Here is a 240,533-nt window from a genome sequence, read left to right on the forward strand (position 1 = left end):
TACAAAATCAATTTATTTTGCTCTAGCAATTTTAGCTGCTGGCACCATATGACACTTCACGGTCCGCCTCATCTTGTCACTTGTCGTTTATAATCGTCTTCTGGTCCCCACTCTACCTGGAAGCATAGAGACTAAAGTTGGGAGAAAGCAGCAGAGTCCTGCGTGGGATTTATTTGAATACGACGGCTAAGAAGATAAAAGATATGACAGAACTAAAACTAATACTAAAACTAAACTAAAACTAAGCATTTACAAAAAAATGAAAACTAATAAAAACTAGCAAACCTGTTCTAAAAACTAATTAAAACTAACTGAATTAGAGAAAAAAAAAAGTCAAAACTAAATAAAACTAAACTATAATGAAAAATCCAAAACTATTATAACATTGGTGCAGAGGACTGTGGCTGTCAGTCCAAAATGAAGCTAAGGGGGTGGGATTTTTCACATGTCAGTCATCTGATAATGTTTGTGTTGATAGTATTGAGTGTTTTTCCTATTTGGTGTGGGTAAATCATCTGCATTATCTTCAGTCTGGAGTCCTAGAACCAGCTCTATCTCACTCAAAGCCACTTGGAAATCCAGTGAAAATCATCTAATTACAGAAAAACACAAAATAACAACAATTCTGATTGGCTGCAGTGCGCAAGAATGAGCATCCTCTGGTGATATATTAATCCTCCAATGAGATCACAGCCTCATGTCACCTGTTCTCCTCAAGTTTTCAGAGCCACCTGCACATCAGCAACCAGGAAAAGAACACGTTCAAACAGGAATGAACTAAATACAGTTAAAAACAGCGGTAATAAATGTTAACATGAACTGCAGGACACAGGACTAATATAATATCTTAATAATTCAAACTTATTTATTTATTTATTTTTGTTAAAGACAGTAGGTAATCTAAAGCGGAGTAATGGACTGATTTACTTTTATTTATGACAATTATTTTTTTCACAGTGTCTGTACAATGTTCTTCATGACTGTAACTGAGTAATTAAAAAAAAAGTTTAGTGTGTAATCAAGTGACATCAAACCGTGAAGTTACAGAATATCACAGTTTGTTTTGTCCATTCTGGCCTTTACATATGTATATGCAGTTAACTATTGGTCAATTCTGCAATTACATCCTCTTAAATTCCCCTAAATCTTGCAAAGTGGACTTCTAAAAGTGAAAGCTAAAATGTGAACACTTTCAAAACCCCTCATACTTTAAAACCACTTTCAGCTCTAAATGTAAATTACCTCCATTTCCATTTTACAGACTTACATTTTGGAACAACAGGCCATTTATTCCAATAAAAAAAAATTAAAAACATACTGCTTTCTTTTGCATTTACTCACAAACAACTTATAATTTAAAAATCCTCTTGCAATTTGTTGATATTACTACAAAATAACATAAGAAAGTCCTTCCAAATACAGCAGTTCCTTATGATCAAATGTCTACTTTCTCATTACATAAGAAATAAAAGAAATACTGAAATGGAAATCTGTGGAGACCTGATCATCACAATTAACAAGCTAAAACACCATATTTTAAACATTTTGAGTCCTGCATCAGTGTGAAGAGCTTTAACCCAATTTTTGGTTGCAGTGTATTTTCTAGAATTGCATAGAAGTAAAACACATAGAGTTATCTACAGCAATACAATAAAATACAGTTCAGTATATATATAGGATTCTGTTGGGTTTCTGTAAATTGGCTTAGAGTCTGGTTCTGACCAACTCTATATATAAAGTGTCATGAGATAGCTTTTTTGTTGTGATCTGGTGCTATATATATAAAATTTGATTGATTGATTTGATTGGTTTTCCCCTGTAAGTCGCTTTGGAAAAAAGCGTCTGCCAAATGCATAAACATAAACATATGATTTCATATCGCTTTACCTCAATGTGCAACTGTATTTTGACCCATAAAGACCCAACATTAGTTATATGTCAGTTCCCAAATGAAATTTTCTCTATATGTAAATGATTTATCACCATTCATTCATAATATTATTCATTCGCTCATTCATTTTCTGAACTCTCTTTATCCTCACCAGGGTCACGGGGCTCGCCGGAGCCTATGAAAAGAGGTGAACGACACACACATCCAAAAAATGACAGGTGTGCAGGATCCCGAAAAAACGATGGAAAAATAAAAGAAGGTCCGCATAACCTGTGAGCTCCCAAAACATTTATTACCACGTGACGTTTCGGGCCGAAACCCTTCATCAGACTGAGGACAGATGGGTTTACACAGGTGTTTTATATGCAGTGTCTAATCACAACACGTGACCTGCAATATACGTCATGTAAGAGAAACAGAAAAAAATTCTTTTTAAACTTTTCAAACGTAAAGTCAATCATGAATGATCAATAGTCAAACGTTTCAAATGTCCACAAGTACAATTACACTGTTGTTTTATATGCAGTGTCTGATCACAATAACACATGACCTGCAATATGCGTCATCTTAGAAAAGTAGAAAAGAACTTTTTTAAAACTTGTCATACATATAATCAGTCATAAATAGTCAAATGTTTCAAATGTCCAAATAATTTTAGTGATCAAACTGCTTTACACTCTTACATATATAAACAGACATTAATCAAATTTCTTTGCATTTCTACAAGTCCATGTGATTATACTGCCCTTCTGACGCTGGAGCCTATCCCAGCTACTTATGGGCGAAGGCGGAGTTCACCATGGACGAGTCTCCAGTTCATCGCAGGGCTGATATTCATTCATTCATTCATTCATTCATTCTCCTCTGTATTTTTTATTTAATCAGTATAAATCAGGTGTTTTTACACATTTTACTGATCATGAAGATGTTCATAAACAGCCTGTCCGATCATGGGAGTGGATCTCTCCTTCACTGTGGTTCTCCCCGAGGTTTTTGTTGTTTCCACTGGGTTTTTTTTTTTTTTTTTTTGGGGGGGGGGTGTTTCGTGCAGAGAAGGAGGGTCTAAGGACTGGAGATGGCAGAGACATTGAACCAGTTGCTTCATCGACTGATTATTGACTGATTACTTGACTGTTTGTTTATTTTCAGTGTGTGTGTGTTTTTTTTAATTTATTTATTTTTTATTTTTATCAATTCAACAATTTCTGTAAAGCCCTGTGAGGCTCTGTGAATAAAATTGAACTGAATAAAAGCTCAGATTAAATTTGAAGATTATTCTATCAAAAGCAGAGAAAATTGCAGAAAAAAGTGACTTCTTCAGTCAAATATATCATCACAACTGAACATAAACCAAGTGTTTCCATCCGCTGTCATTGATCCAACTCCATGGGTTTTATTGGTGAACCAATGTTGTAGAAGATGACGGTGTTTCCACGGTCATGATGGAGCCTCTGAACGTCCAAATGGGTCATATCTGATGACCATGGAAAGATGAAAAAACTGTATTTTACACCAATTATTTACATGTATTGATAGAATTAGTGGATCAACAGGTATTAAACAGGTTAGATCAGTAGATGCTTTTGGTCAGTGAAGGATGTTTGGGTCTTTATTGGTTAACTAGAAAATGTTTATCTTTGTGTATTTTATTATCTTAATAAAGTGAAAAAATTAATGACAAGAAAATGTTTCTACTTTGATCTAGATAGAAAAAAAAAGATAAACATAGAGAGGGTGGAAAGGGTGGAACCTTTATGCAATTTCATCACGTAACTGTGCAAACCAAAGGGAGAAGCCCAAAAGAAAAATCATACTCCTCCTTTTTGACCTAAATCATTCTGCGGACGCACAGTTTCCTTGATTTAACCTCTAAAATATGGACATTAAATCTTTGTGGAATGGCTGGTTATCTCCTCTGATTCCTCCCGTTCCCTCTTCCTGTAACAGAAGGAGAAGTTCACCCATCAGCGGTGGAAAACCTTGGGACACTGAGTCCAAGCCCACAGGCCTCTCGGAGTGTCAGCTCATAATATAGCTGCTTAATGAGGGAAGAAATAGCAGTGGTTACCCATTTGGTCTGAGTCCGCTTTCAAAGTGTGTGTGTGTGTGTGTGTGTATGTGCGTTTGCGTGTCTGCACATGTCTGAATGCTGTGGCTATGTTTGTAGGGCCATGCACGAATAAATGCTTTTGAATAGTTGTGCGCATGTGTGTGTGTGTGTGTAGGGGTAAATGAATGTGATTGTGTTTATTTGCTGGCTGTGTGTAGGATACAGGAAGCCTTGGGGGCCCCGGCTCTCGCTGTTTGTTATGGGGCGAGGAGGAGGTTTGTGTGTGTGTGTGTGTGTGTGTGTGTGTGTGTGTGTGTGAGGGAGATGGAGGCAGTGGAAGTTATAGCCGTCTGTGTTGTCTATAACTGCTGGGCACGGAGTCTCGGTGGAGCCAGAACACGGTGTAAGAGCGCACATACACACATCAACACACACACACACACGCTCACAGTCACAAATGGTAACGTTTTATTTGAAACATATAGCACTGATTTATAGCGGCCTAATGATCCACTCAGGCCTTGAGCTGATTCATCCCTTATGTCAACTCTCACAACGTTTTCATGTTACATCTTCCTCTTAAGTGACATGAAATTGTTTAACAGGCTGCAGAGTCAAAATAAAACTGCTCTTTTTCTTCATAAATTTTTAAGGGCAGGTTTTAGGATGCTTATAAAACAGGGGAAAACACCGGTACCACCTCAGGTCATTTTAACAAGAACAGGAAAAAAACATTTATATGAAAAAGTACTGATATATATTAAATAAGCGTGCCATGATCCAAATATTTGATAGTATTTTTGAACAGAGCTGAGTCACAAATGTAGTACAATTTCTTCATATTATTATTCCCATCCAAATGTAGAGCAAATTTTACATGTATTATCTACAACTGTTGTGCAGATATTAAAACTGGTTCTTCAACATTTGTATTTGATACTATAACATAAAACCTGAAGCTGATTTTAACTTTTGTCTGAACGTGTGTGAATCATAGAACTCTGTCATAAAACATTTTTAGTGCTGTGTTACTGTTTCCATCTATGTATTCGTTTCTCGAATTAATTTAGTTGGTACACACTTTTCTACATCTCCCAAGCATGAAAACGTTCTCAATATGTCTTATTTTTATTATTATATTTTCAGTAGTTTTAGTAGATTTGTATTGTTTGTTATATTGTTTTTGTTTTGAGTTGCTCTATTCACTTAATCTGGCACATTTACACAGTTTTATGTCTCTGTTGATTAATGGGTGCCATCCCTGTCAAATAAACCAATAAATGAAATGAAATGAACTATATACAGTAAGGTTATACTCCACACACTGAATATATGAATAATAAAAATAGCTGAATGTGGATGCACTCAGTAAAGGTCATGCACTCTCAGTGTTGCATGTTTGTGCTATTGTTTTAGTGCAAAGTTAAAGCGCATTTTATGTCATTGCATTTTTTTGCCTGTATTTCTTCGTACTTTTAAATGCAGTCATGACCAAAAGTTTTGTGAAAACACAGACGGATTCTTTGCTTAAATGTGATTTATCATCTGTAGTATAGAGTTAGCTTTTGTATATTTCAGTAGTTTTAGTAGTACTTTAGTAGTATATGTATATGTATATTCTATTCTATTTTTTTTTTTAATTTAACCTTTATTTAACCAGGAAAAAAAATCCCACTGAGATTAAGAACCTCTTTTCCAAGGGAGTCCTGGCCAAGAGGCTGCATGAAATACAACGTACAGTTACAACATGCAATGATTTACAAACATTTCTATTCTATTCTATTCTATTCTATTCTATTCTATTCTATTCTATTCTATTCTATTCTATTTTTTGTCAATAAAAGTCATTGAAACCTATATAACACTTGCAATTGTTCTTCAATGTACCTGAGAAACATGTGGAAATTAACTGACTTAAGAAAACTTGATAAAAAAAAAATAACCTTATATTATTCCCAAAATCCTTTGGCCATAACTGTGTGTAGTTGTTGTTCAGAGAAAGAACTGTGAAGAACCATGTAATAGTGTAAAAGACCAACATGAAATATAAAAACAGCCTCCTCCTGAGCACCTCTAGCCAATTGAATGACACAGTTGAAAGATACAGGGCTTTTATGTTGTTGTTGTTTTTAAATTTCTACATTTCTAAAATCAGTAAATCGAAGAACAGTTAGAAGTATTGCATAGGTTTCAAAGACATATATTACAAATAAATCACATTTAAAGCAAAGTATTCTATTTTGCTTTTTTCCCTACAGAGGTGACAGTATTAAGATGCTGTATGTTTTACCAGTCAGGGGGTTCTGCTGGGGGGGGGGGGGGGTCTTGTGTCTACATAAATAAATAATATAAACACTAAAACTTTTTGATGGATTTTTTTTTTTTTTTCTTTCTCTTTTCATAGACCTGAAACAAAGAAGTGCATTTCTGATAATAATTCCACTTTGAGCCAGTGACTCAATACAAGGTGTTTGAAATCAAATATAGGATTATTTGTTTCAGTTCAATATATTTATAAGTGGTTAAAAAAAGACAATAATAACTATGTGCTGTGTGAGACGCAATTTGCTATAAAATACCATCTTGGTTGTTTTATTTTACATGCGTCTGTTTAGTGTAAGTAGGGCCTGAGGGAGCTCCCCGGTGACCACTCATGTTGTTTATTTTGTCAGCTGTAGGTTTTTTACTCATAAATTGTATTATGAATGCCATTTTTCCTTGCTCGTTTTGTAACACAATAAAAAAAACTAAAAAAAAACTCTCTTCATCCCCTCTGTTTTTTTTGCCTCCTGAGGTTTTGCTGCAGTTTCCTTAAGTAATTTGACAGTTTCACCACATCCAGTTTGGTTTCTGGCCTGTGTCTTGGCCAGAAGGAGCAAAAGAGCTTTTTCTGGAGCTTTCTTCTCCTTCTCCTCTTCCTTCTCCTTCTCCTCCTCCTTCTTCTCCTCCTCCTCCTTCTTCTTCTCCTCCTTCTTCTCCTTTTCCTTCTTCTTCTCCTCCTCCTCCTTCTTCTCCTCCTCTTCCTCCTCCTCCTCCATCTTCTTCTTCTCCTTCTTCTATCCCCTGCTACAGCTCCAATATGTGGTTTCATCTCTGAGGGCCTCCAAAGCCTATGGCAGCATTCCCATTGGGAAAGAGAGGAAGAGGAGGCAAGAAAAAGACTAAAAGAAGTGTGAGGACGGAGAGAGAAACTGTAAGACAGAGGGATGAGAAAAGAAAAAAAAGGAGCAAAATGACCACACTGAGGCACATTTGTGGTCAGAGTTAAACGGTGCAGAGAAAAGTGAAGGCTTCTATTCTTCCTTTCAGGTTGTCCTCACTTCCTCCCTCCTTCCATCCCTCATTTCTTGAGGCCGGGACATAAACACTAAACAGGCAAAGAGTCTGACCCAAAGAAGAAGAAACGTTTCATTTAGCAATTTGTCCTTGTGTTCCCTGACCTCCACTAACCTAACCTAACCCTATGGTTTGCAATCCAACACTGGACCAGACACAGAAGACACTCCCTGCAACTCACAGCGAGACGCAAATCATACAACATCATTTTAGAATTAAATGTTAAAAGTAATATTCACATAAAAATGATGATAAATGGTAAATTATGTGACAATATAAGAGATACTTGTCCACTTACATTATATCTACATTTTTGTCTTATTTTTCACACTAATCTTCACACTTTTTCCACATTTTCACTCACACATGCCTAAGGTAATCAGTTACATTTAGGTGCAAAATATACTTCATATTTCAGCCAAAAGTGACTCCCACTGACGTACAATCTACAGCACAGGTGTCAAACATGTGGCCCGGGGGCCAAATCTGGCCTGCCAAAGGGTCCACTCCAGCCCATAGGATGAATTTGTGAAATGCAAAAAATTACACTCAAGATATTAATAGTAAATTGTTTTACTTTAGGGGCCATAAAAAGCCTTACTTTAGTCTCAAGTGGGTCAGATCAGTAAAATACTACCATTAAAACCTACAAATAATGACAATTGAAAATTTTTCCTCTGTTTTAGTGTAAAAAAGTGAAATTACATGAAAATGTGTAAATTTACAAACTAACCTTTCACAATAAATATGAAAAAGTAGAAATGTGTTAAGAGAAGTAAGTGCAATTTCACTGATATTCTGCCAGTTACTAAAATCTTTTGTAAATTTTCAGATCCATTGTGATCTGTAAGTTGTAATGCACATTTACAAATGATAAGCAGAAGAAAAATATAGTTAAAATTGCACTTATTTTTCTTAATAAATTTCAGTTTTTTCATGGTTGTTCATGTTATTGACATTTTTAAAAGAACAGTTTATAGATGTAAATGTTTCCATAGTGTAATTTTATTTTTTTCACAATAAAACACATTGAAATGTTTGGAGTTGGCATTATTTATATATTATTATGTTATTAATTCACGTTCTGGCCCACTTCAGATCAAACTGGGAGGATGTGGCCCCTGAACTAAAATGAGTTTGACACCCCTGATCTACAGTGTCACTAACTGTGTGAGAAACAAGATGCAAATAACTTGACACTCTGCAAAATACATGCATAGTAACACACATTTTCTTGTTCTGTATTTTCCCCCACAGTTATGTGTACTGCTAAATAGAGTAAAAAGTATCTTACAGTTGGCTACAGGTTGCAAAAAAATGCAAATGTGGTATTCTGTAGTGCAACATAATCATTCTTTTTTGTAAAGTCAGTGAAACAACAGTAACTCTGATCCATGTCCTTTATATTGGGTGTCAAACTTTTATCCTTTGCATCGAATCTTACAAATCTTTCAATCTTTAGAACATCATAGTGCATCCATTCTTCCAATCGTCCACAAATATTTCAAGTCAAGTAGCTGAGCAAACTTTTGGTTTGTTGCGATACTATGGATACCTCGACTAAACATAAATAAATCACTGAAACTAAATGCATAGGAGGACTGTGACTTACATATACAGCAGTAGAAATGGAAAAAGTATCCGTAATTGCATCTATGTTTTAAATCAAATATATGAACAGACTTTGTTAAAATCATAATAACCTATCTCAACTATTTTAAAATACCACAGAAAGACTCAATACTGCATTATTAACAATTTAGATGATAATGCAGACTTAATTTTACTTAACATTGATTGTATTTTTTTTAATAATCATAGTTGTTTTAAATATTCTACTTCTACATTTGTGAAATATTTGTCATATTCTGACTATAAGTGATCATTTTAAACCACAAGTAACCATCTGGTATTATCAACTCTAACTAAGGAGGAAAAATAAGCCTTTAAAATTACTGATAATTGAGTGATTAACATTGACATTGATCTGAGATTTATCAGAGCTGAACATTTTTTTCATGACAATATTTCAGATCAACAGGAATGAAAAGTCCTAAAAACTGTAGGTATGATGAATCCCAACAGACCTGGATAAAAAAACAAAAAAAACAAAAAAAAACCTTTATAACTGAAGATCCAAAATAAACTGTAATGTTCAGTGTGATGCAGGCACAAAATAATACCTAAGTGCAAAGTGACACTGGGTTTATGACACAGTTTAAATATCAGACAGAGGTGACTTATAGTACAGTATAATGGGACGTGGCTGGAAACATTTCCTGTATCTGATCTGGGATCTGTCAGCTGTTATGAACATGTGTAAATGATAAGTTGTGGCATAATACTGTTAAAACTGAACTTCAGGTTTTTCAGGTAATTCACATTTTTTGTGAAAGAATAGTTTGTAAATGTAAACATTTTCATGATGTAATTTTACTTTTTTCACTCTAAAAAATAGAGAAAAGTTCAGAGTTGTCATTAATAATTAGATTTCTATAGTGCTTTTCAAGGCACCCAAAGCCCTTTACATTATTAATCCATTATTCATTCACTTTCACCTTCCCCCTCTGGTGGTGGTAACCTACTTTTGTAGCCACAGCTGCCTTGGGGCAGACTGCCAATTCGTGCCAAACCACTACCAAACATTCATACATCCAGTGTGAGTGCCCAAGGAAAAAATGGCACATGACTAGAACAGGATTCAAACTGCCAACCTTTCAGTTACTGGATGACCTGCTCTACCTACTGAGCCATGGCCACTCCTTATTGGTCTCTATGTTTTTACCAGGATGTTGACCGGTGGGGAACCATGGGTCACATTAATACCGATATCTCGGGACTGAAGTTAGTAAATGTGTCATTCGTGTTTTTAATTTCATTTAAATTCATTTTAGCTTCATTTCCCGTCATGCAGTGGGGTACTGTGCTTCCTGTCAACCATCATGGGCATAGCAATGTGATTGTAAATCTATTATATTCCCAAATTACTGATACCTCCCAAAATACTGGTTTTATCAACTTGCTGAGATATTTAATGTGGCAATGGGTCTATTCCTCAACTGTAGGTACCAAATCGGCCAGTTAAAAATGTCTCACTTTCTCAGAACTGTGCAGACACACACACACACACACACACACACACACATACAAAGAGACGCTCTGAGACCTTTCAGTATTATGAGATAAATTTTACTGGTCTGGCCCACTTGAGATCAAACTGAGCTGAATGTGGCCCCGGCACAAAAATGAGTTTCTTTTCTTTTTTGCAGTTTTCTGTATCTAAGAAAACTACAAAAATTGAGCTAAACCACAAGCTTTCTGGGATTATTGCTCTATTTCCATCCATAGTTATCTTAACCCATAAAAACTCATACAGCAACCAGCACTCAAAACCATCTATTGATCTAAACTGTTTAATACCTGTTGATCCAATAATCCTATCAATAAATAATTGGTGTAAAATGCAGTTTGTCATCTTTTCATGGTCATCAGATATGACCCATTTGGACATTCAGAGGCTCCTAGGTCAACGTGGAAACACCGTCATCTTCTACAACATTGATTCACCAGTAAAAAAAATCCATGGAGTTGGATCAATGACAGTGGATGGAGACACTTGGTATGAGTTTTCATGAGCGTCTAAATTAAATATAGTAAATTAAAAACTGGAAAACACATGATTAACAGTAAAAAAAAAAAAGGAAAATACAGAGGATAATATTATAATAAATAGTGATAAATCACTTAAGAAAGGTTAAGTGGAGGGAAAAAAAATCATTTGGGAACTGCCACTAAAGTACCACTGGGTCTTTAAGGGTTAATTCTACCAGGTTTTCATCTGAAACTGATACATTGGATCTGCATATCTAACCACTGACAATGACCGGACATATTTATATCAAAGTTTGTTCATCACATTCTTCTCATATGCTGAACATGTTAAGTGGATGTGGAGTGTGAATGTTGTAATTGCCAGTGAAAAAAAAAAAAAGTATAGTTGTGTTTAAGAGTTTGAGCTGTAAAAGGGAGGAGGGGAAAGACAGAGAGGCCCAGTTGTGGAGGGAGGGGGCAAGTAATTTACACCAGGAAGTAATTATGTAAATTCTAAGCCGGGTCTTGGAGTTTACAGTCCACCCATAAACCCACTGTGATGTCTGGCTGGCAATAAACATTATTTATTTCTTTGTTTATTAATGCATCCACTGCTTCTCCTCCTCCACATTCCTCTGTTATTTTTTAACAGAAAGAAACTCATAGAAAACAAAAGCCCAGGCTCGGCTTTTATGTTGAAATACTGCGTCAGTTTTTAAAAGCAAAAAAAAAAAAAGAGAGAGGAGGAGGAGGAGGAAGAGAGCATGTTAATGTAATTATTTTTTATGAAACAAACATGAGCGCTTGATGTGGGTTTGTTACATGTGGTTTGATATGTTTTGTGTTTGTGGAATGACTTGCGCTGTGTGTTACAGAGCAAAGCCTGAGTTTTAGGCAGATTTAGACCAAAGGACAAAGAAAGTGAAAAGTAAAGGATGGACAGACTCTGTGTCATGTTTTTAGCCGGTTTTTGTTTTTCAATCGATCAAATTTTATTACCCTGCCCCCCGAGGGAGAGGCAAGGGGTATTGTTCTTGGTTCGGTGTGTTTGTTTGTTTGTTAACACTCTAGCAACAAAACTATCAGTTGAATTCATACCAAATTGGGTCTACATATTGCCAGTGACCCAGAATAGATGTGGTTAAATTTTGGGAAAAGTAGGTCAAAGTTCCAATTTTTTATGAATTTTTAAAATCTTTTTTTTTTTTTTTTTTTAATTTACTTATAATGGGTGAAATTTCAAATGTCTATGAAAGCATCAATTTTGTTTCAATTTACTTCAAACTTGACACATATATAGAGGCAACTGATATGCTGACATCAGCACACACATAGACATGATGACATCAGCTGGATTGATGCCAAAATAAGCTACAATACATGTGAGGGGTGGGGTTTGTTGTGCCTGGCACCTATTGTTTCTATAGCGTCACATCATAACAAAAGTTATCTCATGACACTTTACAATTAGAGCTGGTCTAAACTGAGCAAACACTTGGTGATAGTGGAAGGAAAAACAGAAACCTGGAGTAGATCCTGACTCTGGAGGATGGTCGTCTACCTTACCTTACCAGTTGGGGTTAAAGAGAGATGGTTAAAAGAAGAGAGAGAGATTGCAGGAGGGGGGGGAGAAGGGGGAAAATAAGGGGAGACACATGATGGACAGCAAACTGAACTAGAACTGTTAAAAATTAGAACCGCTGTTTCTAGTATAACTACCAACTAGCGCGTTGACTCGTGGGGTTCTAGGTGTGGTAGTTTTTATACTGTTGTGCATTCATGCATGCTGTACCGCATTTGTCCAGCAGTCACCGCCAAAGTGTTCTGGCCATAGCAACGTGATTGTAAGGCTATTATATTACAAAATTACTAATATCGATCAAAATACTGGTCCTATTAAGTTGCAATTTTCACTAGTCTCTTCCTTGACCAAAAACACATAATAATGTCAAACTGCAGCAGTTAGCTCTTTCTGGATTTTGTGTGAATCCCCAGACACACACACACACACAAGCACACAGAGGCCACTTGGCTTTTATAATATAGATAACTAGAACAAATATCCATAACTGTCATCACTACTACTACAAATACAAGTAGTAATAGTGGATATACTGTTACTGCAGCTGTTAGTAGCAATAATAGAAACCTCTACCATCTGTGTAACTTACAGGTGTCAAACACATGACCCGTGGGCCAAAACCGGCCCACCAAAGGGTCCAATCTGGCCCTTTGGGATGAATTTGTGAAATGCAAAAATTACACCGAAGATATAAACAATCAAAGGTGTCAAAATCATTTTAGTTTAGGTTCCACACACAGAACAATATGATCTAAAGTGGGTCAGACCAGTAAAATACTATCAAAATAACCTATAAATAATAGAAAATGAAATTAAATGAAAAACTAAAAAGTTTTCTCTTGTTTAGAGTAAAAAAGTAAAATCCCATGAAAATCTTTACATCTTCCTTTCTATTATCTTCTTTCCTATAACAAAAAATGCGAAGAACGTGAAAAAATATGAGAAAACCTGAAATGTCTGAAGAGAAATAAGTGTATTTTTTCGCCCGATATTCTGCCTGTTACCTAATGTTTTATGTATTTGTAGATCCACTGTGATCTGTAAGTTGTAAATGTACATGTAAATGAAAAACTGAGGCATAATATTGTTCAAACGGCACTTATTTTTCTTAAGAAATTTCAGGTTGGTCATGCTATTCAGGTTTTGATGGATACTTTGTAAATGTAAATATTTTCATGATGTAATTTTACTTTTTTCATGTTATTATTTTACTGTTCTGGCCCATTTGAGATCATATTGGACAGAATGTGACCCTGAATTAAAATGATTTTGACACCCCTGATGGAACTGTATAGTAAACATTATCTCAACTATATCGATAAATGAATAATAACATGAATGATGTTTTTATTTGGAGTAACGTTCAGCCGTCTCCGTCTTTGTTCAAATGTGAGAAACCTGTTTAATGCCATTCTGATAATTAAACATTTGGTCACATCCTGTCACTGGTGTTTTCTTTTGTTACTCTTGTGTCATGTTTATGGAGTCATAAAGGTACAAGGCACTTTATGCAGGAAGTTTGTTAAAAAAAAAAAAAATTCTGCTGCGTGCTAAAAGCTGACTTTCTTCAACGTGTCTTCTTTTCATAACATCTTATTTGCCTCGTCATAACACCTGCAGCAAATGACTGTTGGGTCTCCGTATATACCCCCCAACCCCCCGCTGAAAAACACTGAGCGGAGTTGAAAGTCCGGAGATTCTGCAGCTTGTTTTCACCTGTCAGGGAGGCAGGATTCCTCAATGACATGTTGTATCCCATCCTAACTGTAACATCCACCCCACGGGGTAAATAAAGTCCTCATTTGTGTGTGTGTATGTGTGTGTTTATGATCAGAAAGAGAAAGATTATGCGTCCTTCTCAAACCAGAGAGAGCCTCCAGTGACGTCCATGTACAGCTCATATGTTTGGGAGACGAAAAGGAAAAGAAAGCAAGAAAAAATGTCCACATGTATGAGTTTAAGTGTGGGTATTTATGGGCTTTTGTGAGTGTGTGCATGTGTGTGTGTTAGCACATGTGTGTATGTGTGTGTGTATGCACAGCAGATAGCCTCTGTGTTTATTTAGTTTGAGGTGACAGCAGGAAGGAAGGCAGTTTAAAGAGCTGCCGGCTCCAGGCACATGGTGATTACGCAACCCCAGCCAACTCCTCTATTACACACTCACACACACACTTACATACACACATGGATAATGCACTCACCTGGGTGAGGAAACAGACGCACTCACAAGTATGCAAGCACATTCAAGGGCTCTTAAACCAACTGAATGGGATTTCGACTCTGCACGATACTTACACAACAAAACAAAGCAGCTTATTGTTTACGCTGCCTGACAACGCTGGTCACTCTGAAGGCTTTTGTCACAAAAACAAAATGAAGTAAATAAAAGAAGATTTGTGCTTCCTGGGGATGTGTTGCCTCAGGTACCTCCACATAGAACTGCATTATCTGAATAGATTTTTCACACGCTCACAACAGTCATCTTCACATTGTTTTCTCATTGTTAAAGCTGTGCAGTAATAACATGTTTCAGGCTCAACGTATACGACACAAATCAAAACTGTACAGCAGTCATTGCTTGGGGATGAGCTAAGACTTTACTTACTCCTTAAAGGTGTAGAATGTTAAAGTTTAATAGCGTCATTCATCAAAAATTCTATGATTACCTTTCAGCATGTTGTAATTTATGTGATCTGAGAGGAAACAGGAAGTCTGCGTTGACTCTTTGCCTGTATTTTCAGGCTGTAGAAAGTCTCAAAGCTCAGATTTGGGCTAATCACGGACAGACAGAGGGTTAAAAACGCGACTGTCGGCTGTTATTACAGTTTCTGATCAGATTCTGTCAGACATGACCTAGATGTAACTGGAACAGTGGTTTTACGTTTTCAAATCAGGGTCAAAATACAGTAATGTCCCATCAGAGAGTGAACTTTAATTGATTGCCATTCCAACATTTATTTCAATATAAAGTAGCTCCTTTGTTTTGGATAATCTCTTATAGTCCAACTAAAGCAAAAATTAATTTAAAAGTAAAAATGTGGGTCATTTAGCCACACTAATCTGTCAAATTGTCTCTAAAATGTCCCGTCAGAGACATTTCAAATAACATGTTTTGACCTGTAACAGGAATAACAAAAAAGCCTCTGCTCTTCTGTATTTAAATTTGGACTGTATATTTATTTGGACCAAGAAGAGAAAGAAGGATAAGGATGGTATGTATTGTCAAATTCTGACATTTATTTATGTGATTTCATCTACTGTATGTTAAATCTTCTTCTTCTTTTTTTTTTTTGTTGCCAGTTTTATATGAAATTTCCAAAATCATACTCGGCATTTTGTGATTCAAGTGATCTAAGTGGAAACAAGACATCTGTACCTCCTCTGGACTCTGTTTAAAGGCTGTTGAACATTTTTGTCGGTTTTTGTGTTTGTTTTTTTCATTTGTTCCATGATGGCACAAAATAGCATCAGGTTATGTATTTTTATATTTAGATAAGATAAGATAAGATAAGATAATCCTTTATTAGTCCCACATTACAGCAGCATAGATATAGTAATTTTAAAAGTACGGATTAAAGAAATATAAAAAGAATGTAAAATATATACAAACATATACATGAGGTAGCATTCAATTCAAACAGTATTTATAATTACATACAAAAAATACATGTAAAAGAGCAAAGTATGGAGTGTTACAACAAATCTTACACATTGCTGAGGGCCATATACATTTTAATAATTCCATATTGTAAGAAAATTGCAAGAAAAGTTATTAAAGAGACGTAGAAGAGATGTGTGAAGGTTTATCTTTGCTTCATATGTCTTTGACTGGACACACCACGTCCTTTAAGCAATACTTGAAAGCCTTTATGCTTTGGGGATGTGATAAATAAACAACACAAAAATACAAAATATATTCACGCACCAGCTGATGAATAGTTTTGCCAGTTCCAACACTTCAGTAAAAAGCCTGAACTGATTTGCCTCAGCTCATTCTTTTCAATAACCAAAGGATTCAACATGTCTCCATATGATGTTGCGTGCTCCATTATATATGCTCCAGTTACATATGGGAAGTGCTCGGCTAAAGTTACTCAGAGTTCCTCCCATATTTGTATTTATATGACGCTAACGTTACATAAGATACTCACTGTCCCTATAGCCTGGTTGACGCATCTTTATAATTTCTGCGTCCTTTGACATATAATACAGGGTGCTCAAAATTCAGACAATCAGCAGCCGTTATTGTTGTGATGCACCATGTGATTAGTTGATACCGGTATATGTTGTGTAAAAGCCCATATAAAGTGAACCTCTTTCCATAAAAAACAAACATGATAAAATAAGAATAATACATTTTATTTACCCCATAAAGACCCAAGCATCCATTGTCGACCCAAACCACCTACTCATCTAAACGGTTTACTAACTGTTGATCTCTAATCCTATTAATACATGTAAATAATTGGTGTAAAATGTGGTTTGTCATCTTTTCATGCTCATCATATATGACCCATTTGGACGTTCAAAGACTCCGTAGTGAACGTGGAAACACTGTCATCTTCTACAACATTGATTCACCAGTAAAACCCATGGAATTTGATTAATGACAGTGGATGGATGCACTTGTTTTTTGTTCAGTTATTGATATCTTTGCTGAAAAAGTCACTTTTTCTTCAGCTTTCTCTGTTTCGGACATAATAACCCTCAACTTTACTGTGTGCTTTTATGAGCATCTACATGATCAGTGAATTAAATACAGAACAATACTTGATTTTCACTGAAAAGTCACAAAATGCAGAGGATAATATTACAATAAATGGTAATAAATCACTTAAGAAAGGTTAAATTGGAAGAAAAATCATTTGGGAACTAACACAAAAGTCACACTGGGTCTTTATGGGTTAAAGGCCTCTTAACCCTTTAACCCCTGAGACATTATTTCAGATAAACACGCAGCGGTGAATTTATGTCTGTTTCAGTGTCATAAAACTGTGTGTTTTAGGGTCAAAACAGGGTGGAATAACAGAAAAAGACAAATGGAGGAATTGAAGATTTACAGGTTTTTATTAAATAAGGCACTCAAAATGTACCTACATCTGGGCCCAGTAGCTTTCCTTTTGGGTTTTTTTTTGTTTTGTTTTGTTTTTTTTTAAATCAGCTGCTTTTTGGCTCCTGGTTGAACTCCAAAAAGCAGTTACATGGTGAAAACTTTGTAAAAACTCACAAAAAAAAAAAAAAAAAAAGGGAAAATCACGACAACACTGTAAACAAAAAATGACATGGAAAACGATGTAAAAAAAAAAAAAAAAAAGGCCAAAGCGTCTATTTTTTATAGCAAGTCGGTCTCCCTCACTGCTCTGGGTTTTTTTTCCATTTTACAACTAAACCAGCTTTTACAGTATATGATGGAGTACTTTCAGCGTTAACCTCCTGAGACCCAGGAAAGTAAAAAATTTTGGCTTTTTTTTTTTTTTTTTTTACATGCAATAATTGTCTTGATTGGAAACAGCATAATGTCACGGTTTTTTCAGATGTTTTTTTTTTTTTTTTTTTTAAGTAAAGCTGTGAAACTCTTGTCCCCTACAGAGGAAAAAAAATCCATAGCTGTGTCCCATGAGGTTACTGCCTTCATCAGCAGCTCTACAAAACACTTAACAGTATTATATTCATGTGCCTCTACTCTGTCTTTAAATATCTGATAGTATGCTCTGATGTCAGTATGAATAACCTAAGAACCACGGTTGGCATTTCAGAGGCATTTGCTGCCATGCATGAAACACACACATCCTCACATGCACACACACTCACACAACACAGCTGAACATGTGCACATGCTCACTAACATGTCTACCAGGTGCAGCGTCTGCTATTGTATTTTGCACTGTGCTGAAACATCCAACCTGTGATTTACAGACCCAAAGGCAACACAGAGACACGGGGAGACAAAGAGATGGAATGGAAACCAAAGGACTTAAGTAGAATTTATTAGCATCCATGTGTGATTTTCTTTTTAATTTATCTGTGTGTGTGTATACATGTGTGTGCATATGGTAGTAATGGTCAGCCAAGCAGAAAAGACCCCCCACATCACCCATTAACGTACTCTCACCTTTGACCCCCCCCATCGCACAAACCCCACTGAATGGCTCCCTAATGGAGGCCAGACTTCATGTACATGTTTGTGTGTGTGTGTGTGTATATGTTCACGTGTGCTCATTCTCGGTGGCATGTGTCTGTCCATATGAGCATGAGAGCGACACACACCGAAACACAGGGAAAAGAAGGGGAGTACAAAGTTTGAGTATAGAGTTTGTGAGTACAGAGTTTGTGAGTACAAAGAAAAACCAAATCCAGAAAGTGGAGGAAGTTTACACAGCCGACTTTCAGAGCTCCAGGAGTTGCTCTATTTATAAAGACAGCAAACCCGCTACATGTGTGTGTGTGTGTGTGTGTGTATGTACACAAGAGCATGTTTTCATACGTGTGAGCTGTTTGTGCTTGTGCGAGTACAGTTCAGTATGTGACTGACTGCGTGTCTTTGTGTGTGTCTGTGTGTGTGTGTGTGTGTGTGTGTGTGTGTGTGTGTTAAAATTAATAAATACGCACAATTGAAGGCTTCCTGTTATTTGGTGGTGAGGCCAGAGGAAGTTATTTTGTGGTACACTGATAATTTTGGTCAGAACACCGAGCTATAAATACTGTCAGCGCTACACACTCCATCCCTCCTTCCTCTCCTCGCTCCATCCCTTCATCCCTCCCCGAAATGAAAAACTGATGTGCTGCAGGAAAACAAGAGCAAAATAAGTATGCAGGGAGTTGTTTTTAGACTTTTTTTTTTTTTTTTTTTTTTTACAACATGCCTCTCTCCACTCCGCTGTGGTGGCAGGTTCATTGTAAGGAGTGGGCTTTGTGTGGCTGCATGCATGCCCGGGAAAAAAGGTCACAGATGCAAATGTATCGAGAGAAAGTTTTATAGAAATGTTGATATTTTCAAGCTTAATGACAAAGTAATTCACAACGCAACACAACTGATTCCTATGCTTTTAAATGTGTTTAAGGCCACAGACAGGAGAGAAAAAAATAAGACAGACACATTGCTGGTTTGTATTCTCTTACAAAAAAGAAGCCTATTCAAGTGTGCTATTAATATACTCCTTTTAAACTAAAAATAAGAGCATATGCTTTCAGTTTTCTCCCTATGTAATTATCAGACATACTTGGCAGAATATGTAACATTTGCACAGGGACCCCGGTTCTGAGCTAATGGTAACAAGTGTTCAGTGTGATATACAGAGATGTAGAAGCCAAGTCAATGCTCCCTTTCCACTGATGCATAAATTCAACTAGCTACTGTTTTTAGTATTACTTTGTCACAGGTTCTAAGCACGCTAAAGAGGTACTAAATCATCCAGATCACAGAATGGTGTTCATCAACATATTGTGATAAATAACATTTTTAAAATAGCCAAGATAAGATACTATGAAATTTCTGAGAACTGTTTCAAGTACACTCTAACTTGATAAATGTTCTATCAACAATCAGTAACAAGTTGAATTTGATGAGGAGGTATGATACCTGAAGTAGAAATGCAAAATTAGTACCAAAACTGAGCCAAGATAGGTGGCTAGTATTGAAGGGTAGTAGAAGCAGAAGGATTCTTGTAGAAAAGTCCTTTGCTTAGAAATGTCTTTCACTAAAGTGAAAAAAAAAAAAAAAAAGTTTTCCTTGCACTAGACAGACTCCACCACAAACCTCACCTGTAAAATTCATACAATGGAAATAAAGAATAAAGAAGGGGTCTATACATGAAAATGAGTTTACTTATGTTACATATTGTACCTTTAACAAAACTACACTCAAACATACTTGAGTCATATCTGAACACTAGATCAGGGTATAGATGCAGTACTAAATAAAACACTAGTAGTAGTACATGTGTGGGACATTTTATAAAGAAGTATTGAAATGCTTTAGGAAAATACTTGAACTTTATTTGTGTAATAAAAGAGAACCTGGATTGTTCTATGTTCTTTTTTGTAAAGGATATTTCATGACAGCTGTGTAGTATAAGAAAAGGACACTTTTAGGGCTTTTCCTTGAGGGAAAAGCAACTGAAAATAATTGGAAACATAGAGTGACCTTTTGGGAAAATGTTAAAATGCACATAGAAGTGAGCATTTGTTAACACTGTCCTCATATTTGGAGATTTTATAGTAATAAGGACTTTGGCTCAGCAGCATTATTTCAAGACTGGAACACACAGATTCACATCCAAAATGGGGAAATGTTCACAAATATGCACACATGTAAAACAAGACAGAAGTTTACATGCACACAGTGACACAAACTACTACACATTCACATTAATATGGCTCTCAAAGACGCATGTGGTCACTGCATGAGGCATACCAGGAACTTCTTTCAAGGGCATGTTAATATTCCAGATGCTTTTGGATATAAACAAGCCTCCAAATCGGAGAGCGGAAATTTGATTTGAATGCAGCTCTGCGTGGTGATACAGAGATGTTTATCTCTCCCTGCCTATCTCTGTGGCCGGATGGCTGAGTGGCCACTTAGTGTTTACCTATGATAAGGACTTTGTGTTTGACTACCAGTTAAACTGCAGTCAACAGAGAGGCCACAGTGGGGAACGCAGTTTGACAAAAACCTAATTGTTGCTCTTGGTGATTCAGTGGAGTGGAGCTGGTAGATCTATACTTTCAGCCTAGGTCAAACAGGGCTGGACAATCACATACTGTATGTGATTAGTTTTATCATTTGCAGCAGGACGGCTGTGGAGTTTATGGTGCAGGACTGGACAAGTAAACCGTTTATTTCACTCCTCTATGACTGTTTTGTTTGGGATCATAAATATAACTGTGGTTTCCATTGGATGCATATCTTTAATGCACTGAAATTACTATTAAAAAAACAAACAAAACAAAAACAGAGGTGATCATCAGGCCAACAAAGAGTCTTTTCTTTTAAGTAATGCGTACACACATACACAAACACACAAATAGTCTGTGTATTGTTTAGCAAAGGTTTGTGAAACTATGGGTAAGAAAGGTGATACACAAGGGGAGTGTAGTCAATAACAGAGGAGTGAAAAAACAGGTCAAATGTAGGACAATGGTAATGTCCAAAACTTTAAACATGTAGGAGTGAGAGCAAAACAAAAATACAGAACAAAAACCAGTCACATTTTGCAGATTTTCCTGTTATACTTGACATTTACACAGAATGAACTTTTCAGCCATGGAGTACTGTGTATGTAGATTATTCTAAAAGAACCAACGATTGACTAGTTACTCTGTTATTTGTCCAAACTGTCTTTCACATTACTGAAGGATAAAAACATGGGTATGCAAGAAAGAAGGAAGGAGCACAGTCGACCTCCATAGTCACACACTAGTGGACCCATGAGGCTGTAACCACACTGCAAAACAAAGCATGAAAAGGATGTTGGCAGAGAAAATATGTTTACCACTATAGTGAAAGAAATGTTATGTCACCAAAATCACATATGTCCAGCTTCTGTGCCGTGGTCATTTTAGGACAGCGCTCAGCTTATTAAACTCAGCTCTGTCAAATTTTACTTTCTTCTGTATTTAGACATGTTAGCCTACATGCTAAAAGGATAGCATTTTAATGTGTGAGCATCTTTGGTAAAAATAACTGTACTTATTACAAAAAAAAGTAACTTGGTACTTCTGTCCCCAAACACATAGAAAGCAGAAGCCCAACCCTGTTCCAGTTGTGTCTCTTGGGATATTATTTCACAAAAAAGTTGCATTTGAGTAAATGACAAGAGATTAGACAAGTTATTTTAGTTTGTCCATTTAAAAGATGACATTACAAGTCAAAAAAGTTGAATTGTGTGGTGAAACTGTTGAACTCACATTGTGCAAATACGTAATTAGAAAGGCTTCACACCAGAATGTCACTGTAAATGTGTTACTCTATGATCTGTTCAGAGTCACTGTAGATATCTCTGCAATTTCAACATGACCAGATTTCGTAATGATTGTCATGTCATTCAGTATTTTTTTTATGTTGTTTTTGAAAATTAAGGTAAAAAAGTGCAATTTTGGTGTTGTGACAGCTATTTAACACAAAACCAGATGTTTCTGTTTGTGTCTTTGCTAAAAACTGTAACTTTCTAAAATTATTTTTCAAATTAATAAAAATCATATGTGTAAATGATGACACAATCCAAATGGGATTAAAACATTTTTTGTCTCTCATCATTGACCACCATTTATATTTTTTCTGAAGTAAAGTCCCATGGGATGTACTGAAGGGGGCGGGGCCTCATCACTTTGTTGACAAAAAGCTGAATATTGGTTATTTGTTGCTAGGTGAATATTAATTTCTTAACTAGGTGCAGATTTCATTAATTTGTATATCACAAACACTAAGGGTTTCTGTCTGCCTTGATGTTTGTCAACATCATTTTGGCAGTAAAGTCCATTCTACAAACTCTTAAACACTCCCCGTATAATCTCTGGTACTTAAAAAGACCATTTCCTCCTCTTCCTCAGACATCAACAAATGGTACTTTTTAACTAACAAGTGTTCAAGTGCAACATCAGTATCGTTCCTCTCAATCAACCCTTTTGTCCCGGGACTTTATCCCCCGGCAACATCGGAACTCTCTGTTTACCCATCCCATAATAAGGCTCATTCAGCGGAGGACATTTTGATTAGCTCTGCTAAACGTCTGGTTCTCATTTCCCATGGAGGATGGGACCGACAGAAAGGAGGAGGAGAAAATGACAGTCATTTATGGTTATCCAAGACTGAGGAGGTAGTAGAAGTGCTAAACACTGTCACAACAGGCATCCAAATGTATATTATTATTATTATTATTATTATTATTGTCGTTTTTGTTGTTGTTGTTATTATTATTAGTAGTAATGGGTTTTGAGTTGTTGCATCAATCAATCTTAACTGAATGGATAGAAAATTCATCCAGTGTAACATCTGCAGAACATATACATATAGACATCCTTACTAAAGAATCGCTATTTAAAATAATCAAAACTGAATGTATTGTTTGATTTCAGCAGTACTGTGCAGTAACACAACTATTTTTTTTTCCTTTTTGGGCTGGAAATGGTGCTGAAAAAGCACCAGTTTTGGTTTATTCTCTAATAGTATTTGCCTGTTCTCTTTGCTACTGTCAAACAGCTTCATTTCAAAAGGAAGTGTAAGTTAATGGTTTGTTCCTTGGTGAAACCAGTGCACAACAGCAGAGCTACACCGCCACAATGTTGGACTGAAAGCTGTCGTAAAATTCACAGTATTTCTTTTCCCTTTGGTCCAAAGCTAAGCCATATTTAGTGAACGTGACCTCTGACCTGTCACACACTCTTTTGTATGTGGGGTTCTTTTGGATCATATTTACCAAAATGCCATCACTAATAAAGTGGCTACCTCATAAGGTGCATGTTAGTGCAAACCTCTGATAAGTTTTCTGGGTTTGTGTTCCCACTTCAACATCCTTGACATAACTACATGATACACTTTTCTGGTGAATGCAAACATACAATTCAACACTTCCTGACAACCTGAAAAACTTTCTGTTTCAAAGTTTGTTTTATGCACTGAAACAGAATGAACATGTGAAGGTAGCAGGAGTTGACCTACTCCTCTTTTTATTGTTTTCTATTCTGTACACAACTATTTTTGTTACATTTATTCATAATTAATTTATTTCCTTTTGTTTTATTGTCAATCAGTTTTATGGTTCAAAAGACCAGCACAAAGCTAATACAAGAATAAGCATTTTTGCACACAAGACTTACATACTGAATATATATTCAGTGAAAATGATTTGCCATTGATATAGTATTTTAGTCATAAATTCATTACCTAATGTTGTGCAGTAAAGGGTGTGATGCACACACAAAGAGCATGTTTATGTTACTGTGCAGAGTTCATGTAACAGATAAGGCCTGGTAGAGTCAACAGTACTGTAGATAGCCTGCTGATAGACTGTTCCCTTGCTTCCGCTGGCCTTTGTTTACCTAATGATCGAGTGGATCTGTGCATGTGTGTATGTGCATGAACACTTGTGATTATGTGGGTGTTTTCTAACTCCCATTGTGCCATAACTCCGTGTGCTTTACTACATAAGTGAACTACATCTGTGTTCTTTTTTCATTTTAGTGGTCAATCTAGCAATTCAGGACTGAGGTTAAAGATAAATACTAAGTTATGATATCATAAGTCAAGCAAAAGCAAAACAAAACCAATGTTCACACACTGACACTCTCATAGGGAAGAACAGGAAAACATTTGCTCAAACCACATCCCACAAACCCTAAAACAGAGATAAAAGTCAGGGCTGGAAATGCAGACAATGCACTGGGGCACATCTGTATTTTCCTGAGGAGCAAGTGGGTCATAGGCTGTACATAAAGATGGACATGGTGATGCAGTTTCCCTCCACTGTGTAAGAACAAGGCCAAAATCCAGCGGTAACAGGAGCAACTGGGTGACTTTTGTTGTGCAATTTTTACATATGCACATTGGAAATACAGTAATGATAATTTAAAACAAGCTGATCAGACTAAATCAAAAATCAAGTCTAAAATCACCTCTGGGAAAATTGAGCTGGATGTGTACTTTCAGTTGATTGTTTTGGCTGCAGATCCCTAAAATATTATGACCTGTACTGAGGCCACTGACTAAGGGCACAGGTTTTGGCTTCAAATTTTAAGTGTTCTCACGACATCCATCTTTATATACAGTTTATGGCATTCGAGAGTTCATATGACCTAACTCTGGAAATACACTAGTGTTCAAAGTTGAAATTACAAAATTACATTTTACATGGTGCCATTGACTATCCCCCCCCCCCCCCCCCCCCCCCCCCCCAATTTTTTCCTTCTTCTTTCTTTCTTTTTTTTTTTGTAGTAATCTATAGTCAAGTTGAGTTTACCTGGTCTATCCGCTTTGTTAAAAACAGGTACCTATAGTTTAGTTCTCCTGTCCGTGCATCTTCAATGGCAGCTCATTGTATGCTATATGCTAATGCTAATGCTGGATGCTGTATGTCTGTACGAGGATGAATAAAAGCCAAAGACTGAATTTCACTACAGGGATAATGAAGTGACTTAACCTGCAATCCCGTCTAAGCAAATCATAAAAACTGCCAATGAACTATTTTTTTTACTGCTCAATCAAATACTCAATATGTATGTTCAGTTGTTTTGGAAACTGATGTGTTTATTGGACCTTTTATTTTTTTAAAAATTAAAAATGATTATTTTTTTATACTCTATTTGATACATTGAGCATTTATGCATTTATTTTTTTAGTAATCAGTGTTTTTCCTTACATTTGGAACAGTCAGAACAAATAACCATTTCACTTAGTTTGCTTCTTTTTCTTCTGTTTTGAATTTTTGAAGTGTTTTAGTGAAAATCAATGACTATGAAAAACATATTTACACTCATCTAGCTAGAGGCATATATATCTTAAGATGACAGTTCAATCTCAAGTTTGTTTATTAAATAATCAGGAATTTCAGATGTTGATCGTCACAAAAAGCAATTTATTGACATCTGAGGGATTTATAGATAAATTACCACATACACACATTTTTAATATGATCTCACCTTAAAATAAGGAACAAAATATCACAAATAAGACACTGAAATTGAATTGACATGTAAATGTTGTTCTTACTGTATCTTTTTCAAAATTAGCACAGAATTTCACCACTGTCACCAAGTGTTTGCTATTCTGTTGGGTTTCTGTAAATTGGCTTGAGAGTCTGGTTTCAACCAGCTCTATGTGTAAAGTGTCATGATTGATTGATTGATTGATTGACTTTCATGGCAAAAACTGGTGAGTCACAGCATAAAGGCGGCCATATTGAATATGTCTTTCATAGGTCTGCTGCTACCTGAGCTTATCATCCAGACCTATGTGAGAATGTGGAGTACAATGATGTTGATCATGTTGATGATATGACAGTGTCATAAACTCATGCAGTAAATGTCATACATGTAGTAGCGTAGAGTTGAACAGATCTAAGGAAACAAAGTGTCATACAAGGTGTCTGTCGATATCCTCAGACCTGAACAGACTTTAACGCTGAGGCAAATCTGTGCTTTCAGGCTGGAGAGGAGAGAGTGTGGAGCCACACAATCAGACAGACAGTTGTACTTTCCTCTGCAGCCTCCAGATGAACACAGAGCGGAGGAGTCATGCATCACTGGAGGAAATTGGGAATGTGAAACATGCCAGATTAGAGGAGAAATCTGAGGGCCTGCAGACAAGCTCAATGGCTTCAACCATGGGAAAAAACACACCCGCTGACACATACTCATACACACAAACATGGAGCATAACCTATTCAAATGTTGAGCCACCTGCTTCATTCCTTAGCCAATAAGTCAGCTCATTAAAGAGCCAGCTTTTAACCAGCCACTCAGTTGACAAGTCAGGCAGAAAAGCAAACATGCCTCTAGTTAGTTAATGAGTAGGACAACTGACCAGTCGATCCATCCGGTCTAGCTTTTCCCAGAATCAGCAGTGAAACTGTTTGTTCCAAAGACAGGGTGCTAGCATAGGTCTTCAAAGCCTTAAAAAGTATGGAATTTTGAAATGCTGTTTTCCAGACCTTGAAAGACCTTTCCAGGTCTTGAAAGTCTTAATAAAGTATGGAAAACAGCTTCTCTCATCATTGAATATTAGAGTCAGTTCAAAGGCACAAAATCTCATGAGATAATAAATACATGAGGAAATCATATAAAAACCTGATATGATTTCAATAACTGGTCGATACTGGGATGACTGTAGTGGAACTTGTTTGTGTGATATCCATGCACTTTTGGAATTTTCATATGTTTTGAAAACTGTCAGTAAAACATAATTTACTGCAAATTATACATCCATTCATTTATTAATCTGTACTTTTCCACTTCACACAACAGGTACAATCTGAACCAAAAAAGTATTCATATTAGACATATAGCGAAGACATCAAGCAAATATTGTATGTTTGCAGAGAACTGATGAGTGTAAAGCACATGGATGATAATCAACAGAAACTGTTGTTTACACATGGATGGACTGTTCACACTCTTTATTCTGCTCTTCTTAGCTTTATTTTACTCTTCTTCCTCTGTGGTTGAACCATTAGGGTAATTTTAGCACCCCCCTCAGGCAGGACTGTTCCAACCTTTAGATCAGGGGTATCAAAGTCATTTGAGTTAAGGAGCCACATACAGCCCAATTTGATCTCAAGTGGGCCAGACCAGTAAAATAATAAGCATATTAACCAATAAATAATAACTGTTTTAGAGTGACAAACAAGTAAAATGACATCGGAAAATGTGAATAACCTCAACTACCATGTACAACCTGAAATTTCCAAAGAAAAATAAGTGCAATCTCAACAATATTGTCTCGGCTTATTACTAACACAACTTATTGATCATTGTGGATCTACAAATGCACAAAACATTTAGTAACAGGTCTAATAATGTTAAAATTGCATTTTTTTTTCTTTAGAAATTACAGGTTGTTCGTATGTGTTCAAGTTATTCACATTCTATTGTGAACTTTTTTAATACTTTCATGGTGTAATTTTGCTTTTTGTCACATTAAACTGAGGAGGAAATTTAGAATTGTCATTACTTATAACTAAGTAATAAACTAAATTGAATGTGACGCCCTTGATGTTTAATGTTGTCAATGTCAAATTCATTTTACGCTGGATTGGGGGGGGGGGCAGTTTTGGCCCGTGGGCCTTATGTGTGACACCCCTGCTTTAGATGGATTTTCTTCTTTGGAGTTAAACCTTAAAAAAATAAGGTTCTGAAATATATGTAATATCTCTCATATCTGATGATCTGTCCTGATTTGAACTGTTTGACTCTGGCCACACTCAACCTGCAAGATTCCAAAAAAAATCTCTGTGATTCGTGGCATATTTCTTTAGATGTGAGAAGGGTCACATGTTACTCTCTTTAAAGTCTTCTAGTGTATGGTGGACACACTCAGAAAAAGGCAACAGTGGAAAAAGTGATGAAATATAATCAGTTACTAATCCTACATAATCTAGAGGAAATCATGTCATTATTAGTATTACTATTATGACATGGTGACTTATTAAAGGAAAAAGTCTGTGGCCACAGGACTCTGGGAGACAGCAGTGTAGTTTGGTAGTAAACCTGTATGTATGTATGAGCGCTAAGAGCTGGTCAGCCTGTCAGGTGGCCAGGCAGCCACCCACACATCCAGCCAGCCAGGACAGGACAAGAGCAGAGGAAGCAGTCATTATGGAGGAAGCCAGGGCGTCTTAAAGCCATTATATGCCCCTCAGAGAGAGGCAGTCGGAGGCAACACGGCTGACTGGAGCGCTTCAAAGCAGGAAGGATCCCAGCCGCCACCTCCACCTCCACCCGCATGCACGTTCAAGGGGAAGTGAGGAGTTTACAGGGTGAGACGGGGGTTATGGGGCAGGGCGGAGGACAGCAGATAAAGGACTATGTGAATGGAAGGGGATGATTTTATATGGCTTGTTGTTAGTAGAATTGTGGTTGTAAAGTGGTGATGTGGATGGCTCTGGTTTTCTCAAAAGGATCAGGTCACCCAAAGTACAAAAAGAAAAAAAAAAACATATTTTATGACCTAGTTCCACTGGTCTCTGGCTGCACTACAGTTTTATGCAATAGTATGTCACAAGTTTTGTGTTAGTTGTACATTTCTGCCTCCAACACAATATGATCAATGATAAATAATACTATGGTCTATACAACAGCTCTCAGTACCCCCCCGCCCCCTTCACCCCATGTGCATATGCAACCACAATGTAAATATAGAAATAATATTGAAATTTAATTCTAATTCTGTATTTGTCTAAATTTTTATGTACATATCAAATGTCTTATTTTTACCTCCACCAGGAGATATTGTGATCACTTTGTTTTGTGTGTTTGCGTGCTTGCATGTGTGTTTGTTTGTTTGTTAGCAAGATAACTCAAAAAGTTGTGGACAGATTTTCTTGAAATTTCCAGGAAATGTTGATACTGGCACAAGGAAGAAATGATTAAATTTTGGTGGTGATCGGGGAGGCGGGGCAGATCTGTCTTGGCAGAGGTCTGCACTCTGCTCTCCGAGTGCTTTTCTTGTTGTCTTTATATTTCATTTTTCAGTCGTTTGTGGTTTTTATATCTGTCTTTTTCTCTTACTTGCTTGTGGTATGTTGCTGCTGGTAAAGGTGACATTTCCCCACAGCTGGATAAATAAAGTAATATCTTATCTTGTCTTATCTTAAAAAATACAGTATATATATATATATATATATATATATATATGTATATATATATATATATATATATATATATGTATATATATATATATATATATACACACACACACACATATATATATATATAAATGAAAGTGTCTTGGACATTTAACAATTAAAGACCGTATTTAATAACACTAATGTGTCTATTAATCTACATACTAATTTATTAATATATGAAGTTATATTTTCTATTTTATTTATGGGAATTAACATTACTTGAGGCCTCAATAAGCATTAACTAACACATAATGCCTCATAGAGTTTTAATCTGTAGCCAGTTACAGTTAAACAATGTTTATCAAGTAGGACATACACAACCATTTATAGATTAGGCTGTAAATAAAAGATTTAATAAAAATAAGTCCTAATTTGGAAGATGTACAATCCGTACCCTTAAATGAATAATTATGAATTTGACTTTCATGAAATACAAGTGATTTAACATCTTTGACTCTAACTGATGCAGTGAGTAGCTTCTCATTTCTTTAATAACCAGTTTCATAGAGAATATTAGGACTGGACTGTGTTTCACTGGAAAAAGGTCATGTGGTCTGATGAGTCCACATTGACCCTGTTCTGGAGTCATGGGAACACCAGGGTGAGAAGAGAGGCAGATGAAGTGATTACCCATCATGCCTTGTGCCTACAGTAAAAGCCTGTGAGGGTAGTGTTATGATCTGGGGTTGGTTCAGTCGGTCAGGTCTAGGTTCATGTTATGTGTCCATAAAATGAGCTTTAACTGATTACCTTTGATTTTTTTTCCTTCCCTGATCGTACAGGCATGTTACAAGAAGACAATAACAGGATTCATTAGGTTCAGGGAGTCCAGACCCGAACCCCCAGAAGACTTTATGGTCTGACTCGGCATCAACAACAAGATCTAGTACAAAATTAATGCAGCCCTAGATGGAAATAAATATGACATTTATTACGACATTGCATGAGTGCTGTGCAGCAAAAATGTTGCAACAGCAAATGTGTCTGGTAATCAAAACTGAAAGCACTCCAAAAAATATTGTGTGACTTTTTTTTCTTTGTTTTTGTCTGAGCTGTGTATATCAGCCCTGTACTAATCAGTGCATTGACATCAATTCTGAATATACATTAAAAAGTAAGGATGTTTAAAAATGACTTCTTACCTATTACTGCACTATTAACTGTTTGTTAATTCTCATCATTTAATTAATCAGTGTTTACTGCATCTTTGTAAACTCTCAAAGAATATACAATTTGCTACCTTTCTTAACATGAAATCATTATTTGACAGTTCAGTTCATTAAGTGTTGCTGCATTAACTAATTCTATTGTGTGACATCTGTTATGGTTTTTTCATTTTAAGGCAGAAGATAAAAAAAAAAAAACTAAAACTAACAGGTCATGGGTTAGAAATGGAGGGGATGATGATGATGATGATGATGACGATGGTGAGTTACAGCAGAGATTAAGGATAAAAAAATGGGAGGTGGATGATGGAGAGGAGAGTTTAATTCCTGAACACTGCTGTACTGGTGTGATAAATATTTAGTTAATACTTATCACACACCCACGGGGGAACGAAGACAATAAAAATCCGCTACTAGAACTACTTTCTAGACTTTTAAACAAATTTTAGACTTTTGAAACAGAATTTTGTTCATGCACCAAAATATCATTCTAGTGTAGTTTATTTTGCATCTATCTATCTATCTATCTATCTATCTATCTATCTATCTATCTATCTATCTATCTATCTATCTATCTATCTATCTATCTATCTATCTATCTATCTATCTATCTATCTATCTTTTCACCACCAGTAGATTTATCATGATTTTTTTAGACAAGGTATTTCCTATCAGAGCATGGATGAAAATTTCTCGATAGTTTTCGGGGTAAATTGGGATTATGCAACCACTGAAGAACCAAAGGGTGCTGTCCTCCTTCCTTCCTTGCTTCCTTCCTTTCTTCTGTCCTTCCTTGTTTTCTTCCGTCCTTCCTTCCTTTCTTCCATCCTTCCTTCCTTTCTTTCTTCCCTCCTTCCTTCCTTTCTTCCTTCTTTCCTTCCTCATAATCCCAGCCTGGACCCAGCTGTCACCTCTTCCTCCGTTGAGCTCCTCTCTACCCTGTACACTTTCTTATACCTCCTGTTTCCTCCCATCTCTCCTTCTCACCCCCTTCCTCCATCTCCTGTTTTTTTTTTTATATTCCCTCCTGTTTCCTACCTCACCCCCTCGTTTCCTTCTTTACCACTCACCCTCACTTCTTCCTCCTCCTCCTCCTCCCCTCCTCATCTCTCCAGCACCTGTGCCCCTGCGGAGGGGGAGTTCCGGAGAGGAGGAAACCCCCGGGGCAGCCAGGCACCTCACAGATGGTTCGCAAATTACACCTTCATTACCTTTCCTCTCCTCTTCTTTCGTCTTCCTCTTTTTCTTTTGACTAGTGCTTCCCACTTCGGTGACACCTCACATCTGTCAGCGGCTGACCAAAAAGAAGTGCATATTTAGGAAAAGTTTGAAGAAATGAATCCACTTTGTGCTTTTTTCTTTTTTTTTTCTTTCCACTGAAACTTGAGAAGACTAGGTGATATACATTTAAACCATACTGCTGCTTTATAATCAAGTGAAGAGCACTTTTTTTGTTTCCCTGAAAGGCAACTTCCTTTATGGCAGTTAGTCACTAAATGGTTTTACAAGTGACACATAATACAGGTACAAAGACATGAACACATAGAGCCCAGGAGGCATTATGTAACGTGCATGTTTGCAATCAATCATTGTAAAGGCTTGTTTATACACTGCAAAAAATTACAAGCTTAACATGTAATTTTATCTTGCATTCAATCTTGCGAGCCATGTTTGTCATATTATGTTTCAGCACAGGGATTCAATTTTAATAAATTCAATCAATTTAACTTAGTAATGTTTCTTCAAGAGGATATAAAAACATGAAATTCAATTTTGAAACACAAGGACTGCCTAAAGATAGATTTACTGTTCAGTTTAATATCCCTGAAACGGTCACATTATCCTGGAAAAACTGAGCTAATTGAAACCAGATAAATCCGTTTATGTCTCTGTATCTTAACTATAGAATAAAATGAAATGAGTTCCATGTTGTCTGTTTTCTTTATACATAAAAGACAATAATTTAATGTTTAGGTTTTTTTTACTTATGTTTTTTCAGGACGTGGAAATTGTAAAAAGTGTTACAAATAAATTAAAGTCATCAGCAGCTTCAGTGGGTAAAGGAAAAACTGTTGCTAGATTTCCCTCATGGATAAATCACACTCTTTATAAATCACAGTGATATTAGGTCATAATTTATGAAAAAATAATATCACTTTACAAATTGCAGGACGATGAACATGAACAATGATCTGCTCTGGGCTTTCTTTTGGCTCCATCTGGACGTTCAAGCTCCATTTGCAGTGAGATCTTCACACATCGTCTCCGCTGGACTGGAAACGTGAACGTGTCAAAAGGAGCGGGGAGGTAAAATAATAAAACAGTCTGATAGAAAGCTGCTCCTGGGAACAATAAACCAGAGCAGTAATCATGATTCATTGAGCTCTGATATATGACACATATGACACACACATTGCATATAAGCAGTGCCAAGCCTGAAAAGTCCGCCTTTTATGACTTCATACAGCCAGAGAACTGGTCTCAAATGCAAGTTACCGTCTTCTTACATTGAACGAGAATGGAAAAGAACATTGAGTATCATGGAGAATGCAGTGAAGGAGGAATGTCACTGCTTTTCTTGAGAGTCCATTATGGTTGAATAATTGTTATTCTGTTTTATTGTTCATTGTGTATCATGTATGTGTTTTATATTGTTTTGACTTTGCTACCTTGGCCAGGTCTTCCTTGCAAAAGAGATTCCTAATCTCAACAGGACTTCCTGTTTAAATAAAGGTACATAAATAAATAATTGCCAATCCCATACAAACCCAGTGTACCTTAGCACATAGAGTATGGGAGTCGACCAGGCTAAACTCAATTCTCTTTTTCATCTTCAGAAATAAACTGTCAAATTGCAAAACAAAACATAGTTATGATATGTATGAAAATGCTTCACACAAATCATAAAAAAGATTGTAACTGTATGTTTCAGTGCCAAAAATACATTTCATACATATATATGTACATGTATTCTTCAGTGGACAGGATAAGGTTTGTGTGGATGATGTTTACAAATGAAAAAAAAAAAATCCAGGACTTGCCAATCAATTCTTTTAGGATTTTAGATTTTTGTACTTTGGTTAAAGTCGGGGTTTGGTTATAAAAATAATCACTAGAAACATTTGTTAGTCATTTTGAGACTTTTTCTAGATTAAACAAACACTGGTATTATTCTTATAGTTAGCCAAACCTAACCATAAATATAATTAAATATTTATGCAGTTTGATATAATATGAAAGTATTTTTGGAGAGTCAGGGTTGAAAAGAATTGTGAGCAATTAAAATACTGTAACACTGATCAACACTTACCTAGAAATGTAGATTTAAAACCTGTTTTTAGGCCATAAATGTGGACATTAGACATATTCATGGTTTGCGGAAATGTACAGTGAAGATATTATATTTTGACAGATGAGTTGCATAAATGAGAACATACGTAGATGTGAAATTACTTTATTGACTCTTTTCACCACTTAGCACATACCATTGGAAGAGGGTTGATATATTTAGCTCTAAATAGCATTTTGATGCACATACTGATTATAAAAACACTGAGACACACCTAAATGCTTTTAAAAGTTGATGTTAAAGGACTTAAAATTCCCTCTTAACCCCACAGCTCATTTCAATTTTACTAGTCAGATCTCTTTCCCAGTCCCCTAATTAAACATATGAGATTTTGGTTGCAGAAAGTCTGTAAGTTACCTGCTGTTTGTTGTTTTGTAATGACCACTGACTGACTCACTCACCTTGTATCTTATTTCCGTGCCTCCTCCATCCCAGCATGAAGGCACAAGGCCCAGTGCACCCATTAGTCAAGCCGAAGAAGGCATGGAATAATAATGAAAGCGCCTCACATGCACGGGCGAGTTAACCTCCACCACCACAGCTGCCGCTACGCTTCCAGGAGGTATTTCCATCATGCAAAATGTATGTCCCTCTCACTTTCACAGGTCTCTCCATCCTCTGTCAAGCAAAAGGACGAAATTTTCAAAGCTTTGAGTTGGACACACTGAAATGGCAGAAAGAAATGAGGGACTTTTCAATATTGCAAAAGCTTGAACAGCCACTCGTCATCATTTCTGTCATCACATTGTTCTGACATGTAGTTTAATCCTTTATCGGGCAAGTGACTATTTTTGGTAATTTACGCAGACATTAACCCTTTCATGCATAGTGGTCCCTACAGTGGACAGCTACTCTCCAGCTGTTCTCTTGTATATTCATGGATTTTGTTGTTTTAGTTCCATATCAGCCAACAGAGTGGACACTTATTCACCATCCCAAACACTGCAATTCATATCATTACTATAACTTTGTGTTCTAGATAAACCTAATCTGCAGCAACATGTCTGAGTGTAAATCAATTGCTAAGTATTAGGCTATCTGACCGTAATTAACAGTTTTCGGTTTTTTTTTTTGCATATTATTTCCATGAATTGAGTAACAACTAGTATTAGAGTATGCTAAAATGTGAGAAACTGGCATTAGCGGCATTAAAAATGTTTTTATTTCATATTTTTCCACACAGTATATCACTTTCTGATTATGGGTTTTAAATACATGTATCTTTGCTTCAAAAATTGAACGCATGGTGTCCAGCTGTGGACAGTGGACATTTTTGTAGCTCCACGAAAAACAGGGTCGTAAAAAAAAAAAATGCAATTGCATTGTTTTTTTCATGCCTAAAAAGGGGGAAAAAAATCACTCAAGAAAAAAATATTGACTAAGGTTCCCATAACTGATGCATGAAAGGGTTAAATTTAGGGCCAATCCCATGTCTCAGTTAGGTCAAGAAGCATGTTGGTTTTTGATTCAGAGACATTTTATAGAAATTTTGAAACTGTAAATAGTGAATATGAGTGATTTTTGTCAGTTGTTTTATTGCATGTGTTTACTTTTTAACAAGTGCTGCTCTGATGTTTTATGGGAAGAGAAGGAAGACTGTTGTCACGCCAACTGATGAGGAGGTAGATGACGATGTCCAATAACTCACTAAGGGGCTGTTTACACGGCGTAGGATTCAGTCGACTCCGGGAAGATTTCATCGCGGATTAGCCTTCTGTTAACATGGAAACGGTGCCTAGAGTGCCTGAATCCGGAAACTTTTGATACCAGGGTCCAGGGTGGAATGTTATCGATACGCTCCGCATTTCAGCTCCGTGTTAACGCGAATCGGAGCGTTCCGGGGTGAAATATGACGTCACCGCATGCGCGCGCAGCCAAGAACCGCCAGTTAACCCACTCCAGGCCAGTTGGTGGCGGTAATGCGCCTCCAAGCTGGTTTGCCAACCTCTATGACACAATAAAGCTGCAGAAAAAGAAGGAACAACAACAATGGCCGGTTTCAGAACAACATACGTGCTGCTGACTGTGCTCAGCTCGTCTGTCCAGACAAAGAAGTCCTGCGTCTTTGTACGACCACTCGCCATTGTTGTTTGTAAATAGCGTTGTCCGCCTCGTCTTCTTCTTCTCCTCATTTAAAGGCTGTCTAAACCGGAAATCGTTTGTGCGCAGGCGCGTGTTTTACCGCCACTGTTTCACTACAGCTCTACATCGCCAGCTACTGGTCTGGCATGGCCACTACAGCGTATTCAGCCGTTCTCGCGAACTCATGTTAATGCAGATTGTTATCATAGCGGCTTCGTCTTAACTATGGAATTATATTTGTGCCAGTTTCTTGAGCGAGCAATGATAGATTCTGAGCACACAATTAGAGATTTTGAGCACATAAAAATATATTTTGCGAGCACATCAATTATATTTCAAAAAGAAATTATGCTTGAGCAAACAAAAATCGATATTGTGCTCCATAAATGTGTTTGCATGTTAGTTTTACTCATAACATTCTCTCACAAATTCTTTCCATGGCGCACAAACAGACCGCTGCGCTCGCTCACTTTCCCCTTCCCTCTCTCGCTCAACCTCCCTCTCCCTGTGCACTCAGGTTGTCGTGTCCGCACGCTCAACTTGACACACACGTTACAATTGTGCCACAAAACCAACCAATCGGAGAGCTTGTACACTCTGATTGGCTGTTTGCTCTCCAATTAGCTCGCTAGTTACATTTACCCGAAAAAAAAGCGCTCGATGAGACAGACACGGACCGGAAGAGGAGGAAATGATTCTACACAAACTTCGGTCAGTATTTATTATTATTATGATTATTGTCTCAGGTAAATGTAACTAGTGAGCTAATTGGAGAGCGAACAGCCAATCAGAGTGTACAAGCTCTCCGATTGGTTGGTTTTTGGCACAATTGTAACGTGTGTGTCAAGTTGAGCGTGCGGACACGACAACCTGAGCGCGCAGGGAGAGGGAGGTTGAGCGAGAGAGGGAAGGGGAAAGTGAGTGAGCGCAGCGGTCTGTTTGTGGCCATGGAAAGAATTTGTGAGAGAACATTATGAGTAAAACTAACATGCAAACGCATTTATGGAGCACAATATCGATTTTTATTTGCTCAAGCATAATTTCTTTTTGAAATATAATTGATGTGCTCGCAAAATATATTTTTATGTGCTCAAAATCTCTAATTGTGTGCTCAGAATCTATCATTGCTCGCTCAAGAAACTGGCACAAATATAATTCCATACTTAACGGGGAATGATTTTATAACGCAAAGGAGAAATCTTTGCGGAGTGTTGCCGTGTAAACGTACCCCAAGGAAGAAATTTTGAATTTCAGAGTATTTCAATGAGTATTTCAATAAATGGTTAACACATGAACACATTGTGGACCGTGTCGTAGTTTTCATTATCACTGTTTTCCATCACTGTATGATGGTGTGGCTGTATTGTGTTGTGGCTCTAGCACAAACAAACTAATCAGAGTAATATTGTACCTAAAGGCAGAATCCAATCCAGCCTCAGGCCCTGAAGTCTTTTCCTTTCTCATACTGTGCTTCACTCTCAGTCCGTCCTCTAGAATGAACACACAGTTGTGAGTCTATTCTATCATCTTGATTATAAAGCCATAATTTACAAGTAATAGGCAGCTGGATTCAATGGCACATTTAAAATATTTCCGCACAGCAAAACTTGGAAGCTTTGACACTGGCAGCTCCAAATGGCAGCTAAAGGTAATTATTTTAGACTTTTTCATTTTCAGTGCTGTGCAGCCATGTCATGTGGGGTCATAAAACTGTACCCAACATGCATGTGTTGTTCATGGTTCTTCTATAAAATGACTGAGAGTGTGAAATAATAACTAGGGATGCACCGATACCGATACGAGTATCGGCATCGGCTCTGATACTCAGTGTGTGTACTCGTACTCGTAAAAGTAATCCGATACAAATGCACCGATACCACATACGGCTGTGTGACATTCACAGTTCAGTGCAGCGGGTACACGGTGGTGGAATAATGTGTGTGGAGTGTGAAGAGTGTGGAGATTTTTCAAAATAAATGACGATGATAAAAGTAACGCTGACTGCAAGTAACGTTAAAGACAGATACAGACGCAGAGTTCTGTCCGTCCTCTGCGTACATTCCATCCGTTTACCAGGTGCTCGCGGATGCCTACACAGAATGAGAATACCAACGGGTGTACGGAGCGGTGTGGACCGCCACCAACAGAAGTGAAAACAAAACTTATCACTCATTTCTCTTTTCTCTACCTATTGAAGCTAAGCTGTTAAACCTTACCAGAGAAAACGCTGCAATATTAGTATCACATTAGTGTTACCTCTGTCGTCTCCATGTTTGTTATTACTGACTTTCTTCTTCTTCTCAAAAACTTTACTCTTCTTCGTGGTATTTGTCCAGTATGGTTAATTCAGAGCGGCGCCCCCTGGTGGATTAATTGAGAAACGCTCATTCCAACACATTAAATGTCAGTAGCAGCACTTTTTTCCCAGTCAGACTAATGACAACGACAATAAAGCACATTTACAAAAGGAACTAAGAACTGGAATGGGATTATTAAGTACTCGTATCAGTAATCGGTATCGGCAAGTACTCAAATGTAAGTACTTGTACTCGTACTCGTACTCGGTCTGGAAAAAAGTGGTATCGGTGCATCCCTAATAGTAACATTTGGACACAGAGTCTGCAGCAACCAAAACTTACACCTAAACTTAAAAATCCTATAATTTTGTAATCTAATCACATTTTCCACGTTAGAATCATCTTTAAATAGATTACTTATACGACTGATTTCTATGATTTCCTTCCACCACATCATCATTATCATTATCATTTAAGACCAAAATATTCCAAAGAAAATTAGTAAATGAAATTATTAAGCATTCCTTGGATGAGGGTAATGCTGTGGGAGCAGCATTTCTTTCTGACTTTGTCAACCATGGCATTATCCTACATTTTCCACAGTCACCTTTACAAAACAAGCAAAACTGGTTTGCCTTATATTTTCAAACTGCAGTGCAGTGTGTAGAAGTTGACCAAGAAAAGGATGAGGGTATTATTAAGTACTAAGGGTATTCCTCAAGGTTTAATCCTGGGTCCACTGACTCGCCATAAAAGACTTTCCTTGGATCAGATCTGATCCCTGGATGATCAGCATTTTTCCATGAGAAATCAGTCAATAAATGCATTTCACTGAAATTCAGTTGAAGCCGCTAAGAAGAAAGGTTAGTGTAAATAAAAGGTATCACTGCAAACTGTGGAAGAATTTAATTTTCAAGGAGTAGAGTAAGAATAATTCACATTTTTCCATTTTTGAAATAATTCCTCTTCACATGTACTGCCTCCTTATTCTATCCTATATGATTTTTTTCATACATGTGTTTGTTATGTAGTTTTGCCTTTTATTTTGAAACACACAGTCATAAGCAAATTGGCTTAGAGATAAACTTTATGTTTTATTGAACTACTTTATATTCACATTCGAGACTCTGTGCTGATATGGCTGCATTATTTCATTTAACAGAATCAAGGTTATAATAGTTTTGGATTTTTCATTATAGTTTAGTTTTATTTAGTTTTGTCTTTTTTTCTCTAATTCAGTTAGTTTTAATTAGTTTTTAGAGCAGGTTTGCTAGTTTTTATTAGTTTTCATTTTTTCCTAAATGCTAGTTTTAGTATTAATTTTAGTTTTGTCGTATCTTTAATTTTTGTCTCTGTCGTATTCAAATAAATACCAGACAGGACTCTGCTGCTTTCTCCCAACTTTAGTCTCCATGTTTCCAGGTAGAGTGGGGACCAGAAGACGACTGTAAACCACAAGTGACGAGAAGTGACGTACGGTGCTGCTAGCTAAAATTGCTAGAGCAAAATAAATCAATTTTGAATCAATCCGATGTTGACAAAGACGTAAACGAAGGGAATTTTTTTCCATAATTTTTATACGTTTATGTTAGTTTTGTAAGCACACAATACAGTTTCAGCTAGTTATCATTTTTTCTTTTAATTATAGTTTTTATTTATTTCAGTTAATGAAAATGTTTTTACAATTCTAGTTTTCGTCATTTCGTTAGTTTTCGTTAACGACAATAATCTTGAACAGAATAGATGTTGAGCTTAATACATTAAGAGAAAAATACTGTTCTTTGTCTGAACTTAAGAGTGAGTCTTTGGATTTGAGCGTCTTCAGAAATGTGTTTATAAAAACTGACCAAACACTGAGTCAGTTGGCTCAACAGTTGAAAAAGCTCCTTCATCACTTGCGTTTTAACAAAGAGTAAAAGGACTTCTAAAAGGACATTGAAGAGACAGTGTAGCACCAGAGAAACACTGGATCAAATATTGAGAGAGAGAGAGAGACCGAGCCGTGGAGATAAAGGAGGGAGAGCCCACAGCAGGCCAGAAGTCCTCCACTGCTACTGCAGTAGAGTGACAATGAGAGAGGAGAGAGTATGAGTCATACACAAACCCCTCCCTCTCTCTTTCTCTCTATCTGCCTTTCTGCCTCGATTGCCCCTCCAACCCCTCACCCCCCACCCACTCACCACCACTGGCCGCTGCCTACAGTGCCTGGTTACGTCGATCCTGACTCATTCATTCAGCGCTGAGTCCCATGCCTACTTTTGTTATACAGATGAAATCATGCTACTTAAGAGACCATCACCGCTCTCATTGTAGTGGCCTGACATAATTTACCACTCCGGCTGCTAGAGCCTCATTCATAAAAATGCTCCAGTCTTCTGAGTATGTGCAGAGGAAGGCACACAGACACATCTCCGATCCCTTATTTGGTTGCCTTGTTCATCTAAACGGCTTCTGAACAAGTGTATGTGTCAACGCAAGGGTTTTAGGGTTTAATCCCCGTTTATATATATAAGGCCCCCCATTACTGTACCACCACTTTGAATCACATTTATGTTTCATTTCTTTCCTCCCTACATTTTCCCTCCTCTAACCTCCTCTTCATCCCCTCTCAGTGGAGCAGCATCTACCTCCATGTGGTTAGCTCATCTCCTTTTTCCTCCTCTCTTTCTCTCTCTGGTTAGTTCATCTCATCTCTAGGCAGTCAGCTTTGCAGGCAGCTAATTATAGGCCAAGCTGTGGAGCGCAGGGCCGGATGTGACAGCATGCCGTGTGTTTGTGTGTGTCCATGCACTGTCTGTATGTGTGTTCCTGCGTGTTAACTACAGACATACGTGTATGTTCATATATATTTCTATGGTGCTCCTTGTGTTTGTCTCAGTACAGATCTTTCTGCTGGTAGACAGTGTGTACAGTACATACTTATATGCTCTTGTACATCTGTCTTTGTGAGTTAGAGTTGGAGTCCTGCGACGTGTGATATTTATGCAAATTGAAGTTGTTTTCTTCTGGTCCTCATTTCTAAATGTTTGGGAGTGTATCATTGTTCATCATTATTGTTATAGGGGTGTGTGTGCATGTATGTGTATGTATGTATGTGTATATAGGTGTGTGAGTGTGTATGTGTGTGCGGACGAGCCACCAGCAGGATATCCAATCCCAGCCCCTCCCACACTGTACTGCAGCTCTGACTCATACAAGGTGGAGGCAGAGACAACCAGGGTCTGATGACTGGCAATATGCACGCACACACACATACACACAGGAACTCATCAGTGAACAAAGTGTATGTGCACCACTGACTTACATATGCATACATACATACATACATAAATACATGGAAACACAAGCTCCCACCGTACATACTACGAAGTCAGCATGGCCTACATTATATGTTATTTTTAGGTCTGTAACTCTACACGTATATGTTGCCTTCCTCTTAAGGCTTCAGCTGAAAAAAATTTAAGGCAAACGTATCCAGACTTAAGTGTTTGTAAAAATCCACAGGTGTAAGTTTCAAAGAACTGGTCTTCACGTTTGGCTCTGACTTTAAAATCTTATTGAGATGGATTTCTTCTGTGGCCACATTACAATATTCCTCTCTGATTGGCTGGTGTGTGTCTGCTACAAAAACATTTACTGTTCTAAATCAGTTAGTAAGGCATTCTAAAAGGCTGCAGGTAACCATAGCAACAGTACTGTGTTGTTTCACTATGTTGCCGCTCAACTTTTACTGGTTAAACAGACCTATTCTTAAACTTACTTCAGCAATTTCCATTTCTTTTAATTCAATATTTTATAAAGACCACATTTGTAGGTTTTATAAGCAAAACGGTGATTTTTAAAGTTGCGTAATTAAACATTTGTCATGTTAAAGTGTTACATGTCTAAGTTAATTGTTAAAAATGAGCTACTAAAGGATCAGTTACTCAGCCAGTTATTTCATCAAAATGACAATGTCTGTTTTGTTGCTGGCTAGAGCAGACCTGTTTATTTTTTCACGCTATTAGTTTTCATTGTATTCAGCCGATAACACACTACAAGGTGCACTGATATAGGAAAATAATGGACTCAGCAGAGACAGCACAATGCAACACTCTGGCATCTGACGAAGCAGACGGCATTCTGCTATTTAAACCGTAGTACTTTCCTCCACCTTTTCATATCTTAACTACAGCACCTTACAAAGACATAGTGTGAGTTTGTATAATAGAAAGTCACTAAAAACCAACTGGATACAGATAAAAATATGTGAAAGGCAGGCAACTTTTTACAAATCATATATGCTATAGAAACATATATGCAGATGCCGTCCTTCCTCATGAAAACACAGGCTTGCAAGGCAGAGAATGTCCACATGGATTTTTCAATGAATGAAACAAGGTTGCATTCATTCATATATTAAGTACACTGCCTTGTATGTCCACACATGAGCACGTACAGACTAAATAGACAATAGCAGCAGCTTCACACGTAAAGGATGAGATCAGTAGTCAATGGGTATCTGTTCAGATGCCATGGGAACTCTGTCTCCCTCCTCCCTCCCTTTCTCCTTTATCACTCATTCTTTCCTCTTCTCCTGTCTGCTTCATGACTTCCTGTGCCATCCCCTCCCCCACTGCAATAAAAAAAAAAAAAGGAAGAGAGGCCTGTTCATTCATGCATCCAGCCAGTCAGAGAGGAGAGGAGAGGAGAGGAGAGGAGAGGAGAGGAGAGGAGAGGAGAGGAGAGGAGAGGAGAGGAGAGGAGAGGAGAGGAGAGGAGAGGAGAGGAGAGGAGAGGAGAGGAGAGGAGAGGAGAGGAGAGGAGGGATGAATAGGTCACCTGTATTACATCAGCGATAGGAGATGGAGAGATGGAAGGAAAAAAGAAAAGAAAGCTAGGACAAAAAAAGACCAGACCCCTTCTTTCCTTCTCCCTCTGTCTTATCTTCCTCCATGTGTCTCCTCCTCCTCCTCCTCCTCCTCCTCCTCCTCCTCCTCCTCTTCCTTCTGCCCTTCTTTCACTCTCTCTCCATCTCCTGCCCTCCCCATCCTGACAGTATGAGTCACAGACAGACCAGTTCCCTTGATGCACTGCGGAAACGTAATGTGACGTAGCCTCCATCTCACACTCCCTCCCTCTCTCCCATTCATCCGTCCGTCGCTCCTTCCCATTCATCCATCCTCCTGTCAAAGCACAGCAAAGGAGAAGTCTCCATTCACAAAAAGCTTGGCGAGCCGAGAGAGATGGCAGGTGGATTCACAGCACCAGAATGAACACAAAGCCTGCTGCAGGCAAACCTGTGTCTGTCGCACATACTGTGGACCAGAACAACATAAAAACGCATAGTTCAGCATGATGTTGTTCATTGTGTTATCAGATAGGTTGTATATTCACAAAATACAATAGAATATAATTCACATTTATATAGATAATAACAGACAAAGCACTTACAGGATATAATACTATATACTTGTAATACACAATGATTTAAACAAAGTAATAGAGTACAAGCTAAATATTGTATCATCAGTCTTATAGTTTAACAGAAAGTGCATTTTAAGAAGTACTAAAATCTCACTCCTCTCTAAATATATTGCAGCTGTTGAAGGAAGTCCGATTAAGAAAAAGGCTTTTTGTCCTAAATATAGACTAAATCTGAGCTCTATAGGCTTCTGAGCAATTAATATGTATGTTAAGCATAGTGTTTAGTTAAAGCAGCCTAAACTAAAACCAAATCATGACCAAGGCCAGACAAATATAATCTGAAGACATTGTACTTAACATTATCCTTGGCATTTCTTATTATGAGTGAAACTGAACAACTTGTCCTGTCTCATCAATCTGTTAATCAGAACTCATTCTGGATTAGCTTTATCTGTCATCATTCATTCATTCATTCATTCATTTTCAGAACCACTTGGTCCTCCAGAGGGTTGCAGCAGTGCCAGAGTCTATTCCAGCTACTAACTCTGGACATGTCACCAGTTCTTTGCAGGGCTGAATATGTGCCAACTACATTAGCTTGTGCATCTAACTAGTTGGCAAATAGCTAGCAAGCACCATCCTGAAATATACAGGATGTATGTGGCTAATATTCAGTAAATGTCACTGGGTGCAAGGTGAAGGGTTTTCTGCTGATGTTAGCTACCTATTTTTGCATGCATCACTTACACTACCATTCTTACTGATCCCTAAGTGTTGACAGAAGTCTGCTGTATTTGTAGACTATATACAATTAGAGAACTCTGGTTTATGATCTGCCATTTTGAAGTCTGCAACAACCTATTTGCATCACTATATTGGGTTTTTGTAGCTGGACATATTTGAATAAAAGGTGTAGCACTGCAGAAGTATGAGGGGTCAAGGCTGTCTGCAAGGCACCACTGATGAGCTAATGCTAGACACAAGCTTACTAACCCTGTAAACAGTATTCTTAATCAAACGTTGCCTATCAAAGTCATTTCACAGTCTTGTAAATGGAACATATTAACTACAACAACAGTAAAGCTGTCTGTTTTATTTAATAGAAAAAAACAAAACTGACTCAGCAGATGAGTGGGCGGTCATACAGACCTGTCAATCGAAGCCTTTCATTAAAAAGACATTAAATCTTCAGTTTGACCGATGATCTGATTAACAAAAGCAGAACTTAAAGATAGTCCAGACCAATTATTCAAGGGTCTAAATAAAGAAATGAGACCAGAAGGAGCTGTGAAAAGAAAAAATAATTAATGTTGGATTTTCAGAGAAGTTCAGTGCAAACCTATGGGATCCAACCCCAGTGGTCACCAGTGGTATTACAATTTTAAGAATTCATTTCATTTATTCACATATCTATTTAAAGAACCAAGTATAAAAAGCATTACATTTTGCATTTACATTATGTGAAATGAGACACCCTGGTAAGCTGAAGAGCTTTTTGAGAGGAGCCCAGACTCAAACAATAAATAACACATGTAACAATAATGCAACACATTTTACAGTAGACAAAGCCAAAATACCCATTCTTTTCAAGCACCCACACTCTCACACAGTACAGGTTTAAGATACTTCTGCACTGGCTTCATTTTGGAGCTGTTGCCTCTAGGATGCATTTCAGAATTTACCCACTGTTGTGCATTTTCCTTTGTTACATTACATGTAAACTCTTGGCAGTTAAACTTGCCAAATTATATTAGTCCTACATAAAATTTGACCTGTGCCTCCTCTAGGCAGCCACAAACATTTCAACCTCGAAATGAGTAAAGTTTTTTTTTTTTTTTTGATAAATCAGACAATGCACAGGCAATTTAATGAGGTGTTCATAGCTGTGGCCTTGACTAGTATTGAAATAAAGAGTGTGCTTGTCTGGAAGTGAAACAAAACTAAGTCCAAATATGAACAAGTATAAGACAGAACCAAGACCTTTAAAAAGGGACTCATTTTGACTACTACAACTCATTGAAATTAGTCACTAACACAACACAATATTGAGGAAAACACTGAATTCCACCATGATGGATTAGGCACAAGAGGTTTAAATACTGAAATGAATAGATCGCACCATAACGTAATACCACATGATACAATGCAAAAGCATGAGCCACATTATTATCACGACTTTTTTGTTAATAATCTATGGGCATTTTTTTGTAATGGGACAATTAAGAAATACAAAAGATGCCTTCACATTCACTCTAGGATGAAGTCATACATCTGGGCATCTGTTATAGAAGCACCTTATTAACCACGGGCGTTCAAAGACACTATTGTGCAGACAACACAATGGATTTATATGACATTCAGACAGAAACGTCCTGCAGGATTTAACTCGTCAGCAGTCTGAGACAGTAAGCAGTAAAGTGAGAAACAAGGGTCATTTTTCATATTATAGACTAAATTATACTACCCAGCAAGAAAAAGTAGAGGGACAGATGTGATGACATTACATTATTGTGAATAGATGATTACCAAAAATACCAGGAAGTGACAGCAACAATTTATTTTTTTTATTTTTAAAGGCAGCAAAATCTGGATGTGACACAATTACAATTAAATGTGCATATTTCCTGTGGACGTTCTTGGAGGTTGCGGAGGGTGTCAGAAATGAAAAAATTAGAAGAATGTGTGGCTTGTGTGATTTTTTTTTTTTACAGGCTTTTATCAGTAAACCACAGAGCTCGTATGATTCAGGAAGATGCAAAAAAAAAAAATAATCCCTCAGAAATCGAACAAAAGAAAAGAGGTTGTTTGCAGGCTTACATTGTGGTGAAGAAGACATTTGTGTCTGCATCGAAAACCTAAAATTGAATTCTTGGATTTGTGATTCATATCTGCTAATTTGCAAAACGTGACAAAATTAACCACTATATGAATGTATCTAATTCCTGTGATTAAGTCAATATGATATGTTATAATTAGTGGCATCTAACCCTGCAAACAGAAAAATGCAGTAAGTACTCCAGAGACTCAGGTCTGATTTTATGAATTATCGGGTGACATTCAGGTTTGCCCTGCTGCTTTTTTTCTTTTTCTTTTTTTCTTTTTTCTTTTTTTTTTTTTATGGTAAGGCGGGAGGAGAGAAAATCTCAACGTACAGTATGATTCACCACAACAAAGTGTTAGGGAGGGGGGTGATGATGTCATTGGTGATGGAGGGGGGAGTCATCTGTGAGTCAGAGAGGAAAAAGAAGAGGAGGAGGAGGAGGAGGAAGATGAAGAAGATAGGTGGGTAAAAAAGAAGAAGCACATGGGGAGGTGGGGTACCTGCTGTGTGTGACCCATGGTAACAGGCAACGCTGGACTGCAGATGACTCACCACTGCTTTACCAACCTCACACACACACACACACACACACACACACACACACACACACACACACACACACACACACACACACACTGAAAACACACACCGGGCACTTGTGCAATCATACACACATATGCAAAATAAAAAGAACATACATTTGCAGTGTTTTTCTAGCATTGAAAGTATGTAAATGCTGCATAAACACACTGCCAGGGCTTCAGGATACAAGGACTCACATGCACACACACACACACACACACACACACACACACACACACACACACCACATGAAGGGCAGGGAGAGGAGGGAAGGGTCAGGATGACTCACACATCAATGATAACACCCCTCCCCCTGTCCTTACCAATCACACACACTCACACACACATAGAAGGACATATCATTTGGATGCAGCCCACATCCTCCCCACATCCTGGGGAACCTCCCATCTGAAACTCCGATTGACAGCAGGAGGCTCTGGCTCTGCTACAGTTTGTGGAAGGTGATGGGAACTCTCCGACAGGACGTGGATTCTGCAAAGAAATGACATCTAACCAGTGTTTCTGTCTGTTTAATATTAGTTCATATTAGCTGGATGAACTGATAGACAGAAACATATTCTCACCTGTATTCATCATAGATCATAGTTGGTTTTTGTCCTACTGAATAAGATGTTGGCAAGTTTTTTATTGAGGTTTCACAGAACACTGCCCTCTATCGGATGTGTGTGGGAAAGCAATTCAGCCAGATTGGATGATATGGTTTTAATCTGACACTTACCTTAATGAGAGAATGTAACGAAAGACCAACAACTATTAATGTTGTGACTACCAAATACTCTACATTTATCACAGTTTATTGTAATGCTATTCTCCTTTCCTTTCCTTTCCTTTCCTTTCCTTTCCTTTCCTTTCCTTTCCTTTCCTTTCCTTTCCTTTCCTTTCCTTTCCTTTCCTTTCCTTTCCTTTCCTTTCCTTTCCTTTCCTTTCCTTTCCTTTCCTTTCCTTTCCTTTCCTTTCCTTTCCTTTCCTTTCCTTTCCTTTCCTTTCCTCTTCTCTCCTTTTTTCTTTGTATTTCATTTATTCTCTATTACTGTATTTTATTTATTGTCTTTTTATCCTTTGCAGTACAGTGTCGTTAGATTTTGTGAAAGGCACTTAGAAATAAAATGTGTTGTTGTTCTAAATATGTTAGATCAGTAGATGCTTTTGTGGCTGTGGGCTGTGCAGGTCTTTGAGAGTTAAATCCAGTTCTGTGGTACTTGTACTTTACTGAAGTATTATGTAAAGATGAATATATTGCACTTTTTTTTACTACATTTATGGGGCAACTTTAGATACTAGATATAATTTCATGAATATTAATGTAAAAAAAAACAAAAAAAAAACAGCAGATACATACCAATGTAGCCACTGAGCAAAAATTAGGTTTCACCTCTTACCAATATAAAATGCGTAACAGTAGTTAAGTGTACAGAGATTACAGAAAAAAGATGAAACTGTTGTGCTTTATGAGAACCACTCTTTCAGTCCAAAATGAAGGTAAAAATTGTTTTGTTGCTTCAGTTATTGCTGGTATAAGTTGTCTGACAGTACCTCCAATGGTTCTCTAGCACAGTTTGATAAAGGTGTATACAGGCTATGTTGAAAAAAAAAAAAAAAAGATAACTTTCCATATCAGTTGAGATATACTTTTTATTCACCTTTGCCATTTCAAGAGAGCTCTTTAATCAGATAAACTGTCAAACATCACCATTTCATTTTTGGGCAGATTGTGTGGTAAGTTTTCTGTTATAGAACCAGCCTGAGGTTCAGCGGTCCTCGCGGAAATACCCTTGAGAAAATTACAATCTTCAAACCTTGGAACCTGCATTTTTGCCTCTCACAGTCAACAAGCTTTCAGTCTTCTTTTTTTCAACTTTAAATCACTTTTCATACACAAACTCTTAATAGCAACCAGAAAAGTGAGGCACGTCTTTTTGGAACGATGGCTCACTCCAGACTCTGTGTAAATCAGAACGTCTCCTCTCTTATCTTTTGATAGCTTAAACATGCATGCAGTGGAGAGCGCTTGGCCAGAACACATAATTCCCATCAATTACTCCGAGAAATACTTCCGTCTCTTTAAACCGAGGGCAGCTGACAAGTCACAGACAAGCTCTTGGCACAATGGAGTTATTTTATGAATGACATCTGGATAACAAGAACACCTGCACTGGCTGACCCTGCTCCAGCCGTGGAGGAATGACGTTACAAGGAGGGCGGACTGAGGCTGAATGTGTGTAAGATGAGGATAATGATGGAATTTTGTTATTTGTGTGCTTTGCCTGGTGTATGACCTTTGCCTTCTGCTGCTCTTGCACTTTTCCAGTCTATTTTTGCTCAATGCAATAAAGGAAATGAACACAAATGAGCTTAAAATGTACTAGTAATTGTTTTGTAAAACTAAGACAGTTGAAAGTTTACATTTTAAGCACAGGAGCTACTGAACATCTGTAATTTGTGACCCACAGCTGTTTCTGTTTTCCAAAGTGCACGCTGCAAGAGGAGAAACGACTTCAGGAAATCTGATTTGAAAGTACCAGCGGTTCATCGACTCAAGAGGGTTAACCAGTGTTTTTCAACCTTGGGGTCGTGACCCCACATAGGGTCGCCTGGAATTCAAATGGGGTCGCCTGAAATTTCTAGTAATTTATAAAAAAAAAAAAAAAAAAAAAAAAAAAAAAACCAAACAACTTACTAATAAAAAATATATGATGAGTTGAGAGCAAGGTTATTATCGTTAACAAAAACTAACGAAATGACGAAAACTAGAGTTGTAAAAACATTTTCGTTAAATGAAATAAATGAAAACTATAATTAAAAGAAAAAAAAACGATAACTAACTGAAACTGTATTGTATGTTTACAAAACTAACTAAAACATAAAAATTCTGGATAAAGTTCTCTTCGTTTTCGTCTTTGTCAACGTCGGATTGATATAAAATCGATTTATTTCCCTCAAGCAATTTTTGCAGCTGGCACCATATGATATTTAATGGTCCGTCACTTCTCGTCACTTGTTGTTTAGGTGTCTTCTGGTCCCCACTCTACCTGGAAACATGGAGACTAAAGTTGGGAGAAAGCAGCAGAGTCCTGTCTGGGATTTATTTGAATTCGACAGTGAAGAAGAGAAAAGATATAAAGAAACTAAACTAAAACTAAGCATTTAAAAAATAACAAAAACTAATAAAAACTAGCAAACCTGCTCTAACAACTAATTAAAACTAACTGAATTAGGGGAAAAAAAGTCAAAACTAAATAAAACTAAACTATAATGAAAAATCCAAAACTATTATAACCTTGGTTGAGAGAGACAATCCCAATCCATAAAGGACATGACAAACTGTGAAGCTGAAACTGAAGCACTGTGGTACTGTTTATCTTTCAAATGTTCATTGTGGTCGGTTTCAGATGCTGCAGCTCTTTCATAATTCATAATTTGAGTTCTTGTTTGTTCAGTATTAATTGTCAGCCTTGTAAATCCAAGCTGGACTGACTGTACATATCCTGACCAAGGAAAATCAAATTCTCACTTTGTGCAGTAATCTACACCTGGTTTTTCTGCCTCCGTCCATAAAAATATACATTATATAGACTAAATGTTTAATAAATTAACGTTTATTTGCAAGGTTGTATAGCAAACTATTACATGATCAATAACAAATTAATTTTAGCAAAAAAATGTCTCTGTTTTAAATGTCTGGAGTCACCAGAAATTACTGACGTTAAAATGGGGTTGCGAGCCAAAAAAGGTTGGGAACCACTGGGGTAAAGAAAAGGCAAAATCTGTTTTCCATAAGACTTTTAGGCATATTTTCTTAAAAACTATCTCAGATATTTAGAGTTTCAGTAGATCTATAACCTGTCTAAATCTCTAATCACTTCAAAATTTGCATCAACATAACAAACCTCCAGTATCTCTCAGAGGGATATTTAGATACAAGCATAAACGATGTATTTTACTTGACATCTGTGCTGTGCTCTTGGGAAAACTTTTACCACATGCTATAAAATGCTCATTTTAGTGAATTCAGAATGACATTTCAGCCCTTTGACCTGATGATGAATCCCCATATGAAGGTTACCACCGGAGCCCAATGTGGTGCCGAGGCCTGCTGAAGGATGTGACACTATGTGACAGCAAAAGTTTCCAGTGAAACCAGTTTCAGTCGGTGTGACACGTCTTCCAGGTGGGGCGCCTTGTACACATGTCCTGTTCAACTGCAAGGAAAAACCACCGCCGACATGTATAATTAGCCACTACCAGTAAATCATCTCACTGCTTTAACACACAACACTTGTCTCTCACGTGTGTTAAATTCAGTGCTGCTAAAATTATGCCGGTAACTGAACATCATGGTCAGGGAAGCTTCCTCTCGCTCTGTGGTTGGAAACTGTGAGCATAATTTTAATCCTAAACATGGCTTTTTTTGGGGGTTTTGTTTAGTTTAAATCCAGTATAATATCCAGGATCAAATGATGAGTCTAACTCAATCTGTCGTCATTTGACAGAGCAAAGGTTCTTAGTTTATTCAGTCATTCTCTAACGTCTACTACATTTATAATTCTTAAACCATAATGTGCCATGAGCTTATGGAGAAGCACAGTTGTGAATGTGTCCCTGTGTTTTCTATGAGGCTAGAACAAACCAAATGGTCACCTGTGATGCCCCAAAGAAGCCCAGCAAAGGGAGCTGAACAGAAGATTTAAATAATGGAATAAATTCAGGAATAAAAGTGTCAATTAAAATCATCAAATTGCAAATAAACCCTGTATGTAGTGCATGGTTTCTGTAATTACATAAGACAGTTAGTTTAATACAACTTTTGTACAAGCTTCAGTAATGTTTCATTTTGAAAAATATCTACATATTAAGTATTTGCACAGTAGAACTTGATTGTATTTAGTCATTAAAAAAAAAAAAGATTACTTTGTGTGACCATATTCTACAACTACTAGTCATTAATTGTTTTCCATCCATATTTGGTTATTGATAGTGAAAAAGAACTTGTTTTAAATAGCTAATGAACAAACTGTCAAACTAGAAATTAAAAAAAAACAAAAAAACACACTTTAGAATCTGGTTTGGACACCATTAACAGCTGTACATTTGTGTTTTGTTTCTCTGTAAGAATATGTCATATTGAATATAATTAGATTAGGTTATATTATATTATATTAATTATATTATATTATATTATATTATATTATATTATATTATATTATATTATATTATATTATATTATATTATATTATATTATATCATATTATATTATATTAAATTAGATTAGATTAGATTGTATTAGTTTACATTAGATTACATTAGATTAATTAGATTAGATTACATTAGATTAGATTTGATTAGTTTAGATTAGATTACATTAGATTAGATTAATTAGGTTAGATTATATTAATTAGATTAGATTAGATTACATTAGATTAGATTTGATTAGTTTAGATTAGATTAATTAGATTAGATTACATTAGATTAGAGTTGATTAGTTTAGATTAGATTAATTATATTATATTATATTATATTAGATCAGATTAGATTAGATTAGATTAGATTAGATTAGATTAGATTAGATTAGTGTTCACTGCTGTCTCCTCCCTCTTGCTACACCTCGTCAGCCATAATTATTTCCACCTGTTGCTCCCATCTGTCCATCTGTACCTAATCATCTGGCCAGTATTTCATCGGCTCTAGTTCACTCACTCATTCCCAGATTGTCTTCTCAGCATGCACGACTCTGCAGCATTTGTTCTCTGTCTGATTCCCCAGTTTCGACACGGCCTGTTCCTGACTACGTGTCCTTGGTCCTTGGACTATGACATCTGCCTGTCTGTTCCCTGGTTCTTATCCAGCTGTGATAGCTTGGTGTTTCCTGTTCTTTGCTCCTGTCTTCCTCCAAACACTGTTCATCTGAGCTCTTACACCACCTGACCCTGTGGGCTTAGCACCAGTGTTCTGACCTGACACGTGGGAGACCAGGGTTTGAATCTGGCACGCAGTGAAGGTTGTAGAAGCCCCGCCCCTTTATTCAAATGGACAGAAACTGTGCAATATTTAAAAATGAATATGGTTTATTGTGTGACTGCTAATGGATTAGCAAAATAATAAAATATATTCATGTTTTATACTCTTCAAATGATCGCAGTTTAAGTTTTCTACTTTTTTTTGGACTTTTTCTGAGTTTGTAATTGGAGTCTATGGGACCATCTATACAAGTTTCCTTTACCTTTATTTATTTATTTATTTATAAATGAAGGTAAAATAATCTTCAACTGAATTCTCTAAAATAAAAAATGTAACAATTAAAAGCAAAATGTAATAATAAATAGTTAATAGCAGATGTATTTTTTATATTAAATGTCTTGACATATATAGATATAGATATATATACACAACATATGAATAAAGTACAGATAAACATACAATTAAAACACTGATAACAGTAGTTGAGTTTAACACAAACAGAACATCACAGTAATATAATTATAAAGTTTTAAGATGAAAGTTTCACATAAAAGATATAAACAACAAGATGAAAATATAGAGGTTTTAAAAAATTTAAACCAAAAATGTATTACTTTGGAGGTTCGTTATTGAGAATCTTTACAAGTAAAACTAAACTAGTTATTGCAGGTTTTATCCATATACTGAAGGCTTTCACAATGAGACCTGTGGTGCTGGTTACTGGTCTGTGCTGACATCTTCTGGTTGATAGTAGTATTACATGTGTATGAACAGATTAAACCTTAAATGCATGAGTGACTGGACCCTCCACTCTTCCATAAGTGGGTCAAAAATGACCCGTGTTAAAATCAGTGTGTTTTAATGGCACTTTTGTCATTTTTTCATGTTAAAAATAATCACTTGTATTATATTTTGATTTTCAAAAGAATGATTTCATGTTGATGATATTTTTTATTTATCATTTTTGAACATTTTTAACAGTTTTAAAATATTTTTATATATAATATACTGAGTGAGTGAGTGAGTGAGTATTCGTATGAAACGGTGCAGTTCCTCTCTCTCTTCTTGCCTTCTGTTTCTTCAGTCTATACAGTTGTACTAAACTCCCTGTGTCTGGTTGGGATCATTCCACACAGGTACAGTGCATTTCCCACATCCTCCGCTGACTTTACCATCTTTGTTACTCGGGCAGATCTCTTTCTCTTTGGTTGGCCCTGTCTGATTCTTTCCTGCAGCTGACATGTGGCTTTTGTCACACTGCACATTCCATTTGGGGGCAAACTTCAGTCACTTTCACATGTATAGTGTGACAAGCTCCTTTGAGAATTTTTTGAGGAAGAGCCATGGTGCAGTTGTGGTACCACTCATGAATCCATGGTGTTGAGCTGTGAAAAAGGGTTAGGTATTCAGGGTGTCAAGTATCAAGTATGGTGGCCCATGGTACTATTCTGGCAAGAAAAAAAAAAAAAAAAAAAAGAAAAAGAAAAGAAAAGAAAAGAAAAGAAAAGAAAAGAAAAGAAAAGAAAAGAAAAGAAAAGAAAAGAAAAGAAAAGAAAAGAAAAGAAAAGAAAAGAAAAGAAAAGGCATGCCAGTGGAAGGTTCACCTGTGAAAACACATCACCTACATCCAGCCTGCCTCTGCTCCTGGCATGCTTGACCTTTGACCTGTGCCTATGGTCACCAGTCTCATTCACTGAAGAACAAAACAGAAAGATGTTCACAACTCAACAAAGCCAACAAACCCAGTCACAAATGTTTCAACAAACTTGTCGCTGCTTCATGTTCATAAACCACAACAGTTTCATTATTTAATAAGACTAACTTTAAGCACTTGGTAGCAGTTTTGAAATAAAAACTGATTAAGTAAAAATATATCATTATGTATTGATTCCTCAAATTACAAATATGTTGTCAGTAGCTGCACTAAAGATTGTTTGGAATTGAACAAAGTCAGAACTGTCACAGTTTAGTCTGAACTGTGGATCAACAAATGGCAACTTTGCAAAAAATAATAATATCACATAGTTTCATTTGTTCATTTCCCATTGTTTTTTGTCAATTTTGGAGGTTTTTGTTAATTTTAAAATAATTTTGTTGATTTTTAAAATTCTGTTGTTCATTTTAAAATACTTTTGTTGATTTTTTAAAATGTTGTTGTTCATTTTAAAATAATTTTGTTGATTTTTAAAATTCTGTTGTTTATTCTGTTCATTTTATTATATTGTTTTAAATTATATTCATTTTTTGTTCATTTTGCTTGTTATTTGAGTCACTTTTTGTAAATTTGAGATTATTTTGTTCATTGTTTTGTCTGTTTTATTTATTATTGTGTCATTTTTTTGGAAATAAATTCACTTCATTTCTCTACAATGTAACCAGTCCCTCCAGGATTTTGCGAGATTTTTTTTGATTGTTGCGGCCTAAAATGCCTGATTTTGTGGCAGCTTTTCCAAAAAATTGCAGTGAAAGTTGCGATGATTTGAGGCTTCCTTTATTAAAGTCACAGGACCATGGGCATTTGCAAATTATCTAGAACAGTCTTTTTTGAGTTTTTAGCCTTAAAAATCACAATCATCATTATAAATATTATAATTTTAGTTTTTGTAAATATTATCATTTTAGGTATTTTTCTATTATTTGACAGTAGAAATGCAACATATAGACCCTTTAAACACTGCAAACTGTAGCAGTGATGTAAGAGAACTGGTCACACAGGTTCATTCATTGTGTTTTATTAAGTATTTGACAGTTTTTTAAACTGATGAGCATCCATCGCACTAAAACAAGTGAGAAAAAGGTTCAGATATGAAAATAGTCTTATATGAGGTCCATAGTTTCTTGATATGAACATCCAGATACTGGATTAGGCTCTGAAATGTCCACAAAGTATAAAAATCTGAGGTTAGCATTTTTGTCTTGTTGAACAAATACTCTGAGCTCACATATTTATTTTATTTTGTTTTAATTTTCCAAATCCAACATTTGGAAAATAAACATTAAACCATGACAGAGACATCAAATGTTTATGTTTTGTCTTTTACATGATTTTCACTTTTTCATCTTATAGTTTTTGCTTTATTTTCATCTTCTCGCCTCTTTTCTGTCATTTTCGTCTTGTTGCATGTATTTCTATATTTTATCTTAGCCTCTTAACAGTGAAACACACCAGAGACACAAAACCTAAAATACCAGACACATGTTTGTATAAGGACATAACAAATGAATAAATGCCACCAAACAGAACAACTTGTGAGTAATTACAGACTCATGAAGAGATGCTAGATCAGCCTCCATGCATTTTTTGGTGGGTTCATGTATTAAATTTGTTCCATCTCAGCTGTAGAAATGATCCATTAATCCACCTCTTAAAACACAAAGATGTCGGACTCTGCCAGTTCAATAACATTAACTACTTTGGTTCATAAATACCAGCATTCAGAACCTGTTTTTGATATAATGAGTGTTTGAAATGTTCTTATTAGTCCCAAACTGATTAGAAAGTCAGGCAAATATGAAATAAAATAATAGATTATTCACCTCAAATGCCTTAAAACTAAAGCCTTAAAGGTAGAGAAGGTACAAATATTTGAGTTTCAATGTAGGAAGTAAAAACAAACACTTTGAAAGACAAATACTCCAGTAAAGTAAAGATCAGTGGAAACTCTCCTGAAGTACTGCTTATACTACTTTGACTACTTCTTTTATTTGTTGACACTCTGAGTCAATGGTCTTTTCAATCATTCTCCTGCAGGTTTTTTAATATTTCCTCTGCTCTCAGAGTCTGATTGTTTCTGGATTTGCAGGATGTGAATTTGATGTTTCCTTCTGGTTGTAGTGGGATGGAGCTGAGGCTGTTTTCATTCTGTATTTTCCCTCAGGTTGCGTTCACGGACTCCAGGATCACGGCCAAAGTGAAAAGAAAGCAGCTCTGTGGAAGAAAAACTGCTGACGATCACAACGGGAGACATTTCCTGCTTTAATCTGATTATGTTCCAGGTTACAGTGTGTTTTCTTTGGGTTTTCATCTTTAAAACACACATTCATTATCATCTGTCTTTAACAGGCTACAACTCTTATCTCCTACTGTCAGCTTTGAGGCGTTCACGGACCGCAGGAAACACTGGGTGAAGAACCTGAGACTGTGGCTGCAGACTCTCGGATGAGGCGACTGAATTCGGTTCCTCATATTATTTTGAATTCAGCAGTCTGTCAGCATTTGGAAAGACAGTTGCTGAACCTGGCTGTCTTGTTTCTATTTACAAAATATATATTGTTAAATTTCAGTTATACATATGGTAAAATAGACAAATTTAACACCAAAGTAAACGTGTACAGTAGAAATAAAAACACAGAGAAAAAGATAAATGACTTTTTTCCGTTCATTCTTTGGTTCTCATGTATAAATCATTAATAAAATACCGGAGTGATTCAAAAACAGTACGTGAATGTAAAATATATGAGTTTTCCGTGTGTTCATGAAGGCAGCAGTCGTCTCCCTAACACGTGACCGGCAGCTGTACGGTGTTCTGTGAAGGACATTTATATAAGTTACCGTCCGTGAAGTGCAGGATGTTTTTATCACATGTCTGACCCGGTGTGGTTTTATTTTCTTATCATGTGAGTAAGTATACACCTTTATTACATTTAAATTTTTCAGAAGAATATGTTTAAAGGTATTTTATTCAATTACAATCTGTTTTATCTGTAGCTTCTGGTGTTTAAACCTGTTTACATCCATTTTTGGAGTTAAAGATAGAAGTAACATGTTAAATTAACCCGTTAAATCGTTAAACTTTGCGGTTTATGACTGGACTCGGGTTAATTTCACCACTTTATCTGTTTTGGTCTTTATAAGCCTTAGTGTTTTGGCAGAATAACATTAAATGCAGGGTTTACAGTTGAGTTTCAGCTACTAGTCTGAAACTGACATGAGTTTTATTAAAACACTTGGTCTCGGTAAATGTATGTTTTATTTAACCTTTCCCCTCTGTTCATTTATATAGTTCATTTCTATAGTTTACGTCAGACCAACGCCGTTCAGTACTTATATCTGCCAGTTTATTATCATTAACATATGAAATATTATAAATCCTGTTTGACAGGAACACTTCTACTAGATGTTTCCTTTAACAGTAGAAAGAAACGTGTAGTGTTGTGTGTGAGTAAAATTCAAATACGATGTACGACACTATAATACACTAGAGCTGCAACAAATTATTACTTGACTATTAATTGATTTATTTGTCATTTATTTGTTTGATTAATTGTTTGAAAACGCTGAAATTGTTTCCAAAAACCAAGATGACAGAGACGGGAAATAAGTAAGTAAGTAAATAAAATTGAAAAGAGTGGAATTTACTTTATTTTGAAGAATTACTCAAACTGATTGTTTTTTGTTGTAGAACTTATTGAGTTGTTTGTTGCAGCTCTATAATAAACAAGTGCTGTGTCAATATTAAAGTTCTTCAGGTGACTCTTACTGTAGGATCGTCATTAGTGACAGTTTTACATCCAAAGGTTCAGGATTTAGATGAATGTTCAGGATCAGTGTTTCAGTGGAATACCACTGACAGCCACTAGATGCTCATCCCTAAAGCCCTGGTTCCCATAGTCCTACACAGAACCAAACTCTAACCTGTTTCATTGGTTTTATTCTGATCCTCTAGTGAAAGATCTGCTCCGTCTTTAAGTTTTTCCTCTTTTAATTAGACCACAGGTCCAATTGAAGCTTATCTTGTCAGATTTTTATATAATTTTCATGATGTAGGATGATCAGAAATATGCGAAGGACCAACAGCAGTTGGTGTGTTGACATGTTTTCTCTGAAAATGTCAATGTGATGCTGACTTTTATATGTTTGATTATAAATCAACCATAGAGTTAAGTTTACAGCTCAGAGAACACACTTTAGTTTTCAGTGTCAGTGATTTGGTGATTATTCCTGGAGCTGTTTGTGTTTAGTTTTATCAAGGGGATCATGTTGATGATGATGATGATGATGATGCCCACCATAAAGGCCACCTACTGGACTGGAGGTGTCGTGCAGTTTCTTTGACCAGCCTACAATTTATCATTTTGACTGATCTGAATACACTTTCCAGAACTTTGAGGTAGAAATGCAAAACACACAGATTACCAGGAATTGCAATGTAATGCAACCTCAGTCTGAACAGCCAGGTCGCATTTATCTGACCTTTATGTCATTGAAATTCAACAAACATCACAATTCTGTGTCCCCGGAGGAGGAGCGGCATTAAAAATATATTTACTTCCGTAAACCCATTATGTCCCTGTGTGGTCAGGTATTATGTCAGGACCTCTTTTGTGCATGTGGGTCACTTCCTGTTCGCATTCAGTTGATGCTCAAAGCTGATAGAAGTCACATTTAATGTGTAATATGAACGAGTACACAAAAAAATTGGATTTCACAAAAAATCTGAATTGTGCAATAAGACCTGCTGTCTGAATGTAACCTTTCATATCTCATGCTAAATCAGATTAATCTGATGTTTTTCAATGTGACAGTCATGTCACATTTCATCCAACATCCACATTTTATGTCATTGAAATATGACAGACGTCACAATTCTGTTGTGGAGGAGGTGAAACCTGGAAAGATCCATATTTACTTCCATAAACACAGTGTGATGCATATGTCCTCACTTCAGCACTGTAGACTGTTCACACATGAGTCTGATGGTATCACATTTACATTAGAATGTGAACAACCAGGCAAAAAAAATTGATTTAGGCAAAGATTCAGAACTGAGCATCAAGACCTGCAGTGTAAACGTAGCGTAACTTCCTGGAAATAAAAGTTCCTGGAAATGTTGGTGGAAAGGGAAAAGTGCTGCTGGAGTTGTTGACCTGTTGCTCGTTTTTCTCTCTCCCTCCATCTTGGAAGTAGGTGAAGTTATACCAGAACCTTCTGCGTAGTGTTTGATGAAGGTGGAAGGCCTTTCCATCCTCAGTGAATCAGGTGTTTCTTCTTATTTTCTGGATTATCTGACTAGTAATGACCCTGTCCCTCCTCCTTCAGACCATCATGCATCAGGACATGACCACCCCCCTGTTGTCCCCTCCTGCCCCCTCCTCAGACCTCCTCCTCCCCGAAGGCCTCCAGGGCCCAGTGGTAGGTATCCTGGGAACCGGAGACCTGTGTCGCTCGCTGTGCGTTCGTCTGGTGGCGTCCGGGTTCAGGGTCGTGGTGGGCAGCCGTGACCCGAGCCGAGTCCGCCGTGGTGCGTTTCCTGATGGGGTGGAGGTGAAGTCACAGACAGAGGCCGTGGATGGAGCAGAACGCCTGGTGTTTGCTGCTGTTTTCCCAGAACACTACGGGTCTCTGGTGGGTCTGAGGGACCGTCTGGTGGGGAAGGTCCTGGTGGATGTGAGTAACGCATCCGGGCTGAACAGGAAGGGGCCGTCCAATGCTGAGCAACTCGCTAAGATGTTCCCTCAGACTCCGGTGGTGAAGGGCTTCAACGTCCTGTCGGCGTGGGCGCTGCAGAACGGGCCGCACGACGGGAACCGTCAGGTCAGAAAAAAAACAATGTATAACCCACTGTCTGAACGTCAGAGTGTAATACCACTAAGCACCACTAGAGGCTCCTGTTCCAAACATCCATCCATCCATCTTCTGCTTTATTCAGGTCTGGATTGTGGGGGCATCAGAAGAATGATGGCTTGGGCAAATGAGAACTTACACAAACATCTAAATGAATGTGTTTCTCCAGTCAGATACGACACATACTTTTAGTAAATAAAGAATGTTCCTGTATCATGTTTTGTCTTCAGTCCATGAAGTTAGAAAACATTTGATTAAAATCTCACATCGTACATAGAGTAGGCAAACATCATTGAACATTGAATTTTTTAGCCACATCACCCTGCTCTCATGTGACGTTCAGGGTCACCTCGTAAATTCAGGCTGAGACGTTGGATGAACCTGATCGATGCCCTGGTTTCCTTCAGGTTCTGATCTGCAGCGACTGCTCCGACTCTAAATCCCTAGTGGTCCAGCTGACCCGTCGCCTCGGCTTCACCCCGGTGGATGTGGGGGGTCTGGGCTCTTCCGGGTCCGTTGAGGAGGCCCCCCTCCTCCTCTTCCCATCCTGGGGGGGTCCCATCCTGACCTCCTTCCTTCTCTTCCTCTTCTTCTATGGTTACAGCTGTACAAGGCGCATTCTGCTGCCGTATCTGGATCATGGACAGAATAACTTGTACCAGCTCCCTCTGGTCACTGTCAACGAGACGCTACCTGCTGTTGCCATGGTTACGCTGGCTCTGGTCTACCTGCCAGGTACGAAAAATAGAAAATACTGACCATCAGCACAGAGATCTGCACCTGATCAGTAGTGTAATGGTTAATAATCGGATATGAAGACAATGAGAACATTAAATATCTCTTTTTATTAATGAAGCCTTGAACTTGAAATTTTAACCATTAAAAGTCACTGATTTTGTGAGTTTTCAGGTGATTTATCCATGAGAATCCAGGACATGACATAGGAGGTAAAGGTCTGGTTCTACTCTGAAACCAAATTGAATCCATTTAGGTTGAGGATGATGGGGTGTTCATGGTCAGTGTTTTGCTCTAAATGTTCAGGTATAAACGCTCAGTTACACAATAGCAGTTTCACTTCTCTAATAAACCTGGAGACAAACTGAAAATAGAACAATCAGACTGGAATATGTTGATGTTTCACAGTTCTGCATGTGATGTAACCCCAAAAACAAACTAGAAAAGGGAAAAAGTGAAATTTTCATCAGAGATCAGTTTATTGACTAAAACCTCTTGTTGCTGCTGTGTACATTGTATTTTTACAAATGGACGTTTGACAAAGGTTTGGTATCATCTGTATTTAATGTCATCAGTCGGAATCTAATCCCTTTCATTTCCATCTTCTGACAGAATATAGGACTGTTACACTAATACCACTGTGCTGGCCACGGCTCTGTTTTATCATTTTTTTTTAATCCAGAAAAGATAGAAATTCCAAAACCCAGAGTTCTGTCTCCACCCCATGTTGTCTGAAGGAGCTTTCTGATTGGCTGCTTCATTTTCTCCTTCATACAGATGACATGACTGTACATCTGAACCACAGACACATCCACGATCCACACATGCATTAGAGTTAAATGGAGGAGATCACATTCACTGTTAGAGCCTGTTTTGGTTCATTCCATTGTTTTCATTCAGTGCAATTCATTCTCTTTTTATTAGTGTATTTTCTATGGGTTAATGATGAAGACTAGACATATGATCTATTTTTAGAGGGTCTATATGTTGTATTTCTGCTGTCAAATATTAAAAATTACAAATTATCATTAGTGTTTATAATAAATATCTGTGAAGTTCTACCAAAGAAGTTAATGTTTTTCCAGTGATGGGCTGGGGGATTTATGTGACCACTAGAGGTAGTAGTGAGTCACTCAAGGCCAAGTTGAGGATGAGAACCATAAAGAAACAACTGTCAGACTCAAAGAAAAGAAGTGATAAAAATAGTTATTTTTTTCTCCACTGGACACAGCTGTAAATGAAAAGAATGGAGTTTGATTCAGAGGCTTATGAAGGCATAAATTTATTATGGGATGTTATTATCTGTGCTGAGTTGCTGTTTGTTGATCCATGGCTCAGACTAAACTGTGACAATTCTGACCTTGTTTGTTTGATTCCAAACAGATCTAGTGCAGCTTTTAACAACACAAACTGAACAGAAAACAAAGATGATCTGTGGTTTTACTGTAGTTGTTTCCTGTCTAAAAACAGAGCTACACGAACAGAGCTATCATGTAAACTATCAGCTGATGCTGTGAATATTATAAATGTATAAGTTTTAGTTTTTGAACAAAAGTTGATACCATGATACAGATGTGTGGAAACAATGAGTTTTATACTTTATTCAGTGACTGATACAGTCTGTGGATACATAGGGTTGAATTATTGGTGGTTTGGTTCTAAGTGTGTTCTGGTACCAGACTGACCCCTGCTGGTCAGAGTCTGGAATATTAATTTGGCATGAAGCTACTTATAGTAAGAAAACCCCTGTGACAGGTAAAGCTGGTAATGAGTCAAACCATGTTAAAGACAGAAAAAATGAGAAGTAAACCTCAACACCAGCTTTTACATCAGACTGTAAACTGTACTTACCTTTGATAAATGTAGCTTGAACTCCAGGTTTTATTTTTTTGGACTGTAATTTTCATTTTTCTCTCCATTTATTTCTGTTCTTGGAGTCAATCTAAATGTCTGTTGCAAAGGTTTTCATATTTTAATCGGAAGCTGTAAAAAACAGAAAACATTTCATTGGATCCATATTCAAAGAAGAACAGGGCGGAATCAGGTCACAGGTTTAGATCCAGCAGCCGGTACCTGAACACCTCATTTGGCCGTGAATGCTGCATTTTCGGTTGAGACAAATGGTAAAATATTTACACTGATAATGTTTCCTGAGTTGTAAAATGTGTTCTGGTACCAGACTGACCCCGCTGGTCAGAGTTGGGAATATCAGTGTTACACAGACACACCTTTAAAAGAAATGCATATATACTCCACTGTAGTTATGGTAGCTTTATTAAATGGTTGTGTTACAGAGTTAACAATTAAATAAGAGTTGGTTTGATCAGTTTGTCTTGTTTGTAGAAAGTCCTTAAACGCATCACGAATAGTGGTTGAACTGAGATTCGTCAGGGGTCAGTTTTCCTCCATTTTACCTTGTCTCCTTTGAAACACAAATGGTTCTGAACATGTTCTCTGTCATCCAGGTGTGGTGGCGTCCGTTCTCCAGCTCAGCAGAGGAACCAAATACCAGCCTTTCCCTGATTGGCTGGACCGCTGGATGTGCAGCAGGAAGCAGCTGGGTCTGCTCAGCTTCCTCTGTTCTGTCCTCCATGCCGTCTACAGCCTGTGTCTGAGTCTACGCAGGGCGGCGGGTTATACCCTTACCAATGCAGCCTTTCACCAGGTTAGACCCAAGACCATGCCCACACGACCGGGTGGTTTAACCACACAAATAATCATATTTTAGACTGTTTGTATGGTCCAATCAGGACTCAGATACACAAACATTCAGTCAAAGTGAGGAAAATGAAAAAAGAAAATCAAGAAAATAAGAACTAAATCCTTAAATCTGAGTCTACAAGTGGGATTATGTGATGCTGCATCATGGTCATAGAAAAAGAAGTCTGATTACATTTTTTAAAAAAAGAAACAAACCTGTGTGGTTCTATCTAACAACAGTTTCATCTTTTACAAATAACTAAAACCACAAATAAATATCTGGTGTCTATAACTTTCACTCATGGCCAATAATCAGCCTTAAATTTTAAAAGAAATATGAATAATTTGACGTTTATCGTGATATTTATCAATACTGACTGATATGAGCACATTTATCAATGACTTAGTTACTCATTTATTACTTAATGTCAGCATCAGAAACACTGTAATTACAGCATTAAACCATCAGCTATTAGTGAAAAAGTACCTCTAGTTCTGTGGTTATTTTTAGAAATACACTAGTTTAGTTTTTAGTGACAATAATATCTTCTCATGAAAACTAAAACCTGCAAATCAACACAAATATTAAACATAAATAGATAATATAGATAATACCAGTTTTGTTTTCCTTTAGTGTGTGTTTTATTTAGAGTTTTACATGTTCTATCTTTGACATAAAACTCATTCATTCCAACAATGTGTTTTCTAAAACAGGTTTTTTTCTTCAATACAGTCAGTGCTTTTCAGTCTGGTTTTATTTTATGTACATTCTTTCTTCCCACCTTTTTTTTCAGCATCTGTAAATCAGTTTTTCTCCTAAAACCCAAAAAACTAAAGAAAAGCTCAAATCAAACTGGTCGGTTGCTTTAAGTGCATCTACATTGTAAACCCATAAATGTTTTAAACTCGGTGTTTGTCAGATGTCAGGGGTTTTCATCGTCTTTTTACCTGCTGTTTGTAGGTGAAGGCTGGCGTTGAGAACTCATGGGTGGAGGAGCAGGTCTGGAGGTCTGACCTGTACCTGTCCAGTGGGACTCTGGGACTTGGAGTCCTGGCTCTGCTGGCTCTGACGTCTCTGCCCTCGGTGGGAAACGCTCTGAACTGGAGGGAGTTTACGTTTGTTCAGGTCAGATTCGGGATGGTACTGAGTGATTCATGGGGTTTAGTGATGCACAGACTTTACAGCTTTCAGAGTCTGGGCAAATATTTTTTGGAGGACAAGGTTGCAAATGTAGGACACTTTAATTTAACACAATAAACAGGCTGTTACAGGCCAAAATCTGGATTATATCCAGGGTTAAAGTGAGGTGGGCCAGATTTTACCCCCATGGTATCAATAGTGTTGAGTGATATGCACGAGAACTACTTCATTTTTCAACATTTAGTTTAGTGAGAAAGCTAACTGCCGTCTCCTTCATCTTCATTGTGTCTTCGTTGTCTTCATTGCATCTCCATTGTCTTTGTGTCCCCGTGGTCTTCGCTGCATCGCCATCATCTTGATTGCGTCTACATTGTCTTCATTGCATCTTCGTTGTCCTCTTTTTGTCTCCGTCATTCTTTTTGTGTTTTCATCATCTTCATTGTGTCTCCGTTATCTTCATTGCATCTTCATCATCTTCTTTGTGTCTCTGTCGACTTCTTTGTGTTTTCGTTGTTCTCTATGTTTTTCCGTCGTCCTCTTTGCGTCTCCGTTGTCTTCATTGTATCTTCGTCGTCCTCTTTGTTTTCAGTTGTCCTCTTCATTTGTCCATCATCTTCTTCATGTTGCCGTCTAGGGGTGTGTATCGGCAAGAATCTAGCGATACGATACAAATCACAATACTAGGATCACAATACAATATATCATGATACTGTTAAAAAGGCAATTTTTTGTTTGTTTCTTTTTTTTTAAATGATTATTTCCTTGAAGAATTGAGTTATACCAGAAATCGGCACAAATACTAAACACATTTTTATTTGATCACAACAGGATCTAATGTTATATCACAAAATGTTCCTGTTTTAAAACTTAAATGATGTTTTACAGACATTACAGTTTAAGATCGTGTTCAAATGTTCATATTCTATTAGTTCAGAACTAACATCAGAACATTATTTTTGTGCAATCCCAACAAAGGAACTAACATTATTTAATAAAAGAGTGTTAAATAATAATAAATAAAATAGAAACAAAAAAGAAAAACAAAAATAAACCCCCACAATATCTGCATTTGAATAAATACCTAAAAATATCGATAAAGTACTTTTTAATATCGATACAGTATTGTGAAATGAAATATGGCAATATATTGCAGAACCGATATTTTCGTACACCCCTATTGCCATCGTCCTCTTTGTGTCTCTGTCCTCTTCTTTGTTTGTCCTCTTTATATCTCCACTGTCTTCTTCATGTTGCCGTTGTCCTCTTTGTGTCTCCTTCTTCATCTTCATGTCTCCATTGTTTTCTTTGTGTTTCCAGTCAGGACTCGGTTACGTGGCGTTGACCCTGTCCATCGTCCACGTCCTGTTCTTCGGCTGGGACTCCGCCTTCAAACCGTCATCCTACCAGTTCTACCTCCCTCCAGTGTTCGTCCTGTCCCTCATCCTGCCCTGTTGTGTCCTCGTGTCCCGCCTCCTCCTGGCCCTGCCCTGTCTGGCGTTCAGACTGCGTAAGATCCGTCGAGGCTGGGAAAGCGGACGGAGGACGTGTCCATCGGGAGACGATGGAGGAGACGTTTAATGTGAGACAGGATGAAGGACATGAATGCAGTCTCCAGCAGGTCCAGAACAAGGACCTGAAGAACCTGAGGAACCTGGTTTCTGTCTAAAACAGGCCAGGACAGATGTGTCTGTACTCAGAGGAGTCGAGTACAGGTGGGTTAGTTTTTACCTCATACAAACACTGTTAAAGCAGATGTTTGGACAATGATTCATCACCATCAGGACAAGACCTGACACTGAAACAAACCTTGAACCACAGCTTTAACGTGAGGAAAAATCTTCAAAACATCCTCTTTTTCTACATAAATCAAGATCAGATGTTCATGCACGTCCTAAAACTTCATGAAGTTTTAGAAAGACGAGGTAAAAACATCAAAGTCAATCTGTCACATGGAACAATGAATGTAAAACTAAAGATCAGAGTCACTTTATTCACAGAATCAGGATGTTTTTCTATCAGATGGTTTATTCCAAACCACCTGAAACTGGTCAGTCATCATCAGGTTGGATTCACATTCCAGTCTTTGTATAAATGGAAATGATCAACAAATGCATCGGATGTAGAAAGGACTCAACGTGTGGTGAATCTTCATCTTTTTATAGACATTAACTGGCACACGTTTGGAAAAAATACAGAATTTTCCAGTTTTTATCATTTTGTCAAATTGTGACTTATGTAATTTATAGAAATAAATATAATAAAGTAATTCTGAGGAAAAAGAGACATGTTTAGGTGTCATAACAAGTTGGAATTTTTATCTGTTTTTTCAAATAAAACAACTTTTTTTTGCACAAAAACATTGGACAAACAATGGGGATGAAATGTATAAAACTGTGACAAATGTTAAAACAGGAGTGATATTATTCTGAAACATTTTCTTGTTTCTGTTACTTCCTGGAAATGTTTCAATAGAATTGTGGGAAATCACAGACTGACATGAGGAAGACGATGAGTGCAGGGAAATAGGGGGGAAAAAATGTGATTGAGGCAGTTTAACATCATCTGTAACAGAGTCAAACAATATCTTTTTTCTCTTCTTTGTATTCATGTATGAAGTGATTGACGTACAACAAGATAAAACTGAACGGGGAATTTTGAATGTCTGTTTTTTCTTTTTACACGATGGTGAAGATCTGAATATATAATTTAATACATTTTTGTTTTATAAATGTATGTAATATTTGGAGAAAATAAAGCCAGGAAATTAGTGTAGAACAGGAAAAACCTGATCAAACACCCTTATTTCAAAGTTTATATCTGTTCATAACAGACTGAGGAAGGGAATAAAACTAATCTTTTCTATGTTTTAAAATTGTGTTTTCTACGTCACCAACATCTGATTTTAACTGAAGGGAAAATATCACTTATTTTTCATGTAAAGATGACAATGATCCATTGGGGAATGTCAGAATTTTATTTATATATATATATATATATATATATATATATATATATATATATATATATATATATATATATAACATCTACGTGTCAAAAATTATTGTATTTTATTCAGTTGTTTGTGATTGTTGTGAATGTTGAAGTGTTCTTTCTGATTGCACAAGAACAAGTGTAAGAACATGTAATGATGGACTGATGGATTCTACATATTGACTCTTCCCACAGTCTCAGATGTTTGGGCAGATGCTGCACAAAGACATGATTCTGAGGCTGAATGAATCTGTCATCAGTTTAATTTGAAGATGTACAAGAGTTTTGAGTGTTTTACTGTAATGTGCTTTTCTTTTATAGTTTTTTTTGTCTTTTCAGAAATGCTAAATGCATTTACATTATGGAATAAACATTACGATGTGCATGCGCTGGATGTAGCGTTTTCCGTTTTGCTGTGCAGTGTGTGATGACTGCTCTGTAGTGTCTACATGCCGCCTGGTTGTGTGTGTGATCTGAAAGCAGTGTTTGCTTCTGAGTGCAGGTTAAAACAGTTTTGAGGCAATAGCTTGCTTTTGCAAGAAGAGTGACAGATTTGTGAATGTAGTTTGAATTCTGGGTTTTGTGTTTACAGCTTTGAGAAAAGGGGTGCAGCTTTGGAAAAATGTGTCTTAGCGATTGTGAAAAACTGTAGGACATTTCAGGTTGTTCAAACTTGTTTTGGGTTATTCATATTTTTTTAGTCAAAGGATAGTTTGTCAATATAAACATTTTCATGTAGTTTGACTTTTTACACTAAAACAAAGATGAAACTTTGGATTAGTCATTATTTGTAGGTTTTTATGATAATATTTTACTGGTTCAACCCACTTGAGGTCAAATTGGTCTGTGTGGCCCCTGAACTAAAACAATTTGACATCCTTGATAATATCTTCAGCATACTTTTTTTGCATTTCAGATTCATCCTGTGGGCTGGATTGGACACTCCTGTGTTACTGGGTTATACCCAAGCAGTCTCTTATTCATTGGTAATGGAACACAGATGAAGGAGCTCAGTGCTATAGGGCTGTTATAGGAGTGTTGTTCCTTAAGGGCCCAAAGGGGCATTTGTTCCTTTACAGGGGGTCCAACCGACATGTTGAACTGAGATGTTAGCTGCCCAGTAATAATGCATGTAATTTTTGCATGACCAGCCCTTCATCTTCCTTCTGCCTCTCCTTTTTGATTCAAGGTATCTTCTTGTTCTAGACATGGAGAACAAGAGGACATGAGGAGCATACATAAGGAGGTGGTCTTATCAAGGTCTTTGAAGAAAGATTTTCAAATAAAAATTGGAATGGTCTGAAGAAGAAATATTGGCAACACTACCATCAAAGAAGAATCCACTGACAGGTGGAGGATTGACCGCCTTTCTACATCCTTCTTGGCCTGAATTAGGGCAGGTTTAAAATAATGTTTGAAAAGGTCTCTGTAATTTTAGACTCCCAGATACGCAAGCACAATGTAGTCTATACTTACCCTGGGTGGAAGGTTTACAGTGGTAATAGGCTATCATTGACCAGACAGACTAAACTTTTCATTATATTTATTTTGTAGTCAGAAATCAATCTGAAATCTGAACTGTATTTTTAATCTGTTTTTTCTCTTTACATGATGGTGAATATCTGAATAGATAAGTTAATCAATATTGATGAAAATGCATCAAAATAATACCACCTCCACTAGAGTTAGGATCAAAATAAAAACAGTAACTTTAATATTTCATTGTTAGGTCATGAAAAAAAACCACGAATCTATTTCTTGTTCTTCACAGGGCAGGGATTCCTACCAACATCTGTAAGTACCAACATTTTTTCCCTCGTTGAAAAACAGTGGGGTGCCAGTGACTTGGACAGGACTTTGGGATCATTTATTTGAGCAGAAACGTCCAATTGTACATCTGATTCCAGTGACAGACTTATTATTTAACCACTCATCTTTGCACTGTCCATGAGCAAGGCAGTAAACACCAGTCTGTAATAGAAGCTCTGCATCCAACGATACAGACTGACACCCCTCACATGTACAGAACAGAGGGAAAACACATTTCTAAGTACAGTGCACAGAATAATCTACAACAGTTAATTCATGGGGGAAACTGCTTTGAGAAAACCGGCCAATATAACGTCAAAGGAGATCTCAGAGAAGACCCCGGCTGATCATGTTCCCTTTTCAGACACATTTTACCTGATAAACTCAGCAAACTGAAAATATATATTATTTCACAAGGAATTAAAAAGCAATAATCAGAAAGGTTAAAATACATTAATTCACATTGCATAAATCAACACATAACCCCCAAATTTCCCACCAACCCTTGGGCAGAGAAACACTTTTTTTCTATACAAATGACTTCATCATATCGAAGACTGATGGAAAAAATCATAACATGTGCAAGACTGCCCCCTGGTGGCCAACAAGAAAACAGTGCATGCTGCTGCTACGAAGAAACCGTAAATAAGGCATTAATTTGTACGTCACTCACTTCATAATTGTAAATAGCACTTAACATTTAACCACTAACAACTTAAAGGTTTTACAGAAGTGTCAGCATTCACTATTTTACACCAAGAGGGGACGACAGGCTCTGAATTGTCCAAATCATGTCAAGAAGACATACTAATGGGTATGTCTCATTGAAAAAGAGAGAGAGGAAAAGGTGATGATGATGCTGATCTCTGATCTCAGTAGATGAAGAGGACCCGGGTGCGGGGCAGGGTGGAGAGGGTGTCGGCCATCTTGCGGATTCTGGCGTAGTTGATGAATCCTCGAAGGAAGAGCAAGAAGCCTGAAAAAGGAAAAAGGTACAGTAAGATTTAGCAAGAAGAGGAAAAACTCTGCCAAACATTTGGTTTAAATAACAATTTAACACAACGGTCCTATCACTATCAGCGGCCCCTTTCCATACTGTCACCTGTCAAACTAAGGTCCTTTACACCATATCAGTGGTAGGTATTTAAAAAGGAAATAATAAGAGCCAATAATATCAGAGAAACATCAGTGGTAGATAGAAGGGACCACAGTTACAACTACATTCAAAATAGAATTTGATTGAGAAAAACTACTCGTTTGCACAGAAGCCAGACACAAACTAAGGTTAGCTGGTCTGGAACACAGCTGTTAGAAAATGAAGCATAGTTGTAGCATTTTATGCCGAAAAAATGCCATTTACCACATAAAAGAAACATGAAAAATGATAGGCCCAATACAGAGACATGTTTTTCTTTGTCTGCTGACAACTCTGTGCAAAGCTTAGTGTTGTACATTGGTACATAGTTTTTCAGCAAATATTAGTTTGAATGAGAATCTTTGTAATTAATAAATTTAGTCATTTTTTCCAGGTGTCATTCAAGGTTAATACAAGGCTTTGACATCAGACTTCAGTTTACAGCTGTAACAGACACACGCCTCTTCTGGACTTTCAGATGCTTCTGTTTATTGAAAACATAGTCTTTCTTTCCTGACAGACAGCTCAACGTGGTTAATAAACTAATATGACTCACTCAGCTCTGTTGCACATGTTTGATGTTTACTATTTTACCATGTCTGGAATCTAGCATTTAGAATTAGTGTACCCATCATCCCCTGCACTTCCACAGCTCTGCCGTATATCCATATATGGTCACCTCTGGCTGCAAAAGCATCCAGATGCTGGCAGCATCCAAAATGCAAACTCAAGGCTTCACATCTGATTGATCATTTAGTCGCTATTATGTAATTTCTCAGATATCCTCAATTTAATACAGAATTTTTAGACTGTTTATGCACCCATGGCATTTGAGAAAAATGTCAGTATGTAGTGAATAATGGTTAGTTTAGTTAGTTTAGTTTTATTTCGAGCACCATCTGTGAATATATCGATGAGTAAGCTCTTTAACAGTGTCTCATCAATATCCAACATCTCACTTCTTCTATTTTTTTACTCCCTCCTCTAAAATCCATCTCCTAGCTGCAGCTCTTTGTGACATTTTCACTTATTACTGTGTCTAGTTACATTTGATAATGCAGAGCCAGACAGTGGAGGGTCAGTTGGAAACATTGGAATGATATTAGCGAGGGAAAACAGTGATACCTTGAAAATTCAGAACATGAGCAGAGATTTCATGTTTAACACTATGTTTTGGTCTTTGCAGTTTAACTCAGAAAAGGCCAAATGGGTCATAACCATGACAAACCCACTTGTTTGACGTATTTAGTTTGAAGATTTTGCTACTTACCCAACACCAGGAACACCCACCACAGCCAGTACTGTCCGTCAAAATAACCAGGGAAGTATGTGGAGAACTGAAAAACCCAACAGGATGACACAAATGACAGGTTAGAATAAATACGGTCTGTGATAGCTCCACACGCATTATTTCTTGCTTTATAAAAGTGAAGAAGAATGAAGCGGAGCTGTCCAGATTTCAGAGGAAGTGGTGCGGTGCCCAAATACGACCACTACAGAGACACCATTAAAATACCACAGAGCTGTTTGGGGCTTTGTTGTTGTTTGTGCCTACAGAAAACCACGGTTTTATGGGTCTCTGTGTGTGCTGTGTCATGTGTGTAACATTTTGGTTTGTGCGGATCGCCCCCGTGTCGTACCCGGACTATTAGGATCCATTTGATGAGGGAGAGGCCGAAGCCTGAGATGGCCCCGTAGCGGCCGGCTGCTGAGGTGGTCAGGCAGAAGGACAGGAAGAAACCAATCCAGTTGAACAGGAATGCCACTGAGAAGGACATATGGTAGAATGTGTGTTACACATACAATCAGGAAGCAGAACAACTATAGGGAATTCAGGAGTTAGTATGGGTTAGCCTGTATCTTCTCAGTTTAGTTTTATATTTAGATTCAATCCGATTAGATAGAAGTGTATTAATTCCTTAGGCAGAGCCCAGTAGCAGCACAACACTGCATGCATACACATAAGAAATATTACAAAACAAAAAGGAAAGAAAATAGTAATAATAGCTATAAAAAAAATTAGAGAAAAACAGGCATTTGCACATTGCACACACAAAGTACGAGTAGAAATAAATAATAAAGTAGTAATAACAATAATATAAAAGTAATTGTTGTATTATAATATGTACAGTATGTATATATATATATATATATATATATATATATATATATATATATATATATATATATATATATATATATATATATATATATACATAGTTGAACCCTTAATTGAAAGACCCAAAAAATAATAAAGGAAAAGTTAAAAGAGAATTGACAAAAAGTGAAGAGAATTAATTAGCATAACTTACTGAAGAAAGTGAGCATGAAGATGCCGTCATTTCCTATCCTCAGCTGATCGGCATCTTCAAAGTCATCTCTGGTCACAAATTCATCATCCTGTGAGGAAAAGGGCAAAAGAAAAGCAAAAAACACATAAACCAATGTGTTCAGCTTATTAAGAACAGAAATTATTTGGCACAGCAGAGCACAGCAGTAGCAAAGTTTTCTGGGACTCGGACAATTTGTAGTTTTTTGTTGTTTTTTTTTCTAACACAAATGGGGCTGTTTGACTTTTTATAACAAGTTTATAACAGTTAAAGGAAGGATTTTGAAGACGTGGCAGTTGCAAACACTGAAAAGGATTACATTATTATTATTATTATTATTATTATTATTATTATTATTATTATTATCATTAATAGACCCAGGTTGGCTCCTGCTACTGGGAACCCAACTGTACTGACACTGTGAATACAAACACAAACAATCAACAGAACAACAACACCACCACAACACAAGAACCCCTTTTCATTACTTTTTAAGTTGGCACTTTAGACCCAAAAGTCTGATGACTGTCAATGCAAGTAGTTCTTTATGTAAGTACCACCTAATCTAGCAGTCTAAATACACAAACATACCAGAGGGGACTACTGTAGGGATATCTGTGTTTTTACACACTAAACCAGGACCATCACACACTCTGTTCCCACTCCGCCCAGTTACCTCCAGTGAACTGCGAATTACATCGTCAAAAGTCTCCAGGCGTTCCCTGTGCTGAGTCTGCTGCTGAGCACAAGGTAAAGCAGTGTGTGGCAGAGAAACACAACACCAGCAATCAAACAGGGCGGGCCCATATACAGTTTAGTGCAATGCACCACAGTGACCACTACATGGCACAACTGAGCAATCATTTTAAAGCAGAAAATGTCATGTTCAAGACAAACAGCAGTTTTTAGTACATGTTAGCTAATCTGAGTGAAAACAATAGATAGGCATAGATATACATGAACTTGTCAAAGGTGCTTCTGACCAGGCTGTATATGGGATGTTAACAAACCAGTGTCCTTTAGAGATAATTTAAGTCTAAGTATACACTGTGAACCATACAGGATATGCAGTGTATACCAATATTAGCGTTTTACTTTAAAGGTACTCTGAGTAACATGTCAGATACTGATAAACCTGTTTTGTGATGTAAATTTCTATACTGAGATTAGCACTGCAGTATTTCACACATATGTGACCTAATCAGTGCTCAATGCTGAAAGAAAACCTGACATTGTATATTGATTTTTTTTTTTTTTTAAATCTAACCTGCCAAATTTCATTTACAGAGTAATTATGGCACCATAATTCTAAAACTGTTCTAACAAAACTTAAGTGAAAAAACTAAACGCATTTGTTCTCTGTATTTTGTGTTTGCAGTTGGAGAAATAATCACAGCAGATAAAACTATGAGTTACGTCACATTTTCCAACATGAATATTTGTCCCAGTCTTGCAGCACTGATGTTGGAGGTTCATCATGTGATATTCAGTGACATCTATTTGTGATGTTGCTGATTGGAACTAACTGAATACCTCCTCCCTACTCTATGTTTGCTCTGCCAGTTTCAGGCTTTTCAGTTAATGGGAATAATAACTCTACAGCCATAGTTGGTGACAGTAATGCATCTTAAAGCTGGATGTCACCTGATATAAATGGAAAAGTTGAGGAAGGAAGTCTGTTTGGAGCCACAGTAAAAGCTGTGTGTAGGTGGTCTCCAACCTCGGCTACTATTCACGGGTCTTAGATATAAAGGAACACACCAACAGAATTCATATTTTTGTGATTATACACTAATGAAGGCATAATTATGAATACTGAATTCAATTTCTGCAATTAAACTCTTATAAAATCTTCTACACTGGACCTTTGATTTACATCGTCTATAAACAAAATCTAGTATATCAAGCTCACAGTCATACAGTAAAACATTCACAAAAAACCCATTCATGAATGAGGTCAAAGTACACATACAACTCCAGACTGGGTCCATTTATTGGAATTTTGTAGTCATATCTCAAGGCAGTGTGACTAAATTTTATAATTAGAAGCAACAGTGTGACTTTGGAAAATTTTTCCTCCATTGTATTAAATGTCATCATGATCTGCTCAGTGAAAAACCAAACTGGAGTGAGTGTATTCTTTGATGTGCTCTAGAGGATGATTAGAGCAGTAACATGAGGTTCTTGTCGCCATTACGATATGGGTGGGGGACAATTCAGTGTAGTTCTGTTCTTGATGGCGCCATTGTTGAGGAAAAATAAATTTGCTGACTCAGCCTCAAAAATCACAAAACACTTAAAGCTTGAAGCATTTGTAGGGAAGTGGAGGTAGCCTATATAAAAGTGAGCTGCTTGTTTATTGGTTTTGTGGTCATTGTCATGTTGTAATGACAGTTTACTGACCACATATATGTCGACATCTATAAATATATTATTTGGTGTCTGTGTGTGCCCATTTAACATACAGGTGGAGTATGCAATTTTTCTCAACAGCCAAACAAACACAAGCCTCTCAAAAATGACACATGGATAGTTTTCCATGTCTTACTGTTGTTGTTGAAAAATATCCATGCATTGTGCTGCACGCTGTACATTTTATGCTGATGCTCCCAAAATTTTCAGGAAGAAATCTGAATACTAATAATAGAAAAAGTGTTGAGCACTGTAGAGATATGAATGTTATCAACTACAGCTTAAGAAAAGATAATCGTCTGCTCTGTCACACCTTTTAATATACTTCTGCAATAAAAAGCAGAGAAACAATCAGCTACAGTATGTGTTGTTCAGAGATGTGCAGATAGAAAACAGAGGGCAAGTCCTTCCTGCTTTGCAGAAAGACAGAGCAGTGTTTGACTTGTGTGCAAAGTGAGTCTAACCACAAGCAAAGTGGAAAAAACACTGAGACACTCACTCTTCCGGTTACCAAGGGAACAGTAGTCTCAGCCTTGGTTCTTTCTGCTTCATCATAGGAAGGTAGCGTCGTTGCCACGTTGTATGACGGGGGCTTGGGGAAAGCCCCATCTTCCTTGTATTCAAAGAATGCTACAAAACAAACAGTACATAGGATTTAATCAAATTAAAATAACTCTTCACTGAAAAACATGAATGCATCTCTTGTTGGTCATCATTTATAAACTGAGGCTTTTATTTAACACATGTTCTGTTAGCTTAAAACACATGTGAAAACAGAGGCAGATTCATATGGAGACACAGACACTTGAAGATGGAATTTCGTAAACACAAACTTTTTATAAGATGAGAGTTAATATGGAGTGTACCCAAAGTCAAATGGACAAAATTCTAATGTAACTGTATTTCTTCATAAAATTTTTCATCTTAACATTAAAAAAAAATGTGTCTACTCGTATAATGAGAAGAACTACATGAAATCAGCTCCTGATTCTTTGTTCAATGCCACCAAAACAGAGTAAACAGAGGTAATGGTAAAAGTGCTTCTTAACATAAAATTGTATTATTCTTTAATAGACAGTGATCAGCCAATGATCATGAGGTATGGAAATTACATTGTTTCAGATTTTCTTCTATTCCACCAATTCAAATGAGAACACAATGGAAACATGTGGATGAGTCGTGGTCTTACCAGCATTGACCGCTGCGATACTGCTGTACGGAGGTGGAGCATCAGCTACAGCCTGTGGACTCTCCTCTGGGTCCTCCTCATTGGGCAGCTGTGGAAAAAAAGGGAGACCACTTCCAGTTTTATTTTATTTTGTACATAAAGATGATATTACACTTGTCTTGTCTATGTTAGGGAATGTACGAACCACAGAATATGTAAGTGTGTATGTAAGAAGTGGGGCTAACATGATGTCGCACATTGCTTTTTGCACTGCTGTTTAGAAGGAGTTGGCATTTTGGAGCCACAGGTGACCATATTTAGACAAAAGGGTGAAGCTGTGGAATTGTAATGGGTAAGGTAATGCTAATCGCTATCCTGCTGGTGACTGACCTTCAAACATTTTTGTATCTAATTCAGTTGATAATCTTTTTAATGTAACTTCATATACAAATTTACAGCCTTCTTAAATACTGCATGCATTTGATTTGCTATAAGTTTCCTAGATGAGGTGATACAATTTGAGCCTATAAATTGCTTTCAGCGTTTCTTCTACCATTATTATTATTAGATGCAGCACCTAAGTTATTTTGGGATCCCCTAAGCCAAGTTAGTATAAATTCAGAGATCATCATATCTAAGTAAGTTACATTCCCCAGTTCTAATGTTCACAGTTGGCCCATACTGGATCTATTTAGGATGCTTTGTTTTTACATTTCTGGATCTCATTTATTATCTGCCCTCCAAAAAAGTACAGATTGCTTGTGTATGTTTACGCCATTCATGTGTTTAAGTTGTCAAGTCACAAAACATAAATCTGAGTCGATACACTTTTGACAAAAGTCAAAACACATGATAAACTATCAACAACAAAGCTAAAATGATTGTAAGGGGTTTCCATAAAAATAAGACTACATATAATTCCAAATTTACTTAAAATATATATATATATATATATAAAAACTCAAGCGGTGGACTCAAAAATCTGCCTGTATTTCCGCTGGAACAAGAAAAAAAGCCATTGTTCTTTCCACAAAGGTCTACAATAATAAATGGAAAACTGCAGACAACAAAAAAGCTGAGTCAGACCAAATGAATTCAAGAAACTTCACTTTCAACAAGTGTAACATCGTCTGCACGTGTAGCAAATACATTTTTAATATCATACTGATCTCAATGGTGACATGTAGGAAATATACTAAAACAATAATAATATCTACCTTACACTAAAATACACCTTAAAAGCAAACATAGCTCTCGGGCTTGGGTCCACAGTCACGCCCACTGTCCGTGGCAGTTTTCTGGTAAATCTGAGAAGAACTATTATAATGGTGTCACTTAGATGTTGACGTTACATCTCAAAAAATTAACATAAAACCACGAGGCAGCTGATCAGGTTTCACTGTGTTACATCTACACAATGACAGAACAAACAGCATTGTCCCAGCTCTGTCTGAATATTCATTATTAGTGCTAACAGCCACAGGATCAGCCTTCTTTGGCTTTAGAAACACTCAATAACTGAACACTCAATAACTAAACACTCAATAACTAAACACTCAATAACTAGCTCTTTTAGCCGATAACCCCCATAAACGTGCGAGCCAATACGATGCTGCTCTCAAACTGTCTCATTAACATACAATGAGGTTCGTCAACAGCGTTAAGTGATACATCAGTGTGGATATTTAACTGTCTGAAACATTTTTTTTAAAGAAATGACCAAATATAACGCTAAACACGAACATTAATAATCGATTAACGAAGTTGAAGCGTATGTACATTAGCTCGCGATAATGAGGAAGCTAGTAAAAGACTATGACCATTAAGCTAGGTTAGCTAACTAGACGTTCAACCTAGTTAAACTACGTAAGACCTGTAGAATAGTACTGGCAGTATTTGTGACATGTGGCTGTGAGCTTTTGGCGCTACCTACTTTTAACTATTTGGCCTTTCAATGTAACCAGAACACAGCGGACAGGAAACGCTAAACCTCCAACGTGTTAGCTTACTACTAATTAATACTGTTCGGTTACCTGCTGATACCTGGCACTCTGTTCGGCCATTCCGACGTATACGGCTGCTTATCAATAGCACAGACGGTATCCGCTGTCAAGACACCAAACGAGAACGAAATTATATAACTGTACAACTGTAAACTCAATCCTCGCCACAATAGAAAACTGCTTCTCCCTCGATCGCTCAGCGTCAAGTAGATAAATTACTGCGTACAAAACGTACAACTTCCTGCTAGCGTTTTAAAAATAAAAGTGTGTAGATAAAACAAAACGCACTGACACGCGTATGGGAGATGGATGATCAAAAATAAATCGAATACAGTCTCTTCATGTTTTATTTCATTCGTTTAGCTGGTCTCACGAGCAATTATTTGTAGCATTTGAGACCAGTAATACTCTTATTTTGATATTTTCATTAGTTGTTTCCTGTTTATTCATGTTTGAATTATCACACTTTACGTAAATCTCTCTCAGAAAACCATTGACGTCAATGGTCACAACAAACACTCTACCGCCCCCATCTGGCAAACTATGAACCTTAACCTTAATATTAGTACAACTGAAAAAGCTGAGACACTGACCAAACAGTTATCGACTAAAAGATATATCGATGGCCAGAATACAAAACATCCTATCTGAAAAAAATCACTTTTTGCAGGAAAAAAAAAAAAAAAAAACTTCTAGTTTTATTACAGTATGGTCTTTGTTAAAGATATCCTAGTATATTCTACTATTCTCAGACTCTCTTTGTATATTATGTGTTCACATATCATCCTTGTTCTCACCATTTAATGTAAAAACTCAAAATCTAAAAATTTGCAGAGAGGAGGTTTTGTTTTTTGGCCATCAATATACAGACATAAAAATGTTACGACCAGCTCAGAGTTACAACATATTGAGGACACAACACCAGATTGACTGCAAAAAGGGTCATTTATTCAAGGAAAAAATAAGAGAATGAGAACAAAAAAAAAAAAAAAAAGCAAAAGCTGGTACCAGTGAGCTGTGGAAGAAGAGAGTGAGCAGCAGAAGGAGTCCTTTATATGGACCCAGCCCACATCTTCCAGCAGGTGTGCACAATTAATCAGATTACTGCCCATCAACACAGCTCCGGAAAACAGGACAGGTTAAGCAGGCGAACACAGTGACATGTAACAAAGAGATGGCCACTTTATTGGGTACACCTGTTCAACTGTTCCCTTACAGCAAATATGTAACAGACCAGTCACATGGCAGCAACTCAATGCATCCATGCAGGCATATAGACACAGTGGAAATGATCTGCTGACGGTCAAACTGAAGATCTCAATGTGAGAAGGAATGTGATTTTTCTGTGGCGGTCTTGTTGTTGGTACCATGAAGCAGAAGACACTTTGTCCCCTTAGGTCCAGTCTACCTGGGTATTGTTACTGATTATGTCCATACCTTTATGAGCATAGTCTGTCCATCTTCTTATGGCTACTTCCAGTTAGGTAACTTGGCATATCACAACACTCACATTCTCTCAAACTGGTTTCTTTAACATAGCAATGAGTTTGTTGTATAAAAAATAGCCTCCACAGTCCCCAGATCTTAATCCAGTAGAGCAGGGGTGGCCAACCCTGGTCCTGGAGAGCTACTATCCTGCATGTTTTAGATGTTTCCCAGGCTTCTCCAGAGCTTGATGATAGGCTTATCATTTGAATCAGATGTGTTGGAAGAGGGATACATCTAAAACATGCAGGATAGTGGCTCTCCAGGACCAGGGTTGGCCACCCCTGCAGTAGAGCATCCTTGGGATAGAGACCGTGTATGTGCAGCAGACAAATCTACAGCAACTGTGACATAACCAAATCAATATGAACCAAAACCACTACGGAATATTTCCAGCACTTTGTTAAATCTGTGTTACGGCAAGGCGGACGGGAAGGCAGAAGTGGGTCCAACCCCATAATAGCAAGATGTACCTAATAAAGTGGCCAGTGAGTGTTGTTTGGCTGCTTTAATGTATGACACCATAACATATTTAAGAGTAATTAAGTAAATAAATGGGTGTTGGATGAAAATGGATGATTAATAGGGAGGGTGACAATTTCTGTTAAATTACCTTTTCAAGCAATTTAACCCATAAAGACCCAAACAGCCACTGGTGACCAAAAGCATCTACTGATCTAAAATGTTTAATAACTTCTGATCCACTAATCCTATCAATACATGTAAGTAATTGCTGTAAAATGCACTTTGTCATTTTTTCATGGTTATCAGATATGATCCATTTGGATGTTCAGAGGCTCCATAGTGAATGTGGAAACACCGTCATCTTCTACAACATTGATTCACTAGTAAAACCCATGAAGTTTGATCAATGACAGTGGATGGACACATTGGGTTTATGTTCAGTTAATGATGTATTTTGATGACAAGGCCACTTTTTGTTCAGTTTTCTCTGTTTCTGATATAATAACGCTCAACTTTAATCTGACTTTTTATAAATATCAACATGATCAGTAAATGAAATATTGGAAAATACCTGATGTTCACTGAGTAAACACAAAATACAGAGGATAATGTCATAATAAATGGTGATCAATCACTTAAGAAAAGTTAAATATAAGAAAAAAGTACTGCCACAAATGTAGCACTGGATATTTATGGGTTAACTGAATTGCCAGTATTTGTTTAACAGTCAAGCTCAGTTTATTTCATTAACTGCATGGAAAGAAAATTATTTAAGACATCTGCAGATTTGATCATTAGCAACAAAATCCCTCATATGTTCTTCAAGATAATTAATGTGCACCAGATAAAACAAAGATAACACAAACATCAGGGTCTTGTAAGGTTTTATTGTATCTTTATCTAAAGTAAAAAGACATCAACAATACCTGTGACACTTTGTATGTAGGCTCAATGTTGGAGAATCTCAAATCATTTCTGGTACTTGAGGAGCACAGGGTAAGTCGTGCCTATGTGCTTTTGGTTATAGTGGTGGCACACAATCTCCACATCGTAGAAACTGAACTGGACTTTGACACGCTCGTTGGGTGAGTTGAGGAAACAGAGAGTGTAGAGGGCGAACTCAAACTCAGGACTGACACCGATGAAGATGCTGCCCTTGGGCTTTATACCGTTCTTCCAGCTGAACTGTAGCGCCAGGATGTGTTTGTTCTCATCAGGCTGTGAGGGAGAGAAAAATGGCAAAAGGCAAGTGATGACAAAGTGGAAGAGAGAGAGAAAGACGGTGAGGGATGGAGGACAGTTTGACATGAGAGAAAAAAAAAAATGAGAAAGACATGAAACTGAACTAGACTAGCCAGACCCTCTACTCCAGTGTTTTTCAACCTTGGGGTCGGGACTCCACGTGGAGTCACCTGGAATTCAAATGGGGTCACCTGAAATTTCTAGTAAGTAATAAAAAAAAAAAAAAAACTGACTGACAAAAAATATATGGTGAGTTGAGAGAGACAATCCCAATCAATAATAGACATGACAAACTGTGACGCTGAAACTGCAGCACTGTGGTACTGTTTATCTTTCAAATGTTCATTGTGGTCGGTTTCAGATGCTGCAGCTCTTTCATAATTCATAATTTGAGTGCTTGTTTGTTCAGTATTAATTGTCAGCCTTGCAAATCCAAGCTGGACTGACTGTACATATCCTGACCAAGGAAAATAAAATTCTCACTTTGTGCAGTAATCTACACCTGGCTTTTCTGCCTCCATCCATAATAATGTACATTATATAGACTAAATATCGTCTAAAATTAACATTTATTTGCAACATAGTATAGCAAACTATTACATGATCAAAAACAAATTCATTTTAGCAAAAAAAAAAAAAAAAAAATCTCTGTTTTGAATGTCTGGGGTCGCCAGAAATTTATGATGTTAAAATGGGGTCATGAGTCAAAAAAGGTTGGGAATCACTGCTCTACTCATTATTCTTGGGGTATCTGAAACATTCAAGAGATTAAGCAAAGCACAACAATGTTTTATCTCATATGGTCTCATGATAGCAAAAAACAGATTCTCACATTATATTATGGAAGAGTACAAATGTGCCAACATCTAAGATGTGGTTAGAGGGAATAACTAACACTTTCCATTTGGAAAGAATAAGATATATTTTAAGAGACAGACTCCAACAATTTGATAAAGCATGGTAACCCCTTACGCTGTACCTTGTGAATTCAGGCCCGGCCCGACAGGCTGCCTCCTAGTGTGCAAAGTACAGTTTTTGGATTGCTGACCGGGTCTTCATGGGGAGGTGATGGGGTGGGGGTACGAGGTTTTATTAGTCAACCTGTTATGTCCTTTTATTTGTTATTGTGCTAGCTTAACTAATTAGTTGTTCTGTTTCTACTGTTATATTCAGTTCTATGCATTCTGTACTCCGCTGAATGGATGTATGTATAAAATCCCAATAAAAAGATATGGAAAAAAAAAAAATCTGAACTAGACTGAAGTGATTGCAGGTGATTACCAGTTTTAATAGAAAGGAGGAAAATGTGAAACTACATTGAGCAAAGAGGGAGACGACAGATCAGACTGGATGGAGGAGTCGTCTTGTCTGAGTTCTTCTTTTTACAAAATACACCGTAGAAACAGAAATGAACCCTTACATACATGAATTACTATAAAACTGACTTGAATGTGTCAGACTGGATTAATGTGTGAGATACATTTTACAGTCGACCATTTGTATCTTAAACACAACTTTAATCATAAATACAGTGTGTCCACAAAGTCTCTTTACTACTCTTTAATACTTTATCACAAAAGCAATTAATGAGATATATTAATCAGATTTGTTCTATGTACTCAGTGCTTATCAAAGTTTTTAATCACATTGTGGCATTTTGTGCAATCGAATCATTGGCCCACTTTTCTGCAATGAGAGATCACTTGCTGTAAATGTTTACCTTGACCTTTTGACTGAATATGTGGCACCACAACTTCAACTTAGATAAACCTTATTGATCCACAAGGGAAATTACTTGGTCACAATTAGCTCAGTTGCATACAAAAACACTCTTGAAACAAAACAAAACAAAACAAAACAAAAACAAAAAAGGAAAATAAGTGTGAAGAGATAAAAGCAATAAGTAATATAAATAGAATACATTAATAATGCAGGAAAAAAAATTGGATGACCTTCAACCAATGCTATGCTAAAGCTAACATGGCTATATATACATGGCTCTCTCTATATATAGAGGTATATTACATGGGGCAAAAAAAAAAAACCTTCAATATGTACTTTTCATTTTGCAATAATTTCTACAGATTTGTCTATTCATTTGCTTTTGTAATACATTTGTTAAATTGTAAAGAGATTTTATGCACACCCTGTATGGTTTTTTTTGTTTGCATGGAGTCCAAAAGCCTTTCTCCATAAAGTTAAATACATAATTGATTTAGGAAAACTAAAGTAGTGGATATATATTAATAATTAATCAGACAATCCATGTTGTAATTTTGGTTTTGTAATATTATATCTAGACCAAAAATGGCCATTTATGATTAATTATTGCACATATTATGGTTTTTAGTTTTAGTGACACTGTGTATAAAAGGGTTAAATGACTGAGGATGTGACTGAACTCAGTTATGTATTATGCATATTTAGATTTGTGGTATTTTTATTTGTTTTATATTGTTGTTCTTTATCATGTGCTGCATAATTATTCTTGTGATAGGTCTTGAGGGATTTCTCATTGTTGTTGTTCACTATTACATAGTTATCTATTTTCATTTATTTGTGTTAAATATTCAATATCATTGGCTTATTATGAATTATTAGTCAGTTATTGATGATTATTTACTATTGCTGCATTATTTCTGAATTTTGAGGTAGTTTTTCATTAGTATTTATTCATTCTTCTCTAAGTTATCATTAGTGATTCATTAATATTTACTTATTTTTGTGTTTGTTATCCAGTACTAAGTTGTTATTTGTTGGTATTTCTTAAGCTAATTTTTCATTATCAATTACTTATTCTCAGCTTAGTTATTAATTATTAGTTACTCATTATTTGTTATTACTCATGATTATTAATCTTATTTCAACTATTTATTTTTGGGTAGTTATTCATTATTGTTTACTATTTATTAGTAGTTATTATTTTCTCCACAAATGCATTACTACTTACTCATTACTATTGTAGCTGTTGTTATATTACTGTTATTATTAGTAGTACTAGATATTATTGTCACAAATTTTTGTGTCATTTAATCATGATTTATTACCTCCGCCAAGGAGGTTATGTTTTTGCCAGGGTTTGTTTGTTTGTCTGTTTGTTTGTTTGTCTGTCCGTTAGTGTGCAACATAACTCAAAAAGTTATGGACAGATTTGGATGAAATTTTCAGGGTTTGTTGGAAATGGGATAAGGAAGAAATGATTAAATTTTAGTGGTGATCGGGGGTGGGGGGGCCCACGGGGGGGGGGGGGGGGGGGGGCACTGATCAGCCTTGGCGGAGGTGTGCGCTCTCCGAGTGCTTCTAGTTGATTATTGCGCCTTTTATCACTAATCCTTTTTTCTGTAAAATCCAATAGTTATTCTTTATCATTAAGTTATTCATTTTTAGTTGTTCCTGTGTACTTATTACTATTTAATTTTTCACTTTTTAGTTATTCTTGTGTTTCTTTACATATATAATACATACATATATAAGTCTATTTTCATATGTATTTCTACATTCATCCATCTCCATTACTTTCAGAATGTGTACATACGTTGGGCTGAGCTCTTGAAGCAGAGCAGGAGGTATGTGAGTGAATTTGGTCATAGCAGGATGTGAGGTTTTACATCGGAGTGTAAAAAAGACAATGACAAGAGACAAGAGCAAGACACAGCAGAGAGGAATGAAAGAAAACAGAGAAATTAGTTTGGAGAATTATCATTTCTGCATGTGGGATACAGAAATCTGATGCTGGCTGAGGACAGGAGACTGGACGGACAATGGATGAGTTAGAACACATGTGACCTATTTGATGCATTATCTCAGTTTGGTTTGGTTTGGTGTATTTTTTCTGTCTCACACACACTGAGGCCATACCTTAGGTGAATTAGCATTGACGCTGTAGCCTTTGTAGTCAATGTGTCCCAGCTTCTCCTGGAGGTAAAGCTGGATCCAGTTGTGAAAGCCAATGACGGTCCGCCCTCCTCTCGTCTCTCCAACAAACACATGTTCGAACCCTGAGGAGTCTGGTCTGATGGGACACATGAATAACATCAGACCACAATGGTCGCTGTCTTAGACTGAGCTTTAGTCATTCTAGAGCAGGGGTGTCAAAGTCATTTAAGTACAGAGGCTTTGTTAATGTTTATTGACTTAAACCTTTCATGCATAGTGGTCACTACAGTGGACAGCTGTTCAAAGGTGTTCTCTTGTATATTCATGTGTTTTATTGTTTTAATTCCATATCAGCCAACACAGTGGATGCTTATGCATCATCCCATACACTGCAATTCATGCCATTACTGTAACTTTTCTGTTCTAGATAAACCTGATCTGCAGTTACATGTTTGAACGTAAAAAAATAATTCCTAATTGTTTTTTTTTTTTTTTTTTAATTTATTTATTTTTTTTGCATATCATCTCTATGAAGTGAGTAATAACTAGTGTTAGAGTATATTAAAATGTAAGAAAACATCAGATTAGCAGCTTTAAAAATGTTTTTACTTCATAGTCCACACACAGTATATCTGTAAATGCATGTTTCTTTGCTTGTAAAATTAAACGCATGATGTCCAGCTGAGTGGACGTTTTTGTAACTCCATGAAAAATAGATTCATAAAAATATTCAATCACATTGTTTTTTTTTGTTTGTTTGTTTTTTTCATGCCTAAAGAGGAATAAAAACACTCAGGAAAAAAAAAATCTTGATTATGGTTCTCATAATTCATGCATGAAAGGGTTAATTTCAACAACAGCTATTTGTATCAATACATGTTACAAACTAATAAAGCACTTGGAGAGCGCAGACCTCCACCAAGGCAGATCAGTCCCCCCCCCCACTTCACCAGCAACATTTAATCATTTGTTCCTTGTGCCAGTATCAACATTTCCTGAAAATTTCAAACAGACAGACAAATAGACAAACAAACCCCAGTGAAAACACAACCTCTGCCGTTCCTTGGCGAAGGTAATAATTATTCATTGGATTTCAACTGGAATACAGAAGCTTTAGAAATTTTCATAACATTTTTCACAAGACTGAGTGACAAAGCACGGAAAAACCCTATAGCAGGGGTGTCAAACTCATTTAAGTACAGGGGCCACATTCAGCTCAATATGATCTAAAAGGGGCCAGACTAGTAAAATAATAGCATAATAACCTGTAAATAATGAAAACTCCAAACTTTTCTCGATGTTTTAGAGTGAAAAAAGTAAAATCATATAATGAAACTGTGAATAATCTGAACAATCATGTACAACTTAAAACTTCTTAAGAAAAATAAGTGCAATTTCAACAATTATTGTGAAAAGATAGTTTGTACTGTAAACACTTTCATACAATTTTACTTTTTCACAGTACAATAAAAAGAACATTTCAGAGTTGTCATTATTTGCACATTATTATGACAGTATTTTGCTGATCTGATGCACATGAGATTGAATTGGTCTGTATGTCGCCCCTGAACTAAAATGATTTAGGACCCTCGATTGTTAATATCTTAATTTTTAGACTTCACAAATTCATCCCACAGGCTGGATTGGACCCTTGCGGTGGGCTGGTTTTGGCCCATGGGCTGTAAGTTTGACACCCCTGTTCTAGAGGCTTGTTCTCACTTATTATTACAAACAGAAATACGTTATCCTGGAACATTTAAGTGTTGTTTCATCAGCTAAACTCTATTTTTTACGCATCCATCAGTTATTCTGTGCTCCACTCCTGACTGCGTGGCCTGTAGATGTTAAACTGCTCAGAGTTAAACCTTTCCCACCGTGGTGTCACATTCCTCTGGTTAATAAATTGTACTTAGCTGCTGTGTAAGATTCCACCAACCTGCTGGATCCTCTGCGAGTGTAAAGTTCAAACCAGATCCTGTACAGCTGCTCCTTGAACTGGGTTTTATCCTCAGGAGAGAGGTTCTTCTCTACCAGATATTTATGGGCTATCTGGAAACAAAAAGAAATGTAAACACACATATTTTAATCTTACTGAGTTAAAGAACGCTTTTCAGTCGAACTCTCTCTCCCCACTCCCAGGTACATGAGGAATGAAGTAATAAAACACACACACAAGTGAAGACATCACCTCCTAAAACAAGAATATTTCTGTATATACACATTATGTACACTGACTCCTAAAGGCCTCAATAAAAAGCACTGTTGTGATTTACTAAACTTCCCCATATTTACATTAGTTTAGCCATTGTTTTTTATTGTTGTTGTTGTATTATTTCTTACTTTTCATACATTCATCTTCATCTATGATACCACATTATTTGTCCTCACAAAAGTAAAACACAACAGAAAAAAGACCCTCTTTAAAGTATTGTGCATGTCTGCTATTTAGTCCTGTATGAACTACAAACTACTGTATTTTGGAGTACATGTCTTATATTTTCTTTATATTCTTTTTGATATTTTTGATTACCTTGTATGTAACTTATAACAGTGCAATATTTATGCAATACTTAGCAAAATATAAATGTACCATCTTTATATAGACTTGAGTTCATAGATATAAATACTGTCACATACTGTTAATATTGTAAATATTTTGTTGATTCATATTTTTTGTCTATTTTAAATTGTTTTATTTTACTTAGCTCTATTCTCATCTTACTTTTGTAAAAAAAAAAAAAAAAAAAAAAAAAAAAAACAGAAAATAATAGTAATAATATTCTACTGTCTTATCTTATTTTTAGTTTTTGAAATTTTATTTTTGTTCTGTTCTTGTTTTTCGGAGGTATTGGTGTTTTCTTAATATTGTTGCACTGGCTGGAGTAGCACCTTTAATTTAGTTGTACATACAATGGCAATAAAGGCTATTCTATTCTATTCTATTCTATTCTATTCTATTCTATTCTATTCATGTAATTTATAATGTAATGTACTGTAACTAAGATAAGGTATATTTGTCTACATACGTATGTTAAACCTGTTAATGGGTCCATCCAGTTTTCTTCATACTTTCAGAAAAAAATGTTATTAATCCTTGTAAACGCACAAAATTTCAGCCTCATACCGTTATTAGTTAAAAAGTTTCATCTAATCATTTCAGGAGTTGTTGTAATGCACAATACATCTTTAACTACTGTAAAGGAAGATCCACAGTTGCATATTTATTAAATTAAAACGAGCTGAAACAAACAAACCAAAAAAATCAGATCTTTCAGATTTTAATAGTTATTTCTCATGTAGTAATACTATTGTGCTGAAAAATCAAAAAAATTTTAATCATACTTTGTATATTGCTACAACTAATATTACATCTATAATTACATTACAAAAGGACTACAGCAGTAGAAATAAAAAACAAATATGAAAGATCTGATGTATTTTAGTATAGAAATATGTGACTGTGGACCCTCTTTTGCATAAGTTTGACATTTTGTAACTTAAATCAGCTCCTTAAAATGTCATGCATGAATAGTTCCAAAGTAATATGTCATTGAACTTAGCTTCATTTTTATAGTGAAATCAGCATCTTGTCCCATTTTCAATGCCACAATATGAGGCTGTAAAGCTGAAGTTTTGTGTGGGATTTACTTAACGAACAACAGCATTTTCTGAACATATAAAACAAATCATAGAAGGTCAGTCAGGAACATTTGATCAAATTTGGTGATTTCAGGTGGATTTACCCTGATGTCCAATCCATTAACAGATAGTTTTGCATGGATTGAGGGTGTTCTAGGTCAAGTCCTGAAATGTAGCACAGGAAATAAAATAATATACAGAGATAATATGGAGCGAAGATGAGAATGACATGAGGCTGTGAGAGCAAAAGTCTAGTGCTCCATCAGTGGGACTCTGCATTTTAGGTTGTCCGATATAGTTATTGGATCCAGTATGCAATGTTTTTTGTTTGTTTGTTTGTTGTCAATTTATTTTTTTCTTATTTCTTCTTCTTCTTCTTACTTACATTACTTATATCGTTGTTACGACTACTATTACTGTTATCGCCTTATTATAACTTTTATCCTGTGATTATATACTGTATGTGTGTGTGTGTGTGTGTGTATATATATATAGTGCATATTGTAATATTATAACATAATAGTTATTATTATTTATTATTGTTACTACTTTATTATTATTACTCTGTTATTTGTTGTATTTACAAGTACTTTCCAATGTGCAACTGCCTGTTATTTATTTATTTATTTATTTATTTTTATATAGTTTTTGATAGTTATTGTATTACTATTTTCTTATATTTCTTATACTGTACATTCGGTGTTGTGCTGCTATCAGAACCTCAATTTCCCAAGGGCTCAGCCCTAGGGATCAGTAAAGTTCTATCTAATCTAATCTGATAGTAAAGTCCTTGAATGGGAGCTGCTTGTTGTGTGGACTTGCTGCATTTCAATAAAACCACAAACAGCATGAACAGGAGAGCAGAACTGGTTTTGGATCTGCATTCTTGCTCTGCAGTCCTTGGATGTTTCTTCATACCATTGATATTTATAGATAAGACTAAAGTTTGTGAGACAGAGACAGAGAAGTAGGTGGAAGGTATAAAGCAGATGGACATGTAGAGGAGGCCTTTTGGAGAACTGGCCAGACCTGCAGGTACCTTCATAGTAGGGGTCTGAATGATGGAGTCCAGGAACTTGTGATTTTCTGCTTCCTCTTCAGGGGTTACAATCTCTGGTTCTCCAGTGTCACTCTCATAGTTATCCAGGAGGGAGATAAAGGCTGTGGAAACCAATGGATTCTCCACTTACTGTTTAGAAGAGAACGTACTAAAGGCGGTTCTGCAAAACGTCACCAAAAAAACTCTAATCTGCTTAGTCACATTTGGCATTAAAACACATGCACTAGTAATCAGACAACTAAATACATGCAAATAGGGCAGGAATCCTCTTATTTTCAATGGGACACTGGCTTCAGGGTGAACTCAGCGTACCCAGCCTTGCATAACTGAACTTCTAGTACAGCTCAGTGTTAGTGTCCTGCCTTTGTTTGTCTTCATACATCTCCAGACAGAACTGCCTCTGCAATTTTTTTGTTGACGAAGACTTGATACTGAACAAGAAGAAGAAGACGGCTGTCGGAGCTGAGCATGTTTTTCACTAAACCAAAGACAATCAGTGCAGTGAACTCTGCATGCTCCGTGATTACACAACGCACAACTGTTCGTCATAAGGAGATTATGATTAGATGAAAAGGCTTTGCTCCGAGGGGAGGCGGTGAGGAGGATAGTCTCAAACTGACAACAGTGCAGTGAGAAGAGGAAAAGATCTTGTCAATTCAGTTTTATTATTGCGTTGGAATGTTGCGTTCAGACAATCTGGTTGTGTTATGAGCAGCCTAAGGCCTCAGAAAGAATGAAAAACACCCAACTCTGATTTATTCAGTCATGAGGAAAGAAAAGTCATCGCAAATCATGCAAGGCAGTGATTTAACAGCACAAACAGAATTCTTAAATACTGGGCTTAAAATTAACCCATAAAGACCTAAACAGCCACTGGAGACCAAAAGTATCTACTGATCTAAACTGCTGAATACCTGTTGATCCACTAATCCTATCAATACATGTAAATAACTGGTTTAAAATGCAGTTTGTCCTTTTTTATGGTCAGATATGAACCATATGGACGTTCAGAGGCTCTGTAGTGAATGTGGAAACACCGTCATCTTCTATAACATTCACCAGTAAAATCCATGAAGTTGGATCAATGACAGTGGATGGACACACTTGGTTTTATGCTTGGTTAATGAAATATTTGGCTTAAAAAGTTACTTTTTCTTCAGCTTTCTCTGTTTCTGACATTATAACAATCAACTTTAATCTGACCTTTAATGAACATCTACATGATCAGTAAATTAAAAATAGGAAAATACCAGCTTTTCACTGAACCCCCCCCCCCCCAAAATAAATAGTATAATATTGTAATAAATGGTGATATATCACTTAAGAAAGGTTAAATAGAGTGAAAAATTTATTTGGGAACTGACACAAAAGTAGCGCCGGGTCTTTATGGGTTAAACAATCTTACCTAAAAAAGTCTCCTTTTTGAAGATGTTCTCATCAACAAATGTAAACAGAGGATATCCTGCCCCGTCATTGTTGTCATTGATGCTCATACTGTCTCCAGCTTTGCCCTGCAGCGGAAACAAGACAAAAATTACTCAGATATTCCAATTCATACAGGGTAAGTGCTTTCAAATGCTCTTTATAATCACCACAGTAAGTAGTTCAGAAAGTGGTCATCCTAAATGTTTTCCACTTTATCAGAATCATTGAATACTTGAATCTGCACACTATCCAAATCTGTTGGAATCAGTGTTAAATCATGTCTTGTCTGCTTAGAGTAAGCCCACTTTTCCCACAATTCCCAACTCTGTCTCAAAGATAATCTTTGTTTTTCTGTTGATCCAAAGTTTTCTATCCTTATAAAAGTGGGCACATTTTTCTTTAAACCAGCTCTATTTGTCCTGACAGAACAATGACCAACTTGATGTTCTTCTTACGTAAAATAAAATATTAAATGGTTATTTCAGTGTCTATGAAATGGCCCAACAGTCTTCTCAGCAACTGCTTTATTTATGCAATGGAGGTATTTCAGTACCATGACATGATATAACTCTTGTATTAAGAATCAGAAAAGAAGAAGAAACAGTTATATATATATATATATTTTTTTTTTTTAATTATGCTAAAACTCTTACCAAATTCATGGGACTACATCCTAAAACTCTTTTTCAAACATTGTTTTAAACCTCAAGCAACCAAGGAATTTTAATGAATAAAATCATAAGACATTTTTTGATGTTTTTTTTGTACTGTCCATACCTATACCTCACGTTATATTTATGAGAGATATTCTTGAATGTTGTAATGTATTTAGTTATGGTTTTATGTCATTTTTCATGGAATCAGAAGCATCAAATAAACACTAGTGTATTTATTTAGACAATTCCTGTCTGTCACAAAAAAAAGCCTTTTGTTTCAACAAAACTTGATTAAAAAAATACATAATGAAAGTAAAGGTGTTCAAGAAAAATATGTGTAACATTGTACTGGGGGTCATTTTAATGTTGAAATATAGTTATATAACTATATTTCAACAATTATATATATATATATATATATATATATATATATATATATATATATATATATATATATATATATACACACACATATATATATATACATATATATATATATATATATATATATATATATATATATATATATATATATAACAAATGTAAGTATGTATGTGTGCATGTTGCAAATTATTCATAGGATTATTGGAATACAGAAGCTTTGGAAATTTTCACAACATCTTTTACAAGACTGACTGACAGAACATGGAATAACCCTATAGCAGGGTTATCAAACTTACTTATGTCCAGGGACCACAATCATCCCAATATGATCTGAAAGGGGGCGAACCAGTAAAAACAGTAGTATAACCTATAAATAATGACAACTCCAAACTTTTCTCTATGTTTTAGAGTGAAAAAAGTAAAATCATATTATGAAAATGTGAATAACCTGAACATCCATGTACAACCTGAAACTCCCTCAGAAAAATAAGTGCAATTTCAACAATAATTGTGGGAGGATAGTTTGTGTTTGTAATGTTACTTTTTACAGTAAAATAAAGGGAAAGAATTGGAGTTGTTTTGTTTGAGTCAGTATTTATAGATTATTATGATGGTATTTTACTGATCTGATGCAGATTGAATTGGTCTGAACTGAAAAAATTTACCACCCATGACTGTTCATGTCTTCCTCATTTTTGCATTTTACAAATTCATCCAATGAGCCGGATTGGACCCTTTTGGTGGGCCGGTTTTGGCCCACGGACCGTATGTTTGACACCCCTGTTACAGAGGCTTGTTCTCACTTATTACTGCAAACACAAATACATTACCCCTGAACATTCAAGTGTTGTTTCATCAGCTAAACTCTATTTTTCTAGGCACTGGTCACTTATTCTGTGTAAAATGAAGAGAACAATTTTGAGTTGTTAAATAATTATGTTAACATTTTACTGATCCGATGCACATGAGGTTGAATTGGTCTGTATGTGGAACCTGAACTAAAATAACTACAATATCCTTGATTGTTAATATCTTCAGTGTAAATTTTGCATTTCACCAGTTCATCCTACAGGCTGGATTGGAAAATTCGGCAGGCCAGTTTTGGCCCATGGGCCAAACATTTGACACCCCTTAGAGCAGGGGTGTCAAACTCATTTTAGGTCAGGGGCCACATTAAGCTAAATTTGATCTGCAGTGGGCTGAACCAGTAAAATAAAAACACAATAATATATAGATAATGTCAACTCCAAACTTTTCTCTATGTTTTAGAGGAAAAAAGTGAATTTACATTATGAAAAGGTTTACATCTACAAACTATGCTTTCAAAAGATGTGAGTAACATGAACAAACTGAAAAAAATAAGTGTAATTTTAACAATATTATGCTTCAGTTTATCATTTATACATGTACATTATAACTTACAGATCACAGTGGATCTACAAATACACAAAACATTTAATAACAGGCAGAATATTGGTAAAGTTGAACTTCAGACGTTTCAAAATGTTCATTTTTGTTCAGGTTATTCACATTTTTTGTGAAACTGAATTTTGTTTTAGCGTAAATACATGAAAATATTTACATTTACAAAGAGAAAAATTTGGAGTTGTCATTATTTATATGTCATTATGATAGTATTATACTGGTCCTGCCCATTTGAGATTGAATTGGTCTGAATGTGGAACCTGAACTAAAAGGATTGTTAATTTCTTAGTGTAATTTTTGCATTTCACAAATTCATCCCAAGGGCCGGAGTGGACCCTTTGGCGGGCCAGATTTGGCCCCCAGGCCGCATGTTTGACACCTGTGCCTTAGAGGCATAATATATGTATATTCAGCTGTTTTGTTTTTATGTTTTGTTGTATGTCTTTTATGTTTTGTTGTTATGGTGCACCTGCAGAGAGATCCTGTAGTCTTTTCCAGGTTGAAGTCTGTTGACATCGTTGTCCCACAGCTCCTGCACCATGGCCGACAGCTCTCTGTCACTCTCAATCATGATATGACCGCTTGATGGGGTTCTTAGTCTCACTGTGGTGGATCAACTGTGGATGGTTTGGCCTTAGTACTTCCCTGACACAAGAAGAATGGTTAATAAAACCTCCGCTGGGGTTAGTTTATAAGTCCTAAACTCAGACTTTATGGTAAAATATTATAAAATGTTGCCCATAAAGTTGGAATAAACTCTTTTCATGAAATGACTGTGACAATGTGATTTATTCTTTATTGATAGTGTAGCTGGGACTCAGTATGTAATCATTGCATCTTGTCAAAGGTGATTACTGATGTGTATAAATAAATAAAGTTAAAAAAGAATGTGTCTGAAAACAAAATTATTCCAAATTTATAGAATCCTACAGGACAAACACTACTAAGCAGGGACAAGAAGAGTCAGAGTTCTTAAAACTAAGAATATTACACATGTCTGTATATACACACCTGTGCAAAACAGTTATGTACATTGCTGTCATGTTATTTTTATGTAATTACTCTTAGTTTTATTCAATAGAGGTGAAATATGTGGCATTAAAATCCAAAAACATCTAAAATGTGTATGTGTGAGCAAGTTTTGTTTTTTAAGAGGGCAATTGCTCTTAGTATTAGTTTTGTTTTTTCATTCATAAGATATAAGAAAGGCACAGAAGAATAAAATCTGGTTTTACATGTCAGCAAAATGACCAAATTATGAACGAAAAGGTGCAGACAGAAGAACAATCTTATATTTTCTGCCTCTCTTTGACAAAATGCTTTTGTTAATAATTCACATCATTCAAGTCTTTATTTCATTCAACATCATCTCCAGACCACCACATTATTTCTTGTAGCATAATTTCTTAAAATATTAGTTTTAATGGATTTTTTAAAAGACTCTATTTGATGTTGATTCTTTCGTATCTCTTAGATTTATCAGGTTTTCACTTGTCCTTATTTAAAATACAATTTCACACAAGACAAAGGTGGCTGTTTGCTTTGTTAACAAATCATAAAAGTAACTTTTGCACTAACAATTGCTCTTGGATACGTGAGGAAATAAAGAAAAAAATGTTAAAACGAGGAAGGAAATATTAAAAGTCTTTATCATCTCTGTCAAATCATTTTAAAAAGTCTAAAAAGCCAACATGTTCTGACCACAAACCCTAGTCTGATGTCCTGAAGAAGGGGCTGAGTTGGCTCATTTTTTTTTTTTTTTTTTAAACTTTTGACATAAGTTAGCCAAATAAATATGGATATTTTATACTTTGCTCCTTGTGCTAAACACAGTTCTATATCAGACCTACCTGTAGACACTGATGGAAGACTTAACGTGACTGAAGAGGCCTGAAAATGACTGTTCTGAAGCTTCATTAGAAAAAATTACAAAACCTGTATGGTAGTGATCAAGATATCAGTGGAATTGTCTTATGTTTTAAAATTGCCCTAAAAAAAATCAAGTAAACTCAGACATGTACATCAAACACGTGTCTGTATTTCATTGTCACTTTGCATCCGTTAAAAAAAACAAAGGAATGATATCACAAAACTTGATCAAAACAGTTTTCGTTTAGTTTTTTTTTTTTGTTTTTTTTTTTTTAAGAATAAGATGCAATGAAGTGAAAGAAACGCCAGTTACATAAAAATGCTAAGAAAATCTTAAAAAGTCAAATTTCTAGAGGTGGGCCCTTGTCAGTTCAACTATTGTGAAGTGACACATAATGGGCAGAGCTTAGTCCACACTGATGCAGCAACACACCAACACTGCATTCCACAAAAAAAAAAAAAAAACACACACACACACACAAAACATGGCTGACAACAGATCACACAACAACCAATCGGTCTCATTCATTCATCCATCCATCACAGACCTGGTGGAAATGCACAGACCTTTTTCAATGTGTCCTGATTCTGTGGTTCAGTGAGGCAGAAGTCAAACTGATCAGTGCTTTAGAGGCTTGGTGGACTTTAGTGGAGGTTCAGGTGCTGATGCTGGTGCTGGTGCTGCTGCTGGTGGTGGTGGTTCTTGCGTTTTGGAGAGCAGGTGTCTTTAGGAGCATAGTAACAGTCCGTCCATTCGGTCAGTCAGCTGTATGGAGAAAGACAGAGGCTGGGGGGACAAACGCAGAGCATGAGGCAGGGGATGGGACAGGACAGGAGAGAGGGGCCATTTTAAAGGGTTATCCCCTGTCAGCAACTCTAGCCAAAGGGATTACACCATGTTGTCGTCTCTTTTCAAATCTCAGGCTAAAACGTGGGCTCTTTGTTTCTTTAGTGTTTTATTGTTTCTCTGTCTGTCACAGCATAACCTCTGGGTTACAGGGTAAATATGGGTCATGTTTCAGGTAACAAGATGTTGTAAAGGCTTAAAACACACAAGAAATGCTTTATTTTTTTCTCTCTGTGAACCAGGAAATATTCAGTCTAGGTTTGCAGATATTTGTCAACTATTCTAACATCCTAAAATTATTTTTAAAAAAGATTTTTGATATAGAGCAGTCTACATCAGTTTTATTGGTTTTCTCTGTTACTTATAAACTTTATTTCTATATATTTATGGTCAGATTTTATGTAACCCTCAAACAGCCTCTAGCAACCAAAAATAATCTACTGATCTAAAATGTTTAATAACTTCTGAACCACTTAACCTAACAATTTGTTGAAATAATTCAGGTAAAATACTGTATCTAACACTGCAAAAAAAAGGAAAGTTGGATGAACTCAAAATTTCAACGCAACAAACTTTGATAAAATTTGAAGGTGGGCAATTGATTAAATATTTGAAGTTTTGCTTTTGAATTTGCTTAAGTCTGAATTCTGATTTTCTTCAACTCAACTGTAAGTTTTTACATTGTAACAACTTTTAATCCTTACTTCTGTTAACTCTACTGTAAATTGTACAAACTTCTAACTTTACATTGTAATAACTTTAACCCTTTCATGCATGAATTATGAGAGCCTTAATTAGGATTTTTTTTTTTTTTTACTGAGTGTTTTTATTCCTCTAGGCATTAAAAAAATAACACAATCGACATGTTTTTATGAACTGCTTTTTCATGGAGTTGCAAAATTGTCCTTTAGGCTGGACACCATGCATTTAATTTTTGAAGAGAAGAAACGTATTTACTGAAATACTGTGTGAAAACTATGAAATAAAAACAAAAAAAATTTTAATGCAGCTAATCTGATGTTTTCTCACATTTTAGCATACTCTAATACTGGTCATTACTCACTCCATGGAGATAATATGCAAAAAAAAAAACAAAAAAAAAAAAAAAAAAAGAAAGCTGTTTGTTTCACCCATAAAAACCCAGTGCTACTGTTGTCATCATTATGTTTAAAAAAAAAACCCTGTTCATTACAGTCTAACAACAACAAGCAACTGATTTACACTCAAACATGTTAGTGTAGATCAAATTTATGAAGAACAGCAAAGTTACAGTAATTATATGAACTACAATGTATGGGATGATGCATGAGCGTCCACCGTGTTGGCAGATATGGAACTAAACTAACAAAATCCATGAATAGAACAGCTGTAAAATAGCTGTCCACTGTAGTGACCACTGTGCATGAAAGGGTTAATCCTTTCTTCTGCTCAGAGTGAACTACAAGCAAACTAAGTGGCTGCTTTGAGCCCCACAGCCTACAGGGGCCCCCTTGGTTAGGGTACCCACAATAATTTATAGCACTGTAGCAGTGACTCCAGGAAGTTGCTTGTAATGTCTACAATGATACAAATAATGCTTTAATTTTTAACAAGTCGCACCCCCCTGAATCTGTTCATCAAATCCAGTAAAAAGTCAGACATGTAGAGCAGGGGTGTCCAATCCTGGTCCTCGAGAGCCACTATCCTGCATGTTTTAGATGTATCCCTCTTCCAACACACCTGATTCAAATGATACGTCTATCATCAAGCTCTGCAGAAGCCTGATAATGACCGTCAAGTGTGGTGGAAGAGGGAAACATCTAAAACATGCAGGATACTGGCCCTTGAGGATCTGAGTTTGACACCCCTGATCTAAAACATGCAAGATAGTAGCTCTTGAGGACCAGGATTGGACACCCCTGATGTAGAGACACTGTTCTGCCGATGAAATACAGTCATGGTGTCACTTCAGAATAACAAACACAAATGTAAAATACCAGATAAACTATTGCCACACCCACACACTCACCTAAACTCCCATAAACACAATAACCCCATGAACACCCACACATAACACAGAACATAGAACAGAACACAGAATGTGAAACACCCACAGAACAATGTGGCAACATCTCTGCAGTCCGCCACATTAAGTGTCATTCCATTTGAATTGGTGATGGTCTGGCAACCTCAGACTGTGTATTAGGGCTATTGAATGCCTCACAATAAAATTCCCGTATCATTTTAACTTGATTTATTTAAAGGTTGGTAAAAACTCACCTGTGTGGACTCCAGCTCAAGGCAGCACAGCCACAATGAGACTTCAAGTAAAAAGTGCTAACTAGGAAAGTTGGCTTTCCTGCATTTTATAACAAGAAATAAGAGTTAACAGAATTGCTGTCCCTTGTACTGAACCCCAACTTAAAGACAGAAGTATTAACAACTCACCAAATTGTTTTGGAGCACAAAACTGGCATGCTTTGTTGTGCTAACTCACATTATTGCCTTAAATGTCAATAATTTTTATTTTCAAGTTTTACTAACTTAAATTACTGTTTCATGTCAAAAAATACATGTTGGATTTTTTGCAGTGCAGCTTTAAAATCATTCAGATATAACCCATTTGGACATTCAGAGACTCTAATGAAAAATGGAAACACCATCATCTTAACATTAATTCACCAGTAAAACCCATGGAGTTGAATAAATGACAGTGGATGGAGACACTTGTTTTTACATTCAGTTATTGGTATCTTTGCAGAAAGAGTCACTTTTTCTTCAGTTTTCTCTGTTTCTGATACAATAACCTTTAACTTTAATCTGAGCATTTATGAACATCTGCATGATCAGTAAATTAAACATAGAAAAAGACCTGATCTTCACTGAAAAAATGCAAAATACAGAGGATAATATCATAACAAATAATAATAAATAGAGAGAAAAATTAATTTGGGAGGTACCACTAAAGTAGCTCTGGGTCTTTCTGGGTTAATGTCTAAATGTGACCTTTTTCCCTACTATAGCAGAACAAAAGGTCTGCAACCTCTAACTTTAAATCTGATTGTTCCACACTTGGATGAGTTAAAGGTGGAATTCTGTTTTTGGTAATGCTATAAAAAGTCAAATATAGTACATCTAGTTAGGAGACAATATTGAAAACTTTTAAACACTAATGCCTGTGGAAAATCTCCACTGAAAGTATGTATTATCAGCAAAATGGACCTCAAGTATGACATGTACAGGTAAAATAATGTATGTAATTTTTTTCTATTATATCTGATGTTTTTGATTCATTTTACAGCTGCATTCGTGTGTGTTTTACTTTACTATAGATGTTACAACATATTTAAAATACTCTATATACAGCTAAATCTACAGACATCATTTTCTGTAAGATCATGTTAGAATCGCTGTCCTGTAAGAACTGTATACCTCTAAAAGGCACATTTTTCATGACGTCTGAAAAACAGTTCTGTTTTCAGCTTCTTGAGAACAAGGATAACTCTCAAATCTCAACCCAAACAGGAAACACTTTATCACAAATATTTAGTATCAACGCACTTGGATTCCATGGGACAGAAGAAGATAAAAAACAGAAGTGTCTAAAGTGATTAAAGCTGCCAGTGGACTAAAGAAGTAAAAAGTATATTTACCTCAAAGATGTAGCGGAGCAGAAGTGCCTTTCTCAAATTTAAAGTCCTAAAATGTGTCGCAGAGCTTTTTTTTAATCACACCGGCCAATAGGACATCAGCTATTGTGACAGTGGCATCTTCGTTAGCAATTTCTTCAAACATCTCTGACAAAACTGCTGGTTGGATTAATTTCAAATTTTATTTGTAGCTTCCTTGGGATATTGTTCACAGATTTACCTCTACTTACAATGAACCATATTTTGACGGCTCATAACATGAAAATGGTTACAGATATCAATAGTTACTATTGAGCACTGATAGGAGGTCATATATGGACTTTCATTTGGGTCCATAACCTTTGACCTTGAAGGGTCAAACTCAAGATCACCAATGTCTACATTTCAACGATCATCTTCTCCCAAACTACCGGTCAGATTCATTTCCAATTTCATATGTAGCTTTTTTTGGACAATGCCTACAAAGATTGTTCAGTTTGAAAAATTTACATTTTTGAATTTTTGACAAATTCTTTGAATGTTAAAAATTTGCCTTTACTTATAATGGGCCATATTTTAATGGCTTATAACATGTAAATGTTTAGAGATATAAATATAGTTACTATTGAGCACTGATAGAAGTCATATACTAGTTGAGTTCTCCTCCAGTGAAAGTACCACCCACTTCTATTGGAAGATTGATCTCCTGCATCGAGACCACAGGACTCTAACATAGTGGCAGAACCTGACAACCTCACAAATTCAAGTTGTTGTTGATTCTTGATAGTACATCCCGGTGAGATACAGGGCCAATGGTCCTATTTTTATTATTATTAATTTTCTTGTCAGAGTAAAATAGTGTAAAGACATAAAACAAAAACAATGTCAAGGACCTACCAAAACAAAAATAGTGTAAAAACTGAAAAAGACAATCTAATAGATTAAGCTAGACGAAAACATAAAAGGTGTAGTGACAGCAGTAGTGGTGTCGCTATTCAATATTACTTGTTAGAAGCAGTAATTTTTCTGTCTGTGGTTGACCATCCAACAAGTTCAATTATTTAACTGTTTTGCCTGTGAGAGTCGGTACAAACGCAGAGAGTTCAAGGCGAGTTTTGGTAAATTTTGGTGAAAGAAATAGGTATAAATAAGTAAGTATATGATAGTGGAAAATCAAAATAGTAAAGTAGCTGTAAATCATAAAATCCATGTGTACTGAGGTAGTCATTGAGTGAAAGTGATTCCCAAATGTTCAGACATAAAAAGAAATGAAAGAAATATTGTATTAATATTGTAACACCTGTCCTGCAACACCTCCACTGGCTTCCTGTTAAATTTTGCATCATATATAAAATTCTACTTCTCACCTTCAAGGCCATAAACCACCTTGCCTCTCGGTACCTCAGTAACCTCCTCCACATAAACATTCCCACCCGCAGTCTCAGGTCATCTTCATCTCTCCAACTCACCCTCCCACCTGCCCACTTGACTACCATGGGGTCCAGAGCTTTCAGCCGCTCAGCCCCCTGCCTCTGGAATGCCCTCCCAGAACACATAAAAAACTGTGATTCTATTACCACCTTCAAATCCCAGCTTAAGACTTATTTATTCAGACATGCCTACTAAATTCCATAATTTCACTTTTATCTACTGCCATTTTATGAACCTATGTGTTTTATATATGTATATGTGTAATTTTAATTGTGTTTTATTTACTTTTAACAACTTTGTACAGTGACCTCGAGTGTCCTGAAAGGCGCCTATAAATAAAATGTATTATTATTATTATTGTATCAAATCCTCACTTATGACGCAAATATTTCCACACTTGTGAAATGAATTAAACAGACAAAGGTTCAGTGGTAACTTTTATTCTGTGAAACAGTATGCTGGATGCATTCAGACAGGATTCTGAAGGCCTTTTTTATAAACAACTGGATTTTGTACGTTATCATTATGAATTGGGTGTTTGTTGAAGGGAAACTGATTCCATGTGCGTTTCTTACCTTAACAAGAATGCATAATATATTCAGACTGTCCAGACTGGCATCGAGTACAAAAACTAAACAAAATCAGTGGAGCCCAGATCATTTAGGGCAGGAGAGGTTCTTCAGTGGTTCTAACAGTGGTGCTTGTATGGTACAGGCTCCTTTTTGAGCAAATGAAAAATATTCCTGCCTTGACATTATCACTATTGTACTCCATTTCTATCACTTTCCCTAGATTAGAATATTTGGCAACTTTACAGTTACAGTGTCTACGACAAACATGGAGAATTTGGAAAAACGGCCTGGTTTAATTTAATTCGTAAACGGCTGTGAACACAAAGTAAGAACATCTCTCCTCCAACATTTTGTAAAGCTGAACCCCACACAACTCATTAAGAAAAGAACATTCACTCCATCGGAGGATTGGCCACGGATGAACAGACCCTCGCAGGCACACCATGAAAATATTTCAAGAAGTTATTTTAGATTTGTAAACTTAACAGGCATTAAGGGTTTCCCATTTTAATACTTAACCAAAGATCATTGATCTCTATCTAAAAACAATCACAATTTTCTGTAGCTGGGACAAAGAACCCTCTAAGTTTGCCTGTTTTGTACTGAATCCCTTACTAACAGTACATGCGTATCAAAGCTGACACATACATTAACAAACTCACTGAAATACTCGCCTTGAGGTTAATTTAAGGAGGCTTAGCTGTGCTTAGAGTTAGAGACTTAACAGCAAATAACAATGAAAGCCAAATGTAGTGTCTCTGTCATCAGATCTGAGACGGAACAGAAATGCTTAGTCTGAGCCGACTAAACTGAAAATCATTAGTTCTTCCAAAACAGCCATTTGATATAATAAATCCATGAGTAGTTAAATGAATCGCAAAAACTAATTCTGCAAAGCTTGATTGAATCCAACAGTTTTTTTTTCTGTCAATACAGACATCTCTTCATATCCTTTTTCTACCTATCCATATATCCCACAATGTGCCCTTGTTGATCTTAAAAAGGAAATGTCATTATTTCATGGCTGTCGAACCATAGACTCTATTAGTACACAGTATGCGCTTGAATGTTGAATCTTTGTAAAGCATATATTAAACTATTTTCACCTATACACAGTGAGTGTCACAGGTGAAGTGATGGTTGTGTGAGATAAAGTGCATTCAGAAAGAGCATACAGCGGGGACAGGTACTGCACTGATCAGTCCTCTTCATCACTCCAGAAGGCATCTTCCTCATCTGGATCCACACCGTGAAAGAGTCTGAAATAGAAGATAGAATCCATTTAGGACAATTAGGACAATTTGATGTTTGCCAACAGCGACGATGTTTATTTGTGGGCGGGACATAACTGGCAGCAGAAAGTGATGGTTCCACTATTCAGTTACAAGTGGATGGTGCTGTTTATTTAACCTTATCCCACCCCAGTGTTAGCTCAGTTTGGAAAAACTGGGCTCACGTTGGACATCTCTCAGGCTTTTTATGAATGTAATTTGGACATCAGGATCAATCAGGTCAAGTCAGAATAAGGCCCAATACCAATTCACCCCTTGGCTCTCCCCCTTACCCCTACCCCTCCATTTTACACTTTCACATGAAAGGGTAGGGGTGTCCTGATTCTTAATGAGTTGGAGGGGAAGGGCTAAGGGGGAGAGCTGTTTGGCCCTCAAAACTGCGATTTTTCAGGACCATACAACAAATAGAGGGGAATGAGAAATTTAACATAATTCTGTTCGAATCATCGGCAAGATGGCGGTAAACACAGCAAAAAAGTGCAGCAGTGTGATGACAGAAACACAAATGTATGTATTTTCTTCATCAACTTAATCATCTGATCGACTGTTTAATGCCGTTTCAATGTGTTATAGATCGCATTTCTGTGGTTTGTGGTTGATAGTTGCAAAAAGATGCCCAAAGCCTATGGAACAGAGATGGTTACAGCCGCTGAGGGCATGGGGAATTCTTTCGGAAACAAAGTTGTCACATCTGTTTATAGCGGCATTGATGACTGCTGAGGATGTAACAGGTCTTGAAGGGTTGGATCATTTCATAGGGGAATGTTTCAACCCCTACCCCTTGCAACTCCATTTCAAGGGGTAGTGCCAAGTGCAAGGGCCAAGGGGTAGGGGTTAAGGGGAGGGCCAAGGGGTGAATTGGGAATAGGCACATGTCTGACGCCGACCACAGCAGAAGACACTATAAAAGTTCAGTGCAGGTGGTGTCCTAGAATGGCTAAGTTAAGCTACTGGTGTCCAACAGAGATCCTGGTATCTGCTGACAACAAAGTCCCATATGTTATAATCCTTTAAAGTAAGTTGTATTGCTGCTCATTGAAATGAGTTATGTTGCATATTATTGACAGTGACATATAATAACGTGATGTCAGGTTCAGAAACTGAAGTTGACAAAACTTTGTGGGTGTTCACAAGGAAAGAAACTGAACTACATTCACAGAGGCTACAAAAGGACCGGTTACAGACGCAGCCTTTATTCCACATCGTTACATGTTTTTTTTGTACATATAGCATTAGTTAAATGCATTTGTAAAGGAGGGGCTAAACTTGGGTTTAATGAACGGTAGCTCCAGTCTGTGTCAAATGGATAAAATAATACTCCATTTGTGAGTTTCCTGATTCGTGATTATATCTGATGAATCAAACAGAAATGCCAGGGCCTGGACCCAGATGTTTCAGTTTGTTGTGTACTGACAGTTAGTTCAGTTTGTGCTCCTCCCTGACTGACAAAAACTATTGGATATTCAGTGGGAGTATTCTATAGAACAGCATACCAAGACATTTCTATTCCTTATTTTCTCATTAGCTGACATCACTATGACGTCCTGTGATGACCCCTCCACACCACTAGGTGTGTGTTGGTCTTTCTGCTTCTTCCTTTACAGGATCTGACCAAGGTGGGATTGTCCTGGTAATCAGCAGATGTGCTGCACCTGGTTCTGGTGTCTTGCCCATCTTTATAAGCCCCTCCCTGTCAACCATTGCTCTCTCACACTCACGCCAGACCTACCTGCACTCCATCCGAGTGGCTGCGGCTGCACCATAGATTTCAACATGGACTCTTAGATTATTATTATATCCTAACCTGCACTTAAAAATAAAATAAGCACTTTTGCACCAACCCCACTCGCTACTTTTCTTTTGGTTGCGGTCTTTGAGCCAGACCGTAACAGTCTACTGAAATGGTCTCTATGTCGATGTGACTAGTCACTAGCTCGCACGCACGTGCGCACACACACACACACAAGCCAGACCGCAAACAGACCTACATTTTCACTCATCTCCAAATTCAACAATCACGATCTCAAAACCAGAATTTTTTTTACCCTTTTCCACCTTTCTGCTGTCACTGTGACTGAGGGTGCATACTCAACACAGTGGCCGTCCCCAAAAGCATACAAATGCATACACACACATTCACATTTTACTCACCTATCAGGTGCATGCAGGGACAGCGGCCAGATGTAGATGGCAAAAACTATTGCTCTGACTTCACGGGTTTAAATAGTTGAATTTCGTGAGCTTGGGGGGAAGTTATGTCATGCCCAGGGTAGGGGCTATGGGTATAAATGGGGGTGTTTGGGCCTAGTACAAGGAGGGAGTTTTGTGGTGGTTGCATTGAAGTGAGTTTTTGAGAGTTGTGATAACATTGTAGTGATTTGTTTTGTTCTACTGAATGTAGTTAAAGCTGAACTCTTGTAAATACTGTATATACAGTATTTATAAAGAGTATTTTTTTCCCACCATTTTTGTTGTGGGTTTTTTTAAACAATTTTTTTTTTTTTGGACACTTATTTGCACTGGGATGTCAATAAAAACCATCACTACAGCTTACGACTACACCATCATTTTTTCCACATATTTTTTTAGTCAGTTTTAAAGAACCCCATAACAGTCGATAACAGTGGAAAGACGTGATACTCACTGATTGTAACAGGGCGAATGTGGGTTGTTAAAGTGACTGTATGGGTTGACTTTGCTGAGGACGCCCAGGCACAGCCAACAGAAATATTGTTTACAGGAAGTGCAGGTCATCTTGTTGCAGCCATCAACTTTCTAGACAAACAGAGAGAATACGTCATCAACTGCAGACCTGATATATTGTACTGTAACCAGGACAGGAGGCTTTAGATACCTGTATGTTTGTGCCACAACGTGGACAACATTTACAGTTCTCATTCAGCCAGTCTCTGCTAAAGGACTCCTCGACGGCTTTCTGAATCACCCTCTTTCCAAACCGCTGCTCCATGAACTTTTTGCCCTCGGTAGTGGCTGACAGGTAATCATCTCTGAGGTTACGTAGTTCATCTGCGACACGAGGCAAAAAACAGGGACAAAATCATTTAAGATTAGTATCTAGAGCTTAATAACCAACTTAATACCTAGAAATTAATCAAAAACTATCTTGATAATCAATAACAGGCTTGAAAACTATTTTAAGATGAAAAAAGTCTAAATTCTCTGATGCATGAATGATCCTTCCTCCTCCATTACAGTAAACTGAGTATCATCAGCTTCACAAAAATGAAAAGTCACAGTCACACAGAAATAAATAAAAAATACACAACTATTATAACTTTGATATCTGACCAAAAGATAGCACTAAAAAACAGCTATTTTCATCCATCAAACACAAAAACAGATAATGAAATAGAGATCCTTAACATTTTACTTTTAAAAACACCACTTTTAACTCTCCTTGACTTAAAACCATGATTGATATTGAATGGATGCTTATTTTGTAAATAAATGGTTTCACATTTCAGTAGTTAATATGTACATATGTATGCTATCGTGCCAAAGGAAAAAGCCTGTAGCAGAAGATAAGCACCCTGCTTTTATATATATATATATATATATATATATATATGTATACACACACACAAATATTTCATCAAACATTTATTTTTCCATAGAGTCTTTTGTTTTTTCCACACTTATCCTGAAGTTCCATACTTTAACATACTGCATAGCAAATAAATCACAAACACAAACAGCTGTATTTCCTGGGATGTTACCTGCATTAATTTTACAGTGGGAGACGCCATGATAGCCCAGCTTGCACAGTGTACAGAAAGCATACTGACATGCTGAACAAATGCCCATGGTTGTGTCTGGTTCTACCATGACCGCAGTGCCGCAGGACTGGCGAGGACAGTAGACCACATCAGCCATGAGGTCCAGACTGGACTGGAGAAGTAGACGGTCATAACGGGCAAATAGCTCCTCATCTACCAGCTGCTTCACCTGAGAGACGACAGTAGTGAATGAAAGAATCAGTGATTTAGATTAGATTTGGAGTAGTGTAAAGTCAGTGAAGTTCTATTATAAAAAATACTTGTTTAATAGATAAAATGATTAATTCAATTTACATTTTACAGCTATAAAGAAAACACACAACCTTCACTTACCTGCAATGGTGTGGCTACAGAGGAACATTTGGGCTCAGGGCAATTAAGGCACTGAACGTTACCATCCCGTATTTGGATTTGGAAGTATTCAGACATGCAGGCCTTGCAGTATACATGCTGGCACTCTTTAAAGCAAAGGCAGCTGGAGCCCAGCTTCTCTACAAAGCAAATCCCACAACAGAAGACCTTCCCATTGAAGACCCTTTGGCGCTGCTCTTCATCAAAGTCCAGGAGCTGAGGTAGAATGTCGGCACGGGGATCTAGCAGCACGACAGTCCTTGGGTCCAGGTGTGATGAAGACGACTGTGGTTCAGGATTTCCCTTCTTAACTTCTCTTTTTTTCTCCTCATCTTTTTCAAAATGAGCTGGAAAAAAAGTGGCATATTAGTCGATGTTACACCTGTTATTTCTCTATTATGTATTATTTCATAAGTTTTTGTGTCTGCTAAGAAGAATCTACTTTTCCATGGTTGCTTGACTTCACACAACACATACTATACCTGTGGCTGCTGGGTCAGCTTTCCTGCGCTCACCATTTGCTCTACTCCCTGCTCTGGTGACTTCTAGAGGAGACTTGATACCAAGAAAGTCTAAAGCTTCCTCCTTGAGGAACTGGATCCATGTGAAAAGAACCACACAGCCCTGATTCTCATCCCACAGCTCATCCAGACGTCTACACAGAGTGCTCATCTGAGGAGGGAAGGGGTGGGGGGCATTGTGAGTCAGGTTGATTCACTGGAATGGATTCTTGAGGAGACTAAACTGAACAGAGATATGAGTAATTTTATCAGTAACATTTGTAGTCTGCCTGATGTGTAAGAAAGACTGTCTACAATGGAAAAAGGTCTACTTAGTAATGATAATAAGGAAAAAATAATATGATTTGCTGATGTCAGGGAGAAATCTCAGAGACATGGCTATGTGCTGTGTGCCTGCATTACCTGCCACTATTAGATGTTTTAAAAGAATTCTTCTAATGTGGTGGTAGAAATAAAAATAGAACTAAAAGGGGCTGGAGTCTCACCTGTGCCCTTGTCATCCATTTAGAGCTGAGAGTGAAGAGTGGTGAGGATGTGGATGGATAGTCTCCAGGAAGCTCAAAGTTGAGCACCAAAGGAGGTAGGAAGCTGACATTATGTTCAGTTTGCTTCTCTCCTGCCACACCAGAATGACATCTAATTACACTTCTACATTTCTAATAAACATATAATTTAAGAATGCAAAAAGAAAAGCATAACCATTTGAAGTGTGACAGAACATTTCCATCTACAGTACATGGCTGAAATGATGTATTAAAAGTGCCTTCAACATTTTCCTGACAAATTAACTATTTTACAGATACACAGGCCTTACAGCTTAGAGTTTTGTACCTTTGCAAACTACTTTGAAATCAGTAGGGAGCTCCAGACAGAGTTGAATCTCTCCCCCCTGAGCAGATTCCGCCCGATGAAACTCCTCCTCGTCATAGATACTTGCTAAAGCAAGTAGCTCATCCTCCTGGGCTTCCCTGTCCTCAGACATTTACATACCTGCTACGACAGCACAGTTTAGCATTAGCCTTAAACCAAAACCATAGTAACATGACAGTCATCAGTAACAAGAAGCTAGTCTTTAACACGTGTACATTCTCTGTAAAATCATTTATCTGGAATGACTGCTAGATATAAATGTAGTACATCACTAGACACTGGCGTTAATTCAGACTGTTAGTTAACTTTTCAGTCTGATGTGTACAAACAGTGGTCGTGAAAGTTTGCTAGGGCAAAACGTCAGCTTGTCTTTGCTAACAGACTACGGCTAACTAAACCAAAGTTGGCAATTTAGCAAACTAAAACTGACTTGATCCAAATTATAACTGAGTCTTATTTGACTTTTATTTCATCGTAACCCAAATTATAATGCTTGTTGTTGTAGACACGGGCCAGTCGGCAAACTTGAAGCCGGAACAGAGTTAGCAAACTGGGATACTAGCATTAGGAAATGAAGCTAACCAGATAGCAATACGAGCTAATGTAAACATTAGGTACACAAGCTGCAACTTTTCCTTCGTGGCCTCTAGAACCACACAAGTCCTCCCAACAACAGAACCTACACACATTAACTCTGCGGTAGCATTGAAATAAAGTCGTTAATAACGTGGTTCTTACCCTGTGCTACCGACGAACTACCTACTGACTTCTGCCCTCTGACAGATTCATGACTGAGGAGGAGAGGACATGCGCCACCTACAGGTGAGTCTGTGAACTGCAGGGCTGAGTTTCATCACTGGGGTTCATTCAAACAATGCCTCCAGAGTCTTGTCACTGACACATTAAACGCAGTGGAATGAAAAGAAGCAGCCTGGTTTTACTCAGGGACTGCAACTAAGTACATATTTGAGGTACCTGTATTTAATTTGAGTCTCTTTATTTCATGCACCTTTATATGTCTACTCTGCTACATCTCAGAGGCAAATATTGCACTGTATAGTACAAACTCATGTTATGTTCAGGGGCCACATTCAGCCCAATATGATCTCAAATGGGCTGGACCAGTGAAATAATAACAGTGAAAAAAGTAAAATTCTGTTATAAAAAATATTTGCATCTACAAACTAAAAAAAGGGGGAAAAGAAAAAACAAGTATAATTTTACCAATATTCTGCCTGTTATAAAATGTTTTGTGTATTTATAGATCCCCTGTGATCTACAAGTTGTAATGCACATGTGTAAATGAAAAACTGAGGCATAATGTTAAAATTGCTTATTTTTCTTAAGAAATTTCCAGTTGTTCATGTTATTAACATTTTGTAAAGGATACTCTCTTAATGTAATTTTACTTTTTTTCTAAAACATACAGAAAAGTTTGGAGTTGTCATTATTTATGGGCTATTATGTTATTATTTCACTGATCTGACCCACTTGGGATCGCACTGAGCTAAAATGATTTTCTCATCATTATCTGTTAATGTCTTCTGTGAAATTTTTGCATTTCACAAGTTCATCCCACTGGACCAGATTGGACCCTTTGGTGGGCTGGCTTTGGCCACTGACCATATGTTTGATACCTGTGGTATAGTACTATCACTTTCCCTTCAGCAAAAGCTTGCTTCAAATGTAACCCCTTGCTTCCCAGATTTATTTACAATTGTATATAAAAAAACAAATGATATGTGTTGCTGCTGTTAAAAAAGATGCTAAATTATGTTATTGTTAATTAGAATATTATAATAGCTATGATGAAAATTAGTGACATTAGACGTAACACTGGTCTACAAATAAAATGCCTAAGCATAGTAGTATTGAAACTTTCTCAAGTTTGAGTCACTAATAAAGAAAAAATAAGTCAAAAATGTGTGTTGGCTATAGGTTCATAGATACAGTTTTCAGGTCAAAATGTGAAATTCTGAGAATTAATGAGAAAATGGGTTGTACTCAACACAAATGTTTGTCCAGTTACCAGATCTACTTCAAAACACTGCCTATACAACACATTCACTTATCAGGTTCTTTGTAGTGGAAGATTTATAAATCTTTTGTATAAATGTACAGTATACCAGTATATATGAGAAATAACAGTTTATCATATACATTGAAACATGAACTAACCTGTACTTTTGCCATTTGTTTTCCTACTCATCTCATTACAGTATGTACGATGTGACACATCGACCAGGTAACATATTTAGTGGAACAGTGGAATATTGAAGTGAATTTGCGATAACAGTCTACGAGATAATAGTTTGAAAATATGGCCATGTTTTCCTGTTTAAATGCACTCAATACACTGAATACAGGAAAAGAAGTCATTTATTTGAAATTTTCATCACAGAAAATTTTTTTTATAATCTTCAGGTCGCCTTTAGCTTTGTTGTTTTTCCAGGTTGAATTGTGCATACATATTTATGTCTACATGTCTTTTCTTCAAATTCAAGATTCACTTTATTGTCCAACAATTGAAAGAAATCTACCTTGGGCTTTCATCTATGCTGCATCCACAGAAAACCAAATAAAACCCACTGTACATACCCAAGGACATTGAAAGACAAATATCAACAAATGTGGAAGACAAGATTTAAGTAAAAAACACCCATGTCTACATTAATCCACTCAATCTACAAACCATTTGTTCTATGCTAAAATGACCTACCACCATTTAAAATTTCAACAAAGTAAAACACCAAAATGCCAAGCGCTCTCCTGCCTTGATATTCTCATTACTTTAATGATACCAGCAACTGCTTTTATTTTCTTATTGAAAAGTGTCCCTTAGATGTCTCCCTCTGACACTAATCTCAGATATAACTGTACTGTCAGACCGACTCAACGGTCAGAATGCAGAATATTTTAAATGATAGATTAAGTTATAATTAATTTATCACGGACAAGTAGTTTAATGCAGTTCCACCTGTTAATATTTGAATCATATTGCTGTAATGTCACAAATCAAACCCATCTCTGTCCGATATACACATACATTAACACAACCTTAGTAACAACTTCCACAACATCCGCACCTATGTGACTATGCTCTCCCTCTTCTGCTGTGGTGATCCCACATGTCACTGCTCACAGCGCTGTTCCCCCCACCTATTATGTCAGGATCTCTTTTGCATATGTGGGTCACTTCAGGGTCGCATTCAGTTCATTCTCAAACTGATAGAAGTCGCATTTAATGTGTAATATGAACAAGCACACAAATGGGATTTCACAAAAAAATCTGAATTGTGCATTAAGACCTGCTGTCTGAACGTAGCCTTAGTGATACATTTCTCAGTGATTCGTTGAAGTTGTTACACTGCGGTTGTCATTACAGAACATGACAGTTACACGTTTAACATTTTGTGTATATTTTGACTACACTGGAGCTAAACACTGCTAGAAATTAAGATAAGCTTTCCCTAGTCAGCATTTGACTTGAAGTCCCTGATTTCAGTTGTATTTTTAAGATAAATATGACAAAATGCTGTGTTGGATTACTGCTTTTATGTAACTATTTAGAATAAAGTGAAAACAGTAAATTATAACACTGGTCTAAAAACTGTTAAAATGAATTCAGCCTGTTTTATACAATTCTCATCATATTGCATTTTCATCATTAACACATGCAATTCATGTAGTTTGCAATTATCACTGCAATGTGACAATACAAAGAAATCGATTATACATTGCATTTAGGCTGTTTATTATAACAAATATGTCTGTTTTTACATCTTGAAGTGAATATCTATTACTCTGTTTTGAGTTAATGCCAAATGTCTTTTACATGTTTTCCTACATACTTTGTAGTTTTTCGTGAAGGAGAAATTCTGCTTAGTCCTGTGTAGTTGCTATACAGGGTATGAACACTTGGTGGTGACAACACATTGCTTCCGAAATCAGCTGAGCTCAGTGGGTATTTGTCAGTCTACGCATAAGTTATAATTCCTGAAATATTTAAATGTTGACACAAATTCCTCTTTTTTTAAATTCAAAAATAATGACGTTTTAAACAACGAACAGGTCTTATCATCAGTTTAAATGAAGTGTGTTCTTGTAATCCCCTGGCTGTCTTGTGCTTTTATAGAAGAGACACCTCTTTTTTTACCTGCTTTCCAACCCCGTAATTCCCTCTCACGGTGTTTTTCCTCTCTTCTTTTTTCATGGCCTGAGTCAAAATTGCCACTTGGATGCTTGACCATTCCAGACACGCTGGATTGTTGGCCAGCCGCGTATACCTGTAGAACTGTGACAAGCCAATCTGAAGAGAGAAAGAAATGACACATTCCTGCAGATTTAATCTCCCCTGAAACATAAACAAAGTAAATTGATATAAGACAGAAAACCCGGTCAGTGCAGTAATGAGTCATTGAAAAGAATTAGCAGCAAAAATTTGTTAGCATGCTATCTGTCAAGCTATAACTCACAGGTGAAAGTATTAATAGCTTCATGACTAAATGGATTTGTATAAAAAAAAAAAAAAATCAGTACCTGATATAAATAAAAGCTGAAGAACTGAAAACAGCTGGAGACGTGTCGCCTTCTCCTCAGAGGATCAGAGTGATGAAGCTTACTGCAGCTGTGCATCGTGGGAGAAAAGTACTCAACAGCGTCAAAACACACATCAATAGAACAATGCAACTGAACAATGTCTATTATATACAATATAATAATAAAATATAATACAATATTTTGTGAGTGAGTGAGTGTGTGTGTGTGTGTGTCTGTGTCTGTGTTATCACTGTATGCAGTTGTGATAAACGCTTGTGATTTGTCCTTTGGTCTTGCTGCAGAATGTAGAATGTGTGAATTCATGTAGAATGTAGAATGAATGATGTAGAATGTAGAATGAATGTGTAGAATGTAGGATGAATGAGTGTCGAATGTAGAATGAATGGGTGTAGAATGGAGGATGAGTCAAAGGTTCAGATGAAATTCTATTGAACATGAATGCGGGTCATTTTTGACCCACTCATGGAAGCTTGGGGTAGTAATACAAAAACTACAATTTCATAAAATCAATAAAAAGTCAAGTAAAATATTTAAAAGGCATGATGTCAAAAACATGAATACCTGGAATTTGAAAAAAATTTTTTTTTATAAAGATATTGCAAGAAACCAAACTCACTGGGTCATTTTTCACCAGTTATGAATTTAAGGGTCAAAACAATGTAATTATAGTAGTTGCAAATAATAATAATAATTCTGTTTGTAAAGAACAGAAAAGTAAGCACCTCCCCGTCGGGGAATCGAACCCCGGTCTCCCGCGTGACAGGCGGGGATACTCACCACTATACTAACGAGGACGACAAGAATGACTTCCTGCAGTACCCTTTTTGTCCACAATATGGATGTCTACGCTATAATGGCACTGTTGCAGCATTGTTATGAAGATAAATTTGAAGCTACATAAATATGGAGCCAATCCAGGGCCATAAGTTTTGCATATGAAAAAAATAAAAATTTGAAACTGAAAATTTTAAGGTTTGATCTTGAATTTTGAAAAATGCAACAATGTACTGAAATTTAAAAAAAAGTATATCAAACGGTTTTTCAGGTTAAATATAATTTTGATTCACTTCGGTAATTCTTTTGAATAAATTATTTATTTTCATTTTCACTTTCCTATATATTTTAATATTTGAGGTTTTATTTTTCAGTTGCATGTTTTATCTTTTCTTTGAAATCTCATTTTTTCCACTTTCAGATCTTTTTTCAGTTTCAGATCTCTTTTTTTTCGCTTGTACAACTTTTGGCCCTGATGCGGTGTGTAGGGCATGAAAAATAAAGAAAGTTAAAGTTAAGAGAGTCTGGTTTTCGACCAATTCGACATGTAAAGTGTCATGAGATAACTTTTGTTGTGATTTGGCGCTATATGAATAAAATTTGATTGATTAATTGATTGAGGTGTGGGAGACTGGGGTTCAATTGCCTGATGGGGAGGTGTTTACTTTTCTGTTCTATACTGACTGAAGTATGACCGCTCTCTCTATTAGCTTTCATACACACACTCACTCACTCACTCACTCACTCACTCACTCACTCACAAAATAGATGTTGACATTGTTCTATTGGGGTTATATACTATATATTATCTACTATATATACGTTGCTTTTCAAAATATTTTAAAAAATTTTTTTTAAATAGTTAAAAATGTGAAAAAATGAAAAAAAATTTCAAAGATGAAATCATTCTTTTGTGGATCAAAAGAAAATACAAATGATAATTTTTAACTTGACAAAATATCACAAGTGCCATAAAATACATGGATTTCAAAAAGGGTCATTTTAGACCCAGTTATGGAAGAGTGGAGGGTCCAGTCACTCGTGCATTGAAGGGTTAGAATAAATTTTACATCAAAGTAGTTGGCTTTGTCAGATTTGTTGGTCCTGATCAACGTTTGTAACTGTCATAAATGACAGTAAAAGTAATGTTTCCGCCCGGTCTCGAACCGGGGACCTTTCGCGTGTTAGGCGAACGTGATAACCACTACACTACGGAAACTGGCCTTCTCTAGTCAAAACATTTTACACAAAAACATAACCGATATACATGGTATAACGTGATATACAAATATTATGTTATAACATAATAAATGCAGTAATATAAAACAATATTGAAAATCACAGATATGTAGAAAAGACTTTTAAAGACTTAAGGACTGATTTCCTTAACAAACCATTCAAGGATAGTCTGTATCGCTGCAGAGAACACTTTATCCTGCGTTGTTTTAGTTCCAGCATCGGTTTAGTGAAAGCTGTTGCCACCCGGTTTCAAACCGGGGACCTTTTGCATGGGAGGCAAATGTGATAACCACTACACTATGGAAACCCACAGCAGACACTGGAATCAGGTCCTCTGTGCGAAACTGGGCAGAAACATTCTTTTTACCCTACTGTCATTTATGACCATTACAAACGTCAATTATGACCAACAAATCTGACAAAGCCAACTACTTTTATGTAAAATTTATCCTAAACCTTCGATGCACGAGTGACTGGACCCTCCACGCCTCCATAACTGGGTCTAAAATGACCCTTGCTGAAATCAGTGTATTTTATGGCCCTTCTGACATTTTGTCATGCTAAAAATAATCCTTTGTATTTCAGTTTGATCCACAAAAGAATGATTTCATGTGTTCATATGTTTTTGAAATATTTTTTTTCCATTTTTAACTATTTAAATTTTTTTTTTTTTTTAAATACTTTGAAAATCTGAAAAAGTATATTTGGGAACTATACATCGTATATAACCATGATAGAAAAATGTCAACATCTATTTTGTGAGTGAGTGAGTGAGTGAGTGAGTGTCCAGTTCCTCTCTCTCTTCTTGCTGTGTGTTATCACTGTATGCAGTAAACGTTTGTGATTTGTCCTTTGGTCTTGCTGTAGAATGTAGAATGAATGAATTCATGTAGAATGGTAATTTTACCTTTTACCATTTCAGTATAGAATGTAGAATGAATGGGTGTAGAATGGAGGATGAATCAAAGGTTGAGATGAAATTCCATTGAACATGAATGTGGGTCATTTTTGACCCACTTATGGAAGCTTGGGGTAGTAATACAAAAACTACAATTTCATAAAATCAATCAAAGGTCAGTAAAAAATTTAAAAGGCATGATGTCAAAAACATGTTTCTGGAGGAAGACTTGGAATATGAAATAATAACTTTTTTTTTTCTTTTTTACAAAGATATTGCAAGAAAACAACCTCACCGGGTCATTTTTCATGAATTATGAATTTACGGGTTAAAATTATGCAATTACAATTAGTAGTAGTTGCTAATAATTAGAGCTGCAACCAATTAATTAATGAAGTGCTTGAAGCGAATGCAAAAATTCCCGATTCGATTAATCGATTGGAATTGATTGAAGGGAAATATTCCATTGCAATTTTCCTGAATTGAAGCTTCTTTGTGCGTCACAATAAGCGTCTGTGTGAAACACAACAGTGGAACCAATGTTTAACAGCAGAGAAATGAAGGAAACAAAGCTTTGATTCAGGAGAATTGTGGTTGAATGATTTTTTTGGATCACTTTGAGTCGATTAATCGGTTGCAGCTCTACTAATAATAAAAATTCTGTTTGTAAAAAAACGAAAACATAACCACCTCCCCGTCGGGGAATTGAACCCCGGTCTCCCGCGTGACAGGCGGGGATACTCACCACTATACTAACGAGGACGATGAGGACAAGTGGGCGGACGGACAGATGGATGGACGGACAGACAGAAGGAAGGACGGAAGGAAGGAAGGTCACAAAATAAGTTAACATTGCTTTATTGTGGCTATGAATGAATGAATGAATGAATTTATTTTTGGTTTGGTTTGTACATCAATCATAGCACTTAGTATAATAACTGTAATAAACGGTATGCAGTTGTGATAAACATTTGTGACTTGTCCTTTGGTCTTGCTATAGAATATAACATGAAGGAATTCTGCTTTTGCAGAAATTCCTTTCTGCATTTTTCTGCTTTTTGCAGAATGCTGTTGCTTTTCAAAATATTTAAAAAAAATTTTTTAAATAGTTAAAAATGTGAAAAAATGAAAAAAAAAATTTCAATGATGAAATCATTCTTTTGTGGATCAAAAGAAAATACAAATGATAATTTTTAACTTGACAAAATGTCACAAGTGCCATAAAATACATGGATTTCAACAAGGGTCATTTTAGACCCAGTTATGGAAGAGTGGAGGGTCCGGTCACTCGTGCATTTAAGGGTTAGAATAAATTTTACATAAAAGTAGTTGGCTTTGTTGGTCCTGATCAACGTTTGTAACTGTCATAAATGACAGTGAAGATAGTGTTTCCGCCCGGTCTCGAACCAGGGACCTTTCGCGTGTTAGGCGAACGTGATAACCACTACACTACGGAAACTGGCCTTCTCTAGTCAAAAAATTTTACACAAAAACATAACCGATATACATGGTATAATGTGATATACAAATATTATGTTATATTATTACATAATAAATGCAATAATATAAAACAATATTGAAAATCACAGATATGTAGAAAAACTTTTAAAGACTTAAGACTCCATTCCAGCATCGGTTTAGTAAAAGTTGTTTCCACCCGGTTTCGAACCGGGGACCTTTCGCGTGTGAGGCGAACGTGATAACCACTACACTACGGAAACCCACAGCAGACACTGGAATCAGGTCCTTGGTCTGAAACTGGGCGGACACATTCTTTTCACTCTACTGTCATTTATGACAATTACAAATGTCAATTATGACCAATAGATCTGACAAAGCCAACTACTTTTATGTAAAATTTATCCTTAACCTTCGATGCACAAGTGACTGGACCCTCCACGCCTCCATAACTGGGTCTAAAATGACCCTTGTTGAAATCAATGTATTTTATGGCCCTTCTGACATTTTGTCATGCTAAAAATAATCCTTTGTATTTAATTTTGAGCCACAAAATTATTAATTTATGTTTTTGAAATTTTTTTTTCCATTTTTAACTATTTAAAAATGCATTTATTCATTCATTCATTCATTCATTATCTGAAACCGCTTTATCCTCACTAGGGTCACAGGGGTCGCTTGGAGCCTATCCCAGCTACATAGGGGCGAAGGCGGGGTACACCCTGGATAAGTCGGATAAGAAAAGCTTTGGTTCTGGAGAATTGTGGTTGAATGATTTTTTTGGATCACTTTGAGTCGATTAATCGGTTGCAGCTCTACTAATAATAAAAATTCTGTTTGTAAAAAAACGAAAACATAATCACCTCCCCGTCGGGGAATTGAACCCCGGTCTCCGGCGTGATAGGCGGGGATACTCAGGACGATGAGGACAGATGGACAGACGGACGGACGGACAGACAGACGGACGGAAGGAAGGAAGGAAGGAAAGAAGGAAGGAAGCTAGCTAAGTAGGTAGGTAGGTCGGTCGGTCGGTTGGTCACAAAATAGGTTGACATTGTTTTATTGTGGCTATGAATGAATGAATTTATTTTTGGTTTGGTTTGTACATCAATCATAGCATTTTGTATAATAACTGTAATAAACAGTATGCAGTTGTGATAAACATTTGTGATTTGTCCTGTGGTCTTGCTGTAGAATATAACATGAAGGAATTCATGTAGAATGGTAATTTTGCCATTTTAATGTAGAGTGAATGAGTGTAGAATGTAGGGTGAATCAAAGGTTCAGATGAAATTCCATTGAACATGAATGTGGGTCATTTTTGACTCACTTATGGAAGCCTGGGGTAGTAATACAAAAACTACAATTTCATAAAGACAATAAAAAGTCAAGTAAAATATTTAAAAGGCATGATGTCAAAAACATGAATACCTGGAATTTGAAAAAAATTTTTTTTTCATAAAGATATTGCAAGAAACCAAACTCACTGGGTCATTTTTCACCAGTTATGAATTTAAGGGTCAAAACAATGTAATTATAGTAGTTGCAAATAATAATAATAATTCTGTTTGTAAAGAACAGAAAAGTAAGCACCTCCCCGTCGGGGAATCGAACCCCGGTCTCCCGCGTGACAGGCGGGGATACTCACCACTATACTAACGAGGACAGTGATGATTGATGGACGGACAGACAGACGGATGGATGGATGGATGGATGGATGGATGGATGGATGGATGGATGGATGGATGGATGGATGGAAGGAAGGAAGGAAGGAAGGAAGGGAGGGAGGGAGGGAGGGAGGGAGGGAGGGAGGAGGAAGGAAGGAAGGAAGGAAGGAAGGAAGGAAGGAAGGAAGGAAGGAAGGAAGGAAGGAAGGAAGGAAGGAAGGAAGGAAGGTCGGTTGGTCACAAAATAGATGTTGACATTGTTTTATTGTGGTTATGAATGAATGAATGAATGAATGAATGAATTTATTTTTGGTTTGGTTTGGTTTGTACATCAATCATTGCACTTAATATAATAACTGTAATAAACATAAAAACCAAAAAAGGAATAGGCTAGAAGCAAGAGCTTATTTTTTTGCCTATCCTTTTTACCTGATACACTGCTTAGCCTACATTAAATTAAATGTATACAGCATCAAGCATTGAGCCTTCACACCAAAAACAGAAAAAAAAATCCACAGCAAAAACATATCTACCATCTCAATTCAATATTCTTAAATAATTTTAAACTTACGGCTTTTTTTTTTTTTTTTAACTTTGCCAAACGAGTGAATAACTTAAATGCATCATCAGGTCCATTCCATAATTTCACACCCACAGCCCCTGTCCATCTAGACTTCACATTTGTCCTCACTTTAGTCCATTCACAAATACAAAGATCTCTCAAATTATAATTACTCTCTCTTAATTCCAAGAAATCACGAATGGTATTTGGGACAATACTATTTGTATCCCTCACCTTCTATATCCCTATTTAGAAATAATTTTTTTATACATCCTTTTAAATATATTTATGTTTGTACTTTACTTTATGTCTTGCTCCAGACTGTTCCACAAAGTCACTCCACAGCTTGTTATGCACATATTTTCATTGTTGTTCTTAAGTTACACTACCAGTCAAAAGTTTGGACTCACGTGGTTTTTCTATATTTTCATGACTATTTAAATTGTAGATTCTCACTGAAGGCATCAAAACTATGAATTAGCACATATGGAATTATGTACTTAAAAAAAGTGTGACATAACTCAAATCATCTTGTATATTTTAGATTTTTCATAATAGCCACATTTTGCTTTTATTACTGTTTTGCACATTCTTGGCATTCTGTCTATGAGCTTCATGAGGTAGTCACCTGAAATGTTTTCCAAAAGTCTTGAAGGAGTTCCCAGTGATGCTGAGCACTTGTTGGCCATCTATGGTCCATCTCATGCCATTTAAATGAGAAGGTGAGTCCAAACTTTTGACTGGCAGTGTATGTTTTTTTCAAATTTAGGTCTCACCTTAGCTTGCACCCACCTTCTCATTCAGTGAACATTCCCCAGATATTTTTTGGCAGTAGATTATTTCTTGCTTTGTACATTACCTGCGTTCTCTGTATCCTGCTTTATTTATTGTCCTTTTTGCTCTTTTCTGTAGTGTGCATATGGGCTGTAGAGTGCTTTTATAGATGCTTCCCCAGACCTCCACACAGTAGGATAGATATGGTAAAAACAGTGAAGAATACAGAATGTGCAATGATTTAGGATCCAGAACATGACTTATTTTTCCAAGAATTGCAGTGCATTTTGCCAGCTTTGCTCTTACGCGGCTTACCCTATATGAGGTTTCCAGCAGATTTTGTGGTCCAAGATTACACCCACAAATTTTATTTCATTTACTCTATTTGTGTATTATCAATTATCAGTTACACATGGGATTCTGTTTTATGTCTCCCAAACAGTATCATTTTTGTTTTGCTTAGGTTTGCTTGGTGCTATATAAATAAAATTTGATTGACCGATTGATTATCCTGTACTTCCTTAACAAACCATTCAAGGATAGTCTGTATCACTGCAGAGGATACTTTATCCTGCGTTGTTTTAGTGCCAGCATCGGTTTAGTAAAAGTTGTTTCCACCCGGTTTCGAACCGGGGACCTTTCGCGTGTGAGGCGAACGTGATAACCACTACACTATGGAAACCCACAGCAGATACTGGAATCAGGTCCTCAGTTCAAAACTGGTCGGAAACATTCTTTTTTAATCTACTGTCACTTATGACAATTACAAACGTCAATTATGACCAACAAATCTGACAAAGCCAACTACTTTTATGTAAAATTTATCCTAACCCTTTGATGCACGAGTGACTGGACCCTCCACTCTTCCATAACTGGGTCTAAAATGACCCTTGTTGAAATCAATGTATTTTATGGCACTTCTGACATTTTGTCAAGTTAAAAATAATCATTTGTTTTTTATTTTGATCCACAAAATTATGATTTTTTTAATATTTGGAAACTATATATAGCATATAACCGCAATAGAATAATGTCAACATCTATTTTGTGAGTAGGGCTGGGTATCATGGCCAATTTCCATAATCGATTCGATTTTGATTCATGAGGTTCTGAATCGATTAATCACAATTTGATTCGACTCGATTCAATATCGATTCGATTCAGTAGTAATTGATTGAGTCAGAGTAATTTAGAGATACCAAAGTACAATTTTGAGTTGTAACCTGATTATTTGAGTACCGCAGTCATGCAACACATCAATACTGGTATCAATATTGATATTAGAAAGGAAATAAATATGATATTTCAGCCATAAATCCGCGAACTAGACCAAGTCTTCCCCAGCGGTTCACAAGACGGAGCCGCGGTTCCGCATACTCCCAGTCCTGCTCTGAAAAAATCGATCTCATCCACTATTAATCGATTACATAAAATTAAAACGAGATCGATCTGAGATCGATTAAATCGATTTTTTTACCCAGCCCTATTTGTGAGTGAGTGAGTGAGTGAGTGAGTGTCCAGTTCCTCTCTCTCTTCTTGTTGTGTCTTCTGTGTTATCACTGTATGCAGTAAACGTTTGTGATTTGTCCTTTGGTCTTGCTGTAGAATGTAGGATGAATGAATTCATGTAGAATGGTAATTTTACCTTTTACCATTTTAATGTTGCATGTAGAATGAATGTGTAGAATGTAAGATGAATCAAAGGATCAGATGAAATTCCATTGAACATGAATGCGGGTCATTTTTGACCCATTTATGGAAGCTTGGGGTAGTAATACACAAACTACAATTTCATAAAATCAAAGGTCAGTAAAAAATTTAAAAGGCATGATGTGAAGAAGAAGAGAAATACTTGGAATATGGAATAACTTTTTTTTTTAACAAAGATATTGCAAGAAAACAACCTCACTGGGTCATTTTTCACTAGTTATGAATTTAAGGGTTAAAATAATGTAATTATAATTAGTAGTAGTTGCTAATAATAAAAATTCTGCTTGTAAAGAACAGAAAAGTAATCACCTCCCAGTCAGGGAATTGAACCCGTGTCTCCTGCTTGACAGGTCTGCAGTACCTTTTTTATCCACAACATGAATGTCTATGCTATAATGGCGCTATTGCAGCATTCTTATGTAAATAAATATGAAGCTATGTAGAATTTTTTTTAAATTTACCACTATATCATTAACTACAAATAGAAAAGTTGTGCATAAACAAAAGCTAGATGGTCCGACTACTTATTTTTTTCAAATCCTAGACATAACAGATGAGCTTAACCTCCATATCTTTTACCATTCAATTTTAATGGCAGTTTTTATCACTAAGGATGCAACATATTTTTGTCTACTAGTAAAATTTGGAGGCTCTGGAGAAACAGCAGCAGGTTTCCCTAGTGTACTGGCTATCACGTTTGCCTCACACACTGGTTTGAAACCGGGCAGAATCCTCTTTTTTTTTAATTATTATTCTAATTTTCATATATACTGTATAAGTAATAAAACCTAATAATGTTAACAGTACACCTTGACTTTGTACACAATAAAGCAAGAGGGTACACTGTAATAAATTATTTTGTGGTCATGTAGATTTTAATGTATTAGGGAAAATATATTCACTATAATTGTGTCTTTGATTTTGTGGCAATTATTTAATTAAATTTCAAATAAAAATGTTTGAAATAAAATTTACTCATTGTAGTTAAATAAAACATAAGTATTCTGTTTATTTAATTCCAAACACAGAGAATATTGAGTGAATTCAAATCAATGTAATCAGGCAATTTTTTATTGAAATGCACTTCCTGCCAAAGTGCTTTTTTTTAATGTAGTGGGCTGTCATCACAAGACATTTGAAAAGAGTCCAGAATGCCCATCTTCTTCCCTATTGCTCATCTTGCACAATTCCTGGTTGGCTAAAGTAAGGAAAGTATTTTGTTTTCACTGGGCTATTACACTCTAAAAAATAACTCAGGGCCTTAGTAAATATCACAATAATATAAAGGTATACTACCTTAATAAAATCTGTGAAAATCACTTATGTTCTTCTTTGAGTTGGATGTACCAAAATAATTCCAAAAAATTCAACAGTTAATTTTGTCTTATATTTACATCTATTATTTAAGTTCATTTCACACAAAGACAAGAGTATTTGAGTAGTGAATTATATTTTTAAGATATTCACTTATACCCATCAGTTTGAAGAACTTTAATTATTACTCATTCTAACTCAATAGTCTTCATCTCTAAAAACAACCTAATAGAAGTGAGTAAGTTTAATTACACAGAACGTCATGATGTGCGCCATGTGCATATTGTGGCATGTCTGCTGCATTGCGTTGTGGGTACTGGGCATGTTGCTTGATTATGTGTTGTTTTTCTGTGCATGGGTTCAGCAGGGTTGGGGTTTTGGTGTGAATTTGGGGTTAATGTGTGTATGGTAATGTTTATTGGCCTTTTTGTGTTTGTTTTGTATTTTTGTTGAGTTGCACCATGAGTGAAAGTCATAGGCTGAACAATGCCTCAACAGTTGATATACAATTGTCATTTCACTAAACTCAAACAGTGAATCTAAATGAATTGACAGCTTTCAAATTTACTCAATAAACATCAGTGAAAACATGTTCCTTTGAGTAAATTAAGTAAAGCATAATTAAATTTCTTATTCCCAAGAAAAAAGAATATTTAGATCTAATTCATTGCATTGAATGAATTCAAATTAATGCACTGATCAATGTAGATGGTTTTTGCTCAACTATATATCATTGAAATGTAGAATTAAATAAATTTTTATACGTACTATTTGCACATTAAGAAGTTTATCTTTTTCATAACAAGTCAATATTTTTGTTTAGGTTTTAATTAATTCCATTTTGTTTAGCATTTGAATATACTCATATTACCAAACAGAGTGAAATTTAATTAATAATATTGCTTGTAATGTGTTGCTTTATTTTTATTGAGTAAATATGGGGTATCTTTTTTTTTTTTTTTACAGTGTATTTAGGTTAAAGCAACCCTGAACCAAAAACTATCTCATCCCCTAGTTTCAGGACAATTTAGCTAGTTATACATAGAGGCTAAAAATGAATTAAAGAAAAAAATCCATACGGTTCGTACAAAAAAACCCTAATATTTGTATATTTAATATATGTTCCCCACATTATTATAAACAGCTTAAGTAAATTCAATCACAGCTCAATTCTTTGTCAAAACCATTCCACAATTTAACACATACAGTCTACATTAACTTAGAAACAATTAAATTACTTTTTATTTTACTAAGTTAAGTCATTTTTACTTCACTAGCATTCATAAAAAAACAATGAAATGACACCACACACTAATGCTAAGCTAATTCTTGTTGCGAATGAGGACCGGAGGAAAACGGATTAAGTTTAGCTAACTATATGATGGAAACATGACAGAACCTGTACAATTATAACCCACCAGGAAAATGCAGTTTAATACAAAATGTATGTGCAAGAGCTTAATGTGTAACTTCCAGAGGACGCCTCTTCACAACTGTCAGGTAATTCCAAAATTAGCAACAAAACCTTTGCAAACAAGCTAATCATTAGCAACTTATCATAAGCTAGCTCTGTTTTCACTGTCTGATTAAAGGCAGCAGATGGATATAAAACACAAACTTAAGCTGCATAAGTAAAACAAAGTAGTGTATAGATTTGGAAAGAGGTGAGGAAAGTAAGGAGAGCGAGAATAAAATGAAGACATTGGCCTACTTGAGTTGTGGGTCCAAAACTATACTGCGGTCAAGTCATCGATTCTCCTCTGCATGGTCAAGACCCTGGGTGCTACTGGAGGAAACATGCGTGTTCCAGACTCCACTCCTGACTCCTGTTTAGTCGGGTACTTTCCGTTTTGAAGAATAATTCAATTAGAAACTTGTTTTATCATCTTGCGGTGCACTCTGAAGCGTTTACCACATACTGACGAAGCAGCAGGCTAGCTTGAGTGACTGACGTGAGGAAGGCGGGACTTGCCTCATCCTACACTAATAGCGGTCAAATACAAGAGCATAGCCTTTTACCACAGCCTGTCATAGCCTTTCACAACAAAGGACCACACTGAATCAGACCTCTGAGATTAAACAAAAGTTACAACAGGGAAAACAACGAATATGGTTTTCATTTAAATTAGCAGAAATAAAAGTAACAGAATGCAATAACACAATAATGACAGTAACACAATGCATTGACTGTGGACTTCAGAAAACACAGTGGACCAACACCAGCAGATGCCATGGCAGAGCAAATCATCACTGACTGCGGAAAGTCCAAAGTCCTCTTTTCAGATGAAAGCAAATGTTGCATGTCATTTGGAAATCAAGGTCCCGGAGTCTGGAGGAAGAGTGGAGAGGCACAGAATCCACATTGCTTGAAGTCCAGTGTGAAGTTTCCAGTCAGTGATGATTTGGTCTGCAATGGCATCTGCTGATGTTGGTCCACTGTGTTTTCTGAAGTCCACAGTCAACGCAGCCATCTACCAGGACATTTCGGAGCACTTCATGCTTCCTTCTGCTGAGAAGATTTATTTAGATCCTGATTTCATTTTCCAGCAGGACTTGGCATTGCCCATACTGCCAAAGGTACCAAAAGCTGGTCCAATGACCATGGTGTTACTGTGACTGATTGGCCAGAAAACTCGCTTGACTTGAATCCCACAGAGATTCTATGGGGTATTGTCAACAGGAAGATGAGAGACACCAGACCCAACAATGCAGATGAGCTGAAGGACACTATCAAACCAACCTGGGCTTCCATTCCACCTGAGCAGTGCCACAGGCTGATCACCTCCATGCCACGCCACACGGATGCAGTAATTCATGTAAAAGGAGGAACAACCAAGTATTGAGTACATAGAAATGAGCATACTTTTCAGAAGCCTGACATTTCTGTTTAAAATATAATTTTTTTATTGATTTTATGCAATATTCTAATTTTCTGAGACACTGAATTTGGGGTTTTCATTATCTGTAAGCCATAATAATCAAAATTTCAAGAAATAAGGCTTGAAATATTTCACTCTATGTCTAATGACTCTATGTAATATATGGGTTTCACTTTCTGAAATGAGTGACAAAAAATATTAAACTTTTTCATGATATTCTATTTTTTTGAGATGTACCTATATTTGGAAGTAGTACTTCACAGACTACTATCACATAACTATGAACAATTTTTACTGTGTACTTTTGGAGTAATCATACTCCAAAATCTGTTCCAGTCTACAAAAGTGTGCTTTTTCATCAGCAATTGGGTTTAAGACAAAATTCCATATATATATATATATATATATATATATATATATATATATATATATATATATATATATAATTCATCATTGAATTTAGTCTTAAACTCTATTTCAGACACAAGAAAAACACATTTTTGTAGCCTGGGAGGGATTTTGGACCATGATTACTCCAAAAGTAAACAGTAGAAGCAGTTCATAGTTCTTGTGATAGTAGTCTGTGAAGTACTACTTCCAAATATACCAGATTCATGAAGTACTTATGGAGGAAAAAGATTTTATTTCATGTTAAAAAACAGCCTTAAAACCATTTTAGCCAGCTTACTTCAGTTGCCTGATAGGGACAGTGCTCCTTTCGGTTGATTTATCATAATTATCAGATAAATAGTGAACATGAAATACACTAGCAGCTGGCTTGACTATGCAGAGGAGAATCACGGCTGGCTTGAAAAAAAAAAAAAAATGCACATCTCAGAGTATGATGGTAAGACAACATGACATGCTTTATTAGATGTCCCTTTACATAATCAATCATAATCTAATAATCATTATAACACATAAATTTAGTGAATTAGTAATTTCAAGGAGAAAATCTGCAAGCATGTCAGTGGCTACTTTATATCACGAGACAAAACAATGCAGTAAATGAAATGAATACAGTTAAAAGCTAAATTATAAGGATTACATAAATCATCTCCATATGTAAAAAAAAAAAAAAAGAAAATAAGAATAAAGTTACAGCAGAGAATAAATATACTACAACAACAAAAATCTGAAATAACATTGACACTGACATTTACAGTAGCTTTCACTGCAGTAGTTAATTTCATATGGAGTACAAACATCATCAATGGTTTAATGATGTGTCTCGATTCTGTCTCACACACTCCTTCACTTCTGCAGCGATCTTACCTTTTGATAAACACCTCGGCCCAAAGTTATATTTATACTCCTGACCTCCTTGTTGATATAAGATAATCAGCACTTGCTCTCTCTCTCTCTCTCTCTCTCTCTGCTGATCCTTTCCTTTGTCATTTGGCTGAAGTAAAACTGTTCATTTAATTTACTGAAGATAAACATTCTTTTATCAACACAAGCTCTATCTTAAAGTTTCAAAGTTTGACATTACTAGTTTGACGTTATTCTGACATACACATTTATACAGAAAGCCGGAAAAAAAAAACTGTGTGTGTAATTGGTTTATTTCAGAATATGATTAATTATAGCCCTTAATTCTTTTTCCAGCTGCATGGTACTGCAAATCTGGGAATGAATGTTTTCATAGATATTGGTTATAATGACACAGCATGAGAAAACGTCCACACCACTCTCCACTTTCATCATCCAAACACTAAAGGGGGGATGGGGTGGGGGGATTGTTTTTGAAGACAGGCAGTCACCTCTCTAGTTAAGTTCACAGACTGTTCAAGTGACACGTGATGGACCTACACCTCACTAAGACACTTTATGCTGGTTTTTCCTTTAATTTGTCACCTGTGTGTATGTCATATTGACTGGCTTACAGCATCTACCTGTCAGGTTCAATTTGGTTTGTCATCCATGTCCCTGTGTAGCAGTGAGTTAGGGGTGCTGAGCAGACAATGGCCTGGATTCACAGACCCATTTAATAGGATAGGTAGGCATTAGCGGTAAGACGCTCCCAGCATCCAGGTTTGCCAAATCCATTGTGCCAAATCCACTGTGTGGCACACCGGACGGTACACAGTGGTTGGTGGGGATATCTGGACCTTTTTCAGCACTTTTTGGGGAGACAAATAAGGTGAAATTTGGCACATGAATATCTGTTAACGGACAATTTATCACCTGAGATGAAACATTCCAGCATCCTGATGTTTTATAAGGATTTCTTGCCTGTTACTTGACTTTTTGAGACATTTTCGGACACTGCTTTTTATTATTAGTGTACTCTATTGTTGCTACTGGTTTGTTTTTTGGTATCAACATTGATTTTCACTTTTTCTGCCTTCATATCTGAATCTTCAGAGCTCCTCATCTCTTCTCCTTTTTCCCACAGACAAAGCACAGCATCGTCTCTCATTGCCTCTGCGTTCTCCTTCCCCTATTCCCCCGGTAAGACTCGGACTTCCTCGCTGCAACCATGGTGGTGGGGAAGATGAAGTTCCCCTTTCAAAAAAGGGTGAAGTTGGCCCAGGGACTGTGGCTCCTGTCCTGGTGTGCCACAGTGGCCGGGGCCATCACTTTCACCCTGGGATGCATCCTCAAGATAGAACTTCGCAGGAGGGCGGAGGTATTCAAACTTTACCTAATATATCTTTAAAACTAAGTACATGTATGTGTGTTTTCTACTCAGCCTGGAAATTTCAATGATCAGCTACAAGTTGTTTGACTGCAATAATGAGTGACACTAAATGAGTACAGGGAAAAACTTTGTAATCTTCTGTTGAACAGTAATGTAATGATATACAAGTATAACAGCTGCACATTTCTGCCTGTGTTTTTTCTGAAAACATGTCTTTTAAGATGTTTTAAGTCTCACACATTTAAAGAATTGTCCTTGTCCAGTAAGAGCTTAACGGACTTGTGACCCAGTTAGGCTTCTGACTCATCATTTAATAACCAGGCTTTGTCTTTATTAGTAACTACATTAATCTTCACATTGGAAGCCTGTCATCTTAACGTTGCACTTCTAATTTAAGGTGTTAACACTGTAATTAATTTCATAAGATCTCATGTCTATATAGATATTTCACTGAAGCAACAAAAATTGGAGCATGAGTTAAGTCTAATACAGTTAGGTTAACAGCATTGCATTTGCAAAAAGTAGTATGTGAATATCTACATGGTTAAACTACATGGAGTGTTCATCCTCCAAATCACCCTTGCATCATATCAACCTTATTGAATAATTACACAGTATTGTAAATATGCTCTAAGAAAAACATATATGTTATAAGTCAATTATTTGGCTCAGAAAATGTCTTACCAGGATTTGGACTCATGTCTCTATCATTAGTTGTGTTACTTGGGGTGAAGTGTATGTGATTTCAGTGTTAATGCCACTTCTATCGTCAGACTTAGGATGAGTAGCCGTCAAATATGGTGAATTTAGAAATGAAATGAAAATATATTCTCAGTTCTGGATCATCTTCCCGTTCAGCAAGAAATTGATCATGTTAATTGATATTGTCATGCATGTATTTCCAGAGTGAAAGTTGCCTGTGTCTCAGAGAAATTGGCAAATATGTCAAAAGAAAACAATAAAAAAAGACAAGAATCCTTTAAAAATCCACTTACAGTCTTCTAGGAGGACAGAGATATAGTACAAACGTAGCATGTGAAATGTGCTTTAGTTTTTTAGTTACAGGCACATAGTTGACAGACAGAGTGATCTGAATGTGATAGCTTTGTGTGGCAGTAAACATCCATGCATACATAATGGCTGCAAAAATTTTTAGGTAACAAAAATGCAAACTTGCATATGCTCAGACAAAACAAAATATGTTAACATGACAAAGACATTTATAAAAATACAAGTATTATGTAGACACAAAAGTTCACAAAATACAATAAAAGTGAGTAAATGCATCTGCACCCTTTCTGTTGATAAAACACAGTTCTTTTTGATAAAAAAAAATGTATCCAGGCACATTTCTTTCTTTGTACATTTCTCACCAGCTTATACAGAAATCTTCCAGCCTGTTGAATATAGACCAGGGCGGCACTGGCTCAGGAGGTAGAGTAGGTCACCCACAAACTCAGCGGTTGACCCCGGCCTCCTCCAGTTCATATATCTAAGTGTCCTTGGGCAACATAACAAACCCTGAGTGTGCCCAGTTTACACACTGATGCCTTGTACTGGCAGCATCAAAACCACTGGTATGTGAGTGGGTGAAGTCCAGTCCATTTATCATATGAATAGACTCATTATTGGAGCAAAACAGTATGAAGAAATAGGGATTAAAACACACTGTTATCAAGCAGAATCTTACATTCAACTTGTTTTGTGTTTGTTTCCTGGTGTTACATGATTCAAGGCCAAAACAGTGAAAGTGGCTGATAGATAAGAGGGCCGTGTATTCAGCCTAACACAGACCCAACTCTACCTTTTTCTGTTTTTGTTGTAATCATGAACTTGTTATTTGAAATGTGACTTGAAAAAATGCAGTTTCAGCCACAGTCCCTCAGCAGCTCTAACCAATTTGTCTTGAGCAACGCAGCTGAAACCCTTACAGTGATTTCTAAATACAACACGGATGCCAAAATCGGTTGGGATGCACTCAAGATATTTTTTCTACTTAAATAAATGTTACATTCCTGTTGAAATTACATGGGGTGTGACCAAGTTCCATTAAAAGACACAGAGCTTTTGCTAAATCCTGCTGAGGATGTCAAATTCAAGTTATTTATTACCCAAAATGTGCATAAATTAATACACAAGACATGTAATATTTTCCAACTAATTTAACTCAACACCTATTAAAGCAAGGAAATAACAGAGAATTCCAAGCCACTCTCGCATAGGTCAAGTTAGACCTATAAAAACAACTGTACTTCAATGCATTTCAACATCAAGCCCTAATTAGGAAGTCAAACACAGGAAATGGGCCAACCAGCATGTTTATATTAGTCTTCCACCAATATGAATCTTCCTTTAGGAGTTGTGGCAAATTAGGAATAAGGGGAGTCAGAGTGGACAAATGTAATAAATCATCCAGTAGATGGCATCATCCAGCCCAGTTAATCCAGTGCTGAGCAAGAAGCAGCCAATCGATCTCAACTTTGTCCACACAAATATTTTCCAACAGAAGTAGAGAAAACAGAACACACACATTAAAGAAAAGCAGTTTAATTAAAGTCCTCATGTAGACCTGGGGGCTTGGTAACCTTTAGTAACTGAAGGGTTAAAACTAAGGAAAATCTGCTTTGTGTGATAACCAAAGAGGACAATATCACTTACAATAAATAAATTAGCCAATTGTTTGCATGCTGAGTCTAAATGCATGTGTAAATATTAAATGATTTCCCTACTCATTACACATGATATTGCAATTTATCAGTCTGCACTATGACTGATATAATGATTGCTTGCATAATATGGTTTTGTCTGGAAAATCTCTATTACTGGTGGACTTTCTTTCATTAATTATGAATATATAAATCTGATGTGATGCATTTCGGGACAGTAAGCATATCTTTCATTTTACTTACAGGTAATGGATAACACAGACATACATATCGTGCCCAACACCCTTATGATCGTCGGTTTGGCCTCTTTGGGCATCAACTACTTTGCTGGAAAGATCTGTCAGGATGCTCTGGATGCCGGCAAATTCCCCCGCTGGAAAACTTTCTTGAAGCCCTACTTTGCCGTCTCTTGTTTCTTCACTGTCCTCATGCTCCTGGCTGTCATCATGAGCTATGCGATGAAGGGTAGTCTGGAGTCGTCTCTGAAGGTTGGCTTGAGGAACGGCATCCGCTTCTACAAGGACACGGACACCCCAGGACGCTGCTTTCAGAAGCAGAACATCGATCGCCTGCAAATGGAGTTCCAGTGTTGTGGAAACAATGACTTCAGGGACTGGTTCGAGGTGCAGTGGATCAGCAACCGCTACCTTGACTTCAGCTCAAAGGAAGTGAAAGAGTAAGTTGTGGAAATTTGACAAATAAAGCCTTATGGGTGGCTGCATTTACTTACATTTTAAACCACCTGTGTCTTTTTTCCGTAGCCGCATTAAGAGCAACGTGGATGGCCGTTACTTGGTAGATGGAGTCCCATTCAGCTGCTGCAACCCAAGCTCTCCTCGGCCATGCATTCAGTACCAGCTCACCAACAACTCAGCCCACTATAATTATGAATTCCAGACTGAGGAGCTCAACATCTACCTCCGAGGCTGCAGGGAGGCCCTGGTCACCTACTACATGGGCCTCATGAACACCATTGGTGCTGGAGTGCTTTCAGTCTTCCTCTTGCAGGTATAAGACATATTAGAGTTCTCCTTATTATACTTTAAGGTAAAAGTGATGGAAAAAGGTGAGTTTTATTTTGCAGGTGGACAGTTTGATAGACTCCTGGGTAATATTCTCACTGTTTTTCATTGTTTTATTGTTGCGCTGAAACACTTTCTACTGTTTTACTAAAATGCTTTGTGTAATTCCCTCATCTAGTGTTCACATTTTATTGTTTATCATTGTTTTTTCACTATTTTTTCTTGTCAATTTATTGAGAAAGTAGCCTCAACCTCAGCATATTTCAAGATTAAGATGTTTGATGCATTACAGGTTTTTATAAGATGCAGGAAGAAATAGACAAAACAGATCCCATCAAAACCTGTCCTCTGCTTGGTTTGCCTTTCCTACATTCTACCACTATCCTCATTGTAATGTTTTTTTCTTCTCAGGGCTCTGTGCTGGTGAGCTTGCGGTTCTTGCAGACCTCCATGGAAGCAGTGGCAGGAAAAGAAAATACAGAGATTGAAACAGAAGGGTACCTCCTGGAGAAATCAGTGCACGACACCATTATGGAGTATGTCGACCCAGTGCTTAAGTTCCTCCTAATTAAAAACCAGGTTCAGGAGGGCGACGCCAAGGCCACTACAGGCGCCACTCCAGCTCCCTAAACCCTAAACCATACACATGCAAATAGGTTTTACACCGAGGGGGGTACCAATGAACAGTTGATTAAATCTGAAATGAGAACATGAATCGATATGAATTCCACCGATGTAAGGATAGTTATATGACCAGTTTTAACATTTGGTCAGATGTGAAGTGAATTTGTAATAGGTTATGGTGTACTTTCCCATTTAAAGGCTGGCAAATATACCCTTTCTAATAACACATGTAATGTCAGAAATCATCTGTAGAAGTTATTGATTTGTTTTTGAGATATTTTGAAATACTCCTTAAAATGAAGTACATGCTCTAAAAAACTGAGCATATTCTTTTGTATTTCAGTTTTGCTTTTCATGTTATTTTCATGAAACATAAACCCTTCATTGTTACATTTGTTTACAGTTCCAAAAATACACAAGTATCTGTTATCAGTGCTTTTGAGGTGACATGCAATGAACTCTGGTAATTGTATTCTCACAATTCTTGACTGTCAAAAGCAATAAAAACACAATTTGATGAGGCGGTGTACAAAAAAATAATTTTGGTCTTAAAAAAAAAGGATGTAACGCTGATTTTAGAGAGACATGAGACACAATGCTCTGCTGTGCAACTGGACTATGACAAAATTAATCAGATAATTTATTAAAGTTTGAGGTTACTAAATGCCTTACAGAGTGGACTCACTTATTCTTTTATTTCTAGTGTAATTATATGGTTCATGACAGTGCACATCGGGTTCTCAAAGATGCAACACTTTCTCCTTGCATCTCTTCTCTCTGTCAGTGAATGGAATAGGATTATGAAGATTGATTAATAAGTGTCAGTAATGCAGTGAAAGCCATTAAGTGTGTCCTCTGTTCATGTCACCTTTATTCAAGCTCTTAATCTCATTTGTTAATGCTTAAACCTGCTGGCCTTGCAGTCACACACCTGCGTCAGGTTCACCTAAGATGCAACTATGCCATGGCTTTGACCATTTATACAAATCTAAAAAATACACAATATCAGAAACAGTGCTGGAAAAAATATAGTAATGTCTGACTTATTATGTTTATTTTACTCTGGAAGAACTTGGAAGTGGTCTGATTAATGGCCCAAATGTTTCAATAATGTACACCTCTCATGAAACACCTTTGGATGCTGAAATCATAGAGCTGCAGGTACTAAAATACAGAAATAATTTAATTCAATATGAAGACAGCATCCTTTTTAACACAAGTAAGTCTAATGAATTCACTGACAGAAGAAGTACTGAGATCCATTAGTTAAGTAAAAGTACTAATGCTAAACCGAATATACTCCATTACAAGTACATGTTACTGCACTCTATTGCATTTTACTAGTACATGTGGGTAAAACCTTGATTAAAAGTAAAAGCTCAGAGTAAATCAAAGTTATTATATGAGAACAGAGGAAACTGACGAAAAAAAATTTTCAGCAAAATATATCATGAACTGTACATAAAACGTAGTTTCAACAACCACTGTCATTTATTAAACTACATGGATTTTTACAAGTGAATCAGTGTTGCAGAAGGTGATGTTGATTCCATGTTCACTACAAACCCTCTGAACATTCAAATTGGTCATATCTGATGTCCTAAAAAGCTGAGACACTGATTTATGTAAATGTATTGATAGGATTATTGGTACAAAAGTTATTGAATATTTTAGATCATTAGATGCTTTTGGTTATTGGCTATTGTTTATGTCTTTGAGGTTTAATGTCTGTAACTGATCAACTCATCCATCAGGTAAACCAGGGGTATCAAACATACAACCCACGGGCCAAAACCAGGCACCCAAAGGGTTCATTCCAGCTCACGGGATGAATTTGCGAAGTGCAAAAATTATACAAAAGACACAGACAGCCAAGAGTGTCACTGAATCTTGACAAGTTTTTTTGATTATAAAGTTAAAGGATACATTTTTCAGTTCCACATGCTTGTTACTAAATGTTTTGTGCCTTTGTAGATCCACTGTGATCTGTAAATTGTAATGCACATGTATAAATGATAAGCTGAACCATAATATTGTTAAAATTTCATTTATTTTTCTTAAGAAATTTCAGGTTGTGTAAGGACCTTCCTTTTATTTGCATGTTTTGTGAAAGGACAGTTTGTAAAATGAAACATTTCTCATAGTTTTATTTGATTTTCTTTGCACTAAGACAAAGAGTTACATTTGGAGTTTTTAGGAGTATTTATAAGTTATTATGCTGTTATTCTATTGGTCCAGTTCTGTGGTTTGAGATGAAGTTAGGCTGTGTGTGGCCCCTGGACAGAAACAGACAATCCACAGAAATGCAAAAATACTGCTGCTGTGACGTAGAGGATCACGTGACTGGACAGGACACACGCTGGTTGATTCACTCGGGATCATCACCCTTATGAACCACTTCACGGAAGTAGGTATTCTCTGCTTTTGTGTTTATTACGATCACACTAGGGTCAGAAGTAATTACACCACATTACAGCATGAACCTACAGCTTAGCACGTGTCTGTTTGTGTGTCTGGAGGAAGTGTAGAGCTCCTTTTAGCTACAAGCTAAACCCACGTAAATGTGCATGAGCTGACTTTTCCTTAGACACTGTAGATATTCTGTCTCGGTTGTTTGCAGTAAAGTCTTGAGTGTTTATTTCTGCTACCGTTGCTTCAAACCATGTCCCTACAGACTGTCACGCCCAGTAAACTGTGCAACTGTTGACGCTGCCCGGAAAGCTAGCTAGTGTTAGACAACTGACTTACTGACAACAGCCGCGAATCTAATGACGAATCGGCGGTTAGCTAAAATATTAGCTCCGGTATTCCAACTTTAGCGGGATACAATCAGTAGCATACGCAGCAGGGAAAACAGAAAACATTACCACAGCTGGTAGGTAGGTGGACATTTTGTTCTTTTTGTTGTTTTGTTATATAATGTAAGCTACTTCACTTTAGTTATTAGCTGTTAGTGTTGAAATAATAAACAGTAAAGGCAGCTAGCTAAACTACGCTGTTTACTAATCAAACTATTATTAATGATTAGCATAATTGTGTAAAAGTATCACGGGTAATCCAGCGACGGCGACTAACACGTCCTTACTTTTGCTGATCTCTGTAGCAAAGTAATTCAGAGTATTTTGCGCAGTTACGCGGACTATTTGAGGCATTGTTATGTTGTGTTTGGGTATGCAGCTACAGGACACTCCAATTAAACTTGGTCGGACAGTTAGCTAGCTAGCTAGCTCTTGCCCCACGGGCCTCGAATGTTTTTAGGCGTCTGTACATGTCACCCATATGTTTTATTTTATCCCCCGAAGCCAAACTTACTAAACATCAGTCAAACTGGCTTGAAAGTCAGTAAGATCTTAGGGATAAACGGTAATTCTAGCTGAAAAGGGTGAGGCCAAGTAATATATGGAGTTTTCTAGTTTACCACCACACGATGGCGCTAGTGCACAGTGGTGGTCTGTTCACTGTATCATGTCTAAAAGAAGCAAGATGAAGTGGCGTGATTCAGTGACAAAGACCCACGCATTAATACTAACATGACCTGTCATCTCTAGAGCAGATACGGAAGTAACTCTTAATAGAAAGTAATAATAGTTTGCTAGGTTTATACCCTCATAAATATGAATCTAAAGGGTCTACATAGGTTCTGTACCCTGATCATCCTGGTAAGACAGAGAGCATCACTTGTATATTTTGGCATTTGTACATCTCATACTTACAGCTGCACATCTGAAAATTACTCTAATTTTACTGTTTCTATTTTTTAGTCTAGTGGTGATTCAGAAGTTTTCAGTTCCAGCACTTATATTCTGGCTTTGATACAGTTTCCTAAATTATCCTGTTTTATAGTAATAATATTTTAAATCAAACCCTACAAATTTTAGATAAAAAAAAAACAAAAACACAAAAATGACACCACTGTAAATTGTTGAAATATATCTCTTACTGAGTTTGTCTAATTTTATAAAGTTCTCCTTTTTAAAAGTTGTTTTTAAATGCTTAAATGGGCTGGCAGCACAAGTGATGTCTCAGATTTTTAAAAAGACAGACAACCGTAGGACAGTGACAAGGGCCATAACCCAGCAGAACTCTATCATTCCAATGTGCAAAACAACATTTGGCCAGTCATCCCTCTCACTGCAAGGAGCAAATTTCTGGAACTCTGCCGGCAGAAATCAAATCTCAAACAGAATTGAAGGTGTTTAGTGTCAAAGTTGAGCACTGGCTTAAGCAACAGCAGAGATGTGAACATTAATGATCACAGCTTATTATCATTATCATTAGCTGCTATGAGAGATGCTGCCAAACAAAATTTCTTTGTACTCTATGTATAATGATAATACAGCTTCTTACTCTTAAATACACACCATTTTACCATGTTAAAGTCTAATTTATTTAGTGTTTTAATCTTTACATTGTGTTCAGTTGTCAGTTGATATGAGTCACTGTATTTATTAATGTATAGCATTTGTTCATTGTATACTTTGTATTTTATTGTTTAAGTAGCCTATGTTATTTTATAGTATTCAAAAGCCTGACCAGGGACAAAGACTGCAAATTAGCTGAAGCTGGATGTCTTATATGCATCACTTTTTGCCTTTGGTGGCAATACTGTATGTACCGTCCCTGTTAAACAAACATTAAATAAATAAATAAGTAATAAGATTGGATTGGATTTCTGTAGCGCTTTTCAAGTCACACAAAGCACTTCACAAGTTTGATCCATTATTCATTCACTCACATTCACACACTAGTAGTGATAAGCTACATCTGTAGCCACAGATACCATTTTCCATTTTAATAAACAGAATTACTGCCCAATGTAGTGCACAAAATAAGTGTTATTTTCAGCTCATCAGCACTTCTGTACATTCAAAGCAGTTTCACAACTTAAAAATATAAACCTGTTCTCTGGACATACACAGATTCATTGCTTTGATTGATCGATGTGCACTGACATGTTTTATAAAGTATTTATATCAGTAGAAATTGGTGTCAATAGTGGCTGATGGCTTATGGAAATAATGACTTTGAGGAAAAATAATCTGTCAAAAGACTTGCTCTGGTATAGATTTTTTTTAAATGTTTGATGTTCAGTTCCAGATGTTTTGAGTAGTTAGTTTGAGCATGATGGTCAGTGATTCAGATTTAGATTTATGTCGCTGTGTCTAATAAAGTGTAAGTTAATTTCAAACACACGTGTTTTCATGCCAAAATCTCTGGGAGAGCTCTAGTATTTACCACAATGTGTCTTTTGTGTTCCACCACAAAAGACCCATTTGCATTGGCATTTTTCCAGTCAAACCAGTTTCACGACTTAAAAATAAATCATACTACCACAGCTTGAAATTATACTGATGTAATAACATGAAAGTGTATTCAGCTCTTTCATCCTGGTACATTCATACAAGATGTGATTTATTCCTTGCATATCAAGATTTTTTAATACTCAATAGGGTCTAAACAATTAGGTTTGTTCCATAAAAGTATCAAAAGTTTGTATCATCCTCTGTCCATTTCTATTATTTAAGTGAGTGTTAATGGTATATTTTGGAGCCATGGCGTTCATCTTGACTAGTGTGTCAGTCTTATTGTGAAATGTGATCAGATAGAATTTAACTACATGCATACTGTGAGTGATTTTCAGTTTTAATTTCTGTGTTTTACATTAGGGATGGAAGGAGATGAGTGCAGTTTTCCTCCTGATTCTTCAGATGATCACTCACAAAGAGGAAGTGTCGCCTCTTCTGCAACGCTTTCCCGTGGTACGGTGCAGCAAAAGTTCATTCAGTTTAAAAAAAGTTTTTTTTGTTTTTTTTTTAAGTGTGATTTGGAGTTGACTTTGTTGATTTCAATAGATTTTTCTGCATACATGTTTTAGCGATAAAATGCATTTCAAAAGCAATTTTCTGTAGAAAATCTATCTTTATTTACGAAGCCTATGTGCAGTATAAATATATAACAATAAAATATAGCATTGGCATTGTGAATTTATAATGAATAATGTTCAGATGCACAGATCTTAATTTTATGATTGTAGTTTTGAAAATTATTTTAAAAATAACTTGATTAAAAGTGGGTTGCTCAGTAATGCATTTCCTCTTATTGATTTAATTTTTTTGGTAATTTTTTATTCACACAGCTCAAGATGTGCTGATTTACCTGTTTGGTGACAGTGCAGTCCATCTAACTGTAGAGGGACTTGGCAGTGTCACTGTACATGAGTTGGGCCGCAGTGTTCGTGAGGCTCTCAATATTCCTGACTCTGCACAAGATGTTTTTGCCTTCTGGCTGTGTTCTCCACTGCTTGGTAAGAAGTTTTTCTTCAATATTGGCTCCTAAAGTGTTTCACTTCTGTATGGACAGTTATTTTCGATGTTATGTTTGATGCATTAAGGAATTCTTTTATTATCGTTACAAAAATCTTCTGACATTGGTTTTGTCTATATTTTTAAAGTAAAGGCACTAAGTTAAAGCAGATCTTTTCTTGTTTTAACTTTAACTTTGTGGCTTTACTTTAAAAATAAGCGTTTACTTTTGTAAATGATTGAAGACTGATTCATTGTGCTGTAACCAACTCTAATAGCAAAGAGGGGTGGAAAACAGACACATGTCATTGTCTCACTTCTTGCTTAATTTTATTCTGCAGAGTTGCAGTTGAAACCGAGACATCAACCTTACAAACTGTGTCGGCAGTGGCAGGACCTGCTGTATCGTTTCACTGAAGCCTCAGAGGATGACATATCTCAAGGTGGGTTTCATCTGTTATTTAATCCATTGTAGCTGCTGAATTGTCTGTTTTCTGCAATAACATGAATTATTTTTGATACATTTTATATTTTGGTTTTTCATGCAATTATAAGACTTGGGTTCAACATTGAAGAAACATTCAGAACAGAAAAGATACCATATTCACAAAATTAGAAATTTGTCCTGACTTCATTTATAAGCAGATTTGTGTTCAGTTTTATTTGAGCACTTTTGTAAACATTCTAATAATACATTGTTGTTCCAAAATTATGCACAATTTTCATTCAGTTAACAAAAACAAAATAGAACACAGCATCCAAGCCTTCTATAAATCTTCAGAAAACCTAAGGTAATTTGTATATGTTCATCTATGCTCATATATCCACTTCTCACCAGTTGAATGGAGATAATCTAGGTTAGTGTGGTGCACTGTATGTACATGTATTCTCCAATTTCCTGCCTCAAGGCTTTTCCCCAGTAACTTGTTGTGCCCAAACATACGATGTGTCCTTGTACTGTCATTTTATGCAGCTGTTATGTCTATGTAGGTGTGTTACATGTAAACTGTTGGTGCATAGTAACTTAATTGCAGTTAACAGTGTAAATATATGACCAGTTCTTTGGGTTGAATTTAAGAAAAATAGGTAGTTGGCATTAATACAGTTACCGGGGGTCTGAAACCTATTAAAAGCACAGACTGCACCAAAAGAAATCAGAAACTGGAAAGATCTGTCCTTTAGAGTTCTGCCATGTGCTAAAAAATAATCAGACTGGTAAAATCAGACTTATGCTTGACTCTAATGCACTCATTGTCCTCTTTTCTCCTCAGATGAGCCTTTTCTCCAATACCGTCGGAATGTTTTTTATCCTAAATCTAAAGAGCTCCAGGTACCGCTGAACTTGTTTTTTTTTTTTAAATCCTGTAATAAATGTTAGATCAGTATAACCTCTTAGCTCCCCTTTTTCTTTCTTTAATTGAGTTTGTGACATGTTTGTTGTCTAATCTATCCTCAACCATCTGTCACTCTTGATTAGATTAGATTGCAGTGCTTCCCTTGGCACTAATCGTTGTCGTCTTGTCGCTCTGAGCAGGTAGATGACGAAGGAGTGCTAAGACTTCTGTATGAGGAAGCCAAAAATAACATCCTGACAGGCCGATACCCTTGTGACCCCGAGCACTGGACGAGTCTCGGTGCCTTGTCTCTTGCTCTTGAGGAGGGAAGTGGTCTGGACAGCCAGAAACTCAGTACTACAATTAAGTAAGTTGTAAAGGTTGTTAAATAAAACCAACCTAGGTCTAAAAAAAAAAATTAAATGGCTTTGTTGTAATGACTTAGAAGTTTAAAAGTGAATCGGCTATTGAAGGATTTGTTATGTTTTTCTTTTTTCTTTCTGTTCTAATCTGTCCTGTGGCTCCAGCTGTTGCTAAAAGTCTGATTTTGTGAAGTTCATGACTTTTAGAAAATGGTGGATAATATCGCCGTATTTGATGCTTTTGTCAGATGCACAGCAATTTTGAGCAGAGGAACATAATCACATACAAATTCATGTGCTGCTACCCACAGATTCTAAAGGGCAGCTGGTAGATTGAGCATTGAGTACTTCGGCACAATGAGGAACAATGGGCAGCATTTTTTAAAAAGACCAAAAGCGCTGTACAAAAAGGTCGATACTGTTTGAAGAGAACAAGGAATTTTTTTTTTTTTTTTTTTATGTTGATAACACTCATTTTGTGCTCTTGCTGTTTTTTCTTTTTCTGTATAGCTCTTTTGTAATAAAACACTGAAGTATCAGAGTGGCTGGTCATTTCCCTGCTCTTACAGCCATAATGTTGCTTGCAGAAGAAATAGCAATGAACAGCTTTGAGAAATTATTAGACCACTGTGTCAATGTAGTCATTCCCTCGACCTGTAAATGCAACTTGTCAAAGCCATCAAGGTTTTCATGTGTGCAAATGTGAGGCAAAAATCTGGGCAAAGGAATGTTTGCATTAAAAATTTAATAAAGAAACAGACTCAAATCACAATATTGCTTGCAATAATTGCAGCAGGAATATTTTTTTCACCAATCTCCACAACTTCTACATTCCTTAAACTAATATCAGCTTTAATTGACTTGTCAGGATTTTATTTATTTATTGCTTGAACTGTAATGTCTTCAGTGATTCTAAGAATAGAGGAAATGGAATAAGGAACAATGTGTCTCCACAATTAGTGTCAGAATAACTAACTTCAGTCCAGTCTTGATTTAAAAAAAGCATGCTATAAAGTGACAGAGCACATAATATAGATTGAGACTAAGTACCACAAAGACAAAGCAGCAGAGACTAAATAAAATCACATCTGACACAACACATATAAAATTAATGGAATAAAAATATGTAGGCCTCTGTGCAAAGGTCATATACAATGAAGGTATGTTTGGACATGTGCAGTAGATTGTATTATCTTCTCAAGTTTTTGCACACATTTAATGAACTTTAAACATATTGCTCTTTTCACAGAGAAAAGAAACTGTCTTCTTTTCTGCCTGCACATGTTGCCATGGGGAGTGGCGGTCTGCTTTCCACTCTAAGAGGGAAGTCGAGTCGTCAGGCAGGTCTGGAGCAGAACCTTCTGGACGAATACAAGAAGATCAGCACATCTGCCGGAAACACCCCCGAGTCCACTCAGCTCCTCCACCAGTACCTCAGTACATGCCACACTCTGCCTTATTATGGGTACGAAGTTCTATACTTGGGTACTTCACAAGCATAATACCTCAAAAAAGGTATTTGTTATAATATAACTATTTCAAAAAGTGTTATAATCATTTATTTTATTTTTATATTGAACTTAAACAGATGCGGCTTCTTTTTTGGAGAGATTGACAAACCTGTGCAAGGGATCCTTCAAAGAGGACGACGCAAAGCTGTCAGTGTTGGGATTTGTCTGGAGGGAGTTTATGTAATAGACGTCAAAGAGAAGGCAAGCACATGACACTAGATCGGTGGTTCCTAACCTTTTTTCCTTGTGTCCAAAAACAAGCCAGCCCCCCACTCCCCCCCCCCCCCCCCAAAAAAAAAAAAAGTTTTTAATGGAGTCCTACAGACTTTCGATTATCTTATTGGGTGTATAGGTATTTTTTCTTTAACATGCACAAATACATTTTTCACAACTTGTAATGTCAATGCTGACAAATCTTCATGCCTACCCAGGGGTCTTTGGCTCCCCCTTGTGGGGGGGGTGGGGCATGCATCCCATGTTAAGAGCCACTGGTCGATATAATGTCAAACAACCACATTTGCTTAAATTTCTGAGGCATGCATTAAGACTGAAAAGAATTGTTTGATTTCTTGCAGCATGTGCTTCTCGGCTTGCGCTTCAATGAGCTGTCATGGGACCACAGTTACCCAGAGGAGCAGGGGGATTCTCACATTCTGTGGCTGGAGTTCGATGGAGAAGAAGATGGCACTCCTGTCAACAAGCTGCTGAAGATCTACTCAAAACAAGTTTGTAACTGTGTTGCAAAAAATCAGTTTGCTGCTATGCAATATTAACAATTTCATTGTAAGCAGCAAGTCTAGATGTTTTTTTTTTCTTTTTATAGTTTATATAAAAAAAAGAACATTTATCGCAGCTGTAGACGTTCTCAGTATAAGAAATGTTGATCACTTTATCTGAGTCACACCTGTGCCTCTGGTTCATAATATCATCATCCCTCCTGAAGTTTGAACATCATATAAAGCCCAGCTCCGTACCAGAGTTTGTGACAGATGTCGACTTTTTATTTATCACTTCAAATGTTTTGAACCAGGCCAGAGGATGAGCAGCCATCTCTAGAGGACTCAGAGCACCTGGTGTTTATGAAATCCTCGACATCATGTGCAGCTGTTGTGCATTTTTACAGAAGCATGACATTTCACATTGGTGGCATTTGTTGAAACCTGGTGGATGGCTCTATGATGGTTGGAGTGAAAGAACCAACCCTCACCATCATATGGTTAAGAGAAGTTACATAATCAGACATACTCTTACATGTAATCACATCAGCTCTTAATCCAAGGCTGAAAATATGACACTCACAGGTCAGTGCAACATTAATGGTACGTCTAAAAGTAAAGTTCACTGCTTTTATGCCGTATGGATGTTGATTTTTGTCATTTTTTTTGTCACAAGAGGCAATGAGAAATTATGTCTTTGTAGACCTCTGCTCCGATTCTGTTTTCTAAAAATAAATGGGTCTTGCGAGCGGCATTTTTTTTTCATGGTATTTAGAGCAGAGAGCACAGCTTGAAGTTGTGAAAGCAAAGAAATAAGTATGGCACACAACTGAGATCACACAGTAATGCAGAGCTGCGTCTACAGCTGGAACGTCTGGGATTTTGGGTTTGTAGCTACATACAGTACAGGCCAAAAGTTTGGACACACCTTCTCATTCTTCGCATTTTCTTTATTTTCATGACTATTTTCATTGTAGATCCTCACTGAAGGCATCAAAACTATGAATGAACACATATGGAATTATGTACTTAACAAAAAAGTGTGAAATAACTGAAAACATCTCTTATATTCTAGTCTCTTCAAAGTAGCCACCCTTAGCTCTGATGACTGCTTTGCACACTCTTGGCATTCTCTTGATGAGCTTCCAGAGGTAGTCACCTGAAATGGTTTCCTAACAGTCTTGAAGAAGTTCCCAGAGATGCTTAGCACTTGATGGTCCTTTTGCCTTCACTCTGCGGTCCAGCTCACCCCAAACCATCTCAGTTGGGTTCAAGTCCGTTGACTGTGGAGGCCAGGTCATCTGGCGCAGCACTCCATCACTCTCCTTCTTGGTCAGATATCCCTTACACAGCCTGGAGGTGTGTTTGGGGTCATTGTCCTGTTGAAAAATAAATGATGGTCCAACTAAACGCAGACCGGATGGAATGGCATGTCACTTCAGGATGCTGTGGTAGCCATGCTGCTTCAGGTTGCCTTTAATCTTGAATAAATCCCCAACAGTGTCACCAGCAAAGCACCCCCACACCATCACACCTCCTCCTCCATGCTTCACGGTGGGAACCAGGCATGTAGCATCCATCCGTTCACCTTTTCTGCGTCGCACAAAGACATGGCGGTTGGATCCAAAGATCTGAAATTTGGACTCATCAGACCAAAGCACAGATTTCCACTGGTCTAATGTCCATTCCTTGTGTTTCTTGGCCCAAATAAATCTCTTGTGTTTGTTGCCTCTCCTTAGCAGTGGTTTCCTAGCAGCTGTTTGACCATGAAGGCCTGATTGGTGCAGTCTCCTCTTAACAGTTGTTGTAGAGATGTGTCTGCTGCTAGAGCTCTGTGTGGCATTCATCTGGTCTTTAATCTGAGCTGCTGTTAATTTGCGATTTCTGAGGCTGGTGACTCGCATGAACTTATCTTCAGCATCAGAGGTGACTCTTGGTCTTCCTTTCCTGGGGCGGTCCTCATGTGAGCCAGTTTCGTTGGAGCGCTTGATGGTTTTTGCAACTGCACTTGGGGACACATTCAAAGGTTTTGCAATTTTCCAGACTGACTGACCTTCATTTCTTAAAGTAATGATGGCCACTCCTTTCTCTTTACTTAGCTGATTGGTTCTCGCCATAATATGTATTCTAACAGTTGTCCAATAGGGCTGTCAGCTGTGCATCAACCTGACTTCTGCACAACACAACTGATTGTCCCAACCCCATCAATAAGGCAAGAAATTCCACGAAGTAACCCTGATGAGGCACACCTGTGAAGTGGAAACCATTTCAGGTGACTACCTCTGGAAGCTCATCAAGAGAATGCCAAGAGTGTGCAAAGCAGTCATCAGAGCTAAGGGTGGCTACTTTGAAGAAACTAGAATATAAGAGATGTTGTCAGTTATTTCACACTTTTTTGGTAAGTACATAATTCCACATGTGTTCATTCATAGTTTTGATGCCTTCAGTGAGGCTCTACAATGAAAATAGTCATGAAAATAAAGAAAATGCGAAGAATGAGAAGGTGTCTCCAAACTTTTGGCCTGTACTGTACCTAGCTACAGTTCTGTGACAATTATATCATGAAGGATGTATGATGGTAGACTGATGTTTTTATTTGTTTATTTGCTTATTTATTTCTTAAGAACGTTAGTGAGCTAGATATAAAGTCAAACCTGACATTACTTTACATATAAAAGAAAGATCTCAGTTTCTTCCACACATTGAATGTTTATTAAACACTGGTTTTGGATTGATACTCTGTGTGTTCTGATCCCCAAAGCTTGGGAATCACTGTCAGTATTGGTACAAAAGGTTGCAATGGCGCATCCCCAACAATTTTTTTTCTTCCCAGTTATAAAAGACTCACAAGACAAAAACATGACTTAAAAATGATTTTCACTATATGCAGTAAATGTGCAATACTAGTAAATGACGAAACCAAAAAGCAGCATTTGGAGCATCAATGTACGTGTTAAAAATAAATAATATGAACCATCTCCGTTCAGCAGAGAAACATCTTCACAAATTAATATATTAAAACGAACAGATTGCATTGAGAACCTTTGTTACGAGGAAGCACTGAACTCCTTGGAGAGCACAATGTAAATCTAATAAATTCAATATAATGTTCAGCTCTGCTTGAAAAGGATAGAAATTGAAATAGGAAAGGAGTAGGAATCCTGTTCAGATCAGTTGATTGTATTTTACTATCATAAATGGGAAAACATGGCTTGTAGTTCAAGCAGAAATTGAAAAATAATAGAATAAATTCAAAATACAGAAACGTTGCCCAAAATGCCTCCTTCCATACAACATATAAAATGCAATGCAACAAAACACTCTCTAGAATACTTAAGTTACTACAATAAAATGATGTTAAAATTCCATATGCAAAGTTATCAGGTTTATTACTCATGGAACAAAGGAGCTCCTGGTTGTTCAGCACTGTGAACCTTCATTTTTCTGAATGTCAAGCTTTAGAGAATAATTTCAGAATGAAAGTGAATGTGTTTTTTGTGGGCTAACATGGACATAACCTTACACAGGACCTGAAGGTCAAACTTAAGATAAAGGGGTCTGTGAGTCCCTTGTCACCTTCTGAAATGCCTCCACAATATGGCTCAGGTGTTTTTAGTCTTTGGTGATCAGTTTACTATACTTAATAATAATAATAGAAAAAAACATGATAGCCTGTTAAACATGTTGTACTAACTTTATGTCACAGGCAGAGCTAATGAGCGGCTTCATTGAATTCTGTGTGGAACTGAAGTTTGCGTCTGAGGGAGCAGCTGCAGCCGATGCAGACGGTGAGGCAGGTCTGTCCCAGAAGGCCACTGGGCAAGACGGCAGCAAGAATGGGCGTGGAGGACGACGTGGGTTACTGCGCAGGCAGAGCAGCGTTATGTGCAGTCGGGTCCATTCACTTAACACGATTAGCTACGTGGACAATGGTGAGTCTGATCCTCAGCAGATGCTCAGATGGAGCAGTCTAAGCACACTTAAAGCCACATGTTTCTAAGATGGGCAACTTCTGTGCAGAGAAAATCCTGGAGAAGGAGCTGTTTGACTAATATTCTTCTGTCTTTTTCTTTTAGGGAAAGAAATCAAACGTTTGAAGCCAAAACGAGCCGCTTCCTTCTTCAGTCGACAAGCGACTTTGCCCTCCTACTCTGCCGTGCAAGTGACAGACAGTCTAGAGCAAGGTTAAACTCATGGATCAGCTCTCACACGCCTCTCAAAGACCAAACCTGAACATTTACACTGAGATTCAATGAAAAGACTTGATAAGAGCTTGACATTTATTTGTTAATATATGAACGTGCAAAGGACCAAGTGAGGGATTGAAGTGTGAGTGATAATATTTATCTGTTGAAATTGTGTATATATATATATATATGAGATTACTGAAATGTGAAAAAAAGATGAGCTTTTAAGTTACACATCCAAGGTTAGACTGAAGTAACTTTTCGTTAGTCCACAAGTGAACATGTGGGAGAAAAACAGCAATTTCTGAACACCATAATAGCAACAAAAGCCTGAATAAGTCTGAGAAAAAGCCTTAATGAAATCCTCAGTCCTTTATTGAAAATGGTGACTATATCTAATAACACATGCTGAAGCCATCACTTGAAATCCATTTAAACATCCTACAGCACTCTGGAGTAGTGTTTAATGCCATCATTCAGAAATCTGAGTAAAACCACTGCATTACCTCTTTTTTATTTTACAATACCATTCAGGACTTGAACATTTACAAACAAAGCCCCGTGTGACAAACGGCTTGTTACTCCTCCTCTTGGTGTGGCTTTAAGAGTAATCAAAAAGTCATCACAGTCAGTGTCGGAGACGCTTTCAGGGGATGACCTGTTTCCACTATTCTACTACTACTTTAAACTCCCTGTGCCTTGTTTCTGTGAAATTTAAGAGGGTGAAGCCACTCAAGAAAAGTACTGGCAGAAACATCAGCGTTGGGTTTAACTATAGGAAAGAGTCCGTATGGGAGCACATCTGCTGTGTTGTGGAGGCTTCTTGTAAGTACCTTTTATTTAAAAGTGAGTAATGATTACTGATATTGGCAGCTGGTTGTTTTGGAAGAGGATGTACAGGTGGCATTTGTTTGTTTTTACATTTAAACTAATTTAACTGCCAAAACAGATGGCATGAATTTAGTCCAAAAAAGTAGCTGACATTTTATGAGAGCCAAAATGACAAAATATCTATAAGAGTCAATGACTACCCAAACATTTAGGTTTATAAATACATGTAAACATAAATGAAATAGTATTAGATGTATTCCACTACGTGGGCCATTCTGCACTGGTTTTCATGTCGCTGAGTGGGCTGTATTTGTCATCAAACCACTTAAAAGTTTTTTGACATGTGAATGCCATTTATGTCAATGTTTTCACAGCAGAGATCTTGACTTTTGCTTCAAGTGTGATATGCAAAGTAAAGCTGATGCAATACCATACTTGTGCAACTTCAGACATGAGAAAGCAAAAATGGCCTGCCAGCTACTCAAAACTGATAAATTCAAAGTACAGTGTGGTAGGGCTGCACAATTTGGTGAAAAGGTCATATTGTGATTATTGTGGATAATATTGTAGTTATGCCTGTAGATTGCTGATAATTTGACGTGCTTTTTCTAACACACTAACTTAAATTAGTATTTTAATTTGCACATGTGTTTTACACAGTACAACTCAGTGCTCAGTGTTAGTTAATCCAAAATATCACACACTGGACCTTTTAAATTGCAGCCTTGGTAATTATAGAATTGCACAGGCTGACTTGCAGATTCCCAATCACTTTAGTGATCCAATCAGAGAAATTCAGTTGTAACACAAGTTAGTTAATGAAATTTAATTGATCTTGCAGCTTTAGTTTGTGCACCATTTTGGGAGCCTAAAAGAAATCATTATTGTTGCAAAAACATGGTTGTTACTCAAAAGATGAGAGGGAACACAGTTTATATGTGTAAACAACACAGACCAACTGACCAAGGACTTTAAATATGCTGCTGAATTCACACCAAAGCAAGCCTGTTTCCAGCACTGCTGTGCAGTATGCTGCCTAGATCCTCCAGAGACAAACTAAAGTCTCCACCTCGAGTCCTCTAGTGTCTCTGAACTTCACCACGATGCTAAAATGTGCTGTACATGTAACAAGCACACTCACCTCAATGATGGCCATCAAAGAGGGTATAAAACTCTGTAATGACGCCTTCCACTTGAACATATGTCCTCAAGGTGACCCAGGTTCCTCTTCCTGATTCTTCTGAGCATGCAAACCACAGAATGTTCTTTTATATGCTTTGACTTAACTGTCTGTCAACTGACTATGTAACCTAACTCCAGCAGTCCAGTATATTGTTGCTAACACACACTATGCATGTCATGTTGTAGAATAGGCATTCCAACAAACTACACATCATGAAATACTGCACTATGAATACTAATACACTGTTTATAAATTCGTTACATCTGCTGTTTTTTGTATAGTTTGTTAGCTCCTTTGAGAAAATATTTGTACTTTTCATTTTCATATCCTTGTCAGTGTTTGTATGAAGAAGTAGGTCATTTTTAAGCATTATCTTCTCAAACAGTCACTTTACAAAAGCATAAAGTGCCTTTTTGTTTGTACCAGTTTGGCTGACTTTTCGGTGCTTGCAAACTTGGAATGGACAATTTTGGTATTGCTGTGGTCTAGGAAGTGTAATTGTGTTTTTATAATGTATTGCCCACAAACAATGCATTTCAACTTTCCTATCTGATGTGAGTATATCAACGTACTGGCTTAGACTGCTGCTGAACAGTCTAATCTGGTGACTCTGCAGTGGTCAATCAGTTCTGCCTTCATCAAAACATGTATGATATGCTTTTTTTTTTTTTTTTCTTTTTTAAATAAATACATGTTAAGTGACTTATGTTCTGTTTCTTCGGGATGTCTCTTTAAAGGAGTATTACAGAAAACCCTTACATGCCTTGGAGGTGCATGTTTCTGTCAAAACCTTTTTAGATGTAGTTTATATCCCATGTCTGATGTCCTGTTGAGTTGGGGCCTGGACTTTGCAGGTATTTCCTCTTTGAATACTAAGAATTTAGGATATTGTGATAGCATGCATCAGCTAAATTCCTAATTTGAGGGTTATTTTCAAGAAGGTAAAACAGCCTTCAAATTAATTGTGTTAATCTGGCATCATCCAAGTGCTCAATCATAGTTTGTATCCTGTCAAAGTTGTATTTGAGGACTTTTAAGGCCTGAATTTTAGATTATTGGATTGTAAATTTTACATTGTTGGATTGTAGACTCTTTATAGACCAGGAACTCGGTCAGTTCTAAAAATTCTTGCCCTGGACCAAGAAAACAGAAAATAATGTAAATAATTAATAAATTAATAAATAATAATAATAAAACAGAACAATAAACCTTAAGAAAACAAGGTGCCATTGATTTCAACGTTTCTCAGTTTGATGGTTTTATATGATGAGTTGGTTTAAGACTATTTTTCGAAGAAATTAACATTTATGGATGTAAATATGTGTTTGCATACGTATTCCAAGATTTGACGCTAAGTGAATTCCATCCAGGATCAAAGAGAATTGAATCAAAGAGAAGTACCTGGTACCTTTTAACAACCAGTTCTAGTCCTGCGAGGCGGTTAGTGTGTGTTGAAGTGTATTGAAAGGAACGTTACTTGGTTCGGTTCAGATTTATTAATTCCTCAAATTATTGACGACTTTCGACAATCGACTTTTTAAAGCACTTCCGGTCTGACCTAAAACGATTCTCATTTCAATGTGCGGTTACCTCTTGGCTGCGCGGACTCTTTGATGACACATCGCCTGTCTGACGCCTGATAGGCTACGAACCCGGAAGTGCTGAATCCCTGTTAAGCTAGTTGTTTCTGTTTAGAGAGAATCTTCTATTTTCTTATTAATTATCCTTCTTATTTTGGAGCAACAGCGGATAATTACCCCATAAGCATAGCAGGCAACTGCTGGTAGTCGTAGCGGACGTATCCAAGCGGTGGTTGTCAGTTGTTTGATGCCATCTGGACTTCCGTCTCATCTTTGCTGATCGTGTATTTACTTGTACATTTCTCAGCTGGTCGGAGCTCATGATGGACGGTGAGGCAGAGGGTTCGGTGTCGGCGGACTCCGGCAGGAAGCGCAGAGTGCACGGCATGCTGAAGCTCTACTATGGGCTGAATGAGGAGGGAAAGGCCCCGGAGCAGCCGGAGTCCCTGGATCCGTGCGACATTAACGGGCCGCATTTCGACCCCGAGCTCTACCTCAACAAGGTGAAGCACCTGTTTATACTGTCAGACGACTCCCATCAAAACTGTTTTAAGGCTGCTGTCCGGTTGGATCTTTATATTAAAAACATTGCTCAGCAGTATACATAGCACCCAGTTACAGATTCCATGGATTGGATAGCTCGTTATGAACTCATGTGTTACTGCAGTTTTATACCCAGAAACATCTGGTAATGTTTTGACCCTTAAGGCAAATAAATAAGACACTGTAAGATGATGTTCTATCTCTATGCAGCTAAAAAAGGAAATCTGGTATCTTGGGCACTGTGTTACGTTTGAAAACATTTGCATTAGACCTCAAAGATTTACAAAAAATCTGGCAAATAATGCTAATTGTGGTATGACTCCCAATTTTAAGGGGAATGGAAGTTTTTACAGTTCATTTTGTAAATACATTGAGACAAAAAAAAAATCAAGAACTACAAATCCAGGAGAACAGGATTTGTAGTTCAGAGCATCTCGTAACAAACTGCTTTATTTATAGTGATATGATGTGACACATTTTACTGTTATCAAATAACTGCACATCTCCATATAGTGGTTGTGATAATATTTTGAGTAACTGTTTACCCCTACTGCTCTTTAATCCACCAGTCCGTGTGGTTATTTTCTGGATCTAATCCAGAAGTAATGGTACAGTTTAAGGACGATCATCCATATTTTCATAATTTTTGACTGTGCTTGGTTTTCTGCCTCGACACAGCTTAGAAGAGAGTGCTCCCTGGCAGAGCTGATGGATCAGGAAACCTGCATGGTTAAGCAGATCCGCTCTCTGGACAGCGACATGCAGACGCTGGTGTATGAAAACTACAACAAATTCATATCTGCTACAGGTGAGGAGCTATCACTTGAAATTTACTGTTGAAATGTCAGTCGTAGTTATTAGATTGGTACATCCTTTCCTTCTGTTTGCAGACACTATAAGGAAGATGAAGAATGATTTCAAGAAGATGGAAGATGAAATGGATTGCTTGTCTACCAACATGGCTGCAATTACTGAGTTCAGTGCTCGAATCAGTGGCACACTTCAAGATCAGCATGTACAGATTACAAAACTTTCAGGTAAGACATACATATGTGGTTTACTCAAACCATTACAGATACTTTATGATTCCATGCTTATTTCTGCATATTCATCCTGTCATGCTTTACTCTAGGAGTCCACACTCTGCTAAGGAAGCTGCAGTTTCTGTTCGAGCTGCCGGCAAGGCTGAATAAGTGTTTAGAGCTGCAGGCGTACGCTCAGGCGGTTAGTTCCCACCGCCGTGCCCGCTGTGTGCTGCAGCAGTACAGTCACCTGCCATCTTTTAAGGGGATTCAGGACGACTGTCATGCCATCATGGACAAGCTGGCACAGGAGCTTCGACAGAAGTTCAGGTGAAAATCTCTGACACTACATTCTGAAAATTCATTTAATCTACATGTTTTGGCATTAGTAGGTGTTGGCAGTGTCTGATTTTTACATTTTTCCAGATAATCTGTTTCTCTGTCTCATTGCGCCATTAGGGATGGGGGGTCAAGTGCCAAAGACCTATCAGAGTGTGTGGAGCTGCTGCTACAGCTGGATGAGCCCGCAGAGGAGCTCTGTGATAAATTCCTCAGCCATGCCCGGTCTCGACTGGAGTCAGATCTCCAGGGCCTGGAAGCAGAGATAAGGCCGACTGCCTCGGCTGTGAAAGATGCTTTGGCTGCTTCCACACAAAAACAGTTATCTGGTGCAGCAGCAGGGTCACCCACTGACAGCTCTCCTAAAACCAGTGCCCTGCCCTCTCCGTCCTCTAAAACAGACATCCTGGAGTTCATTGATCGAGGCTGCAACGAGTTTGTCAGCAGCTTATGCTTAGTAATTACATCTTATCAAGAACTTTTTATTAACCATGCTCAGACAGGAGAGCTAGCGTCCAAAAACATCCCTCAGATGGCAAATGGAAAGCTGCACACCTTTGTGGATGATCTGGCTACACGGTATTTCTCGCTTGTGGAGCGAAGGATCCAGGAGGAGAAGGGGGTGGGAGATAACTCGCTCCTGGTTCGTGCACTCGACCGTTTCCACCGCAGACTCCAAGCTGTAGCCAAACTGCTGCCAGGCTCTGCTGTTCCCAACCAGGGGACTGAGATTGTGATCCGTGCTGCAATGGAGAGAGTGAAGCAGTACCTCACTGCTCTCCAGAGCTTCTACATGGATAGCCTGACAGATGTGAGGCAGGCTCTGGCCACACCTCGGCTCTCAGTGGCTAGTGCTTCAGTGGCAGGGGGTGGGGCACATTTAGGAGGTGCGGCCTCTGGCAGAGATGCTCCTAATAGCCTGCCAGAGCTGCTCTCCTCCTTGTCAGCCTCTATACTCAATCAGATTAAGTCAGTGCTGGCATCAGTGCACCTCTTCACAGCTAAAGACATCACATTCTCCAATAAGCCGTACTTCAAGGTGAGTAGTAACACTGGATGATATCATTTTCACATAAGTTAGCCACACCCCTTAGTATAATGTTGACTATCTTTGTTGGGATGCACTGATTGTAAAATTCTTGGCCAATACCAATATCTGAAATAAGATTTTGGACAGTAGCTGTTGCAAAATAGATGTTACTTTTGGTTTCTTTATTTTGTTTGTGGTATTATTTTTCCTCCTTAACAAAGAAATCTTTCTTATAAATATGGTTCTTTCAGTAACTTTGAATGACCACAGATTCAAACATACAACTGTGGCGTGGAGGACGCCACACTGACTCTTTTAAACATGATTTTTAAATATGTGGAGGGAAAGGGTCATCTGCAAGGCTTTTATTTATAGATTTCTCCTCTGCTTTTAACACAATCCAGCCCCACATTTTAACCAAAAGGCTTTTAGAACCGTTTAAAATCAGTAAAAATCTGATGGGCTGGATTTTAGACTTTTTAACAGATGGGTCACAGATAGTGAGGATAAATGGGGTTCTGTCCAACCCAGTGTTCTCCTCCACTGGTTCTCCTCAAGGCTGCATCCTGTCACCACTACTATTCATTCTCTACACAAATATGTGTCAGAGTAAATATGAAAAAAGGGCCATTAAGTATGCCAATGACTCAGTTGTTGTCAGCCTACTCAAAGAGGGGGAGACCAGTCACGGCCCTGTCATTGATGACTTTGTCCAGTGGTGTGAGGAGTCCTACCTTCACCTGAACATATCCAAAACAAAAGATATGGTCATTGATTTTAGAAAACAAAGGACAGGCACGGAGTCACTTTAATTAAAGGTCAGACAATAGAGCAAGTACAATCATACAAATACCTTGGGACTATAATCGATAAAACATGAGTTTTAATGAAAACTGCATATCTGTGTGTAAAAGGGGCTATCAGTGCCTTCACTGCCTTAGAAAACTGGCAGACTTCCATATTGACCGAACCATTTTAACCTCGTTTTATCGTTCCTTTATTGAGTCTGTTTTATCTTTTTGCCTGGTGGTATGGTTCAGTCAAACCTCACTTGCAGAGAGAAACTCACTGAATCAAATAGTCAGATGATCCAGTCTCCTGATTGGTGAGTCCCAGTCTTGTCCCGCCTCCCTGTACACTAAACGGGTACAGAGGACAGCTTCATCAATTCTTAATAATGACTCCCATCATTTACAAGGTGAATTTCAGCTCCTTTCCTCTGGACGGAGGTTTTTAGTCCCAAGGTGCTGGACATAGCATTATAAAAACAGCTTTGTTCCTGTCACTGTCACTGAGCTCAATAAGAAATAGTGACATTGCACTTTATTAACTTATTTTAGTTATTTCTCCTATTTCTTTGCTCTATTTATTATTATTGTGACTTCAAATTTTTTAATTTTATGTTCTTATCCTGGTTTTTATCCCAGACTGTTTTTATCTTCTCTGGGTTTTTACTGGGTTTTATTGCATCTTATTTTTATTTATTTGATCTTATTTATTTATTTTATTCTTTTACTTATCCATGCTGCTATACTGATGAATGGTGGAACACTGAGCACTTTTTGTCCTGTCTGGACGCTCGATCAAGTACCTGCCTAACAGGTTCAATGTATGTCTTGCTGTAATGCCAAAAGCAGTCACTTCATCTGCAAAACAAATCTACCCACAGGTACAAATAAACTAACCTTGAACCTTGAACTCTATGGAAAAACCTTTAATATAACACAACAGATAAATATCTGAAGCATCTGAAAAAATTCAACTTGAAAAAGGAAATATATTTACAGTTTAGGGGAGAAGGAGAGGTGGGAGAGTAGGTGTTTTTAACTGTTTTAATACACATTCAATAGGGAGTAACATGACTAGAGGCGATTTTTAAAGAAATCAATTATTTTAATGTGTGTTTTTTATGGAAAATTAGTGGTAAGGGAAATAAGTCATGCACAGCAAACTCAAAGCAAGCTAACAGACAACACATAAAATAATACCACAATATCCCTTTGCACATATGTTATACAAGTCAGCTTTTTTAAGACAATAGAAGAATATATTGTTCCTTGACAATAATTTATTCTCTATTTTTTTTGTCTATTTTTAAAAAGCTTAACTAAAGGAACCTGTGGGTTAGTCCTCTGGGAGTTTGTTCTATGCTTTTACTGCACCAAGTGTAAAGAGGTTTTTCTCTTTTCAGAAAAATGCTTCAGTGGAAATAAGTCAAAGGAGTTTCCACTAAATCAGCCCAGTTACTCCTAAAGCAGTAGCCCACATCCTTTCAGCTCTGTGTACTAAACTGAAGTAGATAAGTGCAGTTTTCTTCAGTTGTCTTCATGCCACATCACTTTCACTGCTGGTTTGAGTGTAGTAGCTTCTCTGACATTTTTCTTTTTTATATACAGTATGCATCCTCCTGAGACCTAGAAAGTAAATTTTTCTGCTTTTTTGGCATTAAGTAATTGTATATGGTGAAATCAGCATTATGTAGTAATGGTTTCAAGTATATTTTTAAATTACTTTTTATGTAATATGTAACAGAAAAAAATGCATTTGAAGGGAAATACAACAAACAGGATCTGTAGTGTGTTTACACAGTGTTACCCTGTTTCTGCAACTTCAGCTGACGCAGGCTGATTAAATAATGGCCAAGTTGGTGATGAGATGTTCTGTTTAATTGCTGCTTCTAGACAATTAACCAGGTGGTTCTGTCTGTGTCCTCTTCTTGCAGGGTGAATTCTGCAGTCAGGGGGTTCGTGAAAGTCTGGTCGTGAGCTTCATAAAGTTCGTGTGCCAGTCGTCACGTCAGTTTTGTGAAAGTGCAGGAGACAAAGGCGGCTCAACTCCTCCTGCTCTTCTGCTGCTGCTGTCGCGGCTCTGCTTGGACTACGAAACCTCTACTATCTCCTACATACTGACTCTCACCGACGAACAGTTTCTTGTGCAGGTAAAGGTGCAACTTTTATTAAAGAAAATAAAATTACATATACAGTAGGGTGCATCAAACCCCCCTTTTGTCAAGTTTTTTCCTGTCCCTAGTCTAAAAAGTTTCCATTTGAGTAGAAAACACTACCTGTGAAATGTTAATTATTTTGACCATGTTTAGGTGGGCCACTGTGCGTTGGAAAATTTGAACTGCAAGGTTGCCGAATTCGGCAGGATCAGAAAGTGAATATACCATTTAATACACTTAAGTCAAGTAAAACTTCTTAAGTTGCTGAAACATGCTTTATAAACCTTACTATCAATAGTTTAAGCCCTAATTAAAATATCAATAAAAAAAAAAATACAATAAATTTGATCCTAGATTACCCATCTGGTACCCTCCCTTTTCTTCAGTTCAACAGGTACCAGATTTCTTTTTCCAGATAAGGGTGGGTGGCTATGGCTCAGGTGGTAGGGCAGGTCACCCAATGACCAAAGCATCGGCGGTTCAAATCCTGGCTCCGACTGTCCACATGTTGAAGTGTGAACCCTGAACCCTAAACCCTAAACCCTTGCTCCCAGTAGGGCCAGGCTGCGCCTTGCATAAGTTCAGTCCATTTACCATAACACATTTTCTTTTTTTTTTTTTTTATTGATATTTTGACAGACAGTACAGACAGTAACATATGCCATCATCACAAAATAGAAGACATAAACATCATCCACTGTCTGGTTTTCAAATATGCACTTAAGACAAACACTAACAAACACCAGCAAACAAACTAAAAAAACAAAAAAAACAAAAAAAAAAAAACACCACTTGTGCCTTACATTTAAGTTCTACATTTGTCCTCTCATTCTACCTCTCAGTCATTATACTGGATTAGGTCAGACCAGACCCTGCGCCTTACGTTTATATAGACATCCTCTCTATTGACGTCAGAAAAGAGCCCCAGACTTTATTGAAAATGTCTTCTCTCCCCATTACTCTGTATGTGACTCGCTCAAAGGTAGCCATTCTTGTCATCAATTCAATCCATTCTTTAAAACAGCAGGGACTAGATGACCTCCAGTGTCTCAGAATTATTCTACATCCTGTCGTAGTGGCTAAACATATCCACAGTCTCTGTCTTACAGTCAGTGTTCTTGTCTGGCAGCAGACCCAAAATACACAGAGCTGGAGTCTTGGACAGTTGCATTCGGAACAAATCATTTAAGAGGGTAACAACCCTTTCCCACAGTTGTACATTTTTTTCACAAGAATATAACATGTGTACAAGAGTTCCCACTTCCTTCTGGCACCTCCAGCATTTATCACTGTCCCTAAGTTTTAGTTTGGCCATTTTACTAGGTGTCCAGTGGTTTCTATTTAACAATTTGTACTGAATTAGTTGAGATTGTGCTTCACGAGAACAGTTATGCCAGGATGCAACCAACTTCATCCATCTATCTGCTGAAATCTGTTCGTCCACGTCTTTCTCCCAGCACATTCTCAGCCCCTCCAAATGGGGGGATCATGCCTCCCTGAAAAGTTCATAAAATTTAGAAGCTCCATGTTTTTTATGTCTAGTTACAAGGACTAACTCTTGAATCCTGGTCACAGGGTCAGGGTTCCTCCCCCGGGTAGTTTTAATACAGTGCCCAAACCATAACACATTTTCAATGTAAGTATGCCAAATATGCTAAAGGCAAACCACCCAAGAGTAGTGAAGAGAAGAAGGTGAAGCCCCCTGGGGGCCCTTTGAAGAGAAAAGGTGGCCCTGCAGACGAATGGGAGGAAGTTATTGTCCCTTCACTGAATGCTATTCCAGCCACTCAGCTTCCTTTGGTCAGAACAGTCCTTCAAAGGTACAGATCACTGCCAATAGAAAAGCCATTAGAAGACAGCAAAATCATAGCAAAAGAAATATCTCTAGAAGTTGAAGCACTATGTTCCAACAAAGGCCCACCATGACTGTGTTCTAGCTGTGTGTGATGTGATCAGCCTCTGGAACGACAGTCTTAACCCTGGCTGATCAAAAACCTTGCCATTTTTTGTTTATTTACTTCTTATGATTTTATAGCAAACAGGAATGAAAAAACAAACCAGTCAAAACTTTGGATTTTTGAACCTGCCGAATTTGGCAGCCTTGCAAGTCAAATTTTCAAACACCCGGTGGCCCACCTAGACAAAAACAAATTTTGCTAATATTTTGCAGGAATTACTTTTTCACTAAATGGAAAAAAAAGTTAGACTAGGGACAAGTAAAAAGCAAACACTTTGCAAAAAAATGGGGTTTGATGCACCCTAGTATACAGAGAAATGTTCTTAAACCCCTGGGGGGAAAATCAGCATCTATCAGTTCAAGAAATAAATGGAAATACAAAAAGCATAAAAATTAAACAAGTAATCAGTTAAGTATTTACAAAATACTAAGCATGTTCTGGACTTTCCTCTTGTGGGACTAATAAAGGCTTATCTTATCTTATCTTATCTTATCTTATCTTATCTTATCTTATCTTATCTTATCTTATCTTATCTTATGTCTTCTAATAGTAACAGCATTAGAAATTAGACAAGAGAATTTGACTTGAAATAGATGATCAAGGTTCTCATCTTCATGAAAGACCTGGTAAAGTCATGGAATTTTAAAATCTAACTCTCAAGGCCTGAAAAGTCGTAAAAGTAAAATTGTAGTAAATTTCCAAAATGTCATAGACTTTAGTTTCTGGGGATGAGAACTCCACATTTATGCAAACTGGGACATTTTGAGAAGATCGGTGCAGATCTGAGGAATATGTTTCAGGGAGTGTAAATTAGCAAAAGACAAATGAAATGTCAAATGTAATCATATTAGTAGAAAATAAAATGAACTAAAATCATTCCCAAGCAAATTTCCACTATCCAGCTAATTGGCCACAGAATATCTTTAATTAAACATGAAATTCAGACCAATTCAGAAAGGTGTTTGTACAAGTCAAACATTTCAGTGACAGTATTCAACATACTTTGAAAATTGAAATTTTAATCAATATTTATATGAACACAAGAACAATTTCCAAAAATTTGATATGACTCTGTTTTATAGAACATTAAAGTAAGGTTAATGATATAACTTTGATTATAAAATCTTCAGTTTTATTCAAATTAGTGGATGCAAAAATGAGTACACCCCTCAACAAAAACTACTATATCTATTAGTTTGTATGACGTCCATGATCATTAAAGACAGCACCAAGTCTTCCAGACATGTACGTACTTATGTTGAGCACCGTAGATCATATCACATCACTTTCAGAGTAGTACATTTAATTGATTCTGGTCCAGTTCACATTTTTTTACTGATATTTTAAAGATTTTTTTTTTTTCACTCTTTGTGTATCTATGTCAAATTTTTCACCCTGAATGAGTTTATGTCAGTGAATTTTGTCTGGATTTTGTCTGTCCTGTCAAAGTCAGACAAGGAGGCTGAGGAGAAGTTTTAAAATATAGTCGGCATCAGAGTTTTCCTATAGTTTGTTGAGACTGAGGTTCTTTGTTGGCTTTTTGTTGCTCTTACTTGACTAAAAATAATGTATTTGTGCATAGTTTTGCATCTGTATTATTAGAGTTTTTAGAAAACAACTCATGGCTCAGTAGTTTTGAGTATTTAAAGTGAATATGAAAATAGTAACAACTGAGGAATGAAAATGGTTTCTGTTTAGTTTTTGTACAATAATTATTTGAAGCACAGTTGTGTTAATGTACTTAAAGGTTGTGAATAGTCACAGAAATTGTGTTGCTTTGTTTTGGACCATTTTCTGTGGGAGCCCTAGATGCTTAAAAATTGTCTTAGTGTTTAGTTTGTCCAATTCTTGGAATTAACTTATGTTTTTCACCGTGTTTTGAACAATACTTTCTGTTTCATGTGGTTTCTAAACTTCTGCGTTTTTTAAACTTCTAAAAGTATCTTGAAAATAGATACTTCTAAAAATATCTTTTTTCAGAGTTGAAATGACTGCATGGTTTTATGTCTCAGTCTGTTTTCTTCAAATACAAGACAATACTTAAAACCTGTGCACAATTTAAAAACAAAAAAAAAAAATCAAACACAAAAAGTCAGAAGTACCTCCTATTGGCAGCAGTCAGTATTTAAATTTGAGGTCCATTCTCATGACAAAAAAGAAGCCTAAACTTTAAGAAATGTTTGACGTTTTCAATGAAACCTGGTATAAAACAGCAGAAAATGAATGCAATAGATGTCATTTTGTTTGAACCTGAGCTAAAGACATATGAAGTACAAAAGGAGGTCACACGAAATACTTGACACTTAAGTTTGTGGAGGCTGTTTTTTTTTTTTTTTATGAAACATTTGTTTTTGATGCTGTACATCTTTCCTGTATATCCTGGTTGTATCTTTATAAAAACTGAGAATTGCATGTACGGTCATTATAATTTTCCAAAACAGCAAACCTAATGGTGGCCTATGACTTTGCACAGTACTGTGTATTGTAGTTTCAAAATAAAATGAAGCTGTTGTCTTTCTGTATTCTCTCAGCACCACAGTCCTGTTACACCTGTCACAACTTTATGCGCAGAAGCCAGAGAAGCAGCACAGAAACTCCTGAACCATTATGTCAAGGTTGGTTTCCGCTGACAGCATAACTCAGGGAAAACGTCTCCTCCTGCACTTCATCCCACAAGCTACTTGTTGTCTGTCTTACAGGTTCAGGGCCTGATTATTTCTCAGATGCTAAGAAAGAGTGTGGAAACGAGAGACTGGGTGAACACTATTGAGCCACGAAACGTCCGTGCTGTGATGAAGAGAGTGGTGGAGGACACGACATCGATCGATGTGCAGGTGGCGGCAGAGTGCAATTGTAATCCTTTCATCGTTTTTTCATAAACAGACTGTTTGACAAATCTACATCTGCTTTAATATAGGTGGGGCTTTTGTATGAAGAAGGTGTGAGGAAAGCACACAGCAGCGACTCCAGCAAGAGGACGTTCTCTGTCTATAGTAGCTCGAGACAGCAAGCCCGCTACGCTGCCAGCTACACGCCAAGGTACATGAGCTCCTGGTCTAGCCGTCCAAGGCCACGTTCACACTGCCAGCCTTAGTGTTCAGTTCAGATTTAATGTTTTAACCCAGAAAGACCCAGTGCTACTTTTGTGTCACTTCCCAAATTAATTTTTCATTATTTTTAATCTTTCTTATGTGTTTTTCTCTCACCAATAATTTGATTCACTGATCATGAAGATGTTCATAAAAGCTCAGATTAAAGTTGAGAATTATTATATCAGAAACAGAGAAAACTGAAGAAAATGTGACTTTTTCAGTAAAATCTATCTTTAACTGAATATAAACAAGTGTGCCTATCCGCTGTCATTGATCAGACTCCATAGGTTTTACTGGTGAATCAATGTTGTAGAAGATGATGGTGTTTCCACATTCACTACGGAGCCTCTGAATGTCCAAATGGGTCATATCTGATGACCATGAAAAGATGACAAACTGTATTTTACACCAATTATTTACATGTTTTATTAGGATTAGTGGATCACCAGGTATTAAACTTTTTTATCAGTATTTCTTTAAGATGTAGCCAATATCAAATTCCAGTGCATGTGGTTTTGGTTCTGAACTGAACAACATCCCCAAAGCCAGTGAAAGTACAAGTGTTCAGTTAATTTCCCTCAGTAAAAGGACTAATACATAGTACAAGTACTCCACTAGAAGTAAATTGGTGTTTTCAAATCCTTAGTTTTGAGCTAAGCTATGTATGTATTGTAATGAAATGTGGGTTTCAGCCAGGGTGGTGAGCTTAAAGTCACCAAGTCAGAGCTGTCCAAGAATCACCCAGAGAAGAGTGGTTATAGTAATACAATAATCTTTATTACAATGTTGATTGTGCCGTAAAATGGTCCCTGTCAGTGCTTCACTAATATATGTTTATTTGATGATTTGGATTAATTTTGCTGCTGCATTGATGTTGCGTTTTTAACTGCTTTATTTCCATTTAAGTGAACGTAAAAGTTATTAGGAATTCTGATCTGACTGTTATGTTTAGACTGACATCACACTGAAAAAGATTAGATCTGTGTCTAGTTGAGGACCACATCAGATCAGGTTTTATAGAATTTGTTCATACTATCATGAAAAAAACAGACCTGAGTCACATGTGAGTGAAAACATCAGATTCAGGCAACTTGGTCAATGGTCATGTTTGGTTTAATGACAAATTTCCAGAGGAGAAAGTTCTCAGATCATTTGTTTAACCCAAACATACTGATCATTTTGTACACTTTCACACCATGGTCCTGGGCAATCTTGAATCCACTCTACACCGAATTATGACCACAGATCTAAAGCCGATGTTGAGTAAAATGAAGTAAAAGCAAACTCTGAAGGGGTGGTCATCATGATTTTGTTGTCCAGTCCAGGAACTAACATTGTTGAATGAAAGAGTGTTAAATAATAATAAAGAAATGTAAACAAAAACAAAAAAAGAACCTACACAATATATGCATCTGAATAAATACCTAAAAATATCGCTACAGTACTTTTTGATATCGATACAGTATTGTGAAATGGAACCAATATTTTCTTACACCCCTGGTGGTGGTAAGCTACTTTTGTGGGGCAGGCTGACAGGAGCGTGGTACCAATTCATGCCAAACGGCCCCTCCCACCATCACCAAACATTTATACACATTCATACACCAGTGTGAGTGACACTGGAGGTAAGGTGGGTGACGTGTCTTGCCCAAGGATACAACGGCACATGACTAGGACAGAGCGGGGTTGGAGCTGCCAGCCCTTCGGTTATCAGACGACCTGCTCTACCTCCTGAGCTGTGCCCGCCCCGTAATAATAAAGTGCTTTCTCTCTGTCTGCAGTGCTCCCATGGACACTAATCTGCTGAGCAACATACACAAGCTGTTTTCTGAAAGGATCGACATTTTCAGCTCAGTAGAGTTCAACAAGGTGAGGGCTGATGTTCAGTAACAGTCTTTCACTTGCACTACAGTTGTTATAGTTTTCATATTTTCACAGATGCAGTTTAAAGTTTTTCAGATTGATTTTTGAATTCCGTGAGGTTTACATGTGTGTGAGTAGTATTATCTTTAGATTTTTTTTTGGTGGAATTAATTAGATGCAGTGCTAATCAGATTTTTTCAGGTATTGTGATGAAATATTTGTTTTATAGAAGCTGAAAATGGTAGGATGAATGAATGGATTATATAATTAAACAAAAATTCTCATACTGTGCAAACCCATTTTATTCTTGAACACTGTTAATATACGTATTAACATTCCTACAACATCTGGAGCAAAATGAAAAGCCAAACTTTAAAGTGTTCATATGTAGTATTGATATTCCAAACTCTCAACAGCAGAGGGAAGTCAGGTACCAGATGTCACTTAGGAGTAACAAAACCACCAACAAATCAACACTACGTATCCATAGACTGTATCACTCACTGAAAAAAGTATAAAGCTCATTGTTTACACACATCTGTATTATGATATCATCAGATTTTCAAACAAAAACACATATTAGTTGGTCAAGGTAACCCTGAGTTTTATAATCTTCTTTTTCTTCTCAGCAAATTTTCTACCAATTTAATCTTTATAACCCATGGCTGTCACCCCCCTCCGCTGTCCCAGGTTTCTGTGATGACAGGAATCATCAAAATCAGCCTCAAGACCTTCCTGGAGTGTGTCCGACTGCGCACATTCGGTCGCTATGGGCTTCAGCAGATACAGGTTGATTGCCATTACCTGCAGATGTACCTGTGGCGGTTTGTCTCTGATGAAAACCTTGTACATTTCCTGCTGGATGAGATAGTGGGGAGCTCCGCCCACCGCTGCCTGGATCCTGCCCCGATGGAGCAGAGTGTGATCGAAGTAATCTGTGAACGAGGTTAAGGGTCGGATGGTCATAGTTCACTCAGAGTGCAGCATGTAATGGTTTCACTGACACTGGGAGGGTGTGAATATATTATAAATCTGATAAACTATTATTGTTTAATGATAAATTCGCTGACACTGATTCTTGGAAGCGGTATATGCAAGCTCTAAATTATTTTCCCCACATGCTCTTAAAGGGCATAGTACTGAACTAAACATTACTAAAATCTTATAAGATACTCCTCAGTCATTCAATATAGTGCTGTAACTGGCAGCGATACATTCAGCGCTGAGCCAACACTAAACCAAACAAAAGAAAACTGCTGCTTCATTGTGTAGACGAGTTTACCATTTAATGATAGACTCACACCGAACATTGTGTCTATGGCACTATGGGGTTATATGACGATCAAGAAAATGTGATAACACTTTATATTAAGGTGCACATATCCACTCTTGACTAGATGCTCATTAGGAAACACATTAGTAGAATAGATTAATAGAATATTGACTCAATAAAACACTGATGGATGCCTTATTAGAATAACATTAGGATTAACTTAAAACCCTACCTTAATATAAAATGTTTTCTGTATGTTATAATAAGAAATGTTTTCCTTTCACTGTTCATCTGTCAAAGGTAAAGGAAAAAATTTAGAACGCATAAATCTATGAATAACAAAATAAATGAATTAACGGTTGACGATATATTAAGGATCATTTGGAGTAGGAATAAGCCAATAGTTAATGAACTGGCTGGTAGCACCCTTTAAGAAAACATATTTATCGATGATGACTTGATTTTAGTCTGAAATGAAGTATCTTGGACTTTGTAAGGAACAGGTTTCCTGTTAAGCTAAGCATCTAAATTGAAGTGATAAATAAATCTGAATCTGAGCATTAAAATACAGTGCCTGTCAAGAGTATTGACACAACTATTGTTTATTATTTTTGCAAGTAACATGCATGTTCCTTCGCAGGAAACTAGTTAATCAAAAGATCTGTTTTGAATAAACACGTGTACAGGTATTGGTACAAAAACTTCATTCTCAGTGACAAATTATCCTGTATCAGTTGTAACAGTTGTGCACATGCTGGTAACTGGACAGTTATTTTCCCTGAACATTCTGAAATACTTTGCCGTGCGATTCGTAAAACTTACCAAAGGTGTTCTTGGCTTGTGTCTGAAAAGTTCAGTAGGATTTAGGTCATGTGACTGGTTGACCCCATGGCAGATGACCCTCCAGTCGACTGTTTACTTTCTAAATAACACAGCATGGATGACATTGGATATATGTTTCAGATCATTGTCTTGTTGCAGGTGGTGTTGTTTTGAAAGTAGCCATGCCTTACAGACTCACCTTATCAATGCTGAACAATCAAACTATTTTCCATTGTTTAACATGTATAATGAGTCAGCGTGTTATCCAAACTTGTTGAAACATGACAGCTTACATGTACAGTAGTTCATCCAAAATCCACTGATACTGATTAAGGAGACAGTTATATGAATGTTAGCTTCTTGTACTAATATCTGTATGTTTCTATACAGTTAAAGTACCTAACTTGTTACATGTAAACAATAGGAACATCCATGTTATTCACAAAAACAATAAAAGATTAGGAGCCTCTAAACTTTTGACAGGTAATGTAAATGTAAAGAAAGTATTACTGGGTTTGTTTTTTGGGCTATTATTTTCTGTCAAGGTCACTAATTCCAGCTAATATTCAATATCACTAAAAAATTATCCATGATACATACTAATCTGGAAAGCCACCCATTAGTGCATGGAAAGGATCTTAATATGAAGTTCAGAACTGAAGAGAAAAGTGATGACTGTTCATATTCCATATGTAAATAAATAAAGCATTTTAAGGCAGTTTTGGTGCATAACTTACAATCAGAATGTGATTTTTTATTGTGTAATCTGTGTTTACTATTAAAGTGACCTCAGCTCTTGCCTTTAAATCAGTCGTTCTATTTTCCAGTTAATGTCTTGCCCTAATGGTGTAATGAGATGATAAAAGTGTCTGAAATAAAACTGTATAAATGGTTGATTTAAAATACTGTCCTGCCTCGTGTAAAAATAAATCTAAAAACACGATTTCTAGTAAATACTGGGTTATTTCGTTGCATTCACGGACCGGTTTCAAAGTATTTCACAACATCACTGAGGTATCCTACTACACTGTCGCCACCTGGAAGACGCACCTGATTGGTTGACGCGTCTTCGCCCCACCCTCTTCTGATGACTACAGAGGAATCTGATTGGCTGCCAAAGAGTTCCGCACAGAGAAACACGTTCGGGGGGCGTGTCCACCTGCAAACGACCGGACGGGTAAAGCAGAGTGGGTTGGATGCTAACAGTCCTGTCCGTTCATCTGTGCACTGTACCGGTAAGACCCTACAATTTATACAACTGTAACTCTTTATATAAACCTTTTATTCTGCAAAAACGTGTTCTGTTGAATCTGCTCTTTTCTGTAAACCGGGACAACATTATCTTTATAACACAACCTGCACTTTGTCCCTGCTGTCTATCAGCAAGAAAAACTAACACACTCATTATGTATTTATGTATTTAAAGTAGCTTCAGCTAGCTGTGATGATCTATTAGCACAGTTTCCATATGTACATAAAGGCAGCATTTAACTAAACTACAAGTAGGAAATGTTCCTTCATACATCGACCTGATCTCAGTTTATTTATGATTAAGTGTAACATTGAACTGGGGTCACAGGTTACATTAAATCTACACAGCAGCTGTTTAAAGACTAAAACTTGGTGTTTACATTATGTTTCCGTGCATTTGACTGTTGATCATACTGATGTACAAGCAAAATACTTCCAGAATACAGCTAGTGAAACCACATTTATTTGCTCATGAAGAAAATGTAAGTCAAAAGTGTAAGCTGGCTATAATTTTCAAGATATAGTATTGGCTAAAAATGTGAAATTCTATTAATAATAATAATTAATAATTATCCTAATAAAGGAATGTGGTCTCTGAGGTGTCAGTTCTACTTCAAAAAACTGTCTGTGCATTAGAATACATTCATTTTCCAGATTCTGTCAAGTGTAAGATTTATTTTTATAAATGTACAGAAACCTATGTGTATACTGTAACTGTATATAACAAAACTTTGCTACATCTTGAAGACATCTGCCAATCAGCTCTTTACCATTTGTTTTCCCAGTTCATCTTATCCAAGTTTGTAAGATTTAGAGCATTTTATATCTGAAGCAGATGTTTTCCAGCAAATTGTAGATTAGAGTAATAAAGCATGGTTTGGTCACATGCTCCTATTTACACAACCTGTGAGAAAACCAATTACTTTATGTTGTTAATGCTGTAATTAATTGTCTTCTTTTACTGTAACATGCAGCTTCATATTCTTACAAGAGGCTGACCATGAGGCCTAACAGTCATGCAGCCAAACTCAAGTCATCACACAGCACGGAGAGGGAATTCGGAGGAACCTTGGGTGAGTTTTTTTATTATTATTATTATTATTATTATAATTATTATTATTATTATTATTATTATTATTATTATTATTATTATTTTTATTGTCATCCCTCTGGTATCCAGGTGCACCTTTTAGGCACAGTTTGCACTTAATTTTAAAAAACTTGATATTATTTTTCACAATTTAAATAAGGTTAGAATTCAAAAGTTGATCATTTTTGCATGATCTTTAAAATTCTTTGCCACCAACTAAAATCTGCACGTTGTAAACAAAAGAAAATTACAAGACTAGCATCTGTCTCCCAAGTGTCCCTAAAACACACTATTTCTTCCATTTGATATGTGTGATTAGGGCTGACCTTGATTTACAAAAATAAAATCAAATTAGAGCAGAAAAATAAATCAATATATAATATTTAATAGTTTGATTTATAGGTGAGCATTTCACGCACACTTGGTGACATATGCTAGTATTTTTGAACATTTGACCTAACGCCAAAAATAATAATGCAAATTAACCAATGTTGCTGTTAATCATTGACATATGCCCGGCTGCAAAAATCAAATAATATGTGATCCACTTTTTATGTAGTATTTTGAAAAAAATGTTTGTTTGTTTTTTTGTTTGTTTTTTGCATCCAAAAAAAAAATGGTTTGCTTACATTACAAACATGGCATTTAAAGGGTTAAAAAATGGGACAATTATTGAGTATTTGGCATTTTTATTTACGGCTCAAGTTGATGAAATAGAAAAAAGTGTAAAAGAATTAAAAACAAATTGCATGAATTTTTTTTAAATTTTTTTATTCCACAAGTGTGCGAAAAAGGCACACTTGGTGCTTAGTAAGGGCCTTGTTGGACAGGATACTGGAGGGTTTTTATTTATTTATTTATTTAACTTTTATTCAGCCGGGGAAAAAGCTTATTAAGGTTAAAAACCTCTTTCTCAAGTGTGTCCTGGCCAAGACAGCAGCAGCAAAGGTTACATAAAATAGAAATCACAATCATACATCCGCACTTAAAATACACAAAACACAATAAAAGTCAGTTCAAAATCCATACATTACACACAAGTACTAACTTAAGAACATACATATAAAACACCATCAATAATGTAAAAGGTACTAAAAGTACAACAATGTTCCTTAAAAGCATCTCAAAGCAGAACCTGATTCAATCAATTAGAAAAACATCTACATCCAGATTTATCCTTTTCCCATGGATTTAGAGTGACTGTGAATGTATTTAAATAGACCAGATCCTTCAGTTTAATCTCCGTCTATAGGTTACTCCAGGCAGTGGGAGCAGAACATTTAAAAGCTTTCTTTCCCAGTTCTGTTCAGATTTTTGGAACTCGTAGCGATAACAGATCCTGGGACCAGCGACTGTAATTATTTAAGTCATTCCAACAGATGTAGATCAGCAAATATGATGGAAGCAGACGTAAAATACATTTCTAGAAAGAACACCAGTGTTTTAGTCCATCCAGTTCGAGCATATAAAGACAACGATGAGTCCCAGGTTTGAGGCCTGTAATAAACCTCAGAGTACTGCAATAAACAGTATCAAGGGCATGTAAACACTGAGATGATGCATTCATATGAATAATGTCCCCATAATCAAGCACAGACATAAAAGTGGCAGCAACAAGTAATGAGTAATGGCAGGACAGTTTTATCATTCTTTAGCAGCACCCCCCTGTTACTACTTTGGTTTAATGATCAACACTGTAACATATACAGAGTAGATCAACTAATGGAGCTGTCATATTTAATTTAAAGTGCATGTCAATAAATGTATATACCAGCCATACAAAACATAAAACTGCATTCCCTAATGTGCCCATGTATTCTCCAGACTCTCTACGACAGCTACAAGAAGCAGAATTATTCATTTCTTGTGGCTTACATGTGCAGCTGCTCTTGTTTTTCCCCTTGAAACATGCTATCAAATGAGTTTGTTTCTGGAGAAAGCAGTTAGAAGATTTAATGTTTCAGTTTGTGTGTTTGCTTGTTGTGAAGCTTTGTCTCCTGCTGTGTTACTTGAACTGAGCATCAGTACTAATTTTCTTTCCATCTGTGGTTAAAGTCGAATCATGTTTGATCATAGAATTGGTATTCTTCCCATTGCTGGTGTGTGCTCCTCTTCTCCATTAGTGGTATTGCAGTTTGTTTTTTGTTTTTTTACCATTGTTAGTCAGTAATTATTACCTCCGCCAAGGAGGTTATGTTTTTGTCAGCGTTGGTTTGTTTGTCTGTCTGGTTGTGTGCAAGATAACTCAAAAAGTTATGGATGGATTTGGATAAAAATTTCAGGAAATGTTGATACTGGCACAAGGAAGAAATTATTAAATTTTGGTGGTGATCGGGGGTGGGGGGGCCCACGGGGGGGCCCACTGATCAGCCTTGGCGGAGGTCTGCGCTCTCCGAGTGCTTCTAGTTATTATAATGTAAATTAACTCTTAACTGTCACCCATGATAAGACCACTATGAATGTACTTTGTTTCTATTTTTCCACACATATTTTGGTTAAATAACGTAAATACTGTTGAATGAGTTTATTATAATTTGGTATAGGCCTATTTGTTCATTGTCTTGGTTTGAAGTTTAAAGACAGGAGTGAGTACTTGAAACTATGTTAAAGGAGTGATATTTTGCTTTAAAAAAAAAAAAATGGAATTATGCATTTTAAAACATTTTCCTGTGGTCAACATAAACTGTCAATGCTCTGCCTGGGTCTGAGTTCTTCATTAATTCAACTCCACAGGTCCAACTTCAACCCTATTTCTGAGTAATGACACCAGAAAGGTTGTTTTGAGCGCTGGCCCGTTAAATGCAAATGAGCCACTTCACGCCCCACCCCCTCCAGGTTGTTGGCTGTGCTGCGCTGTCCCATTCAGCCACTTGTGTTTGTTAATACAAACAACAACTAACATTTTAGGTAATCGCCACGAAGTGTGGACATATTTTCAATTTGGACTACAACTGCTGCTGCTGACAAACAGTTATGCCGTACTCGGAGAAATGTTGCTCGAAAGTCTTGACCTTTTATGTGCAAATATCGTGATGTAACTAGTTATAGATGTAACAAATAAAGCAGGAATTGAAACGGGTTGTAGAAATCCACTCGATTTTTGCCAGAATGAATATAAAGATAGCTTTGCAGCACCTGAAGGGTTCAAATTCAAACTTTTTGAACTAATAGGGTCCAAATACACAAATAAATGAACCAAAGACTAACTAGAAGCACTCGGAGAGCGCAGACCTCTGCCAAGGCTGATCAGTGGTCCCCCCCCGTGGGCCCCCCCACACCAAGGAGGTTATGTTTTTGCCAGGGTTTGTTTGTTTGTTTGTTTGTCTGTCTGTCTGTCTGTCTGTTTGTCTGTCCGTTAGTGTGCAACATAACTCAAAAAGTTATGGACAGATTTTGATGAAATTTTCAGGGTTTGTTGGAAATGGGCCCCCCCGTGGGCCCCCCCACCCCCGATCACCACCAAAATTTAATCATTTCTTCCTTATCCCATTTCCAACAAACCCTGAAAATTTCATCCAAATCTGTCCATAACTTTTTGAGTTATGTTGCACACTAACGGACAGACAAACAAACAGACAAACAAACCCTGGCGAAAACATAACCTCCTTGGCGGAGGTAATAAAAGTGGGTTTAGCAAAATATGACCCCTTTAAGTTATTGATGAGAAACGGGGGTGGGATTAAATCAGTTTTCTTCTTCCCACTCCTTTTTCAGCATAAATGAATATAGTTGAAATATTGTACCTGCATGTATTCTGTTGATTGTATTATCAGATACTGTTGTGTGCAGGCCATTTGTGTTGTGAATGCTTACTCGCTCGGAATGAATGAATAAATGAATGAATTAAATGAAATGGAAGCTGTAGTCGAGTGCACTGAGTTTCATTTCTCCTTCACTTACATTTAGTTGTTTATCCACTAATTATCCACTGTTCACATAGGTTTGCAGTTGATATATGTGGTAGCATTATGTTTAGGTGCATGCTTTTGTCTTTTTATATTTTCAACACTTCCAGGTTTCATGACAGCATCTTCTGTATCACTTGAATCTGTTTTCATGTCTCAGGTGCTGTTTGCATCCCCGTCTTTCTTCCGTTGACGGTGCTGTTCCTCATCTCTGTGAGTCGATCCCCTGAAGCCTCTGTGCTCCAGTGGCCCCCCGCCCTCCCCTCCTCGGACCAGCTCTGGGACCCGCTGGCCCCTGTGGTTCTGCTGGGCTGGATGGGTCTGCACATCCTCCTCTATTTTCTGCCCGTAGGAAAGGTAAGACACACTCATCATCTAGAATAAAGGTCCTTAAATTAAAATCACTTCTGCCATGGAAAAGGTTCCTTCTGTAGGTTCATAGCCTCAGTATCCTTATTTAGTACTGCATATTTACTTCTAAATGATATGTTACATACATAGTGCATACAAGTATAGATATTCAGAGAAAGACATTGATTAATGCTGGCTGTTGAATGGCCAGGTGGTGTTATGACAGTATATTGTGTTACATGGAGAATCATTTATTGTTTTTCCACATTACTTACATTCCCCACTATCCACTATCTCTTTTTCCACTGAGGCAGAAATCATGATGAATAGCATAGAGGGTGTCTTTTTTTTTTTTTTTTACCTTGTATTCAATAATATTTTATATGTTGTTACACACTTAAATGAAAAAATTGCAAAAAAAAAAAAAAAGTACTAATTAAAAGGAGGAAAATTATGAAAGAGGAATAATTAGTATTAAAATATAACATACAAATTTCCTTGTTGTCACTGTGAATACACAATTTATTCACTGAATTCACAGAAAATGTAATTAAAGTTTTGATTATATTGCACATTTTTGTGAAATTACAAAACGCTTTACAAGAGAAAACGAGAAAAAATAAAATTTGTTGAGTTGTATGGCATGGCGTAAACAGTTGAAGATCCAATAGTTAATCACTTGGATGTCAGTTATTCAAATTAATCACCAATTATGCTGATAATCAATTAATCGGTTAAAGTAATTTTATTAGAAAAACTTGTCAAAATCCTCTGAATCCAGCTCAGATGTGTTTTTAGGATCTTAAACATCAGAGTTTTAGTCACAATCTGCAAAATGTGATTTTCACCTGTTTTAGCTGCATGTCATTTTATTATTTGGTTTTGTTTCATGTTGTGGAATATTTCAATAATTTTCAGTTTATTTTTGTTCATTTTTCAGATTTGCACCCAGTTAGCTTGATTGAATGAGTTAAAAGCACTGTATCACAATTAACAAAGAAATAGCAATATTACTTTTATTTGAATTCTTTCTAATTCTTTTTTTTTTCAGCAGGAGGGGAAAATGTAGAATAGTGTGAAGGAGACAAAATGTACTTGATATAATCTTTTAGGCTTCTTAAATGTGATTATATTCAGGTTTCTTTCTCATTTGTGACAGTAAATGGAACATCTCTGAGTTGTGAACCAAACAAAACATATGACAACTATGTCTTTACATTTTTATAATTAAAAAAACACTTTATATTTCACATGTTCCTGTGTACATTGTTGATATATATGGAAAATATTCTCCTTTATAATGTCCCTCAGATATCATGGCTCTTCATCAGTTTTTTTTTTTTTTTTTGGCATTAGTGTCACAGACTCACTCTTGATTCAGTTACATTCATTAATCCATATATTTATACTTAAAGCTCACGTTTGCTTGTGTTCAGTTTGAAGTTACAGCGATTGTAATTGTCTACAGGTGTCTGATGGGTTAACGCTGAGAGATGGATCACGCCTCAAGTATCCTATAAATGGTAATGATGGGTTTGGGAGGGTCTAGTTCATTGCATTTTGAGCTTTCTGGTGTGTAGTTTATTATCTGGATGAACCTATAACTGTTACTTAATTAAATAAAATTGTCAACACTCTGAAGAATCAAGAGATGTATTCTTTAGGTATGTAAACTCCTCTACTCTAGGATACAAAATGAATAAAACTGCAAAAAATCAGACCACATACATCCAAATCACACATTTCACTGATATAAATGGCATTACATTACTTGGGGAGGAGTAGATGAATTAATTCTAGGGTGTTTTCCCATTGTGTGGATGCAAAATCTACAGCAAAACCACATTATATAGCTGATGTGTTTAAAAACTGCTGTTCAGTGGTAAAAGATATTTGTCAATTTTATCACCTCTGATGAGTTCATCTGTTTTCACAAAACGAGAGGAAACCTGTTAGATTTACAGTAGTGGCCAAAATTATTAGAACACTTGGCATATTTCAGAAGTTTCATCTGTTTTTTTTTTTTTTTTCTCAATTGGCTGTTAAAATACCCATAAAACGAATAAAATATCTACAAAGTCATCATTATGCTTTGTAAACCATAGAATAGAACCATCCGAAAGGAGATATAGGTCATTTTCTTACAAAAACAAAGAAGCCCTATTTGGCTCTCAATGTCATACAATCATGTTCCTTAACAGAAGAGGCCAAATTGTGGTTAAACTGATGGTGATGTAGAGTTTAACCCTTTATAGGACATGCATAGAAATACTCTGAATTTTAATGAAATTTTAATGAAATTTTTCTAAATTTTTCATTGTTATGTAGAAAATCAAGGTCAGTGAAGTTGCCATATTTGGTTCCTTACCCATTACTGACGAAAAAAAAATGTAAAAAAAATCCAAGAAATAAATATAAAAAAATCCAAGAAAAACACATGTAAGGAACATGTATTTTAGAACATTAGAACAACATGCAATTATTAGACCACCCTTGTTTTCTTCAATTTCTTGTTCATTTTAATGCCTGGTACAACTAAAGGTACATTTGTTTGGACAAAAAAAAAAAAAAAAAAAAAAAAAAAAAAAAAAAAAAAAAAATATATATATATATATATATATATATATATATATATATATATATGTATAATAGCTCATAAGAGTTTAATTTAAGAGCTGATATCTATCCATTTTCCATGTTTTCTTGATAATAACCAAAATCACTTCAGTTCTTACATCAATAACTATGGAATTGTACTGCTAAAAACAGTGCTTTTAGGCATTCCATTTTTTCTTTTCTGTCTGTTTTAGTCACATGATACACAGGAGTTAGTACTTGATTGCATAACCATTGATTTTGATGATTTTTGATGGTCTAATAACTTCTTACGCAACTGTAAGTGTTGATCCAGACCCCTGTCCACATCCACATTATCCCTTTGAACATCATTCCTTACATTAGTACCATTTCTTCATGGTACCTAACAAAGCAGGTACACTCACTGTTCATGCAGAGGTGGACCTTACAGACCCTGTAGACCACATTGGACCTGAGATTGTTGCCTCACTGTAACTGTTGCTGTCACTTTCTTGTAATGTATGTGGAAATTACCAAAAACAGTCACTTGACCAATAAAGGGTTAAGGACATAGCTGTGTGATTCTGTTGAATGTACAAGGCCTATCCTGCACATTAACTCAATGTTAAAGTAAGAAGAGGATAAAAATAGCAGGACTCACTTCATCTCATATTTGCTCAGAGCTACCACCTGCATATTTCATGAACATTATGAACTGAAATTGTATTTTGGGGGCAAAAAAAAAGATCAATATTTTCAGATCTGTCACGTGTTCTATTAATTTTGGCTACCACTGTACATAAAAACATTTTTAAAAAATTCCAGATTTTAAATCGACCTCAGGGTTTTCTATAGGTTTATGGAGGTGCAGATGCTAGAATGGCTTTTTGTTGTTTTATTGTTTGACTAAAAAGCAACATTTCTGACTCAGTAATATACAAGAATTAGAGAATGATGAGTTTGAATTAGTTGCATATAATTTTAGTTAATCAGTTCATACAAGTGACCACCTGGCCTAAAGGACAAGGTGTCTGACTTCGATTCAGAAAGTTGAGGGGTTGTAGATCTGTTGGGAATGTGCAAATTTCCTTGTCATGGGACTAATAAAGGATTATCTTATGTTAATGAATTTAGTCCTTTTCTCTTCATGAACATAAAGGTGATGAATAGAAATTATGTATTTTGGTCCTCATAAAGTCATGGAAAGGTTGTGAAATGTTGTCTTTAAAAATGTGGAAACTCTGGATCTGTATAGGTCACTTAGAAACACAACACATTGTTGCCCAAATCGCTGAAGAAACATCCGACAACAAAACTGGTTTAGTAATTTTACACACTCTAAACAGAGTAAAATCAATAAATAAAAGCACATTAAAACCAAAAAAGACAGTTAAAATGAAATTAAAATAAGGTGATAACAAATAAAAACATTTAGTTTTTCTTATAACTTGTCAATTTCACATGCATGTTTACAGATGTTTAGATATATTAGTAACAGTTGTGGTGTTTTCATAAAGATCCAGAAGTGATGTGTGTTTTAGTTTAACCTCTCCACTTCAGTCTAGTCTCAAGTTTACTAAGTTACACAATCTGAAGCTCCAACTTTTACCATAAAAGTCCCTTTATCTCTCTCCCCCCGGCTACAGCATTTAGCTTTGTTTGTTTGTCTCCCTCAGGTTTCCATGCCCTGTGCATCAGCTCGGGGTTGGTGATGTTGTTTCTGGGGCTGGGGGCTCCTCTGGGCCGTCTGTTTGAGCTGCTGCCGCCTCTGGCTGTGTGTGCGATTGGAGCGTCGTTCCTATTCTCCATCTATCTCTACATCCGCTCCTTTTGGGCTCCTTCCCATGCTCTTGCTTTAGGGGGGAACACAGGTGAGATGGAGGTTGACCACTGAAGCAAGAACACAGTCCAAAAATACACCTACTGAAGCGTCACCATGCATTTCCTGAACCTGTTTTATTGTTCAGTGGTGGATTTTGCCATCTTTATGGGTAACTGGCAAAAACAGAGGTGAGAGGCTACAGAGGAGTTTGACAGCAGAGGCATTTTGTTATTATCTAACAGTTGAGTTTTACTGGAGCCTGTAGGCATCAGATGAACACGCTTTTAAGTAACCTGACCTGCTGGAGTGGGTTCTGCTGCATCTGAATCTAGCAGTGGGATTCAGCATCTGATCACTCAAGAAAAATGAACAAGGCACCAGTAGAAGGCTGTTATCTCCTTTTATAAGAGAAAGCAAAAACACTTTTCTATGATTTTGTAAATGTATATTAAGATGAGATGTTTGTTAGTTTAAAACACACACACATCTTGGCTTTATTTTTCATATTTATGAATACAGAAACAGAAAATAGGTACATTAAAAAGACAAAGAAGCACCATGACAGTCCTACATACCACTAGGGAATCTTTACAAAGGCAGCGTAGTGGTTAAAAGGCATCTGAATATGATTAGGATGATTAAGTCTTTTATTTAATCATGGATAAGCCGTAGGCCAACGTGCTTCAACTTTAAACTACAATGAATACGTGTTCAGGTTGAAATTCATCAAATGGTTTTGTGATGTCTACATGAACTCATCAGACACAGAAGATCTACGAACAATCTGAATATATCAAAAAAATGCTGAAAGAAATAGCAACAAAAACAGAAAAAAATAGCAACACATAAGTAAGCTAGACCAACAGAATGTATCAAAAAGTGTAAATATGATGGATCAACATTAGCGCAACAAAAAAAAGCAAATAAAAAGTTAATATCTGATATCCGCAATCATTCTATAATGCATCAAACAACCCATATCGACCACTGAACTCATTAAATTGTGTATTATTCCCTCTATGTGCTGGGGAATAGAATAGAATAGAATAGAATAGAATAGAATAGAATAGAATAGAAGATACTTTATTCATCCCCACTGGGGGAATTCAAGGTGTCCAGTAGCTGACAAAAAATCCACAATCACAACGCAGTCATAGCAAATATGTACAGGTATGTATAAATATAAAACTTACATCATGTTATAAAAAGTACTATAGTTGTAAAAGTAAAACAAAATAAGAACAACTTAAAATTAAGCAAGTTAAAGTAAAATAGTTATTGCTCTCCATCCATAGGTGCTGTGAGAATGGATTATTACTTTAGTATTATTATTACCATTATTACTATTACCCATTCTGCTTATCAGTGTAATTTTCTTTTACTGATTCCAGATCAATTGTCTGTGTGGGGGAAAAAGGAAAAAAAATGCAGGATGTTCTTGGATTTGAAGCAGAAAGATGTTCCATCCTTTTGCTGGTATTCCCATGTATTTGTAGGCGTAACAACTCACTCTGTTTTCCTCATTCTTTGTGAAATGGAGCCACACTTGGTTTCAGAGGAAGGTGGTTTCATTCACTGAACCTCCATCCCTCCGTTACCTGCTGTGCAGATACATGTCATTTGGAACCAGTTCTTGATCCCCATCGTAGTGAACATGAAATGCTTTGTTTAAGAGTATTCATGTAGGAATATAAAAAAACCTGTTTTTCTCACCTTATGTTAGTATAGTCCAAACTAAACATGAATACATTTTCACTTTTTACAGTGTACTTATTTTTTTGTATCCTTTAGGAAATCCCTTGTATGATTTCTTCATTGGACGGGAGCTGAACCCCCGGATCGGAAGTTTTGACCTGAAATATTTCTGTGAACTCAGGCCAGGTCTGATCGGCTGGGTGAGTTTATAAGAAAAGTGACAAGAGTGATCTTATAGGGGCTATATCCTCCCGAGACCCAGCAATGCATTTTTGCTCTCTGTAGGAGACAAGAGTTTCACAGCTTTATTGAAAAAAAAGCCATCCACTGCAAAGGACATTCCATAAAAATTTTAAAAATGCATCTGAAAAAACTGTTTTATCATGCTGTTTCCAATAAAGGCAATTATTTAATGTGAAAAAAGCCAAAACTTGTACTTTTCTGGGTCTCAGGAGGATATATAGTATTTCTACTTTCAAAGACTAAAATATCACCTATAGGTACCCTTAGAGTGTTTAGAATGAAGAGCTCTGAAGTTATGTCAAAGATGGCAATATATTGAGATTGTTGAAACAAGAACTGAATTCACTTACACCAACGGGCCATGGGATTTATGTGACCACTAGAGGGAGTCGTGAGTCACAACTTTTAGAGTCAAAGAAAGTGACTTTTAAGCTAGAAGCACTGTTGCTGTTGGACACCGGACACAACTCTAAATAAAAAGAATGGAGTTTCATGATGAAATAGCAGCATTTCTTCTACACAGGTAAATTTGATTATGAGGATCATGGAAGTATAAATTTATGATGTTATTATCTTTTCTAAGTTGCTGCTTGTTGATCCATGGTTCAGACTAAACTGTGACAGTTCTCTAAATATTTTTTTATTGAAGAAAAATAGGACTCTTCTAATCACAGAATTACAATTTACCTTCCTTTTTTCTAAGTATAAACATATATGTATATATACACACATTTACACACACACACACACACACACACACATATATATATTCGAATGCGTGCAAAAACAAATAAAAGAGCACTCTAATTAGATCATAGCAAAAAAAAAAATAATAATAATGTAAATGTGACAGTTCTGACCCTGTTTGGAAGAATTCACACAGATCTTTAGTGCAGCTACTGACAACACAAATAAAACAGAGGTGATTTGTGGTTTTACTGTGGTTGTTTTCTATCTCAAAACAGAGCTAAACTAACAGAGCTATAATGTAAACTATCAGGTGAGACAGCATGAAAAGATTATAAGACACTGTTATTTTCCTGACTGTCAAAATAATCATTTGTGAGTTTTTGTTAGAAGAGGAAAACTCGATGATACCATAATACAGATGTGTGTAAACAATGATCATTATATTGTATTCAGTGAGTGATACGTACTGTTGATGGTTTTTGCAGATCTCAGTTTGTTCTGGTATGCAGCTTTCCTCTGCTGTAGATATTTTGGAATATCAGTATTACATATGACCCCTTCCGGCCATTAACTAGATTTGACAGTAGGTTCTCTTTCACCATTTAACACTTATGTTTCCAAATGCTGAGAAACTTGTCTGCCTGTTGAAAAGGTCCATGTACTCTAACAGTGAAAAAACTGCAACGAGGAGTTTTCTGTGACACCTCAGTTGAAAATGACTTGGCTCGAATGTGGAGGCAGATAAAGTGAAACCTCAGTGTGCTGAAGCAGATAATAACACTGAGCCTGTTCTTAAATTCACTCCACACCATCTCAGTTTACTTCTACTTTGAGAAAATTAATGGATTAGTCTTTCACCTTCTCATGCAAAGAGAAATAATGCACAAATTAACAGAATCTGCATTTAAAACCCACAGTTCAACCCAAAATAGTCCGATTACTTTAAAACCATACTCACAACAGGCGAATTGCTTGAAGAAACAGCTGATATATTAAAATCCTTAGTGACAAGTCGAGTGCAGGGCTTGAAACAAAATGCTTTTCTGATCTTCAGCTCTATTCATAGATCCTCTGAATAATTTAAGATACGCGCTGAATTCAGCAGCTCAGATGGCGGTGATATTTTAAGAGCCACAAATTGCCAACAGGAGGCAATGTTGCTCTACTCTCTCTTCAGTAATAATTGCAGTGTCTAAGTTTGACACTGTCAGAAGCTGAAACTTTCCTCCCTAATGACCTGACACAGTAATTCACATCATTCATCTGTGTCTGAGTCATCACAGCAAATAAGATAAAATAGGAACCACCAAGAAGAAAAACAAACACAAGTCCTTAAAGTTGGATCTGAAGTAGTCCGACAGTAAAACAATATCTGTTCACAATGGAAAGCGTTAATGCGTCTCACTGTTCTTTTATTACTCAGTGAAGTGTATTAGTCTTTGTATTTACAGTATTAACAGTTACCGTTTGCATAGCTGAATGTTTTAAAGGCAGGTGCGTAGGAGAGGACAGAAAAAGCCTCCACCGACTGGCCACAGACAGTGTGTGGGAGATTTTTGCTTCCTGTGTTTTTGTTTTATATTAAAATATTTGCTTGTCTTACTATACCTGTAGATTTCCCAAACATGATAAATGAGTGTTTTGATATCTGTCTGCGATTGAATTTTAGGAATAAAGTCTTGAAAGTCCTGCAAGTCAGGTGTCTGCTTTGGAATGAATAAAGTATGAATATTATGTCTCTATGCATTTAGATTTGGGTTTAGATTTCTATGAAACTGGTCCCTAAAACTGGTCCCTATGAAACTGGTCCCTAAAACTGGTCCCTATGAAACTGGTCCCTAAAAACAGGACAGAGGGGCTAAAAATCCAAACTGGATGTAGACTAATGTTATGCAGCAAGTTTGGAAGCACTTTGGGTCTATTTTAAAATATATATTTACTGAGATAAAAAATTTATTTTTCAGATAAAACACATTTTTATATTTTTTTATATAAATTTTTTTTTATAAAAAATCCACATGTAACGCGTTAAAAAGGGCACGAAAATTACACACTACTGTTTTTTCAAATATCTTTTATTCTCTCACAGGTACATTTTAGGAATCAAAGTAAATATGCAAGACAGAGTGTTTCACAAAAATGACCACTGTTGCAAAATCATTCATGATTTATTTGTGTTTAAATGGGCAGGTTCTGCATGTAACGCCATTGGACACGATGGGTTACATGCAAAACCTGGAATGAGACTGAGATTCATGAAAAACTCACATGTCTGGATTAGAAAAACCACTAGGATCATCACATTTAACACAGTCTTTATTTATAGCAGTATATAAGACCATTTCAAGCCATGTTTTCCAGATCAAATGTACTGATACCTGTCCCAATTTGGTCCTATTTTTGGCCCCAATATTTTATTAAAAATTCATTAATTTTGGGATGGCTCGGAGCAAGAGTATCATTTTTTTTTGCATTTATCTGAGGTCATCATTAGGTACATCCTGGGGGGAAATATGTCTAAATTTCTCTTTTATTATTGGGTTTAAAAAGCAGGCAAAGTGCCAGGTGCCAAAATGAGCTCAGCTTCATAGTAGCACACATTTATCATTTATTCAGATGTGTATGCATGTGTGATACAAAACTTCTCCAAAAATAGAAAGGGATATTGTCTTTTCTTTCTGTAATACTCTGCACTATGTACTATATAAGTAAAACTGAACTGAACTGAACTGAATGGACTCTCTTATACAAAGGCTGCGACATTTTTCTTAATCGGTATCAAAAATGAGTCATGATGATTGCTGAGTGCTGATGAGTGCTGGTGAAATCACTGATTATTAATTTTAATCATTATCCTCTTCTCTTTCCTCTTAGGTGGTCATAAACCTCGGTATGCTGATGAAAGAGGTGGAGCTTCGGGGTTCCCCCTCCCTCGCTATGATCCTGGTCAACTGTTTCCAGCTCCTGTACGTGGCAGACGCTCTCTGGAATGAAGTAAGTGATTGACTGAGTCGGATTTATTCTATATATTAAGTATGCACTCATCTAGCAATGCCCACTGTCATAAAAGTACATTTCATTCATTTGGCATCTCCGTTGTCAGGTGACATAGTAAATAAAAAATAAAATCATCTAATCATTTATTGTCATTGCCTGTTTTTTGCAATGCAGTATTTCAGTAATAAGCTGATTTCTTGATATACTGTATGTTAATATTTTGTAAAACTAGCAAGAAGCAACTGTAACACTTAACAGTATCCTGTGATTAATAAAATATTCTGATTCTGATATCTGTCCAGCTTATTATTATGTGCAACCATAGTGTTTTTTTTTCTTTTGTTAAACCATTCAGAACATTTCAGTGAAAAATCAATCTGAAGTGTGAACTGTTGTGGTTGGAGATGATAAACAGTGTATAAGTCAGAGAAACCAGTGGAAAGCTGATCGTGCAGTGACTGTTAACTGAACTCAGTGTATGGTGGTGATTTTGTCAAATGCTGAATTTAAGAATAAGTTACAAAGTAGAGCAAGAAAGAGTAAGCAGACCACACACCTGAACACAACAAAACATGGAAGGATTGTTGAGACTGGAAAAAAGGGCCTAAAATTGTCCAGTTTACATAGAGCATCACCATACATCACTGACACACCAAGCTTCGAACAGCCTTAAACAGAACCAGGTAAAAAAACAAACAAAAAAAAAAACAAAAATAGAAGTAATCAGGTTGGAAACATCAGTCAGTGGAACATGCAATGAACCAAGATGAAGTGAACAGGAATGTAAAGTCCAGGTCTAACTGATCATTTGAAGGGATGCACAGATAAATCAGCCAGCATTGGTTTATGTTTGGTGATATCAACCAGTATTGGTGTCAGTAAATAGTAATATATTACACTGGTCTACAGTCTTTTTTACAAATTATCTGCCTCAGAGATTATATCGGCTAAATTTTGCATACTTTAATAAGATGAATTGGAAAAGAAATGACTGAAAGTAAATGTAATGTACAGACAGTGTTTTAAAGTAGATCTAGTAGCTCTGAGACAGATATTCTGTTTGAGTAGGGGTGTAACGCTACAGAAAAATGTCAGTTCACTACAGTTTCAGGGTCTTCAGTTCAATACATTTTCAGCACAGTGAAGGAGACCAGTGGGGGGGGGGTTATAGTGGGGCTGCACTTATCGGCACCCCAGCCTCAGAATAAAGTGTTTTTTTCTTTGTTTGGTTTCTTGCAGCACTCTGCTGCTGAATATAGGGAAACTCTGCACATTGGTTCTGCTTGTGGCCACCCTGCTTCCCAAGTGTTTGCATTCTTCACATAGCCTACATGTATTTGTTCGGTACACATCCGTATTGTATCAAAGGCCCCGAACCAAAACGGTTTGGTACAAACAAGTGCACTATTACACCCCTATTTTTGAGTAAAAGCCATTCTGTCATTAATTTTCAGAAATTCACATTTTGACCCAATGCTGTATCTTGGGAACTACAGCCAACCAGCATTTTTTAATACATTTATCTTTATTAGTGACTCAAAGTGCTTTCACTACTTTGATTCTTCAGCGTAACTCTCTCTCTCTCTCTCTCTTTCTCTCTCTCTCTCCCCAAATCATCTCATTCAAATCATTCAACAAAGATAATGTGATGAAGGGCTGAAAGACTTTAATACAGTTAAGCTTACCTGTTTTTATAGACACATAATGAAGATTTATTTGTTTCCTAAACTTAAAAGGGGGGGGGGGGGGGGGGGGTAGCACAAACAAAATAAAGAAACATAAATGAATTGTCTGTCTACATCTGCTAAGTTGTTTGATTAAATATCAGTATAGGCCCAGAATTTTGGAATCAATACATTAAAGTATCATTTACCGTTACTTTAGCTAATGTTACCTGTGATATTTTATTTCTTAAATACATTACCGTACCTTGACTTTAGCCATATCCATACAGTCCTAGTATTATCTGTGGATTTCTGGTGTGTGAATGTGAATCATCCATGCCTGTAATTTGTAGAGTAAAAATTCCACTGCAAATTACCTACTTTATTGCACTTTATAAACACAGAGGTCATATATTGAAATTAGTCTGATGATAGCTTCGTAATTAGGTTGAATATGCAGAATTTTTTGTTTCTTCTGTGCATTTATTCAGCTATTTCCTTATTGAGCACTATGCCGCTGCACTGGTGATGATAAAAGTGTTTGGATGCAAATTCAGGAGGTTAACGTGATCCAGCAAAGATGTTCACTGAAAGAGCAAACTTAAATCTTTCAGAAAAGCAAGAGATGATGAGATGGATGACATATGTGACAGCTACAGTAAGGGACATTTTCTTGCCTTAAAACAGTTTTCTGTAAATGGTGAACCTGTCCTTGACTTCAGAACCAGGGAATCATGTCTGTAAATGTGAGTAAAAACAGACTTTGTGCAAATGTTTGACATTGAAGCACAGATATGGGTGTTGACTTCCAAAACACCAGAGGTACACGGGTTATACTGGTCCCATGCGAAGAGGACTTTTAACTCTTAAAGACCCAAATATCCACCTGCATCCAAAACCATCTACTGATCTAAAATGTTTAATAACTATTGATCCACTAATTCTATCAATATATGTAAATAATTAGTGTAAAATGCACTTTGTCATCTTTTCATGGTAATCAGATATGACTTATTTGGACGTTCAGAGGCGCCGCAGTAAACATGGAAACACCATCATCTTCTACAACATTGAATCACCACTAAAACCCATAGAGCTGGATCCATGACAGTGGATGGAGATACTTGGTTTATGTTCAATTAATGAGATATTTTACTGAAAAAGTCACTTTTTCTTCAGCTTTCTCTGTTTTTGATACAATAACCTTTGAATTTACTCTGAGCTTTAATGAACATCTAAATTAAATATGGGAAATTATATATAGGAAAATATATGATTTATAGTGAAAAATGCATAATACAGAGGCTAATATTACAATAAATGGAGATAAATCACTTATGAAAGATTAAATAGAAAGAAAAATTCATCTGGGAACAGACACAAAAGTAGAACTGGGTCTGTATGGGTTAAGATGGTGAAAACAACAACTCCCATAATACCACACATCTATGTCTTTTCTTATTGTTTTGATTGATAGATTCATAGCTACAGTGTGGGATTTTCCCATCTTTGCTTTCCCTTGTGTGAACAGGAAGCTGTTCTGACCACCATGGACATAGTGCATGATGGATTTGGCTTCATGCTGGTCTTCGGTGATCTGGCCTGGGTTCCCTTCACATACGGACTTCAAGCTGCCTTCTTGGTTGTTCACCCACAGTCCCTGAGTGCACTGGGAGCTGCTGTAATAATAGTACTGAATGGTAATCATGTGTACTTCATTAATCAGCTGTGATATATCAGGTTGTATGATTAAAGATGCTGGTGTTTACAGCTTTTCTTTTCACCAACAGGTATTGGATATTATATCTTCAGAAAATCCAACTCACAAAAGAACCAGTTCAGAAGAGATCCTACACATCCAAGTGTTTCAAGTTAGTAATTTTCATCTGAATTATATCAAATCAAGACAAATGTTTTACCTTATTTCAACATGTCATCCCTCTTATGTCACACTCATTTTAGTTCAGGGGCCACATACAGTCCAGTTTGAACTCAAATGCCCAGACCATTAAGATAATACCGTAACAACTTAGAAATAATAACTCAAAATTTTCCTCTGTTTTCAGGCAAAAAAGTTAAATTGCAATTTTAACAATATTGTGCCTCAGCTTCTCATTTACACATGTGTATTACAACTTAAAGGTCACAGTGGATCTCCAAAGGCACAAAACATTTAGCAACAGGCAGAATATCGTTATAATTCCACTTATTTTTCTTAAGAAACTACAGGCTGTTCATGGTTGTTTAGATCATTCACATTTATTTGGGAAAGCATAGTTTGTAAATGTAATTTTAGTTTTTAAACATTAAAACATTGAGAACAAGTGGTGCCAGGCACGACAAACCCCACCCCTTGCACATATTGTAGCTTATTTTGGCATCGATCCAGCTGATCATCATGTCTATGCGTGTACTGATGTCAGCACATGCATAGACCTCTATATATGTGCCAAGTTTGAAAACAATTGAAACAAATTTGATGTTTTTATAGATATTATGAGTAAATGGGGAATTTTTTTTTTTTTTAAATTCATAAAAAAATTTTAAATTTGACCGACTGTTCTCAAAATGTATTGACATCTGGGTCACTGGCCATCTATAAACCCAATTTGGTATGAATTGAACCAATAGTTTTGCTGCTAGAGTGTTAAAAAACAAACTGAACCAAAAACAATACCATTTGCCTCTTCTTTGTGGGGTGGGGTAAAAATTGGAGTTGCCATAATTTATAAGTTATTATGTTACTGGTCCAACCCATCTGAAATCAAATTGGGCTGTATGTGACTGTTTACTGTTAATATCATTCGTGTAAATTTTGCACCTTGCAAATTAATCCCGTGGGCCGGATCGGACCCTGTGGTGGGCCGGTTTTGGCCCACAGGCCGTATATTTGATACCCCTCCTCTATGATTCCATCAACACAGATCAGATCTCATGTCAGATGATATAAGGTGATGAATAATGTGCCGCCAGCTGTTGTCCCATTAGAGGGAGACAGGGACTTGAATCTCTGGAGTAATGACCAAATCTTACTCAGAAACATCCAGTTTGCTCTTGACTCCTTTGCAGAACTCGAGACCATCGCCACGGCAACAGGGAAACGGCTGCTGGTGTCCGGCTGGTGGGGGCTCGTTCGTCATCCCAATTACCTCGGAGACCTCCTGATGGCCCTGGCCTGGTCTCTGCCATGTGGTGAGGCTGCTCAAAACTCTTGAGACCCATGAAATAGATGAAGGCTGAGACCCATTCATGAGTAAATTAGTGTTAAATGTGTTTTAATGATGTGATTTACAGCACAGATGACCAATTTTTAGCCAAAACACAGTATTACATAATCTGATCTGTACCTGGTCCAGTGATAGTATAACATAAGGTGAGTAATAGTTGTCAGAATGTCTGTTTTATAGTGTTAAGTTTGCAGTGTATTGAGTGTTTTGCTTAGATAGTGTAGTTTCACTAGTGGTAATTTTAACTTTGTGGATCATTGTTATTACAGAACACATTTATTCATTATTTCGAGAAACTACAATGAATGCTGATAAAGTTTGAGAAAGTTTTTTTTATTGTTCTGAGATACCAAATTATTATTATTATTTTTTTTTAAGTTTTCTTTATTTTGAAATACTGTGATGTTTCTCCTTTTGACAATTTTACAATTATTTTAAGATATTGAAAAATTTTTAGAACGTTTTTCATTATTTATAAATACTATGTTTTTATTTTTACAAGCTTGCCCATTATTTTGAGGATTTTCTTTATTGTTTTCAGATATTCAACATTATTTTTTAGATTTAATATTATTTTAAGGTGTTGAACATTATTTTTACATGGTTTCTCATTAATTTGTGGGTTTTTAAAATACTTTTGAGATACTGATTTTTTAAAATATATTTATAATTAATTATTTTGCGGAATTTTTTATTATTGTAAGATGCTGGATTATTACTTTTTAGAAGATTTAGCATTATTTTTTACTCAACTCAACTTTATTTGTCAAGCTACATAGTTGGCCAAACAGCTATACACAGACATAATATGAGCAAATAAAATGCATAGAAGAATTAACAAAAACAATAAAAGCTGACCTCTCAAACTGAGTTGAAAGTCAAAAAGAAAAAATATGTTTGAAGAGAGGATCTAAAAACAGAAACTGAGTCGACCTGCCTTATGTGCAAAGGTAGTTCATTCCACAGTTTGGAGGCAGTGACTGAAAAAGCCCTGTCACCTCTCAACTTCCTCTTTGTCTTTGGGACGACTAAGGCCATGTCCACATGAAACCGCATCTTTTCCTATCTGATCTTCTTCTTTGTCATTTTCAATAAGGTGCTCTGTAAACATGGAGTCGTTTCAGGGAATATCTGCATCCAAACGAAATCACTGAAAATGCCTGATAACGATGTAGTACAAATGCCAGGCCTGTTTGTGGCGTTGTAATGCCCTCGCAAAAAAAACAGAGAAGACGTGGAGCGTGCGCATAAAGCTTACTTGGTTCTACCTGGTCTGATCCAATATTTTCTTCTGTGGTAGATCCAAGAGCATGTAGTGAATATTGTTAGCTATGTTTGATTGTTGCTCATTTTAATGAAAGAGTCGGCGAAGATTTTGTTTCAATAAATTCCAATAAGTTCAATAGCTGTTGAAGCACGGACACGACTCTGTAGCCATTGTGGTTGTTGTGAAGTGGCGTCTTGCTTCCAGGGTGAAAGGTTAGAGAGGTGGGGCTATGATGTCATCCTTTTAGAAAAGTTGTGCTTTGGTCATAAAGACGAAGATGCAAAACTGGCAATTTCAAATTTATCCAATCTGGGACCTGGTTTCAAAAAGTTGCAGTTTCAGTGACTGAAAATGCTGGTTTTGTGTGGATGAAAGGCCTATCTGATACAAAACTGTTGTGTGCATGACCGAAACCGACTTCATATGGACAGGCCCTAACAGTGACTGATCTGAGAGAACATGAAGGAGTGTACGGCTGGAGCAGGTCAGATAGATACTGTGGGGCAAGGCCATTGAAGCATTTAAAAACAAGTAGAAGAATTTTACCATCAATTTGGAAACAAACCAGGAGCCAATGACTTGACACTAAAATTGGGGTGATATGGTGTCGTTTATGGCACCAGGTTTTAAGTCAAACAGCAGCGTTTTGAACCAACTGCAGTCGAGCAATGACGTCTGGCTAAGCCCAACATAAGGAGCATTCCAGTTGTCTAAGTGAGTTGTGATAAAAGTACGAATTAAAATGTCAAAATGATGCTGAGAAAGAAATATTTTTTGGCCAGCTGTCTCAGTTGAAAAAAGCTGGACACTGATTTAATCTGTGCATCATGTTTAAGATCACTGTCCAGCCTTACACCCAGGTTTATTTCTGTATGTATCAAATATCGATGTAAAGGACCCCAGTCAACATCGACGTTGGAGCATCACCAGGCTCACACAACATGTCCTGGGTCTTATTCAGATATTCAGTGACATCTATGCCTTAATTTCCACAATGCACTGTAGAAGCTGTTTCACAGAGTACACATTTTCCTGTTTCAGTGGTACATAAATTTGATTACTGTTGGCATAAAAGTGGAATGCAGTTCCATGTTAACGGAGAATTGATCCTAGAGCAGTGGTTCCCAACCTTTTTCGGCTCGTGACCCCATTTTAACATCAAAAATTTCTGGCGACCCCAGACATACAAAACAGAGACTTTTTGCAAAATTATTTTTGTTTTTGATCATGTAATAGTTTGCTACACTATGTTGCAAATAAACATTAATTTTAGATGACATTTAGTCTGTATAATGTATATTATTATGGATGGAGGCAGAAAAGCCAGGTGTAGATTACTGCACAAAGTGAGAATTTTATTTTCCTTGGTCAGGATATGTACAGTCAGTCCAGCTTGGATTTACAAGGCTGACAATTAATACTGAACAAACAATAACTCAAACTATGAATTATGAAAGAGCTGCAGCATCTGAAACCGACCACAATGAACATTTGAAAGATAAACAGTGCCACAGTGCTTCAGTTTGAGCTTCAGTTTGTCATGTCTTTTATGTATTGTGGTTATCTCTGTCAATTCACCATATATTTTTTATTAGGAAGTTTTTATCTTTGTCAATTACTAGAAATTTCAGGTGACCCCATTTGAATTCCAGGCGACCCCAAGTGGGGTACTGACCTCAAGATTGAAAAACACTGTCCTAGAGGAAGTAAATAAAGGGACAAGAGAAGAGGGTCATAATAAAAAATAAAATAAATTAATAATAATAATAATAATAATAATAACAATAATAATAATAATAATAATAATAACAATAATAATAATAATAATAATAACTAGAAGCACTCGGAGAGCGCAGACCTCCGCCAAGGCTGATCAGTGCCCCCCCCCGTGGGCCCCCCCACCCCCGATCACCACCAAAATTTAATCATTTCTTCCTTATCCCATTTCCAACAAACCCTGAAAATTTCATCCAAATCTGTCCATAACTTTTTGAGTTATGTTGCACACTAACGATCAGTGGCCCCCCCTCGTGGGCCCCCCCACCCCCGATCACCACCAAAATTTAATCATTTCTTCCTCATCCCATTTCCAACAAACCCTGAAAATTTCATCCAAATCTGTCCATAACTTTTTGAGTTATGTTGCACACTAACGGACAGACAAACAAACAAACACAGACAAACAAACAAACCCTGGCAAAAACATAACCTCCTTGGCGGAGGTAATAATAAAAAGAAGAGGGCCAAATTTGCATCCTTGAGCCATTCCGTATGCGAGAGTTGTGGCATCAGACCTATCCATTCCAACATGGACACAAAAACTTCTCTCTGTTAAATAGGATCTGAACTAGGGATGTAACAAATTAATTGACTAACGATTGATTGTAGATAAAAATTTGCTCGATTAAATCATTAATTGTTGGTTAATTGCCCTTGTCCACCTGTCCACACCTGTCCGAAGACTGCCAGTTTGTCCGCGCTGCGACACCGCGGCTGGGATAGCTGGTCATCGAACCGGATGATGGCGTTGATGAGTTAGCATCGCTTAAGGGACATGGTGGAGCAAAACACAGGCCGGCCCATCTGTTTGTGGAAGCGGTGCACCCCCGACTAAATACACGCATAAATGCGGGTCGATATCAGATCGGAGCATTTTCCTGGTCTAGTCCACTGTCAGTGAGACAGAAGTTGAAAACATCCTCCAGGCTCCTAATCCGGGCAGCAGGTATGTCGAGCATTTGTGAAGCTTCAGGAGGTAGGGAAAAGATAAATGAGCGAAAAGTTTCACTTTCACTTCTGCGGGGGCACGGACTGCACCACCCCGTACCCCCATAGTAGTATAAGTAGGACGGAAAGTGACGCACGCATGCGTGCAGTTACCAACCAACACGCACGCATCCCCCGGCCGAACTGCGCGCCTGCGGCTGAGTACCCCCCCGTACACACACACCGACGAAATGCACGCGCGTGCACCCACCCACCCACCGGTGAAACGCCCACGCGTGCACACACCGATTACAGACCACCACATCAACAGATGAATTCCACAGGAAACACTGACAGTATCCAACGGTTCAATAAATCAATCATTAAGGAATATAACATGCTTTTTTCATTAAGTATATAAACAATACTTAGCTTTTATTCTTTTAGACCGTATTGAAAAAGAAATCCAGGTTCTCAGGAAAATCGCCGCTTATCAATTAATCATTAATCAATCAATAAGGTCAACCAACTAATGATTAATGGATTAATTGATAATTTACATCCCTAATCTGAAGCAATCTAAAACCACATCCTGAATGCCCACTCAGTTCTCCAGGTGACATAGGAGAATTTGATGGTCCACTGTATCAAAGGCAGCTGTCAAATACTGAGCACATATGGTGCCAAGGTAGAAAAAAAACTGTTTGAAAAGATCAGGTGGAATGGAATCATTAGGAGACCCCGCTGATTTAATTTGACCAATTTTTTCTGCCAAAGAGGGCAGACTGACAGACTGAAAATACTTTATTATGTTGAAACTTGACTTTTTCTTTTAAATCAGAAAGAACATAAATAAATCTGACTTGTAAATAAAGCATCTTTTGGTACAGACAGGTTTTGATAGTCATTCCTACAGACCCAGTTTGTTTAGTAATTATATAACCCCGAGGGTCGATGCCCAGCCCAGGCCATTGTGTTTTTTTCTCATTTCCTTCCTGTTCTTATAGCATAATTGTACGGTTTTAGCGGCTGATACTGTGGCAATTAAGGCAGCAACAATCTGGGGTCTTTGTTCCTCTGTAAGCTGCCTTATGTTCCCTGAATGATGAACTTCTTCAAATGGTGACTGTCAGACCTTTGTTATCGCTGACACATTCTGCTCATTGATATTCAACTTCATATGACTCATTTGTGCAGCTTGCTTTGGAATTGAGATTCACAGTATTTGCTAGTGTAATTACTGCTACAGAGACAAAAAAGGGTCCTAATTTCCAGCTTGTTTGATGTTTAATTTACCGTATGAATGTTGCAATCAGTAACTTATGATGCATCTGTTTACAAGTATTCTTAAACTTGGTGTGTTTCTTTTTTTCCCACAGGTTTTTCACATCTCCTGCCTTATTTCTATGTCGTATATTTCACCATCCTGCTGATTCATAGAGAGGCCCGTGATGAGAGACAGTGCAGGGACAAATATGGAGTTGCATGGGACACCTACTGCCGACGCGTCCCCTACAGGATCTTTCCTTATATATATTGAAGTGCAAAGCAGCTGGACCCAAACTGTCACACTGTGTCCACATACACCGAGCAGTAATGTGAATGTGCTCTCAGTTATTCTGGTGCTCCTTCAAAACCTGCAGGGACCTCACATTTTTAATAACTTCTACAATTCTTCACAAAATAATGACTGATGGACCACCCCGCCGCACATTTATTAACATGATATGAGTTTGATGAAGGTAAAGTCAGTCTGCATTATGTTCCCAGTAGATAAAACTTTGGTCTAATTTAAATCTTTCTCAACTTAACCCATCAAAAATTCATTATCTTTCCATTGTTAGAAGCAGTAAATCTGCAATGCCTCCCTTATAAAGAGAGACAGATTGTTGTAATAATGAAGGAGAACCCTGAGAAAACCCAGAACTTTTCATATCCATATAAACACCAGTGCCTTTTTTGGTCAAAAGGGGAACATAATGTCCTACTTTGTACCTTTTTTATGTTTTCTATTGAGTCCGTTTTATGTAAAGTGCATTGTAAATCTTGAAAAAATGAATAAAAAAGGCTATTGATTTGCATGATGTTGAGTTTTTTTCAAAGGACTAACAAAATATGGCTCAATCTTACACTTCTTTGTGCAAAGAATTGTATTTTCCTGTATTTTATTTAGATTTAACTGCAAATTTTTAAGTATGTAGAGACCAGGACATCTGATAACATGAGTCAGTGAAGGCAACAGCTAATAGCCGTGTCAGTTTTTAATACCCTCCTCAAACCTGTTATCATTCTGTTAAAATGGATTCTCTTTTCACATTACAAACCTTAATAGCAGACTGTCACCAAGCCTCTGACCTCTGTGCACATCTATCAGACGTTAAAAAAAGCTGTGCTCCAAACTGCTGTAAAAGAACAAAACGTACACAGTGTGTCATATGACTACAAATAAATGCAGTCTAGGCTGAACTGTTATAATATTCAGAATCAATTAACTCCTGAAAATGGCCTCAATTTTCATTGAATTAATGCTCCTTAAAGCATTACAGGAGGTTGATTTACTGTGGAGGTGGCACTGCTGTGTCTCCTTTGTTTAAGTTTTGTGAATAAGTTGAAAGACTGTTTATTCAGAGCAGCATTTGATTAATCTATTATTTTTTGGCATTTATTTTTCCCAAACAGTCTTTTTTTCACTTGGCCCATTTTCAAACAGATTACACAGCTGCTCTGTTAAAATATGCACATCAAATGTGGCCTTTTCCATCACAAATTACCCTGCATTTACACAGCAAACTATGTAATCCTCATACTCACACAGATGACAAAGCGCTGCAAATGCACACTTTAATATTTCACCTTTAAGCCTATTTACAGTACGACCATCCTCTGGCCTCGCCTACACAGCACTCAAGCTATTTTCTGTTGTTTTTCATGATGTAAGTGCTAATTAGTGCTGCTTGGATATGATGGTATGGGTGTCTACCTGGTGATTTGATCCATGATGAAAATGAGCTCTCCGGGTTACATTCTGTACCTACGTTTATTTGCATCTACTGTAGACAAGAGTTTTATTTATGCTCTTCTTTTGATCATTGGGAAAACACTAAGTCAGGGTCTTGAGTTCAGCTTCCAGGATATTTTGAACATAAGACACTTCATTTTTCACATTCAGGTGATTTTTTTATACACCGTTTTGTGCCTTTTATGTATCATTTTATTGTGTAAATTTCTATACTGTGTTAAAGTATTTACTTAGCTGGAAATTAGGTTCACAATGAGTGCAACCCCTGCTGAGTATACACTCATGTAGGCCTGATTTAATTATCCAGGTCTTTTATTTATATCTTCTGTTTTGTCACTTTAAATATGCATCACATCACTGACACATTTTGGCTATTATTTAAAATTTTTGAGTAAACCTCTTGCTCCATTGCTCATAGGTGTTTGAGCAGGATTTCTGATCATTTTCAAGATACCATATCATATATGTGTGTGATTTGGGGATGATTTTTAGGAATTTTGCAGCAAATCAATAAGCAACACTTTTATAAGTAAACCCAAAAACTTTACGTAATACTTCACAACTTTGTTTTGAGACTTGTTGAAAAAAAAAAAAAATCCCTCCTCCTTTTGGCCCTTAATGTTCAACAAAAGAAATTCAATATTTGTATGAGCTCACTAGAGTAAAAACAGACTCAGTGCTGAGTAAAAAAACCTGCCAGTGTTGGAGTATTGTTTTGTTTATGAGTGGCATTATAAAAGTTGTTTCTTCCATGTTTATACTGGGGAGACATTACCTATTCACCCCCTACAATCTGCTCCTATGACCATAATGTTTTGACGTGTACTATTTTTACAATGTCTGTAATGAGAAAGTTGAATTATTATTTTTTAATTTTTGTATTTTTTTGGTTTATTTGACAGGGACAGTACACATTAATGAACATTCCTGTAAATACTCCAGAGTTATTCAAAAGACCAATTCCTGTTGGTTGTCTTTGGACAGATTTTACAGTATCACCCTAAAAACAAAAGTATGAGATGAACTTTACAATTATTTTCATCATTTATAAGCATGGATTAACACTAAATAAAGAACAACACTGATGTTAAATGGAATATTATTTAAGGTACCCCTATACTATATATTGTAATGTACTAAAACATGCAACAGTGAAGTACATTATAAGACAATTGGGTTTAAAAAAAAAAGACATTCCATTATACAACTAAAACCACAATAATAGATACAGTAAATGCAAGACACATGAAGACAGACTGTAACAGAAACATATGTGTAATTATTTTGATTCTATGCATATCCCAGGGATCCATTCTCAGTCTGCTGCTGTTCTGCATACATCCATAATCTCTGCAATAACATATTAACTGCTTTCTTCCATTTTTATGCTGATGATACAGTCGTCTACTGATTTGTTCAGTGTGCTTTTGACATTGTTCAGTCTCACTTAACTCAGCTCCAACTGCTCTTAAATGCAGTCAAATCCACTTAACAGTTAATTTTCCTAAGATTAAAACTGTTGAAGGTGTTTAACCCTTATGCCCTCCTCAAATTTACTATACTCTGGTTACCTTCGTGGCAAAAATGTACATGCACACGAAAACTACTATAAAATCATCAAATGTCAACATTTTTTCTTGCTTCTTTTAAATAAATCTCTTAAACTACTTCCACCCTGCTCGAAACTACCAAACAGTATTCAGGATTTTAACCCTTTAAATGCCAGTTTAATCATTTGAAACCTGAGTGATTTATAAAAAAAACAAAAAAAAACAACATAAAAAATTTAATATTTTCCATATAATGTATAGTAGGTGGATGAAATATTGGTTGTGATTAGAGCCATGGATATGTCAAAAATCAGCAACAAATTTGATTTGACTGCATTAGTATTTTTTCTGTAGTGTCAGATACTCCCTCTGGTTTCCCTTGTAGACAACAAATCCCCATTGACTTCCATTATAACCACGTTTTTTAATCTCACTGCCGTTACACTTTTTAAACGTACTTTCTCTAATGTCAACATTTTATTCAGAAGAAAACTAGTGATATTTGGCATTTTCCTCTATTCTACCAATTTCAACCATTTTCCCATTGTAGGCAGATGCATGAAATTCATTTTTTTCCTGTTATATTATGGGGCCATATGACCACCAGGGGGGCCAAAAGTGATTTGTTTGTGTGTGCGTATGAGCAAAATCATTTTTAAATGAACATCTGATTCATTAGTGTGAACATTTATTGTGCAAAGCTTCAACAACAAAAGAGACACAAAAGAACATGTGAAATATGAATGAATTAGAAACAGAAATGTACAGGCCTTGAATATGTGACGTATGTGGAGCAGATACATGGATTGAAAGGGTATATGCTTGTGTGTGTGTGTGTGTGTGTGTGTGTGTGTGTGTGTGTGTGTGTGAACCATAAGAATGAATGAGCTATGGACACAAGGTTATTATCATTAACAAAAACTAGAATTGAAAAAATATTTTCGTTAACTGAAATAAACAAAAACAATAATTAAAAGAAAAAACAATAACTAATTGAAACTGTATTGTGTACTTACAAAACTAACTAAAATATATAAAAATTATGGATAAAATTCCCTTCGTTTTCGTCTTTGTCAACGTCGGATTGATACAAAACCAATTTATTTCACTTGAGCAATTTTAGCTGCTGGCACCATATGGTACTTCACAGTCCGTCACTTGTGGTCACTTGTGGTTTCTAGTCATCTTCTGGTCCCCACTCTACCTGGAAACATGGAGACTAAAGTTGGGAGAAAGCAGCAAACTCCTGTCTAGGATTTATTTGAATATAACGGAGAAGAAGAGAAAAGATGTGAAAAACTAAATTAATACTAAAACTAAACTAAAACTAAGCATTTAGAAGAAAATGAAAACTAATAAAAACTAGCAAACCTGCTCTAAAAACTAATTAAAACTAACTGAATTAGAGGGAAAAAAAGTCAAAACTAAATAAAACTAAACTATAATGAACAATCCAAAACTATTATAACCTTGCATGGACACAGACCAGGGGAGAGTGGGGGTATCTAATTTACTTCACTGAGCTCATTCTCACAACAGAAAAATGCAATATACAACTGTAGCAGAAAAATTAATTTAAAATGTATTAATATAATAGCATATTAGTAACCACTGACCATTTTACAGGCACAACTAGGAATAAAACCTAATATATATTTAACAGGTTTGTCAGTATCTGGATATTTCTACTGTGTGTCACTCTATCCAATTATTTCTGTATTTGTCTCATTACCTCCGCCAAGGAGGTTATGTTTTTGCCAGGGTTTGTTTGTTTGTCTGTCTGTTTGTTTGTTTGTTTGTCTGTCCGTTAGTGTGCAACATAACTCAAAAAGTTATGGACAGATTTGGATGAAATTTTCAGGGTTTGTTGGAAATGGGATAAGGAAGAAATGATTAAATTTTGGTGGTGATCGGGGGTGGGGGGGCCCACAGGGGGGGCCACTGATCAGCCTTGGCGGAGGTCTGCGCTCTCCGAGTGCTTCTAGTTAAATATTTGACCATTTGTGCTTAAACAGAAAATAAAATTAGGAAACATTTCAGCTGAACAGTGGTTTAGCCTGTTGTGCCGAATTCTACTCCCTGCCGAAAACTGCTCCCCCCTTCCTAAGTCAGCCATGAAGAAGACAATATTGCAGTTATGTTTTTTGTCTGTTTAATATTAAAGAATGTGCAACTGTAAGGTATATAAAACTTTCTAAAGTTAAATCTTAGGTACACAACAAACAAAATATATAACAATATAAACAGATACTGCCAAAAACTGCATCATCTGCGGCTGGGGATGCAGTTTTCGGCAGGGAGCAGAATTCGGCACCCTCCGTTTCCCCCACGTCCGAGAGCAACAGCTTTCTGTCATCTGACTCCGGCTTTGTGGATGCCCCCAATTTGTGAAGTAGCGTCTCCCCCTCTACCTCCTCCTCTGACTATCTGGAGACCCCGGACAGTTCGGAGTGCAGCATGTCCCCCTTTCAGGCAGGGGACCCACAACTGGTCCACGTATTCAGTTGGATTTAATATTTTTTAATATTGTCAAAGCTCAAGTGCAATGGGATTTCGTCTACAACTTTCTTGTTCTTTTTGTTTTCAGCAACAAGAAAATGAAATATTGAGGAATGAGAGGAAACAAAATGGACTTTGGTTTGGATTAACAACAGCAGTCTTGGTCTCTAAATGTAAGTCAAAGTGTTGGTGTCTGAAGATGCATTTTTCTACATCTCTGCTCAGAAATGTAAAGTAAGTAAAGTTAGTAAAGTAAATTTTATTTATAGAGCACTTTTCACAGACAGAGTCACAAAGTGCTTTATCAATTCAAATCAGAATCAAATTAAGTGTCCACCACAGCTGAATATTTGTCTTGTGTGTAGACAGGTGACACATTTAGTTGTTTACTTGGAAATTGCTGTTCAGTTGTTGGTCAATGTTGTGTAGTTTTGTTGATAACTGTCCACTTTGGGGTCATTTGTTCATTTTGTTCATCATTTTTGTTGCAGACCAGGGGAGAGAGACCACAGGAAGAGGACCAGTACAGATCCAGACCAGCCACAGGTGTCATGTCCAGTCGGGACCTGACGATAGGGCATGGGACCCACAACAGGTCCAGGTCATGTATTCAGTTGGATTTAATATTTTTTAATATTGTCAAAGCTCAAGTGCAGTGGGATTTCGTCTACAACTGCCTTGTTCTTTTTGTTTTCAGCAGCAGGACGAGGAAATGCAATCGTCTCCAAATGTAAGTTAACGTGTTGGTCTCTGAAGACGCATCTGATCAGAAATATCCACCACAGTTGTACATTTGTGTTGTTGTGTGTCAGTGGGTGTCACAGTGGCTAACCTGGGTCTAATCTGACTGTGTTTCAGGAAAGACAACAGTGAAGCACATCCTCTGTGAAGGAGGAGGCCTGTCTGATGGAGCCGTTCATCTATCGGTGGTTGTTTGCCATCACATTCAGTAGATCCAGAGGTCGGTTCAAATCCATTTCCTGTTTCCTCAGGACCCACATTTACAAAAACACATGATGAAATCAACCCTTCGACATTCAAATAGTGTTTAATGATTCACTCGTGATGTTTGTAGATGTGGGTGTAGACGACATCAGGAGGAGACGTCAGCGATGGACCTGTGAGGACCAGAACCCAGACCCTAGACCAGACTCTCCCGCAAAACCTGAATGTAACCCCTCTGTAACCTGAAACTGTAACTGCAATAAACTGCATGAACTGCATCTTTATCTTCTGTCTTTGTGAAAGAACCAAGATGGAGGTCATTTCATAAGTGGATTGTACCTCATTCATCTAGTGGTTCATAGCAAAAGATAGTGTTGAATCCTTAGGGGTATGAAACTATTTTGGCTGTTTTTCAATACTTCCGATTTTACCTTTATGTAGCACATAAATAAGTGTTAATCATACCCATTTGTGCGTGTACACTTTTGCCACGAAGGTGGCCAGAGGGTGCAAAATGCATCATGGGAGTATAAAACACATCTAAGAGTAAAAAACACTGGATTTTGAAAAATATAACTATAAAGAAAAGTTCTTGCCAAATGTCATGCTGAAAGCTGCAACACAGCCAAAATGATCAACAAATGGGAAAAAAAAAGAGAGAGAAAGAAACATGTACAGAAATGCCCGAGGAGGACCAAAGGGTTCAACCCAAGTGGTCATCCAATCTAATCCAATCCAGCTTTATTTGTAAAGTCCTTTAAAACAACCAAAGTGGACCAAAGTGCTGTTCAGAAAAATAAATGAAAACCAAAATAACAGAGTAAAATACAAGAATAGATTAAAAATAAATAAATACAAAATACAGAAGAGTAGATAAAACCTGAATAAAAGAATAAAATACAAGATTAGATTAAAAATATAAAAAGCTGTACAATTAAAAACAACAAGAACAATAAACCAATACCATCATAACATACAAGTACCTGGGTACTGTTATGGATCAGAACTTGCCTCTTACACTGAGGGCCTTGTTCATAAACTGTAGCTTAAATTGAGTTTGTTACTCATGAACAAATCCTGTTTCTCATCGAATTTCTGCAGCTTTCATACCTTTGTTGGATTTCGGTGATCTGCTTGTTATCAAAGTACCTGAACAGCACCTAAAGAAGTTGGAAGCTGTTTTACCACTGCGCTTTACATTTATTACAGGTTGTGGGAGTCGTGTCCACTGCACTGTGGATGCTGTTAACTCTCCTTCTCTGCACGTCCACAGACTCTCACACTGATTGCCCTCCATTTATCAACCTCTCCTCGGTCTGCTTCTATTTTATCTTTGTACATTCGTGTAAAAAAATCAAAAAGCAACTTGGTCTGCGCTTTCAAAACATCTCACAGATGGTCAAACAGCTTTGCAATATGCTGCCCCTTCCTCGTGGAATGATTTACAGAAAGACCTAGATGATTAGATTAAATAACATAATTACTTTTTCATTCCAGTGGGGAATTCACACTTTCCAGCAGTATTCACAAATGTTTGACAAGAAGGCGTGCAATAAATACAGTAGAACGCACAGTTAAAAAAACCCCCAAAAGAAATAGTCCAGTGTGGAGCAGAATGTAAAGCTAAGGTAACTGTTAAAATGTTTTACTTTGGTGGATTTAAGTCTATTTAAAGCATCCAGAAAACAGCAGGCTTGGTCAATGTGATTGCTTCTCTATTTGTACTGAAAATCATTGCCTAACTCGTCCTTATTAATCTTGAATTTTCTCTTACTGTACATAACAAGTCACTGTATTTATTTGCAAAGTAATAATGTTCTTTGTTTTGTCTTAGTTTATTATTTTAACAATGTAAATACTGCTCTAACAGTAAGATATTTTTCTCCAAATAAAAATTTCACATGGATAAATAAGGGACATACATCAGTCATGCAGCATAATTTAGTCCTTTCATGCATATTGGTCACTACAGTGGACAGTTATTCTACAGCTGTTCTCTTGTATATTCATGAATTTTCTTGTTTTACTTACATATCAACCAACACAGTGGACGCTTATACAACACCCCATACATTACAATTCATACCATTACTGTTCCTGTTCTTGCTAAACCTGATCTGCAGTGACATATTTGAGTGTAAATCAGTTGCTAATTGTTATTAGACTGTAATTTAAATTTCTTTTAAAACAAAAAGTAGTTTTTTTGTAGCGTATTATCTGAGTGAATAATAACTAGTATTATAGTATGTTAAAATGTGAGGAAACATCAGATTCGCAGCGATAAAAATGATTTTATTTCATAGTTTTCACACAGTATGTCAGTAAATACATGTTTATTTGCTTCAAAAATTAAACGCATGGTGTCCAGATGAGTAAATATTTTTGTAACTCCATGACAAATAGATTCATAAAAAAATTTCAATCACATTGTTTTTTTCATGCCTAAAGAGGAATAAAAATGTTCAGGAAAAAAAATCTTGATTTACGTAATCATAATTCATGCATGAAAAGGTTAGGCTAAGACCTCAAATTTAGTTTTACTTTCTAACTATTGTTTATTTAATCAGAAAATGTTTCTCATTTTCAAAAACAACCTGAACATAGAGAGACAAACAACCAATCACTCTCATGTTAACACCAATGGGCAATTTAGACCATCCAATTAACCCACGCAAACACGGGGAGAACATGCAAATTCCACTCAGATAAGTACGTGGTGTTGGAATCGAACTCAGGACCTTTTTGCTGTGCGGCGACAGTGCTATCCACTGCACCACCATGCATTGTTCAAACACACCAAACCTCATACAGTCCTGATCATGTGTTTTTGCCTTCACTACTTAAATACTTAAAATGGGATTGTCTTTGTTTATTACAGAGAAAAGCTGTGCCTCTAATTTTACAGACTCTTATTTGGATCATAGCCTTTAGGGTGTCTATAATAATCAGTATTGAGTACAGTGTAATATGTCGTCAGGTAAAGTCATGGGTTTTACTTAAAGCTGAAGCAGTACAGCAGGTGTAAGAGCTTCAGGGCCTCATTCATAATATGTAGTTTGATTTTAAAATTTAATCTAAAATCCATTGTGGGCAGACCTGGTTCATTAAAAGGATCATCACACCAGAATAATTTTCCTATAAATCAACCTTTAAATTTCCCCAGGAATTTTACCATTTATCAACAGCCATTTTAACATTTTATACTTGTTTCTAGATCAAAGTGTGGATGAAAAAATACCAACACTGCTGTAGATAAATGGGATTTTTTTTCCCTCTATAGAAAATCACATTTTAACTCTTATGTTTTCTACTTATTAATTTAATTAAATGTAATTTTATGAATGTGGTTGTTATTTAAAATATATGTGTCCTTCAATTTTAATTACAGATAAATGCAATGGATATTTATACAAATGAGCCAGCAGCTGACAGTCGGAGTTAGTCATCCTCCAGTCTCACAGTCCAAATAAAAACATGAGTGTGAAGTGGTTTGACACATTGTTGGACACAGGCAGCCACTGCTTTCTTTCTCATTCTTCCAATGCAAAAAAAAAAGCAAACATGGCATAATTTTATTAAAATAAATTGATCCATGCGTAAAATAATTAAAGACAATTTTAACAGGCATTAGTGTTTATTGTTAATATTGAGGAAATTTTATTCATCAGTTTTCCAGCCTTCAAATAAACAGATATGAAGGCTCCATATGAAATAATGAAAGAAAATTAATGTGGCCCTGCGGCAATTCATTATTTAACCTTTTTCTCCTTCTGATTTCAGTACAGTTTGTTCATCTTATGCCATCACCTCTGTCTCTGTAGTCTTTTGCTGTAGCTGTCATTGTTGTTCAGCTATAAAACATGAATTCTTCTAGAAACAGAGATCACATGTTTAATTATCACACGGTCTGACAGTGATATATGTTCATGCACTGTGGTTTCATATGTAAGCATGTCTGTACAGCTGGTACAATATGCAACATCCAAGAGTGCCTTGCATAATAATGAATGAGCAAATTGTGTATCCGTGTGTGTGTGTATGTGTGTGTGTGTGTGTGTGTGTGTGTGACGTCTCCAACCCATCAGTTGTAGCCAGTTTCCATGGCAACGTGTCTCTGTGAGAGCACAGACGTAGGAGAGAGGCGAAAGAAGTTGAGACAATTATCGTGGTGGAGGGTGCTGAAAAAGGAAGAGCCCAGGATGAGTGTGAAACAGTGTGAACTGTGGGATGAGACAACGAGAAACAGATGCATGTGCTCCGAGTGTTTGCGTGTGCTCATGCATGTTTCCGAGTGTTCCAAGAGGATAAACAGGTGCTGCTGCATGTGGAAGAAACCTTCTGGTTGTGCATGACATGACTGCAAAATGTGTTTGTTTGTTTTTTTTATGGTAACTACATTTATTCTAATATTTATTGTACAGAAAGCCCATGCTGCCAGGCATGCAAACCCTGCATGAGCTCAAGTCGAATTGGATTTCTCTGAGCCTCAGAGTGAGTCAACAGGAATCTCTAACACAATTTTGTTTCCATGGTGACAGCGGGGAATGATATGTCCTTTTCAAACAGACTAAAAGCCAGCTTGAAGCCGTGTTGTTGCTCTGTTTTCCGTCTGAATCATTATTTAGACAAGTGATAACCTGCCAAACCTTACAGACCCGACAAATGAGTCCCCTAACTGGCTCAGAGCCACACTCAGCAATGCACTCTGCCAGTGTTTTTTATTTTTTATATTTTCCTAAAGAAACAAAAAAATACCGTCCATAAAACTGTCACCATATCTGAAATGCAATATACAGCTGCGGTGGCATTTTCATTAGTGATCTCTTGCTGCTGGAGTGAACTCTGTCAACTTACTTTTGTTATGCAATCTAATTGGCATCCGCCGCACTATAATTTAAAATGTTAATATTCAGAAGGTGCTGCAGACTTAATGACAGCCTATCATCCTCTCTGTGCAAGAAGCTCCTTTCACACCAGCCATGTTCATGATATTCTGTTATTTTGGTGCTTTTTAAGAGGTTCTGTGAATGTGTTTGAAACCACTTCTAAATGCAGCTGTTTTTCCAAAGCTTTTGATGTGAAAAGAGCTTGTGGAAATTTGTCCTGTGCTCCTCAGTATCCTTGGTTATGAATTCCCCGCATAAACATAGCTCAAAGTTACATTTTGCTCCTCTAGCACTTCTCTGGTGTTGGCAGAGCACCATGCCCACAAAGCTCGTCACAGATGGGAAAAACGCTGACCCTTAACAGACAGGAAATAAAGAAACTCAGAGGAGATCTTTTTTGGCATTAAGGTTTTATTAGAATACTGCTTGTCAATCTCTGTTTATTAACTGTACATCATAGTGTAACCTAATAAATATAAAGTAATCCACCAATTTTACTATAGCGTACAGTGATGATAAATGTATAAAAGACAAATACAAATAGATATACTTAAATACAGTTTTCTAAAATGCTTTGTCCAGAGCAACTACATAATGACATTCAAACAAGTTGAATTTCTCCTCCTTTCCTCTTGTTCCTGTGCTTTTATAGTGATTGTCCAGACTCATCACACTCACATTGTTCGCAGAGGTCTCATTGTCCTGTGATTACTCTCATGGGAACATCATTTGGCACAATATGTACTGTCTACATCTTGACATCAAAATCTACTTGGAAAAAAAAAAAAAAGCCTGTCAGACTATTAAAGTAGCTTTTGTTGATTGAAGCGATGTTTGGCTGGATTTAAGTTACTCCCTCGAACCCATCAGAACCACAGTGGCATGAAAGGAAGGTGACAGACAAAAGAGGTTTGTGCACAGATTTGTCACACAGCGCTTTTAAAACCGTTGCATTTAATTTTGGTAGCAAGACAGAATGTCTTGTGAAAAACAGATTTGACACTTTTATGCACAGTTGCTTTTGTAGATATGACATTTAATAAGCTGTACTTTTTAAGCTTAAATTTCTCTGTGGTGAAGAGCATGATTATTTGAAGTGGTAAAAGAAATAAATGCTACTTTGAGTAGCTTATGTAATGGACCTGTCAGAGCAAATGGAATTATTATTTTAGCAGTATAATAATATTATAATAAAAATAATGTGTAATAATATTACACAGCTTACAACTAATACTAGTATTAGTATTGCACAGTCAGTATTGGACTGGGAATTTAAGGTTTCTTTACCTTTTGTTGTAAAAAGAACATAAAAAGACCAAACCAAGAGAAGATTTGTCGGATTCTAAGGGGCTATATGTAGTATTTATACTGTCAAATATTAAAAATGACCTTAAATTATCTCAATAAAGAGTTATGAATTTCTACCAAAGGCAATAATGTATTGGCTTGTGGAGATGTGAACTAAATCGGATTTATGTGACCACTAGAGGGAGTAGTGAGTCAAACTAATACCACATAGAGTCAAAGAAAGTGACAAAATGATAAAAGCTAGAAGCACTGTCCTCTGTGTTTTTTTTTCTCTCTCTCCTGTTACTTTGTTTGGTTTGATTTGGTGCATATGTTATGTGTGTATTTATTTATTCACTCATCTTCCATTTCCTATTTCGGAAACTTATAGTATATAAATATGCATCTCACTGTACCGTGTGTTTGAAATGTACTTGTATTTGAAAAACCCCAATTAAAAAAAAAATTAAAAAAGCTAGAAGCACTGGACTCTAATGGAGTTAAAGCTGAAATGGCACCATTTCTTCTACACGGACGAGTTTGATTATGAGTCTTACAAAGGTGTAAAGTTATTATTTGATGTTATTATCTTTGCTAAGTTGCTGTTGATCCTCGGTTCAGACTAAACTGTAACAGATCTGACCTTGTTCGGACGATTCCAAAAAGATCTTTAGTTCATCTATTAACAATGCAAACCGTACAGAAAACGGAGGTGGTTTGTGGTTTTACTGTGTGTGTGTGTTTTCTGTCTAAAAACAGAGCTATAATGTAAACTATCCACTGGGATGACCATTATAAGACACAGTGTTATTTTGACTGACTGCTATGAGGTTTTGTTGAAAAAGAAACTTGATCTTAATATAATAATGCAGATATGTGTAAACAATGAGCTTTATATTTTTTTCAGTGAGTGATATAGTCTGTGGATACATAATGTTGATTCATTGGTGGTTTTAGTCTGAAGTGTGCTGCTGTTTGGAAAACAAATACTACATAAAACCCCTTGAACAAAATCCTATTGACAAACGGCCATATCCCATCTATGTTATGTTTCCTCCAGTAGCTGTTCATAGTTATTAACATTAAAAACTTAACCCTGACTTTAAGGCCTTACATAGAACCAGGTTAGATTTTTGAACCCCGTTAACAACTGAAAGACCAAGATTTATGAGATTAGATTAGAAAAGACAGTGGTTTCATTTAAATCATCTCTTTTATCGTCTGGAATTCGTCTATAGTTTTCTACTTCCTCTATCTGTTATTTTATGTGTTTGTTTATCTGTTGTTTTATTGTATCTTGCCTTGGCTGTTTTTAACCCTTGTATGGTTCTTGGGTTTTAATTTTTTGTCAAAAGAAAAATGATGAGTAATTCTTTTTTTTAATGATTTTTTTTCCCTTTCATATCTTGATTACATTGCATTTTATTAAAAAACCCAGCTAAAAATGAGTAGCACTTCAATTCATAAATGTGTTCTATCAAAGGCAAAAGGCAAATATTAAAAATATGTTTTTTTATGTCGCTTGTAATTGGGATGAAGTAAACATCTGTTGAGTATTTTAACATAAAATTGTTTGATTATGTTGAATTCAAAACCTCCAAATGCAGTGAGTCCACCAGACCCACGAACACTGGCTGAATAACAAAAATCTGAACACCACACAAGGGTTAAGTATCTCTTAAGTGATGGCCATGATTGTAATGTCAGCTCTCAGAGATACTATGTAAGTACAGTTATGATTATTAGTATTATAGCAGACATAAAATGAAAATGAACTGAATCTGTGCTATAAATCTCAATTGTCGTCTCAAAAATGGCTTCAAAACGGTGAAACAAGAGCCACACTGTTGTACTTGGTGACCATGAACTTGGATACTGTGTTTATTTTGACCCCATCCCACATATACTGTTCTGGTGCCATAAATACTCTGTTGCACAACAGACTAGACATTAATCCACAGCTGAGAATAGTCCATTTGAGGTGTGACTGTTTTAGTTGGAAATTGAATTGCTTAGTATTACACTGTCAAGCTTTCAAAGACAATACTAGACAATAACACATTGTTGGCTTTACCTTAGTTTTTTCCGTGGGATTTGTTGTCAGTATGCAAAAATAATACCAGCCTGACCCTTTGTTGATGTACTGTATCAATAGAAAAGAATTGTAATAGAGGAAAATTCAACTGGAATACATACAAATGTTGTATTTCTACATTTTTAAGTGATAGTTTTGGGCACAAATGAAATTAATGATTGATAAACTAATCTTCAAGTGTGAATTTTCAATGTGAATGTGAGCACATAATTTAAAAAATGTCTTTAATAATAGGCTGCAGTACTGAAGTGTTCTTCCTAAATGAGTGCGACAGCTAATATACCAGATGTGTCTTCACCATCATTTACCACACATGGACCTACTCAGGACTTGCAAACATCACAGTTTGTTGTCCAGAGTTTCTGTTTTTCCATTGATGTTAAAATCACACATTTGAACCATCACGTATGAACTAACAGGTCAAATTAATGAAAACATGGATGATGACAAGTCTCCGTCGTCATGAAGACTTCCATCTGTCCCTTTTATCTGAACACTTCCAGACGACTGAACTGTCTTTCCAAACTGAAACCGTTGCCAGTTGTGTCCCGCTCCTGTTATTACTGAATAACACTGCGTCGATATGTTTTATGAGTGGAATAACATTGCTAGTTTGCTGTTTTAATTGCTTTTTGTACATTAGATCTTAGAATTCTACCTTGAATCAGAGAAATGTTGCTGTGCTAAAATGACTACAGTATAAATGCAGATGAGTAAGAGTAAACTTCACTGGAAATAGGAATAAGGTGCTCCCTGTACACTAAAAAATACAACAGCAATTGTCAAAAAGTTAGATTAAAAAACATTGTGCCAGCACTAACAGTAGGCAAACTGTCCAGTCTCTGCTCGCTTCTGTTTTCACCACTGATTTTTTTTTTTTTCTTTTAATTTTTATTTGGCACAGTGTTTTTCAGAAGTGAACTTTTTTATTATATGTTTGAGCTTGATGCCCTTTGGAAAAGCATGAACCTAACATGTAGCGTCACATACGTCCCTACAGCGATGGACACATTACAAGCACTGACCCTTAAGTCAAATCTAAGATCAATTCCTTTTTTATTTTATGTTTATTTATTTTATAAAAGTGTGAAAATGTAATGTTGTCAGAGGCTGGCGTAAGGGAATGTCAAGTTGGAATATGTTTTATGTGTCTACTCTGTAATTTCCCTGCCAAGTCTCTTAGATTTCTTACAGGAGGCAGTTCATTTCAACCTGTTTCATACAGTTTTTTTTTTTTTTTTTCATATCTCAAACACAATCAAAGCAGTGGTTTGATATCAGAGGCATCTATCATCTTGAATGAATTGAAATACCAAAACTCCTGCTTTCAGAAGATGTTCAAAGTCACAGAATACAGACGTATCATTTTGTTTTTCCAGCCCCTAAAGTGTTTGGAGATTCACAGTGAGTTTAGCAACTGAATCAGTAAGAGCAGCATGGGAAATCTCCAGCCCTTCAGAAATATTGTTAATTCATGTAGTGGGTCAAAGGCAACACAAACAACTGACTGAGTCCTCTTTTCTGTCTCAAGCCTTCAGAGCTTTGTCCAGCAGTATCTGAGGAAAGCAATAGAACTGAGCGGAGGCAACACCTTTACATTCAAATTATCACTCTAATTCTTACAGTCGTTTGTCCGTGGTAATACTGTTAAACCCAAACCAAAGTGATGGGGATAATACATGTAGAAAGGACAGGTTGATGTCTCTGTTCATTCCTTTGTGTCTTAGATTTTTCTTTTTTCTCCAGATCCTTGGCTTGTTAGAAGCTCACCAAGGCGTAGACCATACTTTCACCAGGAAACAGACCATGGCAGCAGGCAAGAAACAGAGAGAGAGAACTGTAATGTGCTGCAACAACGCCATTTTTTGTTTGTTTTTTGGCAGCTTCACAAGTTCATGCAACTGCTGACAAATCTCCAAGACACCACCTCAGCTACCAGTGCAAAAACAGCCCTATACTAGGAAGACGGTACAATTCTTAAATACAGCAAAACTGTCTTGTAAAAGGCATAAAATATGCCTGATTTTTACTTGGCTGGATTTTTAACAACTGTAATAAAATCCAATGCCACTGAAAAACAGTATATACATATTACAAGCATGCATCACATTTATTTAGGCTACACTTAATATTCTTAACTTCTATATTCTTAAAATACAATCTTCTGGAAACCACTGTTATTACTTGTTAAATTTTGTTAAATATTTAGCTGAAATATCTAAATACTGAGCTAGATATTTAGGTGCAGTGTGTAAGACTTAGGACATTAATTGCAGAAATGGAATATAATATTCATAGCTATGCTTTGACAAGTGTACAGCCACACAGAGGTACTGAAACATTAGTTTTTTTTATGGTAATATAAGCTTTTTCTATAGTAGCTCCTCCTTTTTCTTTTCCTCTCTGTTTTTTCTTTTGTAGCATCCAGCATTAAGATGTATTATGATTACCTACTATTTCTGAGTGTGGACCAAAGTTAGTTTCCTACGGTGGCCAACATGCGCAAACATGCTTCATATACAGAAACACCTTGCATATTAAAAGAACACATATCATTTCTTTTCAAATGCTAAAAGAAAATGTTGCAAATACAGAAATATGCTGTAAGAAAAGAGTGCTGCAGAAACTGAAACACATACATGAAGAAAACATTGCAAATCCACTCACACAACGGAAGTGCTCCAGGCCTCCAGGGGCAGCACTGAGTGCAGTATTTTCTTCTTACATTTGTTTTAGTTTCTGCAGCACTCTTGTCTTATAGCCGTTTCCGTATTTGCAGTGCTTCTCTGTTTTTGCAGCATGTTTCTGTATTTGCAGCGTTTTCCTCTAGCATAGTAGTTCCCAACCTCTTTTGGCTCGTGACTCCATTTTAACACCAAAAATTTCTGGCGATCCCAGACATTCAAAACAGAGACATTTTTTTCTAAAATTAATTTGTTTTTGATCATGTAATAGTTTGCTATACTATGTTGCAAATAAACGTTAATTTTAGATGACATTTAGTCTATATAATGTATATTATTATGGACGGAGGCAGAAAAGCCAGGTGTAGATTACTGCACAAAGTAAGAATTTTATTTTCCTTGGTCAGGGTATGTACAGTCAGTCCAGCTTGGATTTACAAGGCTGACAATTAATACTGAACAAACAATAACTCAAACTATGAATTATGAAAGAGCTGCAGCATCTGAAACCACAATGAACGTTTGACAGATAAACAGTACCACAATGCTTCAGTTTCAGCTTCACAGTTTTGTCATGTGTTTTATGGATTGTGATTGTCTCTATCACCTCACCATATATGTTTTATTGGTAATTTTTATTTTTTTTAATCAATTACTAGAAATTTCAGGGAAACCCATCTGAATTCCAGGTGACCCCACGTGGGGTCCCAACCCCAAGGTTGAAGAACACTGCCCTGGCATTTGTTTTCTTATATGCAGCTCGTCCTTTTAATATGCAAGTTGTTTCTGTATATGAAGCGTGTTTGTACCTGTCGGCCACCGTATTTTCCCTTCTGTGTCTACAACAGTCAAAAACAAAACTGGTAACAACAATCTTTTTCATTTTTCCAGCCATGATACATTCTGTAACTCTACCACTAGGTGTCACTAAATGTCACACACTGAACCTTTAAGACCAAGTCACAAACCTTTACTTAGAATAAAAACATAATTGAAATTTCATTTTTGCAGAGTGTGGGTTGAAATGTAAACTTACCTGTAGAGATAATAGAAGAAGGAGAGCAGATAAAATCCCATCTTACACCAGGATTCCTTCTGACAGTAATTGAGGATGTCTGCGTTCATGACACTGACTGGATCATACATGACCTCGGACCCATCCCTCGGCCGATGAAAAAACCTGAAAGAATGGAGAATCTGGGTTCACTCACACCCATCCTCTGCAGTGACCGAAGCTTGTCAGCAAACATCTGTTATGGGACTACGTACCTCCACAGATGGTAGAAGAGCAGCGGAATATTTAGGCCGAGTGTGACCCACTCTCCAGCGCACATGAACATCAGGCAGAAGAGCCCATGGATGGAGTACTCTGGTACCACCAACTACAGCCAACAGAACATGAGGACAGACATTATACGCCTGCAAGTCACTGACACCTCTGACATGTAACTATAAACGCTGCAGCAGTTGCTCGGGAAACACCGACACACTTTCATGTTGTGAGGAAGCTATCCTGCTCCTGGATCACACTAAAACTAACAGCTTTCACACCGAAGGCGTTAATGTTACTCATATCTCACTTCATATTAACAGTGAAAATATAATTTCTAACATGTATTCAGTGATTTTAAACATTAATCACATCAAAATTGTTGGCTTCATTTAGTCAATGTTAAGATTAGGGTCAAAGTTAAAGGTTATTGCACGTTATTTTAGCTGTAGGGAAATTCTATTGGCATTGTACTCATCCTAATACATACACAGTACTTAGTATTAGCATTTGCATTAGCAATTAGCACACATTAGAAGCAGTGAGGAGCCATTGAACGCACTATGGATCCAACTCTGACAGACAGGAAAATTATTAATTATTATTTTTTTAATGATTTTTTTCTCTTTTTTTTTTAACGTTGCTTAGATTTTTGTATTAGTTAATCATCACATTTGGTTCCATATCAATAAATAGTCACACCACAATACTAATGTAATGCCTGTTATGCACATATTTTTTGACTTTCACAACTGAATTCATCCAATTATTTTCAACCCAGTTGCCAGAGGAAAATGTGGTCATTGAAGGCAGCATTTCTGCAAACCACAGATACCCAAAGTATGTCAGCATCTCTGAACCAAAAGTACATTTCATGACAACATTTCTACAATTGTGTACAAACCAACGACACCAGAGAACAGAGTCAGCATCTTGACTCAACAATTGGCAAACTTTTTCAGCTTGAGACCCAAAAGTGAAATTCACAGATTCACTGGGACCCAAACTTACAAAGTTACTTTTATTGTATTTTTTCAGTCAATCAGAAATTGCCAAAGATCTTTATTTTTACTAACACTTCCACTTCCAAGTCTTTTTTTTTAAATGTAATTTTTAGTTTCTTGCCTTTTCTACATCATTTAAATGTTGCTACCTGTTAAATTTTTTGGTCTCATTTAACTTTGGTCTTTTTGTCCCTTTCTGATTGTTTTAATCTTGTTGTTGTTATCACTGATTCCTCTTCATTGTATATGGCTTTGATAAAGTCAGGTTTGGTGTTTAAAAACTCATACAGAGACTTTTCCCCCGTTTTAATTCGGAAAATTAGGTCACTTACGTACTATAATATTGCTATAGTTTCATCTGCCATCTGACCATTTTACACAACTGTTAATTTAGGAAACACAGATAAGTAACTAACAATTGTACTAAAGAAATGTTATTGGATATGTTTACTACTGATGGGTTACATATTGTACATGGCGTGCCAATGTCAAAATGTCAGTCAGACTTTTTAAAATTCACTTAATTTTGTCTGAAGTGAAATTAAACCTCTGTATCTGACCTATTCTAGGACATCAGGAGTAGTGTCTGCCACTACCACACCCATTCTATTACCTCCTGTCAGTCTTAAGGCCAATGGTGAAGAACAAATTACCTAGTCTACATATTTTTAATGGCAAAGGAAACTGGAGATCACCTGGAGGAAACCACCCAGAAAGACCTATTCCAGCCAAGAAACCTGGAAACTCAGTTGAAGGTTCCCAGTTCTTGACTCTGCCTAAAGCTGCATTGTGTTACATTATCCTATTGTTACACACAGTCAAGATAAACCCAGATTAAAATGATGCAAATTTATACCTTAACAGCCAGCAGGTCAAATTTAACCCTATAGAAATACATTGATTTCTGCATCATTTAATATTTGAGGTTTTTCGGCAACATATCTTTGTATGTGATCTGAAAGTTTTGTCAGTTCATGGCATTTCTTTCTAACACCAATTTTCAATCTCATTTTAGACTGATTTGGACTGACATCTATGCAAAGTGATTAATATGTTAATCATAAACCAGATGTCCACATAACAAGGGGAGATTAAAAAAAATTATGAAACTACCTCATGTTAAGACTTGAGACGTTCCTTTGTTTGAAGAATGACTTGACACTTTTATGGTATATGATGATTTGAGCTGTTTTTAGTTATTTTAAGTTTCTATTGTCAAAGTATTACTGTCTAGTGCTAAAAATGATTGTTTTTTTCTGAAATCCCCTACATACACAATATCTACACTAATGTTCTTTCTACTTTGTGTAAATATCTAGTAAAATTCATCTTTTTGGATGCGCAACTCTGGGTGTGAACACTTCCTGTAAGCATCCTTTCCATTTTGGAGTGTGTAACCTTTGATAACTGACCAAAGTCACCTCTCTTGTCATCTGTGTAAAACTATGTCCGACCATGCCACACCCACCTTTCATTATTGGATATTTATGCTGTTTGAGTATCTAGGGTTTGCATGTTGTAATATTAACCTAGAAATAGTATACAGTTCACATACTCTCCATTTAATACTGCGGTTTCAGTCATACTAAAATATCTTACATACTGTCTTAGCTTACAAATTAGCATGAAGTATAGCATTTTGGATGCTGCCATTGTGTAGAGAATATTAGTCCTCAGAGTTTAGCACATATTAGTTAACATGATGTTCCTTTTTTGCTATTGAAAATGTGATTGTGTAATGGTTTAATTTGATTAAGAGTATTATGGTACATTTCTAAAACACTAACAGCTACTCATAACTCACTATTGTACGGAAGCGTATTGCAGTCACACAAAAAATTAAATTCGGCTGTTTTTCTGAATTAACGAGATAATTATCCCGTAATTACGAGAAAAAATAAGTTTAAAAAAAATTTGGCTCTGTTTTTATAAGATAATTATCTTGTTAATTCAGAAAAACAGAGCCAAATTTAATTTTTTTCCGAAAACAGTATCTTGTTAAATCAGAAAAACAGAGCTGAATTTTTTTAAACTTATTTTTTCTCGTAATTACGAGATAATTATCCCGTTAATTTGGAAAAACAGAGCTGAATTTTATTTTTTGTGTGAATGCAATACGCTTCTGTACTATTGCTGGCAAAGGCTTGAAAAAAAAAAAAATCTTGAGTGTATTATTCATGACAGAGTTTGTACAGTATGACTAAGGGATGCTGGGAAAGTTCAATTTTAATCCATACATTTAATATATTGTGCTTCATTTGTAACATATATTTGCAGACTTTTTATTGATTTAACTACACCCTATTATGTTTCTGTAACTGCAACTAAGTGCAGTGTCTAAAGATAATAATAAAATACTGGAAATAAACAAAATGCCATTAAACACTGATAGAGGTCTATCTAGAAATGTATTATTGGTCCAGAAATGTTGAAATATCCATGGTACCTAATGAGAACATTTATTTTAACTAGAGATTTGGTTGCATTACTAATGTAACAAACATGTCTGTCCCCTCTGATTGATTTGGGTGATAATAATATTAAATATTCAGACTGGACTCAACCTGAAATTAAAAAAAAGAAGAAAAAAAAACACAACACAAAGATACTGAGGTTAAAATTAATAACCGCTCTGTGACAGTTAAGACAATAGAAAATATGTTAATTACAGTGAAAGTGAATTAAGCACTTTATCAAATGATCACAAATAAAATATTCAGAAATCCTTAATGGCCACTTTTTTGTTCTCATCTCTGCATTATGATTCCCAGCCCATGCATGTTTAAAATAGCCACCGCAGCAGTCGGATTTCAGGGACATTGTGTTTTATTCTAAAAGCCTTAGAGCATAAAAAACACACACAGAGAAAACAAAAACAACAATAACCCAACTGTGTCAGTGCTATTTTCCCATTGCTGTGATGGTGGACTGTGCAGATAGATGTGAAATGAATCGATTTGCGTCATGGTTCTAACGGTTACAGCGGCAAATGGTCGAGGCGAAGTGAAGCCCCCTGTTAGTCATGCACCAGCAGCAGGTGAAAAACAACTATTACTCACTCTGCGAAGAAGGTTGCAGATTCTTTCAATATTCAGAATCCTTTCTCTCTGTGAAGTGAATACAAAGAAAGTCTGTGAATGTCCCTTATGTACCTGTAAATAAAACCTCATGAAGATTTAGGAAATCAAGACTTCCCTTTGCATAAGCATGTAGATTTAAGAAAAAGTTACTGGCTTAAAGGTTCATAGCACATGAATGTGACGTGTTTAAAAGGCAAAAACAGATAAATGGATTAGTGGCATGATGCTAATGTACTTTTTGGTTTAGTTAAAGAATAGAAAATGTGTTAAAATTTGAAGGTAAACATACAAATTGCTATCACAGGGATGGGAAATAAGGCCAAAAATTATAAATATTGCAGTTGTTTTATCATGTTACAGGACAAATCCTTAATCTATCTCTTTCGGATTTAAAATAACCACAAATAACCATCTGGTGATGATTATTTGTGGTTTTCAACTATTCTCTGTGGTCATAACATTAAAAACACTTACCAAACAGCAAAACATTTCAGAAATCTAAATTACATAATTATAAAAATTAACCAGAAATAGAAAAAAATATTTGTGCAGCATCAGAATAAAGTCACATTTAGGTAAATGGGCAAACTATAGAAACGTGGAAGCCTTTTAGTAGACAATATAAACAAATTAAATCCAAGATCTAAGAAGACAAGAGAAAACTGTATGATATGATAAATATATATAAATATTATGATATAAAAATATACCATAATGATGATGAGTAGTTGTTTTACACCCACCTCTAATTTTATACATAGTTTTTTAAAGACTTTATTTATTTTCATTGTGTAGTATTTATTAATGATTCATAAATCTTCTCTCAACTACATCTGGATTTATTTGTCTAATAATATTTTATTTATTTGAGTTCTTGTTAAACACAGTAGCCCTATTAAAGAGTACAAACAATGCTATAAAATACACAGCATTTGAGGTAATAATAAGTGATGGATCTTTCGTTCTTTCGTATCAGCTGAACTACTTTGAGTCTCCTGTGAACCATAAGACAAAACTCAATTATCAGTCTCAGAAATGAAAGCCATCCATCTTCTGCTGCTTCTCCAAACCAACAGGCAGTAACATCTAATGATGTTGTTTTTAGTGCTTATTGACCAGCTAGTAAAGCAAAGGTGAAATGTATCAGTTTATTGACCTGGATTAGTAAACCTCTATCACAAGACAGATAATTAACAGAACACTGTTTGTTTGTGCAACAGTGCACAGACTTGTATTTATTCAGTGTTTCTAAAGCCCCAACTGGGCAGACTCTCTTTTAATTAAATACTGAGGCATATATCTGAGTTACAGTATGATAGCAGTGAGTATTGAGGCTCTTGTGATGTCTGTTCCCTTTAGCTGGAGCCACAGGCAGCACGTTTGAGCATTTATGAATTTATGAACTCCCAAGGTAACCTCAAAGTGGCTGTTGCCCTGAATCTACAGCATCCAGGCTCTAAACCAGACACTGGCTGTTCACACTCCCCATTTGTTTTCTTTTTCGCTTGCTTCGCGTGTGCAATATCCTCCTGCAAGTGTATATTTGTAATCAGTACAGGAAAGTGTGGACAGTTATTGTACATACATGTAGTTGTGCAGTAAGTCTGAAAAATCTCCAGTCTCCCCTGAGGTGCCCTAATTTGTGTCAGGTCATCTAAATCACTGTGAATTTTTAATTGCTCTAACAAGGGAAACATTGCTAATGGCAGGCTCCAAGAGTAGGCATGCATTAGGCACTCATTAATTTCAGACATCAACAGCTTTCTAAACTTAATGCCACCAACAATAAAGAATGCTTGAAAGAAATGTCAAGAGCATCTTTCATTTTTCACTGTTCCATAATTAGTTTTTTCATAGGCAGAGGAATAATACTGTAGCCACTAGACTTATTGTAGCGCTACTCTTCAGGAGGTGATTCACCTTTTAAGATATTTCAAGAGGAATTAATGCTGTGCTTTCTCTCGACAAGCCAGTGACAACGTTGTATAAAATGGAAGTTTGTCTCCCACTGACAGCGTATAAATACACCTGATCCCCTCCATTTTGTTCTCCTGTAATTGCACTTTCTCTGGCAAATATTTGCTACATTTATTTTTTTTATAGACAACACTTGCAGCTCTGTGCTAACATCAGACATAATTATTGTTTATTTTCCACGGCTGCTGCCATGTGAGGCTTCTGTTTATGCAGTTTATTGACCTTGGCCGAGACTGGAAGCAATGCATTATGGGAGAGAGTGGCGTGAATCCCTATGAAATCAGTAACTGTTAAGTTTTTCATTAAAGGTCACCTAGTAAATGCTGTTTTGTAGGTTTTTGTAGATAATCTTTAAGGTATTTTAGAGGTGGTAAGTTCCTGGAAAGTTTGTTTATTTATTTATTTATTAATTATTTTAGGGCTGCTAAAATTAATGTGTTAATCCATCATCATGATTAATCTGATTAAATATTTTAAAGCCATCTGCAGAATGACTCTCTGATTGTCTCTGCCTATGCATTTGGGGCAGTTTGTCCAAGTAGAGTTAACGTCGTGTATGTGCAAATGGGCAGTTGATCGGTAGTGACAGGCAGCAGGACCAACCCATAACGACGGAACAGTCGACCGACATGTCATATTATATACACTCTGCAGGAAGGAGTTTTCTTTTCACCAAAGCACTTCCATCTTAAAATACTACATTAACACAAAGCATACATTAGTCAGGGATTCTGCTAACACTTCAGCTAATGCATTGCCCGACTTGCGACAAACACACTAAGTACATATATATTCCCTCCTGTCTTGAGTCTGTTTGCTCATGCAAAATGAAACGCGATTAATATAGATTAAAAATGAATGATATTTAATCGTGATTAATCAAAATTATTCCACTGTCACTCTGTGATTAATCTGATTAAACATTTTAATCGTTTAACAGCACTAATTTGTTTATGACCTAATCTGTGTTTTTGGGGCATTTACCAATTGTGCATACAATAAATTGCTTTCTCAAATTGTAATGCCCTCCTTGGCTACAAATTTGCTGGTAATGTTGCAGCTGAGATCACCTAAACTAAGTTATGATCAAGACCAAGGTAGGTTGAAACAGTAAAGAACATGACCAGATACACAGCAGGGGCATTATCACAACCAGGTTTTTCAACTAGTTACAAAAATAATTATTGATAAGGTATAAAATGATCAAAGCAGTTAATTTAATATGTGATATCCCTGCACTAGTGGTCTAGAAAGAAAAACTGAGAGTCTTCCTTGTCTGAGACTGAGTCTGGGTAAAAATATGGTCAATTTCAAGACCAGGCAAGACTTTTAAAGAGCTTTCTTCAAATTAGCCTCAAGTTCTACAACACTAACAACAGGTGCAGAGAACCTCAGTAGAACCCCTCATCACTATCGACTATATATCAGAACTGGATGGATAATGGTCAAATCATCACCATCTTAGCTTTTTGGAACCAGAAGTGAACATATTTGGACTGATGCTAACTTATCAATACAATAGAATAAAACCTTTGCATTATAAAAAAAAAAAAAAAAAATTCATAGAGTAGGCAGTCGAACAGTAAATCAATAACAAATAGGGTGTGTTTTATTCAATAAACGGAAGAATCCAAAGCAGGTTCCCAAACTTTCCCGGCATTACAGATGTAAAGGCGTGTATTTGCCCTAAAATCTTACACATAAAGCAAAAATTTATAAAAGGCCTTTTTAAAGGCGTGGAAAAAATAGGACTAGTATTTTTAGCAAGCTGTTCAATGTAAGTCTACTAGGCCTATTTGAAACAGCATCTAGTGGCCATCAGTGGTATTACACTTTAAAGCTGCCGCGCTTTATAGTTTGTTTTTTTTACCACCACTGTGCAAAAATTCCAGGACTACATTGTCTGAGAGGACAAGAGACATGCATTTTCTTCTTGCCTGTATTTTTAACGAATTACGGAAAAGTTAGTGGGTTACATATGAGATTGATAGCTGTAATTACCAATCAGTGATTCATCACATTCTGTCAGATGTAACCTGGACATGACTTTGCTGTTTCACTTTGAAAGTTCTTAACTTTTCTCCAATGACATTAAATAATGTGATCATTCAAGTCTATATTTAGTCTTTTGATTTTGACCCAGAGGAGAGAGCTGCAGAGGGATATGTATTATCAGATTCTGGCACTTTTCCACCCTGCTTTAATTTCCTGTAGTGTCACTTAGTGCTGGAACAATGACTCGTTTAAATTGATCCAAACTGATTCTTAAAAGAGTTGGAAACAAATTCAGCAGTCCATTCATTGGGTCTTGTGCACATTAGTATTGAGGCATGTCTGCACACTGTGTAGTGTAAGAGAGGAAAACACACAGCAGCATGGCTGAGGCTTCGGATGCCGGGCCAGATTTTTAAAGCTAGGTTTACATTCTGTTCCTGGTGGCCAAAGCAGCCCCGTTTGCCCGAAACATAGTGTGCCATTTATGTAACGAAACTTAAATATGGAGAAAAAAATGGCACAAATCCCACGACGCAAACAGAGCTGTTGTGGCCACCGAGAACATAAACTTAACCTAAGATGTATCATGATTACTTTAGCCCATTAGCTAGTCAGACACTATTGTCATGATCAGAACGTTTTCATTCATCTCCGTTTATCAGGCCACCAGACTAACTTTACCAACCGGAGCTGATTGAAGACTATAATTTGTTAGGGTCTAGCTATAATAAGTCTAGGTAGTGGGTTAGTGCTCACTAACTATACCCAAAGCCAATGTAATTACATTGGGATGTAATCATTAGTGACTTGTCTGCAGCCTATATTGGTTTGGATTAAATACCATCATTGAGAATTGAGTCTTTTGTGTGTATCCGATGAATCAATTAGTTATTAAAATAATCTACAGATTAATCGATTATTAAAGTAATCATTAATTGCAGCCATAGTGTCACTAGGTTGTTACTGGTCACTGCTCTATGGATGGAGTGGATCAATCAGAACAGAAACACTTAAATATGTAACAAAAATCAACAGTAAAAGCTTTTATGGGGACCCAGTTGTTATACCGTGTTGAACTCAGATTGAGTTTTTTCAGAGAAATCTTAAACCAATAAAGTGTCCCAGTCTGACACAATGACTCAATCAGAATATTCACTACAGTATTATTTAGTATTAATTACAGAGCTGCTGCATTTGATTAAAATTGTATTTTACAGGGGTTGCAGTTATTGTGTCCACCCCCTGTAGCTGGCCTGCCTCCACACTCCCACAGTCTGTTTTCACAGTTTCCTCTCCCACTCCTCATCACTCTCACTTTGCAGTTCATAATAGAGCTAGAACATTAGCAAACTTGTGAAACAGACATTCACAGCTGCTGTTAACTTGCTAGATGAATAATGACACACATTATTAGGTAGATAACAATATTTTATGCTTTCAAAGATATGCTTGTAATTAATTTACAGTATATTTATCTTAGATATAGGTAGGTGCAATATGTTACAACAGATATTGCAGAGTAACATAAGAACATGTACTTTATGAACTTCATATATATCATTCATATCTTCTTGAAAGTGTTTGTCTTTGTTACAGTAAAGTAAAATTGTGTCTGAAGTTTTATTGTGGAGACAGCATGGAGTCTCATTGCTTAAATAGCAGTGTAATTGGCATCAATCCCTTAAAGTGATTGCGCCAACGAGCCGATGCCTGTGTAACAGGTTGATTACTTCAATCTGCATATAAATTACTGTAAAAGGAAACACTGATTAGGTGCCACTGCTGCTGTTTCTGGACACAGTCTGCACCTTGGATTCCTCATACGACCATGATTCATCTTAAGACTGTTTAGTACATTTGTAATAATGCCTGACACATCTAGGGGTCACCTTTAGAAGTGGAACATCTTTATTTTCATGACGTTTCTATGAACACTTCTGAATCTTGTACTCAGATGTAAGGGGTTCCTCTGTGGGCTTGTGTGGGTTTGACCGTTTCTGCTAAAAGAAATGAAACAGCAGGGTTCTTACCGCTCTGGTGGGATTGCTCTGATCAATCGGGTTTTTGAAGTCTGTGCGCAGCTCATCAAAAGCAATGATCTGGAAAACAATGGATGTGAGAGTTTTACCTCCTTTGAAAACAATGTTGTGTAATGTGTCATACGTAGTGCAAATTTAATATCCTATCTCTGCACATGCTCCGCCTTTATGAAGCTTCAATTGTCTTCTCACACATCTGAGGTTTTCTCTTGTTCAATATTGATCATACCATAGAGTTTTTTGTGCATTTCATTCTGTTTAGATCAGCTACTCATGTGAGGCAGCTACTGCCACATTGTGCAAACTGAACACACATGATAATGTTATGTAAATATGTATTTCCAGTTATCTTCCTTACATTACGAAATTCTGTTTATGTGTACATGTTTGTCACTGGTTCACTTATTATAACTGTAGGACACAAGGGTGAAAATTAAATGCATGTTATTGATGATCACTCTTAACCGTTTGTTTCTTTTACTATGACCGTTAGTAATACATGCGTATTGTGAAGCATGTTGCCGGTCATCTCCGTTTAATTACTGAGGTAGTTGGAGCAGTAAATTATCATACTGCTTATTATTGTCTTATATTACTATGTTTGTCTACAGTTTGTTTGCAGTTTCTCTTCATATTACCTTGTAAAAGCTATACTGTGTTTTTATCTAATTTTTTACAAGTGTAAACTAAACCAAACCAATATTACAGAGTACATTACTAGACAAAATAATGTTGGGTGTTAGCATTCAGGTGGCTACAATACCTCTGCTGAAATTCTCATTAACCCATAAAGGCCATTTTTTGTAGCGGTTCTCAAATGAATTTCCCCTAATTTTTTAACCTTTTTTAATTGATTTATCACCATTAATTATAATATTATCCTCTGTATTTTGTGTTTTTTCAGTGTAAGTCATGTATTTTCCCATATTTAATTGACTGATCATATAGATGTTCATAAAAGCTCAGATTAAAGTTAAGGGTTAATATATTATAAACAGAGAAAACTGAAGAGATGGTGACTTTTGCAGTAAAATAAATAGTTAACTGAACATAAACCAAGCATCTCCATCCACTGTCTTTGATCCGGCTTCATGGGTTTTACTGGTGAATCAATGTTGTAGAAGATGACAGTATTTCCACGTTCACTACAGAGCCTCTGAACGTCCAAATGGGTCATATCTGATGACCATGAAAAGATGACAAACTGTATTTTACACCAATTAAATGTATTGATAGGATTAGTAGATCAACAGGTATTAAACATTTTAGATCTGTAGATGCTGTTGGTTGCTAGTGGTTGTTTGGGTCTTTATGGGTTAATATCATCTCTTTGCAGTTTAGCACAAATTTGACCCTTTTTATCAATTGGCATCTAATCATAAACCAGAGACTGGTCTTCATTTCTTTAACATGCACAAGAATGTTCACATTAGAAACTAGGAAACCCATGAGGACAATTAACATGTTTCTGGCGACAAAACAATCAGTACACCTTCAGAATTACATTTCAGAAAGTCAGTTATATTAATTAAAATGCAAAAATAGCATTTCGGAAGATGGTTAACAGACAATTATCTATTCAGTCTGTTGTTAATGTGGCCTTTTAGGGTCAAACACACAAGCAAAAGAAAATGAAGGAAACAAATGTTGACTTATATTAAGCACTAACTACGTCCTCTGTGAGGTGCATATAAATGATGAATTTCTCAGCAGCTTCCTGATTAATAGCTCTACAAACACAAATAGTTTTTGTTGAAGAGGATACCTGCTGTGTCCATTATGAGTAGCTCTACTTTGACAGCTTATTAAAAGGCAGCAAAAAAAACAATGTTCATAGATAAGTGAGCATCGGCATCTCAGCAATGACTGATAAGAAAACAAAAGCACAATTTCCCGAACGACTCTACGTATACGGCCTTTCCTTGGCTCCTTTCACACGTAGCGCTCTTGTAAACAGATGCAGTTTCCATGGCGATGTGGTGAGCCCCTGAGTGAGCTCCATGGTTACTATAGCACTGAAAGAGCGATCTGATTGGGCGAGCTCCACATAGAATCGGGGTGCCATATGAGTGGGCAGAGGCAGACAGGGGGAAGGGGTGAGGAAAATCAGAGTTTGATAAGCATTTCAATCACATGGTTGAGTGCCGAGCCAGACACACGCTGCTTTCTCCCCATCTTTTTCACACACAGACACACTGACTGACTCATACAGTATGTAGTCTCACCCACTTAGTCAATCGGTACATTAGTCATTTCAAGTCTTATACTCATAATGATGCGTTTGTGCTTTACATTATTCATGCCTCTGTGGATGGATCAAATGTTAAAGGTGAAGGATCAGTGCTTTAGTGTTTGTTGAGTCTGTACTTGTGTAACCAGCAAACTGAGAACATAGGTCTCTGGTGATATTTGTGCAAATTCCACTCAAAACGCTGCAGGCAAACACATCCAGTCTGGTGGTTGGATTTATTATTGGGGTGTTTTTCCGCCTCCCTGTACTCATTACAGACAGTTTGTTGTCGCCTGAACACCTTGTTTGAAGAACTGCTTATTGTCAGTACTGTGGGATCACACAAATCTGCTTTTTTTGCTGAATGTGGAAGAGGCCCAGTTAATTAGATCAGCAGTACACCACCTTATAACCAGGTCACTCAATGGCAGAGTGAGGAGGCAGATGAAAGAAAAATGCACAATGTTTAGTCTGCACTACTTCCATCTCAATTTTATTTCTCTAATTTCTATGATGCTCTTATCACAGTTTGCTTAAAATTAGACAGAACAAACTGTTACTTTTTTTCATCACTAACACTAGCAAGTACAGTTTCACTGATTCTGAGGCTGAGATGTACAGTGAGCCTCAGCTGACATGCAGCTCTGGAAAAAAAAAATTAAGAGATCATAAATGTATCCACTGAAAAACCTCTGGAATGTGGACATCACAAAGAGTGAACTGTCCCTGTTCATCAGGGTTACTCCTCATGCTTTATGGGCTTCTATATTAAACCATTAGTATTATCGATTAAAAATTAATATGATCTGGTTTTCTCTGCATTATTTGAAGTCTGAAAAGACTGCATTTTTCTTTTTTTGAGAAAATACAATATAGTTACTTGTATAATGTCCATATATTGACTTTTCATGTATTAAATGTACAGTATGTACATAAGGAGTGTTAACATACTGCATGTGCTTTGTAAATGTAAAAAATGTAATACTTTAATATTGGGAATGGACCCCAGGAAGAATAGTCTCTACTTTGGTAGAGACTAATGGGGATCCTTAAATAAAGAAACAAAGAAAAATAAATTTGTGCATCACACATGAAACCTTTTAGATAAGGAATACATTTTAATCTATTGACATATATATGCATCCCATACAAATGTATTTTTCATCTATGTAATTACATTTTCTTTGATTTCATATATATATATATATGATATATATAATATATCAGCTTATAGTTAACACATGGGCCATCACCACCCCTCATATAGGTGCATCTAGACAGAGCTCTGTATGTCATTATCAGACTTTGATATAGGACCACCTGAGAAAAATGTATGTAAAATCAACGTAGACATCAACTAAATGACAAAAACAACTATGAAAAAAAAAAACAACTAAATAATTTTCCCATATTACAGAATTTCTTTAATAAGTTTTGTCTCTGATATATGTAAATATATAAATGAAAACTGAGAAAACCCAGTATATGTCATGTGTTACATTTCCACATGACTCTAAATGACAAAACTTATTTATTTGCAAGGTCAATCATTTGTTTCTGGAACAAACAAAAATGTATTTTTACCTAAACACAGCTAAGTTAGAAAACCAGCTGCCTCTTAATGCTTTTCCAGAGCTGCATTCGTGGGTGTGTTACCTCTTGAACACCTGAAGCAGGTGTGTATTCCTCAGCCCTGTCAGTGTTCTAAGACTGTGTGTGGGTAGATGCATTTGTCTGCCTGTGTAGGAGAAAGCGTGGATGTTTTAGATCCATTTTAGTTTTATGTGTGTGTTTCAGTTTCAGGGTGCACAGATCTACTCACCTGCCAAATGACAAAGAAGATGAGAGCAGCGCACAGCACCAAGGTGAGCATGTAGCAGAAGGCCGCAAAGGTGAACGCCATGGCTGTGCCAGCCAGCCTGACGACGACACGGATGGAGAGAGACAAAGGGGATCTCCCCTGCTCTCTGCCTCTCTCTCTGCCTATTGCTCGCTCCTTCTTATGGATGAGGTTATTTTCTATTTACCTCTGTGACGCACCTACAGTATGTACGGCCCAGGTGGGTAAAGCAGTCAGTTTTAGTAAAAATCAATGAGTAAGTTCAGCTGTGGCTTCACTGCTTCTACTCATGCTCCGTCTTTGTCTGTTCTGGTATCTGACAGTGGGATGACCCCTTTTTCCCTCTGATTTAGGAAGCACTTGCAGTTTCTGTCAGTCCACACTGTTTGTTGGCCTGATGCTCCTCCTTTCAGACTCTGACAGGCAAAATGTCTGTCTCCTCCTCCTCCCTGTAGTTTGTCTTTGGACAAGACCTACACATTTCTACCACAGTAACACAAAGTGTCTGACTGACACGCTCACAAGAGAAGCACAGGATTCTTTTTCTTCCAGCAGTTGTATCGTGATTAACACCAGTGAGGATTATTGTCTACGATGGTTATGGCTTGTGATAGTTGAGTTCTTCTCTGTATGGCTTTCAGTTCATCTGTTGCTCTAAATCAAGAACAATAATGACGCATAAATCAAATACAACACATTTGCTGTAAACAACAGTTGGCAGATTTATCTGTGAGTTACTTTAGACAGGATGCAGTTTCTTGGTATCTTACTTTGTGTTATTACTAAATTAGCCTTCACATAAATCTGGTCTTTCAGAAGTTAAAAGGTATTGCTTGTTAGTTAAAAAATGCACGTTGAACAGATATTTTATGACTGGATCCCGCTTTTTTTGTCCCTTTTTTAAGCTGAGCAAAAGATCAATGAAGCAACAATAATTGAAATCAAATTACAAACCAAATGGCTATTTAACATTACAGCTCCACAGGCGCATAACAAGAGGATTTACAGAAACAAGAGAGGATAGCACAATATTGATGATTGCTTCAGGGGTCAATATATTGACTGATCTTAATATCGGGTAGAGAATACCTGTGTCTGGTTGGAGACGTGTCTGCCACTGAACAGTCCACTCTGTCCTCGTCTCTGTCAGTTTGAGTCGGCACCATGTCAGAAAGCTCTGCTCTGCATCTTTCTCTCAGACGCATCCCTCAGCTTTGTCCAAAAGAAAAAAAAAAACACTTAGAGTTGCCTATGTGCAGGGTAAAAACATTAGTCTGGAAAAAGGAGCATAAGGAAAATTTGAGCAGAAACATGCAGAGGAATCTACATGTTGCACATTTGTTCTGATATTCTGAAATCTCTGCAGCAACCAGGAATCAGAAGTTCATCTCTCCACCTTTGTTTTGCTTCCTAATTCTCATTTACTCTCTTTTTTTTTCTTCTCAGACCTGAATTTGTTTCCTGAGTCTGCTGTCTCTGTCTGCCTCTTCTTCTAATTCTTAGACTGCGAGAGAAATATTTGTATCACGCTTGATGTTACACCGGTCGACCAATCGCCTGGCTCCGTCTGCCTCCCTCTCTTCCTCTCTCCTCCTCTCTGTCTGTCAGTCTCCTCTCTCTTGCATTTATACATTTCCATAATCCCTCCGTTCCCCAGAGACTGATGAGGGGGCAGGGCAGGCAGCAAATGTTTTCCCTTTTGTCTGTTTTTCTCACTGTTTCGCTCATTCATTTATTCATTTTTTCCCCTCAAAGCTTATTTTCATCTGTCATTTAATGAAATTGACAACCATGTTGCTTTCAATCACTGGTCATTTATTCCACCTCTCTTCTATTTTAGTTATTGTTCTTCTTTTTCTTAGGATTGCGGCGCTAAAATATTTCCAAATGTCATTACTGATTCTTTCTTTTTTTTTTTTTAATAGCTTATTCTCATATTATTTGCCCAATTTTCATTCCTTTATAAATATCTACACATTGATTTTAATTAAAAAATATAAATATGTGTGCAGTATTGACTTTGTGTGAATTGTGTAGCTGAAACATCAATACATTACACTGACAATAGAACTGATCAATCTTATGCACATTATTGCAACTAATGATCATAGATACAGCGTTATATGTCAGGTTCAAGGTTTCTTCTTTAAGTGTAATAGCATTTAGATGCGTTCAGCTAAGTAAACAAACAAATTCTTAATTCTTTTACACATTCCATATTTGTAAGAATTAACATGTACATTGGACAGGTTTACTGATAGTGAATTTTTATAGGCCAATATAATAACAACAGAAAAAAACAGGTTTGGATCTGGATGAGACTGACAATGGCATCATTCACATTAAAAAACTGACACTGAAAATGCGCCTGAAGTTATCTTTTATGGAATTAGTAATGAAATAACTAATGAACTGAATGTCAAAGTCGAAATAATTATTCCGTTAATGCGGAACTGAACATAAAACGAAGCATAAAAACATAAATAGGAGCAATTTTTAATGTATTTGTTTATTTATTTGAGCCATTTTTCCCTCAAATTTAGCATATCCAGGTAAAAAGTCTAATATTATCTTTCAGCTATTGGCAGCAACTTCTGCTGATACTGATAGAAAATATCCTGTCTGCTGATCATTCTATATCTAATACAGACATAAAAGTTACACTATCACCTGTTGTTGTCATCTCGCTAATCATAACAAATAAAAAGAGTGCATGCAAAGAGTAAAATAAAAAGAAGTTTATTTAACAGAAGGCGACTCATTTAATAAATCTAACCAAAAATGACATCATTCTACTAATAAAACCAGCAGGGAACCATGAAACTAAACACCAAACTAAACTATAACCCTTTGTAATCAAATGTCACAAATTTACCTGATTATTCCAGTGTTATTGTCGTGATGCTGCTCAACACTTTTTGTAAATGTACATATTTTACCTGGTTGTCTATGATCCCTGACATTCATGAATCCATTTCAAAGCCCTGTGTCAGTAATAGTATTGTTCATTTCATGACATTCTACTGATTTTTGGATCATTTTTGTTGATTGTTGGCTGGAGGAACTGATCAATAGTAGCATCAGTTAGATAATCTACATACCTGAGAATGGGAAATGTGTTTAATTACTATTTTGCCAATTATTATCACAATTAATGTCACTAATTTGCATCATAGCTATTGTATGTGAACAGTCTCCACTTAATTTAGCACCTGCTTATATATATATATATATATATATATATATATATATATATATATATATATATATATATATATATATATATATATATATATATATATATAAATATATATTGTGCAATAAGAGGATATAATAAGTCAAAGCTCCAAAATAATATAGTGTGGTGCTAGGGGAGAAGATGGGTGACACTGACAGGACAGTACCTCCAGTTCCATCCAACCAGGTACCAGCAACACTGGAAGACCGAACAAGCAACACAACAACACATAGCAGTTCTTCATCTGAAGTGAGCAGTTTGATCTGAAGTGGGCCAGACCAGTAAAATAACATAGCCTGTAAATAAAGACAACTCCAAAATTTTCTCTTTGTTTTAGTGCAGATTAAATTGGGATGTGACCCCTGAACAAAAACAAATTTGACATGCCTGAATTTTTGCATTTCGCAATTTCATTTGGGCCAGATTGGAAACTTTTGACGGCCTCTTTTGGCTCCCAGGCCATATGTTTGACACTCAGCTCCAGGCATTACACCATGACTTAAAGAAAAAGTTAAGGACAAAAAGTGAAAAATAAGATATCCACACATCCACCTGTATGTCTTTTGTTTTGGGTTGTGCAGGAGTTGCTTCATCACGGAAAACCAAACTTTGGTCCCAGTGCAGAGCAGTGGATCGATGGTTTTTAGTGATCTGGGTTAGTGTGGAAGCACTGAAGCAGGAGTCGATGGTCTATTTTGATTTGTTGTGTTGTCACTGCTCGGGGATTTCCTACAGTCTGGTCAAACTGTGTCAAGGTGTTATCTTTTTATATAAACACATTCCCATCTGGTGTTAGCTGTGCTGTTAAATCGTCAAACCAGGGACATAAAAGTTAATGAGTTGGAGGTTAGATGATGCTACAGGTGCTGATGTGCAGCCCTGACCACAGAGGTTTTGGCTCCAGCTTTGGTCAGTAATTTAACACCACATGGGACAGTCTGGACCGAAACCATCAAATGGAAGCCGAGGTTAGTCCTCTGGCCCCTAAAACTAACACTGTGAGTTTGCTCTGATTTAGCTCATTAAATCTCTAATTTCATTAAACTGCTAAGCTCTGCATCAGTTCTGTACTGAACCTGCAGGAGACTCTGTGTATGTGCTGAACCCATGTTGGATTTTTACATAAATATATCATGAAATCTCTTATAAAACCTAGGAGGATGGTTTTATCCTCCAGTGCCTTTTAACCCATAAACTACATAGCTTTGTTTATTGAATTATAGTTGACTTCAGGCTGCCCTCTAGTGGTGAGAATAAGATCCTGCATGTTCTGTGTATCCACACTTGCACTGGTATGACTTTAGACCTTGTATGATGTGAAACTCAATATTACAGATGTAATAAAAATGTCAAAGCCGTTAACACACTCTGATCATCAAAAAGTCTCTGATATCACAAGCCTCAAAGTTAGTTTCAGTGTTTTCACTCACGATGAAGACTCTGATGCAACTACCTTTTTATGTGTGTAAGGTAAAAAAAAAAAAAAAAAGTTACAGGCCTTTTTTTTGTTGCTGATTTTAACAAAGATGCTGGTTGCATCTCTTACAGCTGTTTCCTGATGTTTTGTTAATCACAGCAGACCACATCCTGACCTCTTTCAACATTAAAGTGTTTTCTTCTCATTTCTTTTTTAGGTTATTGGTAAAACATTCAGTAATGTTTAATCCAGTGGTAGATCTAGACAGTTTTACATGACTCTTGCTAGGAGATGCAAGAGTTTTCCGATGCAGGGTGACTTGGGAGGACAGTACATCAGACTATATATGTAAATGTATTCCATAAAAGAGCTGCATCCATCCATTTTCCGAACGGCATTGGCTGCCAGAACCTATATTCTGCTACCTATGGGTGAAGGCGGGGAACATCCAGGATGTGTTGCCAGTTCATCACAGGGCTGACATAAACAGCCACTTACACCTACAGGCGCTTTAGATCGAACACTTAGCCTGTTAAGTGCATGTCTTTGGATGGTGGAGAACACAGACATGGGGAAAACATGTAAACACCACACAGAAAAGCCCACATCAGCTTTTTGCTTTTTTTTTTTTTTGCTTCTTGCTGTGAGACGACATTGCTGACCACTGCATATTATAGTTAATGTAATTATATTATAAGTATCATGTCTGTGTGGGTTCTCTCCGGGTACTCCAGCTTCATCCCAACTTCCAACGGCATGCACCTCAATATGTTAACTGGTCGCCAAAAGGGTGGCCTTTGCTACAGTTTGGGGAGGGGCTATCTGCCCTTTATCTTCATCTTCATCTTCATCTTCATCTTCATCTTCATTTTCTTCTTTTTTTAATCCATTCTTCTGTGTTTTTATTTATTTATTTATTTTTAATCTATTTTCGTATTTTGCTCTGTTATTTTGGTTTTTATTTATTTTTCTGTACAGCGCTTTGGTCCACTGTGGTTGTTTTAAAGTGCTTTACAAATAAAGTTGGATTCTACAACATCAATTGAACTTGTTTTTAGTTGGATTTTGTTCATTTTTTCATTACCTTCATTTCATTAATTCAATTCAATGCAGTTTCATTTATAGAGCCCAATATCACAACAGTCACCTTGAATTGATTAAAGAAAAAAAAAAAAAAAGACACAATGAAAATAAGCAAACAGTCTAGTAATCAGGTATTAAACAGTCGGTGAAGTAAATGGAATCCCCCGTCCTTAGACCCTCCTTCTCGGCAAGAAAAATCTCCAAAATTATCATCCTTTTTTTTTTTTTTTTTTTTTTTAATTTTTGTTCATTATTTGTTAATTTTGTATCCATCCATTTCAGTTATTGTGTTTATTGCAATTTGTTTTGCTGATTATTTTCTTCATTGTGTTGATTATTTTCTTTATTTTGTTAAATATTTATTTAACTTTTTGTTCATTTGCTTGACTGTTTAATTCATTTTGTTAACTATTTTGGTCATTTTTGTGAATGTTTGCTTGTTTTTGTTAAGTTAGTTCTTGGTTTAGCCTGGTTTTGTCTAAAAAATATTCCGGAACACCTTTGTTTTGCTGAAGAAGAGGATTTCATTCATTTGTTTGTTTTCCCTTTGTTGAAGTTTTTTTAGATGGAGTTTTTTTTAAAATACATTTTAATCAGTCAGTCTTTATTTATATAGCACTTTTCATACATTAAGGATGTAGCACAAAGTGCTTTACATATAAGTTTAAAAATCAGGAACCCCCCCCACACACACACACACACACACACACACACACATATGCACATATGCACATATGCACACCCACAAGCTCACACATACTTAAAAAGAGTAACTGAGCACAGGAGGACCAGAAAGAAAAAGTAAAAGAGGAGGCGCTGTCTCAGGGAGCCATCCGCACCAGGAGGCAGCCGCCGACCCTGGCAACCAGGTGCTAGCAACACAGCACTGCATCCCAACCAGTGGGAGAGGGCTAACTGGGACCCCCACCACCAGAAAGTAGCAGACCCCAGTGAAAGAAGGCGCCACAGCCACCAGAGTCCACAGCTGCCCCCCCAGCTGAATCCATTACCAAAGGACAGAGGATGTTATGTATTGTACAGATTGTTTGGGGTGAACCTCTGATTACTGATATTGAATAATATAAATCGAAAAACTCTGAGCAGTAGAATACAAGTATTATAGTTAGATAGATGTACCGTATAGACTTTCAAGCTCTTTAACAACAAAACTGAAGCTCAAACTCATGATTGAATATATTATGTTAAAATTACTGAAAGTTTAAGACCCAAACTGCCACCAAAAAACATCTACTGATCTAAATGTTTAATAACTGTTGAACCACTAACCATGATTCAGGTAAAATACAGTTTCTCAGCATTTTGTGGTCATCAGATATGACCCATTTGGACGTTCAGAGGCTCTGTAGTTACCACGGAAGCACCATCATCTTCTACAACATTGATTCACCAGTTAAACCCATGACAATAGATAAAAAATAACAGTGGTTGCAGATGCTTGTTTTAATGTTGAGTTAATCATATATTCTACTGAAAAAGTCTCCTTTTTTCAGTTTATTTTGTTTTTCATGACATTTTATGAACTTCTACAATATCAGTCAATTAAATATAGGAACATACTGTACCTGAGTTTGAGTAAAAAATGCCCAATGCAGAGGGTAATTTTATAAGAAAAATACTGATAAATTACTTAGGAAAGGCTGAATGTAGAGAAAAATTCATTTGAAAGTTACCAAAAAATGGTTTATGCGGGTCTAACACCAAATTAATGTAGCCTCAACTTCTTTTGACTATTTTGTTGATATTAGTTGTAACAAGATGTTAGGTTTTTTTGTATTATTTTTTGATTTGATGTTAATTTCTCACATGAATAAATTACCTGATCTGTCATGTTTTTTCCCTAAATGCTAAGACATTATACTTTGGTTTTATTTTTTGTCTTTGAACACTGTGATGCTGATGAACATGAAACAGTAGAGTTGAAACATTGCAAAATTCACCCATAAAGACCCAAACAGCCACCAACAACCAACACCATCTACTGACCTAAACTGTTTAATACCTGTTGATCCACTAATCCTATAAATCCATGTCAATAATTGGTGTAAAATACAGTTATTCATCTTTTCATGGTCATCAGATATGACCCAATTGGACGTTCAGAGGCTCCATAGTTACCATGGAAACACTGTCATCTTCTATAACATTAATTCACCAGTAAAACCCACGGAGTGGGATCAGTGACAGTGGATGGAGACACTGGGTTAAATTCAGTTACTGAGAGATTGGACTGAAAAAGACACTTTTTCTTCAGTTTTCTCTGGTTTTGATATGATAAACTGTAACTTTAATCTGAACTTTTATGAACATCTACATCAGGGGTTTCAAACTCCTTTTCTTTCAGGGCCCACATTCAGCCTGATTTGATCTCCAGTGGGCCGGACCAGTAAAATAATAGCATAATAACCTATAAATAATGACAACTCCAAATTTTTGTCTTTTTTTTAGTGCAAAAAAACCCCATTAAATTATGAAAATACTTTAGAAACTATCCAAACAAAAAAGATCTGAATAACCTGAAAAAACTGAAATTTCTTAAGAAAAATAAGTGCAATTTTAACAACATTATGCCTCAACTTACTGTTTACACATGTGCATTATGGATCGAACCTGCAAAGACACTAAACACTTAGTAACAGGCAGAAAATAGTTAAAATTGTGCTTAATTTTCTTTAGACATTTCAGGTTCATATTTGTTTGGGTTATTCACATTTTATTGTTACAGGATAGTTTGTAAATGTAAATATTATCATAATTTAATGTTATTTTTTGCACTAAAACAACGTCAAAAATTTTACGTTGTCATTATTTATAGGCATAGTGTAATATTTTTTTCACATTAAACCAAGAAGAAAATATGGAGTCATTATTTTTTGAAGGTTATTATGCTATTATTTTACTGTAGATCATATTGGTCTGAATGTGAAACCTGAACTAAAATGAGTTCCACAGCCTTGACTGTGGAATTTTTGCACTTTGCAAATTCATCCCAGGGGCTGGATTGGAACCTTTGGTGAGCTACATTTTGGCCCCGGGCTGCATATTTGAGACCCCTAATCTACATAATCAGTAAACTAAATATAGGAAAATACATGATGTTCACCAAAAAACACAAAATGCAAAGGGTTATGTCATAATAAATTGTACTAAATCACTTAAGAAAAGTTAAATATAGTGAAAAAAATATTTTGGAAATGCCACAAAAGTAACACTAGGTCTTTATGGGTTAAACTAAATTAACTAGTTTAATCTGTTGTTTAGCTGAACCATCATATTCAGATGATATTTAGACTGAAGATGTAAGGAGAGGCCTGTTTTTTTTTTTTTTTTTTTCCTGGCTGATTTATCTGTTGTTTGTGTCTGTAGATGATGGGAGTATTTTTTAATGGGTGTGACACTGCTAATGAAAACTGACAGTGTTAAAATCGCCCACAAGGTGGAGACACGAATGAGGCCGAGGCTGCAACAGATGGTCTCATTAGATGTTCAAGCCCCAGTAGATTTACAAATGACCCTCAAAACTGAATTTACCGTTCCTTCGAGGGCTTTTCAGGTGAACGTGGTGTCTCATCTGAAGGAGAGAAAAGCATTACTCAGATGAAGAACATAAGGAAGAGTGTTGTTATATAACAGTGAGGTCATGTCTAAATGTATACAATCTGGACTGTAAGTCATTAACACCTGTCACATGAAAGTCTGACCACAGCCAAATCTGTTCCTCTGAGCTGCTGAGCTCAGCCTTAAGTGAAATATTACAACAATTCCTGCAGATGTGGAGGCTACAGAGGTGTGGAAGTGGTCGGTGTTGGTACCAGCAGAACTAGAGAAGCAGGTCTGGATCGATGTAATGTGTCCTGACCCCGTGCCCTTTGGGTCTTTGTAATGAAATGTTATTCTCACAGCATTATTGATTTTCCAAACGATGCAAAAGCAGAAGGTAAGGGTCACTCATGGGGGCAGAGAACGCAGACATTAAAATCTATGGCATAGGTTTTAGTTTACAGCTCCTCATTAACAGTTTTACATCAGATGCTCTTGTGTCTGACAGAAGACGGTGTTATGTCACAGCAGGATGAGGCGTTTAATGACCCATCTGAATGTCAGGAAAACATCTGTAAAACCAGCTCAGCAAAATGTCACCAGTTCATTATCATTATCAAGTCAATCTAGAATTTATTCACTGTGAAAAGGAAGGGAAAGGGGACCCATTATAAGTATTATTTTGTTTTAGTGTTCTAGTTTTGCATTTTTTTTAAAAATTCATTTTTAGTCTTTGTCGATTACTTACATTGATTTTATGTACACTGGGTGATTATTCTTTATGTTAGGTCCATGTTTAGTTTTTTTTTTTTTTAATTTTATCAATAATTTTGCTCATTTTTCTACATGTAGTTAATTATTATTTTAATGTTTAAATACTTCTGTTTGTTTTGATAAATATTTTCTTCATTGTTAGACAATGTTTTTGATCATTTTGCCCATTTTCTGGCAGTTATATTCACGTTTTCATGTTTTGTTCATTTTATAGTTTATTTTCTTCACTTTTAAAATGTGTTGATCATTTATCATTAATCATGTGTGCATTTGGCAATTAGTTTAATGTAATATATTTTATATCTTTTTGTTCATTGTTTTGAATTAATATATTCATTTTTGTTAATTTTGCTGATTATTTTCTTGATTCTTTAATTCACTGTGTTGGTTTTTGTTCATTTTATTGATTATTATCTTCAGTTTTTGAATTTTTTTGTTCATTATTTCTGTTAATTTTCAGTTATTGTGTTTATTACAATTCATTTTGCTTATAATTTTGTTCATTGTGTTGATTATTTTCTTTATTTTGTAGAATTTTTTTGTTTGTTTCTTCATTGGCTTGACTATTTAATTCATTGTATTAATCATTTTGTTCATTTTTGTGAATGTTTGCTTAGTTTGTTCATTTAGTTCTTCTGTTTTGCATTTTGTTGTTTACAACAGCTACTAAAGCGCTGAGTAAACTTTAATTAGACTTATCAAGAGTCATTTTAGTGCATTTTAATAATTATTCTATCAATTTAGGTCTATTCAATAACATTGTAAATTAACTTTTATTAATTTATTTCATTATTTTATTTTTCTCCATTTTTCAGAGATTTTGCATAAATGGTAAAAATAAATCACAATAAATGTATTGTGCTGAAACCATGTTTTAGACATTTTGCTTAACAGAAAAAAACAACTCCTTAATCTTCAACACTTCATTAAACTTCTTTAAATGTTTCAAATATTACTTAATTAAAGACAATAAAAAGAGGTGGAAAACTAAATGACTGGAAATGGTGCCTTACAATGAGAAAATTAAATCCATCTTCCTCTTCACTGTTTGATGTTGTTTTTTTTTGTTTCTGCTAAAATTATTTAGTTTTGGTTATATTTGTTAAAATCTGTGATTTAATTTAATATTTGGTAGAATTTTCTGAAGTTAATGTTTTTATTGACTTATGTTTAAAAGGCAATCTTATGTTCAATTTTCTTAATAATAATAATAATAATAATAATAATAATAATAATAATAATAATAACAATAATGCTAATCCTCTGTCACAGAATCAATTTCAGATTAAAACAAAATCTAAAATCACAATAAATAATACCATTTGTAATTAGTTTATTACAAGCAGGAAATATCTTTGTGTGATGGTAACTATGAAGAGATGCGTCCATAAATACACTGTAGCTATGACATTACCATAGCAACAAAAACTATTTCAGCAAGGATGGATTTAGCCTCTAACAGATATGAAACATTGAGTCCTTTGAGTCCAGTTAAAACAACATTTAAATGACTTGTTCATGTTTTGTTTTTTTTTACTTGTGAAGCCAGTATGTCAGATGTGAAAGAATTCTTCTGTGTATTTATCGGCCTGGTTTTTATTTTTATTTTTCTTAAGTAATAATAATTCAGCTCAAATAAAACTTGACAACAAACAAACAAGGGTAGACTTCACTAAAGCTGTAGAAGATCTGATGCAATTTTAATGTAATCTGTATTTCTTCATGACTGTTTAAGAAAAACAAAAATGCCATCTGAGGAACATCATAAAATCATTGAAAAAAATGCATATTTTTAGAAAATGATCCACACTGATCTACGACTTAAACAAATAATAGAAAAATACATAATACAAGAGTGAAAAAGAGGTGATTTCTTGATTTGCTTAATGAAATTTACTTAAGGTAAATATAAATATAGTTCAGGTCAACGTTTTAATGACATTAGAAATAAATTCACAAGCTGCCTGTACACATACAGTTAGAAGTGTGTCATAAAAGTTTGCAATTTAGCTGTTTTTATCTTACATAAGCCACCAAGGTCAGGGTCAATTTAACACCACTAGAGCAAATAGAAGTGTACGGGCGCCTCAGAGCAAGGTAAATGGTAAAGAACGGCTCAAATGGAGGTGATACGACTTCAGGAAAGAGACTGAGAGAGAATGAATTTTCTTTATTTTTGTCACAAGGCAAAGCCCAACCCATCCGAATGCAGCAATGAGCCAGAGTTGATTGTCAGAGTAAATGCAAAAATGCAAATGAAGCCACAGCTGTTTTATGGAGCACAACCCACAAAAGGCTCCTGGCATCAGCACAATGAATTTATCTTATTACAGCAGAAAACTGTCACCCACTTTACAGCAGTTTTGGAACACTTTACTGAAAATATAGAAAATGTCTCATAAAATAACAAATATCAAACCGATATAATCTGACCAAAACAACAACATGAAGATTAAGCCATCATTACACATTATTAATTATTAAATGTTTGATGAGTTCTTGTTGTTGAATTTTAATCATTAAAGTGTATTTGTAATCTTGAAGGGAACATTTTATGTGTCTATTTATATTAAGAAAGAATAGTTTGCAATGTAATGTATGTGCTCATGTTCATATCTGATAAATGT

At 36.5% G+C, this 240,533-nt stretch overlaps 9 protein-coding genes, 1 long non-coding RNA gene and 8 other non-coding genes across 27 annotated transcripts; 5 read left to right on the forward strand and 13 right to left on the reverse strand.

The window, feature by feature from the left end:
- The first annotated feature begins 58,012 nt into the window (after positions 1-58,012).
- Positions 58,013-68,240, forward strand: steap3 (STEAP family member 3, metalloreductase). Of its 3 annotated transcripts, XR_003937242.1 has the most exons (7): positions 58,013-58,086; positions 60,505-60,999; positions 61,437-61,764; positions 64,230-64,429; positions 65,426-65,590; positions 66,923-67,483; positions 67,528-68,240. XR_003937242.1 is itself a non-coding variant. In XM_030153698.1 (6 exons), the coding sequence occupies exons 2-6, from the start codon at positions 60,511-60,513 to the stop codon at positions 67,181-67,183; spliced, it is 1,443 nt and encodes a 480-aa protein (XP_030009558.1). In that variant the 5' UTR covers positions 58,013-58,086; positions 60,505-60,510; the 3' UTR covers positions 67,184-68,240. The 3 variants fall into 3 exon arrangements, 2 of the variants coding, with proteins under 2 accessions (XP_030009558.1, XP_030009559.1); XM_030153698.1 differs by having other exon boundaries at positions 66,923-68,240; XM_030153699.1 differs by having other exon boundaries at positions 58,014-58,082; positions 66,923-68,240.
- A 2,047-nt stretch (positions 68,241-70,287) lies between these two features.
- Positions 70,288-79,659, reverse strand: ndfip1l (Nedd4 family interacting protein 1, like). 3 transcript variants are annotated; one of them, XM_030153703.1, is made up of 8 exons: positions 79,484-79,659; positions 77,472-77,559; positions 76,782-76,912; positions 74,547-74,606; positions 73,853-73,940; positions 73,181-73,305; positions 72,811-72,877; positions 70,288-71,381 (listed from the first exon to the last, which is right to left on the reverse strand). In XM_030153703.1, exons 1-8 carry the CDS (start codon positions 79,511-79,513, stop codon positions 71,278-71,280), a joined length of 693 nt encoding a protein of 230 aa, XP_030009563.1. In that variant the 5' UTR covers positions 79,514-79,659; the 3' UTR covers positions 70,288-71,277. The 3 variants fall into 3 exon arrangements, with proteins under 3 accessions (XP_030009563.1, XP_030009562.1, XP_030009564.1); XM_030153702.1 differs by having other exon boundaries at positions 74,547-74,609; XM_030153704.1 differs by lacking the exon at positions 74,547-74,606.
- A 2,611-nt stretch (positions 79,660-82,270) lies between these two features.
- Positions 82,271-98,044, reverse strand: endou2 (endonuclease, polyU-specific 2). The gene is made up of 7 exons (XM_030153701.1): positions 97,547-98,044; positions 95,580-95,755; positions 92,626-92,731; positions 91,200-91,321; positions 88,458-88,570; positions 86,504-86,657; positions 82,271-82,621 (listed from the first exon to the last, which is right to left on the reverse strand). Exons 2-7 carry the CDS (start codon positions 95,679-95,681, stop codon positions 82,373-82,375), a joined length of 846 nt encoding a protein of 281 aa, XP_030009561.1. The 5' UTR covers positions 95,682-95,755; positions 97,547-98,044; the 3' UTR covers positions 82,271-82,372.
- Positions 98,045-103,289: 5,245 nt separating this feature from the next.
- On the reverse strand, positions 103,290-111,097 carry rnf14 (ring finger protein 14). 2 transcript variants are annotated; one of them, XM_030154652.1, is made up of 9 exons: positions 111,007-111,097; positions 110,230-110,391; positions 109,884-110,014; positions 109,360-109,549; positions 108,860-109,224; positions 108,467-108,695; positions 107,584-107,756; positions 107,374-107,504; positions 103,290-104,696 (listed from the first exon to the last, which is right to left on the reverse strand). In XM_030154652.1, the coding sequence occupies exons 2-9, from the start codon at positions 110,378-110,380 to the stop codon at positions 104,636-104,638; spliced, it is 1,431 nt and encodes a 476-aa protein (XP_030010512.1). In that variant the 5' UTR covers positions 110,381-110,391; positions 111,007-111,097; the 3' UTR covers positions 103,290-104,635. The 2 variants fall into 2 exon arrangements, with proteins under 2 accessions (XP_030010512.1, XP_030010511.1); XM_030154651.1 differs by having other exon boundaries at positions 110,230-110,388; positions 111,007-111,082.
- Positions 111,098-115,550: 4,453 nt separating this feature from the next.
- Positions 115,551-115,622, reverse strand: trnad-guc (transfer RNA aspartic acid (anticodon GUC)). Its single transcript has one exon. It is a non-coding gene; the product is annotated as a tRNA-Asp (tRNA).
- Positions 115,623-116,748: 1,126 nt separating this feature from the next.
- Positions 116,749-116,821, reverse strand: trnav-aac (transfer RNA valine (anticodon AAC)). Its single transcript has one exon. It is a non-coding gene; the product is annotated as a tRNA-Val (tRNA).
- Positions 116,822-117,075: 254 nt separating this feature from the next.
- On the reverse strand, positions 117,076-117,148 carry trnag-ccc (transfer RNA glycine (anticodon CCC)). The gene has a single exon. It is a non-coding gene; the product is annotated as a tRNA-Gly (tRNA).
- A 1,281-nt stretch (positions 117,149-118,429) lies between these two features.
- Positions 118,430-118,501, reverse strand: trnad-guc (transfer RNA aspartic acid (anticodon GUC)). The gene has a single exon. It is a non-coding gene; the product is annotated as a tRNA-Asp (tRNA).
- Positions 118,502-119,125: 624 nt separating this feature from the next.
- trnav-aac (transfer RNA valine (anticodon AAC)) lies at positions 119,126-119,198 on the reverse strand. Its single transcript has one exon. It is a non-coding gene; the product is annotated as a tRNA-Val (tRNA).
- A 189-nt stretch (positions 119,199-119,387) lies between these two features.
- trnav-cac (transfer RNA valine (anticodon CAC)) lies at positions 119,388-119,460 on the reverse strand. The gene has a single exon. It is a non-coding gene; the product is annotated as a tRNA-Val (tRNA).
- A 1,330-nt stretch (positions 119,461-120,790) lies between these two features.
- On the reverse strand, positions 120,791-120,862 carry trnad-guc (transfer RNA aspartic acid (anticodon GUC)). The gene has a single exon. It is a non-coding gene; the product is annotated as a tRNA-Asp (tRNA).
- A 1,947-nt stretch (positions 120,863-122,809) lies between these two features.
- On the reverse strand, positions 122,810-122,882 carry trnav-cac (transfer RNA valine (anticodon CAC)). The gene has a single exon. It is a non-coding gene; the product is annotated as a tRNA-Val (tRNA).
- Positions 122,883-130,108: 7,226 nt separating this feature from the next.
- On the forward strand, positions 130,109-135,726 carry LOC115432466 (peripherin-2-like). Of its 2 annotated transcripts, none has more exons than XM_030153314.1 (5): positions 130,109-130,246; positions 130,502-130,735; positions 133,659-134,089; positions 134,175-134,421; positions 134,847-135,726. In XM_030153314.1, exons 2-5 carry the CDS (start codon positions 130,586-130,588, stop codon positions 135,063-135,065), a joined length of 1,047 nt encoding a protein of 348 aa, XP_030009174.1. In that variant the 5' UTR covers positions 130,109-130,246; positions 130,502-130,585; the 3' UTR covers positions 135,066-135,726. The 2 variants fall into 2 exon arrangements, with proteins under 2 accessions (XP_030009174.1, XP_030009175.1); XM_030153315.1 differs by lacking the exon at positions 130,109-130,246 and adding an exon at positions 130,257-130,409.
- A 1,451-nt stretch (positions 135,727-137,177) lies between these two features.
- Positions 137,178-152,191, forward strand: frmd8 (FERM domain containing 8). Of its 2 annotated transcripts, none has more exons than XM_030153250.1 (11): positions 137,178-137,938; positions 140,726-140,818; positions 141,196-141,363; positions 141,703-141,804; positions 142,633-142,691; positions 142,896-143,062; positions 144,307-144,522; positions 144,646-144,769; positions 145,144-145,293; positions 148,991-149,216; positions 149,361-152,191. In XM_030153250.1, the coding sequence occupies exons 2-11, from the start codon at positions 140,728-140,730 to the stop codon at positions 149,471-149,473; spliced, it is 1,416 nt and encodes a 471-aa protein (XP_030009110.1). In that variant the 5' UTR covers positions 137,178-137,938; positions 140,726-140,727; the 3' UTR covers positions 149,474-152,191. The 2 variants fall into 2 exon arrangements, with proteins under 2 accessions (XP_030009110.1, XP_030009111.1); XM_030153251.1 differs by having other exon boundaries at positions 137,178-137,466.
- Positions 152,192-153,029: 838 nt separating this feature from the next.
- Positions 153,030-168,450, forward strand: vps51 (VPS51 subunit of GARP complex). Of its 3 annotated transcripts, none has more exons than XM_030153247.1 (12): positions 153,030-153,283; positions 153,373-153,568; positions 154,287-154,416; positions 154,499-154,645; positions 154,741-154,960; positions 155,090-156,008; positions 158,722-158,937; positions 163,433-163,516; positions 163,601-163,735; positions 163,819-163,940; positions 165,775-165,862; positions 166,547-168,450. In XM_030153247.1, the coding sequence occupies exons 2-12, from the start codon at positions 153,386-153,388 to the stop codon at positions 166,805-166,807; spliced, it is 2,505 nt and encodes an 834-aa protein (XP_030009107.1). In that variant the 5' UTR covers positions 153,030-153,283; positions 153,373-153,385; the 3' UTR covers positions 166,808-168,450. The 3 variants fall into 3 exon arrangements, with proteins under 3 accessions (XP_030009107.1, XP_030009108.1, XP_030009106.1); XM_030153248.1 differs by having other exon boundaries at positions 153,030-153,245; XM_030153246.1 differs by having other exon boundaries at positions 153,030-153,568.
- A 231-nt stretch (positions 168,451-168,681) lies between these two features.
- Positions 168,682-195,508, forward strand: tm7sf2 (transmembrane 7 superfamily member 2). Its single transcript, XM_030153249.1, has 11 exons — positions 168,682-169,186; positions 170,177-170,275; positions 174,358-174,554; positions 176,017-176,071; positions 178,802-178,996; positions 180,739-180,842; positions 184,450-184,569; positions 187,768-187,936; positions 188,027-188,107; positions 189,306-189,428; positions 194,816-195,508. The coding sequence occupies exons 1-11, from the start codon at positions 169,039-169,041 to the stop codon at positions 194,974-194,976; spliced, it is 1,452 nt and encodes a 483-aa protein (XP_030009109.1). The 5' UTR covers positions 168,682-169,038; the 3' UTR covers positions 194,977-195,508.
- On the reverse strand, positions 179,429-190,677 carry LOC115432422 (uncharacterized). The gene is made up of 3 exons (XR_003937206.1): positions 190,493-190,677; positions 184,213-184,219; positions 179,429-179,439 (listed from the first exon to the last, which is right to left on the reverse strand). It is a non-coding gene; the product is annotated as an uncharacterized LOC115432422 (long non-coding RNA).
- Positions 195,509-209,645: 14,137 nt separating the features above from the next.
- On the reverse strand, positions 209,646-229,323 carry cnih2 (cornichon family AMPA receptor auxiliary protein 2). The gene is made up of 7 exons (XM_030153305.1): positions 229,285-229,323; positions 227,819-229,048; positions 223,758-223,826; positions 217,735-217,782; positions 213,671-213,783; positions 213,438-213,581; positions 209,646-211,503 (listed from the first exon to the last, which is right to left on the reverse strand). The coding sequence occupies exons 2-7, from the start codon at positions 227,897-227,899 to the stop codon at positions 211,476-211,478; spliced, it is 483 nt and encodes a 160-aa protein (XP_030009165.1). The 5' UTR covers positions 227,900-229,048; positions 229,285-229,323; the 3' UTR covers positions 209,646-211,475.
- Positions 229,324-240,533: the final 11,210 nt, after the last annotated feature.

Source organism: Sphaeramia orbicularis, chromosome 14, assembly GCF_902148855.1.
Source record: "Sphaeramia orbicularis chromosome 14, fSphaOr1.1, whole genome shotgun sequence".
Classification (NCBI taxonomy): Eukaryota; Metazoa; Chordata; class Actinopteri; order Kurtiformes; family Apogonidae; genus Sphaeramia; species Sphaeramia orbicularis.

Bases quoted from the DNA above. Each gene is read 5' to 3' on its own strand.
- steap3 (XM_030153698.1), top strand. From the start codon at position 60,511: ATGCATCAGGACATGACCACCCCCCTGTTGTCCCCTCCTGCCCCCTCC. The intron at 61,000-61,436 runs GTCAGAAAAAAA...GGTTTCCTTCAG, and splicing joins CGCACGACGGGAACCGTCAG to GTTCTGATCTGCAGCGACTG. The intron at 64,430-65,425 runs GTTAGACCCAAG...TGCTGTTTGTAG, and splicing joins CCAATGCAGCCTTTCACCAG to GTGAAGGCTGGCGTTGAGAA.
- ndfip1l (XM_030153702.1), bottom strand. From the start codon at position 79,513: ATGGCCGAACAGAGTGCCAGGTATCAGCAG. The intron at 76,913-77,471 runs GTAAGACCACGA...TTTGTTTTGTAG, and splicing joins TATCGCAGCGGTCAATGCTG to CATTCTTTGAATACAAGGAA. The intron at 72,878-73,180 runs GTACGACACGGG...TGGGTTTTTCAG, and splicing joins AATGGATCCTAATAGTCCGG to TTCTCCACATACTTCCCTGG.
- endou2 (XM_030153701.1), bottom strand. From the start codon at position 95,681: ATGATTGAGAGTGACAGAGAGCTGTCGGCCATGGTGCAGGAGCTGTGG. The intron at 92,732-95,579 runs GTGCACCATAAC...TTTCCGCTGCAG, and splicing joins ACTACAGGATCTCTCTGCAG to GGCAAAGCTGGAGACAGTAT. The intron at 88,571-91,199 runs GTACCTGCAGGT...TTTTGTTTCCAG, and splicing joins TTCAGACCCCTACTATGAAG to ATAGCCCATAAATATCTGGT.
- rnf14 (XM_030154652.1), bottom strand. From the start codon at position 110,380: ATGTCTGAGGACAGGGAAGCCCAGGAGGATGAGCTACTTGCTTTAGCA. The intron at 109,550-109,883 runs GTGAGACTCCAG...TTCCCTCCTCAG, and splicing joins AATGGATGACAAGGGCACAG to ATGAGCACTCTGTGTAGACG. The intron at 108,696-108,859 runs GTAAGTGAAGGT...GTCGTCTCTCAG, and splicing joins CTGTAGCCACACCATTGCAG to GTGAAGCAGCTGGTAGATGA.
- LOC115432466 (XM_030153314.1), top strand. From the start codon at position 130,586: ATGGTGGTGGGGAAGATGAAGTTCCCCTTTCAAAAAAGGGTGAAGTTG. The intron at 134,090-134,174 runs GTAAGTTGTGGA...TTTTTTCCGTAG, and splicing joins AGCTCAAAGGAAGTGAAAGA to CCGCATTAAGAGCAACGTGG. The intron at 134,422-134,846 runs GTATAAGACATA...TTTTCTTCTCAG, and splicing joins TTTCAGTCTTCCTCTTGCAG to GGCTCTGTGCTGGTGAGCTT.
- frmd8 (XM_030153250.1), top strand. From the start codon at position 140,728: ATGGAAGGAGATGAGTGCAGTTTTCCTCCTGATTCTTCAGATGATCAC. The intron at 141,364-141,702 runs GTAAGAAGTTTT...TTTATTCTGCAG, and splicing joins GCTGTGTTCTCCACTGCTTG to AGTTGCAGTTGAAACCGAGA. The intron at 141,805-142,632 runs GTGGGTTTCATC...TTTTCTCCTCAG, and splicing joins AGAGGATGACATATCTCAAG to ATGAGCCTTTTCTCCAATAC.
- vps51 (XM_030153246.1), top strand. From the start codon at position 153,386: ATGATGGACGGTGAGGCAGAGGGTTCGGTGTCGGCGGACTCCGGCAGG. The intron at 154,646-154,740 runs GTAAGACATACA...GCTTTACTCTAG, and splicing joins ACAGATTACAAAACTTTCAG to GAGTCCACACTCTGCTAAGG. The intron at 156,009-158,721 runs GTGAGTAGTAAC...CTCTTCTTGCAG, and splicing joins CCAATAAGCCGTACTTCAAG to GGTGAATTCTGCAGTCAGGG.
- tm7sf2 (XM_030153249.1), top strand. From the start codon at position 169,039: ATGACTACAGAGGAATCTGATTGGCTGCCAAAGAGTTCCGCACAGAGA. The intron at 178,997-180,738 runs GTGAGATGGAGG...TGTATCCTTTAG, and splicing joins TGCTTTAGGGGGGAACACAG to GAAATCCCTTGTATGATTTC. The intron at 188,108-189,305 runs GTTAGTAATTTT...ACTCCTTTGCAG, and splicing joins TACACATCCAAGTGTTTCAA to AACTCGAGACCATCGCCACG.
- cnih2 (XM_030153305.1), bottom strand. From the start codon at position 227,899: ATGGCGTTCACCTTTGCGGCCTTCTGCTACATGCTCACCTTGGTGCTG. The intron at 223,827-227,818 runs GTGAGTAGATCT...ATTGTTTTCCAG, and splicing joins TCTTCTTTGTCATTTGGCAG to ATCATTGCTTTTGATGAGCT. The intron at 217,783-223,757 runs GTAAGAACCCTG...TTCACTTCACAG, and splicing joins AGAGCAATCCCACCAGAGCG to AGAGAAAGGATTCTGAATAT.